Raw genomic sequence first — 288358 nt, forward strand, 5'->3', positions numbered from 1 at the left:
CTCACTGTTTCTCACAACACACCCGTCAAGTGACGACTGTACAGGCAAAAGAGAGAAACCAATAATCTCAGCATTCCATCTGCCCTGACGCAGGGGGGCTTACAGGACTTAGCGGGGGCCCAGAAGTGTGCTTGCTGAGCCCTAAGCTATTTATGATCCGCTTCAGAGTACAATTAGTTTTGAACAGCCTCGATGGCTCCCTTAAGTGAGCTGAGCCCAATCCCATGAGGTCACTAAGTGCCATTCTGTAATAATGTTCAAAACACAATTCATAAAAAAACAGCCCCTTATGTCATGGCATGTTTTATGCCGCCATATGTTAGCTAGGGTTCCTTTTTCTTTTTTCATTCTCATGCGTCCTTTTCTTGAGCACAAGATTCTTAAGGCTGTTAAAATGTGGTTTGCGTTAGGTTTTTATATTTCTTGATATTCATGATTTGTGCCACTCCTTGTATTGTCTCTTTTGATAAATATTTCAAACAACATCAAGGGCTAATCCTGCTTTGATTCAACTGCCAACAAGCAACAAGAGAATCATTTTAAAGGCCCTTGTGAAAGCTTTGGTGTTTCAGCCAAAATGTTCTGCCTTGCCCATGTGGAAGATCAAAAAAAAATATATAAAAAATTCAATCCATCGAGTTAACAAGTTGTGATTACAATATTCTCATACAGATCTGATAACGGTCCAGTTTATCTAAACACTGAGCTGGGTTTTATAAAAAGAGCAGATCTGTGAAGCTTTTCTAATTCCCCCCCTGTCCTCTCCAAAAAAACAAATCCATGTTGTTGTTTTTTTTGTATTGCTGTTTCCAGGGACACTCAGAAAGCCATCAACAACATCGGTTCCCTTTCTTTCTGTCAGACTCTCCAAGGGTGACATCTGGCCGAGGCTTGCAGTCGGCATGCGAAGGGTTACAGCTGCAATCGTTTTCTCTGGCTTGGCCTGAGCCCAGAGGCTTAATAAAGGGAATTAATGGAGTGCACTATCTGTCAGATTCCTAAACACAGCTGGAGCGGATGTTCATCGCCCCCAAGCAGCCCGAAGAACTTACTATCCTACTTGAACAACATAACCCCCTTCTTTCTTCCCCCATATTGTCCCTTGGGTGCTGACTCCGCAAAGGAACCCCAGCTGATTGTGAAAGCTGTTTATGTATCATCACTGACTATAATTACACAATGTGGGATAACAAACAGAGAGAGTGGAAGGAGGAAGGGGGGGCAACTGTTATGAGCGTATCAAAATACAGTGAACTTTTTGGTCATGCATGGTAACAGCTGCGGTAATGATGTGCAAGCGGTACAAATAATCAATGTAAATGTGGTGAACTAATAATACGTGCCGCACACTCATGAGCACGTGGCCAGTGAGTCCTGAGGCATTTAACACGAATGGACCCAGTCTAAGACAATACTGCAGAGAACCCACACAGGCAGGCCATCCACTCAAGGTTCCATATATTTTAGACATGTTTAAATAACTAGAAAGTATGCTAAATGCTTGACTTTAAAGTCGGGTAACTTGAGAAGCCTAATGTAAAAGGTTATATGTTCTACCGAACTGCTTTTCATAACAAAGTAAAGCTTTTAAGCCTACTCTCAGAGGGGGAAGGTAACTTATTTTTACTATTCACGTCGACAGATGTTTTGGACCTGTTCCAGTTGAACTGCAGCCTAAATTAGCTGGATTGATAAGAAAAACAGGCTGGAAACAGACGGGGGTGGCAAGACGAAAGAAGACAGAGAACATTTCTAAAACCCGACTTTATCTACTCCTGTTTGGCAGGATTCTTCTGAAGAAAGAATGGGGCAAAAAGATTCTAGAGAGCACTAGGCAAATGGCAATTGGTGTCAGAGATAATTAATCTACATTCATCTTTATCCACCTGACTGTAATATTGCAGTGTTTTGCAGGCAGTAGGCTGCTTCGTATGAGAAAACGCACCCTGGCATATCTGCAAAAGAAACACACAGGATACAGAAACATCAGGCTATGCAAAACACAAATTAGGTCAAGGTTTATCCTGGCTCAGCAGCAATTTTCTGGGGTCACCAGAGATCACAAAGAGTGACTTACCAGGCACGTAGGAATGCTTTCAGAGTTCAGGTTTGAGCTTAGCGGTATCGAGGTAATAGTTCTCTGACAGCTCAAAGACTGGGGGAAAGCTAGTGGATTTGGTATGATGTATGTTTCCAAATGGTCACTATTTTTATAGCAAATAGCTGTCGACTGGCAAATACCAAACCTCAATACCGTCTAGGTTCTAGAAAGCCATGTTTCTAACAAAGACATTTAAACATTTTGTGAAAATTCTGTATTCTTTAGCTTTTTTGTGATGAGCTAAATGTGGAACTCCATACCACTTTTACAGTTCCTCGCTAACATTGTCATAAACTTTTCCTAAAATTGGAATTTTATGCGACTTCACAGGGTGGCAACAGTAAAGCAAAAGAAAAGTCATAAGATGACCTGTATCTAGGACTTTGATGGGAAACAACAAACATGTAGCAAACCTTGCTCTGGTGAGATGACCTAAAATGCAATATGTGGAGAGAAACTAATACTGCACATCACTCTGAACACACCGTTCACACGGTGAAACATGGAAGTGACTTCATCTTGAAATAGGGAAAATTCAATGACGAATATGTAGCAAGACTTGAAAATAAATTTTTACAGATGCTCTCCATCCGGTCTGACTAAACTTGAACTATTTTGTGGACAAGTCAGTACATGGATGTACAAAGCTGTTAAGAGGCAAACCCAAAAACTCCTACATCTGTGATAGCAGCAAAAGGTGATTACACACAAGGCGACTCAGGAACCTCATACAGGACATTTTCAGATGACTTGTGTGAAAATGTGAAAACCACATACCATTTTGAAGTTATGACCCACGTAGTTTGGCCTGTCACATAAAACTATTAAACTACATTCAAGTTTGTGGTTGTAACATTACAAAGTGTGAAACAAATTAGGAGTATACATACTTTTGCAAGACAGAAATTGTAAGATTATGATGATTGAAAAGACTACTGTTTAACTAAGGTCAGATAAAAGACTGGCAACAACTAACCTGGACTTTTTCAGAGTTTAAAAACATCAATCCACTCACTGTGGATTGATCAATCAACCTTAAGTTTTCTAAGACTCAGCAATTTTTATGTTATTTGTTTATTCTATTCTATTCTATTATGGCTCTACTTATTAGAAATTCCTACCAGCACGGAAACATATCTGGAAACCAGCCATAAACACAGTGGGCAGACATTACTACACATCTCTGGGCTGTTTAAAAACTACTAAATCAGATTCAAGGTTTAGCGTCATCTACAAACATAAGAAACACTTGGGTGTTTTATTTATATGTAGTATTGTTAAAAGTCATCTAAAAATACCAACAATATAGATGAATGCATTTAGATCTGCTAACTGCAGTAGCAGAATGAGGGTAGTGTTGTCACAAAATAGGTGCTTTATACCCAGTGAAAAACGATCTTTTTCTTCAATGGTCTCAGGGGAAAAGGCCAGTGACCTTCATAATTTTCTTCCTAAACAGCTGCCGCTACATGGAGCAGCAGCTATGGGAGGGAGTGAAGGTAGACGCTGAATATCAGGAGCAAAGGGGGGTCGGAGTCTACCTGAGCAGACCACAAGGAGACCCTTCATAACCCGTTTGTTTCTCTTACTTGAACTTACAATCCTGACATATTCTCAACATAGATGCGCAGATTGTACCTCTACCACATTCAACCACTCACATAAACACTTAAAATATGTTAATTTTCACAAGTGCTTTAATTAAAACATGAGTTTGTTCTGAGTTAATCCCTTCTTTGATTTCTCACAAGTACAAACTAGCTTTAATCTTCTATTTGCTTATTCATGCCTAAAAGGCTTTCCCTGTTAGAGAGAGATGTGCTGCAGTGATGTTTACTGTGATCATATTTCCAAATGCATTCATTTGCAACGAGAGTGGAAGAAGAACTTCTAATTTCAAATGAGTAATGTGTAAACCATTAATATGTTTTAAAGCAGCTCTAAGCATTTATCTATATAGGGAGAAACACTAAGCCAAAACAGCATGTGTACACTGAACACTAAAAATGCAAATAACATTCCACAATTTAACCTTGGCCTAAAAAATCCTTGCTCCTCTATGTTGCTCCTACCCTCTCTGTGAGACTGGTTTGTTTGACTAGTGGCTGGTCGTCGTCCATTTGGCCAGGAGAAGAATGCTCCCTCAGGGCACCACCCTCCTCCAGCTTGCTAACCTCAACGTTTTCACCTGGGTTGGAGAAACAGATCCAAGTGTATAGAGGTGTCAGGCTTTGCATGTGACGGTACCTGATACAGCAGTGTGCGAGGTAATGAAACACATAATCAGTGCTTTTGTCTGGGAATGACAAGTGAAGCTTGCTTTCCTACCAGCAGGCTGTTCAGCAAGGTTGCGGGCGATGATCTGACAAATGCGAGAGGAGATAGGGATAAGAGTGGCTCCAGATTCTTCCACATCCCCTTGAAGTGTCAGACTTCTGTCTCCTGAGCTGCTGTCCGACTGAAGCAGAGTCTCCTCCAATTTCTACAATGACAACATTACGGCCAACATATCACTTAAAGGGGAAGTATTATGTGTTTTCCAGGCACATAGTGCCATTTTGTGGCACAATCAAGTAACTGTTAACTTCAGTTATTAAAATACGTCAAACATAACTTAAAAAAATTTACTTCGCAATTTAATGCCTTGAGATTGGGCCTTTGTCTATTTTTGAAACTCCGCCTTCAGGAAGTCATCACAACATGGCTCCTCTATTAACCCTCTAGCAACGTTTTTACTAGCATTTTACTGAGAAGTAGATTGTATAATGAGCTCAGCAGATGCGCAGTTCCACCAGGGTGTTTGCTAATTGCTGCTGGCTAGTCTGAAGGAGCTGAGTGGGGGAGTATGAAGATAGGGTTGCTCTGTGAAGTGGAAGATGCTCTGAGGAAGATTTTCATCCTCTAAGGCAGTGCTAGGTTCACCCAGGCATTTTGCACAGCTGAATGGTTGCCCCAGATATTAAAGGATTTCTCAGACCTGCAGGAAAGAATCAAAGCAACACACCAGGTATGTTTCTGGTGAGGGAATAACATTATAACATGATGTATAATGTTTGTTAACATGATGTAAGCTGAAAAAAGGAGTGTGAAAAACCAACTCATTCGCATTAATATTCAACTTTTCTTGTTAAACAACTTTCTAGAACTTAATTTGTACCACTGTTTGTTGCTCAAGACAAGTTGACAAAAGCATTTTTAATACAAGTGATGCATATTAAAATCTACACAGTGTCAAATTTGTTTATGTAGTCCAGAGATAATATTACACTCCTAAATACTTCTCCTTATATTGTCTGAACTGTTTGCACCTCGATGTGTTTGCTTTACAACACATTAACCCTCCCAAATGATGCTCTTTTGACAAAAGATAAACCTAGTAAATGTTCCTATGATTCCTATATTTATAGGTATAAATTACATAATTACATAAAGGCATTGAGTGCCACTGTGGTTAGAGCAGGCGCCCCGTATGCAGAGGCTATGGACCTTGACGCTTCAATTCCCCTCCTGGGTTCCTATGCCACATGTCTTTCGATCCTTTTTAAGGGAAAGAAACGACAATATCAGGTACTACCTAAAATTACCCTTACAAAGAAATCACATGTGGTCACATGTGATTTCATGGGATTTTTTTAAAAAGGTATTATAGACAGATTTATGTCTAAAATGATTTTCATTTCAACTAAGGAGTTAATTTCTCCCAAGAAATTAGATGGTTATGCAAAAGGGTTATACATTAAAAAAAATACATAGATTTTTTTGGAAAGAGGCATGTTAAAAATGATTTATATTCTTCTCCGTAATCAGTGAAAAAATCTTTATTTGCATGACATCAATCAAAAAAACTTTTATGATTGATTCTCAGGTTTTTACATGTTTCCACTGATATTTTTGACAATTTATCTTGGGTGATGAGCTCAAAGTCTTTGAGGTTGGAAGGTCACCTTGCAATCTTAAACTCCCTCCACCGATTCTTTTTCAGATTCAACTCTGGCTCAGGCTCTCCACGACATAGATTTTATTTCTATATTTAAGTAAAAAGAAACATGCCAATAACATCTAAAGATTGTTTAAACTCAGCTTTCTTAGACTTGCAGAGTTGCTAGGCAGGTTTCTGTAGGCCCAAAGCTGACATGCCAAGCTCTTCTGTGAATTCAGGTCAAACTCCTGCAGGCTCCATTGATGTCCCAACTGACCTTCAGAGCCTCTCCATACATCCCTGGCATCTGGGCTTCCAAACTCCTATGATTGACTACTCTTCTTTAAAAGATTACTTTAGTTCATTGATGTTCAAAGACACGCGTTTCTGCACAGCTCTTGTAAGGTTTTATCACAGCATTTAAGTCAGGATGGGGTCTGGACTTTGACTGGCCCATTGCGGTAGTTTGCTGCACTCCCAAAATGCCAGTATCTGAAAACATGGTCACACTTGCTAAAATTAAAATCCATCAAATAAATAAGTTGCTTCCCAATTCCTATGTAAGCAGCTAGGGTGTTTTTCACACACAACTTTTTCATTTTAGGTTTACATTTTGTTAAAAAAAATAGTGAGACTATGGAATATTTTTGGTACAATTATCATTAAATTATATTGTTTTAATTATGTATGCTTATAATTATTTATGCTAATAAGGGTCTAATTTTTATTTCCCATTATAGAAAACGTATTCTTGTACCTTTCTGTCCTATAAATTTTACTGTTTTTTCACCCTAACAGTATTACTAGCAAGTTTTTTAATAAGCAGTGCCCTGGCATGTATACTTCATTATTTAATTTCCCTTTGGGATTAATAAAGTACTTTTGAATTTGAATAAAGTTATTAAGTTGTTTAAATTATACCAGGTTATGAACTCAATTAAAGTGTTCACATTTAGAGATTTAGGAGAGGAAAGGCTGGAGTAGATCCAAACAAAAGGGGGGTTGGGGGGAATGAATCAAATAATAGATCACTATTATAAATTATCTACAACTAATGATAAATTAGTGACGCAAGTTTATGCTGGATGCACACTAATGCACACTGCATTGGATTCCAATAGCCAGGGCTAATATCTTTCACTCCTAGTGATATCCCTGTACATATTTTAAAACTGCTTTAAAATATGTACAGTTTTGTTTAAAATAATAGCAGTCCTGCATCACTAACCAGGTTAAGTGCTGGATATTTTTGGTAGAACCAAGCAGAGGTTGTAGTTGAATAATAGAAAACCAACAGACTCAACAGTCATGACATGCATGCTGCTGATTCTGAGTAACTGAGTCATCAAGTTGAAAGGGACATGTTCAGAAATATTAGTAATGTGGAGATCAATCAATTAGATCATTCATTCCATGAAAAAAACAGGCTCCAAACAGGCAGACCTTATTTAAAGGCAAAGTGGAACATGCTGGTTATGGTGCATTCCTCTGGGATTGTTCCACACATTGTTCATAGGAACAGTGTGCTACGATTAAAAAGTTGATTGGAGAAGGTAAAACATAAAAATGTGCAGAAAATAATAGGCTGCTCTGCAATTTTCTCAAATGCTTTAAAATAGAAACTAAAACCGAAAAGACATGGAAGAAAATGGAAAACTGCCATTCGAATGGATCAATTATCCAAAATGGAAAAGGGATCATGTTGCCTTCTGCCAAAGAGGAGAAGTTCTAAGAGTGGGGAAAACCATCAATAAACATACCGGTGAGAAAACAACATCCAGAAAAACAAGACTGATGTTACAGCCCAATCATCAGACCCCAGTCCAATAATAATAAAAAAATACTCCAGGGGTGACATCAAACCTGCTGTTTCAGAGGCAAAATAAGAAATTATAGAGGAATGTTGGATTGTAGTCAAATTGTCGGAGCTGGAATACCTGTCAGTAGTTGGTCGACTACAGATGTGAAGCAGTTCTCAAAAACAGCTGCTCAACTAAATTCTTCAGTGATTTAGAGGAGACCTGAATCTTCAAGCGTGTTTTCCCAGGTCTATACACAGTAAATGTCTGAGTTCTTTAAGAAAAAAGCAGACACCGCCACATTTTCGAACAGCTGAATATTTATTTCTTTTTCTTTTTCCAGTAATGATAAATTAGACGAAGATTTCTTCAGGCTTTGTTTTGGAATTGAATATGCAGTGTTCCCAATACGCTTGCGCTTTAGAAATCAAAGATTTGGAGTTTTACACTTTTGAAGAAACCTGTCAATTATTCTGAATATAACTGCACACGTTTCATAATGGTTATGACACACACGAATAGTCAAACTATCAAATAATTTTGGAACGAATACATAAACTAACAAATAATTGCCTAAAACTGTGATTGACAAAGATAAACTCGCCACTAAAATGGAACTGTTTTTGTCTGTCTCTACGTTATCGTGAATTTTAATTGATGGAATGTTTAATTATTGATTAATAACTGTTTATTTATTAAATTTTAAATGAAACGGCTCTCATATATTAGCATAAACAAGCTTCAAGCTACAGTCAGAAATACCAGACTTGCTATTCCCTTCAAGAACGTTCTAGTTCTTTAAATAGCCTAATTCTCCACACCTGCGCCTCTCTGAGCCGTCTTCAATTCGACAGACCTTCACTAATAACAATGACTCAGTTTAAGACGGTGAAGAAGTGTTATGATACCGACCTGAATCACAGCCTCCAGTTTTGGTGAGTGTCCGTCTTGCTCCCGTCGAGAACTCATTATAAGACTTTTCCAGCTTTAACCATTAAATGTTTTATATCTTTAAGGGCTCAGTAATTTGTTTGCTTTAAACTTAGCTCGCGTTCTGCTTCAAAACCCTGGAAACCTTTTGAGAATTCATGGCTAAAACAACAACTTTTACATGCCACTGACATGGAACTAAGCAGGCTCCTTCTTGGAAACCCCCCCCCCCCACCCCCCAAAAAAAACCGTGAAAATAAAAGTTAAAATAATTGTAGGTATAAGGTTAAGAAGCTTTAGAATCGACTGAAGCCACAGCAAAGCTCTCTAATGCCAAACAATTGGCTATGGTAACCACGCGCACAAGCAACGTTGTCATGGTACCAGAATGCAAGCTTTGTTGATTTTATTGGAGGACTGAACCCGCTAGCCAAACCACTGAATACCAATGGGTTAATAATTAAACGAGACAATTACAGCACCGTGTTTTGTAACCTTTAAAAGTGACTTTTACTAACGGAAAACATTTTTTTTTATTAATCCCTTTTATTTGGAGAACCATAATAGTTCATTTGTAGCAACAAATGCGAGTAATGATACTTCATAATAATGCTCAAAGCAGATGCTTTGAAGCAATTTCTGCAAAAACAAAAAGCATAACGAAAATCTTTTCACTAGTACCATAAAACAAAAGAGTTCACCTGTCAAATACATGAAGCAAAGGCTAAACACCTGTCGAGCTCTAAAGCATGCATTAATGCATTGAGATTTCCAGAGGATTATGTGGCACACTATTCTTGGCACAAAGGACATCCTCTGACTGACTTGATACTTGCACTCTACCAATAGACATATGCCAGGTATGTCTCTCTGAACTCACTGACCCCGCAAAACTTAAACAATTAAGGCCTTGATGGTATCTATGTCAAATCTATGGGCGGAAGTTCAGGCCACTGGGATGGGTCTAGGAATATAGTAGATACTCCACTGTAGAACCAAAGTCTTGGGAGGAAACATTCCACATCCCAGGTGTTGGATGCTCGGTTGTAAACCTCCACTTCCACCCCGTAGTCGCCCTCCATTCCTTTCCAGTGGCCGCCCGTGACATACAGCCTTCCATCCAGGGATACGAGGCCACCATTCTCATGGAGCATGTGAAGAAGCTGGACCTGGAGACATTAAAATGTCACAGCTTTGACTGACACTAAAGGATTGCAAAAGGGGTTCTGCTTTGAATGTTGTTTTTATATTTCTATTGCCATGGTAGTGTCTGGTTTGATTTCAATAGCTCACCTTCTGCCACATGTTTGCCTCTGGGTCATATGAGTAAACTTTCTTTGTGTTATCAGCCAACAGGTATATTATCCCATCCACACAGACGGAACGAGGAGACGACAAATACTTGGGGATGAAGGGTGACCCTATACTGATCCAGGCATCTATAAAGAATGCACAAATTATCAGACTTTTTATGCTGAAAATATATATATATATATTTTTTCCTGTTTTCGATCGCTCAATTTAAAAATTTGCAGATGAAATCGAGTTGTGTCTAACAGCAGTAATATGATGCTGAAATCCACCTTACCTATGACAGGGTTGTAACACTGCATGGTCAGCGCATTGTACTTCACTGCGCATGATCCAATCACATAAAGCTTTCCAAAACAAGCTGTGGCCGTGAAGTTGGTCACATATTTTAAAGCAGGACACGTCAATGCCCAGGTGTTACTGTAAGGGTCGTAATGCTCAACCTCAACTTGAGCCGACGTCGTGCCTAAAACAGGAAAACGAAAATTGTGGGAATTATATTTAAATAGTACAGCGTGGATAATAAAAACAACTGCAATAACTTTTGACAATACAGTGCCATGCAAAAGCATTCAGACCACTTGAATTTTATGCACATTTCATCATGTGACAACCAAAATCTTTGACGTATTTTTCTGGGATTACACATGACAGACCAACACAATAACATAACCTAGTAGCATATAACTGTGAATTGGAAAGAAAAAAATGTGTAGTTTTCAAACTTCTTTACTGTTAACAATCTAAAAAGTGTGGTGTGCAATTGCTTTCAGCCCCCTTGAGTCTTATTGTAGAAGCACCTATCTTTGCATTTACAGTTGCAAGTCTTTTGGGGTGTGTCTATAACAGCCTTGCACATCCAGAGATGGATTTTTGTCCAGTCTTTTCTGCAGAAGAAGCTCAAGCTAGTCTTGTTACAGTCAAGTCTTGTTACAGATTCTTAATTAGATGTAGGTCTTTACATGGACTGAATTGTTCCACACATCAATAAGCTACTTCAACCGTTTCCAACCACTGTAGATCTGGCCTTATGATTTGGAGTGCTAGAGTCCCTGCATTTAACAATCATCCACTACTTTGTGTATCACATAAAAACTAATAAACTGCCATGAAGTGTGGGTTTTTATCTTGACAAAAAGTGGAAATATTCAAGGGGTTTGAAAACATTTGCAAGGTACCGTGTTCCACTACAAGAAAGGAATTCAAACAGATTCTTGATATCCTATCCCTCCACAGGGCCAGGGGGAATTGAACTAAGGAGCTTAAATGGTGTTTGTCCAACACTGCTAACAGCTGTAAGATAGCAACACATACAGTTATATTTTCTCACCTCCGATTACGTAAAGCTCGCCATTAAGTGTTGCCGATGTGTGGTTAGTCCGGGGCCGTATCATTGGTGCGACAGTAACCCATCTTCCCTCTCTCATGATGTACTTCCAGGTCTCTGTGGTCGACCATGAGTTGGTGTTCGAACCTCGCGAGCCCCCTTATCACACAGACAAATGCACTTTGTCAAAAGTCTGGTATAATAACCCATTTTTTGACGGAGGACCTAAGCAATTTACTCAAAAAGTTGTAGATGTCATCATTTTCATCTGAATGTTTGTCTTTTGTTGTAACATCTGGTGCTGAACTGACCTGTTACATAAACATCATTGTTTAGGGCCACCATGGCATAACCCCACTTGTTGGGATTAGGGAAATTAGGCAGCTCATGCCACTTTTCTGCAGGGAAATAGAGAAGAATATTTGTGTAGAGGCACATTCAGACATTATGGGGAACTGGATAAAAGTCTCCATAAATAAAATAACACAGTAATGAAATAATGTCTAAAAAGTATGAAGGAAATTAGGCAAAAATGCAAAATGTTCTCGAGAACCATTAAATGGTCATTACTTTGCAGTCTGCAATGAAACATAATTTTTTTGGCTAAACAATCCATTTGTGGCCGATGTCATTTTGCCTTGTCATGAAACCAGAAGTCTTAAAATGGGATGCAGCAATCTTTTCCTTAAAATCCCTTGAGAAAAATCTAACATGCCTTCCATCAACAGCCGCAATAAAACACTCATTTACAGAACTGAGAGGATGATCCAATTTTGTCACATCCAGAACATAGCTCTCCAAAAGTCGTTTTCCTGTCAACAGCACAGTTAATGACCTCCGATATCTGCCAAACAGTTTTAAGGAATCCGACAGACTGTTCCCAGCAAAATTTAAAGTGTTACATTCTGAAGGCAAGCCAGTGTGAAATGTAGATAGTTGTATATCCCTACTTGTCTTTGTGTTGTAGAAGGCACAGTTCTTGGATGGCAATCTTTGAAGTCTTGGGTCTGCGTTGTCATCCTCGTCTGAATCGTTATCATCCTCGTCATCCAGTGAACGTCCTCCCATCACAAACAGTACTTCTTGCAAGTTTGGTTGTGGACTTTGAGAGTTTAGTCTTTCGGAATATTCTTGTGAGAAATCTTGCTTCTAGAAAGATAAACGTAACAAGGGTCATTAGTAATCAAATGCCATTTTGGGGAAATATGAAAGAGAGGTTAGATGCACACACAAACCTCTCTACAAACTTCTTGAATTGCCTCCCTGCAGCTAGGGGAGGCCTGGACCATACTGTCTTTCAGCAGGGTGTCGGTCAGGTAGCTTAGGCTGAGCAGAGACAGATGTGACAAGCTGAAGAGTTCAGTAAGGTGGCACAGTCGGGACTCTTTCTGATGCCCGACCCATTTCAAGATGGCTTCCACGCGTGTGCACTCCGAACGGATTTTCAGTCCTTCATTGGACAAACAAGCTGTCAGCCGATCTTTCCCTAAAAACAAAAACTCCTCGCCCTGTTGCACAGCCTCAAAGGTCTCTAGGAGGAAGGCCCATGCTTTGGCCACAACTTCAGGACAGCCGTGGATCTCTCCAAACTCCAGGATTCCCAGGCAGTTGGTTTCGTCGATCTGATTCTGCAGGTATCGGCTGCACACAGCTCGCACTGTCTGAAACTGTAGTTGGCTGGAGGTACAAATCAAGCCCTCCACATTGCTCTGGTTTATTGTCAGCTTGCCGGTGTAGGCAAAGTCAAGCAGGCAGCTGAGGATGTCAGGATTGACATCCTGGAGCTCCACACGAGCAGCAATGCTCTCCACAAAGTCCCCTGAGAACATGGAGCGGAAATACATGCTGCAGAGGGCCAGAACCCCTCGGTGACAAGGGAAATCTCTTCCCCCTGCACTCAGGGTCACATCCACAAGTTTGGGGTGTGAACAGAGCAAACGCAAGCCTTCCAGGATGCTCTGAGGATGGGAGGACAGGCAGAAGTCCAGATCATCCACGTTGCGCACCATGATCAGCCTTATCCCAAAATGTAAACTTAAACTCTTCTGTCAACAGATCAGCACTTTCCTATAAGTATAAAGGAAACACAAGTAGAACTGATTCTAAAAATGCCACTAAAACTTTTTTCATTTTTGAAAACAAATGAAGTGCAGAAACATTTTTCTTTTAGCCACTTTTTCAGGATAGCTTAAAATTTTTAAATAACTGCATCATACAACTAATAAAGTGCTTGTCACTATTTTGGTTAATCAAGCTTTCTTTATAAACAATTCCAGCAATTACCTTCAAAAAAGCATGTTTTTGATTAGGTCTCTCTTTAAAACTGAAGCAATATAGTTAAGGTTTACTGTTGTTTGTCATAGCAAAAATCAGAGTAAAGCTTAAATTAGTCAAAAGGTGACAAAAAAAAGAAGAAAAACTCACCCAAGATGGACCGCTTGAAAATGAGGTTTCATCTTTGAATCAAAACACAAGTGTTACAACGAAGGCTAAGATCAACATGGAGTGGGCAACATGGCAAATGTTTGCTAAGTCACTGGGGAGGACTGGCTGTCCGTCCGTTATTTTTAGGACTGAGTGACGCTGTGCTGAAGTCAGATTGCAAACAACAAGTCTGAGACCTACAGCTGCTGCCAAAGGCACATGTTCTGTCGGAACGGCCCTGGAATCTCCATAAGGAGACAAATGAAGCATGTGGAAGTTTCTCAACATAATCATAATGCTCTTCTGAGAAAAAAAAAGCAGAACAACTTACCCCAAATGACAGTAGGCAATCTGAAGTAAAAACTCTTTTGCATCAGAGTTTTGTTGATGTTGTTTGTTTGATACCTGAGGTTTAATGTTAAGTTACAAATGAAATGTTACACATAGTTCTGAAATTCGTTGCTGTTTAATTCCTAAAGCACAGTGCAGTAAAACCTTATAAAAATTGTACAAATTAGGTCACATCCGACAATATTGAATAGAATTAAAGGAAACATGACATTAACTGTCGTAATTAAAGAAACCACAAAAAAAGCTTCCTCTAAACTGCAGAACATGATCTTTAATAGAAACAAGTTACTTTATAATTCATAGTTATCTTTTACTACAAAGCATAAATTTTTTTAAAAGATATAGTAAACTACTCAAAATCAAAGATCTCTGCCTCTTTCTCTTTCCAAAAAGCAAAACTGCGATCAATATATTGACATATTTCTTCATTGCTGAAACTGGAAATATCAGTTCCGCCGTAGAGCACGTTCTCATCAGGCGTAGGTGTTTGAACGATGACTTTAGGGACCTGTCTAACCTCTGGGAGGATGGGTTTCACCACATTGGACGCGTCTTCAGATTCACTCACAGTGTTTCCAAAGAATTTCACTTTAATGTCCTCAAAGCCGTCCTTCCACTCACGGTTCCCAGCCTCGATGTCCTGTATGACTGCCTTGTGAAACTCTCTGATTGTCTCCCAGGAGAACGTCCCCAAACGGTCGAAAACCTCGAAGCACAGCAAGTGCCTCATTTTCCTTTCATCCACAGGGAGATCCAACTCCAAGATGTGAAAGTAGCCCAGCATGAAGAGATCCAGGGTCAGGCTGTCGTAGTCGACTGGCACCCCGTCCAGACGAGGTAGGAACTGCTCTGGGGAGAAGAGGGCCTTCTGCCTGTGGAGCCTGTGGAAAACATCACAAGATTGTTAAGGACTTAAGACAGTTTTTTTTCCATATAGAAGTACTTTTTTTATATTTAATCAGTAATTTAACATAGACATACTGCTTGTTTTCTACGGGCATAGTTCATGATTTCAAAATATTTTCTTTCTTCCAGTAGACCAAAGTTGAAATGTGAGATTTAAACTCGTATATAGAATGATGAATGATGGTACTATATTGGCTACCGTCAGCATGAAACTCGATCCATTGCTTTCTCCAAATGGTTCAAGATTATATCAATTTTGAGAAAATGATAATGTGGAATAAATTTGCAGCCGTTAAATTCAATACATAAAAAAAAAAAATCTCAGCAGCTCAGAGCATTTGTATTCCACATGGTGCCACATCTGTTTGTGTCTTTCTGAATTTCTGAACTTTGTTACACTGTAATCCAGCCAAATTCCCAAGATAACTGCTCCCACTTGAATATCTTTTTTTTATTATTTGCTGTCATCAGACAATAAACCAATTCTGAAATGATGACTGGACAGCAGCCCATAAAGACTATATGTCAAATGCTACTACACCTCAAAACCCTGATTTTTATATCACCCCAGGCCATTCTAACAAAATCACTCTACTCATAAGTTAAAGATAACATGAAAGTCATAATTTGATCACTCAGACCCTCCTTCTGGTTAATAAACCACGAGATGTTTGCATGTGTGCCGCTCATTCATGCTGATGTCAACTGCTGTGTGGTTAAATGAATGTGCTGCTTTCTCAAACAAGACCACACAAGACATCACTGGCAACTGCACTCAAATGAAGGGAGCAAAGTTTTCTTTTTTTTTTTCTTTCCCCCCCAAAATTGCTGATGTATTACAAAACAAAAACACAGCTAGATGCAGAAATGTCATGGTTAATTATTCTAAAAGGTTTAATGTTGTATCCTAAAAACTGTTTTGAAAGTTTGTCATGTAGCAGAAGTAGCAGAATTACTAGTTCTAACCTAGTTCTAACTAGTTCTGCTACTGCTAATACTAAAACTGCTGCTCATGACAATGCTACTGGTAACAGTACTGTTGCTAATACTGCTACTGCTGCTAATGCTACTCCTACTACTGCTGCTACTAATTCTACTGCTAATACTGCTAATAAAACTACTAATACTACTGCTGCTAATACCACTGTGGCTACTTCTATATTACTATTAACACTGCTAATAGTTCTATTATTACTGCTACTAATACTATAATTAAGAGTTCTGTTGCTACTACTAACACTAGTATTGCTACTAATTCTACTACTAGTAGTAGTACTGCTGTGCTGCTACTAGTACTATTAATACTACTACTGCTTTTACTACTCTGTTACTAATAATAGTAGTTGTCCAAGATTACTACTACAACTACATTTATTTAACACAGAGCACCACAGAAAGCCATTTTTGCCTGTAGCCATCAGGCTTTACAATGCCCAAGTCTGTGCTAATTGATTCAATTTTTTCTGTGCTTATTTGTAGGTTATTTATTGATTAATACATATATAATACATATATTAATACTGTATAATGCATGTGGTTGCTTGTTATTTATTTATTTATTTGTTTATATCTAATCATTTTGAACTTATCACTCTTAGGTACATATATACAGTATATACTGTATATATTTTACAAACTTTGTATTTATTACCTAGGATGGAGTAGCTTTTAACAAATAAGCAATTTCCCCTTGGGGATCAATAAAGTATATTCTATTCTATTCTATTCTATTCTATTCTATTCTATTCTATTCTATTCTATTACCATAACTACAACTAATATTAACAAGGATAACAATTATAGTAATAATCTAGTCATTGTTGTTAAGGGTATTTTCTCCATCAATATGCACTCATATAAACCTGTGGATAAAAATGCAGGCTGAGTGTACAACAAGTGTTTCGATATCTTCAACAGTGTTTCAGCATACCCTCTAGGTGTCACCAAATGAGCGAATAACTAGAAACATGCAAGTCATGGGCCAGCCTTGGAGCTAGAGTAGGTATGTCAGATATCTGGGTGTTCACATCCTTGAGATATGAAACCTATATGGAAAGACCAGAATAGGCAGAAAAGCCAGAAGAAATCCTGTTTCCAGTTTATCGCCAGTCAAACATTTCAAAGAATGTATCCAAGGAAGAGCAGACCAAAACCTAACCTACTGGTCCACTGGTCCTAGTGTAAAAGTTACGTTTGTAGTTGTAATGTTACAAATCTAAAAAAGTATACTTTTGAGGACCGGTACCATTGAAGAGTAATTTCTACTGAACACTGGGGATGCTTTTATGTCATCCAGCCTTACCTGCGAATCTGTCTGGAAGGGACACTGGAGATCATTTTCCTCCAGTTTCCCATCATCTTGTTGACGGCACTTCTCTGTTTAAAGAAATGTCCCAGTGAACTGTTCATCATAACGGACTCGTCACTTTCTGCGCTGCCTCTTCGACCAGAACCATACTCATCATGGCTCCCTGGATTTCCGTTGCTCATCTTCCTTTCGACTGCATCCCTGCTCTTCAACGTCACTGCGTAGGCAGACTTTTTCCAGTGACCTAAGAACAGGACCACTATGCGCTCCTTTCTAAGGCTGATTGTTTCCTGAACATCCGCAACAATTTCGTCATTGTCAATACCAGAGTCGCTGTTCTGGTCTGCTTCGGCAGCTGGTTTCAACTCTCTCAGCTGTTTGTCGAGGTGTGCATCTTCAAGCTGCACGGAAGGACAGAACATGACGCTCTCCTCTTGGTGATCCGACAAAGATGTGTTCTGTTTCTCGAAATTTGACCTCAAAGTCCTCACGGACACTCCGAATTGATGGATTTCGTCCTCGATGCTTTCCCTGCGCACCCTGTTGGAGATCTGTCTGTCTGGTGCCTGAGAAAACACAGTGATGAGTTCAGTGTTGGGCATCTTACAGTAGGGCTGGTCTGTCAGGTTGGTCATGAGCAGAGACATGCTTTTTACGATGCCGGAGATCCGGCCACACCACACAGGTAGGGGAACTTGGCTCTTGAAGTTCCTGAACTGGGTGTTGACAGTGATGTTGACTATGGGAGCCGGGAGGATGTGCCTGAGCTCCTCGGCGAGGCGAGCCAGCTCCAGCTCATAACCTGCGCAGTTCCTCTGAAGGGAGACATTGGCAATCTGCTGCTCCAGATAGATGAGGTCATCCTCTGTCAGCAGCTCACCAGAGGGTCCCAGGATGGCATTGTGGGCTTGGGAGTACCTCCAGCTGACTTTGGCATATCTGCTCCCATTTTCCTGTAAAAGAAGAGGCAAACAGCAGGCAGATGAATACAGGGGATATTATTATAACGCCCGTCAAACATTTTAAATGATTTGGCATGTGAGGGACAACAGTAATGATACAGTAAAACTGCAATACAGCTCTCATCCAAACCTCAAAAATATGACTCGACTCACAATGCGTTATGTGTGAATGATTTGTTACGAGCAATTAAAAATAAATGGTGACTTTAATGTAGATGTAATGCAGATATAAAACAGCATTACAAAGTCACAGCACAATTTGTGCTTTTCTCATCATAGTCTGAATAGGGTCAAAAGCTATTTGTTTAGGCGACGCAATGAGGAAGATTTAAACGACAGAGAAATCAAACATTACTTATAAAGGGATTAACGTGGTAAAACAGATGAAGTATTAGTTGGACCTATTTGTCCTGGGGGCTAGACTTGTGTTTTGAATGTCAGCGCTGTATAAAGCGAAGACTTACAGTTGTCAGCAGAATTAAAGATTATTACGCACACTACTGACAATACTTGTGGCAGGATTTTCTCATTTAGTTTTAAGTACAGAACTGGGCAAATTTGTCCAAGTTCAGTAAGAGGTCTTAAAATATATATATATATTTTTTTCTTTTACTGCAGTAGCATATTCTCACGCAATTTTTATTTTATGTTTAAATAAGCATCCATAGGAGCAAAGTTATTGGTACCCATTCTGGAAATGCGTTGTACAAAAACCCTTTTTCCAACAGGACAGCATGTACTCCCCTGCTATAACATTTCACATAATCACATTCTACAGCTCAGACCCAGAGATTTTCTGCAGGACTTAGATCTATGGACTGAGATTGCCATAGAATAAGCTTGTTTTGGTCTCCAACAACATACTACTTGTAATTTGGCCAGATGTTTCTGAACATTTGAAAGACCGAAGGGCAGCTCATTCTTAGCTCACTGGTAGAGTCCGCTAGACCGGATAAACTCAGTCAATCTCATTTGACTAAAACATAATTTGTCAGTAATTTATATAATTTGTAATGCTGACAAATTATACAAACTATACATGTTTACATTTGTGATGGTGGGACACAAAAGATTTTTTCTGTCATCACTCAACTAGTTGGCATCTGGGTAGCATTAAATGGTTGTTGTGAAGACTTTGTGAAATAAATATTCAGCTACATTTGGTTTAAGAGAATTGAAAGAGGTGCCAACTCTTGTTGCAAATCACATTTCTTTCCCCCACTGAATGAATAAATTCAATGGCATAACATTTGTGTTTTGTATTTTATAAATTTAGTTTCTAGTGTACATTTGGGCTACTGCCCAGCAAAGGTGAATTCATTTAAAGGTTTCTTACACCGTTTTCCAGCGTTGTCAGTAAATTTGTCCACATCAATAGGTAAACAGATCAGACTCAACAGTTAAAACCACTTTTCCCAGTTTTATATCTCAATTCCACAATGCAATGGCTGCAATACTTGAATAACAGATTTTAAAAATATATATTTAGATATCATCCACAAAGACTCAAACAGAAGTTCTTTTAAGGGGCTCAAATTAAACTAAGGACACTGGTTTTACTGAAATTGACAATTATTTCAGATTTTCTTTATATTTGGACAAGATAACTCCAGCTACGTATAAACTAAACTGTGGAGATTTGCTTTGAGTTTCTGCTTTCTGACTTTCTGTTGCAACACGAACATATTTGAACATTTCCAGTCACTGCTGACCAATTCTGCCCATCAGGTTTGCCAAAGTTCAGACCACTCCAGCCATCATGACATCTACAACTATAAATAATACACTGAGACTCATTTTTCCTAGCAAGACATGTGATGCAAAAAGAAAAAAAAAAAAACAAGACCATGATAAAACGGTTCCACCGAAAAGCAAATCTCTTGGGGAAGAAAGTTGCAGCAACCTGGTTGCATAACCACTGTTAATTAATACTTTGTTGAAGCCCGTTTGGATATGATTTCAGCATTCCGTTTTCTTTGGTAGGAGTCTGTCAGTATCCCACATCTAGACTTGAACAGAGAGCACTAATTGTGTGACCACAGAGATTTAGCTCTGTACCTTGGCTAGGCCATTCAATAACTAACTTTACCTCTAATGAAATCCTTCTTTTGTGGATTTGGATGTATGCTTGGACTCAGTCATGCTGACAGTTCTAGCCAGATCCCTGAAGGTTTTGGGTCTAAACTGATTGCTCAAAACTTTATCCATCTGAAGAAAAATTAGCTTAGGTTAGGTTTAGGGGAAATGTCCGGGTTAGGCAGCAGAAATCAACAGAAGTCCATGCAAGTCCCCAGAATTACAGTGAGATAGGACCGTGTGTGTTTTTGTATTAAATGCTGTAAAATAGCTTTTATTCCCCTCTTATCCTTACTGATACCTTTATACAATGTGATCATTTTGAACCTTTACAGCTTTTCTGCAGCTTGTTGCTTAAGTTAAACAGTGAAAATGAGCAGCTATCCAAAAGAATCCTTCTAAATACCTGAACTTTACTTCAGGTTCATCTCATTCACTATAATTGAAGCCAAGTGTGATCTAGACTGAATGCGGAAATAAAAATGGCTTCAACAGAGCTTTAGCTTAAGGTCGTAAAAAGCAAGGTTACATCTCCATCTCCACTGACCAATGTTGACACCTGCCGCCCTCTTTCCCAGCGTCGCATTATACTGGGAAAGTTACATTTGTCAAAAAGAGTAGAGATTAAGAAAATATTGTCGCTTCACCTCCACCTGTGGAAGTCTCAGACACGCCACCTGAACCTGGGAATCTGTTTCTCTGCCATGCACATTGTGTTCCTGTACCATGTCTGTGTGTGTGTGTGTGTGTTAGGTTTATGCGTGTCTGGGATGCGGCTGCGTTCGTGTGGATGTGGTGCAATGATAGCTTTGTGTGTACCCTCCGATAGTAGTATCCTGCAGGCTGTCCCCTGTTCTATCTCTAGAATCTTGCTTGTCCATCTCATAAGTATGTCTCATAAGTCATTTTTCTTTTGAAATTGAGGAGCTGTCCTGACAAAAGAACCACTGTTTTTTTAAGACAAAGTTCTTCTGCTGCAATGCCTCATTTGTCAGGTCCTAATTTAAAGAAGCTAAATGTAAGCTAACCTTGCTTTATAAAAGAAGAAAAAGAGCTTCTGAATAAAATAGATTTCTTGCTGATTGTGGACAATAACATACCTCAATATCTGAACTACGGCTGAAACGATTCCTCGAATGATTCGAGTACCTCGATTATTAAAATTCCTCGAGGAAAATTTATCTGGCTCGAAACTTCGTTAAATTATGTAGCGCACTGTGTTTCGGCCGGATCATTATTTGTGGTGGGCAGCGCTCTTACTTCCCCCCAAACCACGCTCGGTTTGGGGGAGAAATAAGGATTGTTGAATTTTGCGGTGCGATGGTTGAACTACAACAGCTTTCTTTGCGTCGGAATCGCGTCGTTACGGTTTTGGAGCGAACGGTAGGAATGGAGCTGAGAGAGAGAGAGAGAGACCCGATTCCTCGTATAATCCTAAAAATGTTCTATAGAGTACTCGGTTACTAAAACATTCTTTTACATCAGCCCTAATCTGAACTATCAGTGTGAATGTTAGTAGCTTTTGAGTGAAATATAACTTGTGAAGAGCTAGTGAATGTGGGTGATGACGGTACCTTCCTCCTCTGGTCCTCTTCGTCCAGCAGCCGCGCCTGCAGTTGCCTCACCATGACCTGCCTCTTCCACTCAGCTATGGGCTGACCTTTCTCGTCGTGGGTGGGCACCAGATAGTCAATGTCTGACAGGTTAGCCTCCTCAGTGGGAAGGACCACCATCTTGCTCTGGCAAGGAAGCAAGAAAATGGAAGGACGTGGCGCATAAACACCCTCGTGAATCTGTAATTCCTTCAAAGGAGCCAGGTTTTCCTGTAACCTTTTGATAGGGGTTGCACCTTTCTCAAGTTGAATATGTGCCGAATGCCAAAAATAGCTACCAAAGATTGTGTTTGCACAAAAATGTGTTCCCCCAAAAATAAAACCCTCTTAGCAAAAACACTTGACATATCTTGGCCTGCAGTACAGTGTGTTATTATTAAAATTCAGATGGAAGATATAAGCTTTAAATTTAAACTATCTAAATCAAAAGAATGTCTTCTAGGCTCGCTCTTCATAAATAGGAAATCAATTTTGAAAATCCTCAGAGTAACAGGAGTGTGCTTAGATTATTTGAACTGTATAACAGAGCAGTGAACTTACCGCTTGTCCTGTAAAAACTCCCGACATCCCTGAATCTCTCAGCGATTTAATGTTTTTCATGTCACCCAGGAGTTTTTTCTCAGCCAGGAGGTTCGTATCAGGAAACGTTGTCTTATCAGCCGAGGCAGTTCTCTCACTCCCAGCTGCCTTGGATTGATTAAAACCTTTAATAACTGCAAAATAAATCAAATGTACTTCATGCCCTAATCCTTTCATTGCAGATTAAACATAGACACTAAGTATTAAACTGCACCAATCCCTCCTCCCCTCCACCACTTTGCTCAAAGAGTTATTAAACAAGATAAAGAGAGATGTTTGCCTTACCAGATGCAGCAATCTGGACTTGCTCTAGTCTCCTTCCTGCATTTCTCTCTGCAGTAGAAGGTAACGGAGGCTGAGGGTATCTAGCCTGTGGTGACTCCTCACTCTCAGGTTGCTTGAAAGAAGAGGTTTTAGGTTGTTTTAATTTAGTAATTGTGAAAGAAATGGAAAGAACCTCAGTGTTTACCTTCAGACTATCCATGTGACTGTCTCTGCACTCCTCACTCAGGCTCCCATAGTAGTCCTCTTTGCTGCGTGAAAACAAGACAGTCGGCTTCACCTGGATGTCCTCCTCTGCCGGAGCGAGAACCTCAATGGATCTGTCCGTCCACGACGCCTACAAGTATCAAACCATGAAAATACGAACAATCAGAAAGCTACAATGTGGCTCAGATCATAAAGTTAAAGATTAGACTCTAGTCACTGCTGTCTGTTTATTGGGTTACACTAATATTAATATAATAATTCTACTAATGGGGATTATCTAACTATCTGACACAAAGATGAAGGATCAACTAAAGGTCTGATTAGCCAAATAAGTTTTCTATTTTACAGCCTAAACTTTCAGATAGTGCTTCTGTAAAAACCGAAACGCCTCTTTTTGTCTTCAGTGTCTTTTAGAAATGTTCAGATCCGCTACTTGAGACTGGTTTGCATATTATTTTTAAATGAAACCAGACTCTCTCTCTCTGACTAAACTATTGCCTCTGATTGTCTGCAGCAACCCCAGCAAGGAGCCACAATTTCTGCAGACAATTTCTTAAAATCACATCCTATTTTTTTGTGCAAGTGTTTCAGGCTGCATGCATTCAAATTGTCAATTTAATAACTCTGGTTTTTTCTACGCAATCGTGCTACCGTTTACAAAAATCCACAAAGTAAAAGAGAGACAGTATTGACTGCTTCAGCTTACTCTCTCTGACTCATGTAGGATTATTACAGTACTATAATTTCCAACTCGATAACAACACCAAGAGAACTATTCTTGGTATTTTTAATACTGTAGCAACACTGGGGATTTTTCTGATAAAGAGTAGAAATATATAAAAAGGAACAGCTTAATAATGCCATGTGGCTTTCTCTAGGCGGAAAAATAAGCCTTTAAAAGTTTGACATTCGAAGCAAAGGACTATTGAAAATAAGATGTCAAAATAATCAACATGTCAATGTAATCAATGATTTAAAAATATCTTACTTAAGGGAACTCAATTGCGTCAAATTGAGTCATTTGTCTCTTCCCAAGTTGGCACACAGTTGCTGTCCACAGCAACGCTGCAAACACACTCACACTCAGCCCTTCCCTTATAGCGGCTCAATTGAACAAACATGGCGGAATATAAAAACAGTGAGCTGTCACTGGAAGTTTATAAGTCAGGTAACACCGTAAGACCCTTTAGGACTTTCTTTAGCTGGAAATGCAGAGATAATGGCATTGTTCATAAATATATTGCTAAGAGACAGATGAACTGGGAAGGACAAAGGATTTTGATTGGCCAAAGTGCTAACTATGTTACACAGTGAGGAGTACAAAGCAGGGTAACAATACAACTCTACTGAAGCATCTTTACAGCTGCTGCTTGACACCTTTTACTACTCTGTGGCTTTTAGGTTAATCTCTTGAGGACTGGTCTTAGGCATTGCTGGCATAAGCTAATATTATCCATTTAGATATTAGCAAGTTGGTAGCCTCAATGCTGTGTTACGTCGGTCCGAGGTCCCCTGGCTAGCTCGGATCCTCCACCCACTCGCCCTTGAGAAACAAAGAAAATGTTGTTTTACTGTAACATGTTGAAATTTTATGATCTTTATTAGAAAGAATCCTTTCAGAAAATGTGTCTACATTATTGAAGCTGACCATAAGTCTCAGCATTGGATGTTTTACCAACAGGTAAAATATGTTTCTACATTCTAGCACTTTTCCCCAAACTGTATGAAACCTCAACAGCATTACTGATGAAACTTAGCGCTGTTTCACTGAACTTTAAAGCTGCTATTTTTAAGTGCATGGTTTAGATTTTAACAAGGTATCAAACCTGGACTCAATATTGGCAAATGCTTATTATTAAATGACATGAGGGGAATCCTGATTAGGGTATCCAGTATGTATTAAATATTCCCATGTACCATCTGGTGACAATCTCAATCCAATCATGGTCTCCTTCTCTTGTCTTTTCATAACCAAAGCTCATTGATTGGGTTGATGACGTTAAGCATCAAGGTTAGGTATCTCATTATTAGACCTCAACGTTTCATTATTGACTATCTTGACATAATGACGGCTAGACAATTTGTTATTCAGACAATCTAACAAGCTGGCGAAATATGGAAGAAAAGAAAAAAGTGAAAACACTGGCTCCAGCTGTGAGTGAAAATGTGTGTTAGACAGTTCTCTAACCAAGGGAAGTCAATTTTTGACAAAATTTGTGGAGGAGAAATGTAGGGAGATAGTGTTCCATTTTACTGGCTACCAAAAGTAACATTAGTCTGAATATCATTTCACTGAAACAAAGACCAAACAAAGAAGAAGAAGAAATCTTCCCAGGCAAAGCAAAAGTTTAAGAGTCATAACGGAAGGTGCCATGTTAAGTCCTGCAGACATCCTCTGTAAAAGAAAAGAACAAAGGGAGTGTAGTAAGGGAGCGTGAATAAGTGGCGGCATTCACACCGCTCCGGGGAGGATGTAGAGTATATGGAAACATTTAGGCTCCCTTTAATGAACCTGCATTGTCTTAATGCGCTCCATACACAATGCAAATCAAATTCAGCTCTCTAAGGACATTATTAGCAACCAAAAACATCAAAGGCCCACCTAATATGCTGCTGCATGCTGTTGTGCTTTATGTCCAAGAGGTGGTCCTGCCTCTCGCTCGGCACTTTGATGTGGGCCTACATAAAAATATGCTGTGACACTGCTTAGGCGGAGAGACAAACTTCCCAGAAGTTGTGCAATCCACAAATAGATAAACAACATTACGGTCTGGGAAAAGGGTGGGGAGGAGGCCTTGTGACCCTTCTCGTAACAGTTCAATGTCCCGAAAGCAGCGCCTGAGCCCTGTGTGTGTGTGTGTGTGTGTGTGCGTGTGCGTGTGCGTGTGTGTGTGTGTGTGTGTGTGTGTGTGTGTGTGTGTGTGTGTGTGTGCGTTTAATTGGACTCGTTGGCCAGAAAACATTTGGTTTTCATCAGCACTCCATCACAGTTGCCACGCAGCTACAGATAGCCTGCAATTGGCTCGGAGCCACCCTCCCTCGGCTGAAGACGAGAGAGAGAGAGACAGAGAGAGAGAGAGAATTAGCAGCCAAGAGTTAGGAAACAGTGCTGTCTTGCATGCAGGAACAGTAATCTTCACTCCCAAAAGGGCGAGCCACATGAGAGCGTAAGTGTTTCAGAACACCATGTGTACTTAAAGGACACGACGTGTAACGCAGCACTGGCGTCAATCTTTTAAAGCAACCTGCTTCCATGTAAAAGTGGTGATAAATTGCAACCTGGAATGTATACACTGGGCGTGCATTATACACAGAACTCTATAGTGTAAATACTTTCCCTCTCGCATGGCAGCATGCTCTCAGGTTCCCTAAGCCGAGGTAAATGCTTGCGAGGCTAATAACTGACAATGTGTTTTGCCAACACTTACAACATTATTTGCATCTGTCACAGGGAGATGAAGGAGAAATAAATTGAATTCATTGCTTCTGCCATTCGATGGAAAACTCCAATCACTCTGGATGAAACTGTCGAATCTAAAAAGCGGTCACAGGAAAGCAAAGGTCCACGCAAAAGTCAACAATCACAAAATAAAGTACAGCAATAAGCCTGTTGTATTAGTCATGCCTAACCGTAACAGGCAATAACTGATCAGAAAGTAGGCAAAGCGCTGCCAAGACATCTGCCAGTTCGGGCCTCGTGGACAGAGTGTACAAATGTTTCCTTTCATTTCAGAAAAATAATTACTCAGCCTGGCTAGTCACTTCCTACCGCTCGGAGAGAATGAGGAAAAATAAGACAAAAAAATAAAATAAAATAAAAAATCCAACTCGCAGCGATCTGCGGGGGAATTTACCGACCTGACGCCGCTCACCACACCGGCCGACAGCCCGTCAGGCACAGACTCAGGCGGCCCGGACGTCCGAGGGGTTTACTCCCGCGCTGCCGACGTGACACTGCCTCATGACCTCGGACCACTTGTTTAAAACCCTCTCCAGCATCTCGACCGGTGGCCAAAAGCCGTCAGGCAATAAACAATAAACCGATCGGTGAGTGGCGTTAATAATTAAGCGGCGGGATTGGGTGGCTGGTAATGTCACTAATGCATGGACAGACAAATGGCCGTGTTGTAGCACGACGGGAAGTATCAGCGGAAGAGCAGCTGGAAAATAAGACATTTTATCCTCGCACACTCAGGTGGTGTTTTTCCAGCAGCTCCCGGTGAACACAAATACTCCACACTAAAGCGTGTAATGCTAATCCATCTGACCTTATTTCAGCATTCCTAGTATTGCTGGCAATAGCATGTTGGGACAATTTATGTTTTTTTCACAGCAACTTGAATATCATTGACATTAAGTCAAGTTAAAACTACAAACCTTAGCATACTTTATCGAGATTTCGTACCAAGTAGTCAGCCTTCACAAAGAAAACATTTTTTTTTCTATTCAGCCCCGTAACTCTGATACCTTAAAAAAAATCCAGTGCAACCAATTGCCTTCAAAGGTTTTTATCAAGGTGTCATTGATTAAAAAAACAGCTCAGGTGAAAGAATCTGTTACATAGTTCAAACAATGGATGTTTGAACTATTCACACACTTCACAAATTTGGTGTAAAGAAAGAAAGCCATTGTTGGAAGAAAGCAACATGAAGTTCCAGTGGTAGTATGATAGAAGGTCGCCAACCATTTTTACCCCACAGACTGACTGCTGTTGAGGAGGCTTGTGAAAGGAGAATCTCCGGTGAAATAAGTCCAAAGGTTTGGTCAACATGCAAAGCTCAGTGTGTGGGGGAACCCTAACATCATGCATCACCTTGGAAACAACATCCGCACAAAGAAAAATGATGGTGGCCTCATCATCCTGTGAGGGCTCTATAATTTGTTGTAGCCATATGTTGCAATGGCCCATCGCAACACATTGTCTGAGATTCTGTTGCAGTTTTGACGCCGCATTTCGGATCTTTGTTCTATTTCATGAAAAGGTTTGCTCCAGGCTTCAGCTGTCACACAAGATGGCCTCGCATTTTAATTGAAACTTTTGCGATTCAATTAGTGACTGAATGATTGTCCAGCGTCTTTGGCTGCAAAGCTCAAATCATCAGCCCAAATGCTTTCCAGTTGGTATGGGGTGTTCGCATTAACATCTAGTTTGGTTTTCTCCAAATGTGTTGCTGTCAATTGTGACCAAACATTTAAACTTTGGTCGTGTGGTGTAGGTCTTGCGGTTTCTGAAGATGAAATGCGACACGTCCATGTTCTACTTTGAGAATGAAAGCCTTTCTACTGACAACCGCACCAAACAAATTACACTCGATGGCCCTTTTTACGATTGTAAGAACAACATGCTAACCAGGGCCAAGTAAGGTCTGATTCTTGTCTCTGTAGAGCGACTGATTCCAGATAGTATGAAAATGGCCTTTTGCACCAGTTTTTTTATTTTTATTGTTGTCTTTCCATCTTGCGTTAACCCACAGCTGAATGTTGCAGTACTGCATTCTGGAAAAACCTGATTCTATACATGTGTTTATGATTGGTGGTGATATGATGAAGTGCATTTGATTAGCAGCACCTGGCTGCTATTGACCCCCAGATGGAAGCAGTAAGAGCTTTTAGAGTTAGGGATTTTGTAAACTACAACGTGTAGCATGTTATGTGTGGCTGTCTTTGGCCGTTTGATTATATACAGAATTCAAAGACTTGATGAGAATCTGAAGAATTTGTCCTGAAAGGTTAAACATCACAGTGGAAAATAAACTTTGCTTTTCTTCTTCCATGCTATAAAGCAAAGTAAAGCGTGGTTGTATTTGGCTAAATGTTGAGTAAACGTGATGGAAAAACTGATCCAAGTGAAACTGATGTGAAACTTTAGAGCAAACAATGAGCATTCTGTCAGATTACGATCTCGGTGAATCTTGAATGAATCATGTGAATGTTGCGGTCACGAAGTTTTTTTCGTACAGAAATGTGAGCCTGACTCTCTTCCAGTTTTTTTTCTGTTCTGATTTGTACATGTCATTGTATGAAAAGTCATTTCTGAATGGAATGAAATGAAATTTAAGAAATACAAGTGTGTGTTACAGCCACAGATCTCAATGTAGGTTATTGGGTTTGTGTGTTTTGAATGCATGTTTGCTTTTTGAAGGAAAAGTAAAAAACTTATTTCCTTCTCATTTGACTAAAATGCCGTCTTCCCCATGTTTGCTCCACCACCCACAATACTTTGTGGCAAACTGAAAACAGTACTTCTGTTGGCTTTCTTTCAGCAATTACTTATTTCTTGCCACTTTTTCATAAAGACCATTTTTGTTACTGATAGTTAAAAGACTCTTCCACCTGAGCTTTGGATTTCTGTAGCTCCTTCAGATTTACAATGGCCCTGATGACTGCTTCTTTGATTAATGTTCTCCTTCATAGCCCATCAGTTGGGGTAAAAGGTCATGTCTTGGTAGGTTTGAACTTGCATTCACACCAGCCCTGTTTAGTCCACTGTCAAAAAAGTGCAGTTCGTTTGAGGAGGTGTGAATGCACAATGGAGCTCTAAACAGACCAAAAAAAGTTAACGTTGCTCCACATAAAGGCCTCGGACTCGGTTCAGTAGAAGTAAACTCTGGCACAGTTTGAATGCATATAAGGATGCAAGTGGTCCGGACACCGCTCCAAAAGCAGGAAGTGGATTACAGTGCAATGCATTCTGGGTCAACAGAACCAAAATAAATATGCAAGTCTAGCACTACTGGGAGAAGTTGCTAATTGTGAAGAGGGAAGTTGTTGATCTTTTTCTGAGGTTTCCTTTCAATTCGTTCAATAGTTCTTGGTGCAGCACAGCACCACCACAGGCGAGAAGGTAAAAATGTTTTTCAATTAGTATGGGTCGTTTGACACAGTGGAGTGTGAAAGCAAACCGGGCCAGCTGGAAATGTAGCAAATGTTGCAATTGTGGTCCCTAATCAAACCAAATCCACCAAACTATCAGGTGTGAAAACATCCTTAGATTTTATTTAGAGGTATTGGAGTAAGTGGGTTGACTAAAATTGCATCCCATATTTTTTCAAATGAGTGTGAAGAGAAGCTTACACTGCTAATGTTTATCTGATTGGAGCCGTTGATGAGATGCAAACTCAGGACCGACAGAGCAGATTCTAACATGAACGTAAACAGACAACTCTCTGTTTGATGATATAATAAAAATAATCTGCCTCGTACTTTTTCCATGAAGATTACAAAATTATTAACTTAAAACAAGCTGAATAGTTACTTGTAAGTTAATTTAGTCTTTTTTTCGAGTTTACTAAGATATTTGAACAAGAAAATAGACCAAAAATACTTTGTGTGATTTTGTGGTTTTGCAGTGTTGACCCAAAATGAGACCTGCCACCGTCTAAAGCATTACAGAGTCGACTCCCTTCATATCACAAGGAGTTAAACCTGCCTACTATTACTTAAAGGTCCGCGGTCAAGATGACCTCTTTGTTAACATCCAGCTTTTGTATCCACTTCAACCAACACACAGCCAAGGAACACGATACACCCTACTATCTACCGACAACACACAGTCCCCAGAGGTGACAATCATAACACTTCCAAGTCACTGGAATAAAAAAAAGAAAGAAAAGAAGAACACATGACACAGAGGACCAGACGAGCGTTTGAGGCCGATGGCATCCTGCTCTCCTTGGTACTCTGAGGGATTGAGTTGCTGGTTCCAGGCATCAGAGCGGTGAAAACACTGAAACATAAGCCGGCAGATCCCGTATCAGGCTCGGCCCCTGGGCCCTCCACCTGAGCTGCAGGAGAGTGGTAACCGATAGGCCCGACCGCCTCTGACGCCACAGCGGCCCCTGTGCTAATTAGCTCCCATTGTTTATATGGGGGAATTGTTTGTGAATTGGAGCCACGGCAGCCACGCCTCGCCGATTCACCATCATCATCCTCTTCACGGAGGAGTGCTAACCTTCTCAGCTGACTTATTTATGGATTTCTTTGGAGTGCATCTGTGCTTACTGTGTGCCTTTACAAAGTGTTTGGTTGATGTTTTTTGTTACATTTATAACATTATGAGAAACTTTGTTTAAGCAAGTTTTTTAAAAAGACACCGTCAATCTGCAAATTTAACTTTCGTTGATGCGTGGAGAGAATTAAGTCGCTCTTGTCCATTGAAACCAAAATGTAACTTTTTGACCCGCTGAGCACACAAACCCAACTGACTGCAGCATCATCCTGTATGGAAATTTTTTTTGAGATGGGACAGGCAAAAAGTATACAATTGGTTCTTCTTTGCATTCATCAAACGGACAAAATCGCAACAAAATACTTTGATGTTTGAACTTGGAACATGAGGAAATGAGAAAAAGCTCCTGAGATGCGAGTACTTTTGCAAACGCACCGCTGTGTGGATTGAAGGATACTGTTCAAAATCAATCCAACGAGCTGCAACCTTGATGTCATAATCGGTTGTAATCCTCCGTTCGAATTCATCGTCAGCATTTAGAAAGAAACACGAATCTCACGTCAAGCTGTTACCACTAAAATATTCATCTCATTAACAAGGGGTGTGCTTCCCGCACACCAGAGCTAATCCCATAAAGCCCTCTGAGGCAAACGGAGAGGAATGGATCTCCTGATCACACGCCATTGTGGCCTGTACTGCCTTATTAAACACAAAAGCCTTCATCCTTCATTCTCTTAGAGCTCTTAAACCCAGAGCAGCGCAATCAAGCAGAGTGGAAGGGAGCAGTTCAGCGGAGTGACAGGCCCGGCCCGGCCCGAATCAAATGCATGTTACAAATTAAGAAAATGATTCACGGAGGCTTCAAGACTTTCCAGATGTTTGCTGTTGACCAGCCTCCCCCCACCACCATTCCCCGTTCGTATAAGATTTGTTTCACGTCGAAGCCAAAGAGGACTCAGGTGAAGGACGGGAAGCAGAATCAGATTGCAGTTAGCCTAGCATTTCAGCTACTGCCAGCTGTTTCTGTTGGACGGCGGGTAGGGGCGCTAAGGGCAAAAAAATTTTTACACTTACGAATACAAGGATTTTTTTTTTTCAGTTCACTTTTTTCTAATGATAATCCTGCACTCCAATTGTACTCGGAGCTGGGAAATTCAGACGTTGCCGTTTAAAAAAAAATTAAAAATCGACTGAAAAGCCCTCCGAAGTCAGATTTCTCACTAGGAAACTGCAAGCAACTGACCATCCCCAGTTAGAACTGGTAAGGCAGCTTTTCAATATGGCCGCTCTACCCATCAAGTTGTAAGCTGTGGTGGAAACATGTTGGTTTCACAAGACACCAACATTGTGTCAACCAACATTGACACAGGCGGTGTCACTGTTACAGACACCGCCTGTAGCCCTCAATTGAACACATTAAAGGTAGTGTTTGCTTATGGAAAATAAAACTTAAAATAATGTTCGTAAAAGCTACTGCTAACAATGTTTATGGATGTCACCATGTTGAAACCATGTGTTCTTAACCAAAACACCTCGGGTCTGTTGTCAAAACCAGCTCCGAGTTCAAATTCCCCAAGTAACTGGATCGCAGAATTAGGTAATCAGTGTAATATCCAGTTTGGAAAGTTGTAAAATGTCTCCAGTTCAGTCAGGTGAAAAGATGCTCTATTACGTTGAGATTTGGTCACAGTGGAGGTCACTGGGGTACAGTGACCTCACCGTCATTTTCAACACACCAGGCTGAGTTCAGGTGACTGGAGGCTTTGTGACACAATGCATTAGCCTGGTGGAAGAAGCTAGCAGAAGATGGGTGCACTACAGTCAGAAAGAGTTGGACATGGTCGGCAACAAAACCCAGAGAATGGATTATGGATAATAATAATCACTGGATATCGTCTCTCTTTTCCAGGTCGTTCTCTGTAAGCCTGAGAGATGATTGTGAGCATAAATCTCTACAGATCAGGGGTTTGTCCAGACCAGCCCATGACATACTTGTGCATAAACTGATGGGACCAACATGATGTGCCCACTGGATTAAAAAAAGATCAACTTGCTCAAACTTGCTAAAAAAAAAATCTGTTGTGTTGCTTCTATACACAGTAATTTTGACAAAATTAAGTATAATTATTACATTTCCAATAGAAGTGTTACAATTATGTGTCTGAGAATATGTCTGCTTACTACATCCCTTTTGTTCCTTTTATTGCAGAAGATGTACTTTGGTTTCCTGACAAACACTATTTGCCCTTCAGAAAGATGAATTTTGATGGATTGAGAGCTAAAAAATTATATAGTTTATTATCTAGTGTTCAATACTCGCCTCACTTGAACACATTTATGAGATATTATCACTATCCATTCAACACACCCACCCCCAGTCTACTGTGGGTACTTAGTTCAAACTCCAGGAAGTCGTCTTCACCATGTCCAGATTCCTAAATGCATTGGCACGTGATTGGCTGAGTTGCTGCTTGCGCTAAGCAGCAATTGAACAGTCGTACCTAATGAGGCGATTAGTGCGTCTTTCAATTAAAAGTATTTTACATATTAGAATATGTCATCCATTGGATACTAATCATTTTGTTTGATATTCTTTCAAATCCCCTCAGAAAGCAGCAGTCAAGTATTTCTGTTTAAAATATACAATCGTTGTAATGTCTAATTTCTTATGTATTACTGTTGTTAAAAATAAAGGTACTAATACATATATTGTTGACATACTTGCAGTGAGATTCATTGGTATACCTCTAGTGTGTTGGACTACTAGTATACTTACATTTATTTGAGTAACTAAGTTAGGAGAAGTTTTATTGCACCATACCTCATTTATTTAAAATATGGACATTAATATACATGCCAGTTTAGCCAAATAGACTCATTTTCAGCTGTATTACTCTTAACTGGGTAAAATATCTGGCTACTTTACCAACAGTGAGTAACTTTACTGAATGAAGAACAAGTTTGTTTTAACTAAAAATACACGAGAGTAGGCCTGTCACAATAAACAATAGTTAATCGCATGATAAATTAAAAGAAATTCAATCACTTTCATTTGCTCGATTTATCGTTTTTCTCTTTTCACCAAAAACTGAGTGATAAAAGTCGTCAGTCTGGCGTTTTGGTCTCAACTAGCCCCTTTTTTTGAAAGATAATTTTGTTTACAGAGATTTCATATTTTATTTCATTTATTGTTTCTGTTGTTTTCTCTATTTGTTTTGGACATTTAAAACATCTTCCAATTAGAATGTAAAGGTTATTGATCCTTGAGGATGCGTTCTTGCATCATTGTGCCATTATTACTATTATATTACTTGAAAATGGTCTCAAAACAACAATATAATTGTTTATCGCAATAAGTTCTTGGACAATTTACTTATCGTGACAGGTATTTATTTATTTTTTTGTGTACTACTTTGTACTTTTACTTGTAGTAAAAATATGTTTACTCGAGCAAAATATTGTGATACATTGTTTGGCGACTCTGCCCACCTCTGCTTATGTTTAAAAACATAAATTAGGCAAAGGAAATGAAACTGCGCCGAAATCCGCAGCTGAGCCAGAGAGCTTACGTTCTTCTCTATGGCACGAAGGTACCTGGCACATTCAGAGTGCCTGTTGTACTCTGCTAAGTCTGCTGCTGTGAACCCATCAATATCCTCCTCTGTGGAGTTCGCTCCGTTGGCCAACAGGATTTTACAGCTCTGAGAAATCAAATGAGACAATATCAGCAGAGAAGAAAATAACAATACATATAAAACTGCTTTATCCCCCCATCCCTTTTAAATTGTGCCAACAAACAAATAAACAGCTTAGTCTAACTTCCAGCTCCCCGTTCTCTGCAGCGTCATGTAGAGGGGTCCCTCCCCAGAAATCTTTGATGACTTTAGAACCCATGTGGAGCAACTTCTCCAAGATGCAATGGTGCCCCCTGCTGGCGGCAAAGTGCATAGCTGTTGCTCCTTCCCTGTCTTGGCAGGACAAACCCACGTCGGTGCAGGTCACCTGAATTAGAAAATTCACAAAACGCAGCTCAGACCAAAGCAGCAGCAGCAGCAGCAACAACGACCTTTTCAGAGAAAGGTCAGAGAAATCCCCAGCACTGACCAGCCAGTCCACCACAGCCTGGCGGCCCATGTGAGCGGCGGCGTGAAGGCACGTCATGCCATCGTAGGCCGTCAGGTGAACGTTGGCCCCGCGGTCTGTCACAAGGTACCGGGCCACGTGCAGGTGCCCCTCCTGGCAGGCCAGGTACAGCGGCGTGGCCCCTGTGGCCGTCTGCTGGTTCACACACCTGCAGCCAGAACACAGACAGCGCGGTTACTGCAGCAACAGGAACCAATAGCAATCAATAAAATTACAAATGGATGCTTTTCATAGAAGTAAAGTGAAGTAAAGAGACAGAAGTATTATCTTTAGGTGCTTCACTAATGGAAAGACTGATGGGATTCAGCCTGGGAGAACAGATATCAAAGTATGTGCTCCAAATTAGAGGCATTTATCATTTATCGTGATACATTTCTTGCCATGAGAAGAATATTGATTTATTGTTGTCACAATAAATTTCAATTAATTATTGTCAATATTGTTAGTGGTACTATTCTCTCCACTGTTTGTTCAATAAAAGCAACAAAAGATACCAATACATTTTAAAAAACAGTTACCGTGTGAAGCTTAGTGATACAAATCACATTTCTCTATGTGAGTGGTGCCTAAAGAAACGCATTGCAAACAGAAAGGTTTTTCAAGAGCACCCTTTGTGTTTGTGAGACAGCCATACAGTTACCTAAAAAAAAAATCTAATGACAAATTCTTATCGTCACGTTTAGCGTAATCGCAAAAGTATCGCAAAATATCGTGAGAAAACTTTAAGGCCATATCGCCCACCTCTACTCTAAATCCACGCATCTATTTTTAATAGATCAGGAGATCAGAGCCTTCCTAAAATATTCCCCTTTTGTGTTCAGTAAACTCTGTTGTTCATCATTACAGGTTTTTAGTGTGTTACGACTGGAGGGTAGCAAAAGGAACCAACATTTATAAATGATAAACGTGTAAAAAGCCTTCAAATAAATTTTGCAGGATCAAACTAAACCCAAGTTAAGATAATTTTATTTATATAGCACATTTTCAGCAACAAGGCAATTCAAAGTGCTTTACATAAATTAGAAGGAAATACAGCAAAACAACAAACCAAAGGAACGAGCGAAAGAAGAAAAAAGGAAGCAAAAAAGCATAACCCTGTGTTTAAGAATAAGTAGTCTGTGATTTATAAACTAGTAGTTTCTCTAGATTCTTATTCTGATTATATTGATCTAAAGTAATGAATAGTTTCTCTAGATAAACTAATAAGAGTTTGTCTGGATTCTAACTTTGTTTTAATTCCTGCTCTGGATTGAGTGACATTCTCTGGATCTTTTTTTGCTCTAACTAAAGGTTTGATTCCTGTTCTGGGTTGAGTGAAGTATGCAAACTAAATGTTCCTGTTCTGGGTCGCTAAGCAGAATGAGAATCACATAATCACAAAAGTGATAGTAGTAACACCTGAGTCTAATTTTCACTACATTTCTTCAGTGGTAAGAAAAACTCAGGTGGAAAAAAAATCACTAGTAAAGCAGTCACATAACTATCATAAAACTCAATCATTTTCAATAAATACTTTTTAAAAAACGTGTTTAAAGTTTCTTGGAACTTCTAATTCTGTTTCCCGGGGGTATAAATATGATGTGACACAGAGGCCCATTTCTCTGGCCACAAGGCTGGATATAGACCCATATTTATGTTGCCACCACACAGAGCAGGAAGGCAAGGGAGAGGGAAAAAATCTCACAGTTAGAGGACCGCAGCAAAGAGTGGCACGTTGGAGTCACCAAGTCTACCTAATAACCATTAAATGCTATCTACATGCCAGCTACTTGGAGGGACGCCAGAAAAAAAAGTAACACATTTTGTGTCCCAGCATTGAAAAGGTAGCCATGTTCAGTTTGCCAAACTCCATTGAACTTTAACTGAATTCATGTGCTTTGGTCGTATGAGACTGAGATTGAGTTTTTATGGAACAAACACAAATGGGTGTTTGGTTTATGGTATGAAGCAAAAAGTCATCAATGAGACTTGTACGAAAATAAGGATTTGGCCAAATCTATATGGAAGCTGCTCAAAAGACACAAAACAATCTTCTGTTTTCACAGCCAGGTCAAAACAGGCTGTGAAAGTCAGTCCACAGACTTAAACCCTAGAGAGTAGGAGTAACAGAACATAGGAGAGGAGTCTGAAGTCCTGGGATTGTTCAAAGACAAATGGTCAAAAACTCCTCTCTGTGTGTGTGCCACAATCATGTAACGTGTAATAAAGTACATCTTCCTTTTGTTCCACTGACAAATGGAATATGTACAGTAGAACAATTTGGCCACTGGTCGTTTACTAAAAGCAGTGTTATGTTAGCATAAACTTTTTTCCCACTAAATAAATGTTCTAGCGCAGATTAAAGTTGTGCTATGTAACTTAAAAAACATTTTTTTCACATATTTATTAAAACTATCACTATGTTGTGATAGTATAATATGAGAGATCATCTGTGAAAAGCTCTTCTGCCTTCTCCCTCTGGTTCTGTTGTGATCTGAAACAACCAATCAGAGCCAGGAGGAGGGTCTTAGCGCTGTCAATCAATATTTCTTTCTGCTACGCTACAGCTGGTTCACCACAGTGGAGCCTGCCATGAATGCTCAGGCTAGTTACCTTGGCTAGCCTGACACCAGGCAGAGAAACGTTTTGCTGTAATGCTAAGTCGTTTCTTCACCATTAGCACATTTAGCAGCGTGTACCCGTTGATTGACAGCACAAAGGCCTTCCTCTTGGCTCTGATTGGTTGCTTCTGACTGGGAGCGGTGCAATAATACAGATTATCTGTCTCATATTATACTGTTAAGACATGGTGACAGTTTAACAAATATGTATTTTTGTAAAAGTTACCTACTGCAGCTATCAAGGTTGGATTTACATGTTTCATTGTGAGATCAGGCTACTGCAGCAAGATGAATACACTGTAAGGCTCCGACTCATCTTTATTCAGCAACTGTGCTCAATTATTCATCAGCCAAAGCAAAGTGATGTTTGGTTAAAGAAAATAACAGGGATTCAAAGTGTGAGGATGAACTTCATTAACCAGCATGTTTTTACAGTAGCCATACATCCACATCAAATGACTGGACTTAAGTCGGACTTTTATGTTTCTACAAAAGGCTTTGCAGAAAGGAATCAATATGGAGGTCATGGTGTGACTCTAGTGAATTGCTTAAAAAAAAAGGGGAAAGTTATCCTCCACCCTGGCACCTCACAGCAGCCTCTCTCTCTCTCCTGAAACTCGTCCTTTCACTTCATCAGTTTGACCTGACGACAGGCTATCACCCGCTGGGGTCACTGGGAGGTCACGTCCACTGAAACAGAGCCACGGCCCGGTGTGGGCTGCTCTCTCGTCCTGCCTTCTGAAAAACTATAGAGGTTTAAGCTCTAAATACTGAGTTTCAGATTTTTAAACCAGTGGAAGGACAGATGATCATTTCCAAGGCACGTAAACAGATTTGGTAATGAGGATATTTAGAAATAATTGGAGAAAATCTAACTTTTACACCATTTAAAAGATGCAAGAATAACACTCTGAGAGTTAGAAATGCTTTAACTAAGACATTAGCTGATAACGGCACTAAAATAAAAGTCACATTATTACTATTTGTAGAAAACAGGATAAGAATAAATGTCTTTTAAAAACAATCTGTATTGAACTTCCAGCTTTGCTAGGATCCCTTATTTGTATGAATCACATTTGTATATTTTCCATGAGCTGCTATAACTTTTGAAACATTCATCTAGTTAGTTTTTAGCTTACAGATTTCCCACAAATTATGAAACAACAAAATGCCGAGGTTGGATTCGGTTGGACAGTACGGTAGAGAGGTTAATGGACTGGAACAGCATCCATTACAAACAGAGGTAACACTTTATTTGAAGGGGTGTGCATAAGACTGACATGACTCTGTAATAATAATAGTCTTCATGAATGTTTATGAGAGTTGTCTTTTGGTAAAAAAAAAAATTTTTTTTTAAACTTTTACTGAAAAGTTCCATTAAAAGTCAATTTAAAGTGTCAACTTTGCATTAAAAGTATCACTATTTACCAAACAACACTTCATGAGAGCAGTCATAAATATTCATGAAGACTCCTTCATGTTCATGTCATATTTATGACAATGTTATGTTAGTCTTACGCACACCCCTTCAAATAAAGTGTTACCCAAACGAACACTTTAAATCATATTAAAGTTTGACATTTTCCTAAATTTGGTTGTGGAAATTGTAGAAAGAAAAATGCTTGTCCCAGTTGGAATGAGGATTTTTGGGGGAAAATCATTCTACATTTTTTCCCCCCAGGATTATCAAGAATGCATCAGGGTCCTGGATTTCAATAAGTCTTTGAACGCCTCGTCAAAGTCTGGACCACAGACTGCTTCAGCGTGGTTGGAAACGCACAATCCTCACCTGGGCGCCTCCCGGAGGAGAAGCTGGAGACAGGTGAGACCCCCGTTGGCTGCAGCATAGTGAGCTGGTACCGCTCCACAGTTTGTCTGGGCAGTGGCCACTCCTCCAACCGACAGGAGCCACTCGGTCATCTCCACACGGCCAAACCGAGCTGCCAGGTGAAGAGCCGTGGCTCCTGCCGTGTCGCCGTCCTGGAAAAGAGTCACAGAGACCTGCTGAAGAAGACAAAGGATCGGAGGATGTGCTGCTTTCCAGAGCTGCAGCACAAAAGGCTATTACTGTTAATAAGCATATAATTATCTCTTAATTTGAGTCGATACAGTTTCTAATTCTGGAGGAAAAGAAACAAATAAAAACTTAACTGTGCAGTCGTTAAGAACGTTTAGGAGGTGGCTTTGCACCCGACATCTGGAAAGAATTTCTACTTGCTACTGCTGCAAGTGGATCCACAGGAAGTCAACACATGTTACATAATCAGCTAGTAATACATTAATGAATAAATAAAAGTTCATGTACAGTACTGATTACAACCTGCAGCCATGAAACAGCTCTTTAGGATACAAGTATTAAAACGTACAAGCAAGTGCTAATACAATACAACAACATGTTAAGGTTCCGTGTAAATTATTAGAATTGAGTCTCTGACCAAAACAAAATTGAAATATGGTTTTCAAAGATTTTTACAAACAAAAGTCTAAAAATAACTCAGCAGCTTCACTGTCCCCACAACATGATGCTGCCACCACCACGTTTTACAGTGACTCAGGTTCTCGTGTTTTTCCCCGAACTTTTTATTTCTTCATGCGATGGATTGGATCTGTACACTGTTATTTTATGATATTGGTGGAGAACATGGCCTCTTTTGAATATTCTGTTGTGTTCCTTCATGACGCTGTTTGTTCTCTAATGAAACTCTGAGGCCTTCACTCAACAGCTGGATTTCTACTGAGATCAAATAATGCACTGGGTGACTTCTTTTAGAAATTAGTTGACTTCTGAAGACAAGTACTAGTTTTTATTTAGGGGGATCAGATTATTCAGAGAATACAAATGGAAGCTACACTTTGTATTTGTCATGCTTTGTGTTGGTCTGTTAAAGAAAATCTGGATAGAAAATATTGACTCATTTCTACTGATGTGACAAAATGTGAAAATGAGTAATTTTGCACTTCGTGTCAAGGAATAAGATTAAGGACATGACCATAATTTACATTTGAAGTTAACTGAAATTCACATTTATAAACACAAAGCTATTGATATGGTAATTTATGCATTCAATGGGTAACGGAAAATATAAAAAGCTGGCTTTTTGTAACTTTAAAAACATTAACAAAAGCTGTACGTTTTGATGTAGCCTTTACAGATCAGTTCAAGCAGAACCAGGAATAGTCAAAAAGATGAACAGAGCAGAGAAGCACTTGGCTTACAGCATCCGTCTGGATGACATGTGTAAGATTAAACCACACCGTGACCTCTGGCCCCTGGGTCATGAGTTTCACCAGCCTCATCACATCAGGCCTTGACCTAACCTGCCTGGGGAAGCCCAACCAATTCATGACAGTAAACCCTAACAAACACAGGACACTACCTGATCTTTTAGGGGTAGCAGGCCTTCAGTCACAGAGAGGCGCCTAATCAGTGTTCTCCAGTTATTGATCATATCCTGTACACAACTGCTAAACACAGAACTAGAAATTACTTTTCCACCATAACTTCGGCGACCCCATAAGCACATAGCTCACACCCACTTTTTGGCGCCACTGCCTGAAGCTCATACTGAATTCCTCTTCAGGTCTTTTCTTTCTAAATACTAAAACTAGACATACCTCAACGCTGCAGCCTCCTCGCTGCACGAGCCACTGCAACTCCCGGATGTTACCAGTGGCTGCCGCGTCGTGCGCAGCCGTGGCCCCGTTTGAGGCTCGTGAGTCCGCAGGCAGCCCGAGGTCGCTCACCAGGAGCTGCAGGCAGTCCAGGCGTCCACACCTAGCGGCGTGGTGAACCGGGCCGGCACCTTGGGCATCGCAGACAGCGAGTGGGAGCTGACCGGAAGATGCTAGACTCCTCAGAGCTGCCAGGTCTGCGTCTCGAGCCGCCTGGATGGCCCGATGCAGCACCATTGCTCAGCTTCTTAACGCAGAATATGGCAAGTTTCCCGGAGCACCGTGAGACCCCATCACATGATGATAAAAAAAATACAACAAAAAAAAAACACTACATGCTCTCCTCGCCTCCTCCCGAGCCAGGAAAGTGACACCCTGACAGCAGCCAGCTGGCCAGCAGGGCTGCAGAGGAGATGGAGGCGGGTGGGGGTGATAGAAGAGTAATGAAAGCCGGGTGGAGGTGCAGCGCGCGCGGCCTCCTGCGCTGGATTTGTGTGGCGGCGGCCATATGCTGGAGCTTCACGCTTCAGTGGAGATGGGGTAGCCAAGGCAGCACGGAAACTTAAGTAACGGGAGAAGTCAGGATTACAATGAGGTTTTTTAAGGGTTATTTTAAAAATTCATCACAGCGTTGGAATAATGAACACAGGTGACCCGTCTGGAATGGTGGAATCTACATTAAATATCACACCGTCTGCAGCTTTTAGGGAAGGGAGATTTATAAGCGGCTCATGTGGCACAATAGTGCATTCATTTTTCCATAACATCACCCATGAAGCCAGGCCAAGTTCTCCCACTTTATTATTTATATTAAATGTCTCATAATCTTACAGGATCAGGTTTGGCGTAGCCACACAGATGGTGCGTCGCTGCACATCTTTATTTGACTCTCTTTAGTGCAAAAGAAAAGGGGTCAGTTCATTTGCTCCAGGAGCTCCACGGTCTCCCTGAGATCCTCCACGACAGCGTCCACGTCTTCTTTGGTCGTCCCCCGGCCCACGCTCAGCCTAAGAGCGTTAGCCGCCACCTCGGTGGGGACGCCGCAGCTCAGCAGGATGTGGGAGGGCCTGGCGGACACGGAGAACATGGAGGTTAGCGCGCAGGAAAACCAGCGGGGTGTAGGAAGGAGGCAGGAGCAAGAGGCCAGCAGCTCAAATGGTGGCTGCAGTGGGACTTCTGCTGCAGGAAGTTGCCAGTTGGGTGGCCTCCCTTTGTGGCAGGTGACAGGGATTCGGTGTTAGCTGCCACACTCTTTTGTGACAGATTGGATATTGAATATGAATGTGTTTATTTTGAACTAATCAAAAGAAGAAGAAAAACAGAAAAACATGAATACACACACTTCTGTGACAGCAGCCATGACTTCAGTAGCAGCTCATAAGCTCATCAGTGGCACCTGTCACTAAACCCGTAGCAGCCGGCACCAAATTCAGTGCAGAAGTCGTGTCGCCTGCTAAAAAGCTATCGCCAATAAGCTGTGGAAACTCCTGGAAGCTGACACTAAGAGCCACTACAGCTACCACTGCCACAACTTGAGCTTGCCGTCTCTCCTCCAGTGGTAAACAGCTAAGACTCTTATACCTGTGTCCGCTGGCGGAGTGGCAGGCGGCGCCGACGCTGGCCAGCAGCCTCCTGCAGTTTGACAAAACCCTCCAGCCTAAAGCGGGGCGGAGAGATTAATCATTCAGAGGCTCGCTGGCTTACAAACAGCTCTGACAATCATCAGCGGAGGGTTAGAGGACACCGTTTGGGCTGACGCGCCAAAACAGACACGGGGACAAAGACACATTACCTTGCAACGCCGGGCCCAAGATGGACACGTTACATGTGTTAGGGAGGACATCAGAGCCGGGATAATGACTGTTGAAGCGGATCTTGTCCCTAAAGACGTCCTGAGGCGGAAACGGCAGATTGCGGTTTTAAGTTCATGAAACGACATGCCTCGTTTTCACGTTCCCTCTGTCACTGGCCCAACCTGTATTATTCCACGTTTTAAATCTTCAACCTCGTTTGTTTCAGAAAATAGGAGGCACAATGACGTCTATGTTTCAACAAGAGTTGATATTTTGAACGTGTTTCTTTGAAATATTTTGTGTAGTTTCCAATGCTGTCGTCTGTATTCTATCTCTTTTTTTCTGTGGGTAAGTACAATAATGTCGCACTGATAACATTATCTAATATTTTCTTATATTACAGTTATTAAAGAGATATAGCATCAGCCAAAGTTAGTATTGGAAGGTCAAAGCGCCATAAAACAGACTTTATTCCAATTTGTTCGTCTCCCCAAGCACTTCCTCCATTACACTGATCCACATCATACTTATTCTATTGTCTGATTCTAGAGCAGTAAGTTGAAGGCTTTTGATTTGTGAATGAACCTCTGGATTGTAAAACTCAGCTTTGCAATTAAGAATTGGCAAAGCCTTTTCTTTTTTTACCTTTTTTTCAAATGAGAGCAATAGAAAGGTACAGAACTCGGGTTTATATCATGTGCAGAAAAAGTGAAAGTAAAAGTGATTAGAACCAAAGCGTCTCTTTTAGGGGAAACACTTACTTGCAGTCGTTCTTCCAGATACGCTTTAATAATTAGCATATGACTCTGATAACTTGAGAGATTAGCGGTCACCAGCTCTGCAGCCTGACACAAACACAGACAAAAGGATCCTGTTACAAACAGTTCCTGTTTTACAGAGGCAGCGCATTGAACTTTAGTGATCTGCACTGTACGAGGCGTTGAACGTAAACAACCTTTCCCAGGCCGGCTATCATTGGCGTGTTCTCCGTGCTGCAGCATTGGGGAAAGAGCGGGGCGGGGGAAAAACAAAATCAGGTCATATTTAGAACTTTAGAATTCTTATTTTTGATCTTATTTCAGAGTTTTGTTGCTGGGTAACACACAACGCGGCGTACCCTGGTCTGAAGTTTCTCTCCTGTCCTCCTCCAAACAGCATCGGATACAGAGGCGTCGTTGTTCCGGGGCCGTTCACGTACAACGCCCCGGTACGAGGGGCGTAGAACTGAAACGTTTATATATGCATATACATAAATTTTTTTTTTTTTTTAAAAACACATTTTAGAAAGAGTTTAGCCTACATTTTTTAATATGCGGAGCTAATTGCTGACCTTGTGTCCAACTATGGTAAGGTAATCCACTCCCAGTTCCTGGACATCCACTGGGACTTTGCCCAGTGCCTGGGCAGCGTCTGTGTGCAGCAGGATCCTGAGTCGCTCGTGCTGCTTGTTGAGGGATTTTACTCTTTGGCAAATCTCTGGGATTGGCTGAAAAGACGAATGGCGTTCAGCGTACAGGAATGGGTTTTATGGCAATCCAAACACTGAGTCTTTACAACTGGAAAATGGTTTTCAGAACAAGAAAGACCAGGCCAAGAGGCTTTTCGAGTTTTTTTTTTTTTTCTTCCCGTTACCATGACGACTCCCGTCTCATTGTTAGCCAGCATGACAGAGACGAGGCAAGTGTTGGGGCGCACGGCGGCGACGATATCCTCCACCTCGACGCGAGCCGTCACCTTAGAAACGGGCACACATGTTACATCTACGACGGAAATAACAAGAAGCAGATTTACCTCAGTGGTTGAAGGACAGACTCTTAAAAAAAACAAAAAAACATCCCGGTGAAAACGTGATCCCCCACCTGCCTTTCCAGCCGCCTGCAGGTGCTTGGCTGTGAGCCGGATGGAGTCGTGCTCCACGTCGGAGGTGATGATGTGCGGCAGGCCGGCGCGGCCGTTCTGATGGCCTTCGCCGTGCTCCTCGGCGCCGCGGCTCTTCCTGAAGTGCTCCACGGCCGTGTGCAGCACCAGGTTGTTGGCCTGCGGGACCAATCGTTTGCTTTAGAGCAGATCCGAGAGCGGGAGACGGCGGTTTTCAACACCAGGAGTCGTTACCTCCGTTCCCCCTGAGGTGAAAACAATGTCCTCTGCTTTACCTCCAACCATTCTAGCCACGCTCTGCCTGGACTGGTGGATGATGGCTTTGGCCGTGACGCCTGGAAAAACAACATTGCTACAGTAAAGAAATTCAAAAAAAGATTCTGACTTTTTTTTCCTCGTCATCAATGAGATAAAGCTTCTGTTTTGATCCAAAAAGAAGGTATTTCACACCTGTTATGTAGTTGCTACTGGGGTTTCCCCAAGCCTCATGCAGAGCTTCAGAAATGATCTGAATCACCTCCGGCTCCATCGGGGTGGTGGCATTATAATCCATGTAGATCCTGTCAGATTAACAACTGTTAAACACTGCCTTGCAAAAGTATTCAAAACCGTTAAATAGGCCTGTGGCAATAAGCAATAAATCTAAATGATTCGCATGATTAATTTATTTCTTTTCTTTTCTTTTCTCTCTTTCTACCAAAACCTGGACGGCCAAACTCTTCAGCCTGGTGCTTTGGTCTCTCAGCCTTTTTCTGAACAAAGTTTCTTTAATTTGTTTTCAGAGATTTCATCATTCTTTTTATTTGTCGTTTCTGTTATTTTGGAAATGTAAAATGTCTTCCAGCTACAGTGTTAAATGTTTATTAGAATTTCACGTTTGTCTTTGAGAAACGTGTTCAAATGTTACTCCATTACCGTTATAGTACTTAAAAATGCTCTCAAAACAACAACATTATCATTTATCGCAATCATTTCTGGGACAACTCATCGTCCAGCAAAATTTGTTACTGTGACCGCCTTACTGTTTTCACACTTTTGTCACCTTACAACTGCAAACTTCTGTGTATTTTATTTGGCTTTAGGAAAACAAGGTCAACACGAAGCGGTGCACAATTGTGAAATGAAAGGAAAATTACAGATAGTTTCATAACTGTTTGCATGCAATAACTTTAAAAACATGTATTCTTTTCTTCCACTAATGCAACACCTTGTTATAATTCAACTGAAGCAGTTCGTTCACGGCACCCAGAAAGCACAACTAAAGCCTCCTGACCTTTCTGCGTTCATGCCTGGATTGTGACGAAGACTGTGGTCATCGTGGGTGTGACCCACCACCAGGGTCAGGTCAGCTAATTTCTCCGCCATGCTGCAGAAAGAACAGATAAAAACCGAGACACATAATGAGCCTAAAAGCATCCAGACGGTGTGTTTCTGGAAACCTACAGAGCTAATCCTGCTGCAGAACGAAAACTTTTCTGTTGCTAAATGCGATAGTTACGTCAGCGTAAGACGTAAACCAAGCATTGTTTGGGTCCCCACAACATGATAGGGGGACCCATCATGTTATGGGGGGACATGATAGGGGGACCCATCATGTTGTTAGAAACTGAGCGCTGTCTTCAGAGGGAACAGTGGTTTACTGTAGCTATGGAAACGGTTATCGTTAGCATGTCTGTCCTTAAGTGTCTGACTCAAACGCTGCTGCTCTCTGCGCCCGTATTTACGGCTCATTCTGAAAAACAAAAGTCCTAACCAAAACTTTTTGGAACATGACATGTCTTACCTTAAATTGTTTCTGTCAGCTAGAGTTGGCAAATGATCAAATAAGCGCACTGAAAGCAACTTCAGCTAGCTAGTTTAGCTAACTTTTTTTTTTTTATGTAAGGATTAACTACCGAGATGTCAAACGGGGACAGACATGGACATTAACAACCGAGACAGAAGTCCGACGTCTCGTCCGACCTTGCAAAGTCTCCCGAAGATGCACCATATAGATTTACTGTCGACTTTATGAATCATTAGCTAGCTAGCTAGTATGTGGAGCTGACTGTGCTGCTTACAACTACCGCATCTTAAAGCTGTATAATACCGTAATGAACTAGCTGATCTGCAGTAGTTTCAATGCGACTGTCATGTTTAAGCTTCGAATACTTAAAAAAAAAAAAAAAAGTGTAATTATTTTAAAATCCCGAAATCTTTTACCTGCTGACTTGAAGGTCCAAACACTGGATTACAGAACACGTCACCCGATTTGTATGACGTGTTGAAATGAAATGATATCAGAGAGAAACTCTGGCACACACGGAGCACCGTAGTCACTCATAAATTATAAAGATGGGTTGGGGAGGGGCATTTTTTTGTGTAAAACAAAAGATAGATTGTTGTAGTTTGTGCATTTTCACATCAAAATAATTTAAGCAAAAATAACAGAATCTCTTAATGGTTAAGTAAAATGGTGTAACGGAGCTGCCAGCTGAATGACATGTCAACATGGATGCATACAGAATTATGTTGAGTTATTTATAAGAGTATTTATGTTTCTATGTTGGGAACAGTACAATATTACCATCGCTAAATCATTTCAGAATGCAATATTTATTGGTTATAATGTTCCAAGTCACAGAAATAGTAGGCGTTGCTTGCCAGTAATAGATTTAGTCTGGCTATTGAGTAGATGCACACAGGCCCAACATGCAACAAAGAGGAATTTCCCATTCCTCCCTTTTTTGTAAATCTACCCTCAAACAACCAGACCCACAATGTTTGTCCAGTGTTGCTAAGGACAGCGGCGCATAGTACGAAATAATTGTAAACAAAAACAAATTAACAACTCCTTCGAGGGAATAAAATCCAAGATGATGTTGCAAATGATGTTTTAGAACTGCATCTAAAATCTGGACCAAGTACAAACAAAGTCATAAGGTTGTAAAAAAAAAAGAAAAAAAGAAAAAAGTGAAGACATCAAAGCAGTCGGGTTTGAAAACAGAATACGTGCAATGGAACCAGTGGAAGACGAATGGGCAAAAACAGGAGTGATTGATGTTTGGCTGAGATTTATTTCTAGACAGAAGAACAAATGGTTCCAGTGGGCGAGAGAGAAACAATCGTCAGTCATGGAAGACTCGATGAAAGCGGGTTTTCCGTGATAAATCCTGAATCTGCTTTGGCCAAGGAAGACAATGCTGGAACATTTGTTTGGTCGCATCCCAATGAAACGTATGAAGACAACAGCCTGAATGGCTTTGATGATTATGCAACTGTGTCAGGTACAGTAGGACAGGTGGACGATAAGACTCCATCCTGCATTGATAATGAATATTGTTTTTCTCTCATCAAATAACTCAAAATGTTTTAAATCATCATGTTACTCTTCATGACGGGAGAACTTAAAGTGAATTGTGCATCATTATTCTACAATGTTGTACGGTTTAGTTTAAAAAGACCCCAACTAAAATACTAAACCAGACCCAAAGTTATACATTATCAAAAATAAAACAAAAACACATGTCATCGCTTAGTGTTTCATCACTTCCAGATTTATTTAATATATGACAATGTGTTCAGTGTACACAAACATCTGACAGGAAACTCAAACAAACACTCAGACACCGACTGAACTACTGCCCATTTAGGAGTTTGTTAATGAGTGCAACCGTATGATACACAGTCCACGGCAATCATGTTTATATACAATGCAAAAATCTTTGAAGAACAATGGAATGTATTGGTGCAAAAAACAACAACAACAAAAAAAATAGACGTGGAAGCACAAGAATGTGAGATTACTTCACGGGGCAAGGGTTGGAAAAGAGAGGTTGGTGATTGTGTGTGAAGGCTGCTGCTGCAGCAGGATGGTGAGGGTAGATTCCAATACTAGAAGGAGGGCGGCGGAAAAGCAACCAAGAGCATTACTTTCTACAAGACATAAAAGTTTAACTAGGCCACAGTGAACCATAATCGTCCCACACATAAGCAGACAGATTATTACATGGCGGGTCTCAGAGCCTCCGCGTTCACCCTGGTGATAACCAACCGCCTTACAATCAGTGAGGAACCCAACCAGAAAGCAGAAGGTTCAGAAAAACATCGACGCAGAAGAAGAAGAATTCCTATATATTATTATTATACATTCAGAGTGAACTTTTAAGTGAGTGCACCAACAAAACTTTGGTTGCTTAAAAAAAAAAGTCAGTAAGAACAAAATTAATCAGAAACAATTACGTACAGGCTGACTGTCAGGGCTTTGAAATAAAACGTGATGCAGAGTTATGACTAACAGGAGAGCGTTCGCCCCACGACGAAGGTGGATAAAATGCACAATGGTTCTGTTTGGAAGGCGAGCCGTGAGATTAGAACGCCAATTCAAGCCAATTGTTGATTTATTACGACTACCAACAGTTGTGCAGGTGAGGAGATCAGTCAACCGAATGAGTCAAAAATATTTCCACATCACAGATGTGACTGTTAACATATCAGTTATCGGAAGAATCACATCTATAGAAAACACACAAACAAAAGATAGCATGTTTGTAGTTGTCTAATCGCTCCTAGAAATGCAATGTCGTTGCGCCGAGTGTGCAATATAATGGCTGCACCTGTTCTCTGCTTTTAGATGTCGTCCTTGCAGTCAGTTGCCAAACTGAGCATGCTCCGTAGGCTGGCAGACCTGAGGCATGCTAATCCACCAGAGTCACTGAACACCTCACAACCTGAGTGGTGTTAGGATGCGATAAACCTCAGTTAAAATATACAACAAAGGAATGAAACAGAGTAGAAACGAAGCAATTAAAGCTACAGGCGGGTTGCATTTTAAACATTTTGCATGTCATGTTAAGAAGTAGAGCCCTACGCAAGCTGACAGTCCTGAGATACGCTGAATCTCTTCCAAATGTTTTAACATTTTGTCTCAAATGCATATAATAAAAAGATGAAAGAAAACACAAAGTGATTATGTGACGTGCAGACGTTTCCTGAACATGATTACAGCAGCGCGAAGGATGTGAGGTTAAAGAAATCGGTGCAGAGGCATACTGTGCAGAATGTTAAAAAAAAGAGGCACTACACTTAATATACACATATCATTCAGAAAGCCAGTTTTATATCATGTGCTGTGAGGAACCACTGTTTTCCCATTTTAGGAGGGACGACAAGACCGACTAAATATCAAAACGTTACAAGGGACATCAGCTAGGTCAAAGGTTAAGCTATCCTAATCGTTCAGGGCTGTTGTATTTTTCAAGTTTTCTTCAGCACAAAGAAACCGAGCACGTTATTGGATTACTTTAAAAGCGAAACCGTCGGGACGAGGCTTTTATTATTCAAATAGTTCAGGAACTCATTAAAAAGTGCCGTGTGCAGAAATTGCACTGAGTACTACTTTAGAAATATAAACGTCTTTGTAAATAAATACATGCGGAAATAAATAATTAGGCTGTTAGAAATCTAAATATATCACATTTCAAACACAAGTCAGAGAAAGAAATCGTACTGGGAGGAAAACAAGGTGGTGATGTTTGAGTCCATCATGTAGACATAAAATATCCTCATACCCTAAATGTTATGGATTCACAGGCTGCAGTTTGAGGAGGTGCCATGTTGTTGCCCCGCTGTGTGTGCTTAAGTCTGATGTTGAAGGAGTTTGAGTTGTTTTCTTTTTTAATTATTAGTTTTATTTCAGCTTTCATTTTTCTGACCGTTAAGGTTAAACCAGTTGAAGTTTTATGTTTAGCAGTAAAATGGAGCAGAGAGGAATCTACGTGGTTTCCTATTTTACCGATGCAAATGTAGCGATGAGAGCTTAGCTAGCAGTGCAGCGGTGGCATGATTAAAGAACACATGTCCCTGTGTTGCTTGCTTTATTTATTGTAAGTAATAAATGAGAAAGGCTTGATGTGTCACTGACAACTACAGCACGTTAATCGTACAAATGGAGTCTGGCATGAGAAACCGCTGCCTCCTCCGTTCTCAAGCTGTGAAATAATGCCGGTACAGTACGGTGACTGATTCTTCCAGAGGTTTCTTTGCGCGTTGCTAAGGCCCGACAGGAAAAACCCGACGGCGAGGACACGGACAATGGAACGGAGACTGAGCAGGGGGGAAGATGGCTGCCGGTGACGATGGGAATGAGGAGAACAGGGAAGTATGTACATTGTAGTCTTTGCATCTATCTTTTTTTTCCTCAAATCCTCATCTGTCCGGCTCGTCTTCTCGACAGCTTTGACCTGAGAGGCAAAACAAGGACAACTTATTCATTTTACCAGCCGTTAGTCTTCCATGTTCCACAATGAAATGAATAATCATAAAAAGTTCAGCAGGTTTTAACAGATATGCGACAGTTCCTAATTTAGCAAGATAACTTACCTGATAGTTCCAGCAAGAAGAGGGTTGAACGCATAGAGCCAGTCATGCATTTCTTTGTCATTAGTGGCTTGAAGTAATATGCCACGATGTTCTGTACACACCGCAAACGTATTTGGAGTCTGTTGAGAGAAGCGCAAACGTTTATTACGACATATACGGATGTGGCAGAGGGGAAGTGTTCCTAGAGCCGCTGGCGTGACGCAGACCTTCAGCATGGCCTGCTGGTCCTCACTGTACTCCACCTGGGCGGAGGACAGGTTGAGAATGGCCCTCTCCACCGTGTCTCGCTCAGAGTTGTAGATGTAAACGTATGGCCGCCGCACAACCACGTAGCGCTTCACCCATCCGTTGGTGTGCGGCTCCAGGAAGTGGATGTAGCCCTTTTTCGATACGACTGGGCTGAAAAACACATTTATGACATGGGGGTCATGGAGGTGGGGTGGAGTGATATGAACCTAAGGTTTTATCGTGGCATTTTGTTTGCTCCCGCAAAAACAACCCCATGTTTAATGTGTTTCTTTAAGAGTCCAGTTGCATAAAGAAATGTGATTTGTTACACTAAACTTCACACAGTAGCTGCATTCAATCATATTTTCAAAATGTATTGATACCTCCATTGAACAAACAGTGGAGGAAAAAAAAAGGAAAAGTAAGAATCCCGACAGTTTTGGGGGGTTTAATCGGAATTTATCATAACGATAAATCTATTTACCATGAAAAATGGTAAATGACGTGATGAATGCCCAACCCTACTTTAAAAGTCAGATAAGTGAGACTGACCTGACTCTGATCTCCTGTATGTCAGGGATAAGTTTTCGAGTCCGAGTTTTGACGTCAGAACCTACATTCATGGACTTTTTGTCCGCTCCGTCCTGCTGCGGTTCAGGACTGGGGCTGACCGCACGAGACAGAGGCGGAGGAGGTCTGAGGTTAAAAAATAAAAACAAACACAAAAATACAGAGTTAGACACAGAAAAATAAACTGGAAAATCATAAACAACCCCAGTGTTAGGACTAACTTGAGCTCAGTGTTGTGATAGCAGCCCTCCACCAGAGAAGGGCATGTTGAGGAGGGTGTGATTGTGTTGAGAGCAGATATGGAGGCGGCGTCTCTCGGCAACGTGACAGACATCTCAGAGATCTGAAACACACACACACACACACCCCCGACACGTCCAGATGTTTAAAACCGATCGGCAAACAGCGATCAAAGCTTTGTGACATCATTTAAAGTCTACCTTGCTTTCACTGGCGCTGACACACACATGGCTGTATTCTCTGTTGAAGGAGTGAGTGAGCAGCCGCAAACACTGGCAAAAAATAAATAAATGGAGCACTTAAGATATGACGCCAAACAAACTGGATTGCCAACTATAGAATATTCCCATTTCAAATATGGTTAAAATGTCCATAGAGCGCAGCGTGGCAGCTGACCTTGGCAGCGAGCTCCCTCTGCCTGTCGGTGGTCATCTCAGAGCTGAAGGTGGGCCCCGGGTCTGCCTCGGCCACTGCAGTGGACTCACCGGTCTCCTCAGTGAAGCAGTACTGAAGGGACTCCTGGCCCGTCAGCAGGGTGGACTCCAGTTTCTCCCTCAGCAGGAGGAAATGTTTGGTTTTCTCCACCTGAGCAGGAGGAAACATCAGTCACACCTGGACTGTGATAGAAAAACTCCTCAGTAACTTTTAGAAATCCCAGTGACAGAAACCGTCACTGTCAATGTTTGGAAAAAAAAAAAAGTACATATATATATCTTTAAAAAACACTTAAATGATACAAACAAAATGATATAACAAATGGAAAAAACACGTTCTATGTCATTTTTATAGTGGGTACACATATAGTAGGTTAATGCTGGGGAAATCTAAGATATTAAACTTGTTAAGCGTAAAATTGGTGTTTTGAAACTCTGCATTTCAAAATCCAAGTACTTTTTTTAAGTTTGCTAGTCCTGCAAGGTTAAAATCAACAGCCTTAATAACACTTGTATGTTGTTAGCTAATTACAAATGATGCCAACACTAACAGGTATGTTACACACAGAGTAGCCTAGGAATGATAAAGCATCTAGAGTTGACCAGTTGGTATAAAAACCTGCTTAAGGCCCCAAAAAGGCTTTGGCCGGCCCTGTATATTGTTATTGATTTATTGTCCAGTCCTGGTTTGTGGTTGTTGTATGATAAAATACAATCTGAACGCATTCAGTCTTTTTATATCCTTCAGATTAGAAAACACGTTTCTCACTTTTGGGAAAGCACATAGAAAAGTAACATTGCCACTTGCATCTTGGAGGAGACTGAGTTTCTCCAGCTCCCACTGGTGCTCCAGGATCAGGCTGTCACTGCGTGGCCTCCACCCAGCCAGGTTCTCCTCTCCACGGACGTAGGCCACAGAGGTGTCCAGCACTCGCCTGCGTCTCCTCTGCATGCCTGGTGTGAGGCAGGAGGGTCTGTTGCTCATATCTGAGCTGAACCTAAGCTGAGTGTTACTGCCACACGGACATTTTTCTCAACTCTTACCTGGACTTCCAGCATCTGCAAGGTGACACAAGCTGACCTCGTAAACTCCAGTTACTCGGTTTCTAGAAAAGAAAGAGGAATTCTCAGAGATTGCATTTTACTGCTCAGCTGCATATGAGGCCGTGGGGGTGGGGGATACTAGACCTCCCCGGCTCTTTTATAGTTTGAAGCTTTTAATCTCACCCATCCGCTGCTCTCAGGCTCCCCGTACCAAAAAGGTTGCGGATTGAACGAGAGGCCGAGAGCTTGGTGTCCCGTGAGTAAAACACCATACAGATATCTTTGGTTATGTATGCAGGCTGCGTGCAGTTCTCCATCTGCGGTTGATAAAAGAGGGGGGCTTTTAAAACTTTTTTTTCCCCCCCTGTCTCTGCGGAGGAACTCAACGCCTCACATAAGATACGGCTGTGTTATTTAGCCTCTTATAAATGCGGGCTCTGTGCTGTACCTCCAAGTAGGCCGAGAGGGTCATGTAGATCTTCTCTCCGTACGGCGTGACTCGGTTCAGGAGCAGAGAGTTGTGCATCGAGCTGTCCCAAGCAGCCTCAAAGCGGTAAAAAGTCCTGAGACAGTCCAGGACAAATACATAAGCAGTCAAAGCTGACTTTTATTTTTTATATGCACAAATAAAAAGCAGAAATGCACCAATCAGGGATTTTTTCCTGGCTTGTACATATTTAGTATTTTTCTATACATTTGTCTTTATGATTCCTGTTTTACTGTCATTTTTGAAGTTAATACCACGCAAAAAAAAAGGCTACTGGTTTTTGACAGATTTTTATTCAACAGAAAATGATGAAATTACACTGCAAAACCACAAAATATGATCACGTACGTTTGGACTAGTTTCTAGTGCAAATATCTTTGTACACTGAATAAAACAATACTAACTTACAGTTAATGTTTCAGCAAGAAATAGGAGCTTGATTAGAAATTAATTCCTTAATATTGATGGAAAAAGTACTTTACAGACAGATTGTTTCACCTATAAATATTTTTCATCAATATTAAGGAATAAGATACTTAAAACAAAAGTTACTTGTTTTAACAAGTAACTTTGGAACTTTTGTCTTATTTCAAGTGTACTAAAATATCTGCACTCGAAGCTAAACCAAAAATACTTCGATTTTAACCTTTATCTATTGTGATTGGTGCATCTCTACCAAAAACATGCTGTCTGTAATGTCTAATGTGTATAAACAAAGGATTATGGAAAAAAGAAAGACATTTCAGGAACAAACGTATTTTATATGAAAAAAATATGCACTGAAATTTTGCCTTAAAAACCAAGGACGTGATTAGCAATCATAACTAATTGAACAAAAACTACCTTAGAAAAATCCAGACAGTATAAACAGCATCTCCAGATCATTATAATGCATCATGACAGTTTTTGCATGCAACACAATCAGATGATGGACTTTGAGCAAGGCACCAAAGAATAACAATTGAAAGCAGTAATGGGTTTTGATCATATAGAGACAGGAAGGAATGAGAGGAGGACAGAGAAAATGGGGGAGAGGGCAGTGAAATACCTATGGTCAATTCCCAGGGAAATGCTGTGAGAAAGAAGAAATCAGCAAAAGAATAGAAAGTAAGAGTTAGGAAGTATGTCGAGGCTTTGCAGTTGTGTGGCTGGGATGGTGTTTGTCTTTCTCATCATGATAACCCCACAGAACTCCTTGAATCCTGCGGACAGTGCTGATCCGTCACCCCGGACGACCACCGAAGTGGCCATTTTTACCCTAAGCGACAACATAGCAGCTTTCTGCTTGCGCGGCTGATTTACTACGTACCCTAATGTACACAAATTTACCCGTCTACCTCAAGGGGAAATAATCACACACACGCTGAAAGCTGTAGCTGCTTTGGCTCGCGGCCCGGTGACTGCCTCGAATCTAAAAAAGATTATCCAGGCAAGAATTGTATAAGGAAACCAGTGTTTTCTGTAGGCCGTAAAAGCCGGCTGAATGGGCTCTTCATGAGGTTCAGATGTTCAGCCTAGGCCACTCTTGGACTGAAATGACCTCGTGTTAAAGTGAACAATGTGTCACCCAGAAGACAGCAAACAGGCACGCACTGTTCTGGAGTAATGACAGCTCCGTGCTGCGGACACTGCAGGGAGGTGACCGAGTGCAGAGATTCCCCCTTCTCCAGCCGGGAATTAGCGCACGAGCGCGTGCGCATGCATGCATGCACGCGACGATCCAAATAGCAGAAAAGTTGTCCGCTTACACTACAAGCAAGCAATTTCCTTTTTCGCGCCTCTCCATAGTGTGTTTCTCTGCTTTTTACTGCCCACTAAAAAAAAATGCAGGAACCAGCGCTGAAGTCATTTTGCTGGCAGAACATTTAAGAAGTGTTTGATTCTGGCGTTTGGCAGAGTTTCCTCGAGGTAACAAGAAGCATTTAAATATATCCACAACATTGCAGCAATTTGGGCTACTGAGGTAATGGTTCAGAGGATTATGCCTGAATAGCTTTATTGATGTATTGGAATTGATGCGATCCATGTTACAGGAATTTACTTAATGGTTGATTGGAGTCCTTGTTATGTTCTGTGATGGGAAACGCTCTGGGTTCTGAGGTCGGTGTGGTGCTCGAACCAAAGAATTTTATAGATGTCGAATTATGACATCAATGTCCGGATTAACTAGAGACTGTTTTTCTCAGCTTCCTACAGAATTTAAAAGTGGGTTTTTACCTCCCCCTATTGGATTTGATAGGTCCTTCTCCTGTAGAAACAGATTTTTAAAAACATAAGAGCTTGAGAGTATATCAGATTCCATCTAAAGTGTAAAAGTGTTACAATAAATTCTAACACCCATAGTGTAATTTATTTCCCTACATCACATAAAAAGGGTAAAATGTTATGTCATTTAATTACTTATGTTAGCTGCGTTTCCATTACAAATGTGCACGAAACTGTCAATTTTACATTAATATTGAAAAGACAATTTTACAATAGTTGTGTTTCTATTAAATAAGAAACTCAATTAAAGTCACACGTGAATCTGTTTGTTCACGCAATAAGTCATTAAAAAAAGGGGAGTCATCATTCGTCAACTACTTCCTATTGTTGTGCCACTGGCACAAACCACAAACTAATAAACTGAATTTTTTATTTTAATCAGCAGTTACCCGAAATAATCAACTTTACAAAAAATAAATGCCTGAAATATCAATCTGTATTTAAAGGGGCAGTAATATGTAAAATCTACTTTTGAGTTTTACATCATGTTACAATGTTATTCCCTCATCATTAACATACATGGAGTTTTGCCTCGATTCTTTCACACATGTTTAAGAATCTCCCATGGCAACCATTCACTTGTGCAAAACGGCTGGTTGGACCTAGCGCCACCTTCAAAGACAAAGCTTTTCCTTAGAGCTGCAGTTAAGCTTCAGAGCTTCCACCTCACAGAGCAGCCCTCCTCCCATAACTCTCCCTCTCAGCTCCTTCAGACTAGCCAGCAGAAATTAGCAAACACCTGGTGGATACAGCTACTTCTCAGTGCATTGCTGGTAAAAACGTTGTTAAAGGGTTAATAGGAGTGATGTAATCAAGTCAAATTTCTTTTAAGTCATATTCAATAAATAGCATTTTTAAACAACTTAAGTTAACAGTTACTTGACTGAGATAAAATGGCACTATGTGTCTGGAAAACACATATTGCTCCTTATTGAATCAATGTAATATATGAATTTTACTTATATATTTTCAGAATTAATAATTTATTCTTTAGGAGATGCACCTGTAAAGCATCTCTAGACTCAACCAGAAAACAGATTTTCTAATAATTTGCTATGAAGCAGTAAGCTTGCAATACTGTAACATATATTTACTGTCCAAAGGAAAAGATTCCCTCTGGACTTTGTGCTGCTAGAGGCTTCTTGGAGCAATAGTTGATGTTGACAGTTTGATGCTGGCCCCATGACACCTCCAGCAAAGACACAGCCAGGAACATTAAGCAAAGCAGAGCCATGCAGACCCTGTCCTTCCATAGCGGCTAACATCCAACACTGGCCCAAACACACATCCAAGCACAGCAAGAGCAAGAGACCTGGGAACATGCAGGGTCACATCCTTCACCCCTCATGAACAGAAGGAAAGAAAAGGGAACAGATAAACTGCTGGAAGTCATGAGAGAGAGCAGGCGAGTAGGGAACCAAATCACAGGCCGACTAGAGAGATGGCAGGGTGTTAGGAAGGTTAGAGAGATGTGGTGTTGGTGTAACTTAGATCATGAAAACAGAGGCAAATAATATACCTAGGCATGTCCGAATCAAGAAACTGTCTGCAGAGCAAAACAAAAAAGCAAAAACAACAGAACAACATTCTGTTAGTGGACAAAGGGAGAAAATGTTAGCATTCATTTGTACTTCCATTTTTATCCAAACGAGAAAAGTGGAATCTCAAGAGCAGTTTTAAATCACCAAAATTAAACCAAGCCTGAGAACTACAAATTAAAAAGCTCTGGTAAGGACTGTGATGAATTTCGCTTCCAACCCAAACTGCTCATTTAAAGTACGTTCTTTCATTTATTTGTTTTCAACCATATGTATTTCTTACTTTTATTTGTTTTTTTACTTTTCTTTTGGAAGGTGAGAGATAAAAGAGTTAAAAATTACATTTATTTAAAAGTTTTTTTGTTTGTTTTTTTTAGATAGGTCAGGCATTTTTCCCCCCCCATCACTTACAACTTTCTCTAATGTGTCCTTGGTCTATATCCTGCTAGAGAGAATAATTCTGAACATGTAATATTTGCTTATTTAAAAAGGTGTATAACTTGAGATTTATCTGATCCACATAAAGTTAGTTATTTGATAATATAAAAAATAATTATTTCAAATTGTGACAAATGTAAACAGCTCTGGAGCTTTTTGCTTCTCACTGTGTTAAAATCTGTACTTTATTCAGATCAGTTTTAATGCTGACAGTTCCTGCATTTATCATAGTAAAGATGTATCAAAAGGAACAAACTCTCACTGTAGGCACTTTTTAGAGGCATCTGCTGCCCTCTTGTGGCCGTAAATCACATATGAATACTTAAATGCTCATTAATGCACATGGATTTCTCTAAGATACAGTTGATTATGAAAAAGCATCACCACATATTGACATAATAACTCCTAGTCTCTGAACGCCAGGATTCAACACAGTGTAAGATGATGTGATGGTGGAATGCTCTGTTTACAGAACACAGCATTTAATCTAAAACAAATGTCTTAAGACACAGATAACTAATTTTAAAAGCACTAAAGATTGAATGAATGTTTTCATTATAAATAAAAATAAATGCTTGTTAAAGTAGCAGTATGTACCAATGTTTATTAAAACTGTTTCCATGTCGTGACAAAATGGCACCAGACGGACAATCTGTGAAAAAATTGAGCTCCTCCACCTCGAGCAACTATTGCACTGTGCAAAAAATGCACCGTTCCCAGTCAAAATCAACCAGTCAGAGCCAGGAGGAGGGTTTTAGTGCTGTCAATCAATCTCCCATATGCTGCTCAACTCGCTAATGGGGGAAAAACAACTTACTGTTCTATGAAAACTGCTATATGTCGTCATTGGTGGCAGGCTATGTTGTGGTGAACCAGCTGTTTTAGCAAAGTTAAAGTGGGAGGGCTTGAGCATGAGAGTGATTGGCAGCACTAAGACCCTCCTGCTGGCTCTAATTGGTTGCTTCTGACTGAGCGGTGTATTTCTGAATGGGAGAAGGTAGATTAGGTCAATTTCTTTTCACATACATGTCTTTTACAAGACATAATAATAATTTAACAAATACATAAAAAATATTTTTCTATAAAAGTTATATGAGGAATTGTGGTATTACGATGTTCACTACACAGCTTGAGTTTAATAGATATATAATCGAGACAACAGAAAACCTGACAAACACAGAGAGGTGCTACATGTAGGTGAGATGATGAGGCACAATTCAACACCAGGGAGGGTCAAGCAGCCAGCTTGGTTCAGGGTAATTCTCTACTCTTTCTGCTGAGGCTGGAGGTTTAGTCTTTTTAAAAAATCTGTGGTAGTGCAAGTTAACTCATGCAGACAGAATAATAAACTTTTTTTTGTGCCGTGGTTCGGTTTTGGACATGCAATGCTCTGTGGCTTACGGCAGTGCATAAGCTGCATGAGCAGTTTAAGAGAAGTTAAAACAAAGACCAAAAAGTTGTAAAGTACAGTGGTTTCCAGGTTCAGCCAAAGTGCAGTGATACTATATATCAAGCATATTATCTGTTTTGCAGCTTTAGTAGACATTTTGCTCTTCAAAAGTGATTTGTGTGTGCTTAAGGTCTCTAGCTACACATACCTGTCATCCTGCAGGGGCTCGACATAACCAGCAGATAAGATGTTAAGTGAGAGTATGTTTGGGTCGATGACGGTCTCGTCGGCTTCCAGAGTGTTGCGTAAACGCCCTGACAAAGCACAAATTTATTTTTGAGAACTGTTCCTGCACATTCTTGATGAACTGCTTCAGGTTAAAGAAACCTGGAAGCTAAACTTACCCACAACTAGCTCTCGGACATCGTTCCACTCTATGTCTCCAGCAGACTCGTGCACGATGGTGACAGCTATTCTCCTCTGGAGGCCCTGGAGTAAAGCCCGGAACAAAGGCATTCATGGTTTTGTTCAACAGGTTTTTGTTTCCTTTGAATATATAAGTATTTCTATTTTCTCACGGTGCGACCACACCTGGTGCAGTAGGAATGTACCCTGGCATGGCAAGCCTCCTCTGTGGTCTACAACTGCAGGGATGTAACTTATATAAAACAAAATTACAAACGAGAATTAGTGGACAATAAATCTTATCCAAATATTTCAATTCCAAATATCTGCTGGACTCACTCTCCGTTGGCCTCAAGCTCGCAGATCTCAAAGAACACCATCAGATCGTGTTTACAGTGGCGGGGCCCCGCCTGGGGACGTGTCATCGCCTTCAGCTTGGTGGCAGGCACTAAGTCGAAACATGTTTCAAAATGTTATGTGAGAAAAAGCATGGTGAAGTGAGAACACACAGCTACAAGCTAGCCTACGAAAGAGAGAGAACGGGCAGATGAAAGGAAATCCGGTGCAGGAAGAAAGTAGTTTTGGAGAGAGAGAGCACCTTTTCTAGAAATATATTCATAAGCAACTTTATAGCTTGTACTTAAAGCTCAACGCTAATAAATCCACTTGTAATAATGCTCTTTGGTCGTTCCCAATGTGTTAAAGACAAAGGGAATTAATTCCCTTAACTTTTACCAAAAGAGTTGAATATTCAGACAGATTGGAAGCCGACTGCGTCTCTCTAACTTACTTAGTTCAACCAGAAAAACTCGCTCAAAATAAGTTCACATGCACAAGTGTGGTGTGCATTTATATTCACTTCAACCAAAAATAAAATCCAGAGGAACCAGTTGCCATCAAAATTCAACTAATCAGGTGTAATTTGTCCTCAGTACATCAAGCAGAAAGCCACTGTTGAAAGAAAAGAGCTGTTTGTTGTTTGGCACAAAGCAATCAGGCCATTCAGCTGGCATGTGGACGAGCCACAGCTACAATGGGAAGGTTTAGATCAATTAAATTTATAGACTAAAATGACAAAGTGAACATAGAGATTTAAATCCAACTCAGAATTTGAGGAAACCGATGATCTCAGATGTTTTCCATCTATTAACTTAGCAAGAAAAATGTTCCCGCTAAATGGCTTTAACTGTAAATAATGTTTTCCAAATGTAGGCTTTTCATCAAATGCACTTTATTACAAAACTGGGAGGTTTGAGTATCAAGTGCTTTCAAGGACTTTATAAAGAATCTGACTGAGCTTCAGTGATTTTGCAAAGAATGGGCAAAAGTTTAGTCTGCAGCTGGTATTACAGAGAAAGGTGGTGCTACAAATTTTAACTCGGAGGGAAAGGGGGGGGGGGGTGAATAGGAATAAAAAACTGAAAAGTGTAATCTTTTTAGCAGTTTACATTTTGCACTGAAGAATTTTGAAAACCATGTGTGATGGTTCTACCACGACAGAATTGTGTTCTCTGCTGTGAACAATCACATAAAATCCCAATAAAATAGATGAAAACATGCCAACACGTCTGCCAAATGTTTCCACTTGTATTTTTCTGAAGTTGTTTTTTCAGTTTTTGTCCCATTACATTTATTTTTAATAAATGTAATTTCCACAGATTAACTCCAGTTCTACTTTATATTTGAAAAGCAGAATATGCAATATCATAACTGTGCCTCTACATAGTAAAGTGACAGTATTCTTAAGGGTAAAAGGCAGAACGATGAAGTTGAAGAGAAGCTTACATAAGGAAGTGCAAGGGTTCACCACAGAGGCTAACAGACACACACAGCACCAGAGAGCCAATCCAAATGCAGAATCCTAAAACAGGAACACTTAATATTTCAATTTACCAAAAATATTTATGCTTTAGCAGAATTTATACAAACAATTAAATGTCATTAGAAAAAAACTATATTACTGTAAAATTATTTCTGTTAATATGAGAAAAAAAAAAAGTTCCGGTTGCAGGATTCTGTTGGATCTGACAGCAGGAACCAACCGGGTTTCTGAGCTTTAATAACTGAACAGATAGAGACGGGCGGGGCTGGCAGCTGAGCTCGCTCGTTTGCTTCCAGCAGGAAGGAAGCAGCCAAGCCAGCAGCGGACAGGGCGTGGCCCGACAGCGAGTCCACCAGCGCCCCATTGAACACGTCAGGGACCAGGTATCGGATCAGGTCCAGGGACTTCTCCCGATTGGACGAGTCGTCAGAGTCCACTGCTCACACCCAACAACATGAAGCTAAGATGACACGACTTGCAAACGGACGACGTACAAAAGATGCAAAAGCAACATAAAATAACTAACTAGCAACAACAGCTGGGAGTTTCTTACCTGGTTTGGAAAGAGGCATCACTTGTGGAAATTGCCTTTTGCATGCATGAAGTGGACTGGATGGAACAATAAAGTCACATGTAAATAGAAAATCAGACTCATATTTTCTATATTTTCAAGGTAAGTTTTTAAACTTTTCCAGCATCACATTTGGAGATAAAACAAATGAACAAATCAAATTTCAATTTATTATATGATATCATTTATTACTGTTAGTAATAATCTTGTTATAGTATTTTAGGTAAACTAAAATAGAGAAAAATTTTATGTTTTGAAATGTCACTCTCACAATCTATCCACTTGACTGGTTTGAGAACAAAACACTGATTTCACAAAAAAATCTCACAATTTAAATAATGTTTAATTAACATCTAAAATATAACAACCTTTATTTCATCACACAGATCAGTAATGCCAATGAGCCATTAGAAATAAACAATATTCATAACATCAACAATCCACACAAATCATGTTCAGGTAAATTAATTCCCTGCTCAAATGAAATGCTTAAACAGAATATATAAATAAAGTCACAAAAAATGTCACTGCATTTTCTGGCATTTAGCAAGTAGAAATAATTTTAGTAATTCTAACTAATCTAAAACAAGAAAAGTTTGGTTGGATTCAATATGTTTGTCTTTGTATTTGATGTTTAAAATGATCAAGTTTAAACTGTAAGTAATGTTTTCCAGATTTCGTCTTAATCAAAAGTTAGACTGCACTTTATTACAAAACTGTGCAGTTTGAAGACCAAGCATTTCCAAGGACTTTCAAGGACCCTGTGTGTTTAACTTATTGACCAGGCGTCTCACCTGATGACATCTTTACACAGAGGAAGAAAAGGTTGTTTCTGGTAGTGTCCAAACACCTCAAAGACGATCGGTTGAGTCGTTATGTAGTCCACAAAGGACTTGGTCACTTCAACAGCAATCTACACAAAAACAAACAAAAAAAAAAAGCACTGTACCATATGTAGTTGTAATAAAACCAGAAAATAGTGTTAGTTCATGATTTGTCTCTTGCATTCTGCACGTGGTAGAAGCCAAGAGGAGGCCCGTGGCCGGTGTTTTTCAGCGGCTCCGTAGAGAAGGCCTCGTCATGCCGATGGATGAAACTGAAATAAAAATGGAAACAAATGAAAAAGAAACAAAGGAGGAATAAAGACTAACTAGGGTATTTACTTTGGATGGACACTGACTTACTTAAACTGACAGAAGATGTCGCCATATTCAGCAGAAATGCTGGAGGCCTGCAGGACAGTCACCCTGAAGGTAAAAATGTCCCCAATTTTCAGGTGCTCCAAAGTCACATCTGAAGCTGCATCCGGACTCGCCTTCGCTGGATTCTCCATCTCGTCTGCACCAGCTGATGCGAATAGAAAAAAACAAAAATGGACATCGGCTTAAATTAAACTCTTTAGGTTTAGTTTAGATCCTCTGAAAGCATTGGACACAGCGGCTCCAGTATTCCTCTCATAAGCAAAGGAAAACCTCACTCACAGGCACTCAGAGGAATAAGTTATCCATTCACTCATAAGACATGGTTACCCGCACATGTGTTGTTGTTGACCTCATCTGCTGACGGGCTCGTTTCAGCATTTTGGCCTTCCCCCTCCACGATCCGAAGCTCTTCCTGAGAAACCCCTGTGCGGCTCAGTCCAATTCCGACAGAGCACGACTCCGACTGGAACTGAACATGTGAGGTCCAGAACACAGCAGTCAGTACGGACACAGCTTTTAAAAAGCATCACTGCTCCTTGTTCAAATGTCCCAATGTTAGACATGAGGTGAATGGTGAAAACAACTGGTTCATTTTGTTTTTATTGAGGGTATTACAATAAAAGAGGGGTAAACACAAAGGCAGATTGTGCTTTTTCCACTTTGTTTGGGGAATACTGTGAAAGTCATGTATTGCTTTCCTTTCACCATTAGACATTACTTTGTGTTGCTCTGTCACATGAAATCCCATTTACAGACATGCATCTGTAGCAGCAACAAGTGAATAAGGTCAAGGTTTATAAATACTTTTACAAGGCACTGAAATGTATCTAGGGCAGAAATGATTTATTTGATTCATCATGATAAGTCATTTATTGAAATAATTGTCAACTAATTTAGTATTCAATTAATCATTAACAGGAGTATAAGATCTAAAAATTAAGCCAAAACTGTTAAAAAAAAACAAACATTTTGCATTTAAGATTAAGAAATCCGTCTTTGTCTGTAAATATGCTTGACCCAAAACTCCTCAAGTTGCGTAGTTTAAGCTTCACCTGGTTCAGATTCTGTAGAAAAAAAATTATTTGGCCTTTCTAATTGGTTAATCCAAAAAATAATAAACAGATCAGCCATGTAATGTATTGTTGTTAAGTCCAGCAGAAATAGCTTCCCGAGTTTCTATTTAGTTTTCTTGCATAGAAACTTTTAAATCTACTTTGAATAATTAATTGAGCATACTGTACTCTTTGACAAGTAGGATTAATTGGAATGTATGAGTGAAATGAAATTATTTTTTGTAAAGAGCCTTGACACGGCATTTGTTGTGAATTTGTGCTACATAAGTGAATTAAACTTTTCACATGTTGAGTTTAAAAGTACTTTTTAGCTGCAGATGCATCATTAGCTACAAAAATGCCTCTGCATCATTGTAGCAGATGCAGATGAAAACAGAAAAATTTATGTTTTCTTATTTAAAAAAAAAATATTTTAATGCATTTATTATGGATTATATGAAAAATATCTGACCAATCAATTAATCAGCAGAATAATTGTTACATTAGCTAAACAATGGCATCATACATTGCATTTTTTTCCTCCCAACCTTCTCATACTGTTGATCCTCAAAAGAGATTTTGGCCGTGCCCGACTGTCTCACGCCGGAGCCGTAGTCGGGAGCTTCCTCGTCAGCTGGAGGGAAACAGAGAGCACCTTCACTTCATTCCCTCCAGAAGTCGCACCCAGCGTGTCTTTTCAGCCGCGTCACGCTGACGGACGCGAGCGACGGCAACCCGGCGGGTCTGGGCCTTACCTGATATGGCCTGAACGGCCACGCGCAGGAAGCCCTTCACCTCTCCTTTCTCGCTGACGATGGCCACGCGGTGCACCAGAGGAACCGGGTACAGCAGGTTGCTCAGATAGACGAAAGCCCTGCGCAGTGAAAAGAGAAAAGAAAAAAGAAAAAAAAAAAAAAACAGGCAAAACATTAAAACACAAGCCGACGTCGAGAGGAGAAAGAGACGGTTGACATTTAGTACATTTCCACCGGGCAGGACAACAGAACACAGAGCTGCGAAGCAACCAAACAGAAGCTGGGACTGCTCTTGCGATGGCCATGGTTGCCCTTTACTATTGCTGCGTTAAGGGTGTTTCTTCCTTTATTAATAAGCTAATATGTTAAGACAGTTATGGCTTGCATGCAGTATTCCTTTTGCTTTTAATACGAATGAAGCCTTGGTGAGGCTTAGGAGCACGAGTGCAAGAGTTACTTTAGATTTGTAAAAATATACCAAATTTATGATCAGGAGTCGTGCACTCACTGCAGAAAGCAAGGGCTTCCTGTGTGAGTGCAACAACTTTAGAGATTTAATTTTGTTTTTGTATATCTAAGAGAAGTCAAATATAATCACAAAACTAATTTATGTTCTAAAATAAGATTTAAATACTCAGAGTTGGCACTCAAGTCACTCTGCACTGCAGTGCCTTGATAAAGTATTGATAACCTTGAACATTTTCATGTATTTTGGGGGGAATTTTATTGTGATAGAAAATTGTTGTGTTTAAAATTATATTGGTAAATAAAAAATAACATTTCCTTCCAGTTTACTATTAGCTCCGTCACATTAAATCTACTTAAACACAATTTTATTTCATTTTCTTTCTGTTAGCTTAACAAAATGTGAAAAAGTTCAAGAGGTATGAATACTTTTGAAAGGCACCGCATGTCTAAAGAAATGTACAGGTCAAATTTCTCAAGAATATAAATGTTTTTAAAGGTTTGTCGCCATCTTGTTTCAAAGTGCAATATAAGATCTAAGAGTCAAAGGTCAGATTTTCCACAAGCCAGAGGGTTGGGTGGGGGGCGGGGGGGGGTGATAGAGACTTAGGGGTGGAGACTCATGACAAGATTGGTGAGGTGCAAATAAGGCATGCTCAGGACAACAAAAAAAAGGTCAACAAAAATGCTTTCCAGTTGTCGACTCAAAGGAATCAAAAGCAAATGGAACAGAACGCAACATGACTCAGCTTGAATAAAAACTGCCAACAGCTTGATAAATAGTGTGCTACACCAAAAAAAAAACAATTAATGACATCCAAAATCAAAGTGCACCACCTGGGCAAAAGTAAAAGTGGTGTTTTGTACAAAATAGGAGTTAATCGTTAGATGTGTTCAAGTTAAAGTTGCCAACAAAAAAAAAAAAAAAAAGAAAGGCCAAACTAAAAACATGTGCTCTGGCATGCCTAAAAGAGACAGCTGCAGTAGAAACCAGCTCTTTCATCGTGAGATTTTTGAGTGTTTCTCGCTCATATAACATTGCTCGCTCAAATTAATCACTTCCAACAGGAACAGAACAATTCTCTGTGGATCCCTTTGTAAGGCTAATCATTTCAGACCTTAATAATCCCCATGACTCAGTTTCTTCAGTAAGTCATTCACATTCATGCTTCTGGCACAAACCTCAGCTTTTTATTTAGCAGCACAGTGCTTCAAGGCGTCTGCTGGTTTTTATGGTTTTCACTACAAAAATACAAAATCTTACCAAGTACTTTTGGTCTAGTTTCTAGTGCAAATGTCTTCGTACACTTGAAATAAGACGAAACTAATAGTTATTGTAGAACTTCTTGCTGAATACTAAAATACTTCAGCAAGATAGAGGAGCTCATTTTAAGTCAATAATTCCTTGATATTGATGAAAAGGTACTAGTTCCACTGGGAAATTATTTCCTTACAACATTGGAAAATGTTGTAAGGTCTTGCTATACGTGAATTTTTTCATAGAACTGCTTGTAAGATGAACACACTTCAATGAGTCATTTAACAATATTTCTTCAACTAAAGTAACCTTGGTTTTAGTTTAGTTTCCAGAAGTATTAAAATATTTTTATTTCACATAAAGAAGCAACAAAGCAAAAAAAAAAAAGAAAATAACAAGAGCATAAAAATTTAGATGCATATAAAATATTGAAACCAGGAACTGTCCATTCAGAAGTAGCTTCATATGTTCAGTGTGGAGAGAGATTTGCTAATATTTGTGGTTCCAATTTCAGAACGACTAGAACAATTAAAACTAAGACAAGAACATAATAATAACATAAAAAATATATTCAAAAGCGTGTTTGCCTTTGAACAAACTACAAATATGTGCCAACTAATGACACAAAGCATGCAGCAGCCCTTATCCATCATTTCCTCAGTCCTGAAGCTTAACTCGTTATTGTGATTCCTGGTACAAATTTTTAATATCTTCTATGTATACATAGAAGATATAAAAGTTTACACCTCCTGGTAAGCAACCAGGAGGTGTTAAAAAAAAGTGAGCAAAGAAAAACACCAGTCATGAAGCACTGAACTGCAAAAGCATAAAATCTTACCAAATCTTTGTGGTCTAGTTTCTAGAGCAAATGTCTTATTACACTTGAAATAAGACAAAAGTAATTTAAACTTCACTTTTCAGCAAGATATAGTAGTTAGTTTAGAGTCAATAATTCCTTAATATTGATGAAAAAGATGATCTTACTCTCAGAGTTCACTTATAACATTGGAAAATGTCTTGTTCAAATTAAATAATCTGCCAATGGAACTCAAACTTTTTCATCAATTTTAAGAGATTATGTACTTAGATAAGCTCCTATAACGTGCTCAAAAGTTACTAGTAAGTTAGTTTTGTATCATTTCAAATACACTATGACATTTTTACTAGAAACAAAACATAAATACTTGGTAAGATGTTGTTTTTGCAGTGTGATTGTTTTAAATGTGTCACCTCTATGTTGACATCAAAGACGCAGCTTTCCTCTCATACCCGTGAAGGTATGAGAGGAATTACAGCTAAATATGCAAACCAAGAGAAATTCAGATTGATGATTTGATGCTGCCACATAAAACGCAAACTAAACTACCCTTTAAGCATCCTTATTGTGGATAAAACATTCTTAAATGTGCGCTTCATTTCTCTCATTGCGACTCGGAGGGACAAAACCCAGCGTCTCAGTGTGAAAGAGCTAGTTTCCTCGGCCAGCATGCTCCTGAAACCTCACCAACCTTCCCACTACACTGAATAATGGAGAGCGGTCGTAAAAGGGGTCCAGGCCTTCGCTGGAGCCTCGGCAGAGCCCTCCAACATCATCATCATCATCATCTGGCCCGAGCTCGGAGCACGGGTCGTCCAAAAAGATATCATCATCCAGGTCGTCCAACTCCTCCAATTCCTCCTCCTCCCCTCGACCCTCCCTCTGCGAGTCAGCCAGCTCAGTAATTTCAGAGGTGGAAAGGGTCGGGGATGGGGTGGGGTCACTCATGCGCTCGCTCATGCATGTGTTGAAAATGGGATTTCTGGTGCAGCCAGAAACATGGGAACTAGGTTAGTACAGTTAGATAGAAAGCACACATTGGAATACATATGGACAGGAGAGAACCTTTCCCAGATTGAGACTAAATGCTGAGACATAGAAGAGACATGGGAAAAGTGTTTCCCAGCAGTAAACTAAATAGGGGGGAAAGGACGTGTGTGTCTGCGTAGCAAGATTTTTGGGTTAGACTTTTTTTTTTTCTCAAAGTGGAGGCCATGGTCCCTGAGTGAAGTTGCCCCGCCCCAGCCACACCACCTTCATCAAATCAAACTAATTTGGTGTTAATCAGCTGTGCTACATTTTTACTGGTCCGTGCTTTTTTTTTTTTTTGAAAGTCTAAATGTTAAAAGTTCAACCAGCCACTCAACGTTACCCAAATTAAATAAAATTGGTGTTCAATGTTTGTGCTATGTTTGAGAAGGAAAGTTTTAGCAGCACAAACGTAACACAATTGACTGCCACCAAATTTTGATTTGTTTGATTTCAGAAATGTGGGGGTGGCTGGTTGACCTTCTATGACCTCCAGAAACTTTTATTAGTATCTTAAAAATGATACCAGCATGACAAAAAAAATTTTGCTGCACAAAAGGCAGCAAAACCAATTGACAGCAATTTTGTTTGGGGTAATCTGGTTTTCAATCATTTATACAAAATATAACATAATAGATTGAAATGTTATTTGTAGTGCTCATCTTTCTGATTGGCTGCCAGTCAGATTTATAAAGATGCTTTGCTCTACAAGCTAGCAAAGCAAGTGGAAAATGGAAACATTTCTGACAAGAAACACTGAAGGAACCGTCCAGCAGCCCTGCTGTGCAGGAAACTGCTGCAAAAAATGTTCAAGAAAACTCAGGCCCAACTAGAATCAGAAGGTATAAGGCAGCATTTATGCTAAGCGAATCAATAAAAGTGAGGGGGAAAAAAACAATTCTAGACCATGATTATACTTTAGGTATTTTGAAGCATTGTCTGCTGGTTTGTACCGAGAAGTTAACGCTGCCTAGGAGGCAATGGCATGAAAAAGTCTTGGAGCTCCTGTGTTAGACCATGAGCAAGAGATATAAATCAAAAATGCCAGGTGGTACTCAAAATCAATTCCCGTTAATCACTTCATTGTTATTAATGTCCAATAAAACATAAAAAATAAACTATACTGGTCAACTCAAACAGTAGACAGAATGACACAAGCCATCTATGTTCAGTGGTCTTAGTAAACAAACGTGGACAACAATTGTTGCAACAAGCTAATGAGAAATGCTGTCCTGTATCTCTTACAGTATGAAGTGGATGATGTTTGGTGTTTACCTGCCGACCAGGCGGAACCATGGGAAGCGATCGTAAAAAGGGTCACCTCTTGTCACGACACTTTCACTCTCCTCTGTGGTATTATTGGACACATCAGCAGCACGGTCATACATCTCTCGCATGAGGTCAAGCCTTTGCCTGCAGGAAGAGGAAACGCAGATTAAGGATGTTTTCACAGCTGATAGTCGGGTAGAGTCGGTTCCATTGTGGACGAAACTTGCAACATTTGCTACAATTTCTCTGTATTGTGTCAAACGAACCAAACCCTTTAAAAAACAAACATGTTCCCCTCCTTGCCTGCGGTGGTGCTGCACCAAGAACCACTATAGAAAATGACACAAAAACCTCTGAAGAACACACCGAGTGCAACTTCCTTCTCAGCAAAATGTAAACAAAAATTGAGTGTTGTCAGATTTTAGTGGAGTGCCACTAAAATCTTGTCTTTTGTTTTTGGTAAAAGATCATGAGCCATTTTTTCCTTATAGTGCTAGACCGGAATGTTTATTTAGGTTGGTTTTACCCAGAATGCCTTGCACTTTAGACTGTATCCACATATACACTCGAACCACAAAGAGGCTTGCGGTTTTTAGGTGGACCAAAGTTCACTATTTTGGTTCGTGTCAGAGTTCGGTTGCGCATTCACACCTCCGAATATAAACCAGACTTTCTAGGCAAACAAACTACAGTTCAACTAAAGTGAACAAATTAGGGCTGCTGTGAATGCACCCTAAGAAATAGATATTGAAGAGTAAAAAGTATTAAATTAATTTTCCAACCTTTCATCAGTGGTGTTAGATAGTATTTAGTTAGTGGCCGTTTCCGGTCATGTTGTGTTGATGTTGAAGTGGGGGAGGAAGTGGAGCAAGATGTGAGAGGAAAAGAGACACAAGTACTGGGAGAGTGAATGCTTAAACAAAGGACCTGGGCTGGTTAGTTAATGGAGGTGAGAGAGAGAGTGGCAGCAAGGGGGAAGGGAGAGTCCATCATAAACTAAGAAAGGAATCTACTGTAACACTAAACAGCAACATAAGAAACATAATTAAAACTAGAGTAACTAAGAAAGGACTAAACCAAAGAAAAACAGGAACATGATGATCTAATCAAAAATAAAAACAAAAATCGAATCAGAACTTAAGAATCCATGAGAAATTCAAAAACAACCCAATACTCTGGCAGGTTCATTTAGACAAAGACAGCCTACCTTAATTTTTCTAACGTCCAGAAGTGAGTTGCTCCATTCTTCTGATCTTGCACTTCCACAGCCACAATAGTACGAGGAAAATGTCTACTTTCTCTGTCTTCAGTCGCCTCTGGGGGCAACAGGTCAGGAGGAAGTGGGGAGTAGAGAGTGTCTGTGAGTAACACAAACTGGAACTGGACCTGCAGGGGAACACGAAGCATCCATTAGGCAACAGCCAGCATAAAGGTTATATAGCATTAGGAGTCAAATTAACATGCTGCACCTTCTTTTTGAGTTCTACACTGATGGCATTGGCTTCTTTAAGAAAGATGGCATTTCCCCACAGCAGGTCACGCAGCGAGGTGAACTGGTAGCACCTCCACTTCCTGAAGCCCCACACAGCCAGCTCTCTCTCCTTCTCCGTCCACTGAACTGTTAATTCAGAGAAGATAAAAAAAAGGATACTCATGTGGCCAAGACGCGTTAACGACAGAGACACAACATTTGAACCCAGACATCATTTTGACCTTCCTCTTCTGGTTCCTCCTCTTCTTCAGGGGCTTCTGGGTAATAACGGTCTACCTGCTTCTGTAAAGCCTCAAGCTTGCTCTCATAATCCTACACAAAAAAATGATAATCAGTAAATTAAAGGACTAAAACAGATTGCAATGTATTAGCTTCGATACCCAACACCTTTGTGTAGTTGTTGGTGTAAGCCTCTGTACAAACTATCAGTAGGAAACTAGAAAGTCCTCTGACCAAACTCTTGTAAAACTACAAAATGTGCCAGTTTCCCTACCAGTCTTTGCTGCTCTAGAAGATTGTTGGCTTCTTCTCTTTCTTTACGGTACTGATCCTCCAGCTCCTGAAGCCTGAGGACAGAAATAGATGCCGTCAAAACAGGTTGGATGGAGGCGAAACACCAAACCAAACGGATCAAACGTTCTATTTTTATACCAGCGCGTTAAAAACAAAGAGGATGTGGTCATCTGTTATTTGGCAACTTGCCACATGCCAAGTGGATGTGGACTAAGAGACTAAACGTTTATTTAGTATTTTAAGCTTAGCAGCCCAAAAACTTATCATAAAGAAATGACTATGCAAATAAGTTTCATCCCTTTATGACTGGCATCAGATTATGGTCTTTGTAGGATGGAAATAATTAGTTTTTCAGGTAGATAACAGTTTGCAAAATTTGAAAAGATCTGGGTTAAAGAGAAAAATTCATTGAGGTAAAATGTCCAGAATTTTTGTGTCTCTCTGAATAAGTTTTACTGTAATTTGAGTTATTTACAAGTCATATATGTACACCACACCTTCTACTTTATTTTTTATCTTTTCATGTTCTTGTAATTTTATGTTTAGTTATATTAAGAAAAGCTTTGAAAAAACAAAATGAACTCATCAGCTCTAATACTTCAGTTGCCACGATTTAATGTGACAAATAAAAAGTATTGCATGACTGTGAAGTGGAAGGAGAATGATACATGGTTTTCATATTTTTTGGAGATTATTATTCAGAGAAGCAGCAAAAAGGAACATGGTACTCTAGAGATCTACAGACTCTTCCCACAGGATAATTAAAGCAAAATGTGGTTTTACAAAGAATCATTTTGTTGAACTAGTATTCAAATTTGTGATTGTGAATGACTTAAAGAAACATTTTTTATCTTTTAGGTCATAATCATGCACTACTCTTTATGTGTAGGTCTATCACATAAAGTCCCAATATAAGGTGAAAAAAATCAGAAAAAGTTAAAGTTGAATACGTCTGTGAGGCATTGTATTTTCCATCCAAGCTAAGGTTTTTTTTTGTACCTCTGTTCCATTTCTTGTTTCATGTCAATGCCCTGTTTCTCCAACAGCTCTCTCTGGGCAAAAGCCCAGTCAACAGGCTCAGCAGGGGTCTCAGCACAGGGGGTCCGCTCCCTTTCAGCTCTAGCCTGCTCAGGGTGGTTGAACCGGAACACATGGCTTTTCCCCAGGATGATGCGATTTCCTTTAAGGAACGGAAGCTTGTATCAGAAAAACCAAGTAAAATGACTCATGTTTGCACAAAGCTGACATTAGGCGACTTGGTGTTCTGACCTGACTTCAGAACTGTTGCTTCTGTCACTCTCTTTCCATTGACGTAAGTCTCGGCTCCTTCGCAGGGCTCTAGGACAACTGCTGCTTAGTAACAGAGAGAGATTTGATATTACAGCAGTAGTGATGATGTTCGAGCCCATTGAGCTAAGAACCATCTGCTCACTTTCCCCTGACGGGCCAGCGCATCTCGTAAAGGTGCAATGCTCGTCCTGGATAAAATGGCCGCTGAGGACGATGTCTTGACGGCTGCTGGCGTCCAAACGGCCCACCCTAGAACGCAACAGGACATATTCCAACTTCAACTTTTCAATACAATGTTACACTTCCAGATAAAGAAATATATATACATTTGTGATCATCTGACCTGGTGGTTCCCTCTTTAATGTAGTACAGCAGACACTCGGACATCAAAGGATCCTCATTGAGGTTCACCAAATGAGGCGTCTGACCAAGAAGAATGACATTTAGTGACGAGCAACTTTAGCTAGTGAAATAATTTAGCATCCGTGTGGAAAAGTGTGCTTCTTACGGCAAGCTATATCGATAGCGGTTAAACGTCATGCAGTAAATTTACTTCCCACAGCATTTAAATGTGGGTGTTTACCGTTGACATATGTACATAGGAAGGCGAACGGTTCATAAATCACTGAAATGGGAACACAACCATTATATATTCCTCCATGTTTACACCCATCCGTGCCGTCAGTGCAGTGAGGAAGTGCTTGAAGTGTAATTAAGTAGATTAAGGAAATGTAAGTCTCATCTGACATGCCTACGCCACACTCCTCTTAAAGAGAACCTCACAGCACTCAGTGGAGAGAAACACCGCAGGGCGACAAACCTCGTTAGGGGAAAACAGACCAACTGTGTCTATAAACACAGGCTGGGGCTTTCTGGGGCAGTCAGAGGGCTTCGGGGCAAATAAGTAAGCAATTCGTTGATTAATTTTAAAGATAAATGTTTCATTTTAAAGACTGCTTGGAGACATGCAACATAATACAATTGATTTTTATTTTATTGTGTTTTTCTTTTACCTTTTTAGGAGAGAACACGCCAACGGTGCCGCCATCTTCTCGTATCGCCACACCCATTTCGGCCAGCAGGGCCTCTCTGTGGAGAAGCGATGTTCTCGATAAACTTAAGAGGCAATTCACAGTTTTTTTTTTTGCATGCGCTTTTTGCTTTGTTTCTGCACCAGTCAGGAAGCAAGTTGCATTAAATATATGCAGAGGGAAAATACTCAAAAACACTAAATCTTGCTTGGTGATTTTTTTTTTGTCTGTCTAACTTAGACGTAACTTTTCAGCAAGATTTAGGAGCTTGTTTTAAGTTACTTATTCCTTGATACTGATTTTAAAAAGTTCTAGTTAAAAGTGAAATAATCTACCTGTGGAAAAAAGACATTTTTCCCCATGTTATAAGGTAAAAGAAAAATCTTCCATTGGAACTAATACCTTTTCATCAATATATTTTCATGAAGTCAGTAAATCATTATAGACAATTTCCAAAATTTTTTAGGCCATCAATTGTCTTCTGCTTTGTTGGCCACATTCTTACTATTCTAGACTTGTGGTCAGGGGCCAAACAAAATCCTTTTACGGTCACAGTTTGAACCCTCCTTGTCTAAGTGGTGCAACAACCATTTCTACTGGTTGCCTAAATAAACTCCCACCATCTTACCTTTCCATTCTAATGGCTTCTGTCCGGCGGAGCTTTTCTTCCCAGGTCTCGTTTAGTTCGGCAATTATTTTCTCAGTTTCCTGACATTTGGAAACAAAAGGGGGACAGTTAGGATGCATGTACATGTGAGAGGCCTTCCGGAAACTCAATCATGGCCGCAGCTTAAAAGACAAGCTCCCCAACCCAGATTTTTGTAAGCCCGATTAATCTGATAATTTATCAACAAAAAGTCCAAAAATAGTATTTTAAAAGGGGCATTTACTGTGACTATAGGAAAATATGGCAGAAAGTCTCAAAAACCCGTGTTGGACGACAGAGGGGTCGACGGTAACGAAACGTTAGCTTTGAAGTGTAACAAGGGGGAAGAACCCGGATTGTGACAGAGGACGTGGCCTTGTAGCCAACTGGTAGATTTCTCAAATTATGTTAGATAACCTATTAAAATTACCCAGGTAGGTCTGGCTTTAAATGACAAAACAGAAGTTGTGTACAAAATATATTTTATTTATTTACAATATTAAAAATAGGCTTTATTCTATTTTAAGAAAAACCAATAAAGCACAGCAATCTAGTAGAGAGGTTAGGAGGAATCTGAGATTTAAACAAAACAAACCACTACAACCCAAATTAGTAGAAACACAAAATAAGGTTAAGTAACAAGGATGACAAAAAAGAAAACGTAAATCCCAAATTACATATATCACTGTCCTATGTGTAGGCCAGTGATAAAGAACTGCCCTGAGTAAGTGCATCTGTAAAAATGGGCTACCAAACTGTAGTTCTGGCACCATAAGGGTTCTAAAGTGCTTATACTAAAGCCCTGGTTCCAAGGCGGAATAACCAAGCTGCAACACCATTCCGATCACCTAACAGAATACAAGCGTAAACCATGCTACTACCTGAGAGCATTAAATACCAAGAACATGAGAGCATAACAGGCAACAGCAGCTATCTTAATTGGTCACAACTGCACTAAAGGTATATTCAGACCACTGCAGTGACAATTCACCAACATATAACCCAACCAAAGGTCAAACTCGCACCTCCCACTGCATGCAGCGACTGGTGTAGCAGCCGACGCCTGGAGAACCAACAGCTTGGCGTGCGCACCCGGCGCCCATATATACTAATGAGCCAGGCAACGCTGCAACCCGGCAGTGAAGGTGGGGGAACGGGGCATGGTGTGTTCATAGGACCGACACAGGTGGGAATTTCCGGCCACTTCTGCAACAGCGCTGTTTAATGAGTAAAACCACCCGGTTTTAACAGAGGACCCAGAGTTGAACGTAAAGACTCAAACCGCAGAGGTCCGTTCCGCCTTTAACATGGCAAATTGAAACATGGAAAACAACATGGAAACAATTCTACAATTGACGCAAGTCAGAGTTTTCGAGACTTCCGTCAAGAAAACTCTGACACTCTAAGAAATTAAGGAGGAAATTAAAGTTGCCAACAGCCGGATTGATAACGCAGACTAGCGGGTAGAAGATGCGGAGGTGCGCTTGCAACACATTGTAGGAAGCTACAATCACGGCTTGTGAATCAGGAGGGAGAATGTTCGGATTCATGGACTCAAGGCTGTGCAGAGGACGGCGCCGGATTGATGACGGAATTCATAGAGAACCTTTTGAGAGAGAAACTGGAGCTGCCGCCGACTTTTCCCTTCCAGATAGAAAGAGCTCATCGGGCTCTGCCGCCGCGTCCCTCCCCGCAATCACCACCGAGATCTATAGTGGTGAAGTTAATGAGCTTCAGAGTGAAAGAAGAGATTATAAAGAAGGCATGGCAGAAGAAGGGATTCATGTACGAGGGGAAGAAAGTTTTTCTGGATCGTGACTACGCCCCAGAGGTGCTGAAGAAACGAAAGGAATACACGGAAGCGAAAAGAGTACCCGGCGAGACTGCGTGTTTTCTACGAGGGAGAGACGCGGATCTACAACACGGCTGAGGAGGCGACCAAAGGGTGGCGGTGACCAGACCAGCGGAGAACAGCTTGGAGAAGATCAGACGCCTAACTTGGAAGACCATCGGGGCCAAGAAAGGACCGAAAGATACAAACAAGGATTGCAATGTTTTAGGAGAAGTCGGGATGTGATTTAAGGGCCACTGCCTTTTAAAAATGAGGTAAGATCTTGTAAGTTTTTTTGGATGGCACTATTGAAGTCTGAAGGGAGAAACGGGGGTTTAGTGAATAATGACTGGGTCACGTTAACAGAATTTTTGGGTTTTTTAAAATTATTTTTCCCGAGTGAATTTCTTTTCCCATTAGGGTCGGGGTATCCTCCTCTTTTTTGTGAATTTTGGAGCGGCGGAGTAAATATGAACAAAGCTGCAACAGAAAGGGCCCTATCCCTCTGGGCAGATAGTCCATCATGGCTTACAAAGGGTCAAAGCGCAGACCCCACTCGACCCCACTCGCAGACCCCACTCAAGTTCATCAGTGAACGTTCTAAAATTGTTTAGTTGTGTGTTCATTATTACTTTGTTTATCTGTAGCCTAAGGGTCCTTAGGTGGAAAATAAGGAGTTACATGGTGTAAATGACAGCACAGAAAAAGGTATTAAAGTTGGCCTCTTTTCATGTGAAGGGGATGCTCTACCCAGTTAAAAGGTCTAAAGTATTAGGAAAATTGAGAAGGGAGGGGGTGAGAGTGGCACTGCTGCAGGAAACGCACCTGACAGAGAAAGAACATGAGAAACTTAAGAGAAATGGTGTTAATCAAGTATTTTACTCATCATATAGATCAGGCCATAAGAGAGGAGTCACAAATATGGATATCAGGGAGATTCATATTTGAAAAGCTTTCAGAAACAATAGACAAAGAGGGGAGATACGTGCGGATTAAGGGGAGATTAGGAGAACTGGTTACTATCCTGAACATGTATGCCCCCCCCAGGCTCTGACTGGTCATTCTACAGAAAGATGTTTGATTTAATGATACAAGACGTTGGAGGCAATGCGGAAAAAACAGAGCGGGTCACTTCCATGTGTTTTGGGATTGTGCCTACATGGTGCCCTATTGGCAGGATTTAAAGAATTGTATGGACAAGGTACTGGGGGTGAATATTTCACTCACATTTAACATTCTGTACTTGGGAAGACGGATGGAAAGATTAACCAGAGCAGCTGGTAAATATATGTATAGGATTATGTTGGTAGCAAGCAAAAAAGCCCTTATTAGGAAATGGTTGAAGGCAGAAGCTCCTAAAAGGGAAGATTGGGTTGTTGTAATGCATAATATTTATATCATGGAAAGGCTGACTTTTTCTATCAGATTAGAATCTGGAAAATTCAAGAATTATTGGAAAAATTGGCAGGGTTTTATTTGACCATGGAGATCAGACTTTGTTGATTAATATTGTGGGTTTGGGTACCCTTATAGAGCGACAGATTGTAGTTTGCTTACAGTTCATTTCCGATGAGAAGAGATTTAAAATTGTGATGACTTGGAAAAGAAGAACAGACAAGAAAACCTCATTTTGATTTAATTTTTTTAATTTATTTTTTTGTTCTTTGTTCTCTTTTTAATTAGCAACTGTATGGGTAGATTGGGTAATATTGAGATTAGCGAAGTTGTTGTGTTCAATGCAGGCACAGAATGTATGTGCAGCTTCTCTTGGATATGTATGGAACATTTTTAAAAAAGAAGAAAAAAAAACAAAAGTCTGTATGTACACTTGTATGGAAAAAAAAAATTTCAATAAAAATGTGCCAATTAAAAAAAAAAAAGTTGCATCTACATGTGACGTAGCTACTGAACTGAACGCTGGGCGCTCACCTTCAGCCGCTCGATGGCTTCCTCGCTGCCTGGGCTGAACATAATGCGGTCATGTAGACTGGCAATAGAGGCGGCGCGGCTGGACAAGGCTGAGAGGGATGGCGATGGGCTCATCCCCGTCATGGCATTGGTCACTGTGAAAAGATCATCCCTTTGATTCACAGCTTGGCCTACATCGTTATTGCTCGTGCAATCAGACATGTCTATCAGCGCGGGGCACAGGGAGTGGTTAGGAGGTCCGTAACAGGTAGTGAAGAAAAAAAATAAAATAAAAACAAAAATAAGCAAAGAGAAGAGAGCAAGAGTAGAAATGGAAGAAAACAACATGGCTTCAAACACGTGTAACTTACAGTATAATCTGAACAGTTTGTTTAAAAGCGACGGCAGCGGGAGGAGGAAGCTGCACAGAGAGCATGGCAACTTAAATAAAGCAGCAAAGAGCCAACCAGCCACCAAAGAGCTAACAGAAAATGCATTGACTTTATGAAGCTATAAGCAGTGACTAATTTAAAATGAAGGAAATGTAGCCACTTTACAGTAACTGTGTTCAACTTCCTGGTTTGGATAAGAACCCTAAATGCTTTTAGTAGGATTTAGACAAACAGGATTCATTAAACTTTTATTCTGTTTTTCATATATAAGCCAAACATTTCACAAATCACAAACTTAAAGAGTCTGTAAGGTTTGACTAGCCCATCTGTTTTTAATACAAAGTTGGTCAAGATATCAAAACAAGCAGTGAAAACAGCCCTTTTGTGTTTTTATAAATAGTATAAACATTCGATAAATCTCAAGCACAAAAATCTTTGCTCAGAGTTGAATTATCCAGTTGAGATTTAATCTGATTAAGTGTTTTATCTTTTTAAGTATCATTTTTTTATGTTTAAGCATCTTTTATGTATGGTGGCTAAAAATGAAACTGCTAATACAATATATGATCAAAAGCAGTCAAGACTCACTAGCCCTTAAATTAATTCAATAAATTAGAATACATGTTCTGATGAGTCTTGTTTGTCACATAAAAAATAATTTTAAGCAGGTAATAAAGATCATTTCCATTAAGCCCACGTTTCTGGTTTTAAAAATAGTTTTTTATTGGTCTGATGTAACCTTCTAATTTTAAATGTCATGTTTTCATTAGCTTTAAGTGGAAATCATCACAATTAACAGAAATAACAGGCTTTCCATCTGTAATTAATGTGTATAATATGTTTCATTTACAGATGAACTTCCTAAAATAAACGGGATTTTACATAATGTTCAAATATATTGAATGTGCCTGTGTAGCTGAACACAGCACAGCATTTTTCTGCATTTTTCTTCTTGGTTTTTAGTGTGACCACACTTTGGCACCAACACCTTCACATATAACAGGCTATGCATTTCAAAAATATACTGCATGCAGTTGTATTTTTCTCATTCTCCGTAATGAGAATATTATCTATGTGCAACAAGAAGCTTGATCTGTCTTGTTAATATAATTGAAAGTAGGAATGCATTTGCTGAATTGTGAACTTATTTGATTCATCAGGCAAATATTACACTAATGTAACGTTGGGACTTTTCTTAATCTTAGCTTTGTTGTGACTCATTAACACCTAGGATCAATTCTTTGCAGAGTATCAACTATGTAGCTGCTGCTATGGCAACAGAGTACAACAAATTGGGAAAGTGTATGACACCTATCCATCTGGACAGGTTTATTCTGCCAAGATGCATCAGATAAAATTGTCTCTCCAGCCGATAAAGGGGGAGTGTTATGAAAGGGTATAAAAATGAGATGAAAAAAATAATACTCTCTGTGACTGAATCATCATTTTACTGTTACTGCACATTTAATTGTCCCAGCTGCCAGGGGAAATAGATTGAATCAGACACAAACCCTGCCAGGAAAGAGGGAAACGTCACTTTTTATAGCATGGAAGTTAATGACTGGGATGAAATGTATCATACTGCTTTCCGTATGCTTTTTATACTGTATTGCTGTCCTCTTTTTGAATAATGAACGCTAAAACACTGCCTGTTTAATGGCACATCTAGGAAGATTCTGTTTTTTGAACCGACAGCCTAAGCTGCAGAGAACATCGACAAACTACTCATGCTGTTGCAGTGAGCGCCATAGCAAAAGCAACAGCAAAAAAAAACACATTTAAAAAGAAAAATAAATAGGAGACACACGTTTCAAACCCTCTATGTCAGCGCCAGTTGCTCGATAGGCTGGGTGAGGTTGAAACAGAAGTTAATAGAGAGAGACAGAAAAGAGGAAACCTTTACATAGAATCTTCATACCAGTAAAAATAATATCATACCAATTTATTACTTTTAAAAGTATTTTAAATATTTAAACCCCTTGACTTTTTTTTTTTACATTTTATACTGTTACAACCACAAACTTTGTTGTATTTTATTAGAATTGTGTTCAATAGACCAATGCGTGTATTAAACATATTGTCTGTGAAGTGGAATAAAAGTAATACACGATTTTCAGTTTTGTTATACAAATAAAAATCTGAAAAGTGTGGTATGGATTTTATTGTATTTTATAATACTTATACCAGATTCGATATAAACCTTTTCATTATAGCGCTAGCTGAATTTGCAGGGGAGCTTGCAGCCTTTAAGAGACTTTAACTTCATTCATCGTTCCACCAACTCAGCTAAGAAAACCAGTTTAAGACAAGTATCCCCACAGCATGATGCTGCAACCTCCATGTTTCATGGTCAGAGATGTGTATTTACATTGATGTGCAGTGCTATTTTTGTGACAGACATTGCATTTTGCATGTGGGCCAGGAAGTTTTGAACACTTTGATGTCATCTGACCAAAACACCTTCCTCTCTGTTTGCTGTGTGCCTTACGAGCCTTCCAGCAAACTGAGTACAGAGCAGCTGTTTATACCGAGATCAAATTACGCACAGGCGAACGCTATTTGACAATGATTAAGTTAGTTTCTACTTAGGCATATCAAAAGGTGTATGAATGGAAAGTAGCACATTTTTACTGCTACTTAATCATTTACAGCGAACTAAAAATTCTAATAAAATACATTGGAGTTTGTGGTGGTAATGTATCAAATGTGGATAAGTTGGTTGACCAGGCCTCACATATCCCGCAAAGTTTAAATTGTCATTCATGCTAAATAAAACTTTTACAACTTCAGTTTCATCATCATTTAAATAACACACTTGTACACGAATAGATGGCAGGCAGAATTTGATTTTGTAACTCACTCTCAATGATGTCACCCAGCCCCTGGGCATACAGGAGGTCTTTCAGACGGGACACTTCCTCTTTCAGCTCACGCACCAATCGGTTGTTTGGATCCTCGTTGATGACAGCGTTGCAGCGAATCTGTTTGGCACGGTCAGCATACCTGTGGATTTGAGAAAAAAACAACAAAATAACAGAAGATGCTGACACAAGAGGGAGGTAGAGAACAAATTAACATACATGATGTCTAAGACACTGCAGTCTGAAAGCTGCTGCAATTTTTGATGTGTTTAACGTGATCCAGGCTCTGCCGTCTACCTGAGGGTGCTGAGGGTTTCATCGTAGTTGATGTCAGCTGGACTCAGAGCGGCAATCATCGCCGTTCGAGAATTTCCCCCTAGCAACACGGACAGAAAATATGTGTATCAGGATTCTCCGGGTTCAGTTTGAGTTTATTAATGACTGCAATTAAAAAGCACATTCTATGTACCCAAGTTCTCTCTCAGCAGCCAGGTTAAGACTGAATCTCTATATGGAATGAAGCTTTCCACTTTCTTCTTCTTTTTATTCTGTGCAACGAAAAGAAACAGATTTTTTTCTCCTTCAGAATGCGGGAGACAGATTTTTTTTTTTTTTTTAAAGTTAAATTAAATGAGTTACCTTGTTCTGCCCAGAATCCTAAAAGGAATAGAGGCAGGAGGAAAAAATATCTTAAAATCTTAAAATCTGCCTCGTCTTTGAAAATATACCAGTCAGAGTAAAACTCACCACTTCTGCCAAAGCAGAAATAACTTTCCCCAATGTGGTTAAAGACTTGTTGATATTAGCTCCTTCCTGTCATTTTACAAAGAGATGTGATTTAATTCACTTTTTGTAACATGGATATAATGTACATTAGGATTTCCTTAAAGCCGTTTCACCTTAAGCCTGGTTCCTTTGGCTCCTGTAGAGTCCGCTCTCTCGCTGCCGGCCAGATCCACCAGGCTTATTTTGCTGACCTAGAGGAGCACCATCAGTTAATATTCCAGCATATTTAATGTTGCACATTATCTGACAATCAAAAAATATACAGCTATCAATAACCATTGCAGAGAATTAGATGAACCTTATGACCTGCAAGCCATCATTGATTTTTCCTTAAGATCAAGATTTCCCCCGGAGTCATCTGTCACAGTTAGGAGAAGCGGAAGCGCTATCTAAATGGATCATTTCAGTCAGGATGTGATAATAATCTGCTACCTTTTCAGAGGTGTTGTCGGTCTCCGCATCGAAGCGTTTCTGAGTAAATATGATGTTGAAAACTGCGTGAGAGCGACTGCTGGTTTCATTCATGTTGGTGGCAGCCACAGTCCTACAGAGAGAGTAGAGTTTAATCAATTCACAGAGTCCATGTCTGTTTACTAGAAGGTTCTACAGTAGCATGTTTGTATCAATTACTAGGTATTTACTCAAAGTAATCTTAATTATGAAACCCGTGGTGGGAACACTTCTGTTAATTCCCTAAAAGTGAAGTTAGTTTTTCCTTTTAGCTAACTGAGAACATTTAGCTTTCCCCAAGTAATTTTTTTCTGGATAAACTGTAAGGCACTAATGTTGAAGGTTTTGGTTAATCAGCTGTTAAGGCTTCGTTTATATTCATACTCTTATTTTTAAGTGAGTGAAGAACATTTACGCAGCAGTTCTTTCCTCTCCTCCCATTCTGTCTCTTGTTTTCCCGCAGTAACTTTATTTCAAACAAGAAGTATACAAGAAGAAAATAAAACATGGACAGTAGAGAACAAGAGATGAACAAAAACACAATATCTAAGGGCCTTATACAACATGTCATTTGTAATGTGAAAATTAAATTGGTGCTTCAAGGTAGTCTTTCAAGGGCAGATATTTGAATAGAAGTAAGTGTTTTAGCATTAACTTCTGCTAAATACCATGTTGGTGTATTGCTATAGCGTTAGCAGGACTAACTTTTTAGCTAGCAGTGCCCACCACATTATAAAACAGCGATTAACCATTTATTGTGTGAGAGATAAAGACAGACAATATAATACTCATATAAAGAGGTGTAACTCCACTACATTGACATAAAATAGTATTTTGAGGCATTTACTGATGCAACTGATGCATTGCTTTTTCCATGATTCAATAATTGTACAACATAGAACTTCATCATTTCTAAAACAACCAGCAGATTTAACTGAGTGATACCTGCTACAGAACATTTAACCAAATTTGTGGTGCGTGTATAAGTAAAAACATGTCTGAATTAGAGAAAATTCTCAATATATTCACAATATAATTCACGTACGCACTCAATTATTGTTTCTAAAAATCATAAAAAATATGTTGTATGTATGTTGTGTTGATCCTGGAAAAATATAGTGAACTTATCATATGGTTCAATCACCTGGCTTTGTTGCCAGAGTCCATCAGATCCTGGATGTCGTTGTAAGAAGTGACAGCCAGTTTGGACAGGTCCTCAACGTACGGACCCATCAGAGGATGTTCTCTGACGCGGAGATTCCCTTTGTTCTTAGGGTTCAGCAAGTCCCGCACTCGTTCACAGTAGATCTCCATGTAGCTGACCTGTTCAAATGCATATTTAGTTTGGATTAAGAGGCACCTTTGAGAACAGAAGCACCTTATCAGTGGCCTTCAAGTCTTACCTCCACAGAGTAGGACAGGCTGTTGTCTGTATTATCATTGATCTTCGTGAAAAGATCTTCACAAAGCTAGAAAGAGGGAAAAAAGGCATTCAATAAAAAATCAATTCAGAAAAAAGTTACTTCAGTTAATATGCACTGGTTACTGTGTCACTACCAGTGGGATGATTCCTTGCTGATCCTTGACATCCTGTTTTCCCATCATTGTGTAGGATTTGCCCGCGCCGGTCTGACCATATGCAAAGATGCAGACGTTGTATCCTTCGAAAGCATGAAGCAACATTTCCTCTCCGATGTCTTTGTACACGCGCATCTGGGAGGCATAATTGATATCCTCTGGCTGGGGAGTGAGATCAATATCTTGTAAATTGGACAACCCAAGACAAAACAGCTCGCTCTAATGGAAATTTGTCTCCTTGTTGAGAGGTATAGTTGCAGAATGAGTTACCGATGTGTGCGACCAGTAGGAGTAATCAAAGTTGAAGCTCTTGTTGTCTTTGGCCTGCTTGGGGTTGATGATGGCTGAAAGACAGGACAAGAAACATGGGTCAGTCGGAGGGTGGGAGCTGTCTGAGTGAAACATTACCTGAGCTGAATCAGTCAAGTTGTGCGGACAGACCAGGGAAGGCCTTAATTTGTTCCTGACAGAGGTTAGGCATGGTGCTCAGACCAACCAAATCCCTCAGGTCCAAACTTGAAACTAAATCTGCTGACAACTTTGGAAGTATACATCAAAACATTTCCTGAGACTTAAGGGCCAGAATGGACTGAAATACACCAAATGAGACATTATTGTGTGGTGTTACAATAATTCCAAGATGAATGACAACTACAGTTTGCCATGGTTGGGTGCAGGTTCAAGTTTATTTTTGGCTCCAGATGCTATGATGAAGGCTTTTGTTTGGCTTTGAAAGGTTCTGGGAAGCTTGTTCTGAAGAAGACGGGTGCGTGGCAGACAACTACTGCAATGTTTTCTCTTCCTACTGATGTAACTTGACAGGATGGATTATTTTCAACAGTGCATGATGTACACCTTAAAGGAAATAAATCAGGCAAACTCCACTTTTTTAGCCCTTCAATACATTTTGTTTTGTACTTGGAGATTCTGGGAGTGCAGAAAAGTTGAATTTAGTTTCTCCATGTGCTGCATAGATGTCTTTGTTTGAGGCATATTTATCAGTATGATTAGTTTTCTCCATTCCCTCTTACGTTTTTTTTAACTATTACAGCTAAACAAGGTCATGGATCTCTGGTGAACCAATTTTCCGAGTTCAAGGATGACCAAGCTGAAAGTGTAAAGACCAAAATGTTTGATTGTTGGTTGTATTACCCCCATAATTCATTACACTATCCCCCCAGCATCAGAACATCTTCAAAGTGCCATGTCACCTGAAATATTATTATTATATTATAATTGTGGTGCCGACTGCAACTCTATTTACTGTTCAGCAATTTTGAGTAAATATTTTTACTATCTTCCGAAGACTTCTGCAGGTAACTCCGGTAGACAATTTCGCAATTGAGTAGCAGAAATAAAATCAGCCTCTATAAATATATCCAGGGTAAAAAGCCATTCTGTTACAACGTGCCATTTTAGAGCACCTAAAATTTTGCTTGGCAGGTTTGCGCTCAGCTCCTCTTTCTGCTGTTCAATAACGTGCCGCTCTCTCTAAGTTTTCATTTGTTTGCATTCTAAAAAAAAAAAAAAGTCTCTTTGTCATTGCTAATGTCATTCTTCGTTGCTAGGTGACTAAAATGTTGCTGTCATTTAATATCTTCCTGTCTTCATTCTCTGTGTGCTCAAAGTCACAATCATCCATTTCATGTTCCATCTTTTCACTCATACATTTAACACAATTTGTGCAGCATTTCCATTCTGTTGGTATACCTGATAATATCATAGTAAACATGTTTATATTGCAATTATTTTTGGCTACCAAAACACCATTATACACAGATCATTCCTGGGATAAATGATGATGATTCAGGTGTACCAAGTTAAATTATGATGTCTCATCCAGTCATAACTGACCACTAACCTGATTTGGCTCCAACACGACTGCTACTGTACCCTTTAATAAACAGCTTGTTTAAGGTTTAGTAACTGTGTAACTGTCTCAGTCTCAATGTGTCTCAGGAAATGTATAAATGTGGAGTAAATACTGTAAAAATGCAAAATCTAGCCAAGTATGTTGGTCTAGTTTATAGTGCAAATATCTAAGCACACTTGAATTCAGACAAAACTGAATTCAAATCATCAAGATTTAGGAAGATTTAAGGAAATAATTCCTTAATATTGATGAAAAAAATGCTAGTTTTTTTCATCAATATTGGCAGATTATTTTACTGGCAGATTATTTCACTCATAACTCGCTTACTGACAAACATATTTTTTGTCCGCCTATTGGTTAGCCCAACCAAAGGCAGCATATTTAATAAGGCGAGACCAGCAATGAAAATACTTCCTCTGTGCTCCCAGAGCAGCAGATCACTTTCTCTACTAATGCAGATGTGGTCAGTAAGAGAGGAAAAACCAGCAGCTAAGTACATTCTCCAGTACTCACCCTATGATTCACTACACAGTGCAACACCAGGCTATGAAATATGGGCCAGATTTCAGCCCCATTCTTCACTATGACAAAAATTTATCAGCATAAAAATAAAACAATTTCTACATTTTTCTTTTGATAAAAAGTGTGACACCCTCATTACAGATCCGACTACATGTTGTTATATAAAACATATGGAAACTTAGTTTTAATCAATTAATAATTCTAAATAGCCATGGCAATTATCATGTTTGATATTGATGATATTGTTCTAATCTGCATGAAAGTTGTTGTGTCATACATATTAATGAAGAAGCAAAGAACACAAAATACTGTTTTCCAAATAAATAACTAAAATGATGACACAAATCATGTTCACCAGGAGACACAGATCGCTTCAGCAAAGATTGGATCTTAAAAATAAACCACAATCTGTCCAGGATGAGTCTCTGCCACAGAATATTCTCCTGATGCTGACTCATCCTGAATTTTGCTCTGATTCAGATAAAACGAGCCCCCTAGCTCATCCACAGAAGGACGTGGAAACACCTTGCACTCTGATCAGGTGATTACTTTAGGGTGACTGAGAGGTTACTGGGAAACACAGAAGCTAACCTAATGAAAATGCACTCAGTAGTTCAGCTCTGATAAAATCTTGACATCATTTGAACTCACAAAAGACAACAATCGTGTTGGTCATGCAGCTTCTGATTTTGCAATGGAATTGCTTCAAGAAAGCCTAGAAGATGCTCCTTTCATGAAACAGATCGGCTATAAGACAAAATATGGCAGTATTAGCTTGTACTAAGGTGAATTTTAATGGAATCCAATTTCCCCACTTCTCTCACATGAACAGAGATTTTGTCTTTTGCAGGACACTGTAATGTAAATAACTTTTGCTTCTAAATATCACTAAAGATTATAAACATATCAATTATGTTTGTCTGTTTAATAGGCATGCTAGGCAGGTGTACAGTGATTTTAGAAAGTTGAAATTTCTCTTCATGGCTTACACCCACTTGGTAAATACAAACAGTAGTTGGCACACTTCAGCTAATCTGCTAATAGCAGAGCTAATTTTTTGTTCAGCATTTCTGCTCATTTTGAAATGTTGCTGTTTTGGAAACTTCCAGTTGAATAAAATTTGACCTTTGTGTTGACGTTTTGGTTCTCCGCTGTTAGGAGCTAGCCGTTTATATTGATGCTCTTAAGCAGGTGAATCCTGTTTACTCAGCAGCTCCATTTCCTCTCCTCACCTTGTCTGTCTTTTTCTCTCCAATAACTTTATTTCAAACAAAAAACATACAGCAACAAAATAAAACACAAAACAGAGAAGATACAGTATAAACATAAAAACAATGTATCAAGGCATTATAGAACATGTAAATTATAATGTCAAAATTAAATTGGTGCACCAGGGTTGTAGTGATTGAGGGCAGATACAATTTGAATTGCATGTAGTGTTTTAGCATTAGCTTCCACTAAATATAGTGTAGATGTGGTGCTTTAGGGTTAGAGGAACTAACTTTTTAACTATGGTTCCCGTCACTGTATTTAAAGGTATTAAACTATATAAGCTTACTGACACGAAAAGGTCAGAGAGAAATATATATATATATATATATATTTTTTTTATTTACCATTTTTAATGTTACAGGATATTTTTCAATGTTTAAATTGACTTCAGACTAGACTATAGTGTGATGGTTGTATTTGTTTATGTAAAAGATTATAATTTGATCAAATCAGGATATATCTCATCAAAAAAAAGTCCTAATTTCACTGCCGATTATTTTGTGCATTATCGACTAAAATCATAGTTGCTTTTCATTCATGCTTTCAGCGTCCTTCAGTGACATATTCCGTGTTTGTATTTGTCACAGCTGCTGGGTTTTCATGTCATGGTGACTGAGTGATGCCGGTCAGGCTGTCACGGATGACCTGGCCCAGTCAATAGAAGAGTAAATGTGGCTGCGTCAGCAGGTCTGACACAGTGGAGCTAAACCCACTGACTGACTGAGATGCACTTAGCAGCAGCAGATGTTTGCTGCTTTATGATGGGCTGCTGCCTGAATTACGATGTATGGATAGAAAGCACATACAGAGTATGCTGTACTGTCAAAGAAATGCTGCAGGAAGATAAACAAAAGGAAACAGTTGTGACTGCTGTACTATTTTGTGTCAACACTTTTACAAAAATTGAACTGTAATAATTTGATAGCATACTAAGAGCTTCAATGGTACAGAGTCCAAAGATGACATGCACTGCAAAAACACAAAATCTTACAAAGTGTTTTTGGTTTAGTTTCTAGTTCAAATATCTTCACACACTTGAAATAAGACAAAACTAACTTACAAGTAAGACATAAGAGTCTTAAGTTAATACTAATTTAATTTTGATGAGAAAGTACTAGTTCCATTTGCAGATTAGTTCACTAATAAAATGGACAAAATGTCTTGTTATAAGTAAAATAATCTGCCAATGGAACTAGTACTTTTTAAAATCAATAATGAGGAATTATTGGCTTAAAACAAACTGCTATAACTTACTGAAAAGTTACTTGTAAATTAGTTTCGTCTTATTTCAAGTGTGCAAAGATATCTGAACTAGAAACTAAACCAAAAACACTTTTTAAGATTCAGTGTGTCGGATGTGGTTGAGAACAATATTTTTGAAATTCAGCCGAGATCTGTTCACCAAGAGTTAGCGCTCTCTCGTCTTCCAAATACAGACACATTATTCCCCTGCGTCTCTGTCCCCTGCATCTTAATTAAGGTCGGCGTGGGAGGAAACATCTCACACAAGACTGCTGCCATTTTCTCTCTTTGTGGGAATCAAGCTATTGTTCCACTCCTGAGTGTCAGCTAGAGAGCTCAGAAAAAAAAAGAGACACAGACACAAATTCCAAGGCTCCTTCTTCCCTTCCCTTATTTTGGCCAAGACTACGTGGGGACAAGGGGGTATTTATGCCCAGCCTCTGTATCCCCTCCAGACACTGCCACCAATGGGATTTCTCTTCATGACGTCAGCCTGCTCATATCCTCCAGCCCACTTCCAGAGCTATAGACTCTGTTTGGAAGGAAACAATCTGCTTTGCCCAAAGACTGGCAGTCGAACTATAAGCATCTTTGTGTGGCTGAACAACATGGAGTCCATTAGTAAGGGTGGCATAATGCTGAGTTCACTATGAATTCTGCTCATGCCAATTGAACAAATTAAAAATAGAGATGGACTTCTTTGGAATTTGTGATTGTGATCAATTCCTGCAGGATGTTTTATGCATCAAAGCATTTATTCATATCCTTCTTTTAAATCAAACTCAACAAAGTGCATCAGTATCAGGCCACAGAATGTCTCACTTTTTATGTTTAACAGGAGGTTTGCCTTCTGTACGCCATGTCAAAATGAAATGCAAAGCTAGCGCTTTCGGTTTTAATACTTCATGACTTGTAAAATCTTTATGGTTATGTGCCATTTTATGAGCAAGTGGAATTATTGGCACCTTTCTGGGGTAAACATATTAAATGTAATTGGATCTAACAGAGGTTCACAATATGAAACTAACTTTTTGATCTACAAAAGCTGATTCATCCTGCACTTTATAGACTTTTTGCTCACATATGCAGATATATATATAGATGTTTTTCCTCACTCTGAAGATTTTCACCATTATATTGGAATCAAATAGTGCTTTAAGATAATTTAATCAGAAACGATGTCGTGTCTCACCTGACTTCTATTATGGCTCTGATCAACCTGAAGATTTGATTATAATATTTTATTCTGTGTAACTGATTCCCCCAGAAGTTTTCCTTCATTTTTTTCCTTATTTTTATTTAGCCCAGGGAAAAAAGATATTTGATATTAAGAATCTCTTTTGCCTTCAAGAGTGAACCAAAACCAGGTTTATCCATCAAGCTAGCTGGCGGCCAGTGTGAGGGAGACCTTCCTGGCCGAACACCAGCTGTGTGTTGAGATATTCCCCGTCAGCAGTGTCAGAAATGGGAGTGTGGGAACTGCTTCTGCTGCCAGAGTCTTTAAACAGCAGTCTGATTCTGGACCAAAGTAAGAAGTCCTCTTATCGGTTTTTCGAGCGATGTTCTGAAAAGGTGGAGATCATTCCTCCTTACTGCCCAAATGTTGAGTTTAAAATTATGCGTGGAAATCTTTATGCTGAAATTTCAGGGAGTAACACAACCTTTAATGACATTAGACTTTATTGAGAAAACATTGGATATTTATGTTATTTCCAAATTAATTGCTTGATCAAAATATATTTGTGTGACAACCTATTTGTACTTTTTGATTCTAAAAGAAGTTCCTGTAAAATCCATAGGTCCAACTGAGGCTACAATGTTGTGAATCTCTAAATATTTTTAGAACCTATACATTTCATTATGCATTTAGGGAATCTTGAATTAAAACAAACACAAATTACTACTTCAGATTGAATTTGATAAATTATGATTAAAATCAATTATATAAGAAATTTCAATGCAGAAATTTAACTGAAGTAGCTGGATCAAGTGCTAAAAGAGTGACTAAATCAGCATTATGTCCAAGGATATTGTTTTTATACAGTCCCGTGGCTAAAAACTTCAGTTTTTACAGTCTTCTGTCTTCACTGCTATAAAGACAGAAGAAGACAAATGAAACTGTAGAACCCATCATGTTACAAAGGCCTTTTTTAATGTTTGCTACGCCAAAACTGCAAACATAACCTCAAAGAAAAGCATTGAGGCCCAGAAAACGGCTGTACTGCCTGTTATCAAGTCATCCGTGTCATGAGGAGGGATGACTAAATCAGGCCAAACAGTAAATATTTCAGGATGTCCAATCTATTATTGATGAACGGCTTTACCTTGCAGAGCAGACAACATATCAAGTATCTTTCCAGTCTCCTCATTCTGCTCTCCCTAAAGTCCCAGGAATGTGGAGCTCTGACCTACAAACAAAAGCTATCAACACAAACCAAAAACTTTTTTTTTTAAATTAATCAAAACTAATGTCAAGTTATACTTTTGTGACATTCTTACAGATTTTGTAACATCCACTGTACATTTCTCATCAGTGGCGGATTTGAGCAAAATGATTACTTTGTCTGAAATAAGGAACATTTATTAAATCCTGCTTTTACTGTGAAAAGGTCTTTCTGTAATTACATGTCTGATTAAATCTGATGGAGATTAATCCACCTGAAGTGTGACGCTCACGGATTAGTTTGGTAAACGTCGACCCGGCAGAAACGACTGCTGTCGTCGTATGAAACCAGAAACAGAAAAATGACGTTTTATTTCTGGGACTGAATAAAGTCAGACTTTAAGTGCAACATAAATGCTCTGCTCACGTCGTGTCTTGGGAAAGACCATGCCTGTTTACCACGGATTAATGTCAGTCGCTCCTGATGGTGCGCAGAGTTAATTTCTCTTTGACTAATCCCGTCACTAAGAAAGGTCAGAGGTCAGCATGAAAAACAAAGCAGCTGGGGGAGCACGAACTCAAGTCCTCTGATTCATGAACTCAAACTTAGATTTCCACCCTCCTGCTGTCTTCCATGTGTAAAGTGTTAAGACAATAAAAACATGGATACAAACTGCCATTTATTTGTGATAGAAACTCTGTGTTGTCATTTTAGCGCCGATGTTCGGGTTGGGCTACTTACTGGTGGTGTTTCCACACATTTGGATGATGCATTTGCTTTCTTTCTCCGTCTCTCTTGAGTTGAAGGGGCGGACCCGCACCGCCACCTTCACCGAGGCCCCTGCCATGGCGATGTCTTCTCAGCACCTCGGGGGGCCTTCTCTGGAACCCAGACGTGGGGCCTGCAGGTCTCTGAGAGGGAGGACAAAGTGTCTTTATTAAAATTGACTCTTTTCTATGCCCAACATGATTTACCCCATTAAACTTTTATAATTTTTTTTCACATTACAACCAGAAACCTTACTGCATCTTATTGGGACTTTAAGCAGAATTAATTTTTTTTAAAAAGAAGTAGGGAATATGTACAAAGTGGAAAGGAGAGATAGTTTTCAAAATTCTTTTTAAAAATAAAAATTCTTAGCAGAGTGACGAGCAAGTCTTCAGCTCTACTACTTTTTGGTTTACTGGGGTTTTTTTTCTGTGATCTTCAATTTTCGAGTTAAGCCACAGATTTCGTATTGGATTGAGATGGGGAACTGGAACCTGACCAGAGCTGGACGAAATGGCTGAAAAACATGTCACCGTGTAGGCGTTTTAGACCAGTCGATATTGATAATTATTGATTAGTTTTTAGTTTTAAATATCTGACATCCTGCCAAACTGATGGCGTGACCTTTCCTGTTTTATCCACAGTTTTCATATCATGCCGCGGTTGTTTACTTTTATGCGCCTGAAACCTGAAACCGGTGCTGAGCAAGTCACTCGACAGGTTGTCGCTAGGTAACCAAAGAGGGAGGAAGTTGCTAGGTAACCAGAGAGTAAGTTAGTTGATATCGCTCACCTAGCTTAGCTCGCTGTGAGAAGTTGGGGTGCTAAAGTATTTCCTCTGCCTACATCTCCCAGAATGCTGTGCGGTTCTGGATCAGTGAATATCAGATGTATTATCTATTGACATTGATCATGTCTCTTTCACAATGTATATTGAAGGTGTTTCCCTCTTCCTCATGCTGCTTGCTCACCAAGTTCATTGAGATCTCCACAAAGCAGCTGGTTTACACTAATTTAATTACCCACAGACGGTCACTAATCATTAATCAATGATATCTAAAGGCGATTGGTTACAAGGGGTTTCATTGAGCGATATCACAGTAAAGACAGTCAGCATGATGCCACATCCTTTGGATTTTTATTTGTGAACAAAATCTGAAAGCTATGTATTTCCATCCACTTCACAATATCTTCAACCTTTCATGGAAGATATAACATAACAATTTTACTAAAACTTGTTACGTAATGAAACATAAGAGAGTAATGAGACAAAACACAAAAAATGTTTTGTCTCATTTTGTCTCATCTCTCATTTTGTCAAAATGGGATTTTCATACTATTGCGAAACGATGGGACTGACTTTTGACTTTTATGTCAAAACACACTCAACATTTGTTGTGCAAGTCATGTTACACAGCTGTTTTCTCATTTTCATATTTGACAAAATAAAAAATAAAAATAATAGAGCAGCCCAATATTTTGCAGTTGAGGTGACCAGGACAAAGGAGGCAGGCAGGGACGCATGGCTGTAAAATAAATAAATAAATAAATAAATAAATAAAGGTCATGCGTGGTCAGCTGCAGCTGAGGAAGATGGATAACAAAGCTAGCTGTAACAAAAGAAGTGCAGCAGCAGCTAAATGTCAAGATGTTTATCTGGATGACAATGGGACTGAAACAGACCAAAAATCTGGGAAGTGGCATCAATTCAGCAGGGCAGCTTCATGTCACATTGTCTTACAGAAATAAATTTAAAAAAACATAACAATCAATTTGCTTCTGATCAGTCTGGGTGTGTTTTAGGAGCATGACTCATCGTCAAAGTGTAATCTATCAATGTTAATGTCAATTAAGAGACCAGTACTCTACAGTCAGCCGTCACTGCTGCTCCCTAACCTTACAGAACATCCTTCAGAAAGAGCATACTCATTCCTGTTGTTCATTAATATTCATGGACCGAGGTAATTAATGTATTAGGATGCGAATATGCGCCCTCATTTTATGGTCTAACTGTCTGTCATCATCACTGATTCATGTGTACCTGCTGTGTCATCCTGCTCTCCTGAAATCTTCATAAACGTGGCACCAAGCATATTCATCTATCAGAGGTGTTCGAGAAACCTGTACCAGCAAAAAGGCTTTTAAGGTTTAATCTTATTGTAGTGCAAACATGATACTGCGGATGATAATGACACAAAAATGTAAAAGATTAGCAGTGAATTAATATTAAAGATTTTTTTTTAAATTTTCAGTTAAATTAAAATTCTTACTGGGGGCTATGGAATGAAATTAGACTTTTTACAATAAATTTTTTCGAACATCTTTTATTAGTCTTCATAAGGGGGTATGATGACCATAATCTGCTCCATAAAGCTCAGGACAATCAGCTGATGCTGCAGCTCAACTGGGCGGCCACCATCTTTCTGGTGGCAAATGCTGTAAAATGCCCATACCCTTAATATCTGTCCTAAATGATCACGTAGTAAGCTACTATTTTGGAACGGAGCCTCATAAAGTGGTGACGTTTGCTTCATATTTTGGCACCTTTTCAGAATGACATGCTGGTTTCAGGCCTATGGTGGGATAAAAGTAGCTAATATTTTTTGACGGTTCATTCAAAGAACAAAAAAATATATAGCCGAATTATCATTTCTGAAGATGGAAAATAACATTTACTTAAGACTTCAGCCAGTGACTCTGCATTTATGTCAGCCACCCCTCCCTCGCATTTTAAATGTAACCCGTTTTATAATTTATAGACGCAACAAAATAACATGACAGCGTGACCTGTGTAAAAGTGTAGAGTATAATGTCATTCTGCTGCTGAAGGCTACCGTGTTTTCATTACTGACAGCCTTTCCACTGGCCGCGCCCTTGTGCTCATTCACTCCCAAGAGGTTTAACACCAAGTAAAGAGGGACCGTGTCATTCAAAATATTTGAAAATGGACGACACACACAAAAAAACAGGAAAAACGGGGTCGCCTTACCTCCACACAGTTCCTGGGAACAGACCGTGTTTTGTCGTGCCTGTAGGTTTCACATCCAGACCCCGTGGATACCTCCACTTCCGCCGCTCTCCTCCAGGTCTGTCACCAGCCTCTCCTCCTCCTCATGAAACTGGGACGGGGAGGAGGATGTCAGCGACGAAATCTGCCGACCAAGAACACCCGCCTCTTCTGCCCCGACTGGCCTTTTCCGCCCTAACTGGACCTCTCTTGAGGACTGAGGAGGGAAGGTGGCCCCTTTGGCCGCAGCTTTGGGGAAGCGAGGCGGTCAAAATGGCTCTGTTGTCTCGGTGTCTTTGGTGAGGATGCTCGAGCTCCACTGAGCCGGTGACATCACCACCGGGGGGAGGAAGCGGCATCGATGCAGTACGGAGAAGGCAGGCAGGGGAGGAGGCGGTGGGATGAATAGATAAAGATTAGGACGTACATTAGGACCCCGTAAGAGCTACGGCAGGAAAAGAAAATATTCAAGCTAAGAAAGATGTTACTGTGCATTATATAAGGGAACATACAGTACATACGTTTTTTATATATATATTTCAGAATAGGGGCGGGACGATAAGGGAAAGCATTATGTAAAACAAAAATGCACATGTGAATCTTAATAAATTAAAATATCATGGAATATATTCGAGTATAGTTATTTTAATAATTCCAATGACAAATTAAAACAAATATTTTGAACACATTCAGTACACACAATGATTTTAAGCAAGCATAAGGCAACAGTCCAGAAGAACAACTCCTTTTTAACAGGCAGGCAGGGCCGTTTAGCTGAACCAGACCACAGAGGGGCAGACTACTGGAAGGACAGAATTGACAAAATGATGTTGTTCCTTACCAGTTGCTGGAATAATAATAATAATAATAATAATTATAATTTCAGGAGCAACATCCATCTAACCTTTTGCTTAGTTTTTCCCGAATGGCTGATGCCAATCCAGTGACTATATGTGTAAGGAGAAGCATCCAGAACAAGCATACTCCATAGAAAAACAAAAGTGGACATTATTTGAACTCAGGACCTATTTGTTTTGAGGCAGCAGCTTTAACCACAGTGCTAGGATCGCATTTCCTGGTTGGAAAGAAATCTACTAACCAAAATTACTTTACATTTTACTTAAAATGGTCCAATAAAAATGTATCCCAACTACCTTGATCAGATCTAATGTCAGAAGAGGGATTTTGGGGAGAAGCCTTTAGTCAATATAGTTTGATTAGAGAACCAGAAGAAATTGTGTCAACACCTGCACAGCTCAACGGTTAACGGGTATCTGGCTTGTGCTGTAAGAACGATCCTGCTCACAATTGTCCATCACAAAACTAAATCTGTCCTTATAAAGAAAAAAATAGCAAAATCTAGAAAACCAGTAAGTACTTTTAATGCAATCTGTGTCTTAAGTGGGAAGGATTGAAAACTGTTCTAATGAAGGCATGAGGGAGATAAAGTCTAGTGATCAGAAGCTCTGTAACTGGTAGGAGGAGGGAACTGAATGATCAGGTTTCAGTCAGTGTGAAACCTGATGCAGTTTTATTTGTGACTTTGCTCTTTGCACTGACCAACCGCTCCTATAGTCTCCAGCTCTCTGTCATAAATGCATTGTGTTTTACTGTGTAGCGTAGCATCGCTCCTGGACGTTCTCTGGGTCCTCCCCTGAATCATTTGCAAAACAAGATCATGATAAGTTCTGACATAGACACCAAGGTCTGTCAACATCTTCATCAATTGCTGGATAGAGGAATGACAGGAGGTTTGAATAGCAAGTTAAAACAATACCGCTTTAAAAATTGGTTTCAGGTGAGCTTAGTCAGAGGAACGTGGAAGAGCTGAGGCAGAAAGCAAAGAGGCAAATTGAGGGAAGGACAAATTACCAGGGTGACAAAGCCTGACACTAACAATAAGTGAATGTGCTAAAATGCACAAACACAATAAATAAGTTAAAAAAAACACACACACACACACACACACACAAAAAGAATGAACATAGCAAACATGATGTAAGTAAACAAAAGGATCTTTCCAGCAATAATAAGAAACTAGAATCACAAGACTGATCAAAATACCAACACAAAATCTAAAACCCAACATAAGACATGCTACCTTTTCTAACTGCCCTTTAAATCTGCTCTACATGACTAAATTTGGTGGCCCGGCACTCTGAATAATTGACTTCCTGACTGAGCTGTTGCCTTGATCCCGACTCGAAGGACATGTTTTCTTAAAGAGATGCACTTGGAGTGTTTCTATCCAAGTGCGGACATAAAAATGACCACCTGTGTCTTTCAGCATGGAAACCACAGATCAAAGTCCAGGTCTGATGAGTGCTTGTGACTCATACATGTCCTGTCAAAAGATTCTCCCACCTGAGCTGTGGATCTCTGCAGCTCTCCCAGAGCTCCCATGGTCCTCTGTTTTATTTGCGCCTTTCCAAGCCTGTCAAGTTCTTTTCTCACCCATGTTCTCCAACAAATCTCTGAGACTTTCACAGATTTAAGAGTAAGCTTGATTTAAGAGTTCAAGTTACATACAGGTAGATTTCATTTTTGAATGGTCAGTTTTTATTTTGGATATTTAAAATATCTCCAGTGCGGAGTGTCCTGTACAAAATTAAAGTTCATTACTGGCATTGTTGTACCATTATTAATATATTTGTTGAAAATGGTTTCAGAAGGACAATATTATCATTTATGGCAGTCATTTCTGGGAACAATTTGTCATCCAGCAAAATCTGTTATCGTGATAGGACCATTTTTTTCAAACGCGAACTCGGGATTTTACTGGAATGACGGTCACCACACGACCACATCCTAACAGCTTTCTGTGAGAAAAGCGCCCTCTGGTGGTGGATTACAGACTCAAACAGAGTCTTTTTGATAAGCTCACAATAAAACTAGAATTTGTTATTGTGACTACTTTTATACTCAAACCCTAAAAGGGTGACACGCTCACTCCCATTAGCTTTAGTTTATCGTAAACTGATTTTTTTTTTTTTAAATAACTTTTCTAACATTGCAGCATATTTTCAGTTGAGAATTAGGTGCAGCTGTGTCACATAAAGGCCTTTAAAGCAACGTGAAAACCTTTCTATAGCATATCAATGCTTCTGATACAAGAACAGACACAAAACAAAAAGCAGAGACGATTGTTTGACTATATTGATGGAGAACTGTTTATTTTTTCAGTTTAGTTCAGTTTAGTGACATTTAACTTTTAGCCTCAGTTTCAACAATGACAGAGAGAAAATATTCTGGTGACAGAGGTATCTGGTACAATGGGTAGATTACACTTTATTGACAGTTCACCTTAATGTGAAAATTCTTTTTTTTTTTTTTTTTCAGAGAACAGACTGCTAGCACAGCAGCCTCCTCCATTTTTATTACACTTTACATCCATCACAGCCACGAGGGATGACGAGCCTTGTCTTAAGAGATCACGGTGATTTGAAAAAAATAAAAATAAATAACAAAAATCTGTAAGTTCACAACTTTAAACATGAAGTGAGAAGTTCCAACTAAATGATGTCTGTTATGAGTTAATATTGCTTGACAATAAACCGGAGTGCTTGTTCATGTAATACTCTGCACTGGAAAATTCTCATGTAAACGGTTTAGAAAGTTTGAGAAAATTACTCGTGGATGTTGTTTTGTCTGACGCAAGAGGCTGGAATGAGCCACTCAAACTCTGACAAAGCTGGAGCAACGTTACAAAAACACCTTTTTCTTTTTTTTTTTTTTTGCTATTAAGCTGGTTGGTATTGTGAAGTAAGTCGAAGGCTTCTACCACTAAAACGATAATAAGATGCATCTGCAGTAACACAGGATCAGGCTGACATTTAACAGCACCTTTCATTAGGCAGCTTTACAGTACTAAGTGTGTTATTTAAGAGTAAGTTTATGTATTTGCAGGGGAAAAAAACCATGCTGGACTTCAGTATATAAAGCCACCGTCACCCAGCCATGCTATGCATAGTGCACAGTGCTCGACGTTTTGTTAGATACACCAGAGAATTGCAGTGTATTGATGTCATTTACAGGAAATGTTTAGGGCAAGACTAAACCTCAAAGCCCAAGTCTGATAAACTGGATCACTCCACTTTAGGTCCGCTCCTCATTCCCTTTCTTCATTCTCATCTATAGGGGTGCACCGATTGCAGCTTGTTAGCCGATCACTGATATTTAAAAAGCCTGACCTGCCAGTTCAGACTTTTTTTTGTCTAAAAAGTTGTCTACTTCATAAAATCCTCCCCACAAAAAAATCACACTTGAAAAACATCAAGTGTTTTTAACAAATCATTCTGTACTAAGTAATCTGTTTAATTAGGGCAGAAGCAGAATTTAAGTCCCTTAAATGCACAAGCTAATGAGTAGAACAGCTACTGGACGGCAAATACGTAACGGTGAAAGAAACACTGAAAAGAAACATCGAGGAGTGTATTGGATAAAACTTTGTATCAGATTAATCTCTGTGCATTCAGTCCAGAAACGAGCCTGGGGAGCGATAGAGTGGCTAAGCAGAAAAACTGAAGGCGAAGGGGGAGGTAGCTAGCATAGCGTCGCTAACGTGCCTGATAGCCACTCCTTCTTTACACAGTTAGCTTGCGCTGGTTAGACAATTGTATTATTTACATCACACTTCACGATATATCTGAGGCTTTTCCCACACTCTCCCTCTGGCTGTCGGTGGACATGACCCAACTGCGCACCAATAAAACTTTAGAGATTTCACGTGAGCCAGAACTACCCGCGTGCCATCACGAGCGCGACCGTCCGTCCGCCGCTTTACAAAATGCACATAGATGGCACTTCATCATCAGACTTTTTAAAAAAAAATGTATCAGCGATAACCGTTTTTGCCAATTGTGCCTCCAGTTCCTTTGAAATGAAAAGCACAGGGAGTGCTATTGAGACTTTGTGCGAAGTTTCTCCCCTGGTGGAGGAGTCACTGCGGCACCACCTCCTTCATCGAGGCCAGCGCCGAGTGGATGCGGACGTGAAGCCGGTTTTCGAAGTCGTAGCCTGTGAAATCCTCCTACGGGAGAGACGGTGAAACAGGAAGTTATTCATTTTAGTTGTTTTTTTTAAAAATTTGGTATTTTATTATAAGTACTCATTTTGGCTTTACCTTGGCTTGAAGTAGGAATGATCTCCCCTTTGCCACTGTCTGAATCCAACAATGGAAATAGTACGGTTATAACACAATGTCCATAAGTACACAGATGAATGTTTTTTTTAATGCAAAAAGCGCAGACCTCTGGTTTTGCGAGGAGTATGCATCCAAGCTCATAGACGGCGTACGGCTGGATGTAGGAGTTGATCTGTCGTCCGTACTCGTCCCTGATGGCTTGCTGGAATGACTGGATCACATGTGAAAAGGAAAAAAAGATAGTATAAGCACCATTTCCAGTTTAGATTAACTCCATAATTATTCTCTCATCGGAGTAGAGTCCTACCTGAACAGCATCTCTGATGTTTCCTTGGCATTTCAGGATGGAACCGAGGAGGAGGTGTTTCAGGCCTCTGCATGAAGGCTCGTCTACACTCTGCAGCACTGCAGTTAGAACACAGGAAATGATGGGACGTTTAAAAAAGACATTGCTGCGTGCATTTAGGCTTGTCGAAAAATGCAATAAATCAATCAATTGCATGATAAATTAAAAGCTCAATAATTTCCTTCTGCATGATTCATCATTTTTCTCTTTTCTTTCTTTCCACCAAAAACTGGATGACAAAACTCTTCATTCTGGTGTTTTGGTCTCAACCAGCTTGTTTTTTTGTTTTTTTTGGAAGGACAATCTCATTTACAGACTTCAAAATTCATTTGATTTGCTGTTTCTGTTGTTCTGTCTATTTATTTTGGACTTTTAAAATGTCTGAAATCCTCATTAGAATGTAACGTTGATTGAACTCTTAAAATGATCTTAAAAGAACAATTTTATCGTTTATCGCGATAACTTCTGGGACAATTTAACATCCAGCAGAGTTTGTTATTGTGACAGGCCCACTGGCAGGATTCATGTCTGCAGAACTTTTTCCACATTTTGTCACATTACAACCACAAACGTTATTGCGTAAGTGTCAAACTCAGAACGTGTGGGCCAAATCCAGCCTGCCCTTACTATTTTTGAAAAAGGACTTCAAGATAGCAGTGGTGTAAATATTAGTCAAATCAAACAAATTTAGCTGTAATGTTGATTATTTCTAAAAACACAAAAAAACACGTATTTTCCTTCTATTTCACAATGATGCACTGTTTTGTGTTTGTTTATAACATAAAATCCCCCCAAAACCACACTGAAATTTCTGGGTTCTGTAACTCTTCCTTCCTTCCTCCCTCTGTAGGTCGGACTGACCTTGATTCATTATCTGCAGTTTGGTGGAGGAGCAGTTCTGCAGCGCTTTCCACAGATAGAGAACCTCGATCACCCCGAGGATGCACAGCTGCCTGGTGGGCGAGACTTTTCTCAGCCTGTCCGCCTGCAGAGAATCGTAAAAACAAGAAGTTAAACTCCTGCTACTTACCACCGATCGTTCTTTTAAAATAAGAATAGCATGTGTTGCTGACCCTTTTGACAGCAAACTGCTCTATCTGGTTGTTTTTCCTCTTGAACAGCTTCTGGACATCTTTGAAAACTCCGTTTGCTCCGTCCAGGTCCCCTGACGCACCCTGACACACTGAAAGGAAACGCAGTCGAACAGAAACAGTTCAAAAGGCCCGGTCTGCGAAGAGTCCAAATAAGGCGAGCTAAGCTGTGTAAAGAAAAAAAAAAAGTTGAACGCGCGGTACGTTGGTTCCATGGTGGTTTTCCGGTCTATAGTGGCTGTTAATGTTCAGCTTTGTTTAAGTAACAGAAGCCAATATTTAAGCTTGGTTGTGAGGATTTTTGTTTTAGCTTAATTGCATAAATGTTGCCAGCATTCATCTGTCACCCACAGACATCTTTTGGCTGCACAGTTTGGCTGCATAGACAAATATAATACGCATCGTCTTTTCTGCGTCTACACGGACGCGCTACTGCAGGGCATCAAAACATGGAGCTGTGCTGCCGTACAGTGATGCTGTGCTGGATTTATTTACTAATCCTGCAGCTCAAAATTTGCATTGCTGGAGGACATTTCAAATTCGTTTAATATTATTTGTATTTCATCTTCTTTAAATGTTCCAAATATTTGCCAAACATTAACTTCTGTCACTGCAGCTATGCCTTCTGGTCACCACGGTGACCGCGCACATCTTTGCATGCCAGCTTGCACCAACTTTTCAAAAGTGTTAAATATAGCCGTGAAAACCTAGTGATTTAGCGGACGCACAACTGCGCCTCTGATTTTTACTTATGTTGCTGCGCAATCCCGCTTGTGTGTGGTTTGTAGATCAGGTTTGCTCAAGATGACAAATAGAGATGCACCGATTAGATATTAATATATGTATTGGTCCGGATATGGAAGAAAAAAATTCTAGATCGAGTATGAGCAATCATGTGGCTGATCCATAAGGGGAGATCATCAAAGAAGTATAAAATCAGTTTTAAGCTGTATAATACCAGTTTTATTCCTGTAGTCATAAGCTTCCAAAATTCGATTCATTATTGTTTTATTTAATTTTTTTATATTGTCCTAATGAGGATACTGTATATGAGTCACTGTTTTGTGTTGGGGTTTTTTTTTTAACTGTATTGTATGGATTTTAATATTTAAAAGTTTTGAGAACCGGACCATTTTGAATCATGTTGTATTTATATTTATTATGTGCTGATGTAGTTTTCTGTCTGGCAAGAAAGCTGACTCACCTCACTGTAATCACATCTACCTAATGCTATAAATACAGTTGAGTAATTGATTGATTGGTTGACAATTTCGTCTAATTCTATTTTACATAATATTTACAATTCCTAATAGAACTTTCTGAACCATTGGGAAGGTTTGCTGCAGTTTATTTTTTTTACATGTTTGACCATGGTAGTCAGCCTTTTGTTTTTGTCAATTTCTTTACTGCTTATTTTACATTGGCTGTTCTACTCCTAAAAGAACTGAACAAATTAGAGTTGAGTTGTTTTTACATGTTTGACCAAGCTCATGAAGCTCCTGGTGTATTTAAGTGTGCTGTACTGGTGCAGAGTTATTAACTCAATTTGTAATTCAGTATATTTACATCTGTGTTTAAAAAAATAAAATGTTTTAAGTCAGTTCAGCACTGCTTTTCTGTATTGGAATTGGCCAATACTAAATCTCTAATAACCTTTAGTAGATCAGGCCTACAATGTTTCGTTGGAGGCTATCAGTCTTACCTCCGGTCAGGTAGGCGTAGTAGCACTGCGACCAGCGGGACTCATTCTTCAATCGCTCAAATGCTCTGAAGGCATCTTCAAAATTCAGCTCTATCATGCTGCACCAACCTGACACAAAGAACAAGCGGAGGCAGTCAGACCGGCCCCTCGGCGGACCGCGCACCAACGCTCACGGCTAACCGGGAGAGAAAACACGTACCAATTTCATAGAGACACACATGCTGGATCTCTCTTTGGTCTGATGCAAGTTCTAATGCATCATGGAAACAGGCCAAAGCACTGTTGATATGGCACTGGGGACAGAGGAGAGAGAGAAAGCACACATACTGACAGGTAAACACTAATCGTATCGGACACGGACTGTTACAGATGTGTCGGATGAAAGCCGGATCAAGAGACGTCAGATCGGTGAGTTCACAAACCACGAAGCATGCATCACTGACTGAATGCCACTTTTTGTTTCCTTCTGGACAAACCTGACTGGTGTGTGTGGTTCCAGATGGTTACCACCTACTCCAGGCCTGTCGTACGTACCTCCAGTCTTTGAACTCGTCCCTTGAAGAACATGAAGAGGGAAGAGTTTGGATAAACCACAGACTTTCTCTGCAGGATGGCTTTGGCCTCTAGCAGCCCCGCGTGTGTGTCAGAACCCTCCAGGGCAAAGAAAGGCAGCACCACCGTGTGGTACCACAAGAGGGCCAACCTGAGCAACAGAACAAGACATTCAGATCAGATTATTCTGCTGATCCACTTCAACGATTATCAAATCTCTAATGCACCCAAATGATTGATACCTTGTAGATTTCTTCTTGTTTTGCTCTTTCTTGGTTACAATTGCATGTTTAAAATAATCAAAATGCAGTTTTCAAATAATATTACTTCCAAAGATGTCCAAGCCATCCTGATTTTAGATGGAAAATAAAACGGCTTTCCTTGTTTAATCATACTTCTACTGATTCAAAAGGATTTTCTGTGCTAGTTTTCACTGACTGAAAGTCTTAGCGCTGTCAATCAACTTTACAACTGTACTCTTTGCAAAATGTGCTAAAGATGGAGAAACGGCTTACTGTTACAGGAAAACCGTTTGTCCGCTGTCATTGGCAAAACACTGAGTGATTGACAGTGCTAAGACCCGCCTCCTGGCTCTGATTGGTTGTTTCTAGTTAGCACTGGGAGAAGGTATAGAAGCTTCATTTTTTCACAGCTTACCTGTCTCGCGCCATACTGTCATAAATAGTGAAAAAAAAAAAAAACTGATTTTTGATTGGCCTAGTCAAAGTTCGGACTTAAATCTGACAAAAATCACATTAAAGTTGAATTACTTAAAAATGTATTTTTTCACATCAATTTTTTTATACATTGCCATTTTAGAAGTGATGTACTCTTTGAATTTGTTTTAGATACATGGATGTCTAAATGTAACATGTATGGTGGCTTTGTGGTGTGTGTGTGTGTGTGTGCGTGTGTGTGTGTGTGTGTGTGTGTGTGTGTGCGTGTGTGTGTGTGTGTGTGTGTGCGTGCGTGCGTGTGTGTGTGTGTGTGTGTGTGTGTGTGTGTGTGTGTGTGAAATTGAGGAGGTTCAAAGGTGGTCGTGGGGGTCGTGGGGGTGGGGAGTGGCGTTTGCCCAGGGCAGCATTCATGTAAGAACAGCTACTGGAGTTGTTAACTAAAGGAGCGGCACACTTCTACAAAGATGGTAGAAATCCTCATTTTATATCCACCGTTTCTTTATAACAACTATTCAGAGCAGCAAATGCCCTAAACATGCACAGTTGGTGTAACTAATTTAAAAACATCAACATTTCTCTCACTGTTTACAAATCGTTCTAAACTACATACATCACTTCTGCGGGTACAGACTCGGGTCAACTCACGTAGCCAGCGGCGCCTTCATATCCTTACTCTCGCTCGCATACATGAGGGAGGACAGGCCCTGGAGACGGTCTCCAGGGAAACCCAGCAGGTTGATGATCTTGAGCAGGTGTGGCGGCACCATGGAGATGCACAGGTGGAAGAGGCCGTAGCCGAAGCTGACGGAGCCCTTGAGCCGGTCCAGGGCCTCGGCCGTCACACCGTTCTCCACGTTGTGGTTGGCGTTGTCGGCTGAGAGCGACTCCTGGCTGCCGGAGGCCCCCTGCTGGCAGCTCTCCTGCAGCTGACTGATGTCACTGTGGCATTTGTTGTACATTTTCCATGCCTTACGGAGAATCCAGCCTCCTTTTATATAAGCTGTCGGTGAATGACAAGGACGAGCAATGATCATTTGCACTGAAAAGAATGCTCAGAAATGCTGGGTTTGTTGTCTCAACCCAGTCATAAACCAGTACATATTGCTTTATAGATCCAACGAGGGACGTAGTGAGTTTTGGTATTTTTTTTAAATGGTCTTGATAAATTGTTCTTTTGGCTTTTTACGACCAAAATACTAGGGATCCACTTTTTTTACTTACGATACAGATATCTGAGGTTTAGTATCGACAGATATTGATACAGAAAAACAGCTGAATTGACTTGAAACTAATCTTTTTTTTTAAACATAGACATAAATGTACTGAATTAGAATTTTTTTTGATAACTCTGCAACAGTACAGCACAGCTAAATACACCAATAGCTTCATGAGTTTGGTCAAACATGTAAAAATAACTTTAATTTGTCCAGTCAGTGTAATTAGGAGAACAACCAATGTAGAATAAATAATAAACTGACAAAAGCAACAGACTGGCTACCTTAGTGAAACATGTAAAAATGAACTGCAGCAAACCTTCTTTCTGATGGTTCAAAAATATATATAATATATAAATATAATGTAAAAAAAAAATTTAATATAACATAACTCAGAGCACAAAACATGGAATTAGACTGAATAGATGTGTCCTTACGGATCGGGTACATTGTCACCAATTCACGATCTAGAATGTTTTTTTTTTTTTAAATATCAGGACCAATACAGATATTAATATGCGATCGCTGCATCTCTACAAAGTACCTCTACAGTCGTTGTCCTTAAAAATACTGAAGAAACAAGACAAAGAGAAATAATGAAAGCATAAAATGTTTTGACTATTTGAGGTCACTGATATGCAATGATGTTGTAAATTGGTCTAAATAAAATATCTATTTAAAGAAAAAGTATGTTCGGCCATTTGTAAAAGTCAAACCAATCCCTCAGAAATACCTTTTGATGTATGTTTCTATGTCTGAATGAATGCTAACATTAGCATGTATATCAGGAGGCTTCTGGGTCCATTTTTTGGTAGCTGAAAACAGTTTTTACCCAGATCAAGTTAGGCTGGGTTATGCAAGCAATTGCACAAACTTGTTTCCCTGCCCTCATGACAAACACTCTCTTACTTTGCACATTTACCAGATTTTAATACCAAAATGCTTTTTAATATTTAACTACTAAATAAAGCTTGAAGTAACATGAATCTGTATGGATTAGTCAACACTTTTCAGAGTCTGCTCGTCCCGTGAGTTAGGTTTGGTTACCTGAGAGTTCCTGTTTGACGAATGACAGAACCGCTAGATACACTTGGCAGTCAGCAACAATGATCTGTCTCTGTAGGCGGTCCACCACAGCAACGCCCGACATCTGGGAGTCCATCTGTAACCCACACAGACAGGCCCACGTGTACAGTAAGCAGCGTCCACTTGAGATGTTGCCCATGAATGCTTTCTGAATAACCCTGAGGAGGCCAGGCAGCCCTGCGGCTACTCGTCCAGCTTTAGATTGAATTTCAGGGACGTCCTAATTGAATTGGTTTGCTGGTTCGGCATGATCTCACTTGCAGTCTGGATGATTACACCTACTGCTGAGGATGTTAATGTCGTTATCTAAAATCTGTTCCTGGTGAAATGTTAGAAGATATAAGAAATATTAGAACCCAACTGAACGTCCAAATTGGTTTTATTCTTTTCTCCTGGCATTATTTCTGCTTTACCAGAGGTTCTATTAAAGGAGGCTCTTGTTAAAGGGGCTGTACTATGCAAAATAAACTTTTTTGAGCTTTACGTCATGTTATAATGTTATTCCCTCATCAAAAACACACCTGAAGTGTTGAATTGATTTTTCATGCAGGTTTGGGAAATCCTTTAATCTCCTGTGGCAACCATTCTGCTGTGCAAAACACATCGGGGGACATGAGCAATTAGCAAACACCTGGTGGAACTGTGCATCTGCTGGGCTCATTATAGGAGCTCCTTCTCAGTGCAACGCTGGTAAAACTGTTTTTAAAGGGTTAACAGAGGAGCCATGTTGTGATGACTTCCAGAAGGCGGAGTTTCAGAAAGAGCAGGAGATTTTAAAGAGACAGAAGCCCAATTTCAAGCTATTAAATTACAAAGTCAAATTTCTTTTAAGTCATACTTGATATAATTGGTATTTTTATAACTGCAGGTAACAAAGTTACTTGATCATGCTAGATTATGCTACAAAATGGCACTATGTGCCTGGAAAACACATAAGACTGTCCCTTTAACAGATACTCAGCAACCTAGATTAGTCTCAAGTTTATCCTTTACTAGTTTCTCCCAGTACTTACACTCTTCTTGATCTTGTTTCGGATCGTCTCTAACACTCCAGCGCTGTCGCTCTCACAGAGTTTCTCAGTTGTCTTCAGATCATCACAGGCCATCTGCATCTTCTCCTCCTCGAATGTCATCATGGCGTTCTGTAGCGAAGCACAGGAAACGTCCTCCAACCATTTAGGCTTTGTACATTCACAAGCCCTCAAGGCGTTGTGAAGCAGAATGTTAAATGGACTGAACTTAAACGATGCTTTTCTACCCTCAAATGTGCAAGGAACTTTCAAATTACAGCTTCAAACAGCTACAAAATACACATTGTTCACTATAAGAGTTAATTGCACTCTATGCCAACATACAAGCCATACATCCGTTTGAATTACATCACTATGTCAATGTTTTGTTCTGTTCCTCTGATGAGATTCGTGCTTGATCTAGCATGCTAACTGCAAAGGAGTCTTATGTAATAGAGTAACAAAAGGATGCTTCAGCATAACCCTAAGTGGGGCAGAATGGTGACATCTGCACAGCTGTGTGTGGGGCAGGAACAAAGGACAAAACTTGTCCTTAGCTGCAGCACAGACAAATAGGCATCACTTTAAAGCCAGCCACAAAACACAGTAATGACTAAATACAAACATTGCTATAATACTATAAACTATGCCCATTGTGTTCTGTTCTGATTCTTGAAATATGTTTTTAGCCATATTCAATGATGAACGTTCAGTCACCGAATACGCCCATGTGTTCAAATAATTATTTGAATGAATGGAGGTGAATTTGAAATTCCAAAACGAGAGAGTCATCATCAGCGCAGACAGAGCGTCTGCGTGGCGTCGGATGCGATTAAGAACTGCTACTTATGTGTCATTGCTGTGACGTTAGAGTAGCACTTACTTTTAAAGTCTCAGGATATTTTGACATGTCCAAAAGACCTCACTGCAAACTGGGTTCGCTTTTGATTAAGTTATTATCAGGAGGCGAAGTTTAAATAATTGAATTTAAAAATTGATAGTTACACACAGCCAGGTGCATTCATCAACCAGCAAAAGGAGATGACATCATCTCTGCCTTCATTTTATGATAGGGCCAACATGAGAGGATATGACAGAGTGTGAGTTTGAATGCGAGTGTGAGCATCACACCACATTATGAATCATCTCCCTCATTCAACACTGACAGATGCAGGCTTTCAGTGATCTGCTCTACTTGCCTCAGCAATGCATTTCTTCAGCTGAAGATGCATCCATTATGCTAATGGACAGGCAGGAAACAAGGGAAGATACCAGTGGTGACAACATGAGGCCTGCCTTTTGACAGACTACATTATCTCAGGTCTCACATCTAACATTAATTCTGAGGTCTTCTCCTCTAAAACTCGTCACTGCCTTCATCTCTTTGCCGTAGCAGTGCCTTCCTAATGCACAACTCACCAGAAAACTGACGAAGCTCGCTCCGAAGCTCATCAAAGGGCTGTGCGTCCTAAAAGAGGCGTAGAAATGAGGGAAAAGAAGACATAGAGACAATGGGTTACAAAATGTGGCAAACTCAATTACAAGAAAGTATTTTTTGATCTTTCAGGTTTTTTGAGGTTTGTTTTCTGTTAGTAGACAGAAAACCAGGAGAACAATACACAAAAACAGCTGCAGACTTTGACTTTTCATGATGGCTCAAACAGAGCGAACACCAAACACGCCGTCATGACTGACTGCAGTCTATCATGCGAAGACAAGAATCCAAAGCAAGGTTCAATATGAAAGATTATGAAGTAAAAATCCAGTTCATGTTTATTTACCAATGTGCAAATATGCAAATTAAAACTGATAGAATAACACTTTGGGCAAAACCAACCAAAATCTCCAAGCAGTGAAATGTAAAACAAAGAAAATACTTTTTCAGATGGATAAACAGCATATTTGTAATGTTCTACCTTAAAACTAACACTTAAATTGTTGGTCAACTGTTTTCAGTAACTTCAGCAAGACTTTTAAGTTAATGTCCAGCAGAAGTCACGGTTTATGCCAGCTAGATGATAGCAAGCTAGCATATTCTCCAAGACTTTGATTATTTCTAATCAATAATCAGTATCAGCTAAATCCTAGCCATGAGTTAGCTCATATTTGGGATCTAAAAAATTTCTATTCAGTATACTGTTATATATTTAACCCTTTAAAGCTTGACCAATCAAAAAATAGTCTGAAAATTCAGATTTTTTAGAACTAGAATCTTCATGAAGCCTTGAAGCAAAATCTAAAAAAATGATTTTGCCACGTCATTTCTTTTATGATATATTTTTTGTATCAGATTTCATACGGCAGGCTTCTCTTAGAACTTTCGGCTCACAACAATGTGAGTTTTAGAGGCAAAAACAAATGTTGCCTATAACATTTGGAAACACTTTAGAAAATTTTTCTTAGTTTTTTTTTCCACCAACAACTTTTTATAAGCATTTATTTCACATCGTGGTAGGAACTAAAAGAGTTTCTGTCCTTGTTCAGGCGAAGTTGTACCTTACACATTTTACAGTAGATGTGTGCAAAATGATTTCAAGAACAGTACTTGCATCTCTGTTGGGCTTCCCATGTTGGAAAATGATTAATGTCATTCTTTCTCACATCTAGAGGTACACTGCAGCTACAGGGTGCTGTTGACGTTGCTTCAGGAGAGGAAAGTGGTCTACCATACTTGATTTTGACCTTTCTTGCACTTGTAGGAGAAGTGCCAACTAAAGCATTTTAGGTTGTAGCTTCAGCTAATCTCTTCTGTAGAGGTTTCAAGCATTGATGATGGAGACTGGAACAGTGACCATCTTTGGGAAAGATGGTGCATGATAATATATCAAGAAGAGCAACACCTCCCATGAACTCATGTGATTCAACAATGGCTGGCTTGGAAACCATTATATGAGTTTTGGAGTGGATGGAAGTCTGCTTCATGAGGAATGGAAATGAATTGAAGAGTGGAATAGGAGTGAACCAGGACAACAACCTAACTGTGATCTAGTATGACAAGTAGTGGACCTATTTCTTCATTTGTTGGCATTGAACCAGTGGAACATGTTCTGCAATCCTCTGGAGCATTTCATCAGGGACCAAGTGCTTGAATATACTGTATGTATGGAGTCATGTAACATCTGTTCTTTGAGCCTTCCTCAACCCTGGCAATGACATCAACGTATGGAACTTGACAGTATTTTCTCCATTTGTATTATTTGTTTTTCACATTAGTCTTCACTGATTCATTTCTGACAGTATCCAGGGTGATTGTTTGGACCTCAATTGCCATATTGGTCTGGTTTACACTTTGATCATCATAGTCTTCATCATAGTTGGTATCTAACTGTCTTTCATCATGCATGGCCAGGGAGTCCAGTCCTCATCATCTTCTCCTTACTGCTCTATATAGATTGACTTGTCTCACATTATCATGTTGATGACTATTCAAAGTATTTTCTTTCTCTCTCTTCTTCCTCTACTCTTTTCTAAAATATATATAAATAACTACTCGATACACCATAAACATTATGGTTTTAGAATAAGCACTATTGTGAAAAAATATAAATAAATAATTTTGAAATGACATTTAATGATGATTATTGAGTAAACAAAAGCTTGTGGCTGATTTGTGGCTGGTATGACATTGATTACTTTATAAAAATATGACATTAATGTTCAGGGATAAAGCACCTTAAATACCTGCAGTATCAAATATGATACACACATTTTAACACGATTTAAATGTAACATAACAAAAACATTTCTAAATAATTGTGCATTATTTCAAAACATAAAACATTACTTTAAAAAAGTGAATAACAATGTATATATATTATTTTTACTGTAAGTTGTTTAAAATTGGAAAAGACTTTCCTGGAAAACGCGTATGACCAATCTCATGCGAGACGACATTTTAAAAAGAGGGGGAAAAAATGCTTCCTCTGCCTGCAGTGCAATGATAATCCAGTAGATGGCAGAATATAAGTCTCAAATTGTATACAATAGGTTTTTGGGTAAGTATTGATCATGGTATAAAAGATAGAGACCACAGAAACCTATGTATCATTTATGATACAAATGGTGATATGGGGCTAAGGTCTGATTAGTCCAAGTATTAAAAAAACTTAACCATATTAGAAATAACCAAATAAAGTCACCTAGCTAGCTAGATACCATTTTCTCATATGTTCCAGTATTTGGGTTCTCTTCACTATAATTTAGCTCATATTTGGGTTCTGAATTGTTTTATTCAGTATAAATTTATCTAGTTAAGGTCTGGTCAGTCCAAGTATTAAAAAACTGAACCACATAAGAAATTATCAAATGAAGCCCAGCTACCTCAACAAGCTGGTTGCTACCTCAACAAAATACCACAACGGCCATTTAATTCAGGTGCTGTGAGTTAGAATCAGAATTTAACATCATTTCATTGACCGGATGTGCAATAACGTAATGAAACCCCCAGGCCAATGCACCCTGGGCGATCAGCCATATCCCCAATATTAAAGCCCAGGGCCGTCCAAAGTTGTATGGGACTTTAAGCAGAATCTTAATTTGAGGGCCCCTCTTCCTGTTGAAGACATTGCGATCAGTGAGTACGTTTTAAAACAGATTTGATGGCGTCTGAGAGAAGCAGCCAGGTTTAAATGGCTGAGAAGATGAATAGCTCAGGTTATCATTTGCTTAGATGTGTTTGTTCAGGAACCATAAAGTTTTATCTTGTAGCCTCAGATTGTCACCATTTTAACAGTATAATTAAACAGTGGATATTATTCTTCACATTTTCACAAAGACAAAGTAAACTTGGTGATTCCTTTAAAATATTATTATTATTATTATTTAACATTAATCAATTCTGAAACCGTCACATCAAGCTTAATAGTATTCTAGATCTCAATAAACAAATAGAAAACTTTTATGACTAGAAGTCCAAATTCAAGCAGTTATGGGAGTCCCCTGATGGTTTGAAGCTGCTCAGGTCGCTTATGCCTTAGGCCAGCTCATGTCTAACAACGACAGACTTAAAGGAACACACCCACATTTTGTTTCATTTCAAGTGATCATGTTTTCCACAGCACACCTTGTTCTTTACCACCCAAACTCGTCCACCTCCCCCACCCCATCCCACTTGTTGGTGCAGGAAAGAAAGGCTTTACCTGTATCTCTTGAAAAGCTCGTCGCTCTCTTTGAATCCGTTGTTGAGCAGCATGTTGATGCCTTGCAGAGCCATCTCAGCATCATCTATGTGCTCTGCCTTCTCCTCCACCTTCTGCTGCTGCTGCTGCTGCTGGGACTGCTCGGGACCCGCCATCATTTATTCTACCGCGCAGTGGCTGCTGGACTGGACGAGTGCAATGGAAATAAAAAATATAAACAAAAACAAAAATACGACCTCTCCGAGACAAACTCGCATCGGTTTCTGTCCGGAAATGTATAGGGACAGCCTTAAACAGGGACGCGCACCTGGTCGGATGCTTTAAAAAAAAAAAAAAATGAAAGAAAGAAAAGCCGCTGCGCTGCTTCCGCAGGATCCAGGAGACTGCGCCCCTCGAAAGGCCTCCGATGCCCGGCCTGAAATCAGACGAGCTCCGGTCGGCCCGGTGCTTTTCCAGCAGCAGCTGCCCGCTCAGAGGGAACGCTCTCCGCCGCTCGTCGCCGCATCCGTCCAGCCAGCCATGCGCGCAGCTTTCCTTCAGCTAATCCTGTCCGCCCGCAAGCATCCGAGGCGTTACATAACGAGGATGCTGCGAGGCTTCGCCACAGCCAGGACCCACGCAGCTGAACGCACGGCTCCCCAAACGGGCTGGCGTCACAACGCACGGCGGCTCGCCGGGAGGAAGGACGGAGGGAGCAGGCGCCCGGCCGCGCCCAGGTCTACATCCTGATGACACAGAGGCTGCTGGGGCTGATGAGGATGTATGAACACATTGCATTCTGATGCTTACGGTACTTATGAGCCTCAGCGTCTCTGAATAACGATAGAATGACGTACAAAATGTATAGGAAGGAAAGGTTAGTGTGAACCTAATTCCTAAAATAATGGCCTAAAACATTTTTTTTTTTTTGCCACCAGTATGTTTTTTTTTTGTTGCCTAAATTATCTTTTGGCTATAAGATTTTTGTTTTTTGAAAAAGTGATTTCTCAGAACTAACTTTTTAGATTCTTCTACATGGTGCCAGATTTTTGCTCTCATATCGTCCAAAGAATGTGGCTCCGGAATTCTTGTTCATTCTGAAACATCTTGGCAGACCTACATCATGCAGTCGTGTTGTTTTTTTGTTTATTTGTATTTCAAGAGAGAAGGGACTTTATAATGGCAACACTTTTAACACAATCACTCTTTTTGTAATTGTTCCATTAGACACTTTAACAATTACCATAACTGAAGTCTGCATAGGAGAAACTACTTAAAACATGAGACCAAAGAGGCCAGAAAGCAAAACGTAAAAAAATATATTATTTTAACTGAACTTTGTTGAAGACTGAATAACTTTAGTTCCCTTAAAAAAACCCAACTACCACTATAAAATATTATCTATCTGTGGGGTATTTTTGCCCTGTTCTACAGGTGATTCAGCACTTTGCACTGATAAAGAAAACAAAAAAGTCAACACATGCTTTATCCTTTGCCCTGTACAGCAGGAGGCGGTGCCTCCGCTCTGAGCCACTGACCTGCTGAGATTATATTGGGATCACAACAGAAAAGAGCTCAGAAACTCTCTCTGTACTCTTTAACTCAGTAAAAACAGGCATGGAGCTCGGATCAGCGGTTAGTGCTGTTAGGAGCAACAGAGTGCTGTTTGGTAATGAAGTGAGTCCAGCTGTCATAATAATTAAAGATGGTAAAATCCACAAAATACTCTATAGCGGCAACTTTACTGAGGATGTTGGCTCTGAGGTAAGCTGGCGGTCACTCTCCCCTGTCCGTTAGGTTAAAAATGCCTCTGAGGGTTGATTTAGCGCCCCTGGATTTACCCCCGCATGCCTGACGTCGTCGGTGTCTCTGCAGGTGCTGGATGTGGGGGACAGCGTGGTGATGCCAGGCGTCGTAGACTGCCACGTTCACGTGAACGAGCCGGGCCGCACCTCATGGGAGGGCTTCTGGACGGCCACCAGGGCCGCCGCGGCTGGAGGAGTGACCACCGTCGTGGACATGCCCTTGTAAGTTGAAGTATCCAGGCCACTTGGGCAGGTTCCCAGGGCGGCATTAGGGAGGGGGCGCACACCCAACGAGGTCACGTTGTAGGCTGCGTTGGTTGATTTGGTCTCTCTAAAAAAAGGGACAGATTTGATGGAGTGCCATGTTAAGAGAGCGTTTGGTTACAACCCCTCCAGAAACAGCGTCCCTCCAACCACAACGCTCAGAAACTTTGAGGAGAAGCTGCAGGAGGCGACGGGGAAGTGCTTCGTGGACGTAGCCTTCTGGGGAGGAGTTGTTCCTGGAAATCAGGTACCAACCACATGAAATAAAATAAAAGGAGTGTCCTATGTTTTTTTTTTCTTTTGCACCAAAACATGAAAGTATTTTGCATCCTCACAGCGTGAACTTCAGCCTATGATCAAGGCAGGAGTTGCTGGCTTCAAGTGTTTCCTCATCCACAGCGGTGTTGATGAGTTCCCCCATGTGGCTGAATTTGACCTCCACACGGCCATGAAGCAGCTCCAGGGAACAGGAAGCGTCCTGCTGGTGAATTACTGGATTTGGCTCTATGACACGCCTCTTGTTAAAGGGGCAGTATTATGTAAAAACCAACTTGTTTGAGCTTTACCTCATGTAATAATGTTATTCCCTTCCTGTGCAAAATGATTGGAGGGACCTAGCCCCGCCTTCCAGGACGAAACTCCTCCTCAGAGCCGCAATTTCCAAGCTTCTGTCTCACAGAGCAGCCCTCCGCAAATCCCTCACTCAGCTCCTTCAGACTAGCCAGCAGCAATTAGCAAACGCCTGGTGGCACTGCGCATCAGCTTATGTGAGCTACTTCTCAGTGAAACGCTGGTAAAAACATTGCTAAAGGGTTGTTTTGTGATGACTTTCTGAGTTTCAGAAAGAGCAGGCATTTTTAAAGAGACAGAAGCCCAATTTCAAGGTGTTAAATTACAGTCAAATTTCTATTTATAGCATATTTTAAAACAATTAAAGGTAAAATAGTTACTTGATTGTGCTACAAAATGACACCGTGTGCCTGAAAAATACATAATACTGCCCCTTTCAGAGACCTTCTGGTGATTGGTGACAAACTTAAAATCATTTTGTTTTGTATCTTCCAGTTTCACGCAGAGATGGATGTTCAGCCAACAACGGGGAACAACGCTGACGGTAATCATTTAGATCACATGAAATTTTTGACTATTTTCCCTTTGCCTTTTACCATTACAGATTTTGTGCTAAAAAAAAACATAAGCTGTTCTCAGAATAAAGGCTGAAATGTTTTAGTACCTTAATTTAGAATAACTTGAGATGCTGATGTTAAAAAAACTAAACTATCCACAGTCTAGGTTGAATAAAGATAATGTAAAAAAAGTGTACAGAAATCTTTGTAGAATTTTCTGTCATTTTAATGAAATCGTTCATTAAACCTATATTTTATAACCAACCCTCCCAGAGACAGACCCTTGCCAGTACGGCACCTTTCTGCGGTCCCGGCCCGATGTCATGGAGGTAGAAGCTATTCGGACTGTTGCAGAACTCTGTCTGCAGTACCGGTGAGAGAAGTTTATGCATGTCCTCTCCAAACTTACCTTGAACTTTTCCACATTTAACCAAAAACTTATGCGAAACACTAACGCAGTAGTAAATGATTCTGATTTGGTAGAAAAATTGTAAACAAGGATAAAAAAAAAATAAAATTGCCATCACAAACTGAAGAAATCAGACTTTTTTTACCCCGAGGTTGATCATGGTGAAGCTTTCCTTCCACAGGGACACGAGGGTCAGGGTTTAGCATTTGGACAACCAGTTTCTGGTTCTGCTGGGTGCAATGAATTGGATGATAAACTACATTTGAAATGAATTCAAGTGTAAGGGGTGGAACTATTTTTTGCATGGCTCTGTATATTCCCTTTATGTCAGCACAGGTGATTCCTCTGTTGAAGATTTGGTCGCTGCAGCAGCAGCAATGACCTCTCTGTATTTCAGGGTGCGATGCCACATTGTTCACTTGTCATCTGCAAAGGCCCTTAAGCTGATCCAGAAAGCTCGGCAAGCCGGGGCCCCCCTAACGGTGGAGACCACCCATCATTACCTCAACCTGTGTGCAGAAACTATTCCTGCGGGAGCCACACAGTTTAAGTGCTGCCCTCCCATCCGAGGCTCTGCTAACCAGGTAGATGGACTCGTCGTTTTGCAGATCCAAAGGTTATGTTCAATGGACACAATACAAAGAAACATGATTTGCGTAATACTGTCATCGGCCCCTTCAGGAGCAGTTGTGGTCTGCGCTGAAAAGTGGACAGATTGACATGGTGGTGTCTGACCACTCCCCCTGCACACCCGACCTTAAGAAACTGGAGAGCGGGGACTTCACGCAGGCCTGGGGAGGGATTTCATCGTTACAATTTGGTACATTTCTCAAACTGGTGGCAGCTAGCAAATGGCAAAAAATGTTTTGTACTTATGTAAGCGCTTTATCAAGTCCAGGGGACCCCAGAGTGCTGCACACTACATTCAGTCATTCACCCACACATTCACAGGCTGATGGTGGCGAGCTACTGGGTAGTAGCCACCGACTGCAGGACAAACTCCTACTACCAAAACCTATGCAATTATTTCACCTTAAATAGCTTGCATATCCAAATTTTACATTCGTTTTATATCCAGGGGGAATATCGTGAAATTCAGTCTATAAATGTTATTAACATCGACGAGAATTAGTCCAAATCTACTTGCAGAGGCTTTTGGTCCAGTTTCTGTTGCATCCAAAGTTAAATCTGTGTGTATTCAGTGTCTGTTTGATGGACCTTAAAAAGATTAAATGTCTGCCAACATGTCTGAAATGAATTCCAGATCCTTATCCCTATATAAGGATATAAACTCTGATTGTAAAGGTAAGTCTGAATGTTAAATTAGAAAAAGATCACATAAATATGACTTATCTCCAGAGAATACTGATTCACAGACACAACGCAGGCCTTAAATCACTGATATTCCTGTGTTTCACCACAAACCCTCCACCATGGCAGTAAAGCATGGTGGTGGAGGGCTGATGATGTAGACTTAACTATAGAAACTAAAGACGATATATCAATACCAATATCTCATACCCACAATCAACAATGGTGGCATATGAGTGATTATTCAGGCTAGCTGTGCAGTCATATTGTCCATGCTCCTTGTGGTCACTAAGTTGACCTAGAACTTCTCTGTCTACTGAAATATTGCAGAGAAAAATGTCAGGCTACCTGCCAAACAGCTCCACAGAAACTGGAAATATTACAGAACAGAAAGCCCCAAATCTGCAGCCGCTCTATCTGAAAAAAGAGACTCCATGTGTTGCAATAGCCTAGTCAAAGTCCAAACTTTAACCTTATTGATTTGACATTGCTAACAGGATTTGAGATCGTTTTTATTTACAAATTTGAATGAGTAAAAAATATAAGCACTTATACCTATCAGAGCTAATAGAGCTCTTTCCAGTTTAAAATCATGAGTAACTTATTTGTTTTTTCACACACCGCTTTTGCATTTTGGTAAAGTTTTTTTTTTTTTTGAGTCATAAAGAGATACTTTAATAGATCATGATTTATTGTTGATCTGTGGTTTTATAAAACTAAATTCCTAAATTGACTTACTTCCTGTCATTAATCATCAACATTCCTATTTTGGTCGATCAGACCTGCTCTATCCCATCAGTAGAACTTCTTGATTGAGGTTTAAATGAGGCAAATCCAACACCGAACTGGCAAATAAGTCTCGAGCTTCTACCAATCATTTACTTTTCTGTCGCAATGGTCAAAGTCTGGCAGTGGGAGCCAAGCAGACGGCCAGTTACAGTGTTTATAAATTACCACCAGGAAGCAGAAAGAGTTTCTTGTCCCTATTTTTCAGGTTTGCCTCTGTTCTGGACTTCAGCCAGTAAGAGAGACTTTCAGCTGGCTGATGTGGTGAGGCTCCTCAGCAGAAACACAGCACAACTGAGCAGCCTGGGCAACCTGAAGGGCAGCCTGGCCCCTGGCTTTGATGCCGACTTGGTCATTTGGGATCCAGAGACAGGCTTTCAGGTCAGTGTGAGGTATTCACACTGTTAAAGGGGCAGTATTATATAAAATCTACTTTTTAAAAAAACTTTACATCATGTTTTCATGTTATTCCATCATCAAAAGCATATGCGAGTGTTGCTTTGAATCTTTCATGCATGTTTGAGAAATCCTTTAATCTCCTTGGCAACCATTCAACTGTGCAAAATGCCTGAGTGGACCTAGCTCCGTCTTCAAGGCGCAGCTCCTCTTCAGAGCTGCAGGTTCCAAGCTTCTGTGTCACAGAGCGTCCCTCTCCTACTCAGCTCCTTCAGACTAGCCATCAGCAATTAGCAAACACCTGGAATCTGTTGAGCTCATTATACGAGCTACTTGTCAGTGCAACGCTGGTAAAAACGTTGTTAAAGGGTTAATAGAGGAGCCATGTTGTGAAGACTTCCTGAAGCGGAGTTTCAGAAAGAGCAGGAGATTTTAAAGAGACAGAGGCCCAATTTAAGCTGTTAAATTACAAAGTCAAATTTCTTCTAAGTCATATTTAATCTATATAGCATTTTTTGAACAACTGAAGTCAACATAGTTTCTTGATTGTGCTATAATATTGCACTATGTGTCATACACAGCCCCTTAAAGCTATTGTCAAGGCTGGATTTGTGCTTCATGTTTGTTTTCACTTCACAGATCGAAGAAGCAAGCATTCACCACAAAAACAAGGTAACTAAAGTCTGAAAAACAAATGGCCAGGATTGGTCTTTTTGCACAAGTGACTGACTGCGTGCGTATGCGTGCATGGGCGTGTGTTTGTGTATTTGTGCAGATGACCCCGTACCTCGGCTCCACGCTGCAGGGAGTGGTGCGTGCGACTGTCCTGAGGGGCCGGCTGGTGTACAGAGATGGCAGCTTCTGCCCTGAACCTCTGGGAAAGCATCTCCTCATCCCCCAGAGGACGGGTCAAGCACAACTGTAGCAAACACAGACAATGAAAACTCAGTCCATTTGGAATGTTGGGGATTTAATTGGTCTGACCTTAAATGCGTGATCTTTTTTCTTTTCTAAAGTGCACATAGCTAAAAGTTACCATATGAGCTAATAGCTTTTATTTGAAAATTGACTTTAAACAACTTAAGTGTTTAAGCTAAAGTTGAAGAGAATCGACAGTACAACAACCTCTGGAAATCTCATTTCAGTTCAGCTCGGTCAAGCTTAGACTCAAATTCAGTGAAGCACAGTTCAGTTTTTATGTCTGTGGCAAACTTTTACTCAGTACAGAGGATAGCCCAGCGCCATATATAAGCTTTTGACATCAACAGTAAGCAGAGTGTCTGCTTTCTTGACTTCATGGACTGCTTCTCTTCCCATTACACTTTTAGAAACTACATTACCTTGTTTTTTTTTGCAGGTCTGATATAACATTCTTGTTTAGAAAATCTTCATAATTACCAGAAATAAGGGCTTGAAAACATCAGCCTGTGTAGTTCATTTAATGTGACGTGTTCACTTCATGACAGAGATCTTGAAATAAACTTTTTAATCATTTTCCAATATGACTGTAGAACAAATTCTTAAATATAAGTTAAAGTTAGATTTTTTTCAGAGCTTTGCAATACTAGCTAAAGGACCTCACACAGGAACACTTTGTATCAGGGAATGAGACGACACTGTCACGTATTGTGAGGTTGAAACAGGAGTTTGGCAACCGCATGGTGATTTAACTGCAAGAGTGCAAACTTAGAGCAAGGCATAAAGGGAACCAGAAACAGAACCAGGTAGAAACCACCAGGGAACAATGAAAACCAGGGAGCTTAAATACAGAGGTGTGATGAGTGACAAGGGCACCAGGTGAGTCTAATCAACAAAATGTTAAACATATGAGGGAGAGTACCGATCAGGGGAACTGAGGGAAGGAGACGAGTAAACACAGAAAAATAAACAGCATTTTACACACTTGATCATGTTTGCTTATCTTGGATAACATCCTGAAGCTAAATCATTGCAACTTATTATTGGATATAAAGTGTATATGTTAACATTTTTATGTCTTTCAAGACCGAGTGTCATGATACTTCTAAAGGGTTTGTGTTTGTCAAACCCTTTTTTCCAAGGGGAATGATCAGGCAAAAATAGTTTATGGCCTCCTTGATCTGGAAAAATACTGAATTTGAGGGTGATGACTCGTCCAGCTGCTGACAGTTTGAAAAGAAGAGTGCATAAAGGTAAAACGTGTTACAACAAACATTTTACTAAAATTATTTCAAAAACGTGGTTGTTTACTGTTTCACTACGGTGAAACATGTCTAGCTTGAAATAAGAAAAACAAACTGGTTGGGCTGCTAATATGGTGTAAATATAAAAATGACTACTACTTGGTGATTTGTGCTCAGCCAGTTACAGTGTGAATGACATGTTCTACTATTAGACAAGGAGAAGAAAATACAGCTAGTGCAGTTCTCAACTTGATTCAATTCATGTTCTCATTCACCCAGGCTGGCAGGAGGCCCTGAAAAATCAAACATTTCTAATAGGTTGGATTGGTCTTTAGCAATAAAAACCCCTTGTCTGATTAAAACTGAATTCTGGGTAACTAGAGTCACTTATGTTGTAGTTTTCAAACAATTATTTGTTTAAAAAAAAAAGAAAGAAAGAAAAAAGCATTTAAAATGAAGAGTACAAGAAATAAACAGTTAATTCTGAAAGCCTGTAAGCTAATTATTAACAAACAGCCACATGTCTGGTGACGTCCTTATCACTGGGAATAGGAACAGATATGTTGTCAGAGCTGGGTACACACTCAGTTGACAGAAGATGAAAAGGGTAAATACTGTGACAGACGTTTGACCCGAGGACTTCACTGGTCAGACGGAGGGGTGTGTCTGGCTGAGGGAATACTTCACCTCCGTCCCTTGCGTCTCTTTCATCTTTTTTTGCTCTGCTCGTCCTGCTGTAAAGTCATGTCGCCCGTCTCCATGCCTCCACCACAATGCCTGAAGAAACGAATGGTTGTTCCTCACCGTTACATGTTTGGACCAGGACCTTCCAATGTTCCTCGACGCATTCTGGAAGCCGGAGCCAAGCCGGTCATTGGACACATGCACCCAGAGACATTTGAGGTCAGTCAGCAAGTTCAACCACCATCATGTTGTATATGCAGGGGAAGACCAACACACAGCCATGGATTCCAGAATTGCATTCTATGTAGCTGAAGGATGGCTTTCCCGATCCTGAATTTATGAACCACCCCAACTTTTGCTAACCCTCCTTTTTGACCTTGGATTGTAGGCAACACGTTTCAGTTGGACCCTCAAGTAACAAAGGCAAAATATTCAAATTTTACCTACAGAAGTTTAATTTTAATTGCAGATCATGAGCGACATCAAGAGTGGAATCCAATACCTGTTCCAAACACAGAACAGGACAACCTTTGCCGTGAGCGGCACTGGCCACACTGCAATGGAGTGTGCCATCTTCAACACGGTGGAGTCTGGGGAAAGTGTGCTGGTAGCGGTCAATGGTATCTGGGGAGAGCGGGCAGCCGATATGGGGGAGAGGGTTGGTAAGTCACTGAAAAGCTCCTTGATAGAAATAAAGATATTTTATATTTGCATTGGCAGACATATATCTAAATTTGGGGATAAAGCCTATTGCCTTGAAATATACTCGGAATCTTGCTCTGTTAGTCTGGTACAAACCAGATTCTTACTCTAAGCTTTTCTTCGTAAAAAATGTTCTGGACTCTTGGTTATTAAGAAATTATTGCTTGGTGTAGGTGTGGACTGTTAAAAGTTTTAAATGATTGGATCTGATTTTACCCAATAACTAACGTTTGATCATGACATAGGTAACTCAACTGTGAAGGAAGCTACGCTATGAAGCTTACCAGAAATTGCATGCGCTGTAAACAACCCCATGAGGAGCAGGGCCACAACATCTTTGGCAATAATGAAATGTCTTAAACATTTCTTTGGCTCTGACTTGAATAACTCAATATTTGTAGGTGTGGCCAACAATGACTGAATGACTTTGTTCTCCTCCTCTGGTGCTGCTGACTTCAACCGTAGGCAAACTACAATTTAAAAAATGCGTAGAAACTCTAAATCCTTGTTCACAACTCCTCCTCCTTTCTGCTGATTGGCCAGGATGCAATTCCTCCTGAGAAATCCAGGTCAATGGGACAAATCCCAACTGGAGCACTGAAGGGAGATGACAGTCAAGATGGATTGCGTGGGTTTCCCTTTGGTTCACACTTCACTACTCCGAACATTTGTTCATTTTGCTCAAAACAAAGAAAATGTGGAACAGGCTAAAAACACATGCATATATTTTGGAATGGATCCAAAAACAGAATGTGCCTCCATCCAACAGGTGCAAAAGTAAAAACCATTGTGGCGCCCCCTGGTGGCTACTTGACCAATGCAGAGATTGAGAAGGTATTGCCACACATTACTGTAGTGATCAGACTAAATAAAGCAAAACTCTCCTGCTGCTACAACTAATGCAGTTATTGTATGATCTCATCACAGGCTTTATCAGAACACAGACCGGTTCTGTTCTTCCTCGCGCATGGAGAGTCTTCCACAGGAGTCTTGCATCCTTTAGACGGCATTGGCGACTTGTGCCATAAGTAGGACCTGCTGCTGCAGCATGTTCTCAATGTAGGACATGAGGTGATTTCCGATGTCTGCTGATTTGTTTCCCCAGGTATAGCTGCCTTTTCCTTGTTGATTCTGTGGCGTCGATAGGAGGCACTCCTCTCTACATGGACCAGCAAGGTTAGAGCTCATTATGTCTTTCATGTAGATCAAATGAACTCTTGGATCAATCTGTTTGGTGTGACATAATGATCTTTACAGCAAATTAAAGACATTTTTGCCAATGATTGTATATGCAGGGATCGACATTTTGTATACCGGCTCGCAAAAGGTTCTGAATGCCCCTCCTGGTACAGCACCCATTTCCTTCAGCGAGAGAGCATGGTGAGAATGTGTTTTGTGTACTGCATATGCAAACGTGCAATGGAAAAACGTGTATTGAAGGGAGGAAAATTGTTCACAGCCAAAAAGTGTTCAGTCGCACAACAAAACCTGTGTCGTTCTTCTTGGATTTGAGTTGGCTTTCAAACTACTGGGGATGTGATGACAAGCCAGCAAGAATGTAAGACACCTACGACTGAAGACGACGCAAGAGAAAATGCCACTTTGCAAAGTTCTGTCCTCTTTCTGTCTTCTCAACAGATACCACCACACAGTGCCGGTCACCGCCCTTTACTCCCTGAGGGAGAGCCTGGCTGTGCTTGCTGATGAGGTGGGGCATGAGTTGGAATCAGCTCAGTAATTACTCGTGGATCGTATGTTATACTTTTAAAAAAAGCCAACAATAGGTCAAACATTTTGCCAGGTTATTAGCACTTCGTCCTGATACAGTTAGGGACAAAGTTCTGTCTCTCAGAGTCCCAGGATGAATTTTACAGCGCCTTGCCAAAGTACTAATGCTTTCTGAACTGATTTATTTAGACTTTGTCGTGTAACAACCACATTATTCTGTGGATTTTATTTGGATGTTATGTCATAAACCAACAAAAAGCAAGGACGAGCTGTGAAAGGTTAGGGAAAGGATGCAGTGCTTTCAACATTTGTACAAATGCGGTGTGCATTTGACTTGATGCTTTGTAGAGGCATCTTCCAGGGCAACTGTGACAGAGTGGTTGTTTTGCAATCCAAAGATTGATTCCAGGTTCTTCCTGCCATGGCAGTGTGCTCCTGGGCAAGGCATTTAAACCCAGGTTGTCAGTGGTCAGTATAACTATGAAAGTGCATAGTGGTAATTGGACTGGACCAATTACCACTCCTTTTACAGGTGCAAGTATTTTGCATTCTAGAAACTGACATTTCTGCCATGTCTTTTTACATGATAGTGATTAGAAACTGTCTATAGAGCAAGTTTTAGATTTTCCCACAGAATCACAGTAAGGTTTGGTCAAAGTTTGTTACTGACAGTAATGTAAAGGACGCAGAGCTAATATTGTTGACAGTTTGTCATTTGTGCAGGTTATGTGGTCTGGACTTTGACTGGGTCATTGTAACACTTGACTGCTTAATGTCATTCTTTCCATTGTATCTTTTGCTCTTATGTTTAGTGTTTCATTGAAGTTTGTGGTTGAACTACTAAAAAAAACCATTGAAAAATGCACAGTTACAATGTTATTTGGTGTCCTGAGACGTGGTGACGCGATTCTTTTGTTCACATGAATACTCAGCTGATTTTCATCGTCTTTTTAACGGCTTTTCACGTAAGGGTCTGGAGAAATCCTGGGACAGACATCAGAAGGTGGCAGAGTATTTCCACGCTGGCCTGGAGAGCATGGGTCTCAAACTTTTTGTCAAAGAAAAGGTGAGGCAGAGAAGCGGTCATAAAACACGCGGCCATCGACGGCTCTGGGTTAACTCACGAACCGTTTGTTACAGCACGCAAGACTTCCCACAGTCACCACAATCGTCGCTCCTCATGGATACGACTGGAAAGAGATCACAACCTACATCATGAAAACACACAGCTTAGAGATTTCTGGAGGATTGGGGACGTCGGTTGGTTTGGTATGAGAGACTGGCACGTTCTGTCACGCGCAGCCTGGTTGTGTTCGTGTGAATTAAGTGTGTTGGTGTTGTTCCCCATCCTCTCAGGTGTTGCGTGTGGGATTGATGGGATGCAACAGCAGTAAAGCGAATGCAGACATGGTGCTGGCAGCACTAAAAGATGCCCTGAAACACTGCCACCGGAGCAAAGTGTAAGATGATGGCAGCAGGTTTTACTGTAACTCAAAAAATAAATGTGGAAAAGAAATATTGCTCCCTTTTGCGTCTGTACGCTTTGCAATAAACTGTCATTTATGCCAGAAATTGTTTTGTTTGAAACATTGTAATTTATATTTATATTTCAAGTAAATTCATAAAAATCTGTTTGCATTTTAAAAATGCATGAGTGAGAAAATTTCTTTTAAGTTAATCTATACAGCAGATTTTAAAACTGCATCAATGACCAAAATGCTGTAGAGACATTTTTTTAAAATGACTGCAAATCAATAAACTTAATTTACCGGTATGTACAATTTAAATCTGGACTGGGCCATAAAATACAACATGACCAATAAGACATAAGTCCAATTTGTATTCAGAGTGGAATAAGCAGGAATTCCACTACAAATTGAATTACTTAGTTTGACATCAAATAGACTCGCCAAAACAAAATGAAACATGGAGAGCATGCATTACTTCAATTCTAGAAGTAAGGCTGTTTGGATGGGGACCAACGCAGAATTATATTTGGGAGCCCACTTGCAGTTTAAAACACCAGAGGTCAGCCACTGTAGCATGACCAACATGTTTTACATTGCCATCTTTGCTGCTTTGCACACAGTGTGTTTAACAGAACATGCTTGGTTAATAGTGAGTCAACACAGAATTCCTTAAATTCCCTGGATGACAGAATATGACTAGTTACTTTACAATATCTAAACGAATAAATAAAAGTACTTGAGATAAAGAAGTGTAAACCGCTGGATTAACATTTCCTTCTATAGTGGAGTAGTTCAATTGTTTTTCAGTTATTGATCATTGCGTGAAATGCGACATCACAACAAGCACAGGCCGCATAATATTCATAAATCACAACAGCAGCATTTAACTTTAACTGTGATACCAGTGAAACTCTTGAGATTTTCCTTTGTTAAATTCTTTTTTTTTTTAAGAATTTGCAAATTCTTTATTATCTTGAGTATAATTTAATTTGAATAACTTGGAAAACATTGGAGACCGTTTAAAAGTACGCTCAGGTTCTTAGTGAATCTGAGTTTTAATGTGAAGTTTGTAGGGCTGTTTCTGCTATTAAAACGCATTCTTGGGCGCCCCCTGCTGGCTTCGGGGCCCTGAGGAGCGGCTTTAGATGCTCTAGCTCGAAATACAACTTTAAAAAGTATCCGTTTAGTTTAGCTTATAATGCAAAAGAACATTGTCATTTCCAAGTCTTCAGTAACAGAGTCAACGACAGCACTCAGTGCCCCTCTCCCCTCCAGGACGGGCCGCCCATAGACATAATAAAATTCTTATATTACGTCTATGAGCCCGCCGCTCCAGATGGTGGCAGTGAAACGAAGAAAACGTCAGAAAAAATGACGTCTTTCCTGTCTGTTAGTAAATGGCGGGTAAATCGTGAGAGAGCAGCTGTTAATTTCGCTACAAAGAAAAACAGGTTGATGAACTTCACCACGTCCCCGACAACCGGTCGACAGAGTAATGGCGTCTAAAAGAGGCGCCCTCATTGTGCTGGAGGGGGTGGACAGAGCCGGGAAGACGACACAGTGCAAGAAGCTGGTTCAGGCGCTGCAGCAGAGCGGCCGTCCGGCGGAGATGATGAGGTTTCCCGGTGAGGGGTGTTAGCATCTTTAGCCTTCAACAGTAGCCTTAGTCTCCACCTTCTCTCGTCAGAGATGGTTCCTCTCCTCGAGTTTTACATGAACTTAGTTGTGTTTCTGCAGACAGGAGCACAACCATTGGGCAGCTTATCAGCGCCTACCTGGAGAAGAAGAGTGACCTGGAGGACCACACGGTGCACCTCCTGTTCTCTGCGAACCGCTGGGAGCTGGTGTAAGGCTAGTGCTTGTGTTGGACTTTACTGCGGTGCTACATTCCTCGAACCTGCTGGTAACACTCCTGGGGATGGATAATAGTTCAAACTAACCTAAATAATAAACACCGTGACGCAGTCGTTTTATATGTAATAATAAGCCATTTTATGTCGGACCGGGTACTTTCTTTCATTACTGTCAGCATAGATAACTTTATTAAATCTGCCCTCAACACAGTCGCTACTGCTGCGTTCCAGTAGAAGTCGGGATTTCAACACAGCAACTCCGACATAGACATTGTTAGCAGTACTTCTTACCAAGATAATTTCAAGATTTACTTTCCATAAGTAGACCTCTAAATTAACTTATGGAAATGTCAGGATTTCCATAAGTAAATCTTGAAATTACAAATTAATTTGTACAGTTTAGAGTTGCAGGCACTACATTTAACACAAGTTGTAGACACTCTTGCATATGTCGTTTAAAAGAAACATGTTTGCATAATTCTACCACAGCTTACTACTGTTGCCATACTGTTTCAATATGGCCAGTCAACTTGGCCTTACAAGTTGTTACTGGGGGAAGTCGGAGTTGCTCCTAATTCCCCTGTAATTTAACTTCGGACAGTGCATTAGTTGATTCTTCTGACTGGGAAGTTTGTATTTCCTGGTTCTGACCACAACTGGAACGCAGCCTACAAGCTTATTGTCACACCCAGTTATTCAGGGAGAATGCCAGCAAGGCTGCAGGAAATAAGTGATGCATTGTTTGTTTTATCAGGACTATGTGGACCCTGATGGAGAATACAACCCGATTTTATTCCCATTTTATTAAAAATTCTGTCCTTTTTTTTTTTTGTCCCTCTTTAGCTCATTGCTAATATCATTCCTTCCCTCTTTTTCATTTCTTCTAATCTCTGAAACTTGAGCCTGGAACAATTTTGATTTTTGACATGAAACATGAGAAATGATCCTACACTTTCATTATTCTGTTAAAAAAAACAACTTTCACTATTAGTTTCTGTTGTGAACTGTTAAGCTTTTACCTATAGAGGAAAATATTCCTCATATGTTTTCTCTGAACTGCACATATATATATATATATATGTAACAGTTGTGATGAATCTTACATTAAACACACAGATCCTCACGAACTTCTACCGCTGCACCATTGAGAGCATCCTCACCAACTGTATTACAGCTTGGTACAGGAACTGCTCCTTCTCTGACCGGCAGGCGCTGCAGAGGGTGGTGAAAACTGCCCAGTATATCGCCGGGGCAACGCTCCCTGCCATCAAGGACATCTACAGGAAGTGTTGTTTGAAAAGGGCCGGGAAAATCACAAAGGACTCCACTCACCCAGCACACACACTCTTTTCCCTCCTGCCCTCTGGGAGGCGCTACAGAAGCCTACGGACCAGAACCACCAGGCACCGGAACAGCTTCTTCCCCACAGCTGTCACGCTTTTGAACGCCTCCTGACATAAAACATAAACTATAAGGACTGTACTCCCCTATCCTCTCATACAACATTAACACATGGACCATCCTCACACACACACACATCACGGACTGTTTTCTCACACACACATACAACCTGTAAATTTTATCTGCCATTATTTATCTTGTATTATATTATATACATATATAATCCATTCCCTAACATTCTTGTATATTCTGTATACAAGAATGTATACAGAATCTTATGGCACAGATTATAAGCCATAAAATGGCTTATAATCTGTGCATATAGCTCCCATATTTATATTTATACACAATATCTATATCTCTTGCTATAACCCCTTATAGTCCATACATACATAGTCTTGTACATCTGTAAATAAATATTTATATCTCCTAGAGCACTTCTGGACAGATGCAAACTACATCTTGTTGCTTGTACTTGTGACAGTGCAATGACAATAAAGTTGAATTCTATTCTACTCTATTCTAATTCAGACCTGTAATGAAGAAGAAGCTGGATCAGGGCATCACTCTGGTGGTGGACCGATACGCCTTCTCCGGAGTCGCCTTCACCAGCGCCAAGCCGGTCAGTGTTCTCTGAAAACCCACATCTGTCTGCTGGTGTTTCCATGTGTCTGAAGAGCAGCGGCCGGGGTCGTTGTCGTCCGCAGGGCTTCTGCCTGGACTGGTGCAAGCGACCCGACGTGGGCCTGCCCAAGCCCGACCTGGTGATGTTCCTGCAACTGAACCCGGCCGAGGCCGCACTTCGAGGTCAGTTCGGCAACGAACGATACGAAACAAGCGCTTTCCAGAAATCGGTGCAGGAGAAGTTTGAGCAGCTCATGAAGGATCCGTCGGTCAACTGGAAGGTATGGAGATCATTCGCTGTTGTTGGGTTATTTGGGTTGGATCTCTCTGTTGTTGAACGTGGAGATGTAACTAAAGAAAAATAATTCACATGCTTTCTCTCTTTTCTTTTTTTTAGATCATTGATGCCTCCCAGAACGTTGAAGGTGTCCACGCCGACATCAGAACACACAGCCTCAACGCCATCAACGAAACCCAGAACATGCCTCTAGGGGAGCTGTGGAAGTCAGCCTAAGCAGGTCACAAAGAAGCCATGGCAACTGAATGATAAGACAGCATACAGGGCCATTGTAGAGAAAGTTTCTAAAAAGAAAAGAAAAAACTTCCAATTTTTCTGGAAAATAAAGTCTAAAGTTTTTAGATTTGTCTCAGAAACTTTCTAGAAAATTTAAAAGTGGAAAATATTTCCACTTTAGACACAAAATTTCCTAAACAGAAAAATGTTTGACTGTTTCCAATTGTTTTCTAGAAATTAGATTTTTGTTTATTTCCAGCAATTTCTTTTTTTACTTTTTCAACTCAGAAATTTTTGAGGTTTCCGAGAAGTTTTTTTGGCCGCACATTTACTCTTTATTTATATATCTATCTATCTATATCTACAACAACCCTAATACGCCATCTTATAACTTTTTTGCACACCGCACACTTTCCCTCTTAGAAACAGTAAAGATGTAATATAACTTTTTCTTATACAACCAGAAAGAGATAAACAGTTGTGATTTATTTTTAGTCCTCTTACATGTCTCTTGCTCCATCACTTGCCTGCATGTTGTTTTGATTAAATAAATAATTTTCAAACAAAACTAGCGTATGCTCTAGACTTGGCAAGGATACGTTTGCGTCAGCTGCTAACACAAGTCGCCTTTCTGAATTTGGTTTCGTTACAAGCTTGTTACAGACTGAAGATATTAGTGGACAAACTGCGGAAGCCGTAGGCGTCATGAGCCACTGTGGGTCTACTCCACATAAAACCATGATGGCGGCTTTTTTTTTTCTTTTCTTTTTTTACTTAGGGACTCAGGGAAAGGCACCAGATTCACTTCAGCATAAACATCGAAAGTGTTAAGACTCGAATGGAAACACACGTATGTGAGAGATGTGCATACAGAATTGATCCTGAGCTCCTGCTACAGCTGCCACCGGGCCGTCTGGATGTCCGGAGGCTGATGAGAAGGAACGCTGCGTCGACTGCCCACGGACTGCGCCACTGGAGCTGGACCGGCTCAACAGGTCTCTTAACAAATGTTCGTCTCCCTCCCTATCCCACCCCATGCCCGCCTCCCCTCGGGGATTTCTCTTCTGGACCCAGAGAAGAGACCGGAATCTTCCGCCTACTGTTCAGAACAGTAAAATAATTGTTCGTTGCGTTCCTTACAGAGACAAGATTTCAAACTCCTCGTCCTCCGAATCAAAGAACCGCTCCAGCCTGTCCGAGTCCGAGAAATCTGTGAAAGGAATTTCAGAAAAGAATTAAATACTTAATTTACGGTATTTAAAAATATATATATATATATATATATATATATATATATATTAGGGGTTGAACCAATTAGTCGACTCTAGGACGTCTCGCGAGTTTTTACATTTCATGTCGACTAGTCGCAGTCATGTGATTGCCGGTGGTGACAGCCTGTGCTGATCTGACAGCACAGTATACGTCACAAGACAGAAGAAAAATAAGTTAATACATTAGTTTAAATGATATGTAGATGGATGCATATTTGTGGTTTTACAGTGTTTTTAAAAGGAGATGGAGTTGCAGCTGCAGTCCACTACAAAACAGGAGCCGTCTAAAACTCGCCCCCTTCCCGCTAAGGATGTCACTTAGCCGGCTCGCGAGTGTCTTTGTCACGACGATCTAACTAATACATTATGATGTTATGTTGCTGATTAAATAAAGATCTGTGGTAATGATAGCTGCTGATTAAATAATAGCCTGTAGTTGGTAATGACAGTGTATACTTATCTGACATATATATAGCCGTGAGTTCGTGCTAAGAATGACACTTCGTGCTTAGAAGTGTCATCAGATCAGCTGTCAGAGTGTATGACACTCTGACAGCTGATCTGACAGAACACTGGCTATAAAATGGCGTCTTCAAAACAGATCGAGGACAAAACCCACATCTTGTCAAACAGGTAGAAATTACTGGGTCCTTGTATGACAATGTGCTCTTAGCGAACTCTTAGCGAAGAGAATACTGACAGCGAGTGAACTTTATTTACCCCCCCGCCCCCGTGCCACCTCTTTTTATTGTTTTTACATGCCATCTAAAAGATGTGCGTTTCCTTTTGAATGTTGGTTTCCCAGCAACTTATTATTTATCATAAACTATCCCGATGTTTTGTTGTTTCACTTGTTGCTGTTCTGTGTAAATGCCGTATTTTTTCCGTGAAAACGGGTAATAAAGCCTGTACGTTACTCCAAAGCTTTGCGTCTTGCGTTGCTATGACGTCACAACGACTAGTCAACTCGACATCGACTCGACTTTTATCATGTTGACGTTGACTAGAAAATATCTTAAATCGTTCAATCTGCTGAGTCAGCAGAGCTTCCTGCCGCGCATCGGGCGGAGGAGAAGCAGGTGGTTTCGTTGAATTCAGCTGTAACCAAACGGGATCCGTTCATAACAAGTTTGGCTTGTGATGTTCCAAAAGCACCATGTAGTCAGTGTGATCATTTGACTCCTATAGTAACTATCCAGAGATCATCAGCATCAGCCGGTGTTTAGAAAAAAAAAGTCAGACCCGACTTTGTGCAACAAACTTTTCCCCGCTGCTCACGAAGAATCTCCATAATAGACTTAGTAAAAGCAGGAGAAGGGGAGAGTGTGTGTGTGTGTGTGTGTGTGTGTGTGTGGGGGGGGTCAATATTTGCTGTGAAAATAGCTAATAAAGCCTCCAAGTAGTTGTGAAGGGTTTTTGCGCTTACGTCACTATGACGTCACCGCGACTAGTCGACATCGACTCGACTATTATCATGATGTAGTCGACCTTAAAAAATATGTAGTCGTTCAACCCCTAATATATATATATATATATATATACATAAAGGAGTAGAATAGAGTTGATTTACCAGGAGTAAGGTTAAAGGTGTCGACGCTGACCATGTGGACGGGCTGGCTGTCTACTAATTCAAACATGGGTAGGCCTCCTTTCTTGCAGGACAACTGGAAGCAATGTCACACAGATGCATCTCAATAAATGGCAAAAATCTGAAACGTTTATGTGTAATAATCTTCATTTCTGGTAAAAGCAGAAATGAAAACGTCCACATTTTTATGTAATGCCAGAATGATAAAAAAAATAAAAGCATTTTAAAACCAGAAATGTTTGCCTACTGAAAAGCACATCCATATCTTTGATACCTTTGAAGGTCCTAAAAAGCACAACGCAAGTTTGATCAACAATTCTGAAAACTGGGACCTGACACTTTTGTCCCCGGTGCTACAAAATAAAATTGGGGCCGCAAGACACTGTTTTCGAAATATGTATTACCGTACATAAAATGTTTTATTGTGAAAGCTAAAAGATGCAACTATATTTTTTTCATTTTATAACATAACCAATACTCGATTACAAAAGAAAAAAATAAGTGAAATGAGGTTTCTATAAGTATGGAAAATGAAGAACGATGGATAGCCCAGTGTGAAGTTAGTTACTTTTTAAAAACATGTGGAGATTTTACATAAGAACTTGCCGAGAAAGACTCGTAAAAATTACAATTTCTTGTTTCATTCATAATCAAACATTTCCTGTTTGGACTTTGTAAGTAAAAAAAACCCAAATGATGAATTTGGGTTTTTTATTTGCTATAAGCCAAAGTTATTAGCATTAGCAGAAATAAACACTTAACAGATCACAGTCTAATAAATGTAAGTTTTCATTTTTTAATTGAATTAAGACTCTTTAAGTCTAAGTTGACTGCACACATTCATAGATCAACATATTTCTATATATTTTAGAAATATGACCCACTTTTCGATGTTTTCTCTTTTACACCGAAGAGAAAACGTGAGGCAACTGCTAAAAGTGATCAAATTAGGTTTATTAGAGTAAATATATTAAGTTTGACAAACTTAATTTAGTTACATGCAACTAACTTTTTTTTTTTTAAAGTTGGAACTCCATTCTCTGTTTTTCAGTGCATTTCTATGACAGTTACGTATATATATATTTTGTGTGTGTGTAAATTTCATATTTGTATTTGCTAATATTTAACAGTTTGAGTATTTCAATAAATAAGCAATTTCAATAAAGTGCATTCTTTTCTACAGTAAGTTTGAAAAAACATAACAAAAATCTTGCTTTATGGAACAGAGGAATGAGACGTACCCTGCGTATGCGCATACACCAGTCGTCGAAATCGTCCTCCGTTTTGCAGAAGAAACCCTAAAAAAAAAAAAAAAGAAAAGGAAAAATGGAGAGTCTCCTCAAGGCTAAAGATGCTAACACGTCCCCTGGAGACTTACCGCCGCGATGGATGGGTCCAGCTCACAGATGTGCATGCGGCAGGGCGGGTGCTGACAGTGGTACGTGTCATCAGGGACCTGGCCGTCTTCGCACGGCTCCACGGCGGGCTGCGTGGTGTGTGGGTCTAAATAGATGAGCTCCTCCCCTGGAGACAAAGAGACGAGTTCACATCCAAAATGGCCTCTTGAGAAACGGTTTGGAAAAGAATTGAAAAATAAACAAATCAACAAAATAAAATGTGATGAGTACAAGCTGCTTTTTATTATTGTTATTATTACAGCTGAGAGAGTTTATTATACAAACATGAGATCAGACATACCGACATAACCAATGAAGTAATGGGCACTGTTGGGTTTCCCCCCAATAACACCCAGCGACTGAGGCAGCATGAAGCATTGCTGTGAAGAAGACAACAGGGTTGGTCTCACCCCGACTATAGGTAAATTTACCTCAGTGTTTTGCATTGCAGTTTTTAAGGAGACTGGAATTCAAAAATCTGAAAGAGTTTCACTCATTTACTAGCTACTAAAAATATATATTAACTGTGATTACTTTTCAGGGCAAGAACCTTTCATTCAGGCAGTTTATTATAAAGCATGTGAGAGTGATTGACAGCGTTAAGACCCGCCTCCTAGCTCTGATTGGTTGTTTCTAGTTAGCACTGGGATAAGGCGAAGGAGCTTGATCTTTTCATAGATTATTTCTTATACCATACCGCTACGAAATGGTGACAGTTTCAACAAATATGTAAAAAGAGTTGCATAGTACAGCTTTAATTAAAATAAACAATAAATCTGAAAACAAAAGTAAGTACAAAATTTAATTAAAATTTCAGAGCTTATTTCAAATATCACCTGCATTTATTCTCCCCTGCAACACCTGTAATGTAACGGGGAGTACAACTCCTGGCTGTGGAGGTTTCTAACCTTGAGCGTTTCGATGTAGGCCTCATTGATGTCACTCAGGCCCAGCCTGAGAGGAATGAGCAGGACCAGCGGCCTCCACAGGGCCGTCTCCTCCTCAGCCAGGGCGCACGCTCCCTCCAGACAGCCGTTCACCTCCCCCTCTCCTGCCGCTTCACCTGCTAGGTCCAGCCACGGCATGCAAAGACGCTCTGCAGGGAACACGACAGGAAACAGACAGAATTCCTCAAATTACGTGCTCACTCTACTGCATTCTCAACTCAGAATTAGTCTTTACACAGAAAAAAATGGAGATCGCCGAGTATGATATGAGCGACAAAGTGAGATTTGGTGTAAATACATCAGTTTCATTGGATTTCAAAGTTTTAATCTCCATTAAATACATCCCAAACTGGCTGCCGTTCTGTGTAAACAATCTAAGCAAAGTCCACCGTATTTAAACTGGAGTGCTATTTAAAGAGCCTCCGCTGACGAAACACAGAGCTGCAACACACACACAGCTGCACTCACTGATCTCCTCGATGATCACAGTGTTGTCCATCGCCACGTGTACAACTAATCTGCTCCACGTATCAAACACAGCCAGCTTCCTGAAAGAAAAAAACCCCACAAATTATAGTTTCTATTCCAAACGGAACAGAAACTTTGAGCTCCCATTTAACAATGTTATGTCATTCTGTGGCTTTTTGTGTTTTCTCCTCGCACTTGAGCTTGGGAATAAAATAAAGACAGACATCTGACATTCTGTAAGAGTGAAGTGAAAATTGCACATTTTTTATGGTACTCTTTGTGCGACTGACTAGGAGACATGATCAGATTCTTACTCAAGTTGAAGAGATTATCGTTTAACTCCTTTTAACGTACGTTACTTCGTATGGGTTAACAAGGGAGCCAGTGGCAGAGACAAACGTTGTCCAGGCAACCAGCGATAAAATTACATTTACCCATGATGGACACAAAAAACAAGCATGCTAGATAGCAGGGGAATATTAGCGGCTAGTTAGTCACTGAACTAGGCCTGCTACGAAACTAATTTTACTGGATGATAAACAGTTCCAGAAATTATTGTCAGAAACAATAATGTTGTCTTGAAACCACTCTCAAGTAATAATATTGGCATATTAATACAAGTCCACCCTTTCAACAACTAAAAAGTACATTTTGTACAGAACTCTGCACACTGGAACTGGAAGACATTTAAAAGATCTTTAGTAAAATACAACAATAAAAAACAACAAATAAAAAAGAAATAGAAAACCACACACATAAAAAGACATGAGTAAAACAGATTATGAAGTCTTTGTAAACAAAATTGCACCTCAAAAAGAATTAATCATCAGAATGGGAATTATGGAGCTCATTTCAACTCATCATGCGATTCCTTATTGCGACAGGCAATAAGGAATCACACGATTCCTGCGATTCAAACGTTTGCCTGACAGAAAAGTCACATGAGCAAAAAACTGAAAAAAAAAGACACAAAATATGAGATTTAAATAGTTCTGCCATGACAAAATTTAAGACGTGTGATTGACATATGGAAGGTCAACTTACTTTTTGTTTTTATAACGAATTTAAGACACTTTCAGGACTTAATTTTAGATATATGAATCTAACACCTTTTAAGGACCCCCTGATAAAGATAGGTACCAGTACTCACTTCAGAACTTGGGCGACCGTGTTAGGCCCATACCACTGTCCAATGGGCTTCCCCTCTCCGACGCCCATCTGGGCTGCAGCATTCAGGAACAAGGAAAACGATTTGATGAGCGCATTCTCGATCTGGTCGGAGGCGTCCGACTATCGCTACTCACCGATTTGATGGATGGAATAATAGCTGTCTTTTTTGTCGATGAAGGCGTTGAGAATACTGATGTACTCTTCTCTTTGTTTCTGCTCTCTGGCCCATCTCCAGTCTGAAAACAAAAAGCACCAGTTATCACGTCTGCCCCCCAGCAAGCTCTGCTTGGTACAGTGCTGCCAGTTTTATTATTTATTTTACGTTATATTTGAACTTAAAAACGTCACTTGATGAATCATCTGAAAGGCAGTTCGTTGCAGTCTATTTGTTACACATGTGATGAAGAGAGTCCACCTCTTGTTTTTGTTGTTCAGTTCATTATTATTTTACATCGACTTTTATGCTCATAATTGCACAGACTGAACAAATTAAAGTTGTTTTTACATGTTTGACCAAACTTGTGAAGCTATTGGTGCCTTTAAAAGTGCTGCCCTGGTGCAGAGTTATCAAATTAATTTGTAACTTTGTACATTTTATGTTTTCCAAAAAAAAAAAAAGAAAAAAGAAAGAACTTAAATCAAGTCAGCCCTGATCTTCTGTATTTTATCTGTTTTGGGCGATACTGAACATCAGATATCGGTATCAGCGCATCCCTACGCAACAATAAACTGCTTCCTACTTTCTGCGTGACAATTGTGCCTCACCTCTGCCTAAGTGTCTGCACATCAAGGCCTCTCCGAGAATCATCTGGCCGCACCGCAACATGCATCCCCATCCCGTGTCCGATGTCGGCCCAGTGCCTCCTGGAACACAATCGCCCTCTAGTGGTCAGTAGAAGCATAACTGAGAGGAGATGGAGTTCAACATTCTGCCAACTCACCGATGGGCGGGAAGTTTTTTCTGTACGTGAACCACAGCCGTGACGTGACGTCGGACAGAATCTCGTCTTTCTCTACATTCGAAAAAAAATAAATAAATAAAAACACACACTTGCTGGTCTGATTTTAGTGACAGAAAAATGACAGGAGGAGCAAACCACGGACAAAGTTCCACCTGTAAGCGCATTGTATTCTTTCCCCAAGATCCACACGGGCTCCGAGGTCTCGGGAAAATCTTCAAACTCTCCAAAGCGAAGTGTGTCGTATGTCAATGTAGCTACAAACAAACAAGCAAACAAAAAGAAGACAGTTATAATGAAACTGTTAATGTGCTGTGCATTAGGCTGCTGGACGATATGAGGCAGGAAGTTAAATGGTGTGTCCATTAGCTTGCCTGATCAGAACCCCGGTAACTTCCAGGATGTTTATTTTTACACTGTAAGCATTAAGTAAAAAAAAAAAAAACAACAAAAAAAACGTCTACATCTTTGAATTAATAGGGCTTGCATTAAATATGCAGCAACAAACCAGGATGTAGTCCACTTTCAGACTCTCACAATTAATTTCAAATTGAAAACATGTCAGAGTCTAAAGTCAAACACGGTTCTGTTTATTGATTTAGCTCCACTTCGCTGATCCAACTGAGAGAGTAAATTCATTAATATGGCTTCGTAATTCATGTTTCCATTAATACTAATGACAAGAAAAGTGAATAGTACATTTAAAATTAGCTTGAAGGTCAGAAACAATCTACAACAGATAAAAATAACATACAAGTTGAAGCATATCTGACTTAGTGGACATGTCTATCATTATCTGTGTTTGCAGACTTATCACAACCTGGAGCGGGCCAAAAAGTCAAAGTTGACTTCGAGTTGGTAGGTCTTAAAGCCACCAACTAGAGGTTTCTTTAAAGTCAAACTGGATTTAGTTTTCATCACCCATTAAACATGTAAAAAGTATTTATTTTTCTTCTTTTTGCTGTCTTGTAAGTTATTATTTGAACAAGATCAAGCCTGACCTCTCAAATGCAAACTTCCACCAACACATGACTCCTGTGACATCAAGTAAGACCAACGATCTGATGGGTTTCAACTTTCCTGTGTTTTTTTTAACTTTTATTTGAATATTTTAATCCAATCCTTCCTTAGATTTTAGAGATACACTGATCCAATATTAATATCTGCATCAGTCCTGATACTGAAAGAAATCACAGATCGGCTATCAGTGACAATGTGTACAATCGATGAGGGCAGATCTACTCAGTCTCACTCTGTTTTGTGCTCCGAGTGACGTCACACTTTATTATTTATCTTACATTATATTTAGAATTCCTCATTACATTTTCTGAGCCGTTTGAAAAAAGGTTTGTTGCAGTTTATTTTACATGTTTGACCAAGGCAGTCAACATATTGCTCTTGTCATTTTCAGTTTTATTATTATTTATTTTCCATTGGTTGTTCTACTCCTAATCGTACCGACTGAACAAATTAAAGTTATTTTTACATGTTTGACCAAACTTGTGAAGCTATTGGTGTAATGTACTGGTTAAGATTTATCAAACACATTTATCAATCAGTACATTTATGTCTGTGTTTTCTAAAAAAAAAAATCACTGAAAATAATTTCAGCTGTTTTTCTGCATCAGATCGGTATCAGGCTGATACTAAGCATCAGATATCGGTATCGGAAGTGGACAGAAATGGATCGGTGCGCTCCTAGTTAATTTAGAAAATAAAAATCCAAGTCGTATGATGGATTTTGAGGAAATTTTAGCAAAGATTTCCCAGATAGCGTAAGGAAAGTGATCACCATGCCGACAGGCTCGTGATGTCCACCATGCAGTACAACCTACGCCAGGGTAAATATATTATACTATATTATATATTGTGAATCAGGTAATTTCAAGCAGAATCAGGCTCTTAAATACAGAAACCAACTGAATGAAACAGGAAATCAAATGACCTCTAAGATGGGTCATCGGGGGCAAACTCTGCCTTAAACATGTAAGGAGTGATTCAAAGACAACCTTAATGCTTTAAAATCTGTTATAAACTATCAAAATCTGCTTATCTGCCACAAAGCTTATTGCCGCCTTTCGTGATGTCATCAAACTGAAATCAGAGCAGAATTGGTTGGATTCTTCGGCAGGCTGAAAAAAAACTGTGCATTTCATGAAACCACAGAGGAAAACCATGCCTCATCACCCAACCGCATTTTTTTAATGTCAGTGTACATTAATAAGTACAAACCAGCCATCACTGAATAGTATCTTTAAAGAGGAGCCTACATTTGGTAGCACAGTCTGTTAAAAAATAAATCATAGCTGTTGACTTGGAAATGAACTCCCATAAAGTTTTGAAGGTTTTTGTTGGTAAAGAACGCGATATGGAGGTAAAGCAGCTCTGTCGGTGGGAGATTCGAGGCTATTAGCGGTCATAAGAGGAGGAAATGAAACCAAGAGTCAGACTAGCCCTTAGCATTTTTCCTAATTGTAACAAAATACCTGCTGAGACGTTGGCGCATCAACTGAGATGCTCGCCTTGGGCGTAACACGGTGTCTACGTAAGCGGCCAAACAAAAGAAAGTAGAGAAACTTATTAAGAAGGAAACTTTACAGCAACACATAACATTGCTACAGCTGACAACGAGCGTCGTGACTAGAGTTTATAAAGCGACGCAGCAAGCTGTCAACGCGAAAATTTACAGCTAATTTACCAGTGACAGTAGGCTAACGTGAGTTAGCTTTAGTCATCACTTTAGCTGGCTAACGTCACCGAGGGTACAAAGCACTACAGCTCGGCTAGCTTTCCCAGTAATGACATGGCAAAAAGAGAAATATATCCACATATGTGATGATAATATCGAGAGTACTTCTAATGCTAATACGGGCTGATAGTGAAAGAAAAATAACACTCATTTTCTATAAAATATTGCCTACCTGCATCCATCCCGACGATCTTCACCCTATCTTGTTTGTTGTTCTCTGCACTCAGACCTGCTGGACCAATGGGAGTAAAGTACCACTGCGGAATTCCAAAGGAGGCGGGACACTTCCCCCAGCATCCAATAAAAACCGTCAAGGGCAAATCAGCGTTCTCTGCTGAACACATTGGGGCGTTTAGGGGGAAAAAAGGGGGCGAACGCCCTCTAACGGCCTGAATGTGTAAGTTCAGTCACGGACGCAAAAGTATGAAGTAACTGAGAAGTTACTCATGTGTCATCTGAATGTTGTAACAGTAGCCCACTTTGTGGGAGTCAATTGTGTGAATTGTGAGACAGTAATTTTTTGTTTTTAAGCATATGCACTGACTGATGGCACCTTTTAAATTTCGTTGTCCTTGTGACAATGACAATAAAGATTTATCTTATCTTATCTTATCTTATCTTAAGCTACTAAGATATGAAGAAGACTTTTTCGTCCACAAAAAAGTTATTTTATTGGTCGTTTTCCATAACAATGCTTTTACATGGTCAGAGAAGAATATTTTAATGGAATTTAAAGTTGTAGGGAATTAGGACAAGCAGGAAGATGTCTCTTGGCCTAAAACCCAATAAATCATTATTAAATTGTGAAAACGTTTGTTTTTGGAACAACAAACGCCTCAGAATGTTTTCTTTTTTATTTACTGTATAGCTTTAAAGCGCTCGCACTCATTCTTAAGAGAAATTTAGAGACAAATTAACATGTGGCGCATATTTTTAGCTTGTGGTAGGAAGCCGGAGTACCAGGAGAAAACCCACGCAGGGAGGAGAACCTGCAAACTCAATGTAAAAAGTCTCCAAGCTGAGATTCGTACCCAAGACCCTGATGGCAATGACAACCATGCTGGTGTGTTGCCCAGTGGAGTAGAGTCATAGTGAAAATGATAATAAAGCTTTTAGCAATGGCAGTTCAAATAACTGAAACCAAATGTTGACAAACACCGTAAAATAATAATAATAAAATAAAGAAATTGCATATTTCTCACATTACAGGAAATATTTCATGGTTTAGGTCAGTTTCCATTCCCAATACATGTTCCATTTTCTTAATGGCAGAATATTCCAAGAGATTTCTTACCTGACATGCACTGAGATTACTATAAACAAAAACAGAAAGACCAAATGATGACGCGATGACTTGGCAAGCTTCTGACAGGCCAATTCGCATCCATGTTAATTAGAGAAACACCTGTGGATGTATCACAGATACCTCGAACTCACTGAAAAATCTGAAAAACTCTGGATCTCTGCAAGTCTGGTTCATCCTGAGCTACATTTCCTAGACAATGTGGGTAAAACAACTATCTACAAGCAAAAATGTCATTAGAATATCCAAATATTGCAATAATATGGAAGGAGATGAGCCTTCGATGAGCGTGATCATGTCTAAAATTTGTGCATCAACCACAGATCTGAAGCTAAAAACAGCTTCTGAAGATAAATACCTACTAATATATCTTTAAAACAGAGCAAACTGATCAGAGGAACATAGCTGTGTGGAGTAAACATTAAAAAAGTATTAATACAAAATTGTAGTTATTTTTGCATAGTGAAGAGTAAGAAAAATCTAAAATATCCTCATTTCTACATTAAACTGCAAAGAATAAAGTCATTTGCAACAAATGTAAAAACTAATTTTATACCATTTATTGCCATTTACAGTTCTGACAAACATTTATTTAATAGGATGCTTAATGCTACACACAGCAGTGAAATTATTCATGGAATAAAATGTATTTACAAACTGCATGTGTATCATCACTTAACAGCTCCTTTTACAGTGCAGCAACAGTAGTGGTAACCATAGAGATGGAGGGAAACCTGCTCGGAAACCCCTCACTAGGAACTCATCTTTAATCTTTCTTAAATAATTTCTTTGTTCTTTGATATTAATTTTTTTTTTAAAAAACCTGAAAAGCAGCAGAAAAATAAGAGTCGTGAGAAAGTAATGTAAAATTTCCCATGTGAATCAGCGCGTTGCAAAAGTATTGAACCTCCTTGGAATTTTTAACATCTGCTAACCTTACGGTGATTTAGTGGGATTATAAGTGGTAGACAAACCCAACATCGTTGATGTTTTTGAAATGGAAGGAAATTTACACATGCTTTATTAACAACAACAACAAAAAAGTGTTTTGCATTTGTTTTCCACCCACTTTTCAAATTCAATCAGCTACCTTCAAATTTCACCTAATTAGCAAATAGAGTCCACCTTTGTGTGTAATTTCATCTCGATATAAACTCAGCTGAAGGCCTCTGATAGAGATAATTAGTGAAAAAGCATTAAGGAAAACAGCGGTCAAGAATAAAGGTAGCTATTTAAAACATAAACGATATCTGGTTTTGGTCTATCCCCTAAAATTTAAGTGAAATAAGTTACACTGCGTGGTTGTGACATAAAAACATTTTTTACTCTTAACGGGTGTGAATACTTTTGCAAGGCACTCTTTAGTGTACCTTTGTACTTCACGGCAAAATACATTTTTGAACTGCTTTCCCAAAACAATCATTTCAATGTTTTGAACTTTAACCTCTCTAATAATTTTCTCCACACTCTTGTTCAAATAAATAAATGTCTTGGTTATTCATCGATGTGAAGCATTTGCCCTTAATTACCACAAGGTGGCATGCAAGTCCCCCATACAGGAATACATACAGTGCAGCAGCTTGAGAAAAAAAAAAGTTTTTCTAAAAAAAACATAATAATAATTTTTTTAAAAAGAGTTCCAAAGTGTGATTGCGTAATCTCAATTTAAAAAAGCGTGCCCTAACACAAGCAGCGCCAACAATAAATAGACAGGAGATCAGCGGCCCGTCGACCGAGGCTCAGTGCAAAACAGTGTAAACGTTGGTCCCACACGGCGGAGGCTCTGGTGGCGCTGGCGGAGTCTTTTCACTTCTCTCTGAGAAGGTACAACACCACGGCCTTCAGGTAATGTCCGAACGCAAAGGCCGCGGACACCAGCCAGTGGGAGTACAGGGTGGGGCCGGTGTTCACCACGCACTTCGTGATGTCCGCCTGCAGGGAGACAGAGATCTTTAAGAGACGTTTTGGAGGAGGACGTGGACAGAGGCAGGCCGCACAGACGGGATTCACATCAAACGTCAGCGAGGAGCATCAGCCAGTTCTGTCGGGATGAAAATAATTTAGAACTTTACGTGGCGTAAACTGACTTGAAGCAAAATCGTCAGCTCTGGCTGGTCACAATGCTTTGGAAAACTTTTCACCCAACATTAGATCCATAAACTTCAGTTTGTTTACTGGAAATTTGCATGTTAGACAACATGACAAGCTTTTCCATGTCTTGTCCTTCCACCCCCCCCCAAAGAGCATTAACCTCTGACCCAACTTGCAATACCTACATGCAGTGCTAAAAATCAATGCAAACAAGAAACATCCAGTTTTTTTTTAAATAAACTATTCAATAATACATTCACTTAGCATAAATGCTGCCTCACACTGTCTGATTTTAGATGCCTGAGTTCTGTGGCGAAAAATGGTATTATCAGATAATATCTTATGACTTTACTACTGGAAAATACATCTTTTCATCACAATCCCCTCTTTTTATTATAAGAAGATATGTAATATTTAATATTGACATCAATTTTTAATTTATTCCCACGGTTTTTATGGCTATGGAGCTGATGTACGGTTCCTCTGGTCTTTGTCTTGTCAGAAACGTTTCCATTTCTTGCTGGCCACGCTAGCTCCGGCTGCAAAGCAGCTTGATGAATTTGACTGGCAGCCAATCAGAAAATGAGCATCAGAAATAAAGTTTAGATCTATTATTTTAAATGAGATTTTATGAAAAAGATTGAAGAACAAAACAAAAATCATGATGGAAAAATGTAAGATTGAAAAAAAATGACGGGATTCAGGTTTTTTATTATTATTATTGCATTCCGCCCCCCTTCATCTTCCCTCCAACCTCTTGAAGCCACCACAGCGCCCCCTGGCGGCCTCCACTTTGAAAAACCGCATTAGACCAAAACAAAGAAAGGTAATGATGCCGTTTGTTCACTAATGTTCTCTTACAAAACTCTGAAAACGTGTGCCACATTCCACACTTTTCTCTCTCTTTTTTAATGAATTTTCAGTAATGCTCTTCCTAATGTTGGTCTGTCACATACAATCTTGATGACAAAATGTGGAAAAAGTTAAATGCTTACAACTGCTCTACCAAGGCAGCTTACAGAACTAGTTTGACAGAGAGTGACATACCCCAGGCAGCACGGCGCAGCATCAGCCCTGACACTAAACACGTCTCCCTCCTCAGATCCCCCTCCGCCTGCCCGCCTCTCTGTGGAAAACTTTCTGGGTCTGGTTTGGCGCTCCGCTCAAAAACAGGTCGCTCCCCTCTTTTGAGCTTGTGAGGTCAGAGGCACAATACGGCGCTCATCATTTTGTCACACTCCACTTCTCCTCAAAACACCGCAGGCATGCGAGCCGTGGTTCTGAGCAAACAGCCGCCTTTCCTGCAAATGCAGACAGAGGCACGTCGCTCTTCGCCCGCCGTGTCCAACTCTGTTGCTGGAACTCTGAAACGCACTGAAACAAACGGGACTATTCCCTCTACCTTATGTTTATCTAAAGAAGGAACTTCTTGTGAATCCACTTTCCCACGACTCAAGGCGTACGATGCAAAAGCTAGGATTTATACTTGCGTCTTTCATTTCCTCTGTAATTTCGTCTGTGTAAAGGTTATCCATAGGTTTTGATCAATCAGCTGCAGATGTTAGCTCATTATCAACGAGAATACCCAGAAGCAGCGGAGTAAAGAGGAGGTTTGCGGCAGAATCAGCGTGAATGGTTCCAGATGGAAACGACATTAAATAAGAACATAGCCAGCGAAACAAAGCTGCTGGTGGTTCAGGACATCCTGGAGATCAGAGTATTAGATCAAATAGAAATTGCTCAACACTAGCAACAGTGTTGCTAGTGTTTGGGTGGGGGGTGCAACTGCAAGCACTTTGAGGTGTAGACTTTTTGGGGAATGGCCTTGTAGCAAAAGAGCAGCAGAGAAACCACTTCTTTCCCAAGAAAGACATGAAAGGACAAACAGTTCTGCACACAGATGGGCAGCAGAAGCCTGGTGCAAAGTTATCTGGTACATAAAAGAAAACAGTCAAAGGAACAGCAAGATCTACAGGATGCAGCCTACATCAGGGTACCCTCCCAATAATGAAGAATGGGATCATAAGTCTTCAGAAAATAATTTTCTTTCAACATTCCCGGCATATTTTGGTGATGAACCACACACATTGTGTCGAGCTTAAAACAATCCAGATTGCCAAAGACCTTAACATTAAGCATTTTGGATGAGGAGACTGGTCTGGCTTCGGACCAGAGCTTGGTCATTTTCAGGTCAGTACAGACTGTAAACACAACACACCTGGCGCCAATACAGCAAGACTCTTTGTTGTAAAAGCTGCTTTTAAATGAGACTCGAAGTTAAACAATGCCAGTGTCTGAGGTGTTAGAAGAAAAAAAAAAGAAAGTCGGAGAAAGTACATAGATGGATGATGATATTTGAAAGGAAACTATTGGCACATGCTAGATTAAGGCAGAGATCTAAAGGAAAGGAATGAACAGAGCTGTAGTGATGCTAGCTAAATCGCTAATACTGGTTGCTAAACAGACATAACATTATGACCACCTGCCTTATAGAATATATCTCCTTCATTTGCTGCTAAAGTATTGACTTAATTAAACTCCTGAAGCCAAATTTGGCCACAAGATGTTGGCTGTAGATCCTTTAGGTCCTGTAAGGTGCAAGTTGGGGCCTCCATGCATGGGATTTGTTTAACCAAAAAAAAAGAATAAATAAAAGTCACTGATTTTAAGTTATCTTCTTAGATACTACTCAGTCTGAAAACAACCAAAAGATGCTAAAGTTTCCACTGAGATTCTTACGTCTTCTGCTTCTACAGAGTCAACTTTAATGGAAAAATATGTTCAGTTTCTGGCTACTGAGTCCCACCAATTAATACAAATCATGATGGAGACACAATCTGTCAGTTCTCCTGATGTTAAGCCTGAACGAATTAATTAATTAACCACTTAATATTTTGAATTCTCTCTTTCTTTTTTTTAAACTCAGAAATCAGTGTTGGCAGATCGAAGCTTTACTAAATTGTGATCGGTGCATCTCTCGAAATGGGTGAGTGTCTTCCTTACCCATCCTCCTCTTTTCTTCAACCAGGGGGTCAGACTCTTGCGGACAAACTCCCCCATGCAGTCCACGATGGTGTGAACCATGGCCGGATGACCATGGCGCACACAGTCCACTGCCAGGGCTCCCGCCACGGCGTACAAGGAAACCACCTTCCCCCATGTCACTCCTGAGCCGCACACGCGCACACACACACACACACAGACACATGAGTTAGAGCTCAGAGCAAACTGCACTGAACGATCCCTTGAAGGGCCACACGCTAATGTGCAAACATGTTGAGCGATGACGATCATTTAAGGTTGGAAACCGAAACACAACACAACAGCTTGAGGGTTCTGCCGAGGTTCAGACCTGCAAAAAGACCCCTTTTTGCGGTTTTCCCACTGTGGTACAGAGGCAAAAGCATCCCAACACAGAAATTAATGACAGCATGCGGACAGAAAGTCTCACTACATTAGAGAAGCAGATCCTTTTATCAGAGCGGCGTTCCTGTCAAATGCCGCCACGCCATTTACAGTCAAAGCTTCAGACTATTTCTGTGGTGTTTACATATTCAAGACAACCAAAAGGAGCCGCAGCTCTATCCACAGTCTGTCCCTGCCGTCTCTAGAAGCTCCTAAAAGCAGATCAAGTTTCTCTTTATTGGTGGGATCTGGACTTTCTAACACCGGTGGACATCTGGAGAGTTTTGAAGAAACTCTCCGGAGTTGATCATTTTGTTTTTCAAGCTAACCAATGATGAAAGAGGTCCAAGTGAGGCATAACGTCTTATTTAACGTGACGAGTCACATTTATGTTTCATATCTTTTTTTCTTTCCTTTTGCAATACATTTTCTTTGTGTGTGTTGCTGACTTTTACTGAAGTGGTTGTTTTCTACACGTCTCTATCGGTTCCTCACATCTTTGTGGGAGAATTTCGACCTGAACTTCCTTTAAACGTTGCTTCAGTTTATTGAGGTTTGTGGGCATTTCTTCCTGCGCAGCTCTCTTAAGTTCTCAGTACAACATTACCGTCATTGTTCATTAGCTGCACTGTGCTGGGGACTATTATCATTCTGCTGGAGGACACAGTTTAGGCCAAGCTTAAGCTAAAAGACAAATGACCTCACATTTGACTCTAGAAAACCTAGAAGGGAATCGTCAACTGAGTTGTTGGAAAGGAGCATAGATCATGTGGCTGCGAGACGAGCCGTCTTGCTCGATAGCTTGGTTTGAGTTGTTTGTAACAAAACTGCGTTATGGTTTTTGCATTGTGGCAAAATATCTTCACACTGATCTCATCTGTCAAAATGGCCTAAGTTACAGTGTTGTGTTCCTTCCAGAAAGAAAAGAACTTCTCTAACATTACTACTGATGTCTTTCCTCCTCGGGATTTTAGCAATTTCTGAGTTTAAAAGGAGTTTGTACGACACATGATCATTTCTAATCTCGAATGCTAAAAATGTGGATGAGATCATTCTACACCAGGGGTGTCCAAACCTTTTGCAACACGGGCCAAAAGCATCAACTGAAGAGTACTTGTGTGCTAAAAAAACACAACAAAAACACTTTTTTTAAAAACTTCATCACAAACGTTTGGAGAATCTGTTTCCTGCCCAACAATAAACATGAAATATGAACAAATAAATGTCTTTTTCTGTAGGAAAGGAAAGTGTGAATCATTGTACATCCAAAACATCAAAAGGTTTTCACATTTTCCTTGTTGAAAGGAAGTCAGCCAGTTTGCTTCTTTACTTTAGACTGCATTGAAGAAAATTGAACAAGTTAGTCTATTCTCAGCTACAAAAACATGATTCCTATTATAGACAGAAACGGTTTTACTCTGCGTTCTAGTTGTACTTGGAACTGGGAAATTCTGACTGGGAAGTCGGGGGAAAAAAATCAACTGGAACCGAGAGCAACTCTAACTGCCCTCAGCTACGACTTCATGTTTCAATATGGCCGCTCCTAGCATCAACAGTAGTAAGCTTTGGTGGCAACATTGTTTATTTTACGAGATGCACATGCAAGACTTGGCAATGTTACATGTAGCGCCTGTAGCTCTAAACTCAACCAATGAAAAGCCGCGTTTGCTTACTGAAAGTAAAGCTTAAAATGATGTTTGTTAGAGATGCTAACAGTGTTTACGGGAGTCGCCATGTTTACTATAAAACGCTGTTAGCCCCGAGTTCCCACTTAACTGGAACGCAGCTTTACAGAGCAACTACGCGTTGACAAACTCAAAAGAGGAACCGCAGCTTCTCTAGCTAGCTCCTCGTGCACTTCAGCATGGCGCTAACCAGCGAAATGCTAACGCTTACAGGTGGCACCATTTCATTTATTTATTTCATTAATTCCCTTATGAGAATCAGTGAGAGTGAGGCTAAAACTGAAAATGTTATTTTTAGGGTCAAATCAACGAGGCAGGATGCTTATAGCGGTGCAGATATCTTTGAGTCAAGCTCACAGCAGGCAGACAGGAACTAAGAAGGAATGACTTGGCAAGTTTTATGAAGGATTCCCCCCTCACTCCTCCCAGATAGTCTGTTTGTTTTTTTTTATCTCTGCTAAACAAAGCGTGACGTTTGAGACCAAACTCTCGCGGATGAGGCATTTGCGGTCGTGATCTCCAGCTGCTCAGGACTTCCTCTCAACACAGTGACTCGTCTGAGCCCATTTGCTGCACGTTCGCTGTGCGTTCATGGGAGGACTGGGCCATCGATTAATCACTGAATGGAATTCGATCATCACTTATCCTGACCATTAGAGCATTCTTGAGTAAATGTAGCTAATCTCAAATTGGACCAGACTAACCTGATCCAGTCCAGATAACCTGTTGCAGCTCATCTCTTTGTTATACTCCCGGAGGAAAAGAAGCCAGCTGAGGCCCATGCCTGAGCTTCTTGAGTGCGGTCCAAACTGTCTGTAACAATCACAGTGTCTGATAGCGTTTTACCCTAATATGGGCCGAAGGTTTTCCACTGAAATTCCTTTCCTGGCAGGGGATAAAAGAAAGAGAGAGGGGGGGGGGGGGCGCCAAAATTCCTCTTAATAACAGGGAATCCTGGGTTCAGATGAAAAGTAATGCTCTAACTTTCAAGTGGGTTTTGTTTTGCTCAGTGAAAGTTGTGAATCCGTTTTACAACTACTCAAAAATACACAATAAGAGAAGTAGAAAGAGTTCCCCATTTGCTCGGTATCTTCATTGTGTTTGCCTGAAACTCTGAGCTTCCTCCCTTCCAAAAGGAGCTTCTCTAAATGGAGAAACATTTCTTCACCATTACCGCTTTGACATCCGCCTGCCGGCAAAGTTCAGTGCGTCTTATTGTGATTTTGCGACAAGCGAACCCAAAATGATGTAAAATAGAGAGGTGGAAGTGAAAAAAGATGCATGGTTTGAAAAATGTGGCATGGATCCATATTCAGCCACTCAAAGTGAAAACTTTGTGGAACCAGCTTTGTTCTGTATTCACACCTGAAGATATGTTATACAGCTCTTATAGCTTAATCAGAATTTTGTTTTTTTAGGGATGCCCCGATTCCAAACTTTGAGCCGATATCAATGTCCGATACCAATACAGCTGTTATGGCCGATAACCAATATGGGCCATAACAGAGGGGGATTGGTAATATCACATTGTCAATCCCCCTCCCCCATAAATACATTCACAAATATAAACACGGTCATTAATATTAAACCAATTCTATTGATCGGACCAATACTGGTATGTTTAAAAAAATAACTAAAATCAGCCGATACCGATATGTCATGCATCCCTATTTATTTTTTGCTCTTTTTTTTTTGCAAAATAACTATGGGAGTCAAACTGCCATGAGAGCTCGTCATCAATATTGAAGGCATACTGCCATTTCTTAATTGAATTTTAGGGTTGGAACTTTAAGTAGGACATCCTAACAAGACGTAATCCTTTGGCTCCACAATTATGCACTACTTTAAGTTGGTCTACTGTATAAAATCCCAGTAAAGCTCACTGTGCAGCAAAAGGACGACCCACCTGTTGAGAAGATGTCCGCAGCGACAGCCATGAAGGCATCAGACACCACGCCCTCCACTGCCACCGTGATGTTCAGCTGCCGGGCCACGTTGCGGTAAACGTTGGGACGGAGGTACTCCAACTCGTCACCTGGTCGGAACAGAGCAATCTGAGTTCAGTCGGTCCATCCTCTCACCGCCTAACACACAGGTAAGGTTAGATTTCACAACATATGTAGATTAGTTTTTTAAAACGTGCACGAAAGCAAAGAAACTACTGGAGCTGAACAGCTAGCATGAGCAAATGCAATGGTGGTCAAGTGGCTTTTGATATACAGTACAGACCAAAGGTTTGGACACACCTTTTAATTCAATGAGTTTCCTTTATTTTCATGACTATTGACATTGTAGCTTCACACTGAAGGCATCAAAACTATGAATAACACATGTGGAAATATGCACTAAACAAAAAAGTGTAAAACAACTGAAAATAGCCCTTATATTCTAGTTTCTTCAAAGTAGCAACCTTTTGCTGTGATTACTGCTTTGCACACACTCTGCATTTTCTTGATGAGCTTCAAGAGGTCGTCACCTGAAATGGTTTTCACTTCATAGGTCAACCTGCCCTGTCAGGTTAATAAGTGGGACTTATTGCCTTATAAATAGTCATGAAAATAAAGAAAACCCATTGAATTAGAAGGTGTGTCCAAACCTTTGGTCTGTACTGTGTATATATATATATATATATATATATATATATATATATATATATATATATATATATACTGCAACATTTGAGTTACAACTCTGTTACAACTCTGCTAAAACTTTTCAATCTGTCTTTTGTGGGAATATTTGTGGTTTGTAAAATGAGGGAAAGTGAAACTATGCTAGCATCTCTCTTCAGCAGTCACATGATAGTAGCTCTATATGTATGAACTCGAAACACCAGTGTTAACCCTTAACCGAACAACTTGTCTGACAGCCGGAGGATGGATTTTCTTCTTACTTCTTACTTCTCTTGGTGCTGACTGAAGCGATAGCGATAGCATAGGCTGTACTGTAGGTGCTAGCATGATGCTAACTGGAGGAAGTGGGCTCATTGTAAATCTGCCTCAAGGTCATTTTTAGCAATTGAGGCAGCAAGCTCTAAATATGATAAAGAACTAACTAATGTTTTTATACATAGATGTAATAAGAAATGCAGGTTTTCACCATTTTGTTTTTGCAATATTTGCATTGAATTTTTACAAAGAGTAACACTAAGAGTACCAGTAGTGGGGTGTTAGATTTGTTTCTTTGGAAATTATGTAGAATCTGTTTGCTTTCGTTTCCACAAATAAGCAGAAAAGATTCATCCTCTTTTTACTAAATTTTATGTTTATTTTAAAATCAGAAAAAAAAGGATACAATTTTTGTTGTTAAAGAAGACAGCAAAATTGGGAAAGTTGTGAAGTTGTCTTTTTTCAAAAACATTTACGGCTCCAAAGTTTTATTTGGCTGGCCTGGGAGCAGAAATGTATGGAGCTAAATTGGATCCATAAAGTTTGTTCCAGAGAAAAAAAATTGAAACAGATTTCTTTTCTTTTCTCTTTTTCTCCAGTTTCAAATCTCTTTTTTTCAGTTTTGAAACTTCTTTCAATTTCATTTTTTTTCCTTTTGAACAAACTTTATGGCCCCAATTTAGCTCCATAGCAATGACTCTGTCACAGGCCTGCTTGATTTTTAGACCAACTCAGCTTGGTATAAAACGTAGCCATTGCTGTTTGTCCTGATCCTCTTTGCGAACCGCATCATTTTATTGATGATAATTTTTCCTGAAATCGATGGGATTTCTTCGCCTCACAGAAAACAAGTAAACACCGTTACAGGAGGAATTTAGCTAAAAACAGGTGAATAAAGCGGAAAAACACATCAGTGATGAGTTGCCCAATCGGTTGTCGCCAGAGGCGTTCTTTAGGAAGCGAGATTTCATCGTGATCAAATACTTTATCACACAAAATGTAGAAGAAAAACTAACCACAGCACACTGTTCTATGGGATAAAAAAAAGAAGAGTAAATGGCTTTGCAAAACGGGGAATTGAAATGTATTCCAGGTAAGTGTAATTTGTTCAGAGGATTGCAGCAGCAGCCAGACCTGCCCATCCAGTCTACCTGCTTTAAAGGCAGATTCAGGTGAAGGACTGACTAAGACATGATGAGCCGCCTGGACCGTCAGTCTGAATGATCAGACGCTCAGGTGAGCGGCAGTCACAGAACATGTGACCGATCCAGGAAGGGCGCCGGGACTCAGCTCGGTTAATTATCGACTTCAAAACGCGGCGAATCAATGTGGATTTTCTCGCCGTTCATCGGTTCGCCGTATTACTTATCCTGCTGAGAGGCCCGAGATGACAGATTTCAGGGCGGTACTCATCTCCAACGCAGAAAGGTGAAGATTTTTAAAGGAGGTTGAAGTTTTCTATCAAAATCTGAGGGCAAGTTTCCAGCACTAAACATGATTCACACACACACACACACACACACACACGGCTTCAAGAGAATTTCCTATCCTAAAACGGAGATGGAGTCATAACCACAAAACGTAAAGCAATACCTTAACCAGAAACAACCTGGTCTACTGTATGTTTTGTTCTGCATTGGGAAATTACTCCTGAGGAGAAAGGATTGCATAATCCCGTTCGTTAAGACAGAGATTCCCCTGAAGAGGTTTCACTGGAAACTCAAGGAGTTCCTCTGAAATGTGACTCGAACACAACTGGATTCCACTTGACTTTATTCGCCAGACCTGCCCACGCCGACGTCGGCTTTTTTTTTTTGTTGATTCTTTGAAAAGGGGAACGCAACATGAATGATTAGTATTTAAAAAAAACCAACAACATTGTAATCTGCGTTTTGTCTCCATGATCTAACTAATAAAAATGTGGAATACGTTACTGGACGCTCAAAATAACTCATAATTCTCATCTAAATAGACAGACTTTACCGCCACCAACAGAGATTGTAAGCTTTAAACATTCCCAATCCAAGAAATAACAGTTGAAAAGACGTAGATTGATTCAGCGTACAGATCTAAGGCAGGGAAAAAAAAACAAAAACATCACCAGCAACCAAGATGCAGCTTTAATCCACTGGAATATATTCACATCCAAACCACTCCTGGTGCTGTGTGGCTGAGTTGAGGCTCATCGATCCCCTTCCCTCTTATTGGACAACAGTCAAATAAAGTTCCAAAACAATCATTTTTATACAGTTTTTAAAAGATCTTCTTATCCATCTGTGGTCATTTTTAGCTTTTATTAACTTAAACTGGACTTTATTTTTAGAACAATTAGTGTGAATTTAGGGGAATTCATTACAAGTCCCTCGTCTTGTGACTTTTGTCTCTCTGGTCCAAAAGTGTCTGAGGTGAAAACATGTGAGCTCCACCTGGCGCCTCCAGCAACCCAGCAGAGAATAACAAACGATCGGTGTGGAGGGGGAAAGCATTTTGTTTGTTTGTTCGTTTGTTTTGTTTCTTTGGCAGGTGAGATGAGGTCAGACAGAGGACCAATCAGGGAGCTCGAATGGGCGACCGCCGCTCGGGACATCCCGAAACGACGCCTCACCTGGTGCAAATGGTGACCACGATTTCACATCAGAAAACTGAATCATATTCTACCTCTGAGCTCCTCCTGTTGCGTTTCAATCAGCGTTTTCTTACGTCGCGTCGCAACTTTGGAGCAAATCGCCAGCCGCGCGGATTTCTGGAAATATGGCAAAGCAGAAGCTCCTCCAATCGAGTTTGTTCACATAACACAGGCTTAAAATAATTGAGTGTTTGTGCGTTTAGATGTGATTGGTCTATTTGACTATTTTTTTTTTTCAAAGTCATGTTTTGCGTTGCTACATGATGAATTTTAATATTAATGTTTCGGAAAGAAGCATTTGTAGCTACAGCCTGGTACTCAGTCAGTGGTTAATTTGTGTTGTACATTGTCAAATTTTTTAAAAATAAATTAACACATGGAGTAAGGAGAATGGCCTCATAACTATTAATGGGGGAGGAGATTTTTTTTTAGGTAAACACTTGGGCAAAAAGACATGAGAGAGCCTCAGACAAATGTAAATGTTCTGTCAGGAAGCATATTTTACATACAAACATAACTTTAAAGTGGTTAATATCACTAGCAGTTGTTCATTATTCTTTGAAGACTTTGTAGCTTCTGGTAAATTAAAAACAGCCTACTTGCTAATAAATAGGGAATCCATTATCAAAGAATAAAATCCTTTAGAATTTTTTTTTTACTAGTGAGGCACATTTGGCATGATATTTTTATTCTTTCTTATAATGTACTGCTGACATGTTAACTGCATAAACATGACAATACACGTTTCTGGAAGGACATGCTATAGGGGTATACAAACATGGGATTCAGCTTTGTTGGCCATCTTTTCTTCTAATCCCTCGTTTCCAGACAACTGAGATTAAAGTTCATCTTTTTCCTCTTGCTTTTTTTTTTAAATTTCTCCACACGTCTATTTAAAGTTTTAATATAGTTTTCTTCCTGAATGAAAGTTTGTTGTGAAAAGTTGTCCTAAGCAACTCGGTGACGTTTTTCTCCCTCTTTTAATCCAATTTTTATAGCATAAATGCAATGTACCATATTAATTCCAGTTCCATCAGTTGGATTTCTGCAGAGGATCCCGACCAAAACTTCTGCAGGAAGCATGACGGACTCACCCAGCCACTGAACCACCAGGGACACCTCCGCCAGCTTTCCTCCGGACGCCGCCACTCCCTGCTCAGGTCTGGACCAGCCGATCCCGGCGCGGTTCAGCCTGGAGTGGATGTAGTCCCTGCACAGCGCTTTAGCCTGGGACACCAGCTCCTTGTCGGTGGGCGACCGGTCGAACACCTCGGCCGCAAACACGGAGGAGCGCCGCAGCATCTCCATGTCCCCGAGCGTCGCAGCCGCAGCCGCCGCCGCTCCCTGCGCGGCTTCAGCAGATCAACGCCCCCCTCTCCCCGCTCTCACCCTCCACCGCACCGCGGATCTCCTGCTGCTATTACCAGATACAGACTTGCGGAGATTATCCTGCAGAACAAACACGCGGATTAGGTTGTGGGTTGATAGCCCGGATAAAGCGCAGAGCTACTGTCCCAACCAATCAAAGTTTACAGGGGGGATAAGAAATGATCAAGAGCTGGAAAAAGAAACAGAAAAAACTAACAGCAGGGAAAAAGTTCTGAATTAATCAATGAAGGCGTTCTAATATTAAAACAAGCTGCACTTACCTAAAAAGAAATATATATATAAAATACGGAGTCCAACGGTATTACGCAAAGAATAATGATAAATAAATAAAATATTGTAGCAGAGAAGTGAATCTAATAACGGAGCTGTTGTTGTTGTTTTTAAGCTGGAGTCAGTCTGAGCCTTAAAATAAATAAATAAATAAATAAATGCTCCCCTGTTCGCAGACTGACGGGCTTTCCTTCTAAGGGCACTTATTGTGGAGTCCAAAGGCGGAGATAAGCAGCAACTAAAAGCCCCGCCCATCGGCACCTCCACAGAGACACACACACACACACGCACACACACACACACTCTCAGAGAAACTCGTTAATCATTAACAAGCTTTATGACAGGTGGAGGCCACACTGATTGTTAGTTTCCCTCTTGCCTAATAAGAGGTAAAGCTTCTGCTTACCCGATCTGCTCACCCTTGATGGATTTTCTCCTCCATTTTGTTGCATGGTGGTTTTTCTGAATCCTCCACTGCATGGAGGGTTGCGTGTCAGTATCGCGTTTGCCGTTTCTGGAGCTCCACCTGGGTCAGTATCATAACAGTTAGCCACTTCATCCCAGTTTTATTGGATTTCACATGCAGCGGTGTGGCCATCTTCACTGACCTAATTATCCATCGCTGCTTAGATTGAGCTGGCTACCGATTTCTGGCTTAAGGAATGCAGCAAACCTTATAATCTTAACTGTTCAATTCAAGCCCCTAAGTTTGAGTAAAAAAAAAATTAATACATAATTCAAGCAATCAAAGGCGTCACAAACAAATGTGCACATCTTGAAGTCGTCCCATTGAACAAGACCCAGCTAATGAGGTTTCGTGCCTCCTCCTTGTTTGGAAGGAAAACACGCTCCAGTCTGGCTGCGATTACATCCACACCCACTTCACGCCACAGCAGAAACCTGTTGGAGCAGATCTCCCAGGCTGCACTGGTGCTTCTGGGGGGGGGGAAAGCCACTTCCTCCCGCTGGCCGCTGTCAGGACATGCCAGAGGAATGCCCTGCTTTGTTTATGAGTGGCTGACATCAGATGCCCTGACAATCCCGTAGAGGCAAAGTTCAGCCGTAACTGGAAGATTATTCACAGAAGAATATTTTACAGCGGACACAGCAGTGAAGGGTCTCTCTAAAGAAGAAAAAAAAGGGTACACGCCCCTGCTTCTATGTAATAAAATGAGACCACGATGAATCATCTCAAAACCTTACCCAGCATACATTATGACATTCATCTTGCAACTGACAAGCAACTACAGGAAGGAACTGCAACCTTTTAGCGTGAACGTTGTGGAACTGTACACACAGACCAGGCTTGTCCTTGCAGGCGCTTGTGGACTTGTGCTAATCCTGATGCTAATGCTAGCAGAAAAGTTAGGAATCAAAGGGATTCAACTTATCAGTCAGGTTCCACAGTGTTGTACTGAATACAGGCCATGCCATTAGCAAAGGTGGTCACCGAAGTTAAGCTTGATATTTCTCCAAAAAAATATGAAGAGGTGATGCTGAAACGTCTTCAAGATGCTGAGAGCATCACTGACGGAGCTGCAAGAGAATCCAACAGGTTGTGTTCTGCATGTGGCAAATTCACTTCAGAAATACTCCGTTCCAATGGTAAATTAAACGTTCATGGTTTTCCTGTAATGATGAATTGTTTCTCCACCATTACCACATTCAGCCGAGCAGTCACGAGATTGATTGACAGTGCCAAGACCCTCCTCCAGGCTCTGATTGGTTGTTTTTGACTAGGTGCGGTGCATTTCTTTAGAAATGGCTCAGGGAGGAGGTGGAGCAGTTCAGAGATTATCTGTCTCATAACATACAGACACAACATGGCAAATATGTAGGAAAACATATTTCTTAAATAAAAGTTACATACTGCAGCTTTAAGACAAAAACCAAACAAGAAAAAAACAACTCAAGAATCAGTCAGATTCAGTTTTATTTGTTATGTTTTCGGTGGAATAACATGAAGTCTACACGAGGAGCATTCAGAAACACCGCTGACGACAATAAATAGGTGAAACACGCTGTTGGTTACCTGGGCAACAGGTTCATACACATGCAGAAATGACTAGCGGGCAGGAGATAGCCTCCGTCACATTCTTCTGAGGCCCCAGCGGCGGAGGTGTAAGAGTACATGGATAGTACCTCCCCTCCTCACACACACACACACACACCCACACACACACACACACCCACACACACACACACACCCACACAGAGAGGATAAAGATTCCAGTCTTCACAGAAAATATATAAACTGTACAATACCATTATTTCTCTTACCAAACTAAATCAGCTGTTCAGTCAGTCCTACCTCCTTTAAATCAACTCCCGTTTATCTAAAACAGCTTGATAGGAGCTCAACATGTTCTTCAGCTTCATTAGAGGGAAAACCTTCACACTTAGATAACCCTGCACAGTATGCTGCGGAGATGTTATCCCTATGTAAACTAAAACAGGATAGATTTCATTAGTCGATAGCTGAGAGAGAAATATAGCACCCAATTGACAATAATGCAGCTTATATGGGGGCGTAAAGCAGAACATCTACCCTGTAAACAACTGAAACTCTGTTATTCTGTTAATTAACAGACACATTTAACCCATCATCCTATTTCCAGCAATATTAGCTGCACAGTCCGAGTCAGCAGAGCAGCAACCTCCAAACCTCTCGTCCCCGACGACAAACTGTTCGACATGACTTTGACTTTCTGCTCGCCCTGAAACACAACGCAGAGCGCATCCTAGCTGTACCTTCATGTCCCACATGCCGTGCTTCATCCGCCTCCCAAACATGTACCAAGTAAAGTCGTCATGCGTGATGACCTTTCAAAAGCGGAAAACGTAAGCCCTTTGAAATGTGGCTGGTCCCATAAAACTGGATTTACCTTCAGTTTGTGTGAAAAAATCAAACTGGGTACTAGACATGCAAAAAAAGTCACAAAAATAGATAATAATGTATACATCTCCCTTTCATTTTATCCCGTATGCTGAGATGTTTGTTATTATTTATATACCTAATAGGAAAACAAAAATGCACACATATTAGAAAGAAGCTGAAAACATAAACACGCAATCTGGCAATATCTTTCAGTCTTCAGTTGTTATTCTTCAAAAACTGAACTTAGAAATAATTATGTGATTTTTCCCAGAGGCCCAGCCTCAGGATGCATAATGCTTCATTTAACTTCCATTGACCTCCACAGCACCACCTTTAGGTATGAGCAGGCTCATCCGGCCCGTGGTGCTCGCTGCACTCTTGATTACCTCCATCCATCTGAAAAACAAAACAAAAACAAAAAAAAAAGGAACACAGACATATTTTACTTATACTGCTACTGAAGTTGGGAAAACTTGCAAAAGTAAACAGTGCAAAAGTATTCACATCCTGTTTTCACATTTATGGGGTTTCTGAAGGTTTCAACGACTCAAATTTAAGACTTTTAAAGACTATTATGAATGAAATTTAAGCAATTTTGCACAACAAAAAAGTAGTGGCAATATTTCTTTTGCACAGAATGCACCTAGCATCATACAGGTCTGCTATGGCAAAGACTAATGTCATCCAGCCAATTGCTGATAAATTAACTTACCCATGATAGTTGCTAAAATGTTAGCTATGTAACTAGCAAGGGTTTATTAGCAGCTATATGGAGGTGGCCTCAACTGCCTGAAGTGACAGAATGTAACAAAGCTGTCTCCATGTGACTCAAACTTTTACTGATAGAAAAGTTTAACGAGAAAAATAAACTATAACATTAAATAGTCCACAACAAAATTTAAGACCATTGATTAATGTATCTAAGGCCAACTCCCATGCTTTCTAATTAACTTAAGATATTTTAAGGCCATTATGACTGGAATTTAAAACCTTTTTCATGACAGAAATGTTCAAAGGAAAACTGCATATTTTAAATAGTAGCACCAACTATTTGGGCATAGAATGAATGAATGAATTTAAGACATCTTAAGGCCTTAATTTTAGATGCACGGATTTAAGACTTTTTGAGGATATGCGGATACCCCAATTTAACTGGGATTTCTCCCCCAGATGTTTTCTTAGGCTTCTTTGTTTTGATTTATTCCATAAAATACTAGCAGAAGGCATAATTGTTGTGGTGGTAACTGTAAATACATCTGATGTAAGTGAAAAGAACCAGGCGACGAACCTCTCAAAGGTGTACTCGCTCTCAGCTCTGAAGAAGTAAACGTGCGACTTGAACTGCAGCTTGAAGACGTACTCCTTGTGAATGCTGTCCGACTCGTCGGGGGTGCTGACCGTGTAGCCGAGCAGCGGCAGGCTGGCCAGGGGGAAGTCGTCCTGCGGCAAAGATAAAAGCAGTTTTTCTTGTTTGTCTGTTTTCATGTTCCCGGAGCAGCACATGGAGAATCGGCGGACGTTCCGGCCCACCTGGTGGGTCTTGTAGAAGAACAAGCAGAAGTTGGTGAAGACGACCCAGAGTTTCTGCCAGCCGTTGCTGTTCTTAAACTTCCTCAGCAGGTAGCCTGACAGCTGGTTCTAACACACAGAGTAACAGAAGGATGTTCAGATGCTGACAGATGGATTTATGGTTTAAAATACATGTATAGATCTATGTCACTTAAGGTTATGAAAGGGTTTTACTGCATGCTGTGATTTCTAAATGAAGAAAGGATTTAGGAACACGAGTCGCCATGGTGAAGTTTGCTTCATGCACATGAAAAACAACCGGCTAAGCTACAGAGCTTAGCCTCGTTTTTAAATCTGTAATGAGTTAGCTTGGAAAAAATCTTTTATTTTCTGGAGAATAAACTTAAATTCACATAAACTGAATGGTTTCATTTTATAATCCACTTGTAAAATCAGGAATTTAGCTATTCAAAATGTGCTAAAATAGAATAAAGGAGATCTGTAAACATTTATGTACATTTAACATTTAACAACGAAATTTTTATAATCCAGTCTCCAGGGTTTTAAGATGCAAAACCTACAGTTCCCTCCACCATAAACATATAAACTCCCTTAATAAAGATTCGTATAAAACAATATAATTTAACGGTTGCTATATTAACCTGGTGAGCTCCAATTTGTCAACTTTTGGGGCGTTTTAATTATTGCTCTATAGATATTGGCATATCCAGGTGATTAGCTGTTTTAAGACATTTACTAATTTATGAAAATCTGCTCTATTAGAATGATATGTGCTCTTGTTTGTCCCATTTTGAGTGATAAAGAAAAAAGACCATGTAATCCATTTGACCGGGCCAAATAGATTACAAATTAAAAGCTTCCAAACACAGATCAACCTAAACCAGTGAAGCAAACATTACAAAACATCTCTTTGTTTCATTTAATTTATTGGGATTTTCAGCAGTACCTATTTTGTAAAAGAAAATAGAAATAAAATTCTTATTTTCCAAATTGAATAATTGGTTTTCTACATTTTTGTCTTTACTGCAATAAAAAAATAAGTAATATTTTTTCAGAGTTATTCTAAGATTAATCTTTGGTAGATGTGGCATAACTAAATACATTAAAAAAATAATTATTTATTTTAATTTGAATTGACTTAACACTTTTTGGTACCAATAGAATTTTTTTCAAATGAAAGGTTTTCCCTATTACTACTCAGAGTTTGCAGGTTGTTCTTTTCTAATTTCCTTTCCATTTTACAGTTGATTTCATGTGATTTTTTGAAAGGTTACTGTCCTATTAAAGCTCCTGGTTCTGGTACCTGATTCATGCGCAGGTAATCAGTGAGAGACAGGTTCTGATTTCTGTACCAGCAAACATGCGTGATGGTGTTTGGTCTTTGTCCCTGACCGAGGAGATAGCGAGGAGGGAGCTCCGGCGACACGGCCGGAGAGCCGAAGACTGGAAGTGTGAGAGAGAGAAAGAGAAGAAAGGGTGCAGAGAAAAGGTTTAGTGTGTTAGTTATGATAAGGAAGTCGGGAGGAAATGTGAGTCGGGGAAAGTCCAGATCTGTGGAGTGAAAACTTGTCAGACGATGTTTTCTGGCATGCACGATAATGAAGGGGAGCAGAAGATGACACATCTGTTAGGATAGAGGGAGGAACCAGGAAGACAGGGCGGGAAAGAGGGAGCTTAAAATAAACAATTAAAATGCTTTAAAGAAAAGATCAAAGACTCAGATCCAGACGGAAGACACTGCTCTTTCCACAGGTCCAGTGAGGAAGGGTGTGTGAAACGGTGTGTGTTTTAGTGTGTCTGCGTTCCAGGAGGAGGGGTACCTCCACAGCCAGGCTGTGATCAGACATAGACACACTGGTGTTGCGGTGCCAGCACACATGCATGGTTGTGTTGGCACGGTGATGCATCTGCTTGTCGAGGGAAGTGCGGGAGGAGTTCATGTCGTCCTCCGACTCCTGCTCCAGAGAAACCTCATCAGATGATCCTGAAGAGGAAGGAGGGGAGGAGGAGGGAAGGATAGCAGGAAGTTGTGTGGAGGAGAGGGGGATTTACTTCTGACTTACTTGCTTTTTAATTTCGATTTAATAAACGGACAAAAAAACAAACAAAAAAAAACCCTATCCAAAAGACACAAGAGGCTTTTAGGTGGGGACGTCAAGGCGGTGAGGTTGTTGGGAAGCCTTACTGTTGGAGTGATCGTTGAGGCCGGTACTGAGGAAGACGCCAGATTTCTCCTGAGACTTCTTAGCCAGGTCGATGGCCATGTTCAGATCCTCGATCCATTTTCCCATCTCCACCTTAGAGCTGATATCACAAACGAAAACAAACATCATGTGATGGCTATTCGGCAAAAAAAAAAAGAAAAAAAAAAGTCCGGGTCAGAGTGTAGAAGAAAGAAAATAAATCAGCTTTTAGTGATGTGCACAAATGCTGACGAGTAAGAAAACTGGATTAACTGAACCATCATGAGTAAAGAGATTAATTCACCAGCGGAGTAGTTGTCTTTAATTGTTTCTTGGGTTCCTGCCAACTTCCTTGTTCCTTGTTGTTAATATCATCCGACAAATAAACTAATCGGCATGTCTTCACTGGAAAAAGAACAGCACTGGAGCACAGACTGAGCATTCAAACAGTTCTGATTTCTGTCTGCTTCAGGTCCTGTGAAAGTTTGAGCTACTTTTAATACTAAAAAAAAAATTTGTACTAATATCACATAGCAAATTAATAACAGCAACAAGAACAGGGTTGTATGGAATCACATTTCTGAACTTTAGTTTGAGCTTAAGCAAAAATTTGACTGATCTAACTTCCTGCTTTTAAACCGGTCTTATTGTAATAAATTAAGGGGAGGGGACTTTTGAAGTTGTTGGTTTTTTTTTTTCTTTTTTACAAGATTCAGGAGAAAATTTAGCAAAGTTAAAGTTTCCTTCCAACGTATTTTCAAATTGAATTAGTTCTCAGGCTCTTATTGGCTCACCTGGCAGCCACCACGATGGTCCTCTGAGCAGAGTAAATGGTGAAGCAGTGCGGCACTGACCATTCGTTCTCACTTTCCTCCACCTGTGTGAGAACATTCACAAAGAAACAAAAGTTCAATTGATTAAGGAGTGACTACCTTCCATTATTGTCAGGGATTTAGCAGGAGTGAAAACAGGAGGGGGGGAAACAAGACAAAAAGTCTGATAGTAACATGGAGCAGCAGAATCCATCATCAGGATGTAATGTTTGTGAATTAAGTTTTTTTGTTGGGTTACCTTTTTTTATTATACCTCAATTAAAATCATAAGAAGAAGCACAAAATACACATAACTTTTGTTTTGATTTCTATACAAACTAAAACACCGATCATTAAAACGTTGCAGTGGTTTAGAAACTGTTCATTCATGTGTTCATGTGATTGAACAGACATATCTTAGCATTATCTATTTCCCCATCGTTTTATGAGTTGACGTAACTATTTGTGTATTTACTCTTCAAATAAACCCATAAAAGTAGTAAACAGGTAATAAGCAATGATGTCATTTCAAACAGATAAAAGGATCAATAAAGTGACTAAATAAAACTAAACTGCCCAGGTTACAGATGTATATAAATACAAAAACAGGAAGGTAAGGATCACTGCCATGTTCTAATTAGCAATCCCCACACAATGGAAATTTTACTTGTTTTAAAGGGGCAGTAAAATGTATTTTCCAGGCACATAGTGCCGTTTTATAGCACAATTGTGTAACTATGTTGCCTTCATAATTATAAAAATGCCAATTCTATCAAATATGACTATAAATAAATTATACTTTATAATTTAGCACCTTGAAATTGGACCTCTGTCTCAAAAAAAAAAAAAAAAAAAAAAACTCTTGCTATTCTTAAACCCTGCCTTGAGGAAGTCATCACAACATGTCTCCTCTATTAACAGTTTAACAACATTTTTACCAGTGTTGCTCTGAGAAATAGCTCATATAATGAAGTCAGCAGACACACAGTTCCACCGGGTGTTTGCTGATTGTTGCTGGCTAGTCTGAAGGAGCTCAGTAGGGGAGTCGTGTGGGAGGGCTGCTCTGTGAGGCAGAAACTCGGCTAAAAAACTGTGGTGCCTTCTCCACCCAGGCATTTTGCACAGCTGAATGGTTGCTGTTACGACTGGCTCAAGGTCATAACAGATACGGGAAACCATGCAGTGGTTAAGGTGCAGAAAATGAACATTTATTAACAAAAACTACAATGGATTGTGAAAGTCAGTGCAGGGGGCGAAATGCAAATGCTTGGATGTGTTGTATGAGTGCATATGAAAGTGTTGGGGTGCAAAGACAAACGCAAATGTGCATGAGGAGGGGAGCTGAGGCCTGACAGCAGAGCAACACAAGCGACAAGAGGCAGAGTGGACGCCGAAGGCGACCCTAAAGGTGGAGACGGCCAGGTTTAAATATTCTGTGCTCCAAATGAACAGATCAGCAGCACCTGTAAAGGGGAGGAGCACAAAGGCAGACAACAAAAACACCTGCAGCCCAGCCCATAAGGCCCAGGGCTGTTACAGTTGTCAAGGGAGATTAAAGGATTTCTCAAACATGCACGAAATAATCTAGGCAACACTCCAGGCATGTTTATGATGAGGGAATAGCATTATATCATGTAAAGCACAGGAAAGTTAATTTTACATGATACTGCCCCTTTACGTTGATGCATAAACTTACAAAATTTGACACTGGTGTGTCTGCAGCAATCTGTTAAATATGCTTTTTATTTAGTCTACATGGGGGAAGAAAGGCTGGTCTGGGCATCTATGCTGGCAGAGTTCACTTACCGGTGCATCCAGCACTATGAGCTGCAGCCAAGAGTGAAACAGAAACATGCAGAGTTAGGAGACCCACACTCCTCTGTTTTGGAGGTCTGTCCTAAAACCCTAGTGCTAACTGAAACGCCATGAGGAAATGTCCTCCACAGACTGGCGTCTGTGTGTGTGTGTGTGTGTGCATTAAGGTAAAGGCAGAAAAAGTTGAGAGAGTTTTGTCTTCCAGACTCACAATCATGCCGTGAAGTGGCAGCTGTCCATGCACTTTGAACTGATTGGTTGCCGTGACACCTTTGCTGGTGTAGAGGAGCATGTCTGAGAACTGAAAAGAAAATACCCGAGCATTAACAGCTGATTGTCGGCTTGATTAACAAGCTGAAGGAGGAGTCCGTTCTGGACCCACCAGGAAGAACATTCTCTGCTGCAGTCCCTTCTTGGTGAGTTTGTACAGACAGCCCTCTCGGATGAACTCCTGCAAACAGAGAGCCAGACAGAGGACATCTTTGTTTTTCTCTTTGTTTCTGTTGGCGTCTCTGCTCCCACTGCCATCTGCTCGGCGTCGGTACTCACCCGGCCCGGAGCCGTTAGGTTCTCGATCCCAATCAGGTCTCTTTGCAGCTCCGTCAGCTTCTGGAAGTTCTCCAGCCGGATGAGACTGCTCTGGAGCTGGGTGGCTATCTCCGCTACTTCCTTCATTGCTTCTGCAAGGGAGGAGGGAGAATATCAAAACATGTCACGCATTGCGCCACCGAGGAGTTACGATTACGTTTCACAGAGTTTCAGACGGTGCTTCCAAACACAATACTCATGAAATTAAACTTGACAAATGTTTTTTTTGTTGTTGTTATTTTTGTTAGGACTAATAAAGTTTTTAAAAAATCAACCCCAGTGTGTCCTGAGACTGTGGAAAAGAAAGCTTCATACTGTCAGAAAAACAGAGGTAGAAAAGGAGTCATTGTGCAAATACATACCAAAGTTTACTCTGCCTTTTGAAATTGATTCTCCTTAGAGTTCCCAGTCACTTATACACTTGCAGTTCCTTTTTTTTAATCCAATTTTAAGAAAATACTTGTTGTTAACAAATATCACTGAAGTCAAAGTTGTGCTGCTTTCCCCCAGTTTGGACACTTTATCTTAAGGGTCCCCTTAGCCTATCTTAAACAAGTATTGTTTGTTTTGTTTTTTTCCTCCCATTGATGTTGCAGTTTGTTTGCTCGTTAAATTTATTTGCTTTGTACAGAAACTAAAAAACAAAAAAATAAATGAGAAAAAAAAGACTGAATAGTTTTTAAGAAGTAACATTTACACTTAAACAGTTTATTGTATTTATTTTATGGGAACTGAAAAAGGTACTAGTAATGTAAAAAACAAATACATATAGAAAAATCATGTTTTATGAAATTTGAAAGTCTCTTCAGTATCTTACGGCTTTTTGTCGAAAAGATCCAGATTAGTTGTACTTCCTTTCAAACCGGAGCACCTTGTTAAATGGATCTGTGGTCTACAGGGTGATGAGATGTGGAACATTTACCCTTACAGTCTTCATAATCACGGTGAGCAGGAGAGTAGTGCTTGCAGAGTCTCTCCAGGATGAGCTTGTAGTGCATGAGGCGCTGGATGGGTTTGAGCAGGAACGTGTTCAGCGGCAGGTAGCACACCTTCTGCAGCTCAAACTCTTTGTAGACCGTCTCCAGCTTCTTTATCCTCTTGGAGGCTTTCTCTAGTTCCGTTAGCACCTCGTCGTGCTTCTGCAGGTAGCTGGTGAATTCCTTAGGGCAGAATCGTTGATGGAAACAATGTGTTTGATAATCATCTGAGGGACTGGAGTTTGGTATTTTAAAAACTAAAGGCATCTGTACCTTAAGAGCACTCATGTTCTTCAGCATCACGTCACCGATCCTCTGGTAGTCACCTTTGACGTGAGCGTTCGACCGTCCTTCCCTGTCCAAACAAAGGCAGGTTTAATTGTCATCACCATGTCGACAGGCAGGAGTCGCGGATGAACTTGCGGAAACGGAGCGACGGAGTCGTACCAGAGAGCCAGCCTCTGGTCCAACTCCTTCAGGAATCCTCGGTGGAACTCGTAGATGGGGTCGATGTTGGAGAAAAGGAGCGTCATGAGGCCCTCTGGCATGGCGTTTTCTTTGATCACAGCGCTACGGAACCACTGTAACAAACAACCCACTATTACACAGAAGACACTGAAGATGTGCAACATTTTTTAAAGAAAAATAAATCACTAAAAATGTCAACCGATTCCTGAAAAATTCTTGTGATTAATACTAAGTTGAATAGTTGTGTTTTATGCTCTTTGAATATTTTTAGAACACCAAACGGCCATGTTTCCTCTTTCTCTGAACACTATTTTGTCTGCGTGTGATTATTACAAGATATAAAATGTAGAAAGTTTTCTTTAGCTTTGAAAGATGCAGTTAGACGTTTGAGCCATTTGACAGAATTATGTTTGGAAAAATCAAGGCGAAGCTTTCAAATTGAAGAATAACACACCAGCTGCTGAGCACGGTGGTGGCAGCGTACTTCTGTGGATTTATTTAGCCGCCAGTCGTGCTGATGCTTTGCACAAAGAGGGCAGAATATTGAAAGAAAGACGAATCCTTAAACTCTACTTAACAGGACAATAATCCCAAACACAAATCAGAATCATTATATATCAATATCATGAAAAGATATTGAGTATCTTTCCAAAACCTTGTTGATAGAAAGAGAAAGTTTGTGATTTATCCAAATTAGTGTGGGTGTGTGTATTATGTGCTAATTTGGATGAAAATCAACAACAGATTTGAATTTGTGCACCTAATTCGTTTCTAAAACTGACAGAAGTTATTTGTTGTGTTATCATTTCATCCTGAATAAAGAAAAGACCAAATATTTACTTAACAGCCCAACGTGATAATGACATTCATACCAATACTGAACGAATGTAAAACTTGGACTCTGCTACAAAACACAATTATTGTCATTTTTTTGTTTTTTTTTTGTTCTCCAACTCACCACGGTGATGACCTCGAGATCTTTCAAGTACGTTCGCTCTGTGGTCAGAATCTCTTTGGCAATGAAGTAGGCCTTGTCGGTGGGATATCGCTGGAGGAAGAAAGGGGGTTCATTGTAAAAAGACAATAAGCAAAACTGATCCCAAGCAAGGAAGTGCAAAGAGTAAGTCAAATTCTCCAACAACAACATGCTTTCCTTTAATAAAAACCTGAGGAATACAGTGCCTTGCAAGAGTATTGATGCAGAAAGGGGAACTTAAGCTTTTTGGCTTTCATGTAAAATACTGAACGCACCGTCCACAGGGTGAAACACGGTATTGGCAGAGTCATGCTGAGGCCAGACAGGGTGATACTATAAGAAAACCTGTTCTGTGCAACAACCCTAAACATATGGCCATTGCTACAATGGAATAGTTTAGATCAAACGCATTCATGTGTTAGAGTGACCTAGTCAAAGTCCAGATTTTGAATCAACAGGACAATGTCGACTCAAGACTATAGTTAGAATATCCAATTTGACTCAGATTGGGCTGCTTAATGAAAATAAATTGACAGAGATGCATCCCTAAAGTCCTGCAACTGCAACCATCAATGAACCATCGACTCATGCAAGTGCACACCACACTTTTGAGATTTTTATTTGTTAAAAAAGTAAAACCATGTTTTAAATTCTTTCAGTTGATTATTTAAATCTTTGACTAGAATTAAGAAGGGTTCTTTGAATATGTGACACTTGCAACCGAGATGTTTTGTTTCCTTTTTATCATTTTCTTTTGTCCAAATATATGTTCCCTCCTTTCTTTAATGTTCTCCTTATGGATATTGTGGGAGGAGCTTTTATAGGCTACAATATAGAGGTGCACTGATAAATTCTTAATTTTGCGAGATTGGTGATCAATCAATTCGTGCACATATTGATGTGTAAGAATTCACATCAATCCATTTACTTTATTTACCTCTACAAAGATCTAAAAAATTAACCAGTCTCCTCTTTTGGTCTGCCATGAGAGAGGTTTGACTGTTGGCTCCGCCCACCAGGTCATGGATGGACGTTTGGAGTTACCAACAGTCACCCCACTGTTGCTAACTCAGCGACTTTCTTACTGTATTTAGCAACATTTCAAGCAAAAAAAAGAAAGAAAAAGAAACAAAAAGCTGGTATTGCCCAAAATTGGAATTGGCAGGTGAAGCTCTTTAAAGATGAGCAATCAGTGATCGGCCAGAAAACTGCAATCGGTGCACCATTACTACAGTACTCTGTAAAATGTCTGTTGTGTATCTTTACATGTTGGTGTCCAAAAATGTAAACAATTGAATTGGGAACAACAACAACAAAAAAAATCACATACAATCCCAATAGAGACAAAAACTAATTTTTTGTTTGAATACTTTTACAGGGCACTATACGTGAATCGGCTTTAAATGTTTTGAGTTTTTGAGGCAGGTGGGGGGCGGGGGGTTTGGAAGGGTGGCATGCAAGCAGTGTACCTTCCTCCTGCCCTCCTCCTCCTCCTCTAGCCTGGCAGTGCTGCCCACCTCACTCAGGATGGGGCTCTGCAGGGGAGACGGGGCCTGGCTGGGCAGGCTGAGGGTCGACATCTGGAAGGAAGGCGACAGGCTGAGGGGACCCTTGGAGGTGAGGGGCGAGAGCTGAGGATTGTCCATTACTGAATCTACAAACGGAAGAGGGAGAATCAAATTAAAAAAGGCAAAAATAAATAAATAAATTTTAAAAATGGGTGGTTTGATTTTTCAGGTGTCCCAGGTGATGGGAACGTGGTGAGAAAGGCACAAACATGATCTTCTTAAGTGGTGAGGGGTCTTAATCTGTGCATGCAGAGGAACTAATCCCATATATTAGACTGTATTGTGTCACATAAGCAACACTAAACCCTCACTTAACCTGGTTCCCTCTTTCTTTTGTTTCTGTGAAAACACAGCTGAACATTACAAACAAATCGCAAGTCTAATCTCACACACAAACACTGGCAGTGCATGAAAGAAAAGCTGCAAATCAGACTGCAGTAAGTATGGGTTCCCACACTTTTTAAATCCTGGTCATAAGTTTTCCAAATCCCTCTAAAGCAAAAAGAAAGAAGACTAAACGATAAACAAGCCTGCCCCCTTCCACTGCGTCTGTTCGCTTCTCTACACAGCCGATTCAGCAGACAAAACCCGACCCATCCCATTCTAACAACGGAGTCACCACAGCTGCTCTTCCACTTATAAAATGCAGGGGTGGAGGGAAGACTGACGAGAGAGGGGGGAAAAAAAACAACAACACAAAACAAAACAAAAAAACACGGGACTCGCTATTCGACCCGGAAATAATTGCCCGAGTGAAAGTTATCAGGAATGTGGCTTCTCTGCAGGGCAAATAGGTTGTTTATGGTGGATGTGGAGCAGCCCACAGGGACTGACACAGACAGGAGGGGGAGGACAACGCATATCAGACTCCTCGTCAGAAGACGGGGGGGTTTGGTGTGGAATGACTTGGCATGAGGCCTGCCTAAACAACGAGCGCGAGCACACACAGCTGGAATTAGGTTGAGGAATCTTGTGTGCGACTCAACCCCCACCCCTCCTAACTGCATGTGGTTTGCTGCATCAAATAAAAAACAGGGAAAACTACTGTTTGTATAAGTTTGTTGAGGGATTATAAAGCGTTCTTCTTCAGGAAATAAAATACGGACTTTGTTCAGAAGTGGGACGGCCCAAAAACACTCAGGATATTTCCGTGAATAAACAACAGGATCATCCGTTTCATCTTGCATCGTTTGAACACTATCAGCAAAGAAGAAACTTCGGTCTCCAAATTAAGAGGCAAATTATTTCTCCGTGACCACCTATAAATAAACTCTAAATGTCTAAAACTGCAAATAAATGAGAGGCAGAAATCCCTGTCGTGACTTCAGTCCGATTTGCAATTAAAAGAATTTTAAGTCTGACATTCATGGTACCCAAAAGTGATTCCTTTATTCTTGAGAATAAAACATACAAACATTAAGTACATGTTGATGATGACTAAGCTTAAATACACACAGGATTAGGTGATGATTACTTGGTGGCTAAGCGTAGTTAGCTTGTTATTATTGCCATCAGCTCAGTGTAAAATTGGGTTAAAGTAGGGAAAAAATATCATATTATGGCAAAAATAGTGAATGAAATGGAAAAAAAACACACACCCAAAAAAGACAAACCCCTTCATCAGGTCAGAACAAAGTTTAGTAAAGCTAAAAAAAAAAAAAAGATCTGGAGCTGAGCACACGTCTTACTGCAGAGGCTGGAAATGCCGTCCAACAAAATGACAATGAGAACAGATGAGCAATTAGAGATTTGAATTAAAGAAACTATCTTAAGCTTTGGATCCCGTTTAGCACATTGTGATTGGTTGTAATCATTTCACATTAATCATACACCTGAGTTAAAGACACACTGCGTGGAAGTGCTTAAAGGCACCGTGGTGCGAGGGCTGCAGAAAGGGAGGCTCAGAAAGACTAAAACAGAAAAAAAATGTAAGTCACTATGGAAGGACATCAGTTTTGCAATTAAGTCTTTCTGATTTGAACTGTGCAAAACAGATTCTTATGCCAATACAGAATCAAAAACAGATTTGCCTTTGTTACTGGATTAGAGTCCAGAAGACTGATAAGAGAAACATGCACATGTTACTCCTTTAGTGGCTGAATACCTTTGCTTGCATACCTGTGCTTCAACTGTTTCTAGAAAAAGCAACACATACGTCCAGTTAATGTGCAAAACACTGCTTCCTGTCAATAACCTGAATATTTAGTTGTTAAATTGAGAATAACCTGTTTTATTAAATATGGTAAAGCATCCTTGAAGCTAAAGGTTAAAGAGAAATGTTTTTTTTAACAACTTTGTTCTAAAAATACAGGACTAATGTAGCAAAAAGGGGTTTCCTTAAACTTTCTACATTCTGAAAAATCTTAATATCACATCTTCTTCAGTCTAGCTTTTATTAATTATGTAGAAAAATGCTATTAAGAGTTCAAAAATGATACATTCATCTTATATAAAGTGGTATTAGCATTTTACATTATGGCTCAACAGCACAAGGTTTACATTCTATTATTTATCCGAACATGAAGCTCTATGGTTAATCATGATGCTGCTGAGAAATAACACGGCAGGTGTAAACACCATTTCAGCCAGCAGAGGTCAGTAATGGACAGAAGTGAAACTAAAAACACTGTGGCATGCCTTGCCTTGTTTTTTAAATAAAGGAGGCACTTTAAAAAGATTTAAATAAATCACGTAAGGTTTCACTTTTACTCTGAGTCTCGATGTTCAATTACAAGTAAAAGATAAAAAAAAGGGCTATTGAAGGAAGTAGACATTTCAAAGGTCATAGAAGAACCCAGCAAATGGTTTATTACAAGAAAAGCTGATTTCTTTTTGTTGAATGTAATTATATTAAATTAATGTAAAGTTCTACAAATTTATGCCAAATAATGGAATTAAAGTTTGAATGGAAAGTAGTTTTCAAAGACTGTGTTCAGCAAAGGATGTGGAGCGATAAGTAAGCTAATTTCTGCTTTCTTGCTATTTTTTGTATGTCAAAAACGTGTAAAAAATCTTTTAAAAAGTAACATTGTAAGCTAGCAGACTAGACTCCCCCTTTTTTCTTGTAAATAGACCACATAATGTAGACTGAAGCAAAAAACACTCAAAAAGAGTAATTTTGTTAAAAAATGCCACGAATGGCTTACTCTGGGAAAATAAACTGTTCCATCCTCTACTGCTTACATTGACTTACTTCTAAAAAAATGGTGATCTATATGTTGCTCTTTATATTACTCTTATAAGCAAACACTTCTCCTGTAACTGCACCGCAACAGTTTAAAGGCTTAAGTGCTGTAAGGGTTTACATTTTAATCTGTGGGGATCCGGAGGGGTCTGTCAGTCCCAGGGACTGCAGGTTGTGGCATTGGAGCAGGAAGCCCTCTATCCCACTACTTCCTGTTAGAGGGTTGCTATAAAACAGGTCCTGCTCAGGGGGAAGGTTGCCGTCGGAACCCCAGTCGGAGTCCGAGTCGGAGCTGCCGTTCCCGGATCCCTCGGTGGCGGTGGGGGGGTAGCTGAGCTGCTCGAGCTGCTCCACCAGGTCACTGAACTGCATGGCGGAGCTGCTCTCAGAGCGGACAGAGTACGCCGGGAAGTTGACCATTGAACTGGCCTCTGACTGGATGCCAGAGCCCGGCAGGCGCAGCGAGGAGGAGTCCGGAACTCCGTACCCCACCGACATGGACTCCCCGGCAGAGCTGAGCCCCAGGTTGTCCAGGGAGCTACACTCGGAGCGGTTGTTTACCAACGAGCTGGTCTCGGAATGCCCCACGAGGCTGTCTGGAAATGCATGGAGATTCCCATTCAAGTCCTCGATTCCAACACTAAACAGCTGATTTTTGCTGATGTCAGACTCCTCCGTAAAATCTAACCGGTCTACTTTATTCTCATCAAGCCCGAAGGAGTAGGCCTCTGCCCCACCTCCGTAAAAAGAGATTTCGGCGGGATCGTCATCAATGAACTCCTCTGACACATGTAGAGGCGAGCCGGGCATCGAGAACATGGCATTCTGCTTCGTCCTCAACAGTTCTGCCTCGAAGGCCTCAGGTGTAAGAGGCCCCTTCAGTTTCCCCCTCCCCCCTTCGAGCGAGCATCCCGTTCCCCGTCTCCTGCCTTGCTCACTATTCTCATTGTCGTTTCTGGAGGGCAGCGATAGGGATGTGCTGCTGTCTAAACACACAAACATGGGGCTGCAGTGTCCTGCTGCCTGGTTGCTAGGGGCACCTTGAAGCGAGAAGTGTGACGGGGGAACGGCCTTGACGGAGACTTCCTTCGGAGGGCTGGGGGGTCTGGCTGCTCCCGCTGGGAACTGCGGCGGCTGTTGTGCTGCTGGAGACGGGCTGAGTGCGGAGAAAGGTTGGAGCTGAGGTTGTAGCTCAGTTCGTGGAAAGATCCGAGTCATGTGTGCAGGGAGGAAGGACTCGGTGGTGGAGGAAAGGGAGCAAGGGGCCCTGGGACTGTCACTGAACGACAAGGTCTGGAAAGAAAGGCAGAACAAACAGACAAGACCAGGGCCAAAGAACATACAGGATGAAGGCCACAAAAGAAAGAAAAATACATATTTTGATTAGTTTATCCATTCTGGCACAAATGATGGTTGTTTCTAGCTGCATTTCCATTAATGGTAAAATTGCGCAAATTAAAATTGCAAAAATGATTTTGCTTAATCGAAGCACATCGATTTAAAAAAAGTTCGTATTTTTTGATCAAATGTTTTTGCGATCGGATGAGATGAGGTGGTCATGTCAAAAATTTTTTGCACATCACACGAGTCATGTGATCAACAGCCGGATGTTGCATCTGGCGAAAAGGACAAAGAAGACAACAGGAAGTGGTATTAGGACAATGGTTTGTTTTTTTTGGAATATGTGCATCTGGCTCCACCGGAGCTCTCACAGACACACAATTCATAAAAAGTTGTGCCATTTTAACATGTTCAATCCATAACCCTTCTGTAAAATCTGCAACTACAATTCCCCAAAACGCCACACACATAGCCGCTCCCAGACATAGGGGGTTGTCACTCCAATGCCTGAATAAGACGCCGACGTTTCCTCTGATTGGCTGATGAGCGTTAGCGCCATGGCTGAATTATGACTTTTTCTCATGTAACTGCTTACATTCGTCGCTGCCATGATTTTGAATGACTTATTGAGTGAAGAAGCTTATTCATGTGTGATTTTAAATCAATTTCTTATTTAATCAAAACACTAATTGCTCAATTGTGATTTTATTTTATTTTTTACATTTACAGAATATAGACAAAGATTTGCGCACATTTGTAATGGAAACACAGCTACTGCTACATGGTTTTTCTAGTTGTTTTGTTTACCTGTTTTGGCATGTCAGAGGTAAAGGAGCGAGCAGACATTCTTACTTGGCTGTTCTTCCTAAACAGAAACAGACCTTACTGTCAGAACAATTCATTGTTACTAATACGGAAAACAAATTATGGTATATGACTGACGGTGTCCAGTTTGGGTCAAATGTTTACACACTCATCACAGGCATGAACATCACCAAGTTTGGGGTTTTATTGATTTAGTTTACTCTAACGTTGGTGTCCAAACTTTTTCCCTTATGATCTAAAAATTGCTACGTAGTCACACTTCACAACAATTCATTTTTGCCTACTTTGTTTTTAATTGGTCAACAATAAACAAAAACTTTCAATATTTTAATGAAACAAATTTGTATAAATTTATCTGTGAATCATGTGAAACATAAAACAAAAATATTATTACTCTTTGGTCAGCAAAAATAACAGAATGTACGATACTGTCACTTCATAGAAAGCCCTTGCTGTATTTACAGAATGGGTACGACTAGGTCTGAGTAAAGGTTGCTAGTTGAAAAATGTGTCAGTCTCCATCAAATTCCTGCACCAGTGGCCAAATTTGTGCCATTCTTGAATATGCATCATTCTAAGGCCAGCACTTAGGATGCACATGGTCCAAGTTATGCAAACACTCCCATTAATGTTTGATAAATGTGCTTGATAAAGCTCTTTGTAGTCATGGCAGCAAAATGCTGCTGCCACCATAATGCTTTAAAATTTGTATGCTCAAAAGCCTCTCTTTGGTTCCTCTGAACATTCTTCTTCTTGTGTCGAAACAGATTAAACTGCACCCCATCTGATCATAAGCTTTTCTCTAAATATGCATTTGGCTTCTTTCAAATTTCAGTCAAGGCTATATAGTTGTCGCACATGAAAAACTGGTTTTAGAATGGATAAAGGGAATGAGCATAAACCTTCTGGAATAACCCTCACAAAGCCACAACCTCAATCCAGTTGAAAATTTATGGACTTTACCCTCAAAGCTCGGCCTGTCCCAGAAAACCGACCGGGTTTAAAGTTCCACCAATTCCGCCAAGAACAGTGGTCAAATATCCTGCCATAAGTGTGCCAAAACCTTGTCGTCAGCTTTAAAAAAGCTTGTGGTTAAAGTACAACTTACTATGGGACATTTAGCCAAATAGTCGCCAGGATATTTGACCCCTGAATGTGCAATTTTTGTATTTGTTGCTGTTCTCTTGGCCAAGATTCCTTTGGAATCTCAATGGTGGTTTTTATATCCATTTAAAATAACAGTTATAAATAAATAATTCTCACCCTGAAAAATAAATGACACCAAACAATTGATAATTTGTGCATAACTTGAAACTTTTAAAACATAATTGAAGTTGTGTGTTGTATATTCATTCCACGCCGAGAGAAGAATCATTTAAATAAGCTATCAAAGGACCCAAATTACTGAAGTTTGTGCCCATGATGTATATATGTAAACTTGTCACCTGGACTGTACCATACGTCTATTCAGACAAACACACCTCTGATAAGGGGTTCTCTTCGCTCCGTTCTCCCGAACATACTCCACAAGCTGTTTCTGGGTCCTTCCACTGACAGAGAGAATTTTAGATTAAAAACTAAATCCAAATAAATAACTTGATAAAATGCTTAACTGTACAACAAAGGTCAAAAGTCCGAATGAACGGACTTTAAAGAGTTCCTACCTGTATCTGAAGGAGGAACCTCGTGTAAAGAGGATTGCTTTGGTTTTGGGTTCCGGTTGATCAAACAAACGGAAGAACGAATGGTACTCCACACAGATCTTCCAGAAGTTTTTACACTGGTCTCGACTGGCCATCATAAACTCAAGAATGTCTTGATGCGGCCCCTGAAAAAAAGGTTAAAAAGAAACACTGACCTGGTCACGTTTACAAAGACTGTAAAATCTGAGATTAAACTGAAGACCGTGAAAGCTTACATGGACTTCTGGGTGGAGTTTTATGAGGAAGCGTTTTCTCTTAAAGCTCAGTTTGCGAATCTTGGACCAGTTAAAGGTGTTTATTTTCGTGTTGCCCTAGGTTACGAAATAACAACAGAAAAGTAAACCAAATGATGACAGAGTGAAGTCATGGTGGCTGCGATCAAAGCAGTAATCACCTGAAAGACCTGAAGGCCCATATGAGCAACAGTCAGATTGATCTTGGTGCCTTCTCGGTCAGCTGCTGGGTGAAAGCGGACACCGTACATTTCCAGTTTACGAGCAATCTCCAGAATCTGGAAATCTGATTCAGCAGGAGTCTGGCCACTGGTTAAAAAAAAAAAAAAAAGGTACATAAGCCAAAAACATTCATGGCATGTTCCCTTCATACAGGGTAATAGTGAGCTGTGGTATATGGAGTCCTTCTCGGATCAATTCTAAGAGCCTTTTTTATTTAATTAAACTATACAACAAAACGGCACAAAAATGTATCCACACAATTTCATTTGTGGTCAAAAATACTTTAACTTGGTGAAAAAATGATCTCTGTTTAAAACTCTGCTGCTACCAATATTGATTTAGTTAAAATTCTAGCAATATTTGCAATAAATATAATAGAGAGTAAAAATTGCCAAATGAACTATACTGATTACTCTTAATGTTTTCTTCTAATTTAACCACATAGTGCCAAAATAAAACGCATCATAATTTGTAGATGTCTTCAAGCTTTACAAATGTAACAGGCACATATAAAAGTAAGTGATTACAAACAAACAGCGTATTAGAAACATATCCATCCCATCATTACTCCATTCTAATTTTGTTTATCCTTTAAGCATGAAATCTCCTTAGAGCCCTCCCCTGCCCCACTGGCCTTATGGCTAATAGACTAACCGGAGCAAAGGATTAAAGCAGGGAACTCTCTGCTAGCGCTACCACTCTGGCAACCAAGGAAAGAGATTAGCAAAAGTCTTTAGAGAACCCTTAAGTCTTTAGGGCTTTTTTCAACCTGGGTGTTGAAAAAAAAGCCTCTGTTGGCTATGAGGTAGCACTGTGCTCCTTTAGAGACTGGCTGTGGGAAAAGTGCTGTAAACGGTTTCTGCTAAACTCTAAACCGACAGACATGGGTGAGGAGGACTTGTTGTGTCTGTGTATGAAGAACACACAGTCACGGTTTTCACCAAGCATAAACTGCGTAGAAGCAATGGGGAATCATTTACCACTTCTTAAAACTTCAACATGAAACAACATGTGTCGGATGAGAACCGAAAAGTCAGAGTTTACCTTCTGTAAATCATAATTAGATAACAGAATGAGCTCAAAATAGCAACATGAATGCCTCCCATTAAGGCTAAGAATAGGAGGGGGCGAAGCAAGCACTGGCAGGTCTGCTAAGGCCTCACTTTTAAACAACGCTAAGCTACCGTTCTTTAAAGTATTATAGTTAAACCTTTGAAAGAAAAAATGTTCACAGAAAGGTGATAATTAGCAAAACTATGAAGGTTGGGGAACAAAAAGCCTGCAGTTCACTTTTCAGCAGACATGCAGCTCATGTCTGCTGAAATGGGTGATAGAGCCAGTTCTTGTTTTGGTTAAACTGAGGAATCGGCTGAGTAATGGTTTGATTTTACACAGCCAGGCGGTGACTACAGAGCCTGCCCCCAAAAAGGAGGATCATTTGTAGAAATGTTCAATAACCACACACAGTGACTTGCAAAGTTAATATCCCTTGAGTTTTTTAAATGTTATCAACCACCAACTTCAGTCTATTTTGGGAGGGCTTTTTATGACACACAAACTCAAAGTACTGCTTAGGTAAAAGATCTTGGGAAGTGAAAGGAAAATTAGGCATGCCTTGGAGGCTTGATAGAGAACATTACTGAACGAACAGCATCACAAAGACCAAAGAACACATCAGACAGGTCAGAGGGGAAAAAACAGGAATGAGTCAAGAAATACGATTCCAGGCTTCAAATATCCACAATTAACAATAGTTCCTCAACATTATCTAGTAGGTGAATATTGAATGAAAGCTACACTATTATGGTCAGGGAAAAGATCAAGCTGTCAGGAGCAATGCTTTAAATAGAGATTTAAATGATATTAAAATCATGAGGTGAAGGTAAATCACATTAAGTCTTGCTAGCTGTAAAAAACCAGAGCAACAGCCCAGACACGGCTGCTAACACTAACCCTCTAGAGCACAGGTGTCAAACTCTAGTGCACAAGGGCCAGGGTCCTGCAGTTTTTAGATGTGCCACAGGTACAAAACACTGGAATGAAATGGCTTGATTACCTCCTTATTGTGTAGCTCAGTTCTCCAGAGTCCTGCTAATGACCTAATTATTCTATTCAGGTGTGGTGCAGCAGAGGCACATCTAAAATTGCAGGACACCGGCCCTTGAGGACTGGAGTTTGACATCTGTCCTCTAGAGTAAAGTCCAAAACCTGACAATATTATTATTACTCTAGTGGTTCCAGGGACTTGTGGCTGATTTGGGTTGGATTCAAATATTTCAAGAGATGTTTGTCTTCAGATCAGATACAAAGGAACAGGGGCTGAAACTTACAGGTGCCTGTGGTGGAACTCCATGATTCTCTCTTGCACTTTGTCTTGATAAGGCAATAGTTTGTTTGCTCTCAGGAACTCCCTGTCTGCAGCGTCATCATGGTCTCCGATCTCCGCTGTCGGTTTACACAAGAGAAAACATCAGATTCTGTGTGCATAATTGGAGGAAACGTAAACTCTCTTCGGAACAGAATTATATAAAGGCCATGTGAGATTATTGTCATTTTACAATGTGCAATGAGTAAGTCCTTCATCTCAGTTTTGAAATTCAGCGATCATTACGAGGCAGTTATTGAGTATTGCTCTGTGTTTTTGATGTTAAGGCAGTAGAATAAAACATACACTGAACTATGTGTGAGGTCAGCAGCGCTCCAGTATTTTCTGTACAGATCAACCTGCCCTCCATCAGATCTCTCTTCATCTGCAGGGAGAATAAATACCTGTGGGAGGAAACGAGAGCCCAAAATTACTCACAACACTTGCAGATTTGTAGATTTGAAAAACTTTTTAACTCAACTGAGAAGATGCTACAAAATGAGACGCACATCTCTCAAAGGATAAGAAAACGACATAAGGAAATATCAGTACATTTTAGAAATAAATAATCGCTTTCATTATTTGTAAAATAATGAACATTTTACCTTTAAAAACAGCACCTTTCTCAATAATGAATGAAAACTCTTCATTATGATACAGCAAATTAAACCCTTCCCTTCCTTAATTAAACTATACAACAAAACGGCAAAATGGCTGACCAGCTTTTTGCACGTTTTCCCTAATAGTTCAATAATTTATCTTTTGTGATATTTTTAAGGTTAAGATTTTCTATCAGATTCAAGTCAGGCCTCCGACTGGGCCACTCCACAATAACACCATCACGACCTGTCAGAATAAAACTGTCAGTAAACCTAAATTAAAATATTTCAAACCTAAGTGATGTAACTATTTGGCAGCACAAGCGTAATAAAAATGTTATTTATTTTTCTAATGATTATTGAGAGATTTCTGAAAAGAAAACCAAAACCCTCAAAGATTGTGAAACTTCTTCCATGAAGACAGGAGCCAAAACAAATACCCAGATAAAATTTCACTTCACCGACCTGGTGTACTCTTCCTGCAGTTGACCCGGGTCAGGGGGAAAGAACTTCACAGAAAGTCGGAACAGCGTATTCGCTGGTCCTGGAAAGCAATAACAGAAATATTGAATTCCTCTCTCTATCAGGTGGATTTACAGCCAGATTGATGCTACTTACTTCTGACTTGTCTTGCAATGGGCTTTGTCGGTTCCAGCCATACCTAGAGGGAGACAAAGTTTTAGCTTTTCAGCATTTCAAGCTCCAATTTTGACCAATTGTTACAACAAAACTCAATGCAGGTCTTCTAGTATAAAGTGACAGCTCTATAAGCAACTGTCTACTTTTCTTGGGTCAGAATTTACAGTTCCAACTAAAAAAAACAACAAAAAAACCCTAATTTCTGCCTCATTGTAGCTCAGCTCCTCTGTTAAAACTGTGGCTGATTGATGAAGGAATGTGCAACAAGAAACCAGCATTGAGAAACATTTCTACCCAGAAAGAACTGTTGTAATCTGTTTATGTACACATTTCTGCATCTGTCGTTGATCTAAATATATTGGAGCACATCTTCATGCAGTAAATCAGTTAACCAAACCCCTTTCCAGCAGGCTGATGAATATCATGTCATTGTTTATCATCCAAATGAAATAAGATCAATAGAAAAATAAGACCAGCTGATGCAGACTTTAACTGTGAAAGTCTTGGAGCACAATTTTAAAAGAAGATACACACATTTGACTGTTTGAGATGTACGGCCAGTGAATCCATTAGAGAAAAACAGTATTGTTTCAGAATGTGAGTTATGGGTTGGATTGTGGCCCCTCATGTTGGTTTATAAAAAACTCCAAGGTGGTATTACATTCCAGTCGTGTTTCTGGAAAGACAAAAACAGCAGAAATTCTGACGGGCGAGTCGAGCCAGACAAGTTATGCCTCATTACTGCCGAGTGATACGGCATGTGTCCAAACTCCAGTTTATGGTCCGGCTTATTCAGAAGAGCATTTCCACCGCCAGTGGGACTCTCACTGAGCAGGCGGCGTTAAACCTAAATACCTCACGCTGCGTCAACTGTACGTACCATTGCCCTATAGACCTACAACTGAAATGTGCCCAGAAATGTTGCGACGTGTTGGTTTTTTGGGCCGCTTTAATCATGGAGACAAACTAACGTACCAAACCACAGCGATCTGTAACGCTCAGTGGAAACGAAGCATTACGACACTTCTAAATCGTCTCCAGTGAAAACAACACTACCTTACTGCTTGTACTAATCCAGAGCAACAAAGTAACCGTAAGATGACGTGAAAGTGAACAGGGTTTCGTCTCCATTCACATTTATGTTATTATATTAAGAACTTTGACCTGTCACCAACAATGAGTATGCAGTGTAGGCATACCGTACGTTGTAAGAGTAGTGAAAAACCTGAACCTTTTCATGTGTGGTCATAACAATCACAAACGTTAATGAATTTTATTTGGAATTTTTGTGGCACAAAGTGGTGAATATTTATAAAGGGAAGAAAAAAGGATTCAGTAGTTTCAACACTGAACATTCAACATTTTACAACCAAAAAGTATGCAAAAGTATGGATGAGGTCCTTGTTGGTCAGTACTTTGTAGACCTACCTTTTGTTGCAGTTAGTTATTTTGAGGCATGTCAGCTGCATTTCCATTGACCATATTATAATTGCACAAATTGGAAATGCAAAAATAAATCTGCTTAATGGAAACATGGCAATTAAAAAAAATACAAACACTTTTATTTTTAAATTAAACGTTTTTGCATAAGAATGAGGTGGCTTTTCGGCAATATCAAAATTAGCACATCGCACGATGTGTTGTTGTCATTGCAATCAACAACCGGATGTCACGACTGGTAGAAGAGACGAAGAAGACGACAGGAAGTGGCAGGATGATGTTGTGTTATATTTTTTAACGTCTTATCGTGTGAACAAACTCATTCACATGTAATTTTAATTGCGCTTCTTATTTCTTATTGTGAAAACACCAAAACATTTTGAGCACATTTTACATATGTGCTCAACATGTACATATTGAGCACATATGTAAATGAGCTATTGACAATTTTACATATTTGGAAACTGATTTTTGCATATTAGTTCCAGTTCAAACACATTGGTTGGAAACATTTCTGAATATCCATTTACAATTCCTACTACTGAGTCTCAGTTGGATTTAAGTTTCAACTTTCAGTGGGCTAATCTAACATTTTGCATCTATTTACCATGAAAGACCCCAATAAAATACATTGATGTTTGCGATTGTAACATGACAGAATATTAAAAGGTGTATGAATAGCTTTGCAAAGCACTGCAAAATCTGTGTGCTTCAAAAAAACAAGTGAAAGATATTATTGCGGAGTACATACCCAATTCATCTGCATGTTCTGAAACTCGACGCCAAAGTAATCACTTTCGATGAAGTTACCCCTGTGGAAAACTTCAGAGAGGAGGTTCTGTCCAGGAAGTTTTGGCTGAAAGAGAAGAAAGAAAACAGACTGAGGCATTCCTTTCATCTATATGCCAACAACGTTTTCTAATACCCTCCTGTGAAGCATCTTCAACTAGCACTAAAAGCAACATATAGAGCATTGGTTTCAGTCAAAAAAATATATATATTTAGAAGGGACACAACTCATCCCCAGAGATCCTTGGAGAAAGACCAATGTAGCTGTAGCTGAGCGCTGGGTAGGTTCTGTCTTTTGAGCACAAAATACTTGCCATCTGCAAATAATTCTCTTCACTGTGTTTTATGAGTTTGTTATGCTCCATCTGTTGAGTCAAAGAGCCTCCTTGATGTTGACAATAAGCTGGTAGAATAATTTCTTTAAAACAATAATAATAATACAAAAGGTGTCACTGCTGCCTCTCCCTGAGCTGAGGGGAGAACAAATCTCAGGCAGAAAATCTGCAGAGGTTTACCTTCTCAGCACTCTGGGGTTTGTTTTCACTAAATGAAGAACTAATTACTATGTACTAAGAGCATACTGCAGTTGAGGTTTGGAAACCTAGGCTGTGACTTTTAGAGAAAATTATAGCCTAAAACATCTGGTAGTAATGTAAAATAGTATTTTTAAAAGCCTTATAAAAAGAACTGCACTGCATCGGCTAAAGTAAGGTATTATAGCTCGACGGCCGCCAAAAGCTCGACTGTAGACGCTCTTTTCGTTACTTTGATACAGTCACATGTTCTGCATTCAGACAACAAAATAAATCGCAGGTGAAATCTACAAAAGCACCATCAGCAAGTGTGGAAATCTGCTGTAAAAGGCTTCAAGTGCATACACTTAGAGTCTGATTACCACTGAACTAAAGTGGGGAACAAAAGCATATGTGTTGGAATACTTTGGTCTGCCTTTGAGGAGAAGCCAAACACACATTCTAGACGACGTCAGTAAGTATGCTGAATGAAAACAGTGGGCAAATGTGAGGAATTCAGGCAAAATGTGTCACTTTGACAGACTTTCAGTCGTAGATTCAGCATAAAACACCGAGCTCTCAGCAGATGGACTTCTTCATTAGTGAGTTTATCAAAACCAAATTCTTCATTGACATTAGATCTAACTAATGTGGATCTCTTTCCAGCCTCCATTTAATGACGTTAGCGGTGTTTAATTGATTCTATAATAATCTGGTAGAATGAGGATGGAAACATTTGAAAAGCTTCAGTTTAGTGCAGTAATTGCTCCAGCATCCACACATGTACTTTTAAATACAAAATGGAAACACAAGAGTCAAACCAGAGAGATGGGGCTGATTAGAGGTGAAGTGTTCACTAAACATTCGTAACAAAGTTCATCATAGTTGAAATGTTTTTGGTTTTGTTCTCAGATGTCTCTTCTGTGTAAAATTCAAAGGTGCAGTACATAACTTTTATTAAAGAATATGTTTTTACAAATCTATTGAAACTATTATGTTGTGACAGTATGGCATGAGACAGATAGCCTGAAAAAATAAAGAAATAAAAAAGAGCTCCTCAACCTTCTCCCAGTGCTAACTAGAAACAACCAATTAGAGCCAGGATGAGAACTTAGCGCCGTCAATCATCCCTCTATGTGGCACTGCTCAGCCCCCTCTTCTTCTCCTTCTTTCTCTTTGTTACGCTACAGCTAGCATAGCCTGCCGTGAATGCTCAAGCTAGTTAGCATAGCCACTGATGATGACGGATAAATATTTTTCATGGAACAGTCAGTTGTTTCTCTGCCATTAGCACATTTAGCAGCGAGTCCATGAGTTGATTGACAGCGCCAAGACTCACCGTCTCTGACTGGTTGTTTTTGGTTAGGAGCGATGCATTTCTTCAGATGTGCACTTCTTCCCTGCTCAGGGAAGAAGTGGAGTAGATAAAAAATTTTTTACAGGTTATGGGTCTCATAACATATTATCCCAACATTGTGACAGTTTTAGCAAATATGTAAAAAAATATATTTTTTCATAAAAGTTACACACTGCACCTTTATCCCTGAGAAAGAGTGTTTAAATTAAAACCTCAACAATCTAGAAGGAGAACAACATGTGAGATGACATTTTCACAGAACTAAAGGAAAATGTGGTTCCAGAACAGCATAATAAATAGAGACATGAATCTGCTGATTTTCAGCTTCATCTGCCCTGTCCAGTGACAGGCTGGTCAGAAACTCAAAGAACAACCTTGTTCTGATCGAGTCATACCACCATGCTACCAGGTTCCACTAACACTGTTCCATATGGATGCTGTTATTGAGGGATGCATTTTAAAGTGAGGTGCTTAAAAATTAAGTCAGAGGAGGTACACTGATGATGAGGGGATGATAAGAGAAAATTGTATTTTCGTTGCATGTTGAGATATGTTTGCAGCTCAATCAGCTTGTGAGAGAGCAGATTATTCAGCTGATAGCAGGTTGTCGTCTGATAAACAACTTTGATTGCATAACTGAATTTAGAAGCTTGGAAATCACCTTTTACTTCTTCTTACAATAATGGGACAGAAATGATGGTTCTTCAAGATCATTCCTGAAGTTTTACATCTTTCACCTCACAGTAACACTTGAATGTTTTAGCAAACTTTCCACGCTACCTTTATTGGGATGTACAGATTTAGTAATCGTCGGTTATTCAATGTATTTGATCACCGGCACCGCTACTAACTTAACTCTAATCAAAATGTTAAAAGTCAATTAGTTTTCTTTCACATTGCTTCTTTTCTATTTTTCCTTTTCAGATGTTACTTTTATTGTATTTGAAGATCCAATGACTTTGGTTTAAGATGTGCAACCTTAATTTGAATTTAAACTTAACGAGCCAGCAAAAGGACATTACAAATTGAAATGCTATATTTGTGTAACCTTCTAGTCCAGTGGTTCCCAAAGTGTGGGGCGCGCCCCCTAGGGGGCGCCCAGTGCCATTGCAGGGGGAGGGGGGCACGGGAAGTGGTATGGATGAATGAAAAAAAAAAAAAAAAAACAGTTACACAAAAGTGTTTCACTGTAAAGATGGTTTGTAGTTTGTTTTGTTGCAACCTGAAGTGTGAAATAAACTTCAGTGGAGTTTGAAAACAAAATATTTGTATAGGTTTATGTCTGGTTGAATGATGTGTGTGCCCAGTTGATTTTTTTTTTCTTTTTTAGAGGGGATTTTATCGCAATCCATAGAGGGGCCCAGAAAATCTTTGGGAACTACTGGGGGGGCCCAGAAGAAAGCCTTTGGGAACCACTGTTTTAGTCCATGTCACTTGAGGCCTCCTCTAATGAAATGAAAAATGAAAAATCACTGTAAACACAAGCAAAGGACAGCTTCACATTCCATCAAACATCAACATCTAAGATATCCTGAGGAATGCACACATAATGTCATCTCTTGATAGTGAGATCCTGATAAGTCGTCAGCAGTCTGAAATTTGCTGGTTGGCTGCATACTTTCAGAGAACAAACAAGAGGATCCACATTGGTTATTTTCACCTTGACCTTTTATACAAAACAAAGGACCTTAGCAATGAGCCAAACGCTAGTGTAAGTCTACTTAATGGCTTTCTGAGTTTCATTCTGATGAAACCCACTGGATCCGTTTTAGAATTTCCCAACATTCATTTTACGTCAGCAAAAAAATTTTAATAATTCAGTTTATTGCACTTTTATCCAATCTTGGTAACAACAGTCTATTGTGGCACACCCTGCAAAGACAGCGAGCAGCAGAACAAAGGTCACTCCACACAAGAAGAAAAAGTGAAAATGTGCATCTAAAAAAGGTCCTATTGTGCCAAAACAAGCCTACAAAGACATGACAAGCTATGAAAACTAGACATACCAGGTGATGAGTCAACAGTATTCTGGAATGAGCGGCAAAGCTCCAAAGCAGCAGAGCACAAAGGCACTTTAAGCCAAAGAAACAACTAGTGTAATCTTTCAGGAAAATGGCTGCATTAGTCATGAAACAAAAAATAAAGATTTTTCATAGAGACAAAGAAATTTACAAGTACATGAAAAAATAAATTATTCTGGTTAGTGGAAACTAAAAATTTGCTTTATGGCCATCTAGATTAACTACAAATGTTAAGTAAAAAATCATTTATTATTTTGTATAGCCATGAAACACTTATAGAAGCAGCTTTTTTTCTTGGGGAAAAAAAATTTCAGTGCTTTGGCGAACTGAAAGGAAGCTGGAGGGCATGAGTTGTGCGTGTGTGTATGTGTGTGAGGGTGGGGGGCGTGCCACAAGCAGCGCTCCGTTATATTCCCCAATGCAAACACAGCTGTAGTACGGGGCTGGTTGGGGAAACACCAATGAACATCTTCTTAAAACAGTTTAATCTCCTGACACCAGTCGTGTTTCCACTGCCACAAAAGAAAAAGACTATAGCTCTAAAAATACTTTATCATCCTAGCAACATCTCTGAGCTAGGCCAGCAGGATGAAACATTCATTAGGAGCGACACATGGGCTCATTGTGCCAGCACTGGATAAAAATGATGTGAACACCTTCTGAAATAGGTTCAATAATGACTTGGTTAATTTACAATATAACAATAATTCAATTATTATTTTGATATTACCCACTACAGAATTCAAGTACATGATTGTGTGACATAATTCTTAGCTTAAAGCAAATATACTCCACCACAAAGCCATTTCTGAATTTTAAAACCAAGCAGGTCTGTCTGGTTGTGGAAAAGCAAACCTTTTTTTCCTAAGATACATAAAGTAGTGTTGGACATTTTGTTATATAAATGTTTGTTTATTTTTTTTTTCCAACTGATGGCTAAACTATAATATCTAAAAAAAAGAACAAGCCTATTCTTAAAATATCTATCCATGATAAAACCATACTGACAAAAATATAAATTAAGAAACAAAATGCAGAGACTTGCATTTTTTTTTTTCATTTTTAAACTATCTATATTATGATCCTTCTTCATCTCTCTGCTGTAAGTCAAACTTCACTTAAATCTGCTGGGATTTTCTGCTGTTGCCACAAGTGAGTCAGAAAATTGGTGGGTTGCTTTTGAAAAGTTCAAACAGCATCTAAAGCTCAGACACATCGGCGGTATAAAAGTTAGCTCATGTGTTGTTCACACCCAGCTTGTGGTACATGGACCACAGCCTTATCATGTCAATGGGTCACCTAATCAAGCTTCGAAAGCAGAAGGGATTATGGCAAGCAGATGTTTCTCTGAGAGACAAATCTTTCTCTGGGTGTGTTAGCAGAGCGGCGTGCCATTTGGTGCTGTTGGGGAAATACAAGTAGGAGTTTGAACATCAGCTATCTGCACAGGCGGGGGGCAGGGGGACTGAGTTTCTCATGCATGGGAAAAAATAAACAGAAAGAAACAGAAAGGCAACAGGTGAATAGCAGATCTTGCCTAACCCAGTTCAAATCCAGGTCTTGGGTGTGCCTTGTGCGACAGGTTAAGCACGGTTTCATCCCAGATTCTCCCACTGGCAGCAGGGGTGTGTTGGAGCTTGCATTTAGTACAGTGGGACACACACCATTTTTTCAGTTTAGCTCTGCCATCGCTCTTTCCGTCTCTCTCGATATACACTTTAAAGTTCTGCACACCAGTGACGACAAGTATGTGAAGTGAATTTCAAGGGCCTTTAGCTGCTTTTCTCAACCAAAGTCAAGCTTCATTCTAATGAGTCACTGCTGGGGGTTCTTTTCAGAGAGAGCTGGTTACAGAAAACACCTGAGGACAGCTGCCTTCAGGCTGCATTTGTTGGCACATAAACAGTATTTGCTGATAGTCGGGATCAGGTTGTTTGCAGGTGACCTTCGACTCACGTTTCCAACTCAAGCCATTTCAACATTCTTAAGCCTGCCGCTATAAAATGGTGTTTGTTACACATCAGGGTCATTGTGAAATTCTGGATGGGGTGGGGACTGAATTGTCATTTGTGGAGAGAGAGAGTGTGTGTGTGTGTGTTGCCTTGCAACTTTCTAAAGACAAATTTAAGTCAAATTCCATACTTCAGTGTTATGCGACATCATTCACCTATCGGGGGTTTAATGTGGAGCCTGTCATCTTTTTTAGCTACTTTAACTAGCCTCTGAGGTCAGTTGGTGAGTAGGTGTGAAGTAGGGAATTGCTACTAGCTGCCCTCCTTTGTGCTCAACAGAAGTGTTGGTTGAATAACGCTGGTTTAATTTATGTTAGCACACATTTTGCATAATGTTTGATCTCATAACATACGGTGCAGGTTTGTGTAGTAGCTGTTTTAAATGTTTGCAAAACTTTATTCCCATTAAATAAGAAACAATTAAAATCACATGTGAATACGTTTGTTCATACAATAAGTCATTAAAAACATGCAGCGCCATCATCCTCCTACCATTTCCTGTTGAATTCTTCTTCATGGTTTGTGGTGGTTGTTGATTATGTGACTTGTGGGATGCAAAATTGTTTCCATTGCAGTTTTGCAAAATAAGACAATTTCAAAAATACTACTTGATCCTAGTGCGAAAGCTTTCTATCAAAAATGAAAGTTTTTGGCGTGTTTTAATTAAGTGAATTTATTTTTGAAATATCAAGATCCACAATAATATTGTCAATGGAAATGACAATATTATTGTGCAAACTGTTGTGGCACAGAATCAGCAATGTTTAGAAATGCACCAATCAGCAGCCTGAAAAAACAGTTCACATGTCTCTGTAGTAAATGCTGTTCCCTCCACACCTTCTGTGTTTCCCCTGGCTTGATCCCAAACTAAAAGTGAGTCCTCTTGCTCCAACACCTTCCACACCGCTTAGTTTTGTTGCAGCTGTAACCTGTAAGCTCCAAGGTATCGGTCACATACTGACTGGAATAAGATTTGACTTTCTGGCTGAACAGTTCGTGGGTCAGGGTTGGTCAAGGTGAGAAATAACAAGACTTGTGCAACAGAATCAAGTTATTTTTACAATTACTTCATGCAGAGTCTGTTCACATCTTTCATGTAAAAGTTCAAACTGCCCAAGGTTCACCTTTCCAGAACAGCAAATCCTGAACTTCAAACAATATAAAACAGAAAAATTCAAAAGGAAAGAAAGCTTGAATGAAAGAGAGCTCAAGAACAAGAAGGAAAGAAACCACTAAAAAAGAAAGAAAGCTCAAAAGAAGAAGAAGGAAGGAAAAAGAAAGCTCAAAGGTAAGGAAAGAATGATGGACACAACAATAATGGACTGAAGGAAGACACAAGGAAGGAAGAAAAGAAGAAAATGGAAAAAAGGAATAACACAAGGACAGGAGACAACAAAGCAAGAAATAGAAGGAAGAGTGCAAGGAAGTGTACAAGTAGGGAATGAATAAAGGAAGGATACAAGTAGGGAGCAAAAGAAGGAAGGATACAAAATTTGTTTTAGTCAGTGGGAAGTAGTGACACCAAATTCTACACTCGTCCATACCAGCAAGGAACACCTTATGATAAAACTCTAAAACGACGACCCTCTATGTATTGTTCTTCGCACTGTAGTTTTTATGACTACTTTCTGGACAGGGAATACAGGAAAAAATAGCAAAAGAAAAAAAAAATCAAACAGCAGTAACACAATGCACTTGAATCACACAAATATCATCGTGTTGCTCTGACAGAAGAAACCAAATGTGAAGTCAACATCAACAAAGAGGCTGAAATTCCTGGGACAAACTTTCAGCAAGGCTGCACTGCTGTGTGAGCCCCATCCCCCACGTTCTCTGCTCAAACTTTGTCCTGGCGGTGAGCGCTCTTTCCGAACATGAGACACTGGCCTTCACTTCTGCTCCCCTTTCTTCCTACCTACTTTGTTTTTTGCCGTTTACATGCTTGTTTGCCAACACTAAAGCAATGCTGATTCCCTCCCCTCCGCTGTGCATTTTCACACCGCTAGGTTTTACAACCTACACCCCCTTTGGCTTTTTCTTTTTTAATGGAAGTTTTTGAGCTAGAAGTTAAGGCCAGAGAAGGGGCTGGCTGTGCTGGATAAAAGGAGCCTGTGTTTCCTTGCCCTGATGGGCCTTCCTCCACTGTCCAGAAACCACAAGGCTGAGCTTTCTCCTGCGCTGGCCATGGGAGGAGCTTGTGAACAGGAGCTATGCAAACAAATGTCTGCTGACGATGCCAGGTAACTGTAGTAAAGGTTAACAGATCGCAGAGCAATGCGCCTTATCTGATTTTGGTCTACTTTGTGCGCCACTGTCACAAATATTCTGTCATACAACATATTTCTATCACAAACAATAAAAAAACAAAGGAAAAAACACAGGAAAGTTTGCTTTCTGTGAATTATTGAGCAAAATTCCATTAAACAGTGGCCTTATAATAGCTGTATATTAATGCAGAGTCAAGGGCACTATGGCAGCTTGAGCAATGAAACTTCTTAAATTAGTGAATTTGCCAGAGTTAATATTATAGTTATTTAGTGAAGCATTGTATAAATGTACATAACTCCTAACTGTGCCAGTCCAACATTCCTCAAAAAGTATTCATGTCTCCATGATGATGGAGGAGGAATATCAACGTTACACTCTGAGCACATTTACATATAAAACACAGCAACAAACTTGTGTATATATCAATGAGAACTGATATCGGCACTTCGCATGTAGAATGTCGGGGCCTTTATGGTAGCAGGGGAGGGAAGGTTGATAGTGCCTTGTGACTTGTTAATCACACACTTGAATTGGTTTTATTGGCTTTAAGTATCACATAATTGTGAAGTGGACAAAAAATGGTTGCACTCAATTTCATTTATCAAAGTAAAGGAGGCTGAATGTGAATGGGTCTCAGCTCTGTAATTGTAAAAGACTTTGAAGCCCACTCTGCAATTTTGTCCTGCTTTGCATTGGTCTGTCACATAAATTCCCAATATAATGCATTGGGTTCGTGGTTTTAGCATGACGAAATGTAAGCAAGTTTGAATAATTTGGCAAGCAGCTGCATCCTCTTCTACTAAATAAAAGCAATGCTATGCAGTCTTTCAGTGGAGAGATAACTACTACTCTCCCACCAACCCACGGCTCCTCAATGAATGAACAGACATATGAGGCAGCGTGGATGAACAACAGAGCCTCTCAGAGAGCCATCTTGTTCTTGCCAAACTGCAGCCTGCTTGACAACAAGACTGCTGTCATTCCCCCTTTTGCAGCTATGTATTTCTTTCTGCACCATGTGCAGAGTTCTAATCAGGCCAAATTCAAAAACAGTTCCAGCACAAAAGCAGTAAGGATTGAAACAAATAATCGTGACTAATCGATTATTGAAATAATCGTCAACTAATTTATCAGTTGATTAATCATTAACTAAAGCATGCAGATTCAAAAATGTGAATTACTGAAAGAACACCATACTCAAAGCAATACCTCTAAATTGTGCAAAAAAATATATACACTTTGTGTTTAACATAAAAAAAACCTCGTCTATAAATATGTTTTACACAAAACTACTCAAATGACAGTTTTAGCTTCACTGGATTCAAATTATAAAAAATTAAAATTAAATTTTTTTTTAAAAATGCTCTTGTTAGCACCTTTTGCTATCCATTCATTAAAAGGGTAATTCAAAAAATAATCAACAGACTAGCCCAACACTGAAGTTAAATTAAGAAGAGCTGAGCTTTCAAATCTTGATAGAAGTATTTTTTTCTCTGTAGATGCATCCTTTGCTACAAATGATTAAGTGTACACTAAAGGAATGCTACATTGTTGCAATGTTTATTTTCTTATTAGAAAAGGAATCGAGTTATTTGTATCTTTCTATGCATTTCTAATGTTGTATATATTAAAAAAAAACTTAAATGAAAAATCTGCAGAATGTGCCAATTTTTTCCGAGACTAAGATTAATAGATAACTAAAGTAATCATTAGTTGCAGCCCTAAAAGCAAAACAAAACACAAAAGTCATCAAAAGATTATTTTCATGTTGACTGAACATCATACCGAACCGTTCTCTTATAAATCAAACTTAAATCTGTCACAGTCCATTAGCATCAGACTTGGCAGTAACACATGGCGGATGAGATTATAAAACGTCCGTCTCAGCGGTGCTCCCAAACTGCATCTGCTGGAACGGTTATTGTTGTGGCTACAGGAGGATTTAGGACACCTGGAGTGAGGAAAAAATACTCCATCTAAAAACACAATTAGCAGCCACCAAACTCAGCATTTGCTCTTCCCCGTAAATCAGGCAGCGAATTGAATATTTAATCCTTGTAGCTGACTCCACTTTGATAGTATCCTCCTCACGGCAGGAAACGACAGGAAACAAGTGCTGATATAGTGGCTTCCTTATTACTTCCTATTTGTCTACTGAATTACCCCAGCTGCAAATTGGAGAGCTACAACAGGAAAGCAAAGGATCGTTGTTTAAGTCTGGGCACACCAATAAATAAAGCTGGTGTACAGGCTAGTCTTAGGTTAAAATGAAAAAAGAAAAGAAAAAAAACAGAAAGAAAGGAAAGCGCACCCTATTCCATTTCACCACTAACTTCTAGATGTGAAGCAGAAATTAAAGCCAAGAAACCAAAAAGTGCCCTGGAAAGGGACACAAAGCTGGAAGCAATAAGAGGCCTTAAGAGAAGGGGATTTTAGCACCAAAGCCATGTGGCAGCTGTCACCGACCCAAAGCCACACACAAGTAGGGTAACCAAGACATGCAGCCTGCTGTGGAACAAACAGCAGGCTTATCTCAGAGTAAATAAAACAGGACGAGGGGATTGCAACGGTGACCCCGGCGGGACAACTGCTGATACTCACGTCTATGACGAAGAACTCCTGGGAGTCGTCCAGTCCCTGCACACGGATCTGGAGGCCCAGCCCGTGGCTTTTGCTCCCGCCGACCATGTTGCCGCTGAGGCTTTGGCCGGGCTCCAGCGTGCTGATACCAGCGTTGAACTGGGCTCCCAGCCTTGTGCCAGGGGTCTGTAGAACCCGATATGAACCCTCTATCTCCCCCATGATTCTTCTGGGCCGCTAGCTCCTGTAGGTCACAGAAAAAAAGTTATTGCAAATCATGAAAACAAAAAGCAGGATAGAACTTTCTTTTCAAAGGAGACTTCAGATGAAATGCTCAATGTGTGCATTTGGCTCATAGTGAAGACTAGCTCAGTTTGGACACATGAGCCGCATTTGTAGGCACTTAACAGAACTATTTCGTCCCTTCGCAGTCGTGAATGTTCAGCACCCGACTTTCAAGGTAAGTAAAAGAGCTGTCTGCCACAGAGTCTACTCCAAGAAATGTAATTATGTCAGATCACTTGGACTTCCTTTTGTTTTATTCAGAGATCCTAATTTTTCATTTTGGAAGCAGGTATCTCCCTCTCTCTCTAGTTTTGGCTGATTTCTGACTTCTAGCGATACATATAGATGTCTCCCAACAGGAAGACGTTGCAAATCTGCTTGGACAGCCAATGATTAAGTTATTTTCTATGATTAACGTCACTGAACTTGTTTCAAGAAACTTTTAGACTGACCGAACTCATCTCCTTTAGTGCATTTAAATTTGAACAGTTCTTGAAGCAGGTCCTATAACATGTACCAGTTTTTACAGCTTGACATTTTCTTTTAGCTGTTTATTTTTCCGTTTTGTATTTGTTGCTGCCTCTTGGCCACAACTCCCTTGAAAAAGAAGTTTTAAATCTCAATTGTTTGGGTTTTTTTTAGCCTGGTAAAATAAAAAAACTAAAAATAAATAATACGTTGTATTCAAAAGTAATATCAACTAGGAGCAGATCACTTATTTTTTCAAGTTAAAGTTCAATTTATGGTCATAATCTGCCATTATCTATTCTTATTTCACGAAAGTTAACAGGCCCAATTGGTGCTGATTGGTGGAATCAGCACCAACATAAATGGAAACAGTGTTTTACAAAGTTTTTGCTTAACGATATGCAGTTTAATTAGCTTCCATCCAAGATGCGAGTATGACGGTGTGATTTTCTCCATAATTAAGGGGAATACTTAATTGCAAAGGAAAATTAAACAGATAACACGTTTAAGTACATAAGGGCAAATCTGGTTTTGCTTAAAAGCACAGAATGGAAGTCTGAAGGCAAAGTGAAAGAGCAGCAGTTGTACTTATTTTCAGTATTTCTCAAGTTCAAATGTTCATGTTCTCCAGCCCAACATAATATTATTAATGAAGTCATAGTGGCTCATCAAATAGACCAAGGCTGGATAAGAAGAACGGTCATTCTACTGCAGATCAAACCACCAGCAGCTACTCTACCCACTGACATAATTTTATTAAAATAAATTGATATGTTTAACACAGGACTTTCTCTTGAGTTTAAACAAACACAATATTGCCTACCTACATGTCCTCTTAACATAAAATGCATAGTTCCCTTTGTTATTTTCAGATATAATTATGTTTTCAATACATTATTGAAGCAAGTATCAATGAACACACTTTTAATATGAGTGCATTTCCGATTTTATTTAACGCAATAACTAATATCGATATTTATTTAACAAATTATTGGATACTTTTAGCCCTTGCTACCAAAACGAGTATCGGAACCAAAATAAATGGAGAAGGGGCAAACAACACACGATTACACTATATCTGAGATTTGAGTATGTTTACGACTACTTTTCACTGTAGTTAGCGAAAGTATTTAGCAACAAGGACAAATAAACTGAGCAGTTTAGGTAAATATATACAAAATGTCATACTAAATGGGGCTAAGAATTAGCGAAATGACCCGAAGCCAACACACATCTGAGACGGTCGCAAAGAGACGTGGATGTGGTGCAGGAGGTTGAAACGCTGCAGAAGCCACTGTCTGAAAAAGAAAAAGAAACCTCGGCGTGCAGCGTTAAAGACGGTGTGAGTGTGGGTGGTTTTTTTTTTTTTTTTTTTTTTTCGATGTTTATTTTGAGTGTTGGACCCAACTAGGTCAGGAACATACGAATGTTGTTGCTAAATCGTGAAACGGAGGAATTACAACAAATGGCGCAGAAGACGCCAAGAAAACGCACGAGCACAGTTTTTTTCCCCCTTTTTAATTCGTTTTGAAAGACGTTTGATACACTTCAATACAACAACACCGAAAGAGTGGGGACGCGAAGTTAAAACCTGAAGTTTACGGTTACGGCTACCTATCCTAAATAAAAGTCACACGTGATTAAAAAAAAAAGAATGAACGGCGGTATTGAACTTACCGAATCTTGCTGGAAATGATACAAAACGTTAAAACTTCGCAACACGGAGAAGGACACCGCTCCAGTCCATGGTCGGCGTCGCCTAAACCAGTGTGCGCTCACACTCCTCTGTCATTGGCTGAAACCGTCGCGTTCGTCCTGTCATTGGCTCAGATGTGGCCCAGAGTTTGTGGGCTGTGGGAAGACGATTTACCTTCCTTCACTTTAAATAGCTTGCGTGGATGGAGAACAGAAGAAATATGTCGGAGGGAAAAGCACGTTGTGTTTTCTTCTAGGGTCTAAAAGAAACTTTCGAAATGTTTACGGCGGTGGCTTGGCTTTTTTTCCGGAGCGGTCAACCCTGATAGAAAATAAAATGGTTGTTCTTCTGAGTTCTTTGAACGCTGAGATTTCACTCACAAGATGAAATCTCCCACTCCTCCAGTTTGCGTTAGTTTGATATAAATTATTCAGTATAAAGGTGTATTTATCTATCAGTAATGTTCAGTTAGGCTATGTCTCGTTTAACCAAAGTCCAACGTCTTCTAGTAGCTTTCAGGTGAAGAAAGAAAAAAAAAAGATTAACATCTGAGAGTAAGGCAAAGGTGTTTCTCACATTGTAATAGAGCTCCCCCTACTGGCCTTTAAAAAAAAAAAACAAATAAATCTTTTAGCGTTTATTCCATGAGTTAAATTTATTACATTTGCAGCAATCTATAACGTATAAGTTAGGTTTCTTTAATTAGATAGCCATACAAACGTTATCTCTAAAGTTAGACTTAAAACTGTTCTTTTACGTTTACAGCACTTCTAGCCTGAGCAGACTTTGCTCATGCCTCATGCTTAACATAATTTGAATTCAATCTAGACAGATCTACAAGTGCTATGTTACGTGCCATGGAAGACATTCACAGTATGAATGTTATATTAACAGAGTCCTTAATTATTTTTGCTACCTTGTTCTGGTTGGGGAAAGTTTTTTGTTCGTACAGATCAGCGAGAATGTACTCAATATTTGTGACAGCAGACTATTCTCGGTGCAGAAATGTGAATTTGATACTCTTAAATCTCTGATACTTTTCACATAAAAAGTCTTATTTTAACTCCTGAACTCCAAACAAACATCTTTGTCATGTTTGAAAAACATTTTTAAAGTTTGTGGTTGAATTTTCACCTTGATCCATTTTCTTGTTGGAAGTAGTCGTATAAATAACAAGTTTGATTGATTTATCGATTGATTATATTACAAAGAGATTAACTTTACACTTTTGAATATACTACAACATCTCTACCCGTAAGCAATAAAATGGAATAAAATAAAAACTAAAAAAAAATTAAACAAAAATAAAAATTGAAGGGTGAGCCTGGTCTATGCATGTTCTTGTTGTTGATTTTAAAAGTAAAAAAAAAAATCATAAAGAAAATATTGCTTTCAAATTCAAATATGGGTCATTTATCTTGTTTTCATGGGCAAAAACGGATGAGGAAAGCTGTACATTTGATTGAATTTTTCTTTCATCAAAGCAAAAACCAAAAACAAGCAAACCAAAAAGGAAAAGAAATATCTATCTATCTATCTATCTATCTATCTATCTATCTATCTATCTATCTATCTATCTATCTATCTATCTATCTATCTATCTATCTATCTATCTATCTATCTATCTATCTATCTATCTATCTATCTATCTATCTATCTATCTATCTATCTATCTATCTATCTATCTATCTATCTATCTATCTATCTATCTATGTATAGATAGATAGATAGATAGATATACATATATATATATATATATATATATATATATATATATATATATATATATATATATATATATATATATGGATAGATAGATATATAGATAGATAGATAGATAGATAGATAGATAGATAGATAGATAGATAGATAGATAGATAGATAGATAGATAGATAGATAGATAGATAGATAGATAGATAGATAGATAGATAGATAGATAGATAGATAGATAGATAGATAGATATTTCATATTCCTAAGCTATTCTAAGACCATTATATGTTGTGAATGTGACACAAGGAGGCGCTGTTTCCTCTGAACATCTTGACTTTTCTCAAACTGAAATGTGAAAAAGCAGCAGGTTTGTTTGATTTGTTTTTCTGTGTTCACAGCTGATTCTATTTTTTTTTATAAATACTATCCACCTTCTGCATGTGAAGTATTACAATGGTCTGCAGATAAATGCAGTGTTCATAGATGACTATTGTTCAAAATAAATTATGTTCCTTTTTTCCCCCTCAGCTATATGTAACTGTGTCTCTTTGGTTTATAAAATCCATAGCTTCTCAGATCTCTCAATACGAGTGTCAGTTTTTCAGTTCAGGGGACAGTCAATGTATAGAGGAGAAGCAGCGCCCCCTAAAGCCACAATGCATGATGGTCGGAGAAATAGTTTGTGGGATGATAACAAATACAGACCCATTCAACAAATTAGAAAATTATTGAAAAGTCAGTTTATTTTAGTCGCTCCATCATCAAGTGAAACATGGCTAATTAGACAACAGCTGTTGTATTTCACTTAGTTATGATGATTTTCTACTGACTGCTAATGAAAATACAACATTTAAGATTAGAGGATTACATCAGGCCAATATAACCAGTATTTTTAAAAACAGAAATGTGTACTTAGTGAAAACTGTACTTAATACCTGCACAAAGGTTGTTATTTTCAAAGGGTACTTTTAATCTGAAAAACGAGACTCATTGGAACGTATACTCTAATGTATTGAACATGTCTGTATGTGGTCCATCTAAACCTTTAAACCTATGGTGTTATCTTTAATTCTGCAACGTCCTTGTATATCTCATAAATGAATTAGCATTTAAAATACCTTTTTCAGTTTAAAAAAACATTTCAAAACTTTGAAATGATAATTTGTGCTTTTGTTTCCTCTCATCTTTATTATTGCAGCAGCCTTGTTCTGTGTTTGATTGAGAATTACCTCAACCATCTGCAGTCACTACAGAGCGCTGCAGCAACCCTGACACACAAAGGAGACAGCATAGTACTCCTCTTTAAATCTCTCTACATTAAGTGTTGGTATATTTTAGAATTTATTTTCAAATTTTAGACCTTTTCTAGAGCTCTGCTTGGTCAAGCCCCAGCCTATGTTTCGAACATTTTAGAACCCTACAGTTCTTTTGGCAGTCTGAGATCTTCTGATCAAAGACTGTTAATGCTTCCAGGAAGACAGGGGATTAATGCTTTGGAGCGCTGACCCCTCAGGTTGTGGAATGTGTTGCCTCCATCTCTGTGCCGTGTCGATTCTGAAACGGCTGAAGACCCATTTATTCAGACTGGCTTTTAACTAGTTGACTGCTGAATGATTTTTTTCTGTATAATATGAAATTGGTTTAGTCTTCTGTGCTTTTATTTTGTTCCTGTTTTTATTGTAAAACACTTTGTGGTCTTTCAACCTGTGACAGGTGCTGTAATATATTTATTTACTAAGCCTCTCTAACAGAGTTTTCATTTATACATCTTAATTGGGCAACAGAATTCAGCCCAATTACATATACTTTGATAACCAAAATAACAGAAACAACATAATAAATATTATTGTTGTGGAGCTCGTATGTCTATTTATTCAATTAATTAGAACCAAAAAGGGTTTTGAAGTAAAATCTTATTTATTTTGTAAATATATACAGTTTTTGATGATATATAATTATATGATTAATATATATGATTAAATAAAGATGATTATGGTTGGTATGATTATGTACATGATTAATTAAAGCTCCTGCAATTGACACGTTTAATATTTTTAAGCGAGTTCTAGTTCTAATATCTAATCGTTTTGATGCCAAAAACCTTTTTTTACCAGTATAAATTGCTTTTTATGTTTTAAATATGAAAATAAAATTAAATCAAAGGCAACATATCTGTTTGCGTCTATAAAACAAAACAATGGATCGCCTTTGATTTTCACATTTTGTCATTTTAAATAAAAATCAAATAATTAAGTTTTTTGTATCTATGGTTTCTTCTGAAAAAAAAAAGTCAAATTACGGACCGTTTCCCACAAAAGCTTATGAATGGCTGTGTTATGTTGTATAAATAGGCACAGCACCAAGACACCAGGTCAGACTGCATTGGCAAGATTTGTCCTCCCAGACAAAGGGCCTTTAAAGGGGCTCTGAAGGAGCACAGAGAAATAGAAAATCTTGAGCGTCATAGGCAGAGGGACAGGTCAAAGTAACTTAAAGCAGAGGATAAAAGAAATGTTGTGTTTACTTCCTTTTAAATAAGATAATTAGCAGTGCCATCAGCTCAGAATTAGCTGAAACCTGTGCAGAAGAAGTATGCAGAAAGGTCACCTCTGTTGTGAAAACCTGACAAACAAAATCTAAAATATGTGGCAGTAGAAGAGGACAGGAGAGCAGTACAATAAATATAGGTACATTTAATAATGCTGAAAAAAAGTTCAACATTTTTTATCCTTTGCTTAAGAAAGTGAAACTCATTCATTATGCAGACTGCTTGTAGACAGAGTGAAATATTTCAAAGCCTTTATTTCTTTTATCTATGGTGGTTATGGATTATATGTAATGGAAATTTACCATATAAAATCTCAGAAAATGTGGGTATTGTGAAAAAGTTAAATATTGTAAACTCGTGGTGTCACTCTCAGTTGACTCACTCACACTGTCCTTTGCCTTTAAAAGGTGTTTCAGTCTGGGTCAGTAAACTCCACAACCACGGGGAACACTTCCGACTCCCCAGTGAGAGTAAGTCACAAAGGTCATTGCCGTATCCAAGCACATTCATTGAAAATTAAATGGCAAGAGAAATCGTGGTGTGAAATGTTGCGCCAGGGACAGGGATAACCACAGTCTTGTGAGGAGTGCCAAGTAAAACCCATTCAAGCATCAAGAGCCACTACACACAGACAAATGACATTCCTCATGCCAAGGTTCTCCTGAAACAGACACTGGAGTGTTGCTCAGTGGTCCAAAGTCTTCTTTCCTGAAAGTAAAGTTTGCTTTTGATTTGGAATTCAAGGTTCCACAGTCTGGAGGAACAGTGGAGTGGCACAGAATCAACGTTGCTTGAAGTCCAGCGTGAAGTTTCCTCTGTCAGAGATGATTTGCCTCTGGGTTTCCTGAAGACCACAGTCATTGCAGCCATCTTGCAGACCATTTTAGAACATTTTGTTATTCTGACAAACGCTGTAACAATGCTGAATTTACTGCCCAGCAGGACATTGTACCTGCCGACATTGCCAAAGGTACCAAGAGCTGGTTGGTGTTACTGTACTGCACTTGACTGGCCAGAAACAGATCTGACCAGAACACCAAAGAGGTCCTGTCGATGGTCAAGGGGATGATGAGACGCCATTCCAACATGGTCATGTGCTTTATGGACCTTAGAAGACCAATAGCAATGTTCCTGTAGCTACTTTGTGGGAGGTACTACTGTATTATGGGGTTGCTTTTACCCAATAAAGTCATTCCTGTTCCCTTACCGGTTTGGACACTGGCATGTGTCCAAACACTGATCCTGTTTAAGATATTCGGAGACAGGATGTTAAGTTATACTTATGAAGAGAAAGGTTTCTGCTTTGGGACCTCAGCATCTTTGATTTTGGGTGATTAGGTTCTTCTCATTGATATCTTTGACACATTACCTTTACCATGCAGCAAAACAAGTCCAGTTACTTAGGATGAAGCTAGAATAGAAATTAGCTCCTCTACATCTGAAGCCATGTTTCTCAACCTCAACAACGAGGGCTGTCCCCTCCGGTTTGGGTGTCTTTCTGTGCCTCAAGCTGTGTTTTTGTGCATGGTTTGGGTCCTGTTGTCTTTTTCTTTGCTGTTGTTGTTTCTTTGAGAACCTTGGTGTTTCTGCATGCAGACCGTAGAGCTTGGATGTTAAAAAGGTTAATTCTGGATGAACTCTCCTAGAGTGTTTTGTTTTTTTCCCCCTCCCTTCTAACCTGACTGTTCAGTTTGTTGATCAGGGTCTGGATCTGTAAGTGTAAAATAAGTTTATTATTATTGTACTCTTCTTTTGTTCTACCAAATCTTAAATAACCACAATTACAGACACTCATTTACGGTTTTAGATCTGCTATTTTATTCAGATGGTCATGGAGTGAAGTCCCAGCATGCATTGAGAGTGTCTGGTCAGCAGCAGAGCTGTGTGTCTGTTTGAGATGCAGGTCCTTGTCCCTGTTTTTAACCAACCCCTGCCTTTGCCTTGTCATCTTTAAAAATGATCAAACACTTCATCTCTCACTAAGCTGTCTGGCAGTGTACTCACATACTTTTTCTATCCTCGTTTTTATTTCTGACAAAACGTGTCACTCATATTTCCTAGTTTTAGTTTTCAAATGATGTTTTTAGTAGATGATCATCAAAATAAAGACGGCCACTAGAGAGCGTATTGATAGAGTCATGGTCGATTGACTTGGCCGTTTTCAGGCTATCTTTTGATCTGTAGTCATTATTCTCAGTGAATCCAGGACCTCCTCACAGTGTCTGTGTGTAATCAAGTTAGTCGTGATACATGGTCCTGTAATAACGCGAGGCAGTCGGCCGTGGTGTTCCTTTATGTATCGCACAGATTACAACTTAATGCAGAGTGAAAGTGGTAGAAATAATAAGAAGTATATTGTTGTTTATTTATATATAAATATAATAAAGTTGAATTCTATTCTATATTATTCTCTGTTTACCACATCATGATGGCAATATGAACATGAATATTATTTATGGGCTTCAGTGCTAAAAAAAAAAAAAAAAAAAATCCCACCTGCCTTCCCAAGATTGAAAAACTGACAGCAGTTTCAGGAAGCAAACTGAAATACTGAAGAAAAAGGCAAAAAAAAAAAAAAAAAATCTAGTAAAGATAGTAGTCATTAAGAAAAGCGATTTCACATTTTGTCATGTCACGACCATTACATTATTTATATTATTTTTTAAAGGTAACTGTATGGGGGGCGTGCCGTGGTGGCGTAGGGCGTAGCGCGACCCATATTTGGAGGCCTTGAGTCCTCGACGCGGCCGTCATGGGTTCGACTCCCGGACCCGACGACATTTGCCGCATGTCTTCCCCCCTCTCCTTCCCTGTTTCCTGTCAGCCTACTGTCACATAAGGGACACTAGAGCCCACAAAAGACCCCTGGAGGGGTAAAAAAAATAAATAAATTTTTTTTAAAAAAGGTAACTGTATGGGTATGTCTGCATGACACAGCAATCATAGCCCCATAAACAAAAACATTGCTCTTGAAAAACATTCCAATTTGTAATATGCTTAAAGAAGTGATTTGTATCGCTAAATTTCACATAGTTTAGCAACACAAACAGTGGAGAAAATAGCAAAAATAACAATCCTGAAAATCCATACATTTTTCTTTGCATCAACTGGAATTTATCATGTCAGCGATAAATCAAAATTCTTATCATGAAAAGAAATGTATCGCGATAAATTTGTCATATCATTTATCATGATAAATGAGACAATAAATGCCTATTACCCTTAAGAAAAGGTTATTTCTGTAACCGTTTCTTAAATGTATTTTTTATTTTGCTTGCTCTAGTGCACTGAGCAGCCAAATTTCAGTTTCAGTTTATTAACTTACTCTGTCCTTTGCATTAGCTCCAAAAGCCTTCTGTGGTTATCCAGATGTTACTTTGAATACTTTCTGTTCTGACTCAGAATAGAAAACGCTGCTGCAGTTTCTTTCTTGTGAACAGACCACCATTATTTCATCTGCTGCATCTTTTTTTCCAAAATGAATTTGAACTCAAATTGTTTTCTGTACCTCGTGTGTAGTTTAGGCTAGTGTTTTTATTCCAAGCAGGAAGCATTTTAATATCATTTTAATACAATCTCAGGTTGAAAGGAGCAGTGAGCTTCATTTTCATACCATTTGGCAGCTGCTGATAAAACCCTGTGGCAGATGGACACCATAACAAACTTTTATAGAAAAAAAAAAAATCATTACTCTGAATTCTGAAAGATGTGACTATAAACTTACCAGTAGAAAACTAAATCGCACATTAAATTTACACGGCAAAAGGAACATCCTGTCTACAGTGAGGCATGGTGGGAAATCCCAGACAAGTTGGAAAAGGTGACCTCACTGATGCAGAGCAGGACCAAAGAGCAGAGAGAGAAAGAGGAAGTTCACACCATCTCCTCCATTGATCAGAATGGACAAGGATCAGATCCCCTACTCCAGTGGTTCTCAAATGGGGGTACGTGTACCCCTGGGGGTACGTGGAGGTACTGCAGGGGGTACGTGAAGCTTTTCAAAATATCTTTAAAAATAAAATAAAATACAGTATAAAATATGAATATAAATCTAAATATAAAATATAAAATGCAGGACTGACAGTAAAATAGAAGTTATTTAGCTATGTACATGTGCAAGGTATGAAGTGGAGACCAGTTTTTGAGTGCAGTCCAGTTAAGAGTTCAGCAGTCTGATGGCAAGTGGGAAAAAACTGTTTCAGAACCTGGTGGACCTGCACCGGATGCTGCGGAACCTCTTTCTAATTAGTGATACATGAATGCTTGTTTTCTTGGGCCTTGTCTCTTATGGGAGATATTCATATAAAATTTGTATTCTTATTTATTTTTATTATTATTCTATAATAATTGATTCAATTTTCTTTTGGAATCAATAAAATATTTTTGAATTTGAACTATTGAAATTAAATCTTTCTCTGGCTGAATGTAAATATTGATACTTGTAAATGGTGTAGCAATCTTACCAGGTCCCTCTTGAAAAAGAGATTGCAGATCCCATTATTATTATTATTATTATTATTATTATTATTATTATTATTATTATTATTATTATTATATGATGTTTTATGGTGACTCACCTCTATCATCGACATTTCAAAATGGGAAAGACAACAGAACATGGCATAAAGCAAATATGTGTAGTTCTACACTATATTCAGTAACTAAAAAAAAAGTGATTAGACATTATCTTCTGTCCTAAAGTGGCCTAAATCTGAACTTAGAGCAACAATGAATTGTCCTAAGCCAATTAGAACTGTGACCAAGAGCAATGGATGAGGACCTAACTTTATCTTACTGCTATGTGAAAGAATAAAAAGGAAGGATAGTAAAGGAGGTAAAATGAATCTCAAACTCACTGAAAACGGCTTCACCAAGTTTCTATAGCAACTTGCTAACTACATCCAACCTGTTTATTTGAGAGGCCTGCCAGGAAACAGACTCTTTCTCACAACAGCAAATGTTTGCAGGTTGCCACGCTCCAGTGGGCGTTTCATCTGAAACTGTTTTATTTGCTTAGATGAGACCAACATGGAGTTTGTCAGCTAAAACCGCCTCAGGTGGGGTTGGTGTAAAACAGAAATCATTATGGAAAAGTACAACAACTCAGTATGGTGGAGGTTCTGTGATGCTGGGGGTCTGATTTTCGTCTTAACGTCCTGATGTCCTATCCCACCCATCCACCCATCCACCCACCCATCCACCCACCCATCCACCCATCCATCCATCCATCCACCCACCCATCCACCCATCCATCCATCCATCCATCCATCCTACAGTGGAGTGGAGTTATTGAAAAGTGAATGAGTTCAGTGGTGATGAAGAGACTGTAACTTGGATGAAGATGGCTGTCTGGGATGATTTGTGACACAAGGAGGAAGAAACCTGCAATGATGCATGGTTTTAGGATGCCTTCATGTCACACAAATAAAAATGGAAAGCGTAAAAAAGAAGGAAGCAGTTCACTAAGCATGACCTGCCACGACTCTTAAAGTTTGATGCTGTAATAAGAAAAAGAAGGCTGATATTTAAGCAGTTTTTACCAAAAGATAAGTATGTTTTTCAAAAGATTGCAAAGAAAAAAATATTTAGAAGCTTAATTTAAAGTAAAAACTCAGCATCTTTGACCTGTAATCTCAATATCTCTTCTTCATATCAAATGCAATTCAATGATAAAAAAGTTATAAACTTTATTTCCTCTGTTGAACACTTCTTTACTTGCTTCATTTGTTTATTACATCTGCACTTACTGTACAGTCAATATTATATGTAACTTATAATAATAGAAAAAGTTAATTCCTTGATTGTATTGTAAGTTAGTTCATTGTCCACTGCAAATGTTGCCTCACTCTAACGTTTAAATTTTCTAAGAAAAATAAACAAATTACAACACTAATCACAATGTTTGAGGGGAATGAAAATAAGTTATTTCTAACCGGAGTCTTGGACGTGACGTTTTAGGACATGATTGGTGGCGGGGACCTCTATATATCCGTCAGGCTTCACTCCCACCTTCTCGCCAGTGGAATTTCAGCTTAGCTCCTGCACCTTCAGGGCAGACGAACACATAAAAGAAGTAAGTACTGGCTTGTTTTCAGTCCTATACCTCCTTATTCCCGACATCCGTGACTTCTACTGACCACTAATAAACCACCGCGGTACTTGTCCTTTGGCCAGTTAAGATGTAAGCTCTATATATTCCACTATGTTCTGGCCTGACTCCGTGTCATTTCAACCCTCTCTCAGCTGTGTGCCTACGTGGACTTAGCTCGCTAGTCGAACGTTATGGAAGCTAACGTTAGCTCGCTAGCTAGGCTATAGTTGGACTTGTACTTTTATTGAGTGTACTGATGTTGTATAACCCGTATAAAACGTCACGGTCACTGTCTAAATGTACAGTTGGGATTATTGTAAAGTTTTTAACTTTTAATTAGCTGACATTCTAATGTCACCAACTGTAAAACAGACAGACTTAAGTTGTGTTTTCCAAGTGAGAGTGAGGCATGCTAAGTTAAGGCTACCTATTAGCCGAAGGGCTACGTGTCACAGTCGTACACGCCGCAGTCAAAGTTTTTAGCAAGTTTGCTAACAAGCTGTGGTTTCTGGGCTAATATTCAATTATTCTGCATTTGTCCTTGTGGCTCTCACAGCTCTACTCAATGACCCGAGTATGTAACGTTATCTCCGAGTCCTTGTTTGATATTATTAGTTTTTTTCAGGCAGACTATATGTTTTATCGGCTAGGCAAGGTTAGCCGATATGAAGGCACCTAGCATTAACTGTGCTGTAAAGTGTCGCTGGCAGCTGTCAGCTAGTTAACATGATATCCTGTTAGCTGCCTTCTTAAGTCTATAAGCTGGGATTTGGACTATAATGTTATTGAGGCTCGAATGTTGGAGGCTATAGGAAATATTAATGCAAGTTAACGTGGAGTACAGAGCAACAACACACTGACTTATCAGTAGCTTTTTAATAAATACCTGGCGTGTTGCATATCTTTTCTCCTTGGCATCACTATGCTTTATTTTAAGTTTCATAAAATTACAAAATTATGTTGGCTAAATTCTCAAATGAGTATATTTCAGAAGTAGAATTCAAAACCTAATTCAGAAAAAAAAACTTTTGGATGCCAAATTCATGTAAGAGGGTATACATGGATTTCTTTTAGTAGTTTTTTTTTTTGGATGCACATGATTCTGAGGTCATTAATAATCATCTGTCTACATTAAGCAATGTCAAGGTTTGGTTTGAAGGATAGAGGAAAATGTTATACTTTAGATTTTCCACCTGTTTGGTATTCAGAATAAGTATACTTTGAAAGCATGAGTTGTCTGAATCAAATTTTGCTAGTATCAGCAAAGCATATGAATGTTTGTTTTTTTTCTGTATTTATTTTAAACTTGAAACTCGCCAGTCTATTTTCAAGACAAATGGATCCAAGCCATTATCATGCAATGACAACACTGGGTATAGATTTGTTTTTGTGAATTTTTAAAAAGCCAACTTTGATATACACTACCTTTTTATTTTTTTCTCTTTACTTTATTTTGGGAGCATAGCCAGTAATTGGTACAAAGAAGGAACCCATAATAGTACATAATTGGTAACATGCCAAACTAGAAGTCATGTTTTGGCTGCAGGAGTGCAAAGATGTTTCCCTTCCCCAATGTTTAGTCAAAAGCATCATCATGTCACTCATGACCTAGGAATTACACAGTTGACTAAAAGGATTTGACTTATGTTAATAAGCCTCCATAAGAGGCAGAAAACTAGTGAAACGTCTCACTGGATAAGGTCTGTTTATTGTTTTTAAAATATTTTTACCTTGAGTCTAATTCACATCGCTCCTGAGATTCTTCCATGGTCCAGAGCGAATCATGCCAGAGTTTCCCCCAGAAAACTCGCTAAGCCCAGTGGAAGGGACGTCAGGGCGCTCCCCCAAGGACCTACCGTGTGTTCATGTTTTAAAAAAAAAAAAAAAAAAAAGTTAACAGGAAATGTGAAAATATGACAAGGTGTTATTGGAAGACATTATTCACAATACTTAAGCTCAAATTATAGACTTAAACATGCAAGCACAATGAAATGCAATAAAAATCACTTATTTTGCACTTCATACATAATTAAGTTATCAATGACAATTAAACCCATTTTAAACAGTCTTATCTCTGTTACATGTGTGTAAAAAGCTGTTTAAATGCAAGTTTACTATTCCCGCGCCCCAAATCCTATAAAAGCTGCAATCTTAGTTCATAATGCTTTTCGTGGGAAGGTCTCCAAAATTTTCAGTTTTTAGGTTTTGACTAGACTAGACCAGAATTATTTGTAGGATTTGTTTTAGGAAAACAATAATCGATCCGTCTGATTTATCATTGAAGAGTCATTAGCTGGTGTATTTATTGCAAATCTGCTTGTTCACCAATTAAACAGTACAGGAATTTAAAGTTTAAGGTTTTTCGTAGACAGGAATAATTCCTTTTGGAGTCCTTACCTTCCTCCTCTTTGTTTTTTTAACAGGTAAAAGCTGGCAGGCTGACGGGAACTTGCATTTTACAGGACGGATTATCTGGTAACTGACCATTTAGCTGGTAAGTTGTTTGCACACATGCAGCATTTTTAAGTCATTTATATAGAATAAATCTTTTGGTTTTCATAAATGTTGAGTCAGTCCAGTTGTATACAGAAGATGGGTTCAAAGTCAATAATGCGGTTTCCAATTTCATCCCAGTTGTAAAACAGTGCAGTCAGTTTCAGTTTACTATGCTGAAGCAGCAAGAGGTTATAAAGGTGGGATAAACTTGGACCAATAGTAAATGACTATTTACTGAGGGAAGGGGAATCATTTCTAAAAGGTGTATTTTTTTCATTGCACATCTTTATGTTTATGATCATTTAGCCTTTTTAGACTCTGGTGTCATTGATATTGAACTAGCTTGGCAGAAAGAGGAGACATGAAGACACCTGTGCAGTCAGGTGGCTGGGACTTCTACATGGTTCACATATTTTGAGCACACGGCACACCTCATACGCACACCTGCATGCACAATTACACACACCTGCACACACGCATGTGGACGGGACTGACACCAGCACATTTCTTTATCATGTTCCCACCTTTAAAGCAAAGTGTGGTCATAAATTTATGATGTGATCGTAGATTATAATAGCTAACTCTTTAGATTATGATTTCAGTAATAGTTATTAAAACCTCTAGTTGAACGAATGGGTTGTTGCTGCCTCAGTTTGCAACAGGTGTTCTCTATGCAGATTTACCATTTCTATTGTAACTCACTCAAATTGTTCATGCTTTTATATCCTTTTTCTGCTTTTCTTGGAGGAAAATCCACCCTAATATTATTCATTCTTTTCTTTGTTGGCAAGAGTTTCTTGACCAAAACACACAAACTAGAGACTCCCCTGGCTATATCGAGTTTTTGTTTTATATGTGATCAGATTGAAACAAGGTGCATATCCTTTTTTCAAGAAACTGTATTCCCTCATTAATGAGGATTGCTGTTGGAGATTAAAGCATAAAATTCAACAAAGTGGAGGTGGTGCTGAGGACTTCTGAGTTTTGCTCTTGGAACTGAACTGTTGGCTCAAAGATCTAAGACATGGACCGCTCATGGACTTTAAGCTCTTGCATTGTGGACATAGAGAGAGGTCACTGAGTGAAATCCTCTTAGCCGTCACTCAACTATAATTCTTGGAATAGTGCTGTTTGAAGAGACGGAGATGGTGCACTGCATTTGGCATTGCTAATAAAGGTGATCATGATCTCTGGAACATGGGGTTTTCTGTGGTAAAAGTAGATTAGATAAAGGGAAAGCCAAAGTTCAGTTATAATAAGCTTACTCATGATCATGTGACTTTATTTAATTTAAAAAAAAGAAAGAAAAGTTGAGTTCTTGAGCTTAAACGTTTCCCGACCTGTTTGAATGTAATTGAACCAAAATTCAAATTGTAATAACATGTGGCTCACATGACTGCTGTTTTTCTGAACTCTACCATGTTCCAAAAAGTGAACAAACTATAATTTACTTTAACCATTACTTGTTAGCTGCATTGTGGTTGTAACTGTACTAAACCATGTGCTTTGTTTCCAGTGGCACACTCGGACTCTGTCTTTGACGTGGGATCTTAACCATGAGCTCAGTCGCTGTACTTACGCAGGAAAGCTTCATCGAGCACCGCAGTGGGCTTCTGCCAGAGCAAAGTGGTGGTGAGTGTTTGACCATTTATGTACTTTTATCACTTTATGTCTTGGTAATCCGAGTAGTTTCATCCTCCCCTCCAGCTGCTGGAGGCCCCAATGCTGGAGAAGAGGAGGAGGAACTTCCTACCTACAAGGATGCCTTCCCACCTCTCCCTGAGAAAGCGGCCACGCCTGAGGGGACGCAGGAAACTTCCAATGCCTGGACATCAAAGATTCGGCCTCTCAAGTCCTCCATTATCACCCAGGTGAACCAGTACTACTACCTTAACTTATCATGTGGTCCTGTGTCTAGTTTTGCTCAAATTTATAATAATTTTACAGTTTCCTTGCATCCTGTCTAATGTCTTAAATGCAAGTTGGCCTTAAATGCATTAATCACAAGTCTTAAATTTTGGCATGGTATGACTATATAATTTTGTTATATATATATATATAATATTTGCAGGTAAAAGTTTTATATGCAGACAAGTTCCTTGTGTTCTGTGACTTAAGGCTACCAATAACTAGCAGCTCATGTACCCTAGTTAGCCTTTTTTTTTTTTTTTTTTTTTTTTGCATCTATCAAGTAAGTCAGAATTTATTGATGGTCACTTTTGCCCCTGGATCACTTCTGTTGCTAATCCATAAAATATTGCGTTATTTCGTGCTAAAAACTTGGGACTTGGGAGGTTAAGGCTGTATAGTGCCATATGCAGAGCGGGAAGCACAAAGCTGCTGCTAAGAGCCACAAGGAGACCCCAGAAATGTCCGTTTTTGCTGTGCTTGATTGTAATGCATCAGCATCCTCTGACCATTCTATAGATGTACTGTTTTTTTTCAGTCTTAAATTTAATTCAAGGTGGCATTAAAGAATAGAGTCTTAAATTTGACTCTGGTTTTAGTGGTGGGACTTGATTAAAGATTAATGTAGCTTCTACATCAGATTTACGGGCATGCCAGAAACGCAACACAAAGTTCTGTCTCGTGACTTTTGTATGCTTAAAAGAAACTGGAACTGAGTTTCACTGCAGCTATTGTGGCACCCATTAATAAATTCATTACAATATCAGTTTTATTTTATTTTTTTATACATCTCAGGTTTTCCATGTGCCGCTGGAGGAGCGCAAGTACAAGGACATTAACCAGTTTGGGGAAGGGGAGCAAGCAAAGGTCTGTGTGGACATCATGCATAAGACCGGAGCCCATCTGGAACTCTCCTTAGCTAAAGACCAGGGTCTCTCCATCATGGTGTCTGGGAAACTGGATGCTGTGATGAAGGCCCGCAAGGAGATCGTGTCCCGACTGCAGACTCAAGTATGAAGCTTTGGAATTTCTATTGCTCAACATTTATTGTCTGACAAAGATGGCTGAAATGATTTTTGTTTTTTGTTTTTTTTCAGGCTTCAGCGACTGTCGCTATCCCAAAGGAACACCATCGCTTTGTCATCGGCAAAAACGGGGAGAAGCTTCAGGAGCTAGAGCTCAAGACTGCCACCAAGATCCAGATCCCACGACCCGACGACTCCAGCAACCAGATCAAGATCTCTGGTACCAAGGAGGGTCTGGAAAAGGCAAAGCATGAGATCTTGTTGATCTCTGCTGAGCAGGTAATGTTGATGCACTGCAGAAGCATTTCCACATTCACTTTTATTTCCCACTTTTGCCATTTTTAACTTTTCTTATGCATTTAAAAAAAATATAGGATAAGCGTGCTGTGGAGAGGGTGAACATTGATAAGGTGTACCATCCCTTTATCACCGGTGCCTACAATAAGATAGTCGGAGAGATGATGCAGGAAACTGGTGCTCGCATTAATGTCCCCCCTCCCAGCGTGAATAAGAATGAGATTGTCATCACTGGGGAAAAGGAGCAGGTGGCCCTTGCTGTGGCTTTGATCAAGAAGATCCATGAGGAGAAGGTGAGGTGGAGGCAACAAAAAATCAGATTGTATAGAACAATGTTTAGTTCCTGTCAAAAGGTACAAACAGCTGGTCTTTATATCTCCTGCAGAAGAAGAGTACGACCACGATTGCGGTGGAGGTGAAGAAGTCTCAGCACAAATATGTCGTCGGCCCCAAGGGAAACACCCTGCAGGAGATCCTGGATAGAACTGGCGTCTCGGTTGAGATCCCACCTTCAGACAACAGCTCAGAAACAGTCATCCTTCGTGGGGAGCCTGACCGCCTGGGGCAGGCCCTCACCGAAGTGTATGCCAAGGTACAGGCGCTTTCTGACGACGAGTGAAAATGCTAACCGGAGGGCATGAGAGTTGGGGGTAAAACTAACTTTTTGTTTCCGTTTTCAGGCAAACAGTTATACTGTTTCCTCGGTGTCAGCTCCTTCTTGGCTTCATCGTTTCATCATTGGCAAAAAGGGACAGAACTTGGCTAAGATCACCCAACAGATGCCCAAGGTGAGTGTCGTCTATACTGGAAGAAGTTTGAGGTTTGAGTGTTTATTAGTCCTAAGTGAATTGATGTTTTTATCGTTTGTGTTCAGGTGCACATTGAGTTCACCGAGGGAGAAGATAAAATCACTTTGGAAGGACCAACCAAAGACGTGCAGATTGTGCAGAGTCAGATTGAAGCCATTGTTACGGATTTGGTGAGGATTCCTTTTCACTGAAATGAATTATCTTCTGTACATGAAGAAAATCTTTGACCTGCTGATACCAAAAACTTAAGATTTCTTCTCTGTGACTACTTCTACACCAAAGAGTGACATAATTTGGTAGAATTTAGGAATGGTGCATTCAGTCATCTGCAAAAGATAGGATTTTTGACTTTCTGACTTGATGAAATTAAAAACCATCCGATTTTGGTCAGAGGCCATTTGTGGTGCATCTCTACACATTGAAGGCACACATTTCATTATTTATTTATAATTTCACCTTTTAACAGGTAAGTCGAATGGACTATGCAGAGATCACTGTGGACCCCAAATTCCATCGTCACCTGATTGGAAAAGGAGGCGTCAACAGTAAGTGTGCTCCTGAAACTGCGTAATTTAAGAAAAATAAAATAAACATTTTATTATCTTTGTGCTTAAAAACAATCTGTTTTCTGATTTTTAACATTTAGTCAACCGCATCAAAGAGCTGCACAAGGTGACAGTCCGCATCCCCCCTGACAACGAGAAGAGCAACCTGATTCGCATAGAGGGGGATCCCCAGGGTGTGCAGGAGGCCAAGAAGGAGCTGCTGGAGCTAGCGTCACGCATGGTTGGTGCACACTGCTAAGACGCTACATGTAGTTCACCGTACGATCTCGCGTTGCTCAATAACTTGTGGGGCTTGCAGGAGAACGAGCGTACAAAGGACTTGATCATCGAACATCGTTTACACAGAGCCATCATTGGGCAAAAAGGGGAGAAGATAAAGGAAGTGCGGGACAAATTTCCAGAGGTCAGTTCTAACTCCTCGTTTTGGTTTGCGTTTGCTCTGTACTGAAGCTGCTGGCGGTCTCTGAACGGCTCCTTAACGTTTGTTCCAGGTCATCATCAATTTCCCCGACCCAGCACAGAAGAGCGACATTGTTCAACTTAGAGGGCCTCGGAATGAGGTGGAAAAATGCTCCAAGTTCATGCAGAAGATGGTGGCTGAAATGGTAAACTGTCAGTTTTTTAAAATAATTTTTTCCCTCTTTTATTACTACTGTGATGCACATTTTGAGGTGCAGCACAGGGTGTCTGCGCATCCCTAAAGTATTACATGCATGTATCTAAAATTAAGGCCTTAAGATTTCTTCATTATACTGATTTTATTTTTTCAAAAAATGTTGCCCCTTAGTACACGGTCCCTGGTTATCATTATCGAACGTTACAGGTCTTACATTTTCTCTTGGCAGGACTATTTAATCTTGTATATTCAGTTTGTTTTTCTTGTGGGACTTTTGTCAGAAAAACAAATAACTCAAACTGTCAGGCAAAAGTACTTTATTGTGCTCTGTGACAAGGCGGTTGAGGCCAACGGTTCCTCACTAACATACACTTGCTAGCTGTCTCTTTTTGCATCAATTATGGGTAAGTGCAATCTCCACTTGGCTGGATGAAGTTTGTACATTTCTGTGGAGATATAGTTCTTAAATTTAAGACTTTTGTGAATGGAATTTGAGTTGGTGAATCCCTTCAGTAAATGTGTGTTTACATTTTCATTTTTGCTGGTTTAGGTGGAGAACAGCCAGACTCTGTCCGTCCCCATCTTCAAGCAGTTTCATAGGAACATAATTGGAAAAGGAGGAGCAAACATCAAGAAGGTGCTGTATGTTGTACTTTTTTTTTTTTTTTTTTTTTTTTCTGTATTGCACCGCCAATCCAAGAAAAAGCCTTAAACAAGATCTTTAATGCTGTAGATCCGAGAGGAAACAAACACCAAAATCGACCTCCCTGCCGAAAACAGCAACTCTGAAATGATCGTCATTACAGGGAAGAAAGCAAACTGTGAAGCTGCAAGGAACCGCATTTTGGCTATTCAGAAAGAACTGGTAAACACTCGATAAACCCTGTTCATCTGGTTGTATGATAGTAAAACTACAGTTTATCAATATTGTCTCTCTGCGTTTAGGCCAACATCACAGAAATGGACGTGTCCATCCCCTCCAAGTTGCACAATTCGCTGATTGGCTCAAAGGGCCGCCTGGTGCGCTCCATCATGGAGGAGTGCGGCGGCGTGCACATCCACTTCCCCTCCGAGGGCTCAGGGATCGATAAAGTCACCATCAGAGGCCCAGTGGAGGAGGTGGAGAAAGCAAAGCAGCAACTGCTTGCTTTAGCAGAGGAAAAGGTTCGTACAAGTCTTTCAGCTTCCTTGCTAAACTTGCAAGCATTTTATTTTGCCATGTGATTATACAATTGGATTGATGTTTGCCAGCGAGGAAATGTTTAGCACCCGTCCACCCCAAAGCCTACACTTTAGGGTGGTTACCACCTCTTCAACATGGCTGTCTACTATCATAAATTTATTCTGAATAGCCCTACCGAACTCTAAATTTAAAATTTGGTAAACCATCTTTCACAGCAAATAAAGAGTTTCACTGCTGAGCTGCATGCAAAACCAGAATACCACAAGTTTCTCATCGGGAAAGGCGGCGGAAACATCCGGAAGGTCCGCGACAGCACTGGTGCCAGAATCATTTTCCCCACCTCTGAAGACAAAGACCAAGAACTCATCACTGTGGTTGGGACAGAGGAGGCGGTTCGGACAGCCCAGAAGGAGCTGGAGGAGCTCATCAAGAGTTTGGTATGCCATTTTCAAAAAAAAAAGTCCTTTACAGGAATGTGCTGGTATGTGGGTTCAATGGGAAAACCTTGAGGCCTATTTGATATTTCTGGTGTAGTGTTTTCTTTTCCTCTTGTGGGACTTTTTTTTTGTAGGGCAAAAGTTTGAGTTGCACTCAAATATCTTTGTGTTCTGACACTGTGGACTTTTGAGGCTACTGGTAACTCACTAACACTCTTGCTAGCTAGAGTATGTTAGCAGCTACCTTGCTAGCTTTGTTTGCATCTATTATGGGTAAGAACAAATTTAATGCCAGTACTACACTTCAGTAGATATGTAGGTCTTAAATTCCATTCATAATGGTCTTAAATTTGAGTGGGTGAAAGGTGCAGATTACCGTATTTTCTGCACTATAAGGCGCACCTAAAAACCTTCAATTTTCTCAAAAGCCGACAGTGCGCCTTATAATCCGGTGCGCATTATATATGGACCAATATTGAGCCACAACAGGTCTCGCAACTACGGTAAGCAGCCACCGACTTCATTTTCCCCCGTAGAAGAAGAAGCGCGCGGCGGTGCACGCTGGGTTTTGTGTAAAGACCCCAAAATGGCTCCTATTAAGAGACACGCTTACAACGCAGTTTAAGCTCAAGGCGATCAGTCACGCAATAGAACATGGGAATAGAGCAGCAGCGAGAGAATTTAACATGAACGAATCAATGGTTATAGCAGAAGTGGATATATATTGTGATTGCACTAATGTTTGATTTGCCGTAACAGTATCAGACTGTTTTTTACGCGTTTCTGTGAAGCCATTTTGAACTAATTTATGGTTTAAATAAGCTGATTCATTCAACACTTCTAAAAATGGCTTGATTTAAAATCAAAACAAACAAATGGCACAAAATGTCCCTAAAGGGTCAACCTTAAACTTTTGGAATGTTGTAACAGGAAACTTATCGCTAACTAGCCCATTCCTGATCCATAATTTAAAAATAAATAAAAGTGCATATCTTGTGGTTTCTAAATAGTGATGTCCACTTTGTGGTTTAAGGACAACATTGTGGAGGACACGATGAGCGTCGACCCCAAGCACCATCGCTACTTTGTGGCCCGCCGGGGTCAGGTCCTCAGGGACCTTGCTGATGAGTACGGTGGCGTCATGGTGAGCTTCCCTCGTACCGCCTCCCAGAGCGACAAGATCACCCTCAAAGGAGCCAAAGAATGTGTGGAGGCAGCCAAGAAGCGCATGCAGGAGATTGTTGAGGACCTGGTAAGTGTTGGTTGTCCTTTTTTTTTTTTTGGCCCTTGTTTCTTTCTTCTAAGATTTTTACTTAATGATTTTTTTTGTTTGTTTGTTTGTTTCCCCTCCACCCCAGGAGGCTCAGGTGACCGTCGATTGTGTGATCTCTCAAAAGTTCCACCGTTCCATCATGGGTCCCAAGGGCTCACGTATTCAGCAGATCACCAGAGATCACAACGTGCAGATTAAGTTTCCAGAGCGTGAGGACCCACAAGGTAAAAGCAGGCTTTCATTGTGTTTCTGACCAAACTTTAAACAAAAAGGAGTGTTTTTGGCTCAAAACAATTAACGGTGTGTATATGTGTTTGTTTAGCAGCACCTCCTGCAGAAGCTCCCGTTCAGGAGAACGGAGAGGCCAATGGTGAAGTGAAAGAACCTGTTGACCCAAACGCTCCCAAAAAGTGTGATGTGATTTTGATTTCCGGTCGCAAAGAGCGCTGTGAGGCTGCCTTGGAAGCGCTGAAGGTCAGAGCTGACGCCACACCTCAGTTTGGACTCAGTCAGTTGCTTTTCTACATCCAAGTGTCTTCTCCTCTCTGCAGGCCCTGGTTCCCGTCACGATTGAGGTGGAAGTGCCTTTTGAGCTTCATCGATACATTATTGGACAAAAAGGAAGTGGAATTCGTAAGATGATGGATGAATTTGAGGTACACCATCTTTTAAAATCAGTTAAAACTCGATGTGGGCTCAGTGCAGCTTCCTCATGACTTCAACATGCTTCCAGGTAAACATACAAGTGCCTCCTCCCGACCAGCAGTCTGATAAAATCGCCATCACCGGCTTGGCCTCTCACCTTGACCGTGCCAAAGAAGGCCTCTTCGAGCGGGTCAAGGAGCTGCAGGCTGAGCAGGCGGAACGGGTTTGTATTTGTAGTTCTTTCAAGTCGTTCTGCTTCAGCCTCTTTCACAAGATGCAACACAAAACTGGGATGATTTTCTTAGTCCTGCACTTAAACTTTAATGTTATCTCAAATGGGACCTATTATGCAAAATTCAAATTCTGTACTTCTAAAACTGGTGTTTTTTTTGGCAATGAATTCATGTTTTCTTTTTTTTTATGTTTGGAAAATGAACGTTTCAAAAACCTCCCAATTTTAAAGTCAAGAATGACGGGCACTGTTACTTAGGAAAAGAAGCTGAGCTAGAGCACATTTGGTCGTCTAGTTTTACTGTTGTATGGTCCGTACAATGGCTACTGGAAAAGACAAGTGTTTTGTTGTTGACTTGCCATCCAGAATCCACTTGCTTCATTCTTGTTGGTTGTGCAGGAGGCTCCACTTCTGCTTTTCAGAGAGGTAAAGTCGTATAATTGAGCATCTGTTTGCAGCTAACGGTGAGTTCAGGGGTGTGGCCAGCAGCAGCTTATTTGGATTGAAAGTGACAGAAGCCCTGAAACACCTCATTGTGAAATGACCTTGATACACAGAATTGATCAGACTCGAATCTCGTTATCTAAGAATTATTGGTACAAAAAAAAATGTAAACATGTTTTGGCCTGTCCTAACCTGCTCAATGAATCATAATAGGTCACCTTTTAAAGGTCATGCACAACACATCAGCACAAAAGTCTGATTTACTTTCAATGCATGCAATCGAGCAATAAAACAAGTTTTGTGCAAAAAATCTCTCCTGAACCTGCAGGCACTCAAGAGCTTCAAACTGACCATCACTGTGGATCCAAAGTATCACCCAAAAATCATCGGCCGCAAGGGCGCCATCATCACAACCATCCGCACAGAGCATGATGTGAACATCCAGTTCCCAGAGAAGAATGATGAAAACCAGGTATAGTATGGCAAACTAATGCTTAAAGTTTTTTTTTCTTAACACATTTATAAAATAGAATGGCTCAATTTTTTTTTTCTATCCTTCTTCAAAGGATCAGATCACGATTACAGGGTACGAGCAGAACGCCGTAGCTGCACGGGAGGCTATCCAGGCTATAGTGGATGAGCTGGAGGAGATGATCACCGAGACCATCACCCTGGACAGCAGGGTTCACGCCCGCATCATTGGCGCTCGGGGCAAGGGCATCCGCAAGATCATGGATGAGTTTAAGGTGAGCTTCAGTAGAGCTGAAATGTCCTCCTGTGTAGAACATGCACAACGGAACTCAACCAAAACCTCACTGATGCCATTTAAATGTTCGTGTAAATGTGCAAACTCTTGATCACAGTAAGGCAGGAGTTAAACATGTAAATTCAGAGCTTTTAAGTCAAAAACGTGTTCTAGAAAATTTATAGTCCAATTTTTTTTCATTGAAAATGTCAATTTTGTTTTTTAAAATCATGACTTAAACATGACTTCTCAATGTTTTCAGATTGACCTCAGGTTTCCACAGAGTGGCGCTGCAGACCCAAACCTTGTGACAGTAGTAGGTCGCCCTGAACATGTGGATGAAGCCATCGATCATCTCCTGAACCTGGAAGAGGAATATGTAAGCTCCTCTGAACATTATTATTTGTCCTGTCACAATCAAATACCAAATGTTTGCTGATGCACTTTTTTTTGGTTAATTTTCAGTTGTCAGATGTTGTGGAAAATGAGGCGAAGATGGCATACATGAGGCCACCTGGTGGCAGCGTTGCTGCTGCGGACGAGCAGCGTGGCCATTCCAAAGGTTTCGTGGTTAGAGAAGCTCCCTGGGCCACCGGCAACGAGAAGGTGAGACTTGCCCAACCTGCTGCTATTCCACTCTGCCTCACTAGTTTTTCTGAATCCATTTGCTCCTTTTTCTTTCAGGCTCCTGACATGAGCAGCTCCGAAGACTTCCCAAGCTTTGGCGCACCGGTCCAAGCGAAGGCGTCACCCTGGGGACCCAAACGCTTTTAAGCCATTGGCTTAAACGTAACTAGTCAAATCTTCCCCTCCACCAACTCCATCTGCATCCCTCCCAACCCCCCCAAAAAAACCTCTGGACCTGGACTGACCTCTGACCCTCAAAGTCTTTAGTTCTCAGAATATCATCCTGCATCTCGGTCACCAGTCCACAATAAGAGCTTTCAGATACTGTAATCCATGGTGAGCTTCGTGTCTGCGTTCACTCGTACCGTCTCGAGCCGGAACGGCCGCGTTGCCGTCGTGTCTACACCGATGTTTTAAATGTTTTAGACCAGAAGCCTCATTGTGGTTTGAACTGTTCTACCAAATTGTGATGACGAAGACATCACTACGTTTTACGTGAGCTGCCCTGATCTTAGTTGCCTTTTGCAGGAACACAGGGGGTGGGGAGATACTGATTTTAGTGTTCAAACTTAAATGTCAGTCGTAGAAGGTTCCCACGCCCCTTCCTGCTTCATCCATGTAGCCCAGTGAAAATGACGTAGTCATCCGTTTCCAAGCACACTATAGTGATCGTCCAATCATGTCCTTCCATGTGCTCGTACCTGTGCTGCTGTGCGAACGATCAAACTTCGGCTCCCACCTTGTAGCCTTATGAATTGGTGAGCTGTGATGGAAGGTGTTGGGGAGGGAAAGAGGGGGAGGGTGTTGGCTGAGTTTCAGCCACCACAGAATGGCACCAACTCAAACTGCCAGATGCTTGGAGATCATGCCACACCTAAACTTTGTACAACACTAGGCTAGAGCTCCACAGCATCAAAACCTCACACTAACTGTTTTAAATAGATTCGTTACATTATAAAGTAGATCACTCTACGGAAGTCGACCATCTTGTGCCAACTTTAACGACGTCCTGCGTTCTTCGCCCTCTGTAATGGGTCAGTGTCCAGTCCCTTTGTCTTCCAGTTGCTATGCAGATCCCCTCTGTTATATAGCAATGGCCCCTCCCAGTTTTTTATTTTTTATTTTTATTTCAGCCTTACAACTAGAAAGATACAAACCAGGTAGAGATGAGTTGCTTTCAGTAGACGACTGCAAGGTGTTTCCTCATTCTTTCAAAAACATTTTCTTCCCAGTTGTGTGTTTTACTTGGTGTGTACGTTTAGCCTACTAGCTGCTAAGTAAATGTCTAGCATCTACCTACCTTGGTTTATATCCTCCTAGTATTGAACGAAAGATTATGCAAATACCATGAAGTGAACGGTTATGGGCGACACTGGAAAAAACTGTCCAAAAGCCAATAAAAAAAATTGAAAACATTTTTCATCTCCGTTGTCATTTTTGGGTTCATCACAAATGAATATGATTGCCCAGCACAAAGCTGTGAGGTAACTGGAAAAGATGGATTTTTGAGAATTTAGCAGTTCATGAGTATATCTAAAAATAGAAAATTGTGGAAGGTCACTATAAAAATTAAATGACAGAATTTGGGTTTTTTGATCACATATTGAACACAGATTCTATTCAGCAAAACATTAAGTGATTTTCACTATTTCAGCCCAGACAACATGATTATCTCTGGTTACGTGGTGACCTCCATTGAATGTCCAGACGTTCAGCAAAAACGATGAAATGGAAAAACTCGTTCTGATGCGGTAGCTGAGCTGTAGTCCTAGCTGATGGATTCTTTACATTACAACGGCATATCCGGTATGAATTCATCCGCCGCACCGCGGTGATTGGCTCAGCCAGGTAGCGGAACCGTCTGTTGGCTAACAGCTAATCACGTTGGAATAACGATTAAAAAACAGATGGCGGATAAAGAAAGAGAGACGGGAGATATAAAAAGAAAAGAGTGTGGCCAAGATTCGAGGCCACACGATTAAATAACTAAGTATATTGGGTTTTTTTTTTTAAACATTCCGCCGCCCGGTATAGTCAGAAAAGCGGTGGAGTGACATTATCAGTCAGCCAATTAAAGGACGTGAAGCCTCTTCACGTCCTTTAACGTCACAGAGCCTGTTTACCGGCGGTAAAGAGAGCCTGGTTCAGAGGATTAAAACGATTCGAGGTATGTCTTACTGGACCGAAATTACTTTAGCCAGATTGCTATAACGTTCTTAATGTTGCATTTATCAAGCTGTTCACGCCGAAGGATATTCTTACTGTTGGTTTTAATGTGAATTGTTTATTGAATGGAAAACACAGAAGCGGTACAAGCTTGGAATATTTAGTGTGACGATAATATTTTAATAACTTGACTTCAAGGATGTCATTTATGTCTTCTAATACACACTTGCAACACTTGAATACTTGAACCCTGAGTATTATAGGTGAAATTGTGGATATTATAGAATAAACTCAAATTATTTTCTTTTTGAAAAGAAGTGTTTAAATTGGCATATTTTTTTTAATGTTGGGTTCTGCACAATAAAAACAGCTTGCATTCTATATTTCTTTCTACAATTTCATATCGACTCATTCGTGTAATTTTGTTGGGACAAAGTAATCGATACTTTTGTTGCAGCCTTGATTTGCCTTGTACTCCTGCGAGTTAAATAGGCCGCAAACAAATAAAAGCAGTCAGGAAAAAAATAAGTCAGATTTATATTTATCGTGATAAACTTTAAAAAAAAACGTGATACAAATTTTTAGTCATACGGCCCAGCACTAGTTGGTTTAAAAACCAAAAAAGGCGCCTTACGTCAACGGAAGCAGAGGCCGCTTCTGCTGACGTCAGAGGATTTTTGCACGTGGACCTTTCTAAACGTCCTTTTCCTGACTTCAAAGACTCACATATGTTCTGTTCTTTAAAGCGGGTCCGTTCGTGTTTTAGCTCCAGCACAATGAATGCTGGGAGATGCAGTTTGCATAGTTCGTTTCTGCAAAGTGGAGCCGAATACGACAATTATTCCTCCTGGTTTTGGATGTTGGGCAACTGGAAGGTTTTTTCTTTTTTCTCGTTTTTTTCTCCGTTTTTTTTTTTTTTTTTTTTTACAAGTGGAAGCAACTGATTAATATCTGAAATGCCCCAATGACACCTGAACTATGACCCCAGAAGAGCTGAGAAGGCTTCATGCTAACAGCATCACCTTCCACAATGAGGTACTTGATGAAATGAGTTGCACTGAATTTTCCTTTGGGTCAAATTTGAATTGATTTTTTAAATTTTTTGCTAATTTATTATTATTAGCTTCTCACATAAATTCCCAATAAAATACATAGAAGTTTGTATTTGGAGCGTGTCAAAATGTGGGAGAAGTTGATTTCACTCCAGTTGACTTCTCCTTCTTTAAATTTTGACGCAGAAATGGGGTTAATTTTATTTCTCCAAGCAGCCTTTCTGTTAAAATCCTCCTCCTTCTTCCATGTTCGTTCTCCATTTTGGTCAGAATTATGAACCGAGCGCAGACGACTCTTTATTTTTTTTCCTCCCATCCCTTCTCCTCCTGAGACTGAGCTGACAGAGGTGCATTTTCAACACTTCCAAAGTGCTCCTGTGTTTGAAAGGAGCATTGGAAAAGCTCTCACCGGAGCTCTGAGGCATAATCACGGCACAATTAAGATAATTTCCCAACGACTGCTGGTGGCAAGGAAAGCAATTTTTCTGCCTTATAATCGAGTCGGGCTGTCAGATTAAGATAGCAGGTGATTTAAGAGAAAGTGTCTCTGCTAAGTGTTTGGAGAGCAATCTAGGTGGCCTCAGGATTCCCTCTGCCCACTGAGATTGCCTTGAAAGTCAATGCAGTTCTGAATCTGAGAAGAGAAAGAAACATTTGAGAGTTGGATTTGTGTCTCTGGGCGTTTTTTTTTTTTTCTTGTCGCCGTATTACTCGCCTTCCGCTGCCGATCTGCTCCTGCATCTTGCAACATGAAAGAGTCGAGTGGCTTCTTATCTTCTCTCCCTTACTTTCTCGTATCTCCTCTTTCTGTCTTTTACTTGCACACCAACAACAAACTTCGACTTCAGTACGTACTGTATGAGATTATCCTCTTTTTTTAGAGGATTGGTACATGACCAGAAGACAGATTCCTTTATACACGCTGTATATTTTTTTAGATTTTTTTTATTTTAGATAAGCATTTTTTTCTTCTTCTCAGTGTTAGAAATGTGTTTGCATCCTTAGAGCCTTTGAACCTCACCAGATGAAAATTAGAGACAAAAAAAAAACACTGTTATTGGAGTTACGTACAGATGGAACAGTGTTATGAAATATTCTAGTTTCTGTTTACATGGTCTAATGTTTTTTTTTAAAGAAAATTCCACATCACAATTCTTAAAAAAAATTGAACACTACTGCCTTGAACCCACCCTTTTTTATAAGAGACAATGACTTTCAAAGACACAATTCCACTCAGCTAACTATTAATAATCCTGCACCAGTTGGTTAGATAGTGGTTACATAAACAAAGCTATGTAATATTATGAATTTTCCAGCCAGACAGGGCAATTTAATGTAGCACAACCGAATAATTGTGACTTTCTGTTATAAAAATGTTGCACATATCAAACACGACTTAAAAGAAATGTGACTTTGCAATTTAACGTCTTCAAACTGGACCTCTGTCGCTTTGAGAGGCTCACGCTCTTTCTGACAGTCCGCCTTCAACGCGCCGTCGCAACGGCATTCCTCTATTAACGTTTTTACCAGCGTTTCACAGAGCAGCAGCTCGAGCAATGTGTTAAGCAGACCCACACTTCCACCACGTGTTTGCTAATTGCTGCTGCCGCTTGTCTGAAGGAGCCGAGTGGCGGCGGCGTGGGTGAGGGCGTCTCGGAGAGCGCAGCACCGAGGAGGAGCTTCGTGGGAAAGGCAGCGCTCGGTTAAGCCGCTCTCTTTCTGCAAACCGAATGGCTACCAGGGGACACTAGGGGACTTCTCAAATATGAATCAAAGCAACACTTCAGGTATGTTTTTGATGACATTACAATGTAATCTGAAGCTAAAAAAAAAGAAGTTGATTTTACATAATAGTGCCGCTTTAAACTGCAGCCAGGACCTGTAAACACGCAGATGGGAGGGACCTTACAGAACTCTCTCAAATCTTCTGCCTGTTTGGTAGTACTATGGCGGCGTATTTTTAAGACATTGTAGAGAGAAAAAATGAGTCAATTTCTATATTAACCTCAGACATTTTATAGAAAAGAAGAGAAAAAAAACAAAAAACGGGGAAATTTATGAGCTCCAAAAGTTGAAACTTTGCTAGAAAATAAAGAAGAAATTTTTAGATTAAAATTAGAAATTTTCTACAAAAGCATTGAAACTTTCTGAGTTTCAAATGTCAAATTTTTGACATTTGAAACTCAGAGATTTCCAAGTTGTTTTTTTTTTTTTTACTATCTGAGATTAATCTCAAAATTTCAGTTTTTGGCAGAAATTTACTCTGGAAATTGATGCTGAACAGGCTCCTCTGACAAAAAGACAGGGAGAACAAAACATGTTTTTGCTGAAATGGTGTTACTATCAAAATGAGACAAGTCTGTATTTTTCCTGCAAGAGCAAAACAGCTTTGGAGTCCTCTGACTTGATAAAGTGCTATACAACGGTAGGCCATTTTATTTTTCTTTGACCCGCAACCATATTTCAGGTTGTTGCACTTTGTGTGATTGAGATTGACTCCATTGTTCTAAGCAGGAATCCATGACTTTTCACTTTCTGTGGGGCATAAAACTGACGTAACTGTAAATATTTTCTTCATGGTAAGATACCTTTTCCATCCCACCATCACAAACGTAAAGACGTGGAGTTTTCTAAACTCTACTGGGAATTCAGATGGAACTGACCTTTTACTCTGATGAGTGAAAAGTTGAGCTTCTTGTCACCAAACTCTCCAGCTGATTGGCAAACATGATCTCAGAAAGATGAGGTAGTTGCCTCACAAAACTCCAAATTCACTGTACACCTGATTTAACACAGCACTGGGGATAATTGCAAAATAGTACGAGTCAGTACTTTCTGTGAATTTAGAAGTTACTTTCTGGAATTTTATTGGAGCTTTCCAGGCACTTTTCTGAAAGTTTCAGGATAAAATCTTTAAAGTTCACCCCTAACCCCCCAAAAAACAAAGACAAGTTATAACTCCTGGGGAAGTATCCTGTTAGCTGTAGCTATAGCTAATGTGGTGTTCCTTTAATTTATTCTAAATATTTTATTTTTAAAAATAGATCAAGTGAATATATATATATATATATATATATATATATATATATATATATATATATATATATATATATATATATATATATATATGTCATATATTATATATAGCAATAGAGGCCCAGATATACCACACCAGACAAGACCCAAGGTGTAGGTTGTGCAAGGAGGCCCCTGAGACAGTCCAGCACATAACAGCAGGGTGCAAGATACTGGCAGGGAAAGCGTACATGGAACGACATAACCAAGTTGCAGGCATAGTGTACAGAAACATCTGTGCAGAATATGGACTGGAAACCCCGGGATCAAAGTGGGAAACACCCCCAAAGGTGGCGGAGAACGCCAGAGCTAAGATCCTGTGGGACTTCCAGATCCAGACAGACAAAATGGTAATGGCGAACCAACCAGACATTGTCGTAGTGGATAAACAACAGAGGAAAGCCGTTGTGATAGATGTAGCAATACCAAGCGACTGCAACATGAGGAAAAAGGAGCACGAGAAACTAGAGAAATACCAGGGCCTCAGGGAGGAACTGGAGAGGGCCTGGAAGGTGAAGACCACAGTGGTGCCTGTGGTCATCGGGGCCCTCGGGGCAGTCACCCCCAAACTGGACCAATGGCTACAACAGATCCCAGGAACAACATCAGACATCTCAGTCCAGAAATGTGCAGTCCTTGGCACAGCCAAGATACTGCGCAGAACCCTCAAGCTCCCAGGCCTCTGGTAGAGGACCCGAGCTCAGAGGATAAGAACCACCCGCGGTGGGTGAGAAGGGAATTTTTTTTATATAACAATATATAACAATATATATTGTTATAGTCTGTCTCAAGTTTATTTTCCACATATTTAAGGAAGAAAGCCAAGAAAGTTAAAGTTACGCTCAACACTTTCAGATGGTGCAACAGTTACACACCTTTATCCACTAGATGGCGTTGGCAGACTGGGATTTCTTACTCATTGATTTGTGCAGGGAGTCTGAAAACTGAACAACTCAAACTCTACATGTGTCACAAAAATTGGCCGCCATCTCTTACATAGAGAAATACTATTATTTGGACATCTTTGTTATGTAATTCTTATTGTATCCAAACTGGTATTTTGATGGGAAGCTGGTTTTCACTGATCACAAATTATTGAACAGAAAAAAATCACTTTTTAAAACACATTCACAAGTAAAAGCAAATAACCAAACAAACAAATATTGCTTTAACACCAGTCAGAGACTTTGTTATAAGCATTAAAACCCCAAACATATTATAAAATAGATTTATTCAATAAATTACCTCTATTAAGTTCATAGCCTTTTGTAGTGATCAAGATGTACAAAGTGACATAGAAAGCACAAACAAATACAATATTATGTGAAAGCCTTCCATTTAAAAAAGAAAATACACAAATAAATCAAACACAAACTACTTCTTTTTGAAAAGTTGTGTTTTTCTTCTGTTATGTCAAATGTTGCAATCAATATAGAAATTTACTTTAAATGTAGCCATTTAAAGTAAATTTCTATATTTACTTTAAAAAGTAAATGTAGCCATTTACTATGATAATCACCGGAGTGAGAAGTGGTTTACACCAGGTATTGAGTTTATTTAGTTTTAGTGTGGTAACTCTGTAGTTACCACACTCAGATTTCTGACTGAATATCCTCAAAATTAACCAGACATTGGTAATTCTCAGTTATCTTGAGTGAGTCTTAATATGTTGTAAATATAATCCATGTAGGACGATAAAGTAAAGACATTTCACGGCTATCTTCTATCCTCCCTCCCAGAAAGAGCTCTTTGGTCTTACTAATTACCAACATTGTCAACGCTCAAGTACGGTAGTGGTAGCATCAAGCTGATGATCTCTTTTGCTGCCATTGGAACCGGTCCACTGCATTCCACCAGTTCTGATGAAAGACGTTGTAAAAATTACCATCAGGTCTTTGCCAGAGTTGTGGCAGATTCATTTCAAAACATTGCTTTTCTTCAGGTACAGTTCTTCTTTTGTTGATTTGGATGTTTGGTTGGACTTTCTATGATACTGAAAACAAAAATTCATGTTCATTTTCAGCTTTCAAGCAGACTCCCAAAGGTTTTGGGTCAAAAGTGACTGATACTTGGATACTATTCACAATTTCGTCTTTCATGATTCTCATCTCCCTTTGCTGCTCCGTCCGGAATGTCTCCCATTAACTTGGATTCCTGTGGTAGAATTTCAACCGGGCCAATTAGCGAACAGGAGGAGAAGTTGTGAATGATGATGATCATGATTTTTGTTTCAGAATTGTAGTCTGCCTGCAGTTTTAGCAATGGCATTGGAAGAAGTGAACAAAGCCGCTCCGGCCATATTAGCCACGCTTCCAAAAGTATTAAAATATTGCAGTGGGGGATGGTTGCAGGCAATTTTTTGTAACCTTCATTGTGTCAAACTGGTGCACTAAATACATCAAGGCCAAATGTCAGCTATTGGGTAAGATTTTAGTCTATGCCTCCGTCAAGCAATAGTTTCTCAACAACCGAGGGTCCAGACCGTCTGTATGAAGCTCAGCATAGAACAAGGGGCTGGTTTTCTTCAGGCTAGCATGATGTTGGAAATACCACATTTCTTTGTGTGTTGGTTCTGTCACAAACAGACCTTAATAAATTGTTGCTTAAAGACTTCAGTTGGATTTCATTTTGAGATTTCATCCCTGGATGTTTTTTTTTTCTTTAGAAGAAAATGCATCCATCTTGCAACTCTAGTTCTTAGCCAAGACATTTGAAGGATTCACCAGATTGTTCTACCCATAGAAAGCAACTAGTACTTATTAGCAATTGCCGAAGCTTCTTCAGTGTTACTATCAGGCTCTTGGCAGCCTCCCTAACTGGTTTCTGTCTTGTGTTCACATTGGTTTCTACTGACTGATACCTTTGTATAATAGCTTCCTTTCAATCATTTTAAATCTGACTTCCAATAGTAGCTTTAACAAAAGGATGCAAATGCAGAAAAAAAAATCATAAACACAACATCTTATCAAGTAATTTTGGTCTAGTTTCTGGTGCAAGTATCTTAGTACAATAAGAAATAAGACAAACCCAACTTATAAGTAACTTTTCAGCAAGATACAGGATCTTGTTTTAGGTCAACAATTCCTTCATGTTGATGACAGAGTATTAGTTCCATTGGTAGATTATTTCATCTATAAGAAAAATGTTAGAAGTGTATGGAACTAGTAATTTTTCAGCAATACTAAGGAATTATTTACCTAAAACAAGCTCCTGTTTGTTGCTGAAAAGTTACTTATAAGTTGGCTTATTCTGCAAAACATTAAGCATGAAGTGTACTGAGATACTTCCACTAGAAACGAGACCAAAATCACTTGGCAAGATTTTGAGTTTTTGCAGTGTAAAATCTCTTTATCTTAATGGAGATGTGTTCACCTTCAGTGAATCTGCTTTACTGCTGCCTTTACATCAGCTGTAACTGATATCATCGGTGACTGTGATCATTGTATGCTTGTTGCCAGTGATGTCAACAATCCCTGATAAACATAATTAGACTGTGTTGAGATACTATTTAATAATAATAGGCTGCTGTGACTATTTTTCCTGAACCACTCAGCAACCTTGTTTTCCACTTTTAGATCTAATTTAATCAGTGATGTAGCACACTCACACATTTCCACAGCCTCTTACGCATCATTATTACAGTAAAGTCATGCCTTTAATTGCAGCACAATGGGCTGATGACACAATTCACCTCTAATTACTGCCAAAATTACAACACTTGACATGTTACAGAGTAAAATGCCGATTGCCCGAGTTTCTCCAAAGGGAGGATCTTCACCCCCACATTGCTGTAGCAATCTTTTGACTTTGTCATCACTTGAGTGGTTAAAAAGGAGCAGAGAAATCCAGCCGAATGACCAGCAGGGGTCACATGTGGCCAAAAATGTATTCCATTCCCCTTCTTATTTCATTCTTACAAGAAAAATGTCAACAAAACGTTTCCCATCGACTCAATCAAAATTCCTCATTCTTAGCTCACCGTTATTTTGACGGTTTCTCTACATTATCATTCAGTTTCTGTGGAGCATGCAGACCAGATTGCAATCACATACACTAATCAGTCCCTGTGATATTTACTCCTTTAAGAGATGCAAAACAGGTTCTAAACATCAAGCCCTCCAGATCAGTAATTAAAGCATCAGGACCACAGGGTTGAAGGCAGAATTTTGCTTCTGGCTGCTGCGTTTTTGTGTCATCATCTAAAGCAATCTCTAGATCTCAAACACGTCTGGGTTTTTGTTTTACCTCTTAAAACCACAAATGTGGGAAAACCTTCAGTTGAGTTCCTGCTTGGAGAGGCGTTAGATGACACGCAGAGCCTCGTGTTCCTGCACGCTCCGGCCACCGCCCGCTAGCTAACTACCTAGCAGCTATCTCTCATCGTTTAGCCTTGTTTCTAAGGCAGATCTTCACCTCTGCTATCCGACATACAGACACCACTTGTGGTTTTTGCCCGAAACTTTTTAATTTAAACGTGTTCTTGTTGCGTGAACGTAATTAGCTCGAGTGGAATAATTGCTTTGTATGTCGACGTATTGAAAGTGTTCCATTCAAGCGAGCCCAACTGCTGAGAAATGAAAAAAACAACAACTATATATATCTTCATATAACTTTGTGTGTATCGTAAACCAAGTATTGGTTCTGTACTTTATCAGATCTCTCCAGCGTCTCTTCCTCTGGAACTGCAGAGGTTTCATGCTAGCTGGTGACGGGGGAGGCAAGAGGTGGGTAGTCCAGGGAAAAAGGAAGGGATCTGCTGAGGCGCTCTCGCACAATGACATTGTCTGAACTACAGCCTCCACGACTTGCCGTGCCGCAGCGACAGCCCTTTAGTGTTTCCTGTCAAACGGAGCATTGTTGCTTTTAGTTCACTTTAAGTGTCTAGACAGTGGTTTTGCTGCTCCGTTGGTTCCCCTTGGATTGAGGCCAAATCTTCACTCCTGGCGGTGATAAGAGTCTTATCTCGCTGTTAGAGGGCCTGGAAACTGGAGCAGAGCTCAAGAGAGTGTCACTCAGGTGGGGGGGAGTGCGGGTACCTAGAAGAGCAAGCCGGGGTTAGTCAGCCGACTCAAACACCACACCTGCATATTCACTTTGAAGCCTCTTCTGAAAGATTATTTGATTTTACCGGCTGGATGTTTTGTATCGCCACCTCTGATTTTCTGTCGCCTCAACAGGAAGATGTGCATGCGTGTGGATTTCTGTGGTTCTCTGCATTGTTTCAATGGGTTCGACCAGTGTTCAACAGACAAGGGCGCATGAAGGAGCTTATAGCTCCCAAAATATGCAGAAAAACTTTCCGAATTATAAACCTCTCCTAAACAGCTCTCTAAAAACAACAGCCTCTGAAGGCAGCTGTTTACTCCGCGGCTCCACGCCGACGAATTATGAGGCTGGGGGTCACCCATTGACGCACAATGAATGGCCCGCATTCTTCCCGACAAAGGCCAGGAGGGTAATACAACTATTCAGACGCTCTCTTTTATGCTCGTCGTTGCTGGAAACTGTTTGTTGTAGAAAAAAGAGAAAAAGTCCAAGGTCCCTCAGGTAAGAAATCAGTTGGCAGATTGTGCGCTGGTTTCTTGTTTGAAGTCCATTGTGGCTTTATTCCCCAGCCAGGTAACACAAGAATGCCGCTTTTCTTCCCCGCATAGTTGATCCACAATATTGGCAAATGGTCCTTAATTCCCTTCTATGCAAGGTAACTCTCCAGCTTGAAGTAATTCAGAGTCCTTTTCTTTTCACTCTGAATGGTGGGGCCTGTGTAGGAGAATGAAAAGGATTCAATAGAGGTGGATGATTTATTCAAGGAAAAAGCACTAAGACTTTGGAATGAGAAGCATGACTGTATTCTCCCGCGAAGGACACCTTGTTTTGTGCGACACAAGGCGAAATCTATGGCTGCTCAATTCATTCGTCACCGCATAAAAGAGATTGAACTGATAAATATATATAAAAAGTGGGGGACAGTGGAAAGGAGAGGGTGGGAGGAAAATGTTAGCCTCCTCCACTCCCATGTTTGGTTGGTTGTGGACGTAATGCAGACCGTAGAGCTTATAGCTTCGTAGCGTCGACTCTGACTCAGATATTCTTCAAGGATTTTATGTGCAATGAATACAATGGCATGCTGGACAAAAGAACTAGTTCAGTTGTTCACCACTGGTGGTACTTCGGGTGCCGTTAGTCGTCGTACATATTTGTCAGGGGTCTCAAACTCCAGCTCTCGAGAGCCGGTGTTCTGCAACTTTTAGATGTCTCTCTGCTTCAGCACACCTAGCTCCAGTATTAACTCATTAGCAGAACGGTTAGAGCTTGGCGGCATGCTAGTAGCACACTGTCACCATTTAATTCCAGTGTGTAGGATAAGGGACACATCTAAAAGTTGAAGGACTCTGGCTCTCAAGGACTGGAGTTTGAGACCACTGTTTTAAAGAGCCAGTATTAAGTACTTTCCAGGCACATGGTGTCATTTTATAACACAATTAAGAAACTCTGCTAACTCATGTTGTTATAAAAATGCTATTTAAGTCATATATGACTTAAAAGGAATTTGAATTTGCAATTTAATGCCTTGAAATTAGGTCTCTGTCTCTAAAATAAAACTCTTACTCTTCCTGAAACTCCGCCTTCAGGAAGTCAGCGCAACATGGCTCCTCTATTAACCCTTTAACAACGTTTTTACCAGCGTTTCACTACAAAGTAGCCCACACAATGAGCTCATCAGATGTTCAGTTCCACCAGCTGTTTGCTAATTCCTGCTGGCTAGTCTGAAGGAGCTGAGTGGATGGGTCGCGGTAAAATCAGTATTTTAACAGTACATAAAATGCGGTTTTCAAGTTTATCGCATATTAATGTTGTCTTGATGGCAAAAAGGCAAAGAAAATGCAGACTGTTTATAATTTCACAAACTAGTTTCATGAATCTCAAAAGGTTTTTGAAAAATCAGTTTGCTGTGAAATGATTCAATTCTGGTTTGATAAGTCTGAAGTAGCTTAGACTTTTAACTAAAGCTGATCAAACACTGTCCGGATTTAAATAAGCATCAAACAGGAATCTTCAATCAGATTAATTGACCCTGGTGTACAGCTTCATGTCCCCACAGGTTCAAACTGAACATGAACAGTTCTCTCTGAGAACAGAAAACGTCTTTGGTTCACAAGTGACAGAGAACCATCTTTTTTATCATGCGCTCATGCTTCCCCGGTTACATGGTTGCTATGGTTTCTGAGTAGGGAGGCACGATATGTCACCAGCATCGGGATTAGCCAGTGCTGATAACTTTTTAACATACCGGTATCGGGGCTGATGAGTAAAACTGGCCGGCAAAAACAACCGATACGTATTTGTTTTTTCATGCTTTCGAAAGGGTAGCGATATAGTTGTCTGCAACAAACTTCCAGAAAACTGCCAAACAGCTGAAACACTGAGTTCCGTTAAATCCAGAATAAAAAGTGAGCTGTTTCTAGAGTTGCTTTTAAAAAATTTAACATTGACCAACATATTTGAGGTGATAATGATTTTAATGATGGCTCTTGTCAAAATGTAACGTCTGTTATTGGTTTTCACGGCTGTTGACTGTGTGATGTGTTCACGATGTGTTTATGTTTTCATGATAATAAAGCACTTTGAACTGCCGTGTTGCTGAAATGTGCTAAACAAATAAATTTGATTGATTGATATAAACAATATCAATAAATATCGGTTTTTGCAGTACTAATATCAAATATTTATATTGATCCAAATATTTACATCAGTGCATCCCTAGCTGTGGGTCAGTTCACTGTGTTTTGAATTAGTTATTGAAAACACAGAGGAAATTGTTACTTTTTAGCATTTATTAAAGGACGCTAACACATAATCTCCTACTTGCTCCATTATTAGTTTACTGTTATGCATATTAGTTGGTGACTGGTGTCTCCAGCGGTCAATGGGGAAAGTGGGTGGTCCACCCAAAAACCAGGTCACAGACTCAGAACCTGGTTCTAGAGAGTTTTCTGTGAAATTTCCCATCTTAAAAATAGGAAATTTCCACTTTCGATTAAAAACCCGGAACACATAATAACACTCCAATCAGCCATTCAATGCCGCGCCGGTCTGTTTATGCTTACTGTCAGGCATAGCACACTGGAAAAATCCAAGTGTTTCGGTGCAGCTGTTTACTGAGAATACACGCGTTATAAAGTTTTGACATCCACTGAACTATTGCGTATTAATCACATTTTTTTTTCTCATTTTTAAGAAAAAATATGGAACTGGCAAGATTATTAACATTTAATGGAGATTTATTTTAAATGCAAAGTTCATATTTATATTATATTCCAATATAGAGCCCCCCGACCCCCATCCATCCCCACTGAATAGTCTATTTTTATTTCTCTCATATGTGTTGTATAATCACTGTGTTTTGACGCTTCAGGCGCTCTGACATTTGATGGTGCCGGCTGTCAGGCCTTGTCTTGGATTAAGGGCAGCATCAGGCAGACATATGTCCTTTCTACTTTTGTAATGGTTTGAGATTTTTTTTTTTTTTATCTGGGAGAAATATAATTTTTATCTCACTTCATTCAGAATGACAGTTCCTCAAAATCGCTCCACACCGAGGGATATTCATTACTTTTTGTAGACCTGCCCGGGTAGCTCGTCAACTTTTCATCTCCCTTCATCTCTCGTCTATTTCACTCTCTCAGAAAGCCTGTCTTTTTTTCTTCTTCTTCTTCTTCTTCTTCTGGCAATTTTCCTGCTTTACTTTGCTATGACCTTCCTGCTTAAATTGCTTGGCTTGTGTTATTCACAGTCTGAGATTTACAGAGAATAATATTGCACCACAGGATTTCCCACACTCTTAGGTGCCCAATAACTTGTGACAGAATTTCTGTGACCTGGTTGTCTGTATTTTCTCAGCTTAGGTTGAGGTGATGGGGGGCTGTAGTTCTCATCTCGCTCCCCCCCAACCCCATCTGAACATAATGCTCAAGCTGTCATGTGCACCTTAAACTGCGCCCACAGTTCAAACGAATTGATTTATTCCGGAAAAATGTAATAAAAACAGTTAATAAAGAATATTTTTTGGGCTTTTGATAAGCCAATCAGGGGCCAGCGGGTACTGAATGAGCAGGTGCATGTGTTTGTTTGTGTTAGCGGCACTTTTTTTTCTCTCCTCTGGGCGAAACAGAAAAGTTGAGGTCAGAATGGCAAGTCTAGATGGAGCTAACACACTTGCAAATGCGTAGTCTAATAACAGCCATAATGGAGGATGTAAAAAAACCCTCTATCCTTTTTTTTTTTTTTTTTGCTTCATTTAAGACAGTGTGAGTGCTTATCTCCTGTCTATTCGCGCCACAACAGAAAAAATACATGGAAAAACTACAAAAGGAGATGTGCACGAATACGCCACATTCAACTTTCCTTCCCTCTATCTTCCCAAAAGAGGCTTTTACATTGTCACTCTCTCATTTGTGGCACATAATAGTGTCTGGAACTCTCCGCGGCCCATTGTCAACTACAGGACTGGTTGTCCATTTGGGAAGAGCAAAAAATACTGGGAGGGCTTTAATCTTTCTTCATTATTTTCCAATTTTGGATAAATGTGCTCATAATACCCCCCTCCTCCTCTAAATGAAACTCTTTGACACTCTCTCTCTCATTTTTTCTTTTTCTTTTTTCTCCACACTGCACTTTTCACCTGCTTTCATCTTTTACACAGGACAAATAAGTAGTCCAAGTGTACGGTCAAAATGTGGAGATAGAAGGATAATTGAGTCAATAAATATTAGGGTCATGGTGTGATCATTGTTGGAGCCTGTTCAGGAGGTCTTTAGTGCAATACCAATACGCATATTACCATATTTTTGTTATTTGCCACAACAGAGCAAATTGACCCAGCGAGGGCTACTTTGCAAAACTGTGATTGTGTGGATAGCTAACAGCACAGACCGGGTCTCTCTCTGTGGCTGCCTTGCCCACTGTAGCATTTTCTGTATCGCCGCGTTCATAATGCGTCGTCCGGCCGCTGCGCAATTTATTTTGATATCTGAGATGAGAAATTGAAGAAATATGACTGCTCTAATTCTGCCATAGACTACATTTATGATGTGAAAATTTCTATAATTTGCAACATGCTCAGTAGAAATGGGCCGCGTGAAATATCAGCGCGTCTCGATCTGACCCCCAGAGAATGCTGCGACTGTGACAGATGTGATTGGATGCAAGCACGCACATCAGCCTGAACGCCCCGGAGCTCTTTGCTGTTGGTCACCCGCACTCGGCAGGCAGCCATGACAGTATATGCAAAACACTTGAGCGATAGTGCTGACAGAGAAATTGTTCCACAGTTTACTCCCTCTGCCCCCCCCCCCCAAAATGAAAGGTTAAACAGCGAACATACTGTAACTACGAAGTGTTCTTTTACACGCTTCGGTACAATAAATGCATGAATAAATTGTCCAAATTGAAGTGGGCGTGTGTGGATGGGTGACAGTGACATGCTAATTGCTGTTTCATGTCCTGGAAGTGTGTGTGTGATTTTTTTAAATGTTTTTTTTTAGAAATATATGGCAACAGAACCCTCGGCAGATGCTCTCTCAACAGCCATGTCCTCCATGTTGATTGAGTAGCTGTGGGTTTTGACCGAGACATGCAAAAATGTCATGCTATCATATCATTAGTATGTAATGAAATCTAATTTCTACCCCTTCAGCATGTGTTTACTTAAATCAGAAATGATCTCTACATGAAAATTGAACTTACTTTTAAAAGTGATATCAGTCACGTCCAAGTGGCTGATTTGTTGTAAACTCTTGGAGTTCCATGGTCAGAAGGGCTCAACGTGAGTCGAGGTAGTTTTTAAAAGAACAAACTCTTGATATTAAAATAGTTTCTTCTCAAAATTGTATTCATTTATTCACATCATGTACATTAAAATACAATTATACAAGTGTTCTAAGAATACCGTAGCTCAACTCAATTTGGACGCAAGTTGTCATTGAATATGTTGAAACATTGCTGGTATTTTTCAGGATGTGTTGACTGAACCTTAGCCCACCAGTCTGATAACCTCAGAATACTGTGGTCTTCATTTACATGGAGCTCAAAATTACAATCTTTCATGGAACACGCTTCATTACTGAACCTTTTACCGAGGCTAAGACAGGTAGAAAATCCCCCCCTTCACCACATTCAATGGAGTCATCTGATAATGCGTTAAATAGTTGTTATATATACCCAATATCTGGAGTACTGTGAAGAATAAGCAGGGTTTTTACCTGGGCTAACGATAAAGACAATAACTGTAAGCATAACAGCATTTCCATGCTGATTCTTTAAATATAGTTTGCTAATGACATATTATTAACAGGGGGCTTAGTTAATTTTTTACACCCATGGTTCATTTCTGCTCTGATTAGCATGGTTGTTTTTGTGTCGGCTTTGTTAGCGTTATCAGTGCTGTTGCTGCTGTTTCCACCTGGAATGTGTGTCGGGTTAGCTAGCCAGAGCTGAATTCAGTCAAAGGCAGCATCAGGTAAATATTCTTACATGTTGTTTTGGAATAAAAGGATTAGTGTTAGAGAGGTCCTTCTTCATATTTATGCATTACATTTTTGACAGCTTGTGGTACTTAGCTTTAGTTTTAAGTACTAAAAATGACTTTAAGGTGATGCAATATAGCGTATAGCTGCAGTTGTTGACATGTTAGCTGCCATTACCACAACTTGCTAGAAAGTTGTGGAAGTAATACTACAGGCTTTTAGACTATGATAATGTTACAATGGATATGTTTCTTCAGTAAACACTGCATAGCTTTTGATTTTTCAATAATATGAGTAAATGGTGGGATCTTTCAACCTGTTTCCAACAGTGTTGTAATTTTGAGTAACACTGGCGTCGAAGCATTTTGCGCCTGTTGTAAACTATCCACTAAATAGTTATTTATCCACTTATTTATCCACCTCAAAGTGTTTTCTTACATCTCAACATCCTCTTTATCTAACCACTTAATTTTATTTTATTTGTAGAGAGTCTTCAAACGTTACTGATTCTATTTAGCTTCACATAAATTTAACATGTGGATGAAATAATTTATGAAATTAAATGAATACAAGATAAAAAATTGCCAACTTTTTTTTTTTTTTTTTTGCCAAATTATGACGCTGAATGTTAAAATGATCTCCTATTAAGGGTTTGTGTCTTGGTTGGCAATCATTACATCACTCAGAGACTTCTAAATAAGTACCTTTTTTGCATTAATATATTGCTGTAAACTTGATAACATTTCCAATGATAGTTTGCATTTTTTAAGTTGGACAAAAATACAAAAGATATGAAATACATTTCCAAAACTGTTTACCACTATTTTACATTCAGACTGCCTAAAATTGTCACCTTTCTGTCTGATAGCCTTCTCATTAGTTTTGCTACCCATACAAGAGAATTGTCCCTGGAAAGTTATTCTTCTGCCTCTTCCTGTGCTACAAGACATTTCATTCTTGATTCATTTATATGTTCAACATTGCTACCTTGTCAAGCATTGTCTAGCTTGTTCTATTTGATTGAAACCTCATACGCATTTTACCTTAAAAATGATCTTTAGCATAATAAAAATTACAGAATGATTCTGTTAGTTTGTTCAAACAGAGTTACAACTGCTCACTACCATTAACGATTCTGGTTGGGACCAGCACATTCTGCCCACACAAGTCTTATAAAAGTTCACACTAACAGTATGAATGCTCACTTTCTGATCCTATGCTGTTGTGAGATTTTGATAAAGCACATTAGAACGAAGGACATCAGTAAGTAAAGCGGTTAAGCTGCTGTCAGTGTTTCTTATGATGAACGTTGGCCTGTCTAAAAACAGTTTCGCGTAGGTGTAAATGTGAAGAAAGGAATCGCATTTTGTGAAACATGATGTCCTGTCATGTCCTTAAAGTATGGGTGTCCTTTATGTTGAGCTCTGTTTCGTACAGCCACACAAACACTTGGCTTGTGTCAGTTAGCTAACACGTCAAAAAATGGATTCTGAGTACGTTCTTGTTTGGAGTCACTTAAAAGAACTCAGCATGCTGAGGTGAGTAAATCTGAGGCCAGCAAATTGTTAGTGAGCTAAATGTTTAGCTCAGAGCTAAATATTTAGCTAATATGCAAATTCACTTGCCAATAACCGGAAATGGACTATCAAAATAAAAGCTGGAGCTTTCATACCTCTGTATAAGCTCCTGCTGGTGAGGCTGGATCACTGCTACAGTCACTGTTGCTGTGGATCCACTGGTAAACATCTGTATTGTCGCTAAAACGGCTCATTCTATGAAACTGAAATGTTGTACATGTCGGGAGAAAAATTGAAGCCAACCACTCTCACCAGCAGGAGTTTATTTAGAAGTTTGGTAAACCTAGCTCTTATTTTTATAGTTCACTTCCAGCTAATAGCAAGTGAATTTGGATATTGGCTAAAGTGTACCTCTGAACTAAATATTTAGCTTAATGCTAAATATTTATCTCTAAGGGCAATACAAAGGTCAGGCTATGCATGTATAAAGCAAAAATAATTAGCTTGGAAGCCAGGTATTTGGCCTGCAAGCTAAATATTTAGCTTTCTAATGTTTAGTTTGAAATTGTGATATTTATAAATGAATGAATAACATGGTGAAAATGTCTGAAAAATGAATCTCCCTCCCCCCTATTTTTTTCTGTTATGACAGAAAAAATTAGTGTTAACCCGAAAAACCAAAATTATTGCTGTTAACTTTTGAGTAATTTTACAAATGCATCCCCATAGTTGAACGCATTGAGGATTTAAATGTTATTCTGAGGTGGTCAGACGAACTTAAATTATGGAAAAATAATTAAAAGTACATGGCTAACTTGGTGAACTCCACCGTATTTATCTCAGCATACATGTACTATTCACAACAGGAAGGCGTCAAAAGCGACGCTTTACATTTGGTCGGCAAAGAGGTGACAGGACTTGATTTTCTACAAATTTCCTTCATTCACGTTTAGGCCCACCTAACACATTTTTCAAAATTTCATCCTGTATGGCAAGATAAACAGTGCAGCAGCAGCTTCAGCTTTAGAATAGTAAATGTTACAGACATGCTTATTTCAAAACATAATAGTCTTCAAAATCCAGCACACCACTCACTCTGTTATTTCTTGGGAGATGGCGAGTGTTTTAAATGTTATTTTGAAGACAACTAAATCAAATTAAATATGTAATTCTCAGTTAAACAGGAATATCTTCTGGAAGCAATAGATTGACCCGCCATACAAGAAAGTCTAATATAACCTGTTTTTCATTTTAAATGCCGTTGACATATTTACTACATTTACACCAGTAATTTAACTGAATCCAAATGTCCAATTACATTGAAATATGTTGTTTTTATGCAATTATTTATTTATAGTATTTAAGATTACAGCAGAGAGCAGAATTTCTTACTTAGATTTGCACTGACCCACTTAGCGCAGCGCTGAAAACGTATCAGTTTATATGATGCTTCCAGCAAGGACGGTTAATGTGATGGTTTGGTTTTTTTTTTTTAACACCAATGCTGTCATTAATGTTATGATGCATTATGAATCTTATGAGCAATGCAGTGACTACACCGTACTCACAGTAGAAATGTGCTTTACAATAACTATAAATGAAAGGAAATATCAATTACTCAGTCTAAAAGTGGGATTTTCACATTCTTTCTTAAAAATAAAAATACAACCCAAATACAGTATTCTGGCAGAGTCCACTTGTTTTTATTTCCCCTTGTATGTGCTGAAGAGCGAGTTTGGGTGGGGGTGGGGGGTCGAAAAAAAAAAAATCACACAACACAGTCTTTGAGTCATTGGCACTGACCAATAATCCCACCAATCCATCACAGATATCTTCTCACTGGAGCAGTAAATCTGACTTATTGACCCTCAAAGCCCCTCAAAGGGATCATTTTACAGAAGTACCCTTATTTTAGAAAAAACAAAAACTTCTACTTTTTAGCTTTTTGAAAATATTCAAATCATTTGAGTTTATGGTGTTAAATTTTAAACCAAAATTGCATTTAACTATTATTTTTTTAAAGCTGATATCGAGTTTCTTTTCACACATTGAACCATAAAAGCCCCTGACTTGTGTATTGCCCTTCATGCTTGGCTGCTCACCTGGTCCATGGAGCGTTTCGGAGACCACCTTAACTGAGCACAGAAAAACAGCCTTATATCAAATTCTACTGCCCTATTTTCTCTTTATAAATATATATATCTATATATATATATAGATATATATTTCAATTAACGTGTACTGGTTGTTTCTGCAATCACACAGCGCATCAGTAATTATCGAATCTGCTTTTAATGCCCCTCAGCAGATTATTTCCTTGTTGTAATGATTTATAATAGATCAGTGCTAATTTTGAACACATTGCATATTTTTAAGCAAAGTAAGCAGATTTCCCCCAGTTTGTTTGGTGATGCCTTCCAACATTTGCATCTAAGAAAAAAAAAAAAATAGGGCTTATAAAGCAATCACAAGACACAAAAAATGCGTCTTTATGTTCAATATAATATGAGAGCAAATAAAATGAAAGCTGATGTTAGGCAAGAGGAAGGAGCAAAGGGAGGGGAGGAATAAAAAGCACTTTTGACTTAAGCATTCATAGGAAAAAAAAAAAAATCTGAATTTCTGGGTCCTAATCTTTCGCTCCGAGCGCTGCCGTGCTAAGCTCTGGTTCGGGATGACAGGTCCCCCACCTGGACAAGCTTGGACAATGTCTCCGCTGTGTCTCATTTCTGTGGGAACAGTGCGGCGCAGACAGCTAATCACGTCCGGAACCAAAGGCACCTGCCCTATCTGCCTCTACATTTGGTCGGGAATCTTTAAAGAGGCTAAACCTCACTTTCATGCTTGTCTTTTATTCACGGTAAGTGCTTATCGAGAGCGAGCTGTTGCCACTGCCCCATCTTCCCTCCCACAAGCTTCTGAGAATGCTTGACGTAAGTACAGCCAATCTGGGTAAATACGAATCTCTCCTTGCTGTCACTGCTGGCATATTATGCCCCTGAGGGAACATTCTTTTCATAATATCATAAGCTGCTTAGCGGTGTGCTTCTATTTAAGGCATACATATTAATAGCTATAAGGAAATCATATTTGAACTGTTCCCTGCAATCAATGTCTTTGGGTTTGCTGTTATACTTTGTATAAGAAGGTGCTAATAACTTGAAGGCACTTACACTGGGCAATCTAATCCCTTTGTGTGATAAAGACTCATCTTGGCAGGAGAGTGCGGCAGATCACAGGACAAGGTGCCGCCGAGGTTTAGTCCCCTAAATCACGACTAGGCTCTTGCTCTCCCTCGTCTTTTCTTGGAGACAGAGCGAGATCCGGCACCGACGCATGAAGTTGTGCGAAGAACACGACAACAGCTGGTTTCAGCCCTTTTCCTCTGGTCTGGAGAGAAAAGGTGACATTACTCTGGGGCCTCCTTAACGCTGGCATAGAAGATTACACAATGGTACATGAATAAATAAGGGAGAATTATAGGATTTTCTTTTATTTTAACAATGAAGCTAAAACCCCCCCCAAAACATTTGGCATCTTCATTCATCTATATTAGAAAAATAATAATCAAAAAATGTTTGGATCCTTATTTAAGGTCTGTTATCTTATCAACACACAGAAAAAATATGTATTTTCTTTAGGCTAAGCAGATAAAACTGTAAAATAAGCTCTCAAATCAGCAGTACACAGAGAAAAGTAATGCATGAACCAAAATCTGACCAACATTACTGCTAGGCAGGTTAAATGCAGAATCAGCAATAAAGGCTCAAGCTGGTGAATTGTAAGAGTTGTTTGTCTTCAAATGATTTTACTGCAGGTTTTTTTTCTCCTGTAGAGAACTGTGCATGAAATAAACCAAAGGAGAGTGGTCATAATCTACAACGCAACCCTAGTTGGTATTACAGGCATGTTATCAAAATGTTACGACGCTTCTTTATTATTAGAGATAATTGATATAAGTAGATTTTTTTTTTACCAGTTTGTCATGTTCCATAAATTTTCGTCTACTTTGCTGGGATTTATGTGGCATTGCAGCACAAAGCGAAATTACTTTCAACACTTTTAGTAAAAATAAAACTAAAATCTGTAAACTGTGGGGTGCTTTTGCCTCCAACCCATTTTCCTCTGACACTCTAATAAAATCCTGGACAACCAGCTAGTTGTCCCTCACAAGTTACAGTTTTTTTCTGTTGCCCCCCTCCCCTCCATGACTATGTGTTACTTTCTGTCCTGTTCTGTTCTATCATACAAAACTCCATACTGTGAAGTTTCTGCTTGCAGTGTGACAAAACAGCAGAGAAAACTCTGGGGGTCAAGATGGCTCTGGTATTAGAACTGCACATTCACAAACACAATACTCAATAACTGCCTTTTATGCAGATGCATTCATAGACATATGCAGGCCAAAGCCTTGTGCTAGTAATTAATTCTAGTAACATTCACATTTTTCTCGCGTGCAATCACAAACGTTCATTTACTTTTTTGGGGGGATTCTTTGAAATAGGCCAGTGAAGTAGAACAAAACAGGTATGACATGTTTTTAGTTTAGTTTATTTAATAAAAACCTTTAATAACTTTGTATAAAAGGGAGGAAGGCAGAAGTGTAAACTTATTTTAATCCTGCCCACTTTCTTTTATATGTCTTACTAATTGTCTTCTACAAGTCCAAATCCTAAAAGTGTGACATTCACTTGTGTTAAGCCTTTTTTACTCGAATGCCCCTGAATAAAATCAAGACACAACCAATTGCCATCAGAAGGAAAGAATTATGTTTGTGACAATATTCTGAAAACCACGTACTGAAACTCTTTCCACTACACAACTATGTGCTACTTTGTGTTGGTCTATCACAAGTTTACGGCTGTAATGTGGAAACGTTCCACTCCAAGGAAAAGCAAATACAGTCTATATATTAATAAATACAAATTCATTCATACATTGGTTTGGTTCAACAGCTTCTGCTTGGTGACTCCTGTCAACTTCAAGTCACTGGTATAAAAACCCCATCAGGTCTATTCTGCAGTAGCTTCTCTGGAAACACATTAGACAATATTTTGAACGTTTGCTATGAGGGAAAAGTGAAAGAAGGAAGTTGAACCAAAGTTACTTCGTTGCCTCCGAGAACAGAGCCTTTACTTTTCCTTCGCTTCTCCGCTCAATTTATGCAGGAGTCAACAAATGGAAAGACGTGATTCTAAGTGTCTTTCCCCAATCGTTACACGTGTCGACGCCGATTTTAAATGTATGACACAGACAATTACAGCTAACTGCTCAAATAAGAGTAGTGAGAAAGGGACTCGTTTTGCCCAGCAGGGGGTGCTGAGGGTCCAAGCTGGGCTGTGGCGTGTGAGTTCAGGAGGAAGGCTCTGGAGCTGGTTGCCGGGGCACAGCTCTCTGAGCTCAGATGAGTGCTTCAATTGTGGGGATATTTTCCTCTAAGCCCGTGGTTGACAGCAACACAGTGCACTTATTTAAAGCAATTTCAAACATGTCTTGTCTGACAAGTTTTAAATCCTACTTAACACCCCGTAACAGCCACGAGTTTACTGTCAGAATTAAAGAAGAGAATTCTCAAAGGCAGAGAAATTATCACTTTCATTTTGTTCATCGCCGTTGTTTATAAAGGACATGGCAGGGATGTTTACCTACGGATGAATACGTTATTAGCGCCTTACAGCTGTGAGTTTTTCACGCCGGGAAAAAAAAGGATTTTTAAAAGTTGAACTTAGATATTTTATTTCTTTTAATTACTGGCATTGCAACTGAGGGAATAAATGGAAGTCTGGGACGAAGCCTGCACAGAACGGAGCCATTTTTATGGAAATAAAATGTGATACCATAAATATTTTTACTTCATATTCCTTGTAAAAACATGCAATTGAAAAGTAGAATTAAAATCCTTTCTTAAAAAAAACTACACATCCAACAAAAAATATTTATCCACATTAAGACACATGGGAGCAAATCTAGGTCTGCCTTAGCGCTGGCTCATGTCATGCCTGCAAAAAAAAAAAAAAGCTCAGATTCCACATTCTTTATCAACCCAAGAAGAAGAAGAAGAAAAAAAAAACAAATCAACAAATGTAACAATCTTCCTCCTGTCCTCCTTGTGATTGCATGTTAGGGACTGAGGCGATAAGCACACTGGTACGTGTTGTTGCTGTGTGAAAGACACCCTTTATCGGCTCATACCTCTGACTTGTGCTTAGTCTAGTCAGCCGGTGAAATATGACGGAAATCTGATGTGGGTACGGTCCCATCTTAACATCAGCGCGAGAGCACGCCTAGCAAGCCAATGTTTATGCTTCCCCGGCCTTATGTTCGCAAGGCAAAAATGTCAATAGTGTCAAAAGGAACATCTTGCCAATGAGAGGTTTTTCTTCTCCTCCTTTCCTTTGCAGCGGTTTTATGTGTTTGCAGAGCATCACGTAATCAGTGCTTACCCATAAAAAAAAAAAAGTGAGGAAAATGTTGCTGGAGGTAGATTTAAGCCTAACCTTTGTTTGATTATGTAAACTACGCATGAAAAGGGCCCGGATTTCATCATTTGTAGGAAGCTGAGTCTGTCTTTGAAAGCAGAAAAAAAAAAAGTATTTTCCTGTATTTATTGTTTCTGATGGAGATATGATGGGGGTCAGCTTGCAGGAATGTGTAACATCTCATGCATTTACTTCACAAAAACAGGAGGATTTCAAGATAAGACGTTCTGAAGTAAAACCTTCCTTCCACTGTAAAAAGGAATTTTGAAAAAGCATGCTAGTTTGTAAATGTTCTTGAACAGTTACAGCTGTAGCCAACTGAGCTGCTTTTATAGTAATTAGCGGGTTTTCAGGCCCCTTTAGCAACTCCTTTTTCAAAAGTATACATGTAGTAATTTTTTTCCTGATATTATCAGAGCCTTTAAGAGATTTGAACAGCAGTCCCTCCAAGGTGGAGCCAGACTAGCTCCCTCGGCACGAGGACTGCTAATAAATCATGTATGTATGCGAAACGGCAATGAGCCGTTTCCCTTACAGGTAGGGAAGGAATTAAAATATACAAATATTCTTTGACTATTATAAATGACTGCCTAAAAATAACCTCTGGATTTCTGTTGTCTCCTTTTGGTATGTTGGTCACTGGAGCTTGTATCCCCTGAAAAAATATTCAAAACAATAAGTTTTGTAATAATTAACTGTGAGTTGTGGTATGTTTTATAAATGGACCACTGGGATAAAAAGTAAATTGAATCAAATAAAAATGAGAAACTATTTTTGAAAACCCTCTAAAAGTAGAATTTTGGTTCTAAGCATATTTAGTGTTTTTTCTCACTTATTCTTTTCTCTTAATAATTCATTATAATTACATACACATGGATAACTATATAAATTAGAGTGGCTTTATTCAGTGACTTTTAGCAAACCTTGAGACAACCAGTAGATGCTTTTCTTCTTGAGGAGTTGGCAACAGCAGCTGTTATGCTTGTTATTTTGGATTTGTCTTGTGGTTTTCAGCAGAAATGCTATGGCTGATACTGTATATGGGTTGTAGTATAAATCAATCTATAAACGTATTAAAGTTAAGATCAGTCAAAAGATTTATGGCTTAGAAAGTGTGTGATGGAGGAAGAATATAAGTTTGTATCCAGCTATAACCAGTTTATTGGAAGCTAATGCAGAAGTCAAACTTACAGAACTTTAAGAATGTGCAGTGTCTAGCAGAAAATGGTCAGGCTAGTATCTTAACAGTGACTGAATTTATCAACTTGGAAAAAGTCAAGAAATTTTATAAGACTTGTTGAGAACGTTTCTTTGTGGGAGCAACAAATTTGAACTTATAATGAGAAGTGTGGCGACAGCGCTAACGCTAAAGATAAACATGCTAGCAAGCTGAGCTTCTTCACGCTTTTGTTACTAACAGAAGATAAATTTTACAATTTAATAAGGTGTAAATTGTATGACACCTTGTTAAAATACACGTTAAATGTTTGGTGCTATTTCAGTATCTTTTTGTTTCATCGCAAACCATTCAGGTCCAGACATTGGACTACATAGCAGGCAAGATAAGCTGTGGACTACTACTACTAAATTATACTACTACTTTCTGATGACCTTTTGTAAAAATACCACTTTTTCAGTCGGTAACTCCTGCGAATTACTGACCATATTTATTACATCTAGAGACAACTCTCATCAACCCCGTGCTTTCTCTGGCATCTCTGTAATACAACTTTAAAAATATGAAATGGCTGGACGGAGGAGTGCTTTTGAAACGGTAACTTTTTAAACATTAATACTAGTTTCCGGCCCGTTACAGTCCTGATTATGCAGCCAAGAAGGTCTCAGCAAAGATGACAGAGGGGATCCTCAATCTCCATAAATCTTGTTTGAATGCTCTAATGATTGCAGCTGTCAAACCGTGTCCTTCAGTGTGTATGACATTCATCAACCAGAGTTTAGAGATTTCAAATGTACAATAAAGAAGATCATTCTGAGTTATGAAACTACAAGCCGTTTCCCCGTCTGTTCTGAAATATCTATAAGCTAATAGGGCAAACTGTCCAGATGTACAGTTAGTTTAACTTACTAAACAACTTGAACTTAGTTAGTTTAACTTACTAAACAGCTTGAACTTAAGTTGTTAAAGTAAATAAATTATTTAATTTGAGTGAACCTATTCTAAAAATTTTAATTGAACAATATTTTGTTGAGTAAGTGCAGTCTAAACATTGTTTGGAATTTGACCCATTTAAGTCACTTAGACGTTAAGCTAATTTTGACTCAGAAATCTGAATTAAAATCTACCCAAATATCAAGTATGCAAATTGTTACCAGTTTTATTGGTTTAAATCAACCTGGTGATTCGCGGGCGCCCCCTGGTGGTCCACAAGTTATTGCATGTAGACAATCGCGTATTTGCCATGACGTGAGCTCAAAGTACGACGTGTACAATTAGCTTACCAAAATATTGTGTTCTGCTAATCGCCCCTTGCTGACTAACTGCATATATTACACCTAAAATAAAATCCTTCTTTGCACCTAACAAAGTTAGAATCCACACTTTCAGTAGACTTGTTCACAGTCTTGTCATATTTACAAAACTGCACCACACTTCTCATTAACAATAAGTTAATTAAGAGACTAATATTTTTTATTTCAGGCTGCATATATATCAAGATGTTACGTAATTCCTGGGGCGATTTCAAGTGAGGCGGTCCGTGAGTGTTTGTTAAATGTGTTAAGCTGAAAAAGTTTGAGAAACACTGTCTTAAATGTAACAATTTGTTTCATCTGTGTATCTGGGTGTTTCCATCGGGAGATAAAATCAATTTTTCTGTGTCCACCCACTAAAACGTGGTTATTAAATTTCATCTGACAATGTGTCGTACATCATCTGCATTCACATCCCAGAGACATGGGGTTATTTAAGGACCAGGCATTCTAAAGTAAAATTGGAACTTATAAGACAGAATACTTTAAAACAATTCAGAATATTCTACCACCTATTGTGTGCGTGGGTGTGTGTGTGTGTGTGTATGTTTTTCTTCCTTTATAAAAGTCCTGAAGGTTATCTCGACGTCATATCTGCTGGTGGTCTTTGCACCGCTACTTCTCATCGGGTTTTGTATCGTCTATTGGAACACCTTTTGATTTTTTGATTTTTTTTTTTTGTGGGGGGGCTCTTTCGAGGTTTGCTAAAAGAAGGATGAAAAAAAACCCCCATACACACACAACCACGGGGGTCTCAGACAAAGAGTGAACAAAGACATTTGTTTCCAGCTACATTGCCACCATCAACAGTAGCATCTTGCTTGTTAGCTGTGCAGAGCGAATGGGAATGTGGATAGGGGTATTTGGAGGTGGAAGAAAGGAGATGCTATCCGGACTAAATGAGGGAAGATTCACACAGCATAATGAAGGCTGGACCCATGGCTTCACAGCTGATGTGTATCTAAAAAGGCCTGGTAAATACTGTTTCGGAACAGAAGGCTTTATCTGCAGATATACATATCCCCTGCAACCACTGCCCCCCACATGAGGGCAAGATCTATCTTTTGGATCACCTTTATTCTTGATTTTTTTCTTCTTCTTCTTCTGCCTTTTTTTTATCTGCAAAGGTGAAAAAAATGTGAGACGTTAGTTGAACTCTTTTAGGAATCTGTGCACTCTCCCTGCAGTTAGAGAAAGATATGTTGGAGAAGAAAGTTCAGGGAAATTCTACAATGTTGAACAGAAAATATAGATAAAAAGAAATATTTCTAAACAATCCCCTTGTAAATACTTGGACAATATAATAAGTAAAGCGTCATGCAACGACTTGCCATTTTAGACAGAGTTTTACCAAGGTTTGACAGCTACAACGTGTATAAAGTAGTGGTGGTTCTCAATTAAAAATTTCAAGTAATTTTAATTGCAGGGTCTTTTCATTGAAAACCATATATTGACAAAAGGCCTTTTTTGCAGAAAAATTACTGAACAAGTACAAGACATATGAGCTTAACAACAAACACGTTGTTTTTTAATCTGTTATTCAGATCAGTCAACCATCAGATCGGTGCAGAGAGCTGCCTGTGCTGTTGCTACATCTTTAGCACTGAGATGTTATTTTAGGCTGACAGGCTAATGCCTTCTAGCACAACTTGCACACGACAATAGTGTTTTCCAACGTCCAATCAGATAGTTGTTTTTTTTAAGCAAAAATATACCAAGAGAAGCGGATTGTTGTTGTTGTGATGCGTCAGATTTATGGGTGTACCAGAAACTCAGCACAAAGGTTCCACCTCGGGACATTTAGTAAAAATAAGAAATGCGATTAATTGTGTTACAACTTCTATTGTGTTAAAATTTATGTATTCGTTTTTAAAAATTAAAGGGACAGTATTATGTCAAATTGACTTTTTTTTTTTTTTGCTTTACATCATGTTATAATGTTAGCCCCTCATCAAAAGCATACCTGGAGTGTTGCCTTGATTCTTTATGCATGTTTGAGAAATCCTTTAATTTCCCAGACAAGCCATTCATCTGTGCAAAACCCCTGGTTGGATGTAGCTCCACCCAGGAGACGCATATCCTCTTCTGAGCTGCACTTTCCAAGGTTCTGAGCTTCCATCTCAGAGAGCAGCCCCTCCTGGAGACCACAAAGCTCCTTCAGACTAGCCAGCAGCTATTAGCAAACACCTAATTGCTGCTGGCTGTGGAACTGTTCATGTGCTGAGGTCATTGTAAGAACTACTTCTCAGTGAAACTCTGGAAAAAATGTGAAAGGATTAATAGAGGAGCCTTGTTGTGACTTCCTGAAGTTCCAGAAAGAGCAGGAGTTTCTTAAAGGGACAGGGGCACTCGTTTAAGACATTCAATTATGAAGTCAAATGTCTTTTTAAGTCATATTTGATATGTATAACATTTTTATAATAACCGAAGGCAACATAGCTTCATGATTGTGATATAAAATGGCACATAATACTGCTCTTTTAATGCACTAAAAGAATGATTTAATCAGAGATGGATTTAGCTGGTCATGACTTTGAATCTGATGACTTAGATTTGATTCCAGTTCCAGTTCTAGTTAATGCTCGACTCAGACTGTCTTTATTGGAACCTCAAAGGTCAAGGTCATGTTATGTTCTTCCGTGACTCTCAACATTCATCTGTCCATCCTCTGTACAGTCCTCGAGGGTGTCAGGGGGATCAGCGAATGTCTGCAGTGTCTTAATTATTTAGCTTTGATTCTGAAAGAGCTACACAGGTAAGGAGCAAACAAAAGACGCACTCTCTTGGAAAAATGTAAGAATCCAGCATCCTGTTGCCAGCTACAGGACTAAGTGTGATGAGTAACGGTGGCGTCTCCTGCTCACATTGGCTCTGTCTGCCTCTGCTCAGGCTCCGCCGATTTAGGATTTCCAAAAAATCAAAAATAAATAAAATAAACGCTTTTTGCTGGACTGAAATGTCCTTTATGTCGCAGCACATGATGACACTTTACTCAGATTTTTTACATCAGCACTCGCTGTTAGAGACGCTGTGGAAATTTCTTATTATAAGTGTGAGAAGTGTCGAGTTGTGGTCAGAAGCTGCAGCTCGTGAGATCATTCACCTCTGACCAAGCAGCATGAAAGGAGCTTATTCTTTGAGGGACAATTGAACATTTGTGCCAAACAGAATGAAAGTCTCCTATGAACATATCATGCTTCCAAAAAAAGGGGATAGAATCATGGTCACACAAAAGAAGAAGAAGAGTGTTTTTGTTGTGAACAACAAAAACAGCTCCTTCAACCAAACGAACATTAAAAAACAAACTAAAGAAAAATGAAAAAGGAGAGAACCCTGATCTATTTAATTACTAATAGCTTACAGCTACAGTATGAAACTCTACATGCAAAAGGATTGAACACCTTGGACCATTTTAACTTCAATGTATTGTATGTGTAATTTAATCTCTTTACAGAACAGCTGTTCTGTAAAGCCTTTAGATGTTTGATTTGGAAGAATCTGATGACTGGACAGATTTTAGCTTTGAACTAAACAAATATGTCATTTACGAAACACTGGAAAGAAGAAAGTCACTAGAAGACTATTTGTAGTTTTGTCAAAAAAAAAATGGCCACATGCACCCAGAGCTACAGGCGAAGGGTTTCAGATCCGCACACCATATGTTACAATGGCCTACTCAAAGTCCTGACCTAATTCAACTGGGATTGTGTGGTGATTTTCAGATTTGTGTTTCTGAAAAACTTTAACAAACCATCTATAGCTTTTACTTCTTTAGTTTTTTCTCTCTCTTGCTCAATATCAACAAAATGTAATGGGACAGTATATATATCTATATATATAGATATATATATATAATAATTGAAGGGCAATTATTCTGTTTAGAATTTGTTTGGTCTTAAAATCCGTCCTATTTAACAATGTTTTTGGACAACAGAGTATTATAGTCACGGCAAAAAAAAAAAGTTAGAAAAGCTAGAAAGTTGTACAAGAAGAAAGTCAAAAAAATATAATACATTCATACTATTGTGATGTTATTCACATCATTTTATTGTTTATTCTCTTAATGTTACAACTATATCCTCATAATTTGATAATATTATTGTAATCTGACATCATTCTCGTAACACTGTGACTTTATTCCCATATTTTTTTTACATTATTCTCTTAATTTTATGACTTTACTCTCGTAGGACTTTGACTTTAATCTTGTATTATTTAGACTTTATTGTCTTTATTCACCTAATATTATAACTTCATTCTTGTAATATAAAGACTTTATCCATGTAATGTTGCGACTTTATTCTCGTATTATGACTCTACTGTCATAATACGTAAGAATTATGAGAATTTTATGACTTTACTCTTGTAATGCTACATCTTTATTCTTGTACTTTTATTACTTTATTCTTGTAATTTAATTGTGTTATTTCATTAATATTCCCTAATGCTCCATCGTACCTTTGTGACCCATACAGTGATTATTTTTCCTTTTTTTGAGATTATTCACAAAGTCCTGAAACTGTGAGACTCTTCCAGCCAGATGTTTGAATCCTCTCTGTGAGGCCATAAGAAGCACATGCATGTAGAACCTAAATAATCAGTAAGACTCGAGTGAAACCTTAGAGTTACATGTGAGGAGTGAAGACCTTGTCATTTTACATCCCTGCTCCACACCTTAGATGATGCATTTAGCGGAAAAAAAAGAAGAAAAAGATTTCCTTTCCTCCTGTCAATGCAATTGAGCTATTGCAAAAGAGGTGTGTGTGTGTGTGGGGGGAAAGTAAGAAAAAGGTCAGCTGGATGTGAAGCTCCTATTATCAGCAATCTTCCTTTAGCTTCCATAAGCAGCTTGTTTCTAAGCTGCAACCTAGCCAAGCATGAAGAGAATATAATTTCAGCCAATCTCCCGGTAGCAAGGATGCACGGAAAACCATTGTAACGCTAGCAAAATAGCCACAATGGAGTCCGTGGCCTTTCTGATAAAGATCTGCATGGGTAATGCCAGGGCAGCAATGAAAGCAATTTTGCTTCTTCGCAGTTAACCCGGCTTCCTCCATCTGACCGCTGTCCCCTCGGTAAAGAAAGAGGTGGGTGGCAGGTTTTTATTGTGTATAATTATGAGCGGCAAAGCGCGGCGAAGTTTCAGGCTTTAATTCTCGCCTTACTGGCAGCTTGTGCTGAGCTTTGCTGGTTTTTGTACGCTCACTGTTTTTAGATTTTTTTAAAGGTCTGCCAGGGCTACAAAGGGAAATGCTGCAAATGCTCTTAGTAATCAAAGTGTTAGCGCATTACGGGGTGAGCACACACAAAGAGTCTGTTGTAATTCAAAACTGTAAAGGTCATTTCGGTGCATTTTGGGGGATAGGATGATCTTGATCGGTGTTAGAAAGGATTAAATAAATCTATGCAATCCTTCTGAAAAGTCTGCACAGCCCTACTAAAGGTCTGATTTTTTAAGAAATAAGATATCAGTAAGTAATATCCAAAGTTTGATTCCCTTTGTTGTAATAAACATTCTCTACAATACAAAGGGAAAACATGTAAAACTGGTATCTTTGCACCATTACAGCTTCATTTGATTATTTGCTCATTTACAGTCTGTAGCTAAAGCCATAGTTTGCAGACAGGTGAGAAAGCATCAAGGAGCTCATTGTACGAAAGTACTAGTCAGGAGAAGGGGGAAAACAAATCTCCAGCAAGACATATACACTACAGCGAAGGCAACAATTAATAACTGGAGACAGTAGCTGCGTTTCCATTAACCATAAAAATTGTGCAAATTAAAAATATTTAAAATCGTCAGGTAGGGGCGTGCTGTGGTGGCGCAGGGGGTTAGCACGCCCCACGTTTGGAGGCCTTAGTCCGCATCGTCCCCGACGCGGACCTTAGTCCGCGTCGGGGACGATGACTAAGGTCGTCGGGACTCCCGGTCCCGACGACCTTTGCCGCATGTCTTCCCCCCTCTCCTCACCCTCCTTCCTGTCTGCCTAATGTGGAAAAAATACGAGCCACTAGCGCCGCAAAAACTCTTTGGAGAAAAAAAAAAAAAAATCGTCAGGTTGCCTGGGCATCAGCTGTGAACAGCAACTTTTCAAGTCCTTCCACATATTCTCTACTGGATTGAAGTCTGAGCTTTAACTGGGCCACTGTAGAACAACCACCTTGGTGTCCGCCAAATATATCGTCTTGTCTGATGGCCAAAAGGCTCCATTTTGGTCTCATCAGACAAAGGAACTTTCTTCCATTGGCCATTGAGTCTTCCACGTGTGTTTTGGCAAACTCTAGCTGAGCCTGGATATGAGTTTTCTTCAAGTGTTTTTTTTTTCATTCTTTTTCATTGCTAGTCTCCCGTCAAGCTTTGAAGAACCCGGGTTGTTGAACAGTCGTTACATTCAGAGTCTTTCCCATCTCTGTTCCACTAACTGTAAGACTTCCAGCTCCAATTGGCTGGACCTCTGTTGAATTAGGTCAGTCACTATGCTGGCAGGTTTTTATGTCATGGTTTTATTTATGATTATTTTGTAGAAATCAGTTTCCACATTGACATTAAATGTGTTTTTGTAAAAAAAAAAGAAAATTGTTTTTGCAATAGTAGTTTTTTTTTTCCTGCCTGAATTTCTTGAAAGATGCATAAAAATAAAGTGTTGCCTCAATGCATGAGGAATAACAAAACTGGACTCCAGCTCTTCGCTCACTTGGGACCTCCACCTGAAGAAGTAAATTACTGGTCATGACTGCATGTTGCCATGTGAACACAAAGGATGAGACCATGCTAACTTCATCTGGTGAATGTGGCTCTGGCAGACTGTCACACGGTGCCTCAAAAGAATGACCTGCACTTCACGACTCGCTCCAGCGTTTTCCTGTTTTCTTTTTCTTTTTTCTTTTTTAATTACTCTGGCACAAACTGTAACACCTCACATGGGTCTGTCCAGCCCTGTCTTTAATGATGTCATGTACCAGTATGGTCTTACTCTGTAACTGGGACAGTGATGCTGGTCTTTGTGTAAACTCTTCCCACTCCAGATGGTAGCTTTTCTAATATATGCTCTTATATGTAAATGTAAGCAATCAGTTTCTGTATGTTCAGTGTAACGAGGTGGACAAAAACTCATTTAGCGAGTGTTTGTGCAGTGAATAGATTTATGCCTAAGTAGGGTTTTAGCTTTAAACATCACAGGCCTTAGTAGTCAGATAAAATACAGATCAAAAAAAGTTCATTTGGTGGCAACCACCCAACATAAGTTGCAGGTCCATTGACCTTAAAATGATGCAAAGTGCAATTGCAAAATAAATTTGGTTAATGGAAACACGGCAATAAAAAAATAAAATAAAACTCAGTTTTTTTGATAAGACATTTTTGCACTATAAGAGTTCTTTCGCTTGTATTGAAATTGGCGTATTTCGCTAATTTTGTGACTCGCATCACACGAGTCACGTGATCAAATGATGCATGAGCAATAATGCCAGCCCCTACATGGATTTTGTGGGACTCCCAACTGCAATTAAACAAAAAAAGAATCTTCTTACTGTCATGTTCCGTGTTTTTCTGTATTTTTATTTCGAGTTTTCTGTGTCTCTGTGCCTCTGTGTTGCCCTGTTCTCACCTCGATTACTCCCAGGTGTTTCTCGTTCCCTAATTACCTCCTGTGTATTTAGTGTCACCTGTGTGTCTGTGTCTTCGTCGGGTCCTCGTCTAATGTGCTCTGAGTCCTTCGTGTTGTCCGTTGGTTTAACGGTTGCTACCGGCGTCGAGCCCTGGCTTCTGCTCGGCCGTGCTGCCCATTGGTTGGACTGTGTTTTTTACATTCAAACCTCCATTACTCATCTTACCTGGGTCTGCTGTGTCTGCCTCACCACCTCCACCACACCATTTCATGACATTTATCACGGAAAAAGTTTACTGCAGCAAAGTTCTAGATACAAGTGGGGAACGTTTTCAATCACCTTTTCTTTCATTTGCTACAAAAGATCTCACTTCTTTATTGGTTTAATTAAAGCAATGCATAATATTGCTGGGCAAGTAACATTTATTCACCATAAAAGTTTTGTGTTTTCGTATTAAAAAAGTAATTTCCATATCATTTTGGTCCAAAGGTTTGGACACCAGAGTTGTACCTGCAGCTTTCTTCAACCCTTCATAATAAGCTTTAGTCATGTATTAAAAAAAGCTGAAGCTGTTTAACCAGCTTCTGGAATTATTCAAAAGAATAATCTGAACATTGGATGCACTGTGTGCACAGCCTGCAGCATGTAATTCAGCCCAGATATTGTTTAATTACAGGCAGTTATCAAGTTTATTAATATTGACAATCAATCTTACGTACCATGAATGATGCTTGCATTATTACTTAGAAAAAAGAAACAATTTGTGGAGATATAGGGGTTATTTTTTTAAGTTTAAACAAACATATAATGTAATCAAACAAAGCCATTGGTGACTTTCTTACCAGCACACACAGAAACCTATGCATGAGTGATTTATTATTGATGGTAAATTTATCCTTTTTGCACATTTCCAGATTTTATTGAAAACAAGAATCATAATATTAAGGCATTTGCGCACAATTTTCTTCTTCTTTTTTTAACTCACCCAATATTTTGTGTCACAGTCACAGCATAAAATAAAATAAAATACATAAGTAAGAGAGTACGAACAGTGTTTTATATCAATGCAAAATATTCATTCTTTTTTTGTTGTTTTTGCTGACTTGAAGAACACATAAATGGTTCCAAAAAACATAATTGATAGAAAAAAAATGACAAGATACACTTTAGAATATTTGTAGTTGAAGTTTTTAAGAAGCTTGTTCCTGAAATGAAATGACAGATATTCAAACAATATAAAAAGAGTACCACTTTTGATATAATCAGACTCTCATTGTAACTTATAACCAACTTGTTTTTTCTTTTTTTCTCATATTTTTAGGACTATTGCAGGGAGGAGCTCCAGGTTTTGTTTGGAAATCCTCCTTTTCATCACCCTAATCTTTAGCTCCTTGCACAGATTCTCTATCAGATTCAAGTGAAAATATCACTCCTGATTGTGGTATCATTACTTTTTGGTTTAAATGTCTAACGTGTTTCCGCCGTTTTTATTGACGGCTTGTTTGACATGTTCTGGACCGTTAAACTCATTCACCTGTTGCATCCTTACCGGATCATCTATTTACAGAAAACATCTATGGCACGTTTTTAGATTCCTCACAAAGTGTGGCGAGCTTTTGAAGCCCTCTCCCAGACAAAACACCGGCCCACGTCGCTGTTCGGGAGATAAAATTCCCGCGATCTTAAAAGTATCACTTGCAGCTGTTGCTAAACCCATCAGAGCCGTCTGCGGTCAAATTGCCATATTGTCTGATGCAGAGCAGGTTATAATGGAGGCCGGTGACTGAAGCCACATTATAGATTCCATCTTGTCTGTAATCTACCGCAAAACCTTTTAACGCTTCCTGGAGGGGCTTGAAGAAGCAGGATGAAGAAAAAGACTAAGATTAAGAAAACTACACAGCAAGGTTGTTTTAACGCTACCTTTGACACAGGAAAGCTGTTTTGAGTGTATGTTTTTGTAGTTTTCGCAAGGACACGCCAAAGTGAAAATAAGGCCCGTTTTTTCCCTCAACGTAATGTACAGTCTGCCTTTTAACAGAAAGTTAATTATCTGAAATGAGTCTGATGATGGTGAGACGTGACCCCCTTCCTCCCACACGCACCCCCCCACACACACACACAAAAGGCAATACGTTATTTGAATGTTTAGCCATTATCTCCAGAGCACTTTTCAGATGATTTGTCCTTAACCGCGCCAAACACAGGGGTCCGTCGCCGCCTTTTGTTTTTTTTTTAGTTTTACTGCATTGCACAGTTCACAGGGAGAGGTCACACTTTTGTATCGGTTTTATGGAAGGAGAAAAAATATTATTTGAAAGATAAACCTTTTTTTCTTCTTTTCATCAGAGCAAGAGCGAGAGGCAGAGAGAGAGAGAGAGAAAAAGTGTGCATGCTCACACATCTTGAACAGAATGAAGGAAAAAAAAAAAAGCTACAGTCTCACGTATTGGCCCCCCGTCTCGGCTGGAAGAATGCCGCTTCGCTTGAGGTAAGGAGAAGCAATGGTCATTTAATTAACCTTTCCCGCTTCAATCTGCTCACAACAATTTTGCCTGTGACTCCCTTTAATAGTTTAATGACCTTGCTGTCAGTAAGACTGAGGAGGACTGAGTCAAAGTATGATTTAATTAAGAGTCCATATGTTTAAGACTGTTCCGGCGGAGATGTGGAAACATTGGGGTTGTTGGCAGCGACAGGACTGACCTTGCTATTGAGTGTCAAAATGACAGCATGAGCCGCAGAGTAAATAATTAGCCGAGAGAAGTAAAAGAAAAGCAGTCTTTGAATAAGGTGTGTGTTTGTGTGTTTTTTTTCTTCTTTTCTTTTCTTCACTTGGGTGGTTGTAATCAGTGTCCAGTAATGCTGACTCCATCCACAATATGGTGCTAGTGTCCCTTCAAGGGAAGACACTGCTTTTATATGCAAACCAGGTGCGGTCAAGGAAGCTCACAGTTGTGGCCAGCGGTTTAGGTTTCAGAGGCTAAAGGAAATGAATTCCTCCAAACGTTTTGGACCGTTTCAGATTTCGACACGACGGACAGCAGAAATAAGGTGAAGATTTTAGGAATATTCTTAGGAAAATCAAGAGAGATGCACCGATCAGATATTGATATCTGTATCGGCCCCAATATTGACAAAAAGTATCGGTGACAATGAGCCTGATCCATAAGGGCAGATCTAATCAGTCTAATTCTATGCTTTGTTTGTTTTACATTATATTTAGTAATATAACTAACTAATTGCACTTTCTGAACCATTTGAAAGGTTTGTTGCAGGTTTTTTTTTTTTTTTTACATATTTGACCAACCTATTGTTTTTATCAGTTTCATTAATTAGTTCACCTTTCTATGCTCCTAATTTACTGAACAAACTAAAGTTGTTTTTGCGTGTTTGACCAAACTTGTGAAGCTTTTGGTGTATTTAAGTGTGCCGTACTGGTGCAGTTATCAACTAAATGTATAATTCAGTGCATTTATGTCTCTGTTAAAAAAAGAAAAGAAACGTCAATTCAGCTGTTCCTCTGTATCTTATTGGTATCAGCCGACACTAAACCTCAGATATCGGTATTGGGAGTGAAAAAAAGTGGATCTCTAAAAATCCACTATCATAATTTCTATTCTCCACAAATAAATGTTCCAGAAACCACACTCTGTGTTTTAAAGAGTTTAGAATCAGTCCAGATAATTCTGGACTGATTCTAAATCAATAGTTTGACTAGGCCATAACGTTGCCGTTTTTATGCTTCTGTATTTCTAATGGGATCCTAATGCCCCAAAAACATGGCGAATGGTCCATTTTTGTGTTTTCACACAGTGTCATATTTCTGCTCAGTTTAAAAATCAAAAAGTTCAGGTTTGATCAGACCAGGAATTCACTTTTTTCCCCCCCAACTGCCCCTCAAACGGGATAAAAAGTGGCGATGCTTTTTAGTTTTGCTCCTATATGACTTTAAATCCATTAGATATTCTCATAATCACTTGGCTTTCGTCTTCCTCCCTATGTTTCTAAACCGGGTATGCTAAATTCCGCCACAGAAATAGTTCAGAATGTGGTAGATGCTTGCTCAGTGCGTTAGTGAGTGAGTGTTGTCAGCCTGCACAGCAGAGATCCTTTATTAAGACGCTGTCAACGCAACGGGACAACTCCAAAACTACTTCCTGTCATACTTCCAGAGTCACATCCTGACAGCAACCGGATGGGATTCATGTTGACAAGAAACATTGTAGCCTGTGTCATATTTATCAGGTCTTCTATGTGTAAAAACTAAATGTAAAAAAAAAAAAAAAAAAAAATCAATTTACAATCAAAATGCTTGCAGTGTTTTATGATGAAATAACACAGAAGAAAGTTGCAATAAACCTCTTGTTTGCCAGACATAAACTTACACAAATACATTTTACACTATTAGATTTATTTATTTATTTAACTTTTTAGACTTTGGGTATATGAAGTATTTTTGGAATGTGTGTATTTTTAGTGTGGTAAGTTGATTGGTTGTTCTTGTCTGAGACATTCACCTCAACGACACGCAGTGAGGCTTTGACTCCTCTGCAGTCGGATGTAGAAATATATAAAACCCAAACCAGAAGCTCATTTTTACTTTGACCTTTAATTTAATTGAAACATGCAGTTGCTCTAAAGTCTTTAATTATGCTTTAACCAGTTCTGTGCTGTTCAACAATATGATAGCAAGAAAAAGAAGAACATTTCATACAATTTCTTTTTGCTATTAAAAATCAAGATGATCTTTTTATTTTTTATAATGTTGAGGCTCTCTGCACCTCTACATGAACATAAGCATCTGCATCACTGTTGTAAAAATGGACCTCAGTTGCTTTTATTTTTAACACTGACTTCTTCAATGGAGGACGTTGTTGAGAGAAAAACTTCACATTCAGTAAGTATTTTGTACTGTGAAATGTAAGCGTGTGAGGCAATATAAAGAGAGACATCATGACATTAACTTAGCTGATTTGACTGCTGCTTGTTAACCTGCATTTGTGAAATGTGTGTGTTAAGATAATCTAAGCTCTTAAAGTAATGATGACATGCTGCATGACTCCCAGTAGGATGTAACGATCAGATGGGACGGGCCAGTCCAAACATGTGCATTATGAGTCTTAAGTGTGGTCAGTGAGGAGACTGTCCAGAGGGGCTTTCCAGAACGGAGCAGCAATGTTGCTGGAAGATCTTAGACTCATGGTGGAAAACTGGGCAAGAGACGTGGATATAGAAACGCAGAACTAGACCTTAGAGTTAGAGGCAGGGATGTGGAGTTATTTGAAAAAAGTTGTATTTAAGTACGATATGAAAATTTACCAGAAGTAAATGCATGTAAAACCATTCTGTCAGTTTAATGGAGTTAATAGTGGAAAAACAACCTAAAATTACAGGAAAACTGTTTATCTGCCATCATCTGCTAACCAGCCTTATCATTCGTGGCTGGCTATGTTGTGATGAACCAGCTGTAGCGTAGCACTGAGAAAGCCAGAGAGGTGAGCATGAGAGTGATTGACAGCGCTAAGCCCCTCCTCCTGGCTCCGATTGCTTGTTTCTGACTGAGTGGTTTATTTCTGCAGCTAGCACTGGGAGAAAGTAGAGGAGGTCAACCACCCCTCTTAACCCCCCACAAATGATCTCTCTTCTATTATACTGTCACATAATAATCTTAATAAATATGTAAATATATTTTTAATAAGTTGCATACTGCAGCTTTAACTGACCACATATTCAAACGACCCATGCTGTGGTAGTAAAATGGATGGTAGCCCAGTTATTAATAATGTAACGCCTAATAACAAGAACGGTGGTAAATGACAGTTTACTACTGCACAGGTTTCTTTTGTCTGCTACATTTAAACCAATAGGAAGGTCAGGAGTCATGGGACGTCCATGAGATGCTTTGTATGTCCTTTTGCTTTGTGGTTCAGATGAGACTCAGCTTCACCGTCCTCTTCTTCCTCCTCTTTTTCCTCCTCCTCCTCCTCCTCCTCCTCCTCAGCACGCTGCCGGCTCCGGGAGTGACGGAAGGCAGCCAGGGTCACCTACAACAGCTCAGCTGACTGTCACACAAAGTGCTGGTCCACTGATGAGAGTTAAATTACTTCATAATAGTGAGGGTGTTCCTGGGTTTATATTATGATACGATAATCCTCTTTCCACACAATGATGATAATGATCATTATTATGGCAGGGGAGTAGGGGGCGAGGAAACCACTCGGAATGGAGACTTTGCTGCATAATCCTCCTGCCTTGAAAGGTTAAATACGGATTTGAATATTATGATCCCCCCCCCACTCCACCACCACTCTGAAAATGATAGCGCTGCATTTGAAGCAAATGTGCTCGTTGTGCACTTTACCTTCCGGAGCAGTCTGAGTGTCACACTGCACCGCAGAAGGCATGCTTTGCACTGCGGTTATTTTCACAACTACTCCTGGGGACAAAAAAAAAAAAAAAAAAAAGATTATGAACTAGGACTCTTCTGAGAAATCCAGTGTTGGAGACGCTAATGTTGAACATGAGCTTAAAAGAGGTTATGGTAATCTTTAGAGTAGCGAGGCAGACTTTAGGTCCCAGTTTCTCAACCAGAACCGTGGTTGGAAAGTAAATGTGAGCCATGTACGCCAGGGGTGTCCAAACTTTTTATCACATGGGCCAAACTGGTCAAGTCAATAAAATTCGTGGGGAAAAAAAAAACCCTTCCCCCAAAAAAGACTAGTCAACAATAAACTAAACTGCAACAGATTAAACCAGTTAAGTAATTTTTTGTTGTTGTTGGAAGGACTTGTGTATTGGAGATCCAAAATGAAAAAAAAAAAGGTTTTGCAGGTTGGAAGAAACACACTTTGAAAGGACTTGACAGCAAATAATATAACTTTTTTTTAGTCAATTCTGAGCAATAAAAACTAAATTTAGATCACTTTTATTGAAAAGTAGCCAAGTTTAATAAATTCATCAAACGCTGATCTTGGTGGATCAAAGCCTACAGGAAAGATGTGGTTCTCGCAAGAGCATATAAAAAGCCTGGGTTTTGAATGCTTTGTCGTAGCCGACATTTTCTATTGTAAGACTTTAAAGTTTGCTGATTAAAACTAAAATGTCTCCATCTGCATGCGAGGGGCTGGCATAGTCCTGTCATTCTTGAATCGCAGTCATTGGACGCACCAAATCAGTCCTGTGTTTATAGCATCAAACTTTACTCCCAACATGGTCGGTTCAGCATTAGATGTTAAAAAGTAAGATGTAATAATGACAGTAGGACTCGTCATAAACGCTAAGCAGAAGTTGGGGCGTCGCTTCTTCACATTTAGACCCACATAAAATATATTTAGATGAGTTATAACAGTTCATTGTCTTGATTTAGATGAAGGAGCTTTATTTCTGTTAACATAACTTATTTGTCCTGAAAGCGTGCTAAATGTTAATGTATTAACGCCGTATGTTGCAACACTTATCGAACGGTTCGCGGAAAATGGAAAACTGGTCGTAATCTAATGATGCATTCAAATGAGGAGATGAGACGAGATATTGGGTTCACGTAAAAGCTACAAAACACATTTTGATGTATTTTTAAGTAAATATTTCACATGGAGAATAGGATTAGGGCCGCTGGGGAAAAAAAAAAAAAATCTGACGTTGATCTCAGAATTCTGACTTTGGTGCAGATGGACACCTGGCAGCAACCAACTTTAATAACAAATGTGAAGGAGGAGAATTAACTTTCTGGAGAAACATTTTGGATTTAAGCATTTTATCTAAGTGAATTGTGAGGAAAAAAGGCATATTTTTCCTCATAATTCTGTCTATCCCTTTTTGTATTTACATTTCTTTACTTAATTAAGCAAAGCAAAGTATTGCAAAGGGGAAAAAGCTTTTAGATAAAAGTCTTGACAGGAAAAAGAGACACAATGTATTTTTTGTGTCTTTAATCAAGTATGTGAGGAAAAAAACCTATTTTAGGTATTGATCCTTGTTGAGCAGGCGGGTCCTCCGAGGCCAGCTTTCATCTGTGAGAAGTTGTTGACTCTTACTGCTGCTCGAACTTATTGAACATTCAGGCTTTTCTAAAATTCCTCTAGTCGCTTACTTAAAGAAAAGCTTAACGATCCCTTGTTGACCCATTTGAAGTTGTGAATACCATGTTCTTCTTTTCTGTTAAAATATTCCAGCTCTTTACATTACGTCTCTTTTATATTATTAACCATTTAAAGCTATCGACCTTGATTTAACAAAACAAGGTTTTTAATTACCTACTTGGAAATGAGGATAATAAACCTTCTGTTGCACACATCGCTTCATAGTGGTGGAAATTATTTATCTAATAGCCAGATGCAAACTTGGAACGTGGTGAATTGTTTTGTAAGGGACAAATATCGCAGTAGAGTGTGTACAGTAAATCTCTACTGTACACACCATTATGTGCTTACCTAATAAGGGTCTTTACTCTAATTCTTATATTTCTACCTTTAATGTGTTGTCCTCTTTGGACTTTTGCAATTCTGTGTTTAAAATATAATAATAATAATAATAATAATAATAATAATAATAATAATAATAATAATAATAATAATAATAATAATAATAATAATAATAATAATAATAATAATAATAGCCCAATTGAGTCCAATCATCCAGGTGGAGGAGATTGTTCTTTTCACAGGTTATCTTTCTCACAGGTTATCTTTCTGTGCTGTCACTGCATGGTTTCAGTTTTTAACAAATATGAAAAAAACATTTTATTTATGTTAAGTAAGAGGTTATAATTCCCTTCTTGTGGCTTTCTTCCCGCCACAGTTCTGTAAAGGCCAGATTTCTGGATGAACAGTTGGGCTCTCCTGCCTAGCCCACCTTGGCTGCTTCACTGATCAACGCTCCCTTTGCTCAGCCCACTAATTTAGGTGGCTGGTTTTATCTTTAAAAGTTTGCAGTTGTGTCATGCTCCTTTTTCCATTGTCAGATGATGCATTTTACACCACTCCATGAGATTTCCAAAATTGGAGACATTGTTTTAGAACCTAATCCTGCTTTAAATTGACCTACACATCGTGTTTCTAAGTCTTCATAGAGTTTCTCTCTCTCCCTCTTTTTTTTTTTTAGTTCTCTAACAAACCTCTAAAGCCTTCACAGAACAGCTTGATGCATTCTGAGATGTTCCACATTTGGAGACTTTATACAGATTAGACAACTTCTGAAGTCAGGTGGTTGAACTGGATTTTATTTATTGATCAGAGTTAAGGAGGTTTATTTAATAACCTATCATAATTATATAATGTTATAGAATCATTTGCTGATAAAAAAAGCATAATTTAGCTTCTGTAAGGACTTTGAAAAACTGCAGTGTTATGTATCTGGAGGACAAAATATGGCAAGCACACACTGCAACTACTACTGGCTAATCTATCTTTGGCGTAGATCTACTGACTTCATTAACTGGATACCTTCTTGTCTATATGATATTCCACAGCCATAGCTGGGGGGATTACATGAGGAACAACTAATATCTTAAATGGAGTGCTTACGAAAACAAGGGACAAAACGATGCACTTGTGTTTAAGAAACATTAGATCAGGTGATTACGGTGTCTGTACACCATGTCCTGCTGACAATGAGAACTTGAACCCCACTAACAATAATGACCAGTGAAACGTACACTGTGACTGTTGGCCTGAATAATTTTCGTCAAAACTATTAGAATGAGCCTTGATTATTCAAGCGATGTTTCTCTCTAAAAATGACCCATGCAGTTAAACCCTCAATAATCTGTCCGGAATATGACCTGCTGTGGATGTACAGCTGTAACATCTAGCATCTTTTAACAAATCCCTTTTTTTAACAGTGTACAGCAGATGTGCAAATACTAAATTTCATATCCCAATAGGTAATAAAAATAATTTTAAAGTAGCATCAAATAGGAAAAAATATTTTGGAATATATATATATATATAGATATATATATATATATCTATATATATATATATAAAATGGAATGACAAAAATTATTTTCTTTTTCACAATCATTTCAGCAATCAAACTCTTATAATTGCTCACCAGCTGCTTGCATGTTTCCATTGGTATTTGAAAATGCAATCTCAGTGGATACAGGGAGCATAACAGAGAAAAAACAAGAATTCTGGCTGTTATGTATTTGATTTTTCACTTGAACTTTTACCATGTCATGCACAGTTTTTATGATTGTACCTACAGCTGGGCGATATGAGGAAAATCTAATATCCTGATTATATTTTTGCTACATCACAATACACTATATACTGTATATCGCAATGTATTTAATGTATTTATAGACCCCTTGCAGCATGATGTCACCCACACACGGTCCCACCCCCATTGTCCTGCTAGACTTAAATATAAGCTCGATAAAAAATGAAAGAAAAAGGGATGCAGTGTTTTGTTCTGAATTTTTTACACTATGACTAGATAACAAAGTCAGAAAAACGTTTTCATTAAGAAATAAATTAGCGAGGGAGAGGGAAGTAGGTCAGTTGCTTGCTTGACTTTGAAAAACTTAACATATAGATGTGGAATGAGGTGTGTTTTGGTACGGCTTAAAAATACAAAAGGCATGTAAAAGAATAATCACTTTGCGTTATAACCTTTTGTGGCAATAGTTTTATAACATGTTTTGCAAATTACCTCATTTTGTTTGACATCCTCCATATCAAATCAAATTATTGATCCAGCGCTGTTTCTCTTCGGAACTAAACTCGTTAATCTGATTTGTTTTCAGTTACCGTCTCATTCACCCTCTTGCCTCCGCCTCAAATTCTCGCTGTCACCATGTTGTTTGTTTTCTCCGCGCAGCGTGATTGGTAGAAAATTTTCAAGTTGGGAGGGGAGTGTGATGCATTCGAAGGGTGACGGATAAACCATACTCGCAGTGAATTTGATGGCGAAAGCTTTTTATTTGAACCACAATTTATGCTCGATGGTTGCGATATAGCCATTATAATCATCGTAAATTGTAAAACTCGCAAAACATCGAGTGTACAAGATACATCGTCCAGTCCTAATTGTACCTGCATGTGTGCTATTCATCGTTTTCTGGTACTGGTGTAATCTGTGCTTTTTCTGTGGGTGTCAGGAACTGCAAATGGGAATTAACTCTGGCAGATATAATAGTTATATTAGTTAAATGGTTAACAGGTTTTCTTTGTGTAGTTTTTCTCCAACACATAACTCTTGCTCAGTAAACCAAGTAGAAAATGATACAACTGTAAAAAAGCTGAAAAAGGTCAATCTCTAAATGTTCAGACCTTTTGATTGATAAATGATTTAGAAATCATATTGAGACTGATCTCGGTTTAGATTTTTTAGGTGGTGATCAATGACCATCAATTATTTCCGTTTTAATGATGTGGATGAAACAAAAGTAATTTTTGATGAGGGTGAAACGGTACAACACAGTCAATAAGAGCCTGGATGCTAAGTCCTGTTCTTGGGATGTTTAACACTTCTCATATAATTCTCATGTAATGATGTCTTGCCTGCATTTTCTGTGTAAATAACTAATCTGTTTCCCATTTAAATAACCACTTTATGCAAAAACGATGAGAATTTAAAAGCTAATGAAGTAGCATTTGCTTAAACTTTGAGCCTGTTCATCTTGGACTAGCTGTCAGCATCAGCCGCCGAAACTAGCTTGTCTAGATTTATGCTAAGGAAGAAGCTGAAGGAGTTTTCCACTGCAGGTAAAATTACTACTGTTTTTAAAATATTTTTTTCAACAGAACCTGGCTTCAAAAGCCCAGAACTTCCCATTTAGTTGTGATATGTGCTAATAGTGTAGTGAAACATCAGTGTGACTGGAGTTTAGCTTCAGTTTGTGATCTGGTTTACAGCAGTAGCAAATGAACAGACTTAAAAGTGAAATGTCTGAAATGTCCCACGTGTAAAATATTGAAGGCAAGGAAATAATCTTTAATTTGGACGTTCTTGTAATAGCATATTAGCAATAGCACAAATTATTTTAACAAAAGTACTTTATTGATCCCAAAGGAAATTAAATGTAACTCTTTTAATTAGTTATTGCATTGTTTTCTGGTCTCAGGTCATATTACAAATGCTGTACTACTTTTATTCTCCCTCAGTAATAATTAAAGGAACTGGACATTTTCAATGTTTTGTGTTAAAATGATATACCTTTCATTCTTTGATTTTATTTCAGAGGAACAGTTTTCCCAGTCCTGCCTCTGTTCACCCCCAGCGTCAGGATGAATGTTGCATATGATTGTATATGATGCATACATTGGAGCACATGTCACTTTCCGCATGTCGTACAGTAACCTGGCGCGGGTACAGTGAGCTCAGAGGAAGCCGCGTAGGTTGTGCCAAAAATTCAAACACGATTTACATTCCCAATGTAATGTATTAAAACGTTGACAGGGCAAAAGGGATTCACAAGATGCTGCATTAGAAACTCAATTTCTGTGATGAATTGCCTGAAGCCAGTGAATTACAAACTGCTCCCTACCACCTTCCCCAACCCACCCTCTACCAAGGCTCAGAAGTTTTTTTTTTTTTTTTTTTTGTGTGTGTCAAAATCTTCTTAAACCTCTCTCTTAATCTGATCTGCTGAATGTGAGAGGGTGAAAGGATTTCCAGGCTAAAAAGCATTCATTTTTCGTCTTGTTGTGCACTGCCTTTTCCCAAGTGCTGGGTCAGTAATATTAAAAATTTGCTGCTTTGCTCTTCCATCTTCCCGGCACAACTCTGCTTGTCTCGGCCTTATAGATGTCCTTTCCCAACCTGGTCCGTCGGCCATTATGTGCGACTGATGGAAAAACTGCCACTATACTTAACTAAGTGTAAACATTATTAACCAAGTAGTCCAAGCCGAGGGTGACAAATATTTCTATTTATAATTTAGTGCTATGATACAAACTATTTCTACACACAGCATGCCTTTAACAGTAGGTGATAAAATGCTTGTATCTCATTTAAAGTGCCTTAAACTTCCCATGTTTTGTCATGGACTACAAAACAGTTCATAGATGTGAAGTAAAACAAAAAGACTACATGATTATTATTATTATTTATTTTTACAAATAAAAATCTGGACTTGTGAACAACTTATCAATGGAATTACAACTGCAAGTCTTTTCAGTGAATTCCCAACCAGCTTTGCACGTCTACCTGAGGTGTGCAATACTGTATGTATTGGTATTGGATTGCTAACAAGCAAATGCAGGGCCGGTATCACGATATCAATACCAATACTACCTTAATACCTTTTTATTTTTTTAAGTTTGATATTGTTGTTGCACAGATTCCTCTACCTCCTTTTATCTTCTCTACTTCTCCTTGGAGACGGTTAATGCCTGATTATCAGACTTCTGACGGTATTTCATACGGTATTTTTGTGGTTTTTCATTCAATTATTTTCTTAAAAGCTAGGATACATTTTGGACAAAGTTTATAGGCATCTACAAAAATACTTTGATATATGAATGTTTTGAACAGAAAAAATTATTTTGTGTGCGTAGTTTCCTAAATAAAGTTGGGAAAAATTACAATTTGAGAGCAAACTGAAACAATCTTTTTAGAGAAAACGTTGAGAATCTATGACACAAATAGAATGAAACTTAAAAATTTGAAACAAATGTAATGATCTTACCACTCTAGTATTGATCTGATACTTTGTTTTGATATCATTGATATTTTGGATTTATCCGCTAACCTCCAAACTCCCCAAATCCCTCTAATCAGGTCAAGCTAAAACCATACTGTGAATATCAATCAAGTCTTGCCACAGATTTGATGTGTGAAATGGATGTTTTGGTACTTTAAATGGTGATGTCTGTGTTATCAAGACATCACCACCTGAAGAAGCAAAAACAGTGCAGTCTGGATTTCCTTCTGGATTGAAATCAAGCGTCAGAAATATTACAGTTTGAGCATATCGAATGAACAATGGGAGAGGAAGCGTAAACATAACAAATAACTTGAGAAGTGAAACGCATTTCACACGAGTGACTGACTTATTGTTCGTCGGGTTCATATTTTTCTAAGAGCGCTGGTGCCGGCCCCGCGCCATTGTGCTCCCCTTCATTGTTCTTGTTGATTTACAGGGCCGCTACAATGGTGTAATAGGAGTTTGGCTCGGCTGCTCCAGAAGAGGTTTGCAAGTCTTTTGTTTGCGAGCCTGATTGTGAGGAGTGAAGAAGCCTTGGCGCTGTCATCCCAATAAAGAAAGCTCCTCTGCACTGTGTTAAGACCAACACCCAGTCAAAAGAGGTGGCGGTGGTGGGAGAAGCAGATTTAGTTCACTGCTGTTTGCTTTTCTCACAGAAAGGCCATGCATTAATGGAAATCCAAATATTCCAGCATTACCAGAGGATGATAATGTAAATTCAAGTTAATATTGGTACAATGTGTGTGTGACAGTTTGCCATAATGCGCTCTTCCTGGATTAGTCGTTCATTAAACAGGTTTGCCATGCAAAGCCACTGTCAGATTTTTGTCAACCGGCACAGAATAGGGGAGAAAACAGTGCCAGCCGAGGCGCTCACAATTAAAATCTGCAGCCTGATTACGGTGACCGGTTTAATCTCGATCATGTGAGTTCCTCTGTAGATGTACGGAAATAATTCTCGACCATAATAGCGCGGCGAGTCGGAGAAAACAAAAGCTTGTATGCGTTTGGTTTAAAAAGAGCTGTGAAGCATTGTCGGGAGAAATATTGTTTCATTAGACTGTTCAGAATAACGGCATCTATTTATACCTCCTTTTTTGTTGGCTTTTCCTCTTTTCTCTGTTCTTTTTGTGGAATTCTATGAGATCTGAGAAAATGGATAAAGTGCTATTGTGTTGTGAGCACAGAGATCTTACACGGATCGAAAGCTTTTTTCTTTATTGTTTTGGGATCTACAGTAAGATGGTGCGCTCTCATCAGACCTTCAGCATTCTTTAGTGAAAATAGAAATGTTTCATTTTAGAACATGGACTTTCTTCAGCTGAGTTTGGATGCTGATTTTTTTCATTTTACTAGTTTAATATTTAAGCTGTTGACAGTTTCATATCACACTGTATATGTAAACAGCTGTGGCTTGTGCTGCACTATCATTTCTAAATTCTGAGTATTATGATAATGTGTAGAATTCAAGTACATCAGCACAGAGTTTATTCATTTTGTTTTGCGATAGCATTTCAGTATTAATTGATGTTTTCTCGTTTAAGGATCAACTGACCATGTGGGGTTGAGAGTTTAATAGAAAATGGTCAAATAATTGAGTTAAATCAATTGGAAAGTAGGTCATCCGTCTGGAGTCAAGCACTTGGAATGCTGAGATGAGTGAATTATTCTCAATGAATGTAGAGAAGCTGCAATGCATAGAATGATTGTAACTAAGTTTATTATTGAGCCATTGGTGTAACATTTGAGTCTTTACTATAGCAATGATGCATAGTTGTGGTATATTAAGTATTTGCTAAGTTCAGGGAACATTTCTCGCCGTGAACGGTTCAAATCTGCAGATACCCCTCTAAAATGGCTAATAACTGCCTATTTTAATAGTTCCAATACCAAATATACATTAATATGGATGAAGAGTGGAGACAATCTTACCACTATCACATAAGCTAATATCTGCTGTCTTCCTTATTTCTAGTTTTAAGGGTTCAGCCAATCAGCACCAGTCACAGATCGGTTGCTTTGCAAATGCTAGCCAACAGCATTGCCGATAGGTGTCTTAGTTTCAAAAGTTGCATTTTCTTCAGAATATGCTAGCCAAACAATCGATAAGAATCTGGGTTTCTTTCATTCGGAGCAAGTAGAGAATTTCAAGAAGTTGGCCTAAGTTAAAACTAGGACTTTTGAAGTGCATTTTTGCTTCAGGCATTTGAATAAAACTGATTTAATTGATCAAATAGTTAAGTACAAAACTGTTACTTAGTGTTTAGGTGAAAGGCTGTCCCTGTAAGGATATTCTTAATTCTGGTTATAACTCCAAAAATACATTCAAGTTTGTTCTTTTTATTCAAGTGAATGTCAACGGTTTCCTTTCTCCAAATAACAAACATGGTTTTTCATTTTAATGCATCTCCCCTGCTTTTTTTTTGTTTGTCTGTTTTTGCTTTTCACTGTTCTGCCTGTTCAAGGACTTTCTGGTGGGTGGGGGTGTGTAAAGTTAGTGCCTCTTTCAGTCTGAAAGAAATAATGAGATACAATGTACCTTTTTGGTTAAAAATATATGGCAGATGGCAATAAAAGTTTGTTTGACTGCTTTTGTCATCCCCACCTTCAAGATACACAAGCATCATAAATACTCCATACATCGTCTCACACAATTCTGGCTTTGGGTGTGCGCTTGTTTGTCACTCTTCGGTATTGATAAAAAAAGATTGGTCCCCGGAGAATGTGTTGTTACTGTCATAAAGGGAAGGCCATGTCCACATTATTATTTTTCTCATTGCGTCCAGCAGTGTTCAGCTTTTCAGAACGCTTTAATCTGCTCTCCAGTCGGACACGTGGGACGCGGCCTTGCCCCCCTATAACTCCCGGTAGACTCGAGGCGGTAAATATCAGATGGGGCCCCTGCCGTCCGCTCAGGCTCGATACAATCAGCATTCAGAACAATTCCCAAGCACAATAAGAGTTTTTCAACTGGTGTCTACAGTCCTAAAGTGGGCTGAAGGACCATTCTTACCCTACAGACATAGCAATGAATTATAGGGAAAAAGAAATCTGATGCTTTCATATATGCAGTGGGATATATTGACTAAACTTCTGCTAAACATTCAAGTTGGATTTAAAAAAAAAAATCAAGTTTTCTTTCTTTTTTTTACATTAGTCTCATTTTCAAATTCTTGAAGAGAATTTTAAATATGTATAAAACACTTTTCTTTGTCAGTCTTCACTTTATGAAGAATATCAGAAAGGATGGAATCTTAAATTTTTTACTGGTAAATTTTAGTGATGCAACTTGATTAAAAATTTTAATTGAGTTAATAGTAAGGTTTTTAATTAATATGTTAATTACATTTTAGTCAAACTAAGTTAGAAATGTGGACTGTGGACCCTGACTTTAGCGTTGGGGACGTCTGTGGTACCCAATAGCATTGGGATGCTATTTTAGGCTAATAGGCTAACTCCTTTCAGCATAACTTGCACACAACATAGTGTTTTCCAGAATCCCATCAGATCATTTTTGAAGTACAAATTAACACCCAGTGGACAAGAGAAGCAGATTTGTTGTCCATCGTTGTTGTTTTGCGGATGTAGCTTGTGCGTCAGATTTACAGGTGTCACAGAAACATGAGAATACAAGGCCAGAACATTTTTACATTAATTAAAAAAAAAAAAAGCATAACAGTGATTATTGAGAAGAGGGACAAAACACAACATTTGAATAAAATATACACAAAATATATTTTTTTCAAATATCTGACTAAACTAACCTGGGCCATGTGAGCACAACAAAGTATGTTTTCCTGGTGTTCGCCGAATATTTTTTATTTTAAACATTGTAGTAGGTGGATGGTGTCTGTAAAATCCCTTGTCCTGGAGCAGAACTCAATACATTATAAAAGTTTAAAACAATTAAAGAAATACTAAGATAATATTTTATGACAATTAAGTACGAGTATTTAAATAAATTATTATAAAAGTATCAATAAATTGAATTAAAAATAATTTTTTATATATTTTCCAACTCAATTGAAATTTGTCCCAAGTTTTTGTCAACACCGTCAGACAAAAAGAATGTAAAAAAAAAAAAAAAAATCAGGCATTATTGGGGGGCATCAGAACTTCTGAGGACCCCATGACCTCTTCCTTTCTCTTCCTGTGCTAAAAGGGCTGAGCAGCTCTAGTTAGCTTATGTTGTACTTTAGTTTTTTCTTCTGTTTTATTCCTACGTTGCTCATCACAACCATGATGTGTCAACACCACAACTGACTATTTACAAAACTTTGATGACATTTTGTGAAATAAATGCTTAATTTTAGTAAACTGTAAAGATTGAGCTACAATATGGCCTCCTTCAGAATAACATCATATAAATTGAGGTAGTTTGGCATTTCGACAACTCTGTCAGTTTTTAACTGGCAGTCTGACTCTTTCAGTGATAGTGTTGACAAATCTCACTTAAATGTGCAGTTGATTCATTTTAATGTATTTTACATTAATGGCATTACTTCACATGTATCAAGTTTTTCTTTTTACTCACTAGTTTGTCACCACCTTCAGTTCTGCGTCAACTCCGTCATCCACTGTCAACTCTGTCAGATGGACTTTATGTTGTTTTTTGTTTTAAATAATATTTATTTTGTTTCTTGAGAAGCATTTGTCTGTAAAACTGAGTAAAAATATCACTAATAGAGTCATTAAAAAAATAATTTCATATTTATTTTTGTCAAATGGTGATGACAAAGTTCTGGGTCAGGTCCATTAAAAATGTAATTTTCAAAAAAATGTTGCAACTGGGAGCCTGCACCTTAGCATTTTTACATTTCCAAAACATTATTTGTCATATTTCTATACATAAGCTTGAGGAATAATTTAAAGAAAATTTAAACCCATTTTGTCCCACTTTTCAAGAATCACTGATAAATACATTGCATTTAAAATTTTAACATGTTAAAATCTATGTAATTAATCAAAATCAACATGTTAAAGTCCTGGCCATTTTATAAAACTCTTAACTTTGAATGTCATTGTAAATAGAACAAAAAATGCATTTAAATGTCATGGTAAAGCCAAATTTATTCAAAGATAATCTGCATAGATGAAAATAACTTTCAAGTCTTGGACATGAAAAAGTGGCTGTGCAACATATGAAGGTATCTCAAGTTGAGTTTCATAATTTCATAAAAATCCAACTTCTTGTGACTGTAAAAAAATAATACACTTTGATGTACGACTCAACATTAATCTCTGTTTGTTCTAAATGTTTGTGAATTATATTTATCATGGGTTTATTTTGGATGGTGAAGTAATTCATTTTTATTTTTATTTTTTTCATTTCCATCCTTACAGGTTTCCTCTCTTTCAAGTAGCATGACCCAAACCATCACCTTTCCCTAGGCGTAATGCAACCCAAAAAGAACTTTTTAGCACACTACACTCAGACTTTGGACCAGTCTTCATGTGGTAAGCAATTGTGTTGTGAAAAGTCCTAATAATGTAACAAAGGAAGTATATACAGAGCTAGCCCCCACTCTGTTGATCTTATCAGTTTTTTTTTTAATCTTATATGTTTCTTATATGTGACGACTTGTCACATATAAGTGGAAAAAGATGGACGGTTTATTATACCAAAAAGCAGAGTCTCTGTGCCTTCTTAAGGCAATAAAATCCAGGAAAGAGCAAAACAAACAGCAGATTGCTTCTGAATAATTATTTTTCTTTCATACTGACTGACAGTTATTGTTACTCCTATTTTAGAACCACTTTGTCATTAATCAGCCAGGTCATGTGGTGAAAGCTGTCGCTGCTGAAATAGCTTTAATATGGACTACCCCTCTGGGAACAACTTGGTCATTAACTCTAATGCCATTTTCTGCTGGAGAGAAACCTTCCGCCCCTCCTCTTTTTATCCCCTTCATTGATTCCAAAATCAAGAGGCAAACGACTCCCAGGACATTTAAGCGCACTCGGTCCTCCTCCTCGCCAGCCAGAGGTTGCATCGAGTCTTTTGTCCGAACCTCTGACCTACTGTTCCTCTGCAGATAATCGCCGGCAGCCCCGCCGACGCGGGACTCGCTTCAACCTAGACTGACTTAAACAATTTGTATCTCGTTAGGAGCGTGTCGGCGTGTCATTTACGGTAGTAAACGAGGAGGGGTGATGGGTGGTGAGAGGAGAAAGCTGAAAAGACTGTGATGAAGACAAGAGGAGGACAGGTCAAATGGCAAGCTGCATCTTTAACTTAGCGGGTATTGATTTTAGATCCCCCTCTCCTTTTCCCCCACGGGAGACACAGTTAGCTACTCTGCATGAGCGTGGGAGGGTAACAGTAAGTAACGCATTGGGTGCATCAGGTGAACAACCTGCCCTACTCAAAACAATACTGCAGGTTATTAATTCAGACAATGAAATTCTCCCAATAAATAAAATGAGATATCAAGAAGATGTTCTTATCTGCAATTTTGATTGCATTATTGTCAGATTAGGTTACAGATGAGTTTTTAAAAAAAAGAACCATGCTTTTGCCAGGAAAAGTATGTAGAAAGGAAACACGGATCTAATCTTAACGTATGAGACATTTTGTGCTATGTTTTTTTTTCTCATATTGCTGTTAATAATGGACCTCCATTCAAAATTAAATTCAAAAATACTTTATTGATCCAAAGGGCAAATTAAATGTTGTTCTAATTCATATTAATTAAAATTTTTCATAATTAATGTACTGTAGATAGTGATGGCTTTTGGGAGGAAAGATCTCCTGTAGCAGTCTGTATTACAGCAATTTGAAAAAACCTCTGACTAAATACACTGTTTTTCTCAGATAGTCTCATGACAAGGATGCTCAAGGTTGTCTATAATTTTCTTGATTTTTGTGTAAAAGCATTTTGACTGTATTTTGATAAAATGTGTCAAAATGTCATTGTGCTGCTATGGATCGGTAGAGTACATTACATTTTATCATCTCATTTTCTTCTGTTTTTAATTCTTAAGGATCATCTTAATTCTTCTGAATGAATGATCAAGGATCTATACAGAGTCTGTGAATGCTGCAACTCCATGCCTCATCTCTTAAAGGTGAGCGAGTCTTTGTCATAGCAGACAGAGCGTATGCATAGCATAGCATGACATTAGGTAAAGTTGTAATCAATTCATTGCTTTCAGACTTGGCACTTGCGTAAATATGCAAGTGGTTCATTATGGAAAATATACATTCTGTATCTGAGTTGTGACATTTAAACTACTGATGTTTTTTGTTAAAAGAAAAATCCATGATACGCAGATTTGGCCAGAGATCACACCATGCATTGTGTCATAGAAAACTCTACATGCTACACTTAAAGATGCATGTCTTTTATACAACTTGGAAAAGCAATGCAGATACCCAACAGTGAAAAGGGGTGTTAATAGCTTCACCCATGGCATGGAAAGCTAATGCTAAGTAGTCAATTTTATTTCGTTGCGTATGCAGTAGCATCAAGTGCATAAAATGAAGAGCTACAGATGAGTTAGTAATCATCAAATAAACATATTAATTCACATCCAGTGATGTTAGTGTGTTAATGTTCTTTTTGTAACAGAATAGTTGCAGAAACAGAATAGATTTTGTGGAGAAACATGGCGTGGAACCATAAACAAAGGGGAAAAACATGCTAAGCTAAACTAACAAAGCTCTGATTTTCTCGCCAAAATATTTCCACCAACCTTGCTTTCAGTTTTTTTTTCTGTACAAAACAAAAAATTAATTTCTTAGTAAACCTTAGTGTGTATTTACAGTGCCTATATAAAGTATTCACCCCCTTCTATCAAGATCAACAAAATGCAACTTTCTTGACAAATAAATTACCATAAAACCCCCTCAAAATCAAAGTGGAAACTGGTTTCTACAAAATAATGACAATTACATAAAAATATTTATCCTAACTTAAATTACTGCATTACATGGGCTCTGTGTTTATAGATCTCAGTAAGACTTGAACATGTGGACGTTGCAATTTTACCCCAATTCTTCTTTGCAGAACTGTTCTGTCAGGTTGTCGGGGATCGGCCTTTTTCAGGTACAGCATCAATATTCTCACTCAGTTCAGACTCACAAAACAATCTAGTCAGAATTGCTGAAAGTGTGTCAATAGCATGTGGAAACATAGAATAACAGTTTTGTGCTTTGAGAAATGCTTCGAAAGAGAACGATTTCTTTGAATTTCCCGTCGTTGCGGTTCTGGTTGCGCGCCGGTCAGAGTGGTTTGTATAAACCTTAACGTATCTCTGCGATCTTCATTGCATGAGCCGGGACTTTCGTGGCCGTTTACTTCATTATTAAATTAGATGTGATTGAAACAGTGTGAAAGCGGTTCATTGAAATGACATATTGAATCAGAGATGAAAAACATTTTAAAATGCTTACCTTTCATTAACCACCAATTCACTATTATATGTTGAAGAGGTCAAAGAGAAATGCCTGTACAAGTGCAAACAATGTATTGAGTGTAGTAAATAAAGCATTAAATACCTTCCTGCAAAATAATAATAATAAAGAAAGGTCTGTTGAAGCAAGCAATAAAGCTTTGAAAATGATGCATTTAATGGAAAATATATTACCATTTGAAATGGACTCAGCTGTTGTCTGTTAATTAGATGTCCTTGAGAGATAGAGGTTGCCTTCAAAAGCAACAATAGCTCTTTTCAACATGTTTCTATGGCTTCGCTACTTAGGCCGCCCCTTCCAGACTGTTCAAGGCAACCACGAGCCCATCTCCGGACCTCTCCTTTTATTGTCTCCATCATTTTATATCATTTAGAGTCACTCTCATTCTTATCTAGATATTTCAATTACATGGCTTCTTTGCCACAATGTAATTTATTGAATCACTGGTTTGCAGAGTATTATTGGTCTGCTATGTTTCTGGGAAGGTTTCGCTGAGCACAGAAACTCCAGTTTTGTTTTGTTTTTTTCATGGAAGGAAATGAAGCTGAATTTTTTTTATGGTTCAATAACTCCTTTTTTAAAAAAAAATCACAAACATTGTGATAAAAACAATACAATTCTGCAGATGCAACATCCAAATGTATAATATGGACTGTTGGGAAAATATGTTAAAAATATTAAAGTGGTTCATGTGCAAAATTTCCAGATGTAAAGAGTAACATGCAACATGTAAGAGTCCTTACGATTGACGGCTGCTCTCCATCACCGTACTTACTGTATATTGTACTGTATCACCTCAGTAAAAGTTACACAGTACAATGACAAATTTGGTTTGGATCCTTGTCTGTTCGTGCAGCCGACTGCACAGCACCCCTTGACCATTTTTAAAGTGAAATGAACTAAATAAAAGCAATATTAGGCTAACATTAGGAGTGCATAGGTCGTTCTGAAGAATGTGAGGATCAGTAGTGTACTATAACAAGGTCTAGTTTTGTGTAACAGCATACTATAATTTATACTATACCCTTTATGCAGGGTATAGTATAGCGAAATTTGTAATTAGCTTACATTAACTGATGTTGTTATGGCTGTTGATTTTGACAAACTGAAAATATTTATGTGTGCCGTATTACTTGAACTATTTGAAAGTAACATCAGCTGATGAACACTAAATTTACAGTAAACAAGTTAAGTTTGATATCTTATATTTTCCCAAAAGTGGTAGCAGCAGCATTATAGAAAACATTTTTCCATGTGTATTATTATTTAGTTTGTATTTTTTAATGTTATTTTAAATATACATGTACATTTTTTTATCAGGCTAGCTTGGTGCTCTTGGGAGACCCCTGGTGGTGAGGGGGCCCTAACAGCTGCTTAACCCTGATAGCAAAGTATATAGTCTACCTTAATACTGTATAGCAGATTATAGTACAGCATATTATACCATAGAATAATATAGCCCTGCATAGTTGCAATACTCAGCCTTGTATATTATACTCTATAGTACATTATACAATAGTTCAGTTTACAGTACCACAGTATACCAGAGAATACCACATTATAGTTTAGCACAGTCTTCTACACTATAGTTAAGTTTTTCTCGAACTAAAACTGACCTAAGAAAATAAGTAGAGTCCTCATAAGGGATGTTAAAAAATAAATAAATCACATTAATGTAGTTAGCTGGAAAAACTCTGCACACGGCGTAGCTGACAGTAAGCAGGTTACCTATTTGAACTCGTGTAAATCTCTTTATTCCCCGGCCGTACATTTTGCCGGGATGTTTTGCCGTTTGCATCAAGAACTAACTTTCCACCAGCGGAGTAGTGAGAGGAGAGACTTGACGCAGCAGTCTGGTGTGGATAAGAGGTTTCCCTTCCCAGAATCAGTAGTGCACAGAGCAGGTTAACAGTGCTGCGCCCAGGGAGATGAAAAAGCATAAATTAAAGTGCTCCCTCAAGGAGAGGAGGAGGGGTATGGGGCGTGGGGGGTGGGGGGGGGCTGCTGCTGGGTTACCGAGGCGTTATCAGTGCTGGGTGAGGAGCACACAGAGCTCAGTTTCATCCTCATGTTCTTTGTTAACACAAAGGGGGTCACCTCCATGTGAAAAGGGAAATATAATAACGCCGAGACCCTCGCACAATGGCAGACCGCTGACAAATTCTCACCTAATTCTGCCTTTACGGTCGCCGTGCCCAAACTTGGGCTCCTTTTCAGGAAGGGCGTCCAGGCTACGGCGATACAGTAAAAAAAAGAAAAAAGAATACAATATGTTCGCTGATGAAAAATAGAGGACAAAAAAATAAAATAACACAAGCACACACATGCTCACTTGAGAAATGTTTTAATTATATACAAAAGAATGCAGCTAATAAAGGAGGGAATTAAGGCAAACGCTCTGAGCGATTGTGGGAAATTGGCCAAAAGGAAATGAGTTGCCTCACAACCTCTCTTTCCCTCTCTCTCTCTCTCTCTCTCTCTCTCTCTTTCTCTGTGTGTCTCTCTCTCTCTCTGCCATTAAAAAGCTTGCAACTTCAAGCAGTTTTTTAATCAGCTAAAAAACATATGTGGCTTTGCAGCTAAGACAGCTTGCCCAGGCGCTGATAAATGCCTATCACTAATTTGCATATGGTAGAAGCTACACTTTAATCAGAACCTCTAATCCCTGACGGTATTAATGTTTTTTTTTTCTTCTCTCTCTCCCTCCTCATATAGTATCATGTTTGCTAATTCCAAAGTGATCAGCTCCTTGTATGCGTCTCTTTTTTTGTGCTGGCATAATGGCCGAGTTGAGAACTTCTGTTATCCTACTTTGGCACATAATTAGGACTACAAAGGGGGACAAATCGCGCTGAATGGGAACTCACAAAGAAGAGCTCCTTTCTTCAACCCCCGTCTCCTTCTTCCGCCGAGCTCTCGTTAACGGTCGTGTCACTTCACGCACGGCCGCCGGAAACGGGGTGGGGGGGGGGGAGAATTTTGCAGCTAAATCTTGACTACATGGCAGCGCTTAAGAGTTCAGGCCCAGACACACAGAGAGGGAGAGAGAGAGAAAAAAAAAATTCAAAATTTACCATGTAATTAAAATGTCTGTCACCCGTCGGCGGGTTTAGAGGTTGGAGTTTCTCCTAAAAGTGGCACTCCAGGCTGAGAAGTATTCCCTCTTAATTACTTTGCTAAGCACCTTGCAGGGTACATATGTTTGACCTTATTTTCAGCTCTCATAAATATCTCATTTGCTGCAGCTACACAAATCTATTTTCTTTACTTAAGAAAAAGGCACAAAAAGTTATAGGTTTCTTTTATTTTTGCTTCTTCTTTTGTCATTTTAAACATTTTCAAATGACATTAAAAAATGCCCTTAGTAAAAGCAATGACCTCATTAACTCGGCGCACCTAGGAAGTCATTGTGAGGAAGTAATTGGCCCTTTAACTTAATAACTGGTTGCATCCCCTCCCTTTGTGAAGTGTTTGTAAAAGTCGACAATAAATCTTTGGCATTGCTGTGGAGGAACTTCTGGCCCAGAAATGGTTTATCTCAGCCTGGACGGATCCAGGCGCATCTCACTCGGATTTAAGGACAAACTTTGACCGGGCCACTCCAAAACCTCCATTTTGTTTATTTTGAGCCATGAGGAGTGCTGGTGTGAATCAGATCAATATCCTGCTGCCAAAAAAAAAAAACAAAAAAAAAAACACACTTGAGTTTAAGGTCATGAACTGATGGCCAAACAGCAGGAGAGCAGAATTCATGGTTCTGTCAATAATGACGACTTGACCTGAAGCAGCAGACTGTCCTTAATTCCAGACTGTCACCCTACCACCTCCATGTTTGACCAAAGGATGATGATGATGATCTCTCTAGGAAGTTCATCTTTGATCTTGTAAGTTCATAGAATATTTTCACAAAATTCATGGAGATCATCAAGATGTTAATGTGAAACTGATCTTTTGATTGCCATTAAGAAGCAGTGGTTTTTGCCTCTGTAAATGCAATTTTTAGTCAGTTTCTTTCACTGCCACAGACACACAAAAGGAAAAGAACAAAATCCAAACTTAACAAGGATTTTTGGTCTAGTTTCTAGTTCAAATATCTTGGTACACTTGAATTAAGACAAACCAACTTAGAAGTAACTTTCTCAGCAAGATACAGAAGCTTGTTTAAAATCAGTAAGTCCTTAATATTAATGTAAAAGTACTTTGGCAGATTATTTATTTCACTTGTAAGAAAATGTTCTTCTTATAAGTTTTTTTCCAGCCAATGGAGATAGTGCTTTCTCATCAATATTAAGGAGTTGTTAGCCTAAAGCAATGTAAACTTATAACTATTTCTAGTTAAGACATTTGTTAGTTTTATCTTTAAGTGTTAAGATATTTTCACTAGAAATTAGACCAAAAATTTTTGTGTGTGTGTGTTTTTATTGTTCATTGATTAACTTTGACCATAACTGAGACAAGTGAGGTTTGCAGTGCTTTAGATTACATTCTGCAGTCTTAACTAGACCTCTTGGATGAGTTATTGATGAGCTTATGGGGAAGTTTTGATTGGCAGGGCCCTCCTGCAAAACAGCAGTGCCTTTTTTTCCATCTTTTTTTTTTCATTTTTGTATCACAGCTTTCTCTCTACACTGAAAAAAGAAAACAGGTGCTCCAACTTAAATATATTATGGTAACTGGTCACAAGAAATCAGATTAAGTTTCTCCAAGTAAATGTATTAAGTTTGTCATGTTAGACAAACATAAATAATTTAATTCGATTCCATGTGACAAATTAACACTGTATCTATTTAAGTTGGAAGCCCATTTTCTTTTTTCAGTGTATGTTACACTTGAGTCCCACAGCGTTTGAAATTGCTTTTCAACCCATGCCAGATTGATAGGTGTATATAAAAGGTAACGATTTTGTTTCTAATCTGTTCTTGAATTTTTGTAGAGTGCAGCATAATGTGTGGCCTTTTCTGATCTTTTGGCCTACTTCATGTTGTCAAACCGGTTCTGTTCAAGTGATTTCTTGATTCCATTAATCTGTGACTAAATCACTGCAAAAGTTATTATTTTATTATTTTCAATTTAGAGAAAAAACACATTTTTTCACACTAAAACATATCGGTTTGGACAGCTATTACTAATGAAACTTTGATTTGAAAACTACATCTTCTATTTACATAGTGTATATTTTGTCTGACATTAAAATCTCTTTGCTTTTAAATGGGACAAAAAGCAAACACAGAAGAAATCACTTTGTCACGGCACTGTAGTTCTTTTCTTTCTTTTTTTTTTTAAGGACTACGGCCTTAAGTTTTGGGTCATGACGCTGAAAGAGGGGAATTAAAAATGAAAGGAAAAAGAAATGGAACGTCAAGTAGGTACACGCGACAGCTGATTTATACAATTCATTTGGGCCATTACTTTTCATTAAACATCAAATGAAATGGGTACTTACTTACTAAGAGGCCTTTGGGGAGCTGAATTGCAGAGAAGAAAGAAGATTAAACTTTACATTCAGCCCCAAATTTAATTCAGAAGTAATCAATCGCATAATGGGCCAGCAACTGTAGCTGGGGTGATTGAAATGAAATTACCATATTTTTAATCTTAATTTTCCACACTGTTTATCTGACACTGTCAATATAAAATACAAACAGATAATGAAATAGCATTATATTGACACTACAATCATCTCTCGAGCAGCCCTCTGTGATTAAACCGCTGGAATGTTTGATTACATTTTGTTGGCTGACATTACAAATGACACGGATGCTTCGCCGAGACTTGCTGCCGGCTGGAAAATGAGCCTATCCATCAAGGACTCCTGGCAGCTTCTCCCCTTCCAGTCGATGGCTACTGCCAACGGTCTGGGCACCCTTCTGTCAAGCCGTTTAGCACCCGAGGAGAGGGGAGGGAGGCCGCCATGGTCGGGCTGTTCGGGGGGAGAAGAGAGAGGTTGAAAAAGATGGAAGGAAAGGGGAGGGTAGGTGGTGGCGGGGGGTTTGAGACGAGTGATTCACGGCCCCTTTGCTCTGCTAATGATACAAAAGCAAAGGAGCCACACAGAAGGAGAGAGAAAAATGTCTCAGGCAACATATCGCCCATGCAGGTGTCTCCTGGCGTACCATAAAGGGACCATAAAACCCTCACAATGCAAGGCCCACAGTCTGCAAATCAACAGCCAAACTGCCGCCCTGGATTAGGTCTGCTCCGCAGTCATCAAGGCCCGTCCACTCCCGTACGCGGCGCCGTGAATACCCTAATTACTTTTTAAGAGGCTTCATCAATTATTGGAAATTTGCGAGGAAGTTCAGCGACGCTCGAAATACTTTTTCGCTTGTTTTCTTGGTACCTACTTGAACACTTAGCAGACGATTTTGAGGGGAATGTTTGACTCCATGAATATTTATGGAGCTTTATGATCGTTGGGTTTTATGACATGCAACCCACAAACATACACAGCACATGTACTGCTGTGATGGGAACTAGCTGGTGCTTCAGACAATAATGTAAAGTGTTCTGCTAAAGTATTTAAACTTCATAAAATGCTGCCACCTCACAAAGGCTACTCTAAAGGGGAAATATTATGTAATATAGACTTTTTTGAGCTTTTTGTTGTGTTATATTTCCTCATAAAAAACATACCTGCAGTGTTGCCTTAATTCTTCAATGAATGTTGAGAAATCCTTTTAATTTGCATGGAAACCATTCAGCTGGGCAAAACACCTGGGTTGACCTAGCTCCGCCTTCGAGACGCAGCTCCTCCTCTGGACTGATCTTCTGTAAAATGGCACTATGTGCCTGGAAAACTCATAATACTGCCTCTTTACTGTACCATTTTTGGGCATTTGTGTAATAGACAAACAAAAAGAAGTAGATGATTGCGATGTGGATGGAAAGACAAATGTTTTCAAAGTTTTTTACAAGCAAAAATCTGAAAGTTTGATTTCAGGCAATACCTTATAGAATCACCTTTTGCTGCTATTAAAGCAGCAAATCTTTTGAAATATCATCTTGGCCAGGTTTGCACATGTACTCACTGAAATTTGTGTCTATTCTTCCTCACATATTATCTTAAGCTCAGTCAAATTGTATGAAGAGTATCTGTGAACATCAGTTTTTTTTTTTTTTTCTTCATTCCCTTTTCTTTAACCCTCAGTTTTCAAGTTGGTACCACACACTTTTTTTTTTTTTAGCACATTTGAGTCTGGACTTTAACAGGACCATTTTAGCTCATGAATATGCTTTGATTCAAAGCATTCCGTTGTAGATGTGGCTGTAGGTCTGACATTATACCAGACATATGAAATTAAAGATGTAAACATATTTTCCTAGTAAAACTCAGCCGTATTTTTTTCCATCCCAGGTCAGTGAAACCAAAAGAAACACTAGTTTGTTTGTTTTTTCCCCGCTCGTTCCTTGAAGCTAATCTCCCACATAAACAGAGGGTGTCTGCTGTGTGCATCCATCGCATGTTTCTTGTGTTGAACTGTGGGAACTCGGCTAATCTAGCCAACCACCTGTTGAGGTGACATAGCATTCTCAGTGGAGATGAAGTGCCAACCCCAGGAAGTGTTCTTATCCTCCGCTGGAGTTTGTGTTAATGTTGTGGAAGTCTTTGAAATGTTTACAAAGGGATTTATTCACACCGACAGATATCGCACATCAACACTGAAAGGACATTTTTCCCTTTTTTAATGACAAGCCAACGCTGTCACATAAACACAAAGTTGCGTGATATAAATTCGAGGCAAAGCATCCATCGCGACTGAAGGACGGCGACGCTGGTTGACGTGAGAGCGCGCCGCCATTGCTGTCGTCCTCTTTTCAACGGATCGAACCTTGAGCATGAATGAGGCTCATACCAGACTACAGCTACCACTGTCACCAATATTATTGCTGATGAATATAAATGTCAGTACTGTGAAGTGTAAGGCATGGTATTTGTAAGTTATCAGATTTATTCAACCACACTATTGCAGAATCCATTTAATGTTGTCAAAAGGGGGGGAGGAGGGGGCAAGAATTGATTTATGGAGATGTATCAAAATGTTTCTTTTTTGGAAATTTGTGGTAAACACATTTTCTTGCCTCACAGAGACAGTACAACACAACTAAACTTAAAAAAAAAAAAAAAAAAAAGAAAAGGCTAATTACATCTATCGCAGCAGTGTTGTTTATCAAGAGTCCTACAAAGTAATGCGCCGCGGCGGCACATTAGAAGCGACAGATTGTAGTATTTGTGTCATCAGTGGTATCAGCGGTCCTGAAGGTCAGACTGATAAGGCTGAGGATTTCTACCTTCGGATTGCATTGTGCGCCGACCTTCAGATCCCCCCCTGAAGTCGATCAAACCGGTATAACAGCTGCTCCACCACAGGACAGCCAGGTTCAGAGAGATGGGGAAT

At 39.4% G+C, this 288358-nt stretch overlaps 12 protein-coding genes across 35 annotated transcripts; 4 read left to right on the top strand and 8 right to left on the bottom strand.

The window, feature by feature from the left end:
• Window positions 1-9004: 9004 nt before the first annotated feature.
• On the bottom strand, window positions 9005-13956 carry klhl30 (kelch like family member 30). Its single transcript, XM_014473423.2, has 8 exons — window positions 13812-13956; window positions 12623-13454; window positions 12338-12536; window positions 11699-11785; window positions 11391-11546; window positions 10338-10526; window positions 10043-10188; window positions 9005-9918 (listed from the first exon to the last, which is right to left on the bottom strand). Exons 2-8 carry the CDS (start codon window positions 13394-13396, stop codon window positions 9670-9672), a joined length of 1800 nt encoding a protein of 599 aa, XP_014328909.1. The 5' UTR covers window positions 13397-13454; window positions 13812-13956; the 3' UTR covers window positions 9005-9669.
• Window positions 13957-14281: 325 nt separating this feature from the next.
• espnl (espin like) lies at window positions 14282-42153 on the bottom strand. Its single transcript, XM_005811359.2, has 11 exons — window positions 41402-42153; window positions 39576-39766; window positions 35148-35334; window positions 34863-35045; window positions 34613-34744; window positions 23076-23225; window positions 22892-23003; window positions 22568-22740; window positions 21989-22153; window positions 17371-18329; window positions 14282-15043 (listed from the first exon to the last, which is right to left on the bottom strand). The coding sequence occupies exons 1-11, from the start codon at window positions 41693-41695 to the stop codon at window positions 14512-14514; spliced, it is 3078 nt and encodes a 1025-aa protein (XP_005811416.1). The 5' UTR covers window positions 41696-42153; the 3' UTR covers window positions 14282-14511.
• An 89-nt stretch (window positions 42154-42242) lies between these two features.
• scly (selenocysteine lyase) lies at window positions 42243-47404 on the bottom strand. Of its 2 annotated transcripts, none has more exons than XM_023340266.1 (13): window positions 47332-47404; window positions 46403-46495; window positions 45580-45689; window positions 45364-45464; window positions 45111-45288; window positions 44884-45011; window positions 44582-44737; window positions 44369-44475; window positions 44207-44243; window positions 44013-44096; window positions 43251-43350; window positions 43040-43115; window positions 42243-42525 (listed from the first exon to the last, which is right to left on the bottom strand). In XM_023340266.1, the coding sequence occupies exons 2-13, from the start codon at window positions 46492-46494 to the stop codon at window positions 42372-42374; spliced, it is 1323 nt and encodes a 440-aa protein (XP_023196034.1). In that variant the 5' UTR covers window position 46495; window positions 47332-47404; the 3' UTR covers window positions 42243-42371. The 2 variants fall into 2 exon arrangements, with proteins under 2 accessions (XP_023196034.1, XP_005811417.1); XM_005811360.2 differs by lacking the exon at window positions 47332-47404 and adding an exon at window positions 46913-47195.
• Window positions 47405-48636: 1232 nt separating this feature from the next.
• LOC102225825 (kinesin-like protein KIF1A) lies at window positions 48637-96963 on the bottom strand. 16 transcript variants are annotated; one of them, XM_023339408.1, is made up of 51 exons: window positions 96596-96963; window positions 93581-93750; window positions 85817-85890; window positions 85526-85708; window positions 85372-85437; window positions 85113-85291; window positions 83951-84062; window positions 83632-83709; window positions 83480-83545; window positions 83372-83389; window positions 83202-83280; window positions 83030-83108; window positions 82732-82874; window positions 81679-81717; window positions 79501-79634; window positions 75723-75802; window positions 75077-75152; window positions 74407-74486; window positions 74206-74312; window positions 74043-74123; window positions 73773-73953; window positions 72754-72826; window positions 72482-72572; window positions 72238-72386; window positions 71976-72154; window positions 70775-70912; window positions 69162-69452; window positions 65931-66049; window positions 65724-65830; window positions 64451-64592; window positions 64106-64268; window positions 63927-64017; window positions 63716-63834; window positions 62904-62959; window positions 60868-60976; window positions 60715-60781; window positions 60528-60612; window positions 60332-60437; window positions 58277-58303; window positions 55541-55564; window positions 54454-54568; window positions 54189-54322; window positions 54006-54067; window positions 53770-53915; window positions 52924-53112; window positions 52728-52799; window positions 52509-52630; window positions 52270-52413; window positions 51696-51888; window positions 51490-51608; window positions 48637-51350 (listed from the first exon to the last, which is right to left on the bottom strand). In XM_023339408.1, exons 2-51 carry the CDS (start codon window positions 93684-93686, stop codon window positions 51308-51310), a joined length of 5436 nt encoding a protein of 1811 aa, XP_023195176.1. In that variant the 5' UTR covers window positions 93687-93750; window positions 96596-96963; the 3' UTR covers window positions 48637-51307. The 16 variants fall into 16 exon arrangements, with proteins under 16 accessions (XP_023195176.1, XP_005811399.1, XP_023195177.1 ...); XM_005811342.2 differs by having other exon boundaries at window positions 65724-65809; window positions 96596-96962; XM_023339409.1 differs by having other exon boundaries at window positions 64457-64592; window positions 96596-96962.
• A 2951-nt stretch (window positions 96964-99914) lies between these two features.
• On the bottom strand, window positions 99915-115361 carry LOC102226946 (tetratricopeptide repeat protein 39C-like). Of its 2 annotated transcripts, XM_023339492.1 has the most exons (15): window positions 114880-115361; window positions 114573-114757; window positions 110854-110902; window positions 109438-109566; window positions 108386-108500; window positions 106770-107124; window positions 105430-105598; window positions 105095-105188; window positions 104896-105003; window positions 103176-103285; window positions 102964-103087; window positions 102064-102161; window positions 101863-101967; window positions 101736-101774; window positions 99915-101642 (listed from the first exon to the last, which is right to left on the bottom strand). In XM_023339492.1, exons 2-15 carry the CDS (start codon window positions 114728-114730, stop codon window positions 101553-101555), a joined length of 1743 nt encoding a protein of 580 aa, XP_023195260.1. In that variant the 5' UTR covers window positions 114731-114757; window positions 114880-115361; the 3' UTR covers window positions 99915-101552. The 2 variants fall into 2 exon arrangements, with proteins under 2 accessions (XP_023195260.1, XP_005811405.1); XM_005811348.2 differs by having other exon boundaries at window positions 114573-115361.
• Window positions 115362-116096: 735 nt separating this feature from the next.
• On the top strand, window positions 116097-122554 carry LOC102230223 (allantoinase, mitochondrial-like). The gene is made up of 11 exons (XM_005811361.3): window positions 116097-116315; window positions 116427-116578; window positions 116753-116867; window positions 116958-117104; window positions 117686-117734; window positions 118021-118120; window positions 118554-118740; window positions 118838-118976; window positions 120462-120634; window positions 121289-121321; window positions 121425-122554. The coding sequence occupies exons 1-11, from the start codon at window positions 116169-116171 to the stop codon at window positions 121572-121574; spliced, it is 1392 nt and encodes a 463-aa protein (XP_005811418.1). The 5' UTR covers window positions 116097-116168; the 3' UTR covers window positions 121575-122554.
• An 879-nt stretch (window positions 122555-123433) lies between these two features.
• agxt (alanine-glyoxylate aminotransferase) lies at window positions 123434-127497 on the top strand. Its single transcript, XM_005811349.2, has 11 exons — window positions 123434-123714; window positions 123965-124157; window positions 124967-125031; window positions 125125-125225; window positions 125303-125373; window positions 125493-125577; window positions 125657-125755; window positions 125836-125905; window positions 126896-126991; window positions 127066-127194; window positions 127282-127497. Exons 1-11 carry the CDS (start codon window positions 123556-123558, stop codon window positions 127387-127389), a joined length of 1176 nt encoding a protein of 391 aa, XP_005811406.1. The 5' UTR covers window positions 123434-123555; the 3' UTR covers window positions 127390-127497.
• A 1264-nt stretch (window positions 127498-128761) lies between these two features.
• Window positions 128762-132354, top strand: dtymk (deoxythymidylate kinase). Its single transcript, XM_005811350.3, has 5 exons — window positions 128762-129019; window positions 129132-129240; window positions 131180-131270; window positions 131356-131553; window positions 131670-132354. The coding sequence occupies exons 1-5, from the start codon at window positions 128890-128892 to the stop codon at window positions 131784-131786; spliced, it is 645 nt and encodes a 214-aa protein (XP_005811407.1). The 5' UTR covers window positions 128762-128889; the 3' UTR covers window positions 131787-132354.
• On the bottom strand, window positions 132252-142598 carry atg4b (autophagy related 4B cysteine peptidase). Its single transcript, XM_005811352.2, has 13 exons — window positions 142508-142598; window positions 139742-139843; window positions 139569-139640; window positions 139393-139491; window positions 138762-138863; window positions 138608-138680; window positions 137458-137537; window positions 136951-137138; window positions 136344-136422; window positions 136024-136169; window positions 135887-135943; window positions 134628-134721; window positions 132252-132996 (listed from the first exon to the last, which is right to left on the bottom strand). Exons 1-13 carry the CDS (start codon window positions 142515-142517, stop codon window positions 132923-132925), a joined length of 1176 nt encoding a protein of 391 aa, XP_005811409.1. The 5' UTR covers window positions 142518-142598; the 3' UTR covers window positions 132252-132922.
• Window positions 142599-144176: 1578 nt separating this feature from the next.
• On the bottom strand, window positions 144177-158483 carry LOC102228145 (bcl-2-related ovarian killer protein homolog A). Of its 2 annotated transcripts, none has more exons than XM_023339836.1 (5): window positions 158399-158483; window positions 157428-157782; window positions 152726-152854; window positions 148733-148896; window positions 144177-145570 (listed from the first exon to the last, which is right to left on the bottom strand). In XM_023339836.1, exons 2-5 carry the CDS (start codon window positions 157639-157641, stop codon window positions 145445-145447), a joined length of 633 nt encoding a protein of 210 aa, XP_023195604.1. In that variant the 5' UTR covers window positions 157642-157782; window positions 158399-158483; the 3' UTR covers window positions 144177-145444. The 2 variants fall into 2 exon arrangements, with proteins under 2 accessions (XP_023195604.1, XP_014328910.1); XM_014473424.2 differs by lacking the exon at window positions 158399-158483 and adding an exon at window positions 157983-158250.
• Window positions 158484-159907: 1424 nt separating this feature from the next.
• Window positions 159908-198630, bottom strand: farp2 (FERM, ARH/RhoGEF and pleckstrin domain protein 2). 3 transcript variants are annotated; one of them, XM_023339459.1, is made up of 27 exons: window positions 198308-198630; window positions 195899-196121; window positions 185090-185194; window positions 182878-182920; window positions 182725-182803; window positions 181967-182064; window positions 181626-181740; window positions 179235-179382; window positions 179056-179151; window positions 178802-178965; window positions 178619-178687; window positions 177120-177177; window positions 176012-176264; window positions 171689-171873; window positions 170202-170291; window positions 169223-169356; window positions 169049-169130; window positions 168721-168958; window positions 167760-167890; window positions 167593-167661; window positions 167422-167511; window positions 165378-165460; window positions 164586-164704; window positions 163704-163843; window positions 162401-162508; window positions 162159-162310; window positions 159908-161266 (listed from the first exon to the last, which is right to left on the bottom strand). In XM_023339459.1, exons 2-27 carry the CDS (start codon window positions 196097-196099, stop codon window positions 161173-161175), a joined length of 3144 nt encoding a protein of 1047 aa, XP_023195227.1. In that variant the 5' UTR covers window positions 196100-196121; window positions 198308-198630; the 3' UTR covers window positions 159908-161172. The 3 variants fall into 3 exon arrangements, with proteins under 3 accessions (XP_023195227.1, XP_023195228.1, XP_023195225.1); XM_023339460.1 differs by lacking the exon at window positions 163704-163843 and adding an exon at window positions 164221-164384 and having other exon boundaries at window positions 171737-171873; window positions 198308-198626; XM_023339457.1 differs by lacking the exon at window positions 163704-163843 and adding an exon at window positions 164221-164384 and having other exon boundaries at window positions 198308-198624.
• A 9930-nt stretch (window positions 198631-208560) lies between these two features.
• On the top strand, window positions 208561-223395 carry hdlbp (high density lipoprotein binding protein). Of its 4 annotated transcripts, none has more exons than XM_014473429.2 (28): window positions 208561-208659; window positions 211101-211171; window positions 212690-212805; window positions 212863-213044; window positions 213877-214092; window positions 214179-214385; window positions 214481-214696; window positions 214789-214995; window positions 215084-215191; window positions 215278-215382; window positions 215679-215757; window positions 215859-215998; window positions 216077-216181; window positions 216270-216383; window positions 216945-217031; window positions 217128-217259; window positions 217340-217558; window positions 217793-218014; window positions 219048-219266; window positions 219373-219511; window positions 219610-219761; window positions 219839-219943; window positions 220021-220155; window positions 220937-221080; window positions 221175-221354; window positions 221616-221732; window positions 221819-221959; window positions 222038-223395. In XM_014473429.2, exons 3-28 carry the CDS (start codon window positions 212730-212732, stop codon window positions 222125-222127), a joined length of 3837 nt encoding a protein of 1278 aa, XP_014328915.1. In that variant the 5' UTR covers window positions 208561-208659; window positions 211101-211171; window positions 212690-212729; the 3' UTR covers window positions 222128-223395. The 4 variants fall into 4 exon arrangements, with proteins under 4 accessions (XP_014328915.1, XP_023195384.1, XP_014328916.1 ...); XM_023339616.1 differs by having other exon boundaries at window positions 219613-219761; XM_014473430.2 differs by having other exon boundaries at window positions 212881-213044.
• The last annotated feature ends 64963 nt before the right edge of the window (window positions 223396-288358 follow it).

Source organism: Xiphophorus maculatus, chromosome 9 (assembly GCF_002775205.1).
Source record: "Xiphophorus maculatus strain JP 163 A chromosome 9, X_maculatus-5.0-male, whole genome shotgun sequence".
Classification (NCBI taxonomy): Eukaryota; Metazoa; Chordata; class Actinopteri; order Cyprinodontiformes; family Poeciliidae; genus Xiphophorus; species Xiphophorus maculatus.

Excerpts from the sequence above, each read along its gene's own strand:
- espnl (XM_005811359.2), bottom strand. The coding sequence starts at position 41,695 with ATGGTGCTGCATCGGGCCATCCAGGCGGCTCGAGACGCAGACCTGGCA. Across the intron at positions 23,004-23,075 it reads GTCACATGGATAGTCTGAAG|CAACCTGAGAGTGAGGAGTC; the intron begins GTAAACACTGAG and ends TCTTCTTTCAAG. Across the intron at positions 22,741-22,891 it reads AGTCCAGATTGCTGCATCTG|TTATTAAAGGTTTTAATCAA; the intron begins GTAAGGCAAACA and ends TTTATTTTGCAG.
- agxt (XM_005811349.2), top strand. The coding sequence starts at position 123,556 with ATGTCGCCCGTCTCCATGCCTCCACCACAATGCCTGAAGAAACGAATG. Across the intron at positions 125,756-125,835 it reads GATGACAAGCCAGCAAGAAT|ATACCACCACACAGTGCCGG; the intron begins GTAAGACACCTA and ends TCTTCTCAACAG. Across the intron at positions 126,992-127,065 it reads AACTTTTTGTCAAAGAAAAG|CACGCAAGACTTCCCACAGT; the intron begins GTGAGGCAGAGA and ends CGTTTGTTACAG.
- LOC102225825 (XM_023339408.1), bottom strand. The coding sequence starts at position 93,686 with ATGGCAGGGGCCTCGGTGAAGGTGGCGGTGCGGGTCCGCCCCTTCAAC. Across the intron at positions 85,438-85,525 it reads AGCAAGGAATCATCCCACTG|CTTTGTGAAGATCTTTTCAC; the intron begins GTAGTGACACAG and ends CCCTCTTTCTAG. Across the intron at positions 79,635-81,678 it reads TGACATAGAGGGTTTGAAAC|TGACCAATGCCATGACGGGG; the intron begins GTGTGTCTCCTA and ends ATCTTTTCACAG.
- scly (XM_023340266.1), bottom strand. The coding sequence starts at position 46,494 with ATGGCGGAGAAATTAGCTGACCTGACCCTGGTGGTGGGTCACACCCAC. Across the intron at positions 44,738-44,883 it reads ATGAGACGGGAGTCGTCATG|CCAATCCCAGAGATTTGCCA; the intron begins GTAACGGGAAGA and ends TCGTCTTTTCAG. Across the intron at positions 44,476-44,581 it reads TTACCATAGTTGGACACAAG|TTCTACGCCCCTCGTACCGG; the intron begins GTCAGCAATTAG and ends TAAACGTTTCAG.
- klhl30 (XM_014473423.2), bottom strand. The coding sequence starts at position 13,396 with ATGGTGCGCAACGTGGATGATCTGGACTTCTGCCTGTCCTCCCATCCT. Across the intron at positions 12,537-12,622 it reads TTCAAGAAGTTTGTAGAGAG|AAGCAAGATTTCTCACAAGA; the intron begins GTTTGTGTGTGC and ends TTATCTTTCTAG. Across the intron at positions 9,919-10,042 it reads AGGCAAACATGTGGCAGAAG|GTCCAGCTTCTTCACATGCT; the intron begins GTGAGCTATTGA and ends TAATGTCTCCAG.
- LOC102226946 (XM_023339492.1), bottom strand. The coding sequence starts at position 114,730 with ATGATGGCGGGTCCCGAGCAGTCCCAGCAGCAGCAGCAGCAGCAGAAG. Across the intron at positions 110,903-114,572 it reads GAGCTTTTCAAGAGATACAG|GACGCACAGCCCTTTGATGA; the intron begins GTAAAGCCTTTC and ends CGCCTCTTTTAG. Across the intron at positions 105,004-105,094 it reads TGTGTGTCTCTATGAAATTG|GTTGGTGCAGCATGATAGAG; the intron begins GTACGTGTTTTC and ends TCTTTGTGTCAG.
- farp2 (XM_023339457.1), bottom strand. The coding sequence starts at position 196,099 with ATGGGGGAGATAGAGGGTTCATATCGGGTTCTACAGACCCCTGGCACA. Across the intron at positions 176,265-177,119 it reads CCTCTGACATGCCAAAACAG|ACCTTGTCGTTCAGTGACAG; the intron begins GTAAACAAAACA and ends CTTTCTTTCCAG. Across the intron at positions 167,512-167,592 it reads AGCAGAGAATGTTCTTCCTG|TTCTCAGACATGCTCCTCTA; the intron begins GTGGGTCCAGAA and ends TTTTCTTTTCAG.
- dtymk (XM_005811350.3), top strand. The coding sequence starts at position 128,890 with ATGGCGTCTAAAAGAGGCGCCCTCATTGTGCTGGAGGGGGTGGACAGA. Across the intron at positions 129,241-131,179 it reads GCGAACCGCTGGGAGCTGGT|ACCTGTAATGAAGAAGAAGC; the intron begins GTAAGGCTAGTG and ends ATTCTAATTCAG. Across the intron at positions 131,271-131,355 it reads CCTTCACCAGCGCCAAGCCG|GGCTTCTGCCTGGACTGGTG; the intron begins GTCAGTGTTCTC and ends TGTCGTCCGCAG.
- hdlbp (XM_014473429.2), top strand. The coding sequence starts at position 212,730 with ATGAGCTCAGTCGCTGTACTTACGCAGGAAAGCTTCATCGAGCACCGC. Across the intron at positions 219,267-219,372 it reads AGGAGATTGTTGAGGACCTG|GAGGCTCAGGTGACCGTCGA; the intron begins GTAAGTGTTGGT and ends CCTCCACCCCAG. Across the intron at positions 221,355-221,615 it reads AGATCATGGATGAGTTTAAG|ATTGACCTCAGGTTTCCACA; the intron begins GTGAGCTTCAGT and ends CAATGTTTTCAG.
- LOC102230223 (XM_005811361.3), top strand. The coding sequence starts at position 116,169 with ATGGAGCTCGGATCAGCGGTTAGTGCTGTTAGGAGCAACAGAGTGCTG. Across the intron at positions 116,316-116,426 it reads CTGAGGATGTTGGCTCTGAG|GTGCTGGATGTGGGGGACAG; the intron begins GTAAGCTGGCGG and ends GTGTCTCTGCAG. Across the intron at positions 117,105-117,685 it reads GAACAGGAAGCGTCCTGCTG|TTTCACGCAGAGATGGATGT; the intron begins GTGAATTACTGG and ends TGTATCTTCCAG.
- atg4b (XM_005811352.2), bottom strand. Across the intron at positions 137,139-137,457 it reads TGTGATCATCGAGGAGATCA|AGCGTCTTTGCATGCCGTGG; the intron begins GTGAGTGCAGCT and ends TGTTCCCTGCAG. Across the intron at positions 135,944-136,023 it reads TGGACCCATCCATCGCGGCG|GGTTTCTTCTGCAAAACGGA; the intron begins GTAAGTCTCCAG and ends TTTTTTTTTTAG.
- LOC102228145 (XM_023339836.1), bottom strand. The coding sequence starts at position 157,641 with ATGGAGATGCTGCGGCGCTCCTCCGTGTTTGCGGCCGAGGTGTTCGAC. Across the intron at positions 152,855-157,427 it reads CCTGGTGGTTCAGTGGCTGG|GTGACGAGTTGGAGTACCTC; the intron begins GTGAGTCCGTCA and ends TGTTCCGACCAG. Across the intron at positions 148,897-152,725 it reads TGCGGACATCTTCTCAACAG|GAGTGACATGGGGGAAGGTG; the intron begins GTGGGTCGTCCT and ends TGTGCGGCTCAG.